Here is a 239,047-nt window from a genome sequence, read left to right on the forward strand (position 1 = left end):
CACCACTATTGTGATTGGATAAATTTTTGTCATACAACTCACCTGGACCTTCATTCCTTTCTCATGCAATAATGGCCTCTTACTGAGACTAACCTCTCTACCTGCTCAAGAGATCCCATTCTATTCTATCTCCTCCAAAATATTTATTTTCAATCTTTCCTTGCCTACTGACTTCTTCCTTATTGAATAGAAACATGCCCATGTCTCTTCATCCTCAAAACACTGTTCATTATCCTTCTACTCCCACTATTATTCTATTTCTCTTCTGCCTTTTGTGACTAAATTCATTCAAGTGACTTCATTCACTTCAACCACTCTATAGTTTTTGAGTGTTGATTAATCTTCCTTGAAATTTCTAAGTTGTTTTTTTTTTTTTTGGATACCACTCTCCCTCCTCCTTCTTTGTATCTCTCCAAATGATCCTTATGGGTCTCCTTTGTTGGATCCTCACCTAGATTATTCCCTCTAATCTGTTTCCCACTGGTTTCTATACCAAGTCATTTTCTCTTTTCCCGCTACACTACTTCATCAGTTCCCATTGATTTAATGACCATTTCTATGCTGCTGATTCTTACATCTACTTATATTGTCCTAACATCTGTACTGATTCCCAGTCCCACATCTCTAATTACTTATCAGGTATCTCAATGCCTCCAACTGGATTTCCAATAGATATCTTAAAATCAATTTGTCTAAAATGGAACTCATTATTTTTCTCCCTAGACCCTTCCCTCTTCTTTTTTTTTTGGGGGGGGGGTTACTTTATGGAAGAAGAGGATGTAACACCATCCTCTCAGTCTTTCAAGCCAGCAACCTTGTCTCTTATGTCTCACTTTCTCTATCCCATCTGTGCCAAAGTCCATCTATTTGCCATATCTTTGCAGCAAATCTCAAATACACTCCCCCTATCTCTTCTGCCACCACTGGTGCAGGCTCTTAACACCTCATTCTTGCACTATTGCAATATCCTCTCAGCACCATAAGAACTTCTGAAAAACTGGCATGGAATCCAAGCTTCCTCAAGGAGTCTTCCCCTGAATAAACTGAAATAGCATCTATAGAGTCCTTAAAGATTTGTAAATATGTCATTTCAGTTTTGTATGTATATAATTTTACCCATACAACTACTCTGGGAAGTGGATGCTATTATCATCCCCACTTCCACGTGAGGTAATTGAGACTAATAGGTTAAGAGACTCGCTGAGGGTCATGCAGTTTATAAGTGAGACTGAATCTGTACTCAAAATTTCCTGTCTGTGTGTCTGGCTATACACTCTGCCAACATGTCAAATGCTTTAAGCTCGCTGATTTGGGTTGTAAGAGTCCCTCTTGTTTTCCAGATGAGCCGCTTTGGGCCAGGGGGGGTGAACTGACTTGCTTAAGGTTCCTTGGGTAAAAGTGGCCCCGGCGGGACGCATGGTCTGACACCAGAGCCAGGCTACTTCTCGCGCCCCCGCTGTCCTTAAGATACTAAAGGAGGAAACAGAGACACAAAGCCTGGCCATGAAAATCCTTCTAGGGACTTTCCATCTGGGCCCAAGAAGAGAGCCAGAGCTATCTGGGAAAGGCTCAAGGGAACTCAGGAAGGTCGGGGTCCCATTAATTAAGAAATGCGTACCCAGCTGCCCCGGGTCCCGACGTGATGCGGGAGGAATTCGTGAAGCTCATCAATCCCAGAGCTCACCGCGGCAGATGTTTTCAAAACGAAGCTCCGGAGAAATAGCCGGAGCGTGAAGGGAAGTGACTGGCGGAGGTTTCTGGGAGAAACAAAACTTGCTAGAAGATAAGCGGCGTCAGATTCTAAGTTAGTTGTTGGTGCCTTAACCTCTGGGAGGAGTCCGGCCAGGACTATAGGATCTCCCAGAATTTCCGTCCTCTTTGGCTCCTAGAGACGTCATTGCTGAAGTGCTGCTGAAAGAACCTGATTGAGATCCACTAACAGGGCCCAGCACCTTCTTCCCCTCACCCTCCCCGACCTGGACGAGACCGGGTGCGCTGGAACCTCCTCAAACGGATCATAAAAGTGTCTTTATAAGCGTCTACTCCGAAAACCGGCAGATGTGCTGATCAGAGTTGGATTTAGTGTTAATTGATGGTTAAAAGCATATAAAAAAAGACATTTTTTTTCTTTTGAGAGTCGAATGTTAAATATTTACCAGCACATTCGGCATCTTAGCCCTCTCCTATCTTTCCAGTCTCCCGAGAGAATGATTTGTTAATCACTGGTTTGTTGTTTATTTCTTGGTTTTGTGTGTTGTGCTTTGCTTTATTTTGCCTCAGACGATTCACTCCCCATCTCCAAATTATTTTTGTTTGTTTTTCTGTACTCACAGTGAGCAATCTCTTCCCTGATTTTTCTTTTCTTTTTTTTTTTTTAGGGCACAAGTAACTTTGTTTCATCTCCAGATTATATATTAACATTGTTTTCTCAGGAAGTATTCCAGGAAAACTTTTGTATTTTCGGTTTTATTGTTTTTGTTTAAATGTTTCCATAAGTCTATTCAGATTTGCTTGATCTCCTATACTTTACCTACTGATAAAATGAAAATGTTTTTGTTCACATACCTATTCCTAATTTTTTTATGTGTTTCATGTTTACAAGCAAATTCTGAAGGTCTCTTTGCATAATTATATGATGCATGTCAATATTTGAAAAAATTTATAATCTTTTATGAATGAGTTTGTCTTTTGTTTAAGCATTTCTTGCATAGTGTATTAAATTGTATAGAGTTCTGCTTACTGAAATGTTTAATTTTGTTGAATGAATATGAACATTTCATTTGTCATGCATGAAGCAGTCTTTTAAAAGATGGAGCTTAAAGCAGATGAATTGTATAGTCACGAGTTTGGTATGGAAAGTTATAGCAATTGCCTAATATTAGATATAGATTCAGAATATTGTCCGGTTAAAACAAGTGAGAAAAGTTTTCTTGCCTGAGTCATTTTGAACGAGATAAAATGAGATCTTTCAAGACAGTTGTGAAAATCGAGTAAGGCTTCATCTATTTCAAAGTTTGAGTAGGCCTGAAGGACTTTAAGGTCAAGGGCATACTTAGTGTCTCCTCCCTGCAAAGTGTCTCCTCCTTGCTATCTTAAGGACATACTTAAAGTCTTCCTGCTATCCCCTTCCTGTTAGCCCCCTAAGGGCATACTTAAGTCCCCTTTTATCCTCCCTATTTCAGCCAAATATGGGCAACTATGTACTTGTTGACCAAGTTCAATTTCTTGGATAGTTCCCCCGTTTAGAATGTAAGATCCTCAGCCAATAAGGATGAGGGTCAGTGGTGGGAGGGGGAATTTGCGTTAGGGATAAAAGCACCGACCCTACCCCCTACGGTGTTTCCTCCCTTCCACTGTCTGCTCCATGGTTGGACACCCGATTCGGGAGAACATAAATAAACTTTGCTTTGCTTCTAGAGATCTATCCAGTTGTTTTATTAATGGTTTCTGACCCACACAATTTGAACATAGATTCTTTCTGAAGCAATTGGCAGTAGTAAGTAATAGGAGCAGCTATGTTTAAGTGTAGACTTTTAGGAAGAAGAGCTTCTTTAAAAAATCTTAAACCAATACTAAGCAAAGAAGGCTTGCCTACAAAGAAACTAAATGTTTATAATTAAATTCAGAAATGAAATTTGATACTTGTGTAAGGCTGAGATAATATAGATAACATAGATCAGAATTTGCCATTTCTGAATCATGTCTTCTAGGAGACCAGCAATGTAAGATTTGGTTTAAGCCAGCCATCAGAGGAAAATAGTAGAATACAACCAAGGCAGTAATGGTAATGAAATGGACAAAGTCTCAGAGGGACAGTTTCAGATGTTGTATATAACCTTTTGATCAGACAATCTAATAATTCAACTGGCAGATTTATTTGGAAATTAAAGATTGAGTAAAAAATTATTAAAAAGCATATTTAAACTTTATTCAATCTACTTTTCAGCATAAAAGAAAAAAAAACTGTTGACTTCATAGGCAGAGGAGACCATAGAGTGCAGATTCTATTCTAAAGATGTACAATAGAATGATATTCAGACTGCAGCAAACATGGAACTATATGATATTTGCATCTCCAACTAAAATGGGAAGGTACCATGGTCTTTATAGTACAGCAATATAGGAAATGATAATGTATCATCATTTACATAATATCCATTGATAAAATCATACCACTTTCGGATGTTGAATCATTTGGCAGTGGTGAGGTCTTTGGTGACAAGAACTTTCTTTCCTGAGTACTCAGTAGCTGTGGTAGCATTACTCATAGAGGCAGTTTCCAGGATGTATCTTTATGGTGTTTTCTTCCTAGGATGCTCACTGTAAGAGCAGGATTAGTAGCAGGACTAGCAGTGAGGATGGAGATAGGGGTAGGGGTGTACCTACTTTAGGCCTTTTGGATTTGCCTGTCAATGACAGTCAATCAGGAGGTAGGGTTAGGATGATGATGTGGAAAGTCAGACCTTTCTCCAGTAAGTTTTCCCTCCCAAAGTTCAGACTTTAGGGGCCAGCCTGGAAATAGGACCCACTGGTCTCAACAGCCCTGTTATTCTTATGACTTGGATTCTAGGTCCTGAGCTATCTCCATCAGAGTGTGAGAGAAGGTGGTGGTGGTTTGATTTGACTTGGCTGACATATCCTGTCTCTCACTCATCTAGGCTGCCTTGATGCCATGTAAGATGGTCATTGCATACCATCTACTAGTTCAGGTATAGGACCAGAGAGGTCATTATGTGGCAGATGAACTAGGTCTATCCAATCAGGCACTAGACCAACTTATATTACAGGTAAATCTGAAGAAATTGTTATTGATCCAGGTCATAGTGCTAGACATTGCTCTTGTTAATTGTGCCTTATGTGTTTGAGTAAGTTTTATTTCCTTTTGCTGCTATATTTAGTCAAGTACTTATGCTTATAGTCTAATGATGTCTATTATTGCTTCCCTCATTGCTTATTTGCACATACACTATTGACTATAGTTAATATTGTTTTTATAGACTTCTTGATATTTTGCTTTGCTATTTATGATTTTTCCTGTGAACTATGGATATGCATGTACTCTTGATTTGCTTTTTGTATGTCCTGTATAATTATATGTGATATTACTTATCTTCCATTAAATGATACTTTGTATAATGTCATCTCTGTTGAATTTACTATTAGTAAACATTTATTTTTGTGAGTACCATAGTATCATTCCCTGGGATGCCAGAAAAATCAAATGATATCAAGTGTTGATATTTCTGTTTAAGCTATATAGCTACAGGTGCCAAACATATCCTGCACTAATTTTTTTTTTTTTTTTTTTTGGCTTGATTTCTGGCTTTTGAGGCACAGCAATCTCAGACTTCTGGAAGAAAGAAGGATGGCAAAGGATTTGGAAGTAGAGTTTAAGTGTTGGAGCACCTCCTCCTATCTTTGGAAGGAACAAGGAAAAATATTGATACCTTGTCTTATTGCTCTCTTAGTACTCTCCTCCAGAGATATTATGAGAGCAATGGATTGCTGCTATCCTTCCAACAGAGGTATGGCCAGTGTAATGTGGAAAGATGTTGGTTAAATGTGACTGTCCCCCTCAAAGACACTTTCCTTCTAAACCCTGCAGATAGTAGAACAGCCATGTTTAATTGCTTCTCTCCAGTGTTCAAACAAGGGTCCCTGCTTTTGCAGTTAGCATGCTTAACCTGTAGCATTTCTCCTGAACTGAACTCCACAAGCATTTATGAAGTATCTATTATGGGCATGGCATTGTCTTAAGTGTTGGTAGTATATTTCCTTTTAATATCTTATTCTTTGCCAACATACTTTTCAATCCAATGAAAGAGAGACCACATATAAGGGAATGGTGGTAAGAGATGAATATGCTGGTTTCAAAAGTCATTGAGGTGATTGTCCCTGAATGAAGCCATAAAAGAATAGATTGCCACATTACTTCCTAAAAAAGTAAAACTATTTTTTAAAAAAAAGTAAAAATATTAATTTGATTATGGTTCCAGAACTAGAAAGGGTAAGGAATAGAATATATAGTTATCAAGATGGAGAAATAAAGTGAAACCTGACTGTAGACCTAATCTAATACAGACACATAGGAGATAGTCACCATTCAGAAATAAGAATTCTGAACCTGAATCAGAATTTTGAAATGGTTGAATCATCCAAACACTGTGTCCAGTCAAGTAGTGTAATTACAACTTAAAACTGATATAAAGGGACTATTTGGGATGGAAAATGGAAAATAGATGGAACAGACATTCATGCAACTATCCCCATTTCTTCAGAAAGTTCAATTGACACAGGAATAGCTAAGTCACTCTAGAATAAGAGTCCTCTGAATCTGGAGGAAATCATACTATAGTATGACATTACTAAGAGTATATAGTTAATATCATAAACACTATATTATAATTTCTCAGCAGATTGTTCTTCCTGAAAAGATCAGAATAGGACAAATTATTATGGAAATAACCTTTTCAGTTGTCAGTCTAGGGGTATGATTCTTGCTTATGATTAGAGACATTCTTGACTTAACCTTCCACTGTACTTATGCCTTTCAGAGGAGGAAAAAAAAATTTAGAACTGGAAGAAAATTCTGGAAATGTGGCCTTCTTCCTCCAACTTTTATCCCCCAAAGACCTTGCCTGTTCTACACTTATGCCCACTAGATCAATTGACCTTTTACTCTAATAAATTCATTTTGTCTAATCACAGCACAATTACCTATATACCTTCATATGCAGTTTTCGGAATTAAAAATGTTTATATTTATAAAGGCATTTCATGCGAAGAGCACCAGGTAACTACTTTGCCTACTCTGTTGTTATTAGTGCTCACAAATGAATTGTTATCTCTTTTGAACTGGTTAATTAAGAGGCTAAAACAAGTTAATAGGAGTCATAGAGAGACTCCTTTGAAGCACATTCATAAACCCACACAAGAGCCTTAAAAATTCTCAGTTGAGGGAGAGGAGAGAGATGGCATGACAAAACAGACTGGCACCTTAAATAACATGCCAACATGTGAGATCTAGAATCCTGAAAGATTTCATACACCAGTAAACTTTTTTCTTTCACCCCCCCCCCAACTCACTTTATCATTCTACTAGAAGGGAAATACAATCCAAATTGAGAAAGCAAGAGACTGTGAAAGAGAGGAGTTAAGATTATACTGCAAATAACAGGTGAGAGTGATGAATTAGATCTCCCAAGTTAATATTTGGTGTTATGATCTAAACAATCTCAGTTTAAAGCTACTTTATTCTAAAAGAATGTATATTTCTCTTTTCTTTGCCAAAAACAAAACACAACAAAACAACAATAACAAAACATTCTGACTGTCCACAAGTTGGGATTGATTCTAAAGAGAATCTTTTATATGTCATTCAGTCAACTTTCGTTTTTGCTTTCCAGTTGTTTTCTGTAGTGTTTGACTCTTCATGACCCCATTTGGGGTTTTCTTAGCAAAAATGCTGGAGTGGTTTGCCATTTCCTTCTTCAGTTTATTTTACAGATGAGGAAACTGAGATAAACAAACTTAAGTGACTTGCCCAGAGCCACACAGCTAATGAGTCTGAGGCTGAATTTGAGCTCTAGAAGATGAGGCTTCTTGACTCCAGACTCAGCACTATTTGGGATCTTGGAAAAAGCAAAAACAACCTGAGGCACCATTTAAAGGGATCTACAGTCTAGGACAAATAGAAGTTATAGGTCTTTGGGAGTGGATCAAGTGAAGACAACCACAATAACAACAAAAAAGCAAAAAGCATTCTGTGTCTGACTAGTCAGGCCTCCTAACCAACTCTAGGTATACAAAAAAAAAAAAAAAAAGCCTTTACCTTTAAGGGGTTTGAGTTTCACCAGAAGGAAAGTGTAAACAAAAGGAAGTTTATTCTACTTTGCTCCAAGGTACTGATTTAGAGGTTTAGCAGGTGAAAGAGACTCTGCAACACTAAAACAATTGAGCTAAGCATTGTGTAGAAAATAATTAGTAAAAATGGAAGCTATCTCTTGCTGTGTCCCAAGATCTATGGTAATAGGACTCTAGCTCATACCCTACTGGACTCTTTTGTACTGTCTGCCTTAAACTTTTAGCTTAATTGCTCATTCTGACTGATCCAGAGCATTGCCTTTCATAGTTTTTAAAGGATATTGACAAAAATGAGTGCATGATTTAGACAAAAAGGATGATACCATAAATAAATTAGGAGGGCAAAAAATAGTCTACTCGATCTCAATGGATTAGGGAAGAATTCATGATCAAATAAGAGAGAGAGAACAGTCCAAAATGTAAAATAGATAATTTTGATTATATTAAATTTTGTACAAACAAAAGCAATGCAACCAAGATTAGAAAGAAAGCAGAAAGCTGAGAAACACTCTTTACAGCAAATGTTACTGATAAAGGCCTCACTTCTCAAATATCTAAAGAACTAAATCAGGTTGATAAATGGTATCCATATTCATATGAAAAAGTGCTCTAAATTAAGTTTGATTAGAGAAATACAAATTAAAACAACTCTGAGGTGCCACCTTATACCTAAGAAATTGGCTAATGGGAGAAAAAAAGAAAATGACAAATGTCAGAGAAAATATGGGAAAATTGAAACATTGTTGGTGGAGTTCTGAACTGATCCGACCATTCTGGAGAACAGTTTGGAACTGTGCCAAAGGGCAACCAAATCATGCATACCCTTTAATCCAGCAATACCACCCCTAGGTCTGTATTCCAAAGAGAGGTAAGAGATAGAGAGACAGAGAATAGAATCTACATGTGCAAAAATATTTATAAAAGTTCTTTTCCTTATGATAAAACATTGGAAATTATGAGGATGTCCATCAATTGGGGAATAGCTAAATAAATTGCATATAAATGTAATGGAATGTTATTGTGAAATAAGAACTGATGAGCAAAGAGATTTCAGAAAAAAACTGTAAAAAAATTATTTAAAGGAATTAGAGATATTGAACTTGGAAAACATAATCTGAGAACAAAAATGGGGTGGAAATGCTGCTTTTTGGATACAATACAAATTCCTCAGCCTGGCATTTAAACCCCTCCACACTCTGATTCCCATCTACTTTTGCAGGTGCTTTATTACTCCTCATCACAAGTTTCTGTCAAACAGATCTATGAGATTTCCTAATTTGGTGCATTCCCTTCCTTACCTTCCCCTGCCCCCCTTTTTGCCCTTTTTCATTCTACCCCAACATCCATACTCACTTCTGCCTCAGTTTCAAATTTCAGCTCTGATGTAACTTGCTCTAGAAAACCTTCCTCATTCTTTCCAGTTGTTAATGTGCATTGGATTCCAAAACTACTCTTATTTGTTTATTTTATACACAATATGGCCATATAATGCAACAAGGTCCTTGAATTCAGGGCTGAAATTTTTTAGTCTTTCTACTGGAAAATGTGAGTCCATCTACTTTGACACTTCAAGTCAGTTGATGACTACCACACCCTTACTCTATACATTAACATTCCTCTTTATCTTGCATTCGCTTCATTTTCATGTTTAAAAATAATAATAATAACCCATTTTCTTGCCAAATTCAATCCAGTAATTCTACCTTAGATCTAACTCTTCCTCTCTCTCCTGGAAGTTTGCCCTCTTAATCTCCCTGCCCCTATCTTCTGGCTCCCTACATACTTACTTAGCTTGAACCAAACTTTCCTTTCACTTCAGCTGTTATCCAATAGCTTAGCTCCCTTTCATAGGTGATTTCTTAGAAACAATATACATTTCAACCACATCTCCTCATTTGCCCTTCACTTTCCAAACTTTTACCATACAGTTCTGTTCACAAGAGCCAACAAAAATTGCTCTCAAACAATGATTTCTGATGTGCTAAATCTAATGGTTTTTTCTTAGTTCTCTTAACATGCTTGTATCATTTGAAATTAATCATCTTTTCTTTTATACATTCTTTTCACTTGGTTTCCTCCATTCTTTTACCTCTGATCAGTCTTTCTAATTTTCCTTTAATGGATCAACAATTACTCCCTGATCTTGTCTCTATGCATAGGTTAGAAGAGGAAAATCCCTAACAATTAGTAACAAATGCTAAATGGATAAATAAATGTATGAAAAACATGTAGTAATACTAAAAAGTGAAAATAAAACCCAACATACAACTAATATTCTAGAACTATTTATTGGGAGAGGGATAAAATTGGGGGGATGGGGACATAATCAACCAGATCTGAAATGAATAATGAGAATACATTGAATATAAAATGATTTAGGTCCTTCCTGGTTATGTTCTTTCAGGCCTTTAGAGAGCAGCTTATGCCAGTCAACATATACATTGAAACAAGTACCAGAATTTATATGATGGACAAAATCTTTAACAATAATACAATTTGATTTCCATTACAAGACAAAAATAACTCTTGCTTCTGAAGTCATTTACCCTTAAAGTTTCACTTCAGTATCTTCTCTAAAGGTTTAAGGGTATTAATTGGCCAGTTTACATAGGACTGATCTTATGCACATTGTGGTTTTTTGTCCCTCCCCTCCCTCCCAAATGCATGATTGCTCCTTTGGGCAACTCAACTGGCCTAGAATCTATGTTTTGATGCACTTTCCCTCACTCCTCCACTACAACTGTCTCTTCTGTTACCGCTCTGCCCTTCCAGGTGCAGTAATTTATCTCTACGCACTCATATACCTCCAATTTTTAAGACTCTTACTGATGCAGGGTTTCTTTCCTTAATAACAGATTGTTCTTGCCTTCCCTTCGAGATTATCTCCAATTTATCCTGTACGTACCTTGTTTTATACATAGTATGTTCGTCCTCCAGTTAGATTATAAAAATCTCGATAGTGAGTACAATTTTTGCCTTTCTAACCTCAATCCCTAAACAGAATGCCTGGAATATAGTAGTTGCTTAAAGTGTTGTTGTTTTAATAACATTTTTTCCTTGAATAGAAGGCAAAAAAGACAATAGTTTTAATGAAAAGTGAGAGAAAAAGTATCAGATGTAAGAGCAATAGAAACTCTCAAAGAAGGCTTTGCAAACATATTTATTGTTGAAGAACAATATTTTTATAAATGCGTTTCCAAAATCCGTTGCCAGTTCTTTAAAATAAATAATGATGTTATCTTAAATTAAATATATGTGTATACTTACTGATACAAATACAGACATGGATATCATTAAATTGCAAACCTAAAATTAAAAAAAAAAAAAAAAAAACCACGGCAATAACTACTGAAAGAAAAACTGATGGTTAGGTTCATTCGTTGACGAGGTGGCCGAGTGGTTAAGGCGATGGACTGCTAATCCATTGTGCTCTGCACGCGTGGGTTCGAATCCCATCCTCGTCGGCCTTTTTAAAATGTTGCATGTCTTTTGCTCTGAAGATGACACATATTAAAGGTGATTAAATGTCATAAATCGCTACTCTTGGAGGGGTGATCTTGCACGACTCTTCGTGACCCTATTCGGAGCTTTTTTAGCAAAGACACTTGTGGTGGTTTGCCACTTCTCCAATTCATTTTACTATCTGTAAAAAGTAACTAAGGTACACAGGGTGAAGTGATTTGCTTGACAAACAGTCACTTAGCTCACCTTGGGGTTGCTACAGACAGCAAATGCCATACACTTGTGATCGCTATCCAGGGCATTTATCAGAAAAAAGTCATGATTTTTACCTCGGAAATTATGCTCTCCTATTTCCTAATTAAACTCAATATGTCAGTCCCCACAGCAAGAACTCCCAATGATGCCTTGTTTTCTAAATTGAAACCTCAAACCTTCAGACTTCAACAGTCTTGCCTATTTCTTTTCAACAACTATTTATTGAGCGCTAACTATATAGTGAGCACAATAAAGAGCTATGAGAGCAGATACAAAAGTTAAATATTAAGATAGTGTTGATGTCCTAATGGAAAAGCCTTTCCACCTTGATCTTCCTTTTTTTTTTTTTTTTGACCAAGTCAGCCAGAATTTTCTATAACACTTTGCTCTTGCTATTTTGCCCACTAGGAATAGACTTCCTTCTTTGTCTCCCTCATTCCACCCATTTCCATACCCCAATCTCCAGCCCCATGTGGCTCTCTACTCCCATTTCCTTTCATATTTCTCAGGATTCACAAAATCCTAGAAATAGAATCCAAGAGCCAGTAAGGTAGCTACTAAAGTATAGAGAGATTTGTTAGAAATACACTTTTGACACTGAAAATCAGATACCAAGGAAATTTTATTAAGGAATTTTAAGGAATTGTCTTAACATTTCTGACCAGAAGTGGGCCCACTCCTCTTCCTGAGGAGAGAGCACTGAGCACAGAAGTGGACCTTTATAGGTGCAGCCCCTCCCTGCAGAGAATTATTGATCCATTTATTCTGGGTTACAATCTTTCTGATATGCATACTACATGTTTCCCCTTAATATGTATAACACATGTTCCCCCTCTCTCACCATACATCCCATGTTCAAAAATGGCAGAAAACTTCTCCTAAGGGTATGTTGTTTAATTTCAATTAGTCCCTTAAGCAGGGGCAATAGTAATTTGGTCAAGTCAGGTCATTGACCCCCACTATTTGGGGCTAGATGAGCTATTATCTTAAGTTTGTGGTTTTTCTCAAAACCACAAGACTCTTTCTAATTGGCTGAATCCACTTGTATCAACTTTTCAGCATTTCTCACAGGCTGCAAACATGTGAGTAGGGTGAGTTATCAGAACTGATTAATTGCAATTAGACATCCTAAACTTAATATTCTAAAATTGAACTCAAATCTGCCACTCTTTCTCCTCTTCTTATTTTTCCAATTATTGTGGAGGATATCATAATCCTCCTGATTATCCAGGTTCATAACCTAGATATCATCCATGATTTCTCATTCACTTTCATCCATCCCCATCTAATCTGTTTTAATTCCATTTTACTTTTGTAATTTATTTCAGATATTACACCTTCTCTGTGACACTAACTCCATATTCATCAGGCCTTCACCTCATGCCTGGACTATTAAAATAGCATTTTTGTTGGTCTCCCTGATTGAAGTCTCTCTCCACTTCAATCCAGTCTTACCTTCCTAAAATTCAAATTTAAGTGTATCAACCTCCTTTTCAATAAACTTCAGTAGCTCCTTTTTACATTCAAGATTTTGTGATTATTAACAGGATCTCTGTTTATATTTATACAAAATCCTCTGGTATTATAAGTCTTTCATAACTTAGCCCACTTCTACCTTTCCAGGCATTTCTTCCATTCATTTGTCATTTGCCTTTCGTTCTCAAAGACATCAGGAAGGTGATGGCATGACTTGCAACTTAATTGGATTTAAGTGAGGGAAGGCTATGCAAAGTCACAGATCTCATCCTATCCTCTAGAGTCATCTGATTCCAGTAGCAAGATATAGATCTTTATAAGTGGAAATCACCCTCTCCAGTCATCCAGCACTTTGCTTGGTTCCAATGATACTAACCTCCTTACAATGTTTCTCACAAGACACTTAATCTCCCTACTGTGGGTAGTAGCACTTCCCAATATCTGGAGTTCTCACTCTTTGTGCCTGCCTCCTGGCTTCCTTCAAGTTCCACCTAAAATCTCACCTTCTGCAAGAGGGCTTTCTTGATTCCATTAATGCTAGTGACTTTGTTATATTGATTTTTCTTTTTTCTTTTTTTTCATTTTTTAAAAATAACTTTTTATTGATAGAACCCATGCCAGGGTAATTTTTTTTTACAGCATTATCCCTTGCATTCACTTCTGTTCCGATTTTTCCCCTCCCTCCCTTCCCCCCTCCCCTAGATGGCAAGCAGTCCTTTACATGTTGAATAGGTTACAGTATATCCTAGATACAATATATGTGTGCAGAACTGAACAGTTTTCTTGTTGCACAGGGAGAATTGAATTCAGAAGGTAGAAATAACCCGGGAAGAAAAACAAAAATGCAAGCAGTTTATACTCATTTCCCAGTGTTCTTTCTTTGGGTGTAGCTGCTTCTGTCCATCTTTGATCTGAATTAACTCTCTTTATCGAAGAGATCCACTTCCATCAGAATATATCCTCAAACAGTATCATTGTTGGGGTATATAATGATCTCCTGGTTCTGCTCATTTCACTTAGCATCAGTTCATCTAAGTCTCGCCAGTCCTCTCTGTATTCATCCCGCTGGTCATTCCTTACAGAACAATAATATTCCATAACATTCATATACCACAATTTACTCAACCATTCTCCAATTGATGGGCATCCTTTCATTTTCCAGCTTCTAGCCACTACAAACAGGGCTGCCACAAACATTTTGGCACATACAGGTCCCTTTCCTTTCTTTAGTATCTCTTTGGGGTATAAGCCCAGTAGAAACATTGCTGGATCAAAGGGTATGCACAGTTTGATAACTTTTTGAGCATAGTTCCAAATTGCTCTCCAGAATGGCTGGATGTGTTCACAATTCCACCAACAATGTATCAGTGTTCCTGTTTTCCCACATCCCCTCCAACATTCCACATTATCTTTCCCTGTCATTCTAGCCAATCTGACAGGTGTATAGTGGTATCTCAGAGTTGTCTTAATTTGCATTTCTCTGATTAATAATGATTTGGAGCATATTTTCATATGTCTATAAATAGTTTCAATTTCTTCGTCTGAGAATTGTCTGTTCATATCCTTTGACCATTTATCAATTGGAGAATGGTTTGATTTCTTATAAATTAGAGTCAATTCTCTATATATTTTGGAAATGAGACCTTTGCTATATTGATTTTTCAATCTTTTTTCTGTGTTTGTATCAGTTTTTGTGCATAGTGGTTTGCATGTTGTTTCCCCCCTCCCATTAGACTATGAGTTCCTTGGACCTTACCATCCTCATTGACTACAACTGACTGGCACATATTAGGAGCCTAGTGCTTCATGACTACACTTCAAGTGGTATTTTTCATAAGGCTATTATAATTTAGTAATTAAAGTACTATATAGAAACTTTAAATCTTCCTATTATACTTATTTCACTTACAGATATTTAACATTTAAATGTATATCTACACTTAAGAAACTTCAATTGAAAGAGAAAGAAACTGGAGTCAATTAAAAAGTTTAAGAGAATAATGAATCCCAATTCAGAATTAGAAAATCATTCTTGTACTGGTAAAAATGTACTATCCTAGTGAAGAAGTTTTCAATGTTAGGTGTAGTTAGCAAAGGAATTGACAAAAATTAATCCCTTAGGCAAGCAGGAAGAAGGTTCTGATAATGGAAATCAGTTTACTTTCTTGATTATCCTCTACAAGTAATCCAGTCAGAAATCCAAGTTTTGTCAAGACCCTGAGACTAAATTTTCCCTATAAAACAATTTATGTCCCAGAGCTTTGCTGCTATCCTCCTTTGGGTCTATCTGCCAGGGGGCACTCCACCTGGAGTCTTTCTCCTTACCTTTCCTTACAGCTAACTAACTCTTAGGATGTTAAGTTCCTTTCAGGATTTAGCTTGAACCTCATGGAGTGTTCCCTTTCTACTGTGAAATTGTGAGTTCCACTGAGGAACTGGTCTTTCATATGCTCTCCCACTCTACTTCATATTTACTGTTCCCAGTATCTATTGTATCCCTCCATTTTGTCTGTAACCTCTTCCCTAAATAAATCCACCTTCTGCCAAAAAGAGTAGACATTGTGAATCTTTCACATGACTGAATCCCAACTTTGAGTACCTGCCATTATTTGGTGACAAACCCCATATCATAAATCATATCATTAGTAACAATAGTTTTCTCCCTATCCATTTATTTAAGAATATAAATATTCAATATTGGGGAAAAGCTAACTAGAACTAAGGCTATCAAAATGTATAATTCAAGATATATGCTCTTCAAAAATGTAAAGTGTAGTGAATTTTCAATCTAGGAAATTTTCAGTTAATGCCAGAACTAATAATAATAAAAAAGACAAACAAGGAAGCTAGCAAGTGTATCATCTGTCTTGCCAAAAAATAATAAGATTTGCAGATAACTTTATATTCTCTCTATTATCATGGACAAGATGTAAGCACCAGAGAACTTATCCTTAGTCATGAAATATGTTCATTCACTAGAGTTTCTAATCTTGCCCAGAAAATGTGGGCTGTGGATCCTTCAGTTATTTGTATCTTCCTCCCCCACCCCAATCTCAATATCTGCCCTCCTCACTCTAGTCATTTATGTTCATTCAACAACCATTTCCTAAATATTTACATGCAGAGAGCATAGTGCTTGCTAAACAATGTGCAAAGGAGTTCAAATCAAATCACTTTCTATTTCTGCTGTGCTGGTCATCAGTTTGAACATAAATAAAATTTTGCAGTCCCCTAAGATTGGAATGTACTTCTGCTTCATTTTTGCCTAGCAAAATTCCTTTAAAACAGCAAATGACAATTTATATAATCAGACCTTTCCAGTTCTTCTGGTAGATAGGTCCCTCTTGGAATTAAATCATATGTGTTCATTCATAAGACTCTAGATCCTTGAGGACTGAGATTGTTGAGGTTCTGTTCTTCCATCCCCAGTACCCTGGCAAAGTGCTTTATAACAACAACAACAACAACAACAACAAAAAAAGACTATTCAGTGATGTTTATTGAAAATAACAGAAATGATAAGTATCAGGAACGTTATTTTAAATGTATCTTATATTTTTCCTCCTCAATACATTTCCTAATGTAGATGGACTAGCTCAAAGGTAATTTTCTCTCATGTTGCCAACGCTAAGACGAAACTCATGGACCTTTTTATTAGTTGTACAAGTCAGAATGTTCAGAAATCTCATTTCAAGTAATTAATTTGGAAAGAGTCTCTCATGTTGTAAACATTAGGAAAGGAAAACATATTTCCACTTGGAGATGCCGGGGATCGAACCCGGGGCCTCATACATGCGAAGCATGCGCTCTACCACTGAGCTACATCCCCTACCCTATGAATCTGTCAGCAGTTCAAGTTAAATATAGGAAAGTAATTAGAGTGGGGAGGGATTGCTCATGAATGAGAGTAAAAAAGAACAAGAAACTATAACTTCTTCCATCTTTTTGTTCATTCCCTGCCCCCCAAAAAATATCCTTTTGAAACTATTCCTAATTTCATAAATGCAGAGTCTCAATGTTGAAAACAATTTCAACAGTGGTCTAGTCCAACACACATGTGAACAAAGAATTCTTTCTACAACATTTCCACCAACTGGGCATCCAATTCTTGTTTTAAGACCTGCAGTAACCATTCCCAATAAGATCAGGAGTGAAACAAGGTTGCCCACTATCACTGTTACTATTTGATATTGTATTAGAAATGCTAGCTTTGGCAATAAGAGTTGAGAAAGAGATTAAAGAAATAAGAATAGGCAATGAGGAAACCAAATTAACACTCTTTGCTGATGATATGATGGTATACTTAGAGAACTCCAGAGACTCTACTAAAAAGTTATTAGAAACAATCCACACCTTCAGCAAAGTTGCAGGATACAAAATAAGCCCACATAAGTCATCAGCATTCTTATAATCACTAACAAAACCCAACAGTTAGAGTTACAAAAAGAAATTCCACTTAAAGTAACTACTGATTGTATAAAATATTTAGGAATCTATCTGCTAAGGGAAAATCAGAAACTTTATGAGCAAAACTACAAAACACTTTCCACACAAATTAAGTCTGATCTAACCAACTGGAAAAATATTAAATGCTCTTGGATTGGGCGAGCAAATATAATAAAGATGACAATACTACCTAAATTAATCTATTTATTTAGCGCTATGCCAATCAGACTCCCAAAAAACTACTTTGATGAAATAGAAAAAATAACAACAAAGTTGATATGGAAAAACAAAAAATCAAGAATTTCAAGGGAATTAATGAAAAAAAAATCAAATGAAGGTGGCCTAGCTATACCAGATCTAAAATTATATTATAAAGCAGCAATTACTAAAACCATCTGGTATTGGCTAAGAAATAGACTAGTTGATCAATGGAATAGGTTAGGTTCAAAGGACAAAACAGCCAATAACTTTAACAATCTAGTGTTTGACAAACCCAAAGACCCCAGTTTTGGGATAAGAATGCATTATTTGACAAAAATTGCTGGGAAAATTGGAAATTAGTATGGCAGAAACTAGGCATTGGCCCACACTTAACACCAGACACCAAGATAAGGTCAAAATGGGTTCATGGCCTAGGCATAAAGTATGAGATTATAAATAAATTGGAAGAGCATAGGATAGTTTACCTCTCAGACCTGTGGAAGAGGGAGGAATTTATGACCAAAGAAGAACTAGAGATCATTATTGACCACAAAATAGAAAATTTTGATTATATCAAATTGAAAAGTTTTTGTACAAACAAAACAAATGCAGACAAGATTAGAAGGGAAACAATAAACTGGGAAAACATTTTTACAATCAAAGATTCTGATAAAGGCCTCATTTCCAAAATATATAGAGAATTGACTCTAATTTATAAGAAATCAAACCATTCTCCAATTGATAAATGGTCAAAGGATATGAACAGACAATTCTCAGATGAAGAAATTGAAACTATTTATAGATATATGAAAATATGCTCCAAATCATTATTAATCAGAGAAATGCAAATTAAGACAACTCTGAGACACCACTATACACCTGTCAGATTGGCAAGAGTGATAGGGAAAGATAATGTGGAATGTTGGAGGGGATGTGGGAAAACAGGGACACTGATGCATTGTTGTTGGAATTGTGAACACATCCAGCCTAGGCTGGAGAGCAATTTGGAACTATGCTCAAAAAGTTATCAAACTGCATACCCTTTGATCCAGCAGTGTTTCTACTGGGCTTATACCCCAAAGAGATACTAAAGAAAGGAAAGGGACCTATATGTGCCAAAATGTTTGTGGCAGCCCTGTTTGTTGTGGCTAGAAGCTGGAAAATGAAAGGATGCCCATCAATTGGAGAATGGTTGAGTAAATTGTAGTATATGAATGTTATGGAATATTATTGTTCTGTAAGGAATGACCAGCGGGATGAATACAGAGAGGACTGGCGAGACTTACATGAACTGATGCTAAGTGAAATGAGCAGAACCAGGAGATCATTATATACCTCAATTATATACTGTTTGAGGATGTATTCTGATGGAAGTGGATGTCTTCGATAAAGAGAGCTAATTCAGTTTCAATTGATCAAAGATGGACAGAAGCAGCTACACTCAAAGAAAGAACACTGGGAAATGAATATAAACTACTTGAATTTTTGTTTTTCTTCCTGGGTTATTTCTACCTTCTGAACACACATATATTGTATCTAGGATATACTGTAACCTATTCAACATGTAAAGGACTGCTTGCCATCTGGGGGAGGGGAGGGGAAAAATCGGAACAGAAGTGAATGCAAGGGATAATGCTGTAAAAAATTACCCTGGTATGGGTTCTAGCAATAAAAAATTATTAAAAAAAAAAAAAAGACCTGCAGTAAGAAGGAAATCCCCTATAATTGGTCATCCAATTTTCATCTTTATTGTAAGATATTCTCATGCCAGTCACTGGCTTGTGCTAATCCTGAAGCTAGAATCTGTAAATCTCTGTCCAAAATAAACATAGCTTCAAGAATCCATTGAATTGCACTTTGTTATCCTTAATAAGATTACATTTGTAAACATGAAGATTTTCTTGATTGAGAAAACCTTTATAATATACTATGGTGTTTTATAGTATAATATACAGAATTGCCAAATAAATTTACATAGACAAATATTTAAATAGAAGCAAACTTCCTTTTTGATGATTCTTGATGAGCATCATATTCCTAAAGGCCAATGTGTATTGAAAAACATGTAATCTAGATAACATGTGTCTTGCTTCATGTTTACAGTAATCTTAGTTCAAAAAACTAAAACTTGAACGCCCTAAACTCCTTAGTTTACTCTCCAGTTCATCTCCATTAAACTCCATTGTGAGGCAAAAGGGTGTTAATTATATTTCATTTCTAATAAGAGCAATAGTAATAACACATTTACATAACATTTTAAGATTTACAAAGCACTTCTTTTTAAAAGCCTTTTTGTAGGTAGAACAGATATTATTTTGTATGTTGTTGTTGTTGTTGTTGTTATTGTTGTTGTTGTTGTTGTTGTTGTTGTTGTTGTTGTTGTTGTGTTTTGCTGAGGCAATTGGGGTTAAGTAACCTGCTCAGGGTCACATAGCTAGGAAGTGTTAAGTATCTGAGGTCACATTTGAACTCGGGTCCTCCTGACTTCAAGGCTGGTGCTCTATCCACTGCATCATCTACCTTCTCCTAACAAATACAATTCTTTCCATTTCACAGGTAAGGAAATAGTATCAGAAAGTTTAATCATGTGTTTTCAGAGAATAAAACTAGCTAATGTTGACAGTTTTTTTTTTTTAATGCTAAATTGATGTGTTTTTTTTAAAAAGAGTATTCACCAAATTGACTATGTTTTAGAAGGGATTCTTGTTCAGATATGCATTGGATAGTTTCCAAAGTAACCTTCAAGTCTAAAAATAAGTCTATGAAATAGAAATAGAAAGAAAAAGGGCACAATGCTTCCCAAGATCATATGAATATGACAAGTAATCCACTTTGTTTTCCTCATCAAAGCAGGAATCCAGTTTCTTTTCTAACTATAGTGCTTTGACAATCAACAAAACTACAATAAATCCTAGTGATCCAGAATTGGTTTTGGCCTGTCCTTTCCCTAATTAGGGTGAACTAATTTAAATCACCTAGAAGACAAGTTCTTCTCTAACTAAAAATAATTAAGTCAAGAAAAAAATAAGTTCCTCTTGGGCCAAGAGGTGAATTATTAACTTTGCCTTCAACTGTGATAAAGACAAGAATATATCTAAACATCTATTAACCCATCAATGGACAAAAAGATACCAGTAAAATGAGCCTTCATTACTTTATGGCTGGAAGGGAGTTTTGAGATGGTTAGCTCAAATACACTTATTTTATCAAAGGAAAAATGTTTAAGGTCCCAAATAGGGATAGTAAATAACTGTACAGTATTAATAGAGACTTAAGTCTTCTGACCACAAATCCCATCTTCTTTCCACCATATTGGACTGTTTCCACATATTGACTGTCTTTGAAAAGATATAAACACATAACTACACAATAGAAAACAGCATCATTATAGGTTGGATTTATCCACATTTGGTTAAAAATAGTGGTCTATGTTTGTAACAATACAGTATTTACTGAGTACTCATTATGTGCAAGGAACTATGCTAAGCATTATGGCAGAGTACAAAGAAAAATGTGACATAGTTCCTACACTCAAGAAAGTTAAATCTTCCAGGGAAATAAGACAAATATTATATTCTTCCTAAATTCTAGCTATTTGAATAAGTGGCACAAGATACAGAGCACCATGTGATTTCAAAGGAAGTCAGGCAACTGTAAACAAGCATTTATTAAATATTTACTAAGTGCAAAAGCATTTTGTTTAGGTCTGGGTATACAAATAGGAGAAAAAAGAAAGACAGTCTGTGCTCTCACAGAGATTACATTGTAAAAGAGGTAGCTAGCATCAGAAAAAAAAATTAAAACTGTGAGGAATACCTTGTCCAGAAGCATGATGGAGAAGTCATTCTGGAAAAACAATGACATGGCTGACTTGAGCATCCTCCTTTAATGGATATTCTGATAGAAATTATGTAATCAAAGGTTGGAAGTTAGAGGGTGTACACCTACTGTGTACTAGGCACTATGATAACACTTTTATAATTATATGTTTTTTATTTAATAAAAGTTACTTGTAAAACATTTTGTTACATTTTTTTAAAGATTTGATTACAGATTCTATCCCTTTCTCCCTCCCCATTTACCCACACATTGAGAAGGCACATTGAGAAGTTATTCAAAATATTTTCACAAAGTTATGTTGTGAAAGAAAACATAAATCCTCCCACACACACACCAAAAAGACCCTCAAGAAAATAAAGTTTTTTTAAATTTAATTACGCTTTAACCATGATAAAAAATAATCAGTTCTTTCTCTGGGAATGGATAGCATTTTTCATCATCAGTCCTTCAGAGTAGTCCTAAATCAATGTATTGCTAAGAATAGTAAAGTCATTCCCAGCTGATCATCTGTGATAAAACTTTTAAAAATTCATGTTAATTAATCCCTATAATGTGAATGTACTTTTGAGGTATAAATTCCAGGACTGATGTGATCTTCCAGAATGAAGAGATTTCTATGACATGATGAAATCCAGAATTCAGCCTGTTAAAAAATTAAATAATGTGAAGGAATAAAGAATAATACATCTCTCCTCATAAAAAGACCATCAGAGTAATTTTTAGCTATCTGTGCACAAAAGGAGAATTAGAGAATGAATAAGATTCCTGCTTCGTATGGATGATGATGAGTGATAATGGATGAGAGAGAAAGGCATTTTTAGATTGATCAATTAATAGGCATTTATTAAATGCCTGCTATGTACCAGTTAAGCTCTAGGGCTATGAGGCAACAAGTCAGTCCCTGCCTTCAAGGAGTGGATAATGTAATTGTGGAGACTACACACAAAAATATATATATATACAAAATAAGCTACAAACAGCATACATAATAAATAATTAAAAGAGGGAAGACACTGGAATTAAGAGAAATTAGGGCAAAGTAGATAGAGTGCCAGACTTGGAGTCAGAAGACTCATCTTCTTGAATAGAAATCTGATCTCAGACACTAACTCTGTGACCCTTGACAAAATCTTTAACCCTGTTTACCTCAGTTTCTTCTTCTGTAAAAATGACCTGAAGAAGGAAATGTTAAAGCACATCAATATCTTTGCCAGGAAAACTCCAAATGAGTTTGACATGACATGACTGAAAACGACTAAACAACAATGGACCCAGTTAAGAGGAGGGTTTAAGTTCTAGGCAGGGGGAACAGACAGAGAAAATATCTGAAGCTAATAGATAGTCTTGTTTGTGGAACAGTCAGAAGGCTGGTGTCACTGGAGCTAGGAGTATGTATTGAAGAATAATGTATAAGAATATTGGAAAAATGAGAGTTGAAACAAGGTACTAAATGGAATTGGTGGGACAATGGTTATCTAGTTTAGCATGGTTCAGTACGGTTGATTTAATCCTACAACAAATAATGGTTTCCTAGTGATATAATGATTGGTTTGTACTCGGTGTGGAGCATATAAGCAGGGACTGAGAGTCACAGAGAAGAAGCTTTTAGAAGGCAACGAAGACAGGCGGGAGCTCAAGCTCTCAGAATCAAGGACAAACATTCATTCGCTCTTCAGTCAGGCCACTGGTGGCAAACTCTCCTCCTGCATTTCTTCAGTGAGACGAAGGCCAGTCTGAAAGGCTCTCCAGAAAGCTGCCCAGCCCTAGGAAGGAGATAATACAGAATCTAGCCCATAAGAAAGCTAACCAGGTCCCAGGAAAGAAGGCAAGACTTTGAAAGAGACAATAAAGGATTTGGACTTTAACCCCTGGCTACTCTTGTGGTGATTACTCTCCTGAAACAAAGGCTGTTTCCAAAGACCTCAAGGAAAACCGAACCAGAGAACATTAGAGGAGAGGGCTAGGTAATGAAAGGCTTTGAATGGCAATTAGAGCATATTGTATTTGCTACTGGAGGCAATAGGAAGCCACTGGAGATTACTGAATAGGGTATGAATTTGACCTGCATTTAAGCAAAATCATTTTAGTAGCTGAATGGAAAATGGATTGAAGTGGAAAGAAAGTTGAGGCTGGCGGATTTAATAGCACGTTATTTCAGGAATGAAGACCTAAGGTCCCCTAGATGTCAAGTTTCCTAGATGGCACATGTCAAACATGTGCAATTCTTCTATACATATTTTTCACAATTATTATGTTGCATAAAATAAATCAGATCAAAAAGAAAAAAAATGAGAAAGAAAGCAAAATGCAAGCAAACAACAACCAAAAAGTGAAAAGTACTATGTTGTGGTCCACACTCAGTTTCCACAGATCTCTCTCTGAGTGAATGTGGCTCTCTCTATCACATGTCTTAGAATTGGCCTCAATCATTTCTTAGTTGAAAAAGAGCCACTTCCATCAGAATTGATCATTATATAATCTTCTTGTTGCCTTGTATGATGTTCTCCTGCTTCTACTTCACTCAGCCTCAGTTCATGTAAGTCCTCCAGACCTCTCTGAAATCCTCTTGTTGATCACTTCTTATAGAATAGTAATATTCCATAACATTCATATGCCATAACTTATCCAGCCATTCTCCAACTAATGTGCATCCATTCAGTTTCCTGACAGAAAGCACTGATATTTCTCACTTTACCTTCAATCTTTTTAAAATAGAAATTCCACTTCTCTTCCTACACCAAATATCTCTGTGGCTCCCTCAAGGTTCGAAAGACAATGTCAGGTTCTTAAGTAGCTGCATTCAAATCATTGTATCTTACATAGTTTTCCAGTAATTTGAGCTTTTTTGCTTAGTTGGTCTTTTTGGAAAACAATATTTTAATAATATGCTTGTACTTAGTTATGTCTGTTTTATCTCCAATCAAACTGTGAACTTCTTGAGAGCAAGTTCTGGCTTTTGCCTTTTCCCAGAGTACAGCACAGTACCTGATACAAGGTAAGTCCTGGATAAATGCTTGTTAACTTGAGATTATTTGATATTTTTCAGTGTGATCTTTCCTTTAGTCTTCTGGGAGTCGAGGGCTTTGCCAAGATTTCTTTTTGGCGATGACTGATTTCCTTCTCCATCCCTATCCCTCAAGACTCGGTTCGAAAAAAAAGAGATGCATTCGAGATTCCCACATTGTTCTATTCCTTTATCCATTTTTCCTTTGAGTAAATCTCTTATTTTAAGGAAGAAAAAAGCACTTTGCCCTCTCTGAGGCTCGAACTCAGGACCTTCAGATTATGAGACTGACGCGCTGCCTACTGCGCTAAGAAGGCAACTGAAACGGTCTCCTTTTGTAGAATTAAAGAAGGAAGAAGACATATGTAGTTATCTATGTGTTATAATATATATGAAGATATGTCTCGAAGAAATGACATTTTCTATCTGTTTGGGGACATTTTTACCTAAATGTAAATAAACCATAAAGGACTAAAAAGTATTTTGAAAAGTCATCAAACTAAAACATAAATGAAATTCATTTTTAAAAATTAATAATTAAACTTGTCTTAAAAATAAAAACTAACCATACATAAACCAGCAGTTTTTAAAAATCATTAGATATTCTCTCGGAAGTTAACTTAAGCAGTAAGACTCTCTAAGTAACAGACAGGAGGCTGTATGTATCAATCGAATCAAACCATCATTATTACTACCTTGGCCATTATTTCTCTATATACCTTGATGGAGTCTACTATGTTGCTGAATTCAAGAGGCTCGAAAATTAGTTATGCTTCCAATACAGTGACCTCAGAGCCATTATATGAGATATGGAGGAGTAGCCTGGGAGTTAACTGCTCCTGCAGGAACTATAACTGCAGCTACTGAAGACCCAGAAAATAAAATTCTTGCCACCTTGGGATTATCAAATAGCTCAACATTTGAAACAGATATAATTTTATCAACGGAAATGACGTCTATTTCATCTAGGTTTATGAAATATTACATATTATACCAATCATACAGCCCTAATTGCTGTATGAATGATATTACTTGGTGTGTGTTAATTTAAGAAAATGTATTGGAAAATAACAGTTAAGTAAAAACAATCACTCGTTAAAAATATTAATCAAATTATTGCTTTAGTTTGTATATTTTGGTTGATTTTGTGTGTGAGAGATTTTTAAGCCATTTTTCAGTTCTTGAATGTTTCTCTAAGTTGTTCTTTAAGAGGCCAGTAAACAATGAAGTTGGTAGCTTCTCTGTGTCAAGTAATTATGTATATGTTCACATGAATTGCCTACATGCAGCTCACAGGGAAGCATGAACATGTAGCTTGAGAATCTTGTCCTTCTCTATCCAAGGAAGATATTAATTTCTACCTGAAGAGGAGCAGAAGAAGAGGTCCTGATGTTGACTACATTATTATCTCTGAGAGAGACATAGTGGACAAGAAATATATATATTTGTGTGTGTGTGTGTATACACAAACATGTATATAAGCATATTTACATATGGATATATACATATACAGATAATGTATGTATATATGGGTGTATATATATACAAAATATGCATATATACAGTAATATATGTAAATTTATATTACATATATTTATATATCATGTTTATGTATATATGTTTTATTTCTATATGTATATACATACATGTGCATTTTTTAGTTGGGATAAGGGCATAATTTTTTTAAGTTCAAGCTGCATTCCTTATCATTAAATATTCAAAAGGGGGAAAAAAAAAAGAGGCCAGTAAAGAGTCTGATTCTCTTAGAACTTTACATTCTTACCACCAACAGAATGATTTCAGGGAGGCCTGGAGATACTTACATGAACTGATGCTAAGTGAAATGAGTAGAACCATGAGTATACACGGCAACAAGAAGACTACATGATAATCATTTCTGATGGACATGGCTCTCTTCAGCAATGAGATGATTCAAACCAGTTCTAATTGAAGCCTGTGGGAACTGAGTGTGGACCACAGCATCGCATTTTCAAGCTTTCTCTTGATGTTTACTTTCATTTTGTTTTCCTTCTCAGGTTTTTTTTTTTTTTTTCTAGATCTTATTTTTCTTGGCTCACCATCTTCCCTGACTTGATGAATCTCTCAGTGAACAATGCATGTAATAGGAAAGGAACAAAGTATCACAAACTATGCAATATGTTACTAGAAGTAGATTGTTACTGCTAGTTACTGTTTAATGCTTATGTCAAGCTAGAATGTTGAGCATGATACATGTAACCTTGGTATGTATACTGTTTAATGGAAACATCTTGTGTAATTGCAACACTAGCTTAAAGAGTATTTAAATTCTCCTCTCAGATCAATAAATGGGCTGTTTTGACTATTCCTGCCTGACTCATGTACTTTCATTTCCAGACTTATCCTATTCAGTGGAGCAGGTCTCCATATCACTAGACCTGTTGCCAGAATTAGTTCAGATATCAGATTTTTTATTTTAACCCAGTTTCAGTTCAGAATTCTAGAAAACAAATAATTTACTATTTCAGTCTCTCCTAGTAGTTAAGATTATAGGCACATGCCATCACACCCAACCACTAGAGCACTATAAAAGGTATTTAAGCTAGAAGGAGAAAGCAAAATCTCTTTGTAAAAAAATTTCACCTACAATTTGCAAATATGTAAAAAATTTTTGAAAAACTAAATCCCCTAAATAAATCAAATTAAGATTCTCAGATTTATAATGAGACCAAAAAAGACAAAGGTATCAGGATTTTGAAAAAGTTATGGAAAATAAATACACAAAATCATATTTGTATTGTTCTTGGTTGGTTTTCTGGAGGTCTCTGGACCAGCCTTCCTTTCAGTAGATTAATCACCACAAGAATAGCCAAGTGTTAAAGTCCAAAGTCCAAATTCTTTATTGTCTCCTTACTTGGGGCTCAGTTAGCTTTCTTGAGGCCCTTTAGATGGCCCTTGGTGTCAGTGGGGGGGAGCAGGAGGACAGGCCAGCCACCATGACGTTTATGAAGATGGAATGAATGTCTCTCCTAGGCTCTGAGATCTTGAGCCCCCACCTTCAGTCCTCTGTCTCCTCTGAGTCTGATTCTGGCTAAGGCTATCCCAGCTTATATCCTCTATTTAATTACATCATCATAGGTGTGAATCTTGTAGACTATATTAAATACTAAGTACATGTACTGAATTAGAAAACTATTAATCACCATGCTAAACTAGATAACCATTGTCTTATCAATTCCACTGAGTTAGCACCTTGTAAGAATCCTTGTTTCAAGTACAGAGTTCTGGCCCATAACAAATATTAAACCAATTAAGAAACCTACCCTGTAGATGAAATAGGTATAAAAGCTTGATAAAGATGAGAATTATAAATTATAAAGTAACTTATTAACTTGTTCAGTAACGTGAGGATTATAATTGCTCATTCTGCAAGAAAAAACATGAGCTAAAACTGTGAACCTGTGGCACTTTATTAAATGGTCCATGGTCCCTTCTACTGAAGTGGACTTCAGATCTTCCTCATGACCTGAGATGCCCCTTATCTTCCAAGGCCTTATTTTTATAAGGTTTGATACCAAATCTGATACTTAAATACTATTGAGGGGTTACACAAAATACAGCATTCCATTGATTAATAGAATTCATTTTTCAAAAAAAAATTGATATATCAGCTAGAAATTGAATGGGAGGGGTGGAGAAAATGTCTCAGGTTGGTCAAAAATAGTCACCTACTTATGTTAGTCAAGAGAGCATAGTCCAACGTATACATATATTGTATTTAACTTATACTTTAACATATTTAACATGTATTGGTCAATCTTCCATCGGGGGAGAGGGTGAGGGGAAGGACGGAAAAAATTGGAACAAAAGGTTTTGCAATTGTCAAGGCTGAAAAATTACCCATGCATATATCTTGTAAATAAAAAGCTATAATAAAGAGAGAGAGAGAGAGAGAGAGAGAGAGAGAGAGAGAGAGAGAGAGAGAGAGAGAGAGAGAGAGAGAGAGAGAGAGAGAGAGAGAGAGAGAGAGAGAGAGAGTAGTCCAGAGGTGTAAGGGCTTTCCATGTAACTTAGTCACCTATGCTAAACTTGATCATCATAACAAGGAACAACAAGCGTGGAGAGGGCCTTTAGTTGGCTTCCTAGGATTAAGCAAGTGAATTTACAATTTGTAGTTCATCAGCTGTGGGGCTCAATATATAGAATTTATAATCACTATAATCCTTATGGAAGCATATTAAACTGATTAACACTGATTAGAATAGAACAGGATTCAAATGAATCATTTCTCACAGTATTATAAACAGGTCTACACTATAGAAGCAATTTAAATTTTATTTCAAAGACCTAAATATGAATAAATATGTATTGCCATAGATAAATAAAGTATTTAATGTGAACAAGAACAGTTAAGATTAGCTTCTGGCAGTATGTTTTTTTTTTAATATTATGACAACATCAGAATAAAGAGTTTATTAAAGAAAACAATACAAATGTTGGTACTATTGATTAACATTTCTATGTAAAAAAATGTCCTACTGTAACTGTTATTAAGCAAAAAAATCTTTCTTAACTTGTTTTGAAAGAACTGGGAATAGCAATATCATTAATGACAATGTTTCAGAGATTTTGAGAGATAGGACATTTACATCTCATATAAACATTATTATTATATTAGTCATAGTAATATTAATATTACTATTAGCATAGTTATCTTATGTGATAAAGATGAGAATTATAAATGAATTTTTCAATCAATTCTTTGCTATCTTGTTTTGTCTAAGATTTATTTGTGTGCTATTTTAAAAATATAGTACGCTTAAGTTCTTTTAAATTAAATTTTATTTTCAGATCTTCATTCTCTCCCTCCAACCTTTCTCTCCTCAACTGGGAAAACAAGAAAAACAAAATTCATGTTTGCAAACGTGTCTAGTCAAGCAAAATATTTTCCTTAATTAATCATATTCCTTCACATACACCCAAAATATATTTCCGTCTACACTCTGAGTCCATCACCTATCCAGCGATGTTTCATCTTGTGACCTCCGAAATTGAACTTAGCCACTGCACTGATCAGTTTCTAAGCCCTTCACAATATTACTATTAGTTTGTAAAATGTCCTCCTGATTTTGCTCACCTCACTCTGCATCCATTCATAAAAATCTTTCCTGTTTTCTCTAAAGTCACCCCTTTTCTCATTTCTTACAGCACAAGAGATTTAATCGCATCCCATCCAGATTGTATAACTTGTTCAGCCATTTCCCATTTGAGGGCATTCCCTTGAGTTCTAATTCTTTGCGCGCGCGTGTTGCTATAAATATTTTTATTCATATAAATCCTTTTAATGCTTAACTGCATTTGACTGAAATATTTTAAAAAGCATTTGCAAAGATTATTTACCAAAAGTGAGGGAGGGGAGCGGAGAGGAAACGAAGAGGGCTGTCATTTCATAAAGAAGGGAAAACACCGGCCTCAGGATAATGTAAATATATAGATCTAAGGAACCAGGTCAGTCTCCCTTAAACCAACAGTTGATTTCTAGAGGAAGGCAGAAGTCTTTAGGTAAATTTTATCGTCCTAATATTTCTTATATTGATTAAAATTCTGCACATCCAACTCAGAAGGAACTTTTTCATAGTCTGCGCAAGGAAGAATTTTACATTGATAAAAGAACAACGGCAATAAGAGTTATGATGGGAAAGAATGACATTATCTATAAGTTCTAGTCAAAATAACAACGCCTGAACAGGGACTTGAACCCTGGACCCTCAGATTAAAAGTCTGATGCTCTACCGACTGAGCTATCCAGGCTCTTAGTTTTAACTCTTGCCCCCCTTAAACAACAGGTGAGATAAGTAATTGCTATTCCAGTCTTTAAAGGTTAGCTAAAGTATGATAAATGTGGAAATATATTTAGAAGAATTGTACATACTTAACCTGTATTGGATTCATTGCTGTTTAGGAAAAGGGCAGAATGAGGGCAGAAAGTGAGAAAAATTTGGAACACAAGATTTTGCAAGGGTAAATGTTGAAAACTACCTTTGCATGTATTTTAAAAATAAACAGTTTTTTTTTTTTTTAAAGAGATGAGCTAAATTTGAGGTAGTAGTAGAATATCCAAATTGATGTTTTCAACAGACACTCTTTTAAAGACTTACAAAAGGGAAGAAAAACATTTGGAAATATGACCCAGAAAGTTAATCAATTTTGACCTAATGATACTTCTGCTAGGTTCATATCTAAAAGGTATTAAAGAAAAAATAAACAGACTCATATGTCCATATTTTTAACAGCTCTATTTGTGTTTGCAAAGATTTGGAAGGTAAAGTGGTACCAATCAATTAGGAAATGATTGAGGAAATTATGGTTTGGCTAGATCATAACATTACATAGTATGCAAACTATTGCATAACTATATCAATACTGTTCTAATGTAAGAAATGACAAAAAAAAAAATTCAGAGAAACCTGGGAAGATTTCTTCGAGTTAAAGGACCAGATCTAGAACAATTTACACTACAACACAGTAAAAATAAAAGCGCTGAAAGACTGAGGAATTCTAACCAATACAATGATCTATCATGAAACAACTCCTCATGGAGAGGTGATAAATTAAACATGCAGAGTACGACACATTTTGGGACGGAGACAATGTGAAATTTTGTTTTCCTTGACTATGAATATTTGTTATAAGAGTTTTGTTTTTCTTTTGGGGTGAGTGTGAGGGGAGAAGAGAAAGAAAACAAATCTTTGTTAACTGGAGAAAATAAAACAGTAAAAAATTAAATGAAAAAATGTAAATATCATTGTAACAAACTATTTTCTGAATTAGGGACAGTAGAATTACCACACTTGGATTCTGATTTCAGGTCTCATTACTTATGGAGTAGGTTGAAGTTGGGTGTAATTTCTTGCAGGACTGAGGTTCTTCAGATCTAGTCATTATTAATACACCTATAGTATAGGTGTTACTTGGTTTATATACTTAATCGAGGGAGACTGCTAATTTTGAATACCAGACGTGGGGAAATCATTCATGCATCTTCCGATTTTGTTCGAGTAGTATAATAGTTCACTGATCCAGTCTGAAGCAGCTATGGAGACTCCCTAGCATAATTGAATCTGAGATCCGCAACAAAGTAAGGTTCCAAGTCTTCTTTTGTCTGTGGCCTCAAGAAAATGAGAGGTTTAAGGAATATGTAATATCCCTTAATTTTCTTGATGGTAACTAGATAACTATTTTCCCAGAATAATTACACGTTTTATCCTAAAACAGTTTGCCGGGCCACAGTAGGTGATTAAAGCTTTGCTTCTTAAACTGTGGTTCGCTACTTCACAGGGGGTCTTGTAACAATGTGGAGATTGCGAAATTATAATTTAATATCAGCAAATGTTTGATTTGCATAACTATTTTATGTACCTATATACCTGAGGTCACCTAAAAATTTTTCTGGCAAAAAGGGATCGCGAGTGGAAAAAGTTTGAGAAAACCTGGGCAAAATAAAGTATTTCTACTTCATCAAGTAGATTTAAAGGAGACTAATGAGGCACCCACAGTCCTTAGTATGATACCATAAAACATTAAGGTCTGAGTCTCACTCTCTTTCCTATTCCTAAAAACTTTTCTTAAAATTAAAACCAGTAAATTTATCTCTTAGGAACTAAAAATAAAGGGATAACTCTTAACGAATGACAATTTAAAAAACAAAAGACAACGAAATAACTCAGTTTAGGAAATTGAAATAGCTCAGTTGGGAGAGCGTCAGACTGAAGAATGAAAGGTCCCTGGTTCAATCCCGGGTTCACCATGTTTTAGGCCACCTATTTAGGTCACCTGCAGCGCCAATATATTTGCAAACACACTTTACTCTTCATTACCTCGAAGTCTCTTTCAGGCAGTTTTTACACTACAACAACACAGTAAAAATAGGAAACTCTGAAAGAAAAAAGTCAAGAGAAATGCTCCCACTCTCCCCTACTTCTCTCCCTATTAAACTAAAATTTCATGTTCAGAAGTCACAAGGTTTCTAACTCAAGGGTGCTAAACTTATTGTTTGTGAACTTGTTCAAGTAAATAAGTAGGTAGATAGTTATATTGATAGTTATATCTTAGAGAACTATATATTTTGATAAAGTCATTTCATGATTCGTGGCTGCCTTTGAAATTTGGTGTATTTTGTGCAAATGAAAACGTTATTCTGAGATCTATAAACTCATCAGATTATGAAATGGATCCATGACATAATTCGAATGTCTTGTTGTTTTAAGTCATCTATCACAGACAAATTTGTCTGATTTTAGCAATTAATATTGTGCTTGTTTGCTTTGATGAATATGTTTCCTTGGTCTTCAGAACAGACTTTTGGGTAACAAGAATATGGTGGACTTTCCTTGATTAATAGCTATTTGGAGAGGTGGAGGGAGGGAGAGAATGTTATGAAAGGAGAAGTCTCAGGATTTTGTAAGTATCAAAACCCTCTTTCTGTTAACTTTTTATATTTTTGCTTTGCTGTTTTAGGTCAATAAGATCGAAAAAGGTTATGCTTTATAAGTTTTAAAAAAGGGAGATTAAATTGCCACAAGTGTGGGAGCTAGAGTTCACATCAGGATTTTCGGGTTGCCAGATGACAAGAAGGGATCAATGAATCACTAAATGACCCGATTGACTCATCCAGCAGAAATGAAGATATGGAACCATCTTTCATTATTCAAGCAAACATGCTATATTACAAATGAGTATATAATTCACTTGGAAAGATAGGGTAGAAATAAACTGGTCACACATCACCTTTGCTGTTGTGTTTGTTCATTTTCATTCATGGCAGACTCTTCTTGACCCTCTGGAGTGGTTTGCCATTTCCTTCTCCAACTAATTTTACAGAGGAGGAAATTGAAGCAAACAGGGTTAATCGACTTGCCCAAAGTCACGTGTCTAGTAAGTGTCTCAGGCCAGATTTGAACTCACATCACCTACCCTATTGCATGTATATATTTTATGATCCTTGAGGACAGATATTATTTCATGTTTGTCTTTGCAACCTCAGAATTAAGCAAAATTCATGAAACATAATAGATGCTTAGTAAATCCTTGTTAATTGATTGGGTGTGGGGAGGAGTTTGGGATCCAGTGCTCTTCCAGAATCTAATATTTTAGCAGAAAAGGAAAATTCCTTGCTATTTCTGAAATTTTGGGGGTTGCCTTCAAAATAACCTTAAGTTCAAGAGTTGGGAAAATTAACTTTCAAGAGAAGGGAAATTCTTGAGCCTTTTGGAAAGTAAACCAAATCATCCATCTACCATCATCTTCATTCAATTAGAGAATCAATAAGATATCAAAGACACACCTGAAATAATAGATTTGCATCTTGTGCTGGCAAATTATAGTAGGTTTCTGGAGTGTGTGGTTCTGATTGAAAGGGGTAGCCTGTGCAGAAGTTTCAAAGTCCATTTCTTTTCTTGGGGTTGGAGATTGGGGATACAAGTCACATGTCATTAAGTCTTATTAAAACTGGAAAGGACCCTGAGGAGAGAAATATTTCACTAGAAAAAGAAAGTGCTCCCCCTAGTAATCCCAAGTGGAGATCACTTCTGAGAAGAATCTAATTGAAAGGTCATTAGGATTCTAGTGGAAAAGCAGAACTTACTAAGAGAATCGTTTTAAATGTATATAAACTTCTGTGAATTCTTTCTGCCTTTCCTACATTTTTTATGCAATTCATCAACTACTTTGGGGTAAAAGGAAGGATGTTCAGTATCATATATACGTATGTGCTTATATGTATATTGTTTTGAGTGCTTTTTTGAGAAGTGGAGTATCAGTCACTCACATTTATGGAAACCTAGATAAGAACTACATATAAACTAAATTCAGTGATTTCCCAGAGTAAACCCTGGTGGAGGCATAAAGAATGAAAGAGATAGTGAACTTTGGTGTAGATAAAGAGAAAGAACCCTGTCTGAGTATCATATTGAACCCATCATATCTTGGATGTGGTTACAAAATATCACATTCCAGAAACAGTATTCCAACCCAAAAGATAAGAGTACAAAGACTGGGACATATCTTGGCTGTAGTTCTTGTTACAGGAGGCAGAGAAGACTTGATTCTAGGAAAGAACTGGAAAAGTACACAAGGGATTGAGCAGTAAAGACAATCGCCCCTTATTTTAATAGAGGAGGTCTTCATGATATTTTTCTAAATTGAAATAAACCAAGAATTCAACTGCACGAGACTTGCTTTTATTTCCTCACTTGAGAAGATCACTGTATTTTTCACTGTTACAGATTTTGGAGGTGAGAGTGCTTGAGCATGCCATTTAATCCTTTTGAAAAGAGGTTAGAGGGGTCCTCAAACTACGGCCCGAGGGCCAGATGCGGCAGCTGAGGGCGATTATCCCCCGTACCCAGGGCTATGAAGTTTCTTTATTTAAAGGCCCACAAAACAAAGTTTTTGTTTTGACTATAGTCCGGCCCTCCAACAGTCTGAGGGACAGTGAACTGGCCCCCTATTTAAAAAGTTTGAGGACCCCTGTCAGCATGTGTAACATATAGTACTGCTTTTACGGAGGCAGTCGTCATAACACCCCTTCTCATTACAGCAGAAAAGAAAACCCTCTCGGGATATTTCAGGCCCCACATCACTAAGCAATTTCGTTTAGTCGACTATGCACCATTGACTTACCCTGCTCCGGGGTATAGCTATTAGAGATGATTCCCAAGATCCCTCAACCAAAGCAACTGTCCTTCCTGCCAATTCTATTCTACTCTGGCTAGGAGGAGATAGGAGGAGACGGATTTGAGACATTTATATGCAGCGAACTCTATCCCCTGAAAGAAGCTTGACTCTAAATCTATCTTGTCCTGAAAGTGAAGCTATAAAACATGGAGTCTGAAAAGAGATTGGGAACTTATATAGTCTCTCCACAATATTGCTCCAAATACTTTCACGTAATTTTAAATGTCTTTTTGATGCGGGAAAGATTCCTTTCTAGATTCCCACCCTCTCCTAGTTAATAATGTAAATTGCCCTTTAACTCACAAATCCTGGTCCCTTTGAATTCCAATAGAAGATCTGACCTGTTCCCAGCCCCACCCGGATCTGAGCCAACTTTGGGGCTACACCCGAAAGCCCCTCGAGCTAAGTCTCCTATTATAAAAAGGCCATGCTGGGAACTCCTCTTTGCAGAGATTCCAAACATGGCTACCATGTGAGGATTCTCTGTCCACTGGACCCTCTGTCCAGTGCCCTCCTTATCTCTACCTTCGCCTATACTTTAACTTTGCTTATCTAATAATAAACCTCTTTTATCAATCTAGCTCTCTGGGCCAATAAATGCTTTTATTGGGAACTCGCGCCGCTACTAGACCCCCTTGCGCCAAATCTGTACCCCAAACCTGCCACTAGACCTTAACCCTAATTTCATTTAGCTACCCCAAAGCTAGACCTCAACATTTTAGATACTGGAGATGGAAGGGAAGAAAACAGACTCTATCTCATCTCATGAAAAAAAAAGCAAGAAATTCTCGCTTTTTCTAAGGGTCAGCTCCTAAGTCATTTCCTTTGGAAAGCCTTTTTAGGGAACCTGAGAGTGGCTAAATGCTGCTTCCTTTTTCAAATTATATTGGATTTACTTATTACGACCTACACTCTGTGGGCAACACCCTCCTGTGGTGATTTTCTTCTTCTTTAAAATAATATAATAATGGTTCTCTCTGGGGGAAAGCAGGTTTCTCGCGGAGGTTTTCTGGAGGCAGCCTTAGTTTCAGTCAAAAGTAATAATCACCCAAAACACAGCCAGGTGTTAAAAGTTCAGATCTTTTATTGCCTCCAATATAGCCCGGTTAACTTTGAGGCCTATCTCTCTAGTGGTTCCAAGAGCTCCCTCCGAATGTCTCCAAATCCAAAGGTTTGTCCTTTGCTTCCGACTCTGCTTTCTTTCTTTCTTTTTTTAAAATAACTTTTTGTTGACAGATGCCTCTGCTTTCATCAGCCTCCAGAGCCAGCACCAAGTTGAATCTGTCTTGCCTCCCAGAGTGCTCTGTGTCTGCACCAGAGTGCTCCTCTCCAATCTAATTCAACTGAATTCTCCTGACTGGGTTTATATATGACTCTTCTGAGAGAGTGGGATTATGGGTTTTCTCCCAGAGTGCTCTCTGGCCCTAAGAGCTTCAAGGGAGATGTGAATTCACAAAGTTACAAAGTTTACTTTGTGAATCTCCCTTACTTGTGAACTCCAGTGAGTACTTAAATACTTCTTGTTTATATGAGTTCTCTAAAGGTGTGAACACAAGCATTGTATCAATCAGTTCTACTTAGTACCTTGTTTCAGGTTCTGGCCCAAAACATCTCCTTGTAGGATTAGATCAATAATACTGAACCATGCTAAATTAGATAATTGTTGTCTCTATCAACTCTAATGACTTAATTTGTAAAGATTCCAACACCCTCCCAAGTAAAAAGTATGCTTCTAGAGCTCTCGCTTCCTTCTAGCAGATAGCAGGAAAATGGGTGCCTAAGAAAATGCTTGTTGAATTGAATTATCGAATTTCATTCCGTCACCTACCCTGGTGCCAGCTCATTCTCATCCTTAAACACCTTCCTGGACTCTGTCCGTTGACATCTATCCCAGTCCACTTTACGAGATGTTGAGGCTGATGAAGACTCTCCTAATTCTAGTTAGGCCCTCTGGAAACTTTCCTTACCCTCCTTCGAAGCCCGCTCCGCGTTTAAATGGGTCGCACTAGGCGGGAGGAGACCAAGCTACGCTTTTACTTGTAGGCTTTCTGCTAGGCGGATCTGATTACCTCCAGCGCTTCTCTCCAATCTCTTCCAAGAATTCCAAGCCAAACTGTTGTAGGGCTTGCTAGCAAAATATCAGAGCCGAATTGAGTGAGTGTTTACTTGACTCCGGGAGATGCCAGTACATCACGAGTGTATAAAGAAACCTGAAGCCGTTCCCAAACTGTGTGCAGGCTGTTTTCAGAATGAATAAAGCACAATGTTGCGTTTTCGTCCCTCTGCGGCCATCTCCAAGTGTTCTCTCTTCGGGATTTTCGGAATAGTGAAATCCCTTCCGAAAGTCCCGGAAGCGCCAGCACCTACGGGAATGTTGGAAAGGGGAGGGAGAGGTAAGAGACTTTAGCTGTTAGAGAAGGGATTCTGTGATGTCTGTTGGCTGCAGATGTCTGGTCCTTGGACGCGTAGAAATGGTGTTTCTTTGACTATACTAGTGATTCTCTAAATCCCTGTTGCTTTCGGGCTAAAATTCCAAATTCCAAAATTTTGGGGTTTGTGATTTCCAAATTTTGTGATTTAAATACGGAGCATCTAACCTATACAGTAGAGCCTTAATTAATATGTAATCAATGTGGACGGAGGGAAGGAGATACTTGAAAAAAACTTAAAAGGAATTTAATCTGTTTACAGATTAAGAAACATTTTTTTTTTCTCAAATGCACAACAGAAAGGTTGTAAAACACCATGGTAAGCGTCCCTGGTGGTCTAGTGGCTAGGATTCGGCGCTTTCACCGCCGCGGCCCGGGTTCGATTCCCGGTCAGGGAAAGTTTGCTTTTGTACTTTCAGCCTAAAATTGGTAGGCGTACCACAATTCTTACCTAGCCTTTAATCAAAGAATGCAAGTTATCTCGAACAAACTAATGCCTGGAAAAGACTTTAGCTAGAAGAGACGAAGTATATCCGGCTTTGTCTCCAATCGCCTAGACCTATGGCTTGCCACTGGACTCTAAAGACTGGAAGAAAACGTGAGACTGATGACTTTTCACAGTCCTGTTTTATTTATATCCACTTCTCTTGCAAATCAAGACATAAACCTCTTGATTCCATTGGCCTCCTTCTATAACCAAAGACAAACAACATCAACAACAATCTAACTAAGACCCCATCTAAAACAAAATTTACTCCAATTACGGATTTAGAAGATCGCACATACTATCAAGCGCGTCTAGTGTACCAGTTTATTTTGCTTAATTGCACCTCAACCTCCCTTTTAAAAAAATAACTAATTTTCCATAATAGATAATTCCCTAGATATGGAAGGAAGGAGAGACAAAAAACTGAATATGATGGAAAGGGAAAAGCAACATTATTCCTTCCTTTCCCTTTTCTTTTTTTCTTCTTGAAAGACGAAATTTCTCCCTTGTTCCTAGCTTCTGCCGGGCGCCTACCCATAGCATTCAAGTGAGGAAACTACGACAGAGGGATGGGAAGATACCAAAGGGAAAGAAAGAACCAAGATGCCATAAATAATGAATAGGAAAGTTATGTTTGCCGCATCTTTCCATTTATTTACCAGAAAGGAGGGGGAAGGCGCAAGATGGATCCTTCACAAAACAATTCGTGACAAAAAGAAGAAGAAGAAGAAAAAGAAGAAGAAGGAGGAGGAGGAAGAAGAGGAGGAGGAGGAGGAGGAGGAGGAGGAGGAGAAAGAAAGAAAGAAAGAAAGAAAGAAAGAAGAAAAACAACAAACATAGAGCTTCCATTTATTGTCGTTCAAGGAAAATGTCTTTAATAAAAATTAATAGAACTACAGTCTCTAGTCAAGAAAAGCATTTCAGGGACATTTCAGTCTAGAGACAAATTTGTAAACGATTTTCAACCTGGAGTCTTTTCAAGGCTTGCTATCTATCATACTAGCAAATGTTGGTTTAGGTACAAAACAAGATCAACACTGCAGTGAAACCTGAGGAACTAGGAAGTCAGATTTGAAGTTTTCAAGAAAATCATTTCTAAACATAGAGTAAAAATTCCTCTGACCAAGAATCTCAAAGGCAATTCTTCCATTGGAAGTTCGTGATTACTAGTTTAGAATGTTGTCTCATTGTTGAATGTTTCCAGAATTAGTTGAAGAGATAGAGAATTCGATTTGCATGAGAATGGGCGTGTAATCCAGCAATGAGAAGCTTTTAAAATTAGTAACCATGTTACAAATTAGACGAGAGAGAGAGAGAGAAGTTAAGGTATCAAATTTAAGTGGTATTTGCTTTGTTTTCTATTTTGCTAAATAGGGAAGGCGCGATAGAGGATGAGAGCCACAGGGGATGGTAACCCTAGCGAGGGTTTCGGAAAGGTGTGCAAGACCCAATATTCTACTTCGATATTCTTAGAAATGTAATGAATTGCCAGATGCAGCCAGAAAGAATGCGGCAACCGTCCTCTCTTTGTCTCGAAGAAAATCTTAGGAGGGAAAGCTGGAAGGGAAGGTCTAGTTCAAACTCCAGATTTTTGTGGCTGCGATCCGTGACGACGCGGCTATCAAGTTAATCGAATATCAATTTGCCTCCTCTTCTCCAGGGCTAAGGAGCTTTCCGCTACGCTTCTTTCTCGCAGACCGAGGCTTCCCATTTCAGCCCCTCGTCGTCCCCTCTTCTGTCGCCCCACAAGTCGAGTCTGCTGCTCCCCTAGGGCTAAACCGGGGCGTGAGGAGCACACTGCCAGGCGCTGGGCAAGGCGAAGACTTGAGAACTTTTGCGATTGCATAGCCAGTCCTCTATTAAACTAAGAGCGCGGAGTCCCCAGGAAATCTCAGTTGATAAGGGCGCCCAGGGGAGAAAGCGAGGCGCAAGCGGCTCAGTCAGTGTCCTTGACATTTCTGGCGGTGGAACCCCGGCCCGTGGACTTCCATAGACCCCCTTCAGGTTTTCGTCCGGAAAGGGCAGCCTGTTGTCCCGAAGCCGAGCATTGTGCTTGTTTGCCACTAACCTAGAACAAGTCCCAGGCCGAAACTGATTGCACGTGAGCAAGCTTTTCTCCCTTAAAGCCCTCCACTTCTAAAGAAAGACGAGAGAAACTCACCTTGCCACTTTGCTTGTGAGATGGTCAGAATGCGTCCCCTTCGTGGGCCCGGATAGCTCAGTCGGTAGAGCATCAGACTTTTAATCTGAGGGTCCAGGGTTCAAGTCCCTGTTCGGGCGAACTACCACGCCACTCTTTTTTGCTTTTCCCCGTCTCAAATCTCACAGGAGAGACTCCCATTGCCCCCGACAGCCCCTTCAGTCCTGCGAGCTGCCTTCGCTTTACACTGTGGAACTACGTGCAAAACAGTGTGAAAGGTCCGAAAATGGACCTCTCCGGATCCGGGAATGGAATTTCACTGCTGTTACCCACCTCCTCTCACCGCCACCGCCACCCTCATTCCCCCGGATGCTTTGAGAAGAAGACAGGGGACCATCTCACCAAGGGTGTAGACGGAGTCCCGAGAAGAGAAATGGTCCTAGACGCACAGAGACCAAAGCAGGTTCTTGGGGCGTTCCTCTAACAACGAGATTTAATAATGAGGCGGCGGTGGCTGGGGAAAAATGCTCCAGGGCACCATAAAAGTACTTCCAAAGGAACTCGGTTCAACTTCATTAAGTTTACCCGACAGCTTTACTTTCAGCCAAGGGCCAGTGGCGCAACGGATAACGCGTCTGACTACGGATCAGAAGATTCTAGGTTCGAATCCTGGCTGGCTCGGCTTCGCTTTTCCTAAATATCTTACTTCAGTGTAGCAAAGGTACTTCTCCACGTGTTCTACTATTACATTAGAGTCCTAATTGAGGCCTTCCTCTGGCAAAGATGCAGAAGTTCCATGTCACTTTAGTCTTCGGTTCATTTTACAGACAAAGAATTAAGGCAAACAAGTACTAACAGTGTCAAACTAATTAAACTTAGTTGTAATTGTTTGAGATCAGACTTGAAAATTCACCAAGAGTGACTCCCAAGTCCAGCTCTCTTTCTATGTGCTGCGCCACAAAAATTGAAGTTACCCAAGACAATATTTTCTATAGTCAAAAGAAATTCTGGTGTTGTTTCAAACCAAACAGGAATTGACTTGTGGGGGAAAATGGACATTTTTGTTTTCAAATTTGTTTTTATTCTGAACTTAACAAATATCAAATAAAATGGGCATTACTGTGTACATAGAAACTGCAATTCTGTTGTTGAGAGCTGAAAAAGGAAAAGAGGAGAAGGAAAAGGGGGAAGAAGAGGAAGAGGAAGAGGTGGAAGAGGAGGAGGAGGAGGAGGGAAAGAGGAGGGGAGGAGGAGGAGAAGGAGGAAGAGGAGGAGGAAGAGCAGGAGGGGAGGAGGAGGAGGAGGAGGAACAACACTGGCCACTGAAATTGCTGGTGCAAAGCTTAAACATCCATATTGTCCCGGAAATAGTAAAGAAGCAGAGTTTTATTGTACTAGGGAACCATCAATGTTTCCAGAAGTTTAAGAATTCACGCAGTGGACATGCACTTGGAAAAATTAGAATATTGGAAATGTTCTATGAGTTTCTACATGCCAATAATTCTTCCACAGGAACCGATTGCAATGCTAAGTGACACCCCATTGTACTCCTTCATTGAGACTTTTATCAAAAAGTTTACATCGAAGACTTGTCCAACGCGATGGAAGTCTTTTCCTTTTAAAATTCAGTTCAATCCCACGATCATTTTATATACTGTCTACTATGCAACAGATGTTTTAACTATTTGTTTTGAGATTATCTTAAAACATCTTAAGGATATTAATGTAATTACTCGGGACATTATAGTATTTTTGACTCCTGCATCCAAAGCAACTCTGGATGGTCATCTACTAAAGGAAAGAAGTGATTTGCATATTAATATAAAACAGTTTTCAAACCTTAAGGGAAAGAAATCCAAGATTTCAAAATTCCCTTATCCTATAAATGTGAGTGGCAAGATTCAGAAAGATTTGAGTAAAATAATTGGGATTTGGTCCAGAAATCTTAATCTATTGTGTGATTCTGAAAGTTAATTCTCTGGTCTTCCTAGTAATATTGCCCATGGTCTATCTTTTACAAAAACTTAAAAGAACATACATACACGTAATTTTAAATTCATTACTCGTCCTTTATGTGACTTATGAAATGACTATTAACTTGTTCTCTTGCTCTATCCATATTTGTAACACATCAGGTTTCTAGAAGTCCTACAGACTAATTTTTAGGAAAAACAAAGCCGAGCCAGCCAGGATTCGAACCTAGAATCTTCTGATCCGTAGTCAGACGCGTTATCCGTTGCGCCACTGGCCCTTGGCTGAAAGTAAAGCTGTCGGGTAAACTTAATGAAGTTGAACCGAGTTCCTTTGGAAGTACTTTTATGGTGCCCTGGAGCATTTTTCCCTAGCCACCGCCGCCTCATTATTAAATCTCGTTGTTAGAGGAACGCCCCAAGAACCTGCTTTGGTCTCTGTGCGTCTAGGACCATTTCTCTTCTCGGGACTCCGTCTACACCCTTGGTGAGATGGTCCCCTGTCTTCTTCTCAAAGCATCCGGGGGAATGAGGGTGGCGGTGGCGGTGAGAGGAAGTGGGTAACAGCAGTGAAATTCCATTCCCGGATCCGGAGAGGTCCATTTTCGGACCTTTCACACTCAGTTTTGCACGTAGTTCCACAGTGCAAAGCGAAGGCAGCTCGCAGGACTGAAGGGGCTGTCGGGGGCAATGGGAGTCTCTCCTGCCCTGAGATTTGAGACGGGGAAAAGCAAAAAAGAGTGGCGTGGTAGTTCGCCCGAACAGGGACTTGAACCCTGGACCCTCAGATTAAAAGTCTGATGCTCTACCGACTGAGCTATCCGGGCCCACGAAGGGGACGCATTCTGACCATCTCACAAGCAAAGTGGCAAGGTGAGTTTCTCCCGTCTTTCTTTAGAAGTGGAGGGCTTTAAGGGAGAAAAGCTTGCTCACGTGCAATCACTTTCGGCCTGGGACTTGTTCTAGGTTAGTGGCAAACAAGCACAATGCTCGGCTTCGGGACAACAGGCTGCCCTTTCCGGACGAAAACCTGAAGGGGGTCTATGGAAGTCCACGGGCCGGGGTTCCACCGCCAGAAATGTCAAGGACACTGACTGAGCCGCTTGCGCCTCGCTTTCTCCCCTGGGCGCCCTTATCAACTGAGATTTCCTGGGGACTCCGCGCTCTTAGTTTAATAGAGGACTGGCTATGCAATCGCAAAAGTTCTCAAATCTTCGCCTTGCCCAGCGCCTGGCAGTGTGCTCCTCACGCCCCGGTTTAGCCCTAGGGGAGCAGCAGACTCGACTTGTGGGGCGACAGAAGAGGGGACGACGAGGGGCTGAAATGGGAAGCCTCGGTCTGCGAGAAAGAAGCGTAGCGGAAAGCTCCTTAGCCCTGGAGAAGAGGAGGCAAACTGATATTCGATTAACTTGATAGCCGCGTCGTCACGGATCGCAGCCACAAAAATCTGGAGTTTGAACTAGACCTTCCCTTCCAGCTTTCCCTCCTAAGATTTTCTTCGAGACAAAGAGAGGACGGTTGCCGCATTCTTTCTGGCTGTATCTGGCAATTCATTACATTTCTAAGAATATCGAAGTAGAATATTGGGTCTTGCACACCTTTCCGAAACCCTCGCTAGGGTTACCATCCCCTGCGGCTCTCACCCTCTATCGCGCCTTCCTTTCTTTGCAAAAACAAACGAATGAATAGATAGAAATTCCACCTATATTTGGTGCCTTCGCTTCTCTTCTTGTTCTCTTCTAAAGTTTGTAATTTGGTTTCTGATCACATCATTCCCTTGAAGGTTACACTCTCTAATATAAATGATGATTTTTCTCATTCTCTCAATCTTCTTGGTCTTTCAGCATTTTTTGACGCTGTCACTCCCCTCTCTGCCAGAATTTTCCTTTCTTTCTCTTAGTTGTCTTACCTTCCTGTTTCCTCCCTGATTTGTTATTCAGGTATTTCGCATGACTAATATATAGATAAACCAACCTTCCGCCCAAGTTCTTTTCTGAACCTCTTCTCTCTTTTCACTCTCTGAGCTCCAAGACTCATCAATTTGCATGGATTTAATTACTATTCGTATGCTCCGGAATGATTAATCTATCCCTAGTGTTTTTCAGTGGTGGTTGGATCACGCAACCTGAATCTACTATTAACGAAAGTTACTAACTGGATATTCTTTGGAGTTTGTCTCAAACTTAGCATATCCAACTTAGAACTCAGTCTCTTTTTCACCCAAATCTATCCGTCTTCGAAACTTTCTCTTTCTCGCTGACAGCACCAAAGTTTTCAATTATCATTCTCCAGTTCTCACTCAAACTCATTCCACATAGGCAATCTCAAAACCTTATTCTTTCGATCTCCTTTATAGTTACTTTGTAGTCGACTTGTCTAAATCTTTCAGAGATAGATAGATAGATAGATAGATAGATAGATAGATAGATAGATAGATAGATAGATAGATGGATGGATAGATTGCCTCCTTTAGAATGTAAACTCTTTATCTTTGAATTTAGCACAGTGTCTGACACTTTAGTAAGTAGGTAAATCAGAAAGTCAACCTGGGTCCTCTGAAATTTATTTACAGCTGAAAACTGTCGTTGTAATTATTTTTCCTATACCTATTCGCATTATTTTAAGCATTTAAAAACTTTAATTTGAGAAGGAGGTCTAGACTTCCTCAGGTTCCCAAATCGGTCTGTAACGGGAAGAAAAAGTTTAAGAATCCTTGACTTTAAAATATTTTGATTGATGGCTGATCTGCTCTCCCACTCCTATACAAACCCGAGTTTTCTATCATACAAACTAATCCCGGAAACATTCAGCAACCCAACAACATCATTCTAGGATGGTAATGAAGAACTTCCACTGGAAGAATACCATTTGAGATTCCTCGTCAGAGGCATCATTTTTTTCTCCCTCTGTCATAATCTTCTATTTTTAGGGTCCATCTACTTGAAGACTTCACATTTAGCCTCCCAACCCAGGGAAACTGACCTTGTTTTGTGCCAACATTTACTGGTAATGTAGATCTCTAATTACCCAAAGTGTCCTTGTCAGAAATCGTTTACACATTTATCTGTGGACTGAAATGTCTGAGTCCTCCCTGAAATGCTTTCCTTGAATAAAGACTCCAGTCTGTTCTATTTTCCCTTATCTCTTAAAGATATTTCCCTTGGATGACAGTAAATGGTAGTTCTGTTTTTCGCCACGGTTTTGTGAAGGATTCACCTTGTGCTTCACCCCCCCCCCCCCCACTCCCAACCCCTTTTGGCAAATAAATGGGAAGATCTGGTAAGTATGCCCTCCTGTGGCAGCTTGGCTTTCTCCCTTGCTGTCTTCCCACCCTTTCTTCATAGTTTCCTTGGATGCTGTGGGCAGAAGGCTCATGGCAGATGCTAAGAGGAATGAGGGATCCGGAGCTAGGGGAGGGGAAAATTCCTTCATCTTTCGAAGGAAAAAAGAGAAGGAGGGAAAATAAGAAAAAATAACCCTTATTGTTATCTTTCCTTGCCCACCCACCCCCACATCCACCTTTGCTGCATTCATTTTCCAATATAGTCTTCCGTTGTCCCCTACCAACAGAGTTAATTTTCAAAACATATGCATGGATAATTTTCGATATTAACCCTTTCAAAACCTTGTGTTTCAATCCCTCCCCCTTTCCCTCACCCCCTCCCCTAGATGGTAAGTAATCCAAAATATGTTAAACATGGCAAAAAAATGTTAAATCCAATATATGCATATATATTCACACAATTATTTTGCTGCACAAGAAAAATCAAAGAAAAAAGAAAAATGAGAAAGAAAATAAAATGCAAGCAAACAATAACAAAGAATGGAAAATGCTATGTTGTGATCCACATTCAGTTAGTTCCCACAGTCCTCTCTGTGGTTCTCTTCACCACAAGATCATTGGAACTGGCTTGGATCATCTCATTGTTGAAAAGAGCCACATCCAACAGAATTGATCATCGTATAATTTTGTTGTTGCCGAGTACAATGATTTCCTGGTTCTGCTAATTTCACTCAGCATCAATTCCTGTAAGTCTCTCCAGGTCTCTCTGAAATCATCAAGCTGATCGTTTCTTATAGAACAATAATACTCCATAACATTCATAAACCATAATTTATTCAGCCATTCTCCAACTGAGGGGCATCCAATTTCCAGTTTCTAGCCACTATAAAAAGGGCTGCCACAAACATTTTTGCACATGTGGGGCCTTTTCCCTCCTTTAAGATCTCTTTGGGATATAAACCCAGCAGAAATACTGCTGGATTAAAGGGATATAATTTTGGGCTAAATTCCAAATTCCTCTCCAGAATGATTGGATCACTTGAGAGAAATGTTTTAAGCTGGATAGAAATTAATTATGGAAAATCAATTAGTCAATCACGTGTGTTTAACAATATGTCTAAGAGTCTCAATTAGGGTGAAAAATTAGATTTTGTTTTAGATCGGGATATTAGTTTAGGGGATTTAATGCCCTGAAGGTCAATATCTAATGAAGAGGGTTGAAGGTACGAAAAGAGAGACTTTCCCTGACCGGGAATCGAACCCGGGCCGCGGCGGTGAAAGCGCCGAATCCTAGCCACTAGACCACCAGGGACATCTGAGAGATGATTCCCCAACCTTTCTATTGTATGTATTTTTAAAAAAATGTTTCTCTGTTCTTTTTCACTTTTCTTAAATAGTAAGTTCTTTCTCTTAAGTCTTTTTAGATATATCCTTTCTCCCATTCATTCATCTGGCTAGACAAACACTCCTCGATTAAGGCGACATTGTATAGGTTAGATGCTACGCATTTAAATCACAAACTCAAAAAATCCTTGCCCTCCAGGAAGTGGAATTTTAGCCCGGAGCAACAGAGATTTACAGAACACAGGCAAGGAAATACCATTTCCTCTCGTCCAAGGACCAGACACCTACAGTCAACGGAATCACAGAACCCCTTCCCTAACGGCTAGCCTCTCCCTCTTCCTCCCCTTCCCAACACCTCCGTAGGACCTGGAGTTTCTAAGGCTCTTGGCAGGGATTTAACCACGTCGAAAGAATGAACACTGTGGGGTGGCCGCAAAGGGACAAAAACGCAACAATGCGCCCAATCACTCTGGAAATTGAGCCTTCACATAGCTTGGGAGCGGCTTCGGGCTCCTTATAGACTTGTGATGTACCGGCATCTCCAGGAGCCGAGTGAACACTCACTAATTTTGCCCTGAAGTTTGCTAGCAAGCCCTACGGCAGTTTAGGCTCCGGAATTCTTGAAAGAGATTGGAGAAAAGCGCAAAAGGAAATCAGATCCGCCGAGCAGAAAGATTTTTGATATATGCATGGGTAATTTTTCAGCATTGACAGTTGCAAATCCTTTTGTTCCAACTTTTCCCCTCCTTTCCCCCACCACCTTCCCCAGATGGCAGGTTGACCTATACATGTTAAGTATGTTAAAGTATAAATTAAATACAATATAAGCATACATGTCTTAACAGTTATTTTGCTAATTGTACACTCTTTCAAAGTCCGACTCTTTGTACAGCAAAATAATTGTTTGGACATGTATACATATATTGTATTTAACTTATACTTTAACATACTTAACATGTGTGTATATATATATATATATGGAATTAGAAAGTATGAAGAATGGGGATTGATTTTGAATTTGCAAACCTGTGTAGCTGACAGAATGGTAGTGCCCTTTGCCGAAATATTAATATTTCAAGGAAAAATATGGGGATGGAGTTAGAGGGAAGAGGAATGTTAAGTTCTGTTCTGGACATATGGAATTTGTGATACTTAAGGGACATTTCAATTGGAAATATCCATGAAACAATTGATGAAGTGAGACAAAAAAAAAAGGGAAAGACTGAGACTGGAGAAATAGACACAGACACACAGAGAGATATATAGACATAGACATAGTTATAGATATATGTCTACAAAGAGGTGATATTTGAACCAATGTTAATTGATGAAGTCCTCAAGAAAAAGAATAAAGAAAAGAGGGAATAGAACCACATACAGTTTCTTGGTGGGCATGGTAGGAAGGATTCCCCCAACAAAGGTTACTGGAAATGGTTAATGGTCATTGTTGTTTGGGGACGTAAATCTTCATCTCCTTTTCATTGCAGTGTAGGGAAAACAAACTAGGTCTGTTAAAGCTGTTCTTTGGACCCCAAGGATCCCCAACAAATCCCAACAAATGTGAGAGTTTTAATAAATACTATTCCCCAAAAGAAGAAATCTAATCAACTCATGGAACTGTGAAAGTTGCAAAAAAGAATTGAAGATTTCTCTAAGGAACAAAATCTTTCTTCCTGTTCTTAGACAAACTGTTTGAGAAAGGCAACTTCACTTGTTGCTTCACCTTTCCCTTCTCAAGCAATTTCCTGAACTCTTTTCCAAATAGCTTCTGACCACATTACTCACTGAAACTGCGGTTTCCAAAGTCCCCAATTATTCCTTAATTGTCCAGTGTAACCACCATTCTTTTTTTTTTTCATTATAACTTTTTATTTACAAGATATATGCATGGGTAATTTTTCAGCATTGACAATTGCAAAACTTTTTATTCCAACTTTTCCCCTCCTTCCCTCTACCCCTTCCCCCAGATGGCAGGTTGACCAATACATGTTAAATATGTTAGCGTATAAGTTAAATACAATATATTTTTACATGTCCATACAGTTATTTTGCTGTACAAAAAGAATTGGACTTTGAAATAGTGTACAATTAGTCTATGAAGGAAATCAAAAATTCAGGCGGACAAAAATAGAGGGATTGGGAATTCTATGTACTGGTTCATAGTCATCTCCCAGAGTTCTTTCGCTGGGTGTAGATGGTTCAATTCATTATTGCTTTATTGGAACTGATTTGGTTCATTTCATTGTTGAAGAGGGCAACTTCCATCAGAACTGGTCATCATATAGTATTCTTATTGAAATATATAATGATCTTCAGGTAACCACCATTTTTCAAACTGCCCCAATCAATACACTCCTATAACTCCCTAGCTTCTAGGATCAAATAAAAGCTTCTCTATTTGGACATTTGAAACTTTTAACAACCTGCCTTCCTTTTACCTTTCCAGTCTATGTAGACATTGTTAGTTTCCTTCAAGATTCATTTCAGGTGTCTTGCATAAGATTCTTCCTTAAATCCTCAGTTACCAGGGTCTTCCCCTCCTCGATTTCCTTGGTTTTGATGTTTATGTTTTATATTTCTAATTTCTAATGCTAATAATGTAAAGTATATCTTAAGATGTGTTCACACTTTAGGGGGAGAGCCTACTACTGCCAAGCATTTACCAGCACATTCCTATAACATGTAGTCTCTCCTTAAGAATGTAAATTCCCTAAGGACAGATATTTTTGTTCTTGACTTTATTTTCTTGGATTTTGCTACAGTGCCCGACACATAGTGACCACTTAAATTAACAATTCTTTTTAAAAAAAATTTTAAATAAACAATTCTTTACCTAGGGCACCCGAACTTTATTTTTTTAAATTAATAATCATATTTCCATTTATCGTTTCCTTTCTAAAATAATGCATTTTATAATGTGTATTTAAAACACTACTTTAATAGGGATCCATAGACTTCGCCTGACTTTCAAAGGGGTCTGTGACATTAAAATAACATAAAAAGGTTAGGAACCCCTGACTTAAAAGCTTATTCGTTGATTGTCGGATTCCATTACCGCTCGGGAAGGGTAATCCATACTTCCCGTTGCAGGAGATGTGGGATTCCTGTTGCAGAGCTTGGAAGATTGGTAATTTTTCTCTGCCTTTAGGGTTGATGTAATCTAGTGAATGCATAGTCATAGTTGGACATTTCAGTTTTTACTACGATCGCCTCCCTGCCTCCTCAGGTCTCACCGGGCCCTCTCTTCATTTTGTGCTTGAACCACAACTTCTGCAGATCCACTATCTCTAAGTCTTTAAATTGAAACAGTTGACACTTTTGTCAATGCACTAAAATGAATACTTTTACTTTACCTCTTAAACTTCCATTCAACAACGGGAAATGGTATCGCTGTTTTATGTCGTGAATTATTTTTGCGGAGGTTTTACCTGTCCCTTTTGTGTGAGTGTGTATATGTCTGTTTTATTCACTGTTTTGTCATCTTATTTCTTTCCCTCTAGTATCTTTCTGTCCTTCTGTCCCTGCTTTCTCATTTCGAAGGTGTGAACAGAAGATTCAAAGCAGAAGCCAATAGGAATGAGAGAAAGGTCTCTTGGACAGAGAAGGAAGGAAGGAAGGAAGGGAGGGAGGGAGGGAGGAAAGGAGGAAGGGAGGAGGGGAGTAAGGGAGGAGAGGAGGAAGGGAGGGAGAAAGAGAGAGGGAAAGAGAGAAAGAAGAAATAAAAAGAAAAGAGGAAGGGACGGAGAGAGGAAGGAAACAAGAGAAAAAGGGAGGAAGAGAAGGACGAAGGAAAGAAGGGAGAGAGGAGTGAAGAAGGGAGGGAGGAAAATGAAGGAAAGAAGAAAGGAAAAGGAAAGAAAAATAAAGAAATTATTGTTAACTTTTTTGTTACCTCATATTTTCAAATATACCCTTCCTTTCTCTCCTATGCACTCTCTCCCCGCAACTCCCCACACCCCCTCCTCCCTCCCTCCCCTCCCCGTCCAGTCCAGAGATAAAAGGAGTTCTTGAAAACCAACCAATCTATCAACCATGTTTTGCTATGGGTGCAATGTTCTAACCCCATAATCTAGGATGGGGTCAAATTTCCTTTTGGCTCAGGTACTTGTTAGAAGGATTGAAGAGATAGTTACTACATTCCTAATAGATTAGATAAGAAGTAGAAAAAAGCACCGTCATTAACAAGGGAATTTGCGTAACCGACAATTAAGTCCCAGCCTCCAAATACTAGGGAGCCTTGAGCTAGCGTTACTATTTCATACAAAGTATATTACCCGTTCTCTGGCTCTGGCTCTGGCTCTGGCTCTGTCTGGCTCTAGTTCTCTCTCTCTCTCTCTCTCTCTCTCTCTCTCTCTCTCTCTCTCTCTCTGTATATATATAAATATATCTTAAATGCTTCCCGTTGGAATGAACTATTTTTCTTAAATTCTTTGGGGTAATTTCCGATCTATCCACCCATCTATCTATTTATTTAAATCAACTAATGCCCACTGATTAAATGCCTACTTTACAAATGGGCCCTCCAGATCCCAAAAGGGAAGTCAAAGAATCTTCAAAGAACTTACATTCCAGTCTGGGAAACACCAGATGCACAGAGAACCATGGGTATAATCAGGGCAACGCAACTCCCCCATTGCCCAACTTTCAATTACCTCCCTCAAAAAACAAAAACAAACAAACAAACAAACAAAACCAACAACCAGAAATTCTCAATATGAATATACATACCCAGAAAAACAAATTTCCATACTAGCTATATATTTTTAAAAAATATGTCTCTTCTCCCATTTTAAGCTTATCATCTCTGTCAGGAGATGAGTTAATGTTTATTTCCATTCATTGTGTTTTTCAGAGTTCTAAGGTCGTTCAAAGTTATTTAACATACTGTGGTCATTGTATAAATTTGTTCTTGTAGTTCTCACTTTGTTTCAATTAAGGTCTTCCAGTTTCCTCTGAAATTGTCTATTTCACCAATTTTTTATGGCATAATATTCCATTACAAGTATAAACTAAAATTTGCTTCACCATTTCTCAGTAGAAGACAGTCCCTTAATTTTCATTTCTGGGCTATTATGAAAGAGTACTGCTACAAACATCTAAATACTTGCCCTCTTTCTTTGAGGTAAAGAATATGTAAACTTTTGCTAACTTTCTAGGCATAATTCCAAATTACTTTCCATAATGCCTATATTAACAGCCAACCCAACATTTGTCATTCCTTTCTTTTGTGGTGTTTGTCACTCTAATAGCTATAAGATGAAACTTCAAAGTCACTTTATATTTATTTAATTATTAATAGTTTAGAACATTTTTATATTAGTAATGATGGTTTAGATTTCTTCCTTTAACAAGTACCTGTTCATATCTTTTAACTATTTGTTAGTGAATGACTATTAGTCATAAGGAGAGAAATGTATGTTCTAAGTTGAGTGCAGAGATCCATGATTATAGAAGCTATGTGATTAGAGACAGACTGAGGCATACAGCAGGCAGAAGAAAGGAAGAGTGGTGTCATAAAAAATACTCTTTCTTATGGTTCAGAGTAGGATGAATTGAAAGGGGGGGGGGAAGTGTGACATTAGTAGTTTTTATCACTCTAATTATAAGATGCTTTTATCCATTTCCTTCTGTATGTAAAACACATAAACCTTGACATAGACATAAGCTTACTTAATTCCCTTATTTGTAAGACCTGAAATGGTTGACTATTCCTAACATTCTATTATTTTCTAATAGTGACTTAAAATTTTGGGGCACCAATATTATCATGGGGAATGTATGTATGATGGCATTTTCCCAGATCACTTTCTCATCTGTTAGTAGGAGTAATATGGAATTTCTGACTCAGATTTCCGTGAAAAACTGAGAATACAGGTGGGATTGATTTCTTCAGAACTTCCTTCAAAATTGCCAAATTTAATGGCTTTCTCTCAATTCTCATATTTCTAAATATCTCTAAAGCCTTTGACACTATTAATTATTCTTTTCTTTTTACTCTCTAGGTTTATGTGACATAACTCCATTCTGATTTTCCTCCTAGCTTCTTACTGCTTCTTCACAGTAACCTTTGCTGGGTCTTCAATCAGGTCTTACACTAACTGTGGACACAACACAGGGCTGTATTCTGGGCCATCTCCTCCCTCTGTACTCTTTAAATTGGTGATTTCATCAGCTCCCTAGATTCAATTATTATCTCTATGCTGGTGATAGTCTAATCTATTTACCCATGGGTCCTAATCCCTTTTCTGAGCTCATCTCTCATCTCCATCAATTTATTACTTATTATTATTAACTTATTATTGTGTCTCATAGGCATCTTAAACACAAAATGTCCAAACAGAATTCACTATCTTTTCTCAAGAATTGTTCTGTCTACTCTGAGATATCACTACACACCTGTCAGATTGGCTAGAATGACAGGGAAAGATAATGCGGAATGTTGAAGAGGATGTGGGAAAACAGGGACACTGATACATTGTTGATGGAATTGTGAATACATCCAGCCATTCTGGAGAGCAATTTGGAACTATGCTCAAAAAGTTATCAAACTGTGCATACCCTTTGATACAGCAATGTTTCTACTCGGCTTATCTCCCAAAGAAATCTTAAAGAAGGGAAAGGGACCTGTATGTGCAAGAATGTTTGTGGTAGCCCTGTTTGTAGTGGCCAGAAACTGGAAACTGAGTAGATGTCCATTAATTGGAGAATGGCTGAATAAATTGTGGTATGTGAATATTATGGAATATTATTGTTCTGTAAGAAATGACCAGCAGGAGGATTTCAGAAAGGCCTGGACTCACATGAATTGATGCTGAGTGAAATGAGAAGGACCAAAAGATTATTATATACTTCTACAACAATACTATATGATGATCAATTCTGATGGACTTGGCCATCTTCAGTAATGAGATGAACTAAATCAGTTCCAATAAAGCAGTAATGAACCGAACTAGTTACACCCAGTGAAAGAACTCTGGAAGATGACTATGAACCATTATATAGAATTCCCAATCTCTCTATTTTTGTCTGCCTGCATTTTTTATTTCCTTCACAGGCTAATAGTACAATATTTCAAACTCCAATTCTTTTTGTACAGCAAAATAACTGTTAGGACATATATGCTTTAACATACTTAACATGTATTGGTCAACCTGCCATCGGGGAAAGGAGATGGGGGGAAGGAGGGGAAAAATTGGAACAAAAGGTTTGGCAATTATCAATGCTGTAAAATTACCTATGCGTATAACTTGTAAATAAAAAGTTATAATTTAAAATTTTTAAAAAAAGAGAGAGAATTGTTCTGTCTTCCTAACTTCCTTAAGTTTTCACTGTGGAGGGCACCACCAATCTGTCAGTCATCCAGGCTCAAAATTTAGATGTCATACTTAATTTCTTTCTCTTCCCCCTATATCTATATCCTGTAATCTTCTAGAATAACAGAACTACTAGACTTACTGTCCTTCTGGAGGAGATAAAATCCTTCCTAATTTCACAAGGAAAGGCAAGGATAGATGATATATCTTTTGGAGCATGGTATCAGTTAATTTATTGAGAACTAAAGATAACAAGTAGATGTCCTAGGAATCACCTGAGACAAAGATGATAACTTTACTTTTAATCATATCTTTAAATTAACTTGGAGGGAAAGCTGATTTCTTGAGCTTAACTCAAGAATATAGCAAAGTGGCTTTAGGCAGATGCAGATTCAATTATAAAAATGAATACAGCATAAAATCAACTACATTGTAGGAGCAATGTAGTAGAAATCAATACAGAAGAAACTAAATATTTTAAACTTGCTTCATTCAAAGAGAAATAATGGTCATTTAACTTTGAACATGTCTTTGAATAATTTTTTTCCCCCAAGACCATCCACATTTCTTTGACATATATGGAACTGATTCCAACTTGGGGAATCTTTATGGGAAATTAAAGGAAGAAGGGAATGAACAGTTTAAAAAAGGAGAATATGTGGAAGCAGAAAGTTCTTATAGCCCAGCTCTTCAGACTTGTCCTGCCTGCTATCAAAAAGATAGATCGGTTCTGTTTTCAAACCGAGCTGCTGCAAGAATGAAACAGGATAAAAAAGATGCTGCTATTAATTACTGTAGCAAAGCAATTGAATTAAATCCCAGTTATATCAGGGCACTATTGAGGAGAGCAGAATTATATGAGAAAACTGACAAGCTAGATGAATCTCTTGTCTCCTTCACGTGGGGCTCGACTAGCTTTCTGGTGAGTCTTTTAGACCAGCTTGGTCTCAGTGGGGGAAGTGCAGAAGCCCAGCCACCAACTCCTCTCCAATCCAGCTGAACTCTCTTCTGCGGCCAGCCAGCCAAGTGGAAAATATATTCTCTCTTGCCTTGCCTCGGAGAGAGGGCTTCTGGCGTAACTCCACTGAAATCGCGACTTGTAGCTTCTTCACTCTGAAAAACTTCTTTGGCCCATTGAAGCTCTATTTATGCTCCTTCAAGAGAGGGATTGTGGGTTTTCTCCCATAATGCTCTCTGGCCCAAAGAGCTTCAAGGGAGGTGTGAACACAAAGGTGTAAACACAAGCTTTGTACTAATTAGTTCTACTTAGTACCTTGTTTCAGGTTCTAGCCAAAATCTTCTTGTAAAATTAGATCAACTCTAATGAGTTAGCAGTTTGTAAGGATTCCAACATCTCCCCCTTTCTTTTGTTTTGGAACATAGGATGGTCATGACCTCCCTGATTTCTCAAGGAGGTGAGAACCCCACCTAAAAGGTGATCCCTGACATCTCAGGAAGGGAAATGAAAACACCAAAGGAAATAGGAAATCAAATCAGATTAGTGGGTTTCTGAAGGGGTACACATAAATCCATCAATATGGGCCAGAACTTTGTAACAGATATACATGGTATACATAAATCCATCAATATGGGAGGCATTATACATAATTTACATAAGCACATAGCAATATGACACAGGCTAGTAGTTATTCCACAATTGATAACTGTTCAAGGGAAATGAATAGAAAGTTTTCAAAGAAACTCAATGTACAGTAACTATTTAGAAATTCTCTCAACAACTAATAACAATAGAAATCCAAATTGAAACAACTCTCAGGTTCCATTCCACATTAATTAGATGGGTAAAGTTGACAAAAGAGAAAAATGATACGTTAAGAGGAAAATAAGTACAGTTGTGCATTTTTGGTGGAGTTGTGAATTGTAATAACTTACGCCCATTCACTAAATTTGTTTATATTCTTTGACCCAATAATACTGCTCTCAGGCTTATGATCCAGAGTTATCAAAGGAAGAACAAAAGGGCATGCTGGGAGGAGGGAATTATAGCAATTCTTTCCAAGGTGTAAAGAACATTTTGTTTGTGTGTGAAGACTCTCCTCACCTCTCTCACAGACTATTTAATAGCTTTTTGGTTAATCTCTTCAATTCAAGTATCTCCCTACTCTAATAGATCCTCCATTCTGAAGTCAAACTGGTTTTCTTAAACCACTAGTATGATCAATCGTCTTCACCTCCCGTCCCTTTCGCTTTCAGGCACCTTATCTTGACTTTATTGTTCTTCCTCCAACTTCTCTCCATTTCCTGACTCCATACCTTTTCACTGTCTCCCAATATTAAATGCTCTCCCTCTTCCTCTTGGCCATCTGGCTTTCTAGTCCAACTTCAAGATTTGCCTAAAATCCCATCTGTATTTTTTTGTTTTTCCCTGTCCTCTACCTCCTACTCCTCCCAGTGTCTTCCTTTTGAGACTACAATTCATTCACATTGTATTTATCCTGTATGTACATAATTTATTTTATACGTTCTTTCCCGAAGTAGAAGGTGAACTCCTTAAAGGAGGGGATGGAGGCTGTATTTTTCTTTGTATCCCCAGAGTTTAGCAAAGTGCCTGGCTATAGTAAGCAGTTAATAAATGCTTGTTGGCTGACTAAGTACTGGAGAGAGAGAGAGGAGAGAGAGAGCCACTGTCTTCAAAGAGCTTATATTCTTTTGGGGAAATAATGTTGGGCAAAAAACAAAGGGATACAAATTATGGAATATATTTCCCTTCATAGTGGTCCTATAAAATGTTTCCATGAGATCTCTATGATGAAGAAATGTCATCTCCTTTATGGCTTGTAGAGAGAGCTTATCCTCATATTCAAGAAACCATGAAATAATGCAAGAGATAGACAAACAAGAAAAGGCCTAAGATTTCCTTCTAATATCTCGGTAAAAAAAAAAATTAATGTCAAGGAATATTATGAAAAATGAAAGAATTTAAAATAATATCTGATTTGAAAGCGAAGAACATTCTTACTGAAGAAGTTACAATTCGGCGGATTCGCTCAAGGCCTTCTTAGCGCAGTAGGCAGCGCGTCAGTCTCATAATCTGAAGGTCCTGAGTTCGAGCCTCAGAGAGGGCACAATGTTTTGAACTTGAGTAAAAAAAAAATTCTTTCCTCTCCCAAGCAGCATTTCTTCTTACAACACAAAGGTATTGAATAATGAATATGGTTTTCCGAATTACTCCGGATCAGAAGAATGGGGGAGGAAAATACGAAGGTCATTATTTCCATGGACCTCTAAAGTTGCAAGAGGAAAGATTTCTGCTCCGAAAGGAAAGTGGATCTGTGAACACTGGAAATTATCATTAAAATCTTAGTTTCCATCGAAAGAAATAAAATTCATCTGGGTCTTAACTCTTCTAGTCCTTTTCAATAATACATTAACTAATCTCGCCACTCCTCGCTCCACCTTCCCCAACACGTACACAAAATATGCAATAAGAAAAACAACAGCCTCATATCCATCCCAAAATGGTTGAAAGAAAAGAATAGAGAAAGCTACCCCTCAACTTTTCACCAGTTAAATGACTAATTTAATCTCCAAAGCGGGGAAAAAAAACACACACACACACACACACACACAAACACGTTGTTCTGATTCTTCTCTATCCAGTATAAGCAAGAACTATTCAGACTAGATTTTATTTTCTCTTCCCCTGAAGAGAGCAATCACTACAAATAAGTGTTTTAAGGTTTTATAAATTACCTCTCCCCATCCTTCCGGAGAAAAAATAATGCGGGAGGCTAAGGGGGAGTGTAAGAGAAAATACTTCATTTTCTAAATGGACTTAAACCACCTAATAATAGCTTCTTGTCTGGCCGAAGAAAAACAGATTTAAGGCAATTGATGTCTGGTTAAAAGGGAAATCACCGCCATCTGGTGGACATTTAGGCCAATGCAATTATAAAATATTGGGTATTTCAATGAATTGCTTCTCTACCCGGTTAAGACCATTGAAACTGGCTAAAAGCACAAGTAATAGGCCTAGGATTCCTTAGGAAATTATTTGAACTTAATCTTCAAAAAAATAACAGAAAGAAAGAGAACATGCGAGCACAGATGGAGAAGCAAGATATCAAATAATAAAATGGGGTGGTTGTGTAATAAGTAAAAAGCAATAGCTAACAGTTATATGGGACTACTGTCCTATATAACTTTGCTAAACGCTTTACGATTATTATCTCATTTGATTCTCACAACATCCTTGGAAAGTAGGTGCTATTATCCCCGTTTTATAAATGAAAGAAGCAGTGGTTAAGTGATTTGTCCAGAGTGATACATATAGTGTGTGAAGCTGAATTTAAATTCAAATCTTCTTGATTTTTTCCTTCCAGGTCCAACACTCTGTCGACTGCAGACAACTGAATGATCACCTGCCAAGGATGTTGTCGAGGGAATAAAATAATAATTTGAGACTGTTTTCTCCTGCTTTATGATTCATGGTTGTGACTTTTCACGAAAACATGACAAAAATAAGTACTTCTGTGGTATGCTAATTATGACACTTGCCTCATTAGTGAAAATCCTGGACTTGAACTTCAATAAAAATCAACCTTACTCTTTTTTATTTTCAAAAAAAACAAAATAACCCCAATTTGTGTGCCAGCTGGATATTCTCATCATTCCTGTATCAGCAGTTGGTTCTAATTAATTGTGAACCCCAAAGTTACTACTTCAGACTCAAAAAGAGATGAGATTATAGGGAAAATATGAGCTTCTGCTTTTTCACTCATAAATCACTGTTTCCCTTTTTCCTTTAAATCAATATCCATTTCACACCCACAGATGTAACTAATGTCCTGTCACAAATACTTTGTTGAGGACTTAAAAAAAAAAAATTATCAAAGTGAGTCAGTCTGAATTGAAGTAAAAAGTGTGTGAATTGATTCCCTGGAATAATTCTAGGGATAATCTCTTAACATTTAGAGATAGAAAATCACAGATTATATTTACCAAAAACAAATCATTCTAAATTTCTATTACTAATAAAATAATCATACTGATAGAGGAAAGAAATGTTCTATGTGTATATATCTACAGATAAACATTATCTATAGTGTATATCCATATATTTAAATACATGATATGATATAAATTTCAACAATTAATAAGATTTCTTGTGTTGTCTATGAACCAGATGACAGTCAATTAAAAGGAGTCAGATACCAACGAATGATTTGATATAAAATATAGTATTCATAATTCATAAATTCATATAAAAAAAGCAAAAACTGGGGGACAGCTAGTTGGTGTACTAGATAGAGCACCACCCCTGAAATCATGAGTATTGAGTTCAAATTTGACCTCAGACATTTAAGACTTCCTGGCTGTGTAACCCTGGCCAAATCATTTAACCCCAATTGCCTCAGGAAAAAAAACAACAAAATCCTGTTTTCGTGGAACTTATATTTTAATAAACGAAAATAACATAGTGTTTTAGGAGTTTCAGACTGGTGTTTAGCCTTGGGAAGATACAGTAATGGTGACTAGTCATAGGACAATTGATGAACTTGTCCTTATCAGAAATGATTGTATTGACTTGATTTCTGTTCTCATAATGAAGATGAAAATAATAGGTTCATAACAACATGGCAAGAAGATAGCTGGAGAGCAGCATGGTAGTTCTAAGGCCTACTAACTATGGTGACCTTTCACTATTAGAGAGTCTCAGGAAATCTGTCCTTAAAGCACAGCTATTCGATGATTTTATCAATGACTTGAAAGATTCAGTGCTCATCCTTATCAGGTTTTCATATATAGACAATAGAGAATGATAACTACACCTTGTGCCAAAATCCAGAAAGATCACAACAATAGGAGGTGGAGCAAATCTTACTTTAGTAACAGGTGACTGACCAATGAAAGTCAAATTCTTATGAGCATGTGCAGCAAATTCTGTTGATTTCTCATTTGGAGTATGATCACATGTTTTATGATTGTTTCCTGTCAGCTGATATGTGGCAAAAAGAAGTCTGTGATTATATACTGAATCAAAAATAAGTGTCTATAGAAAAGACTTCCATGAAGATAATTCAGTCCTTTTCTTTCCCAGATACCAAGCAAAAAGAATGGGTTTCTGATTGGTAGAAAGATCTTATTTCCTCTCTCACTTGGAGCTTGCATGAAGCAATAAACATATGGGATGATTGTTTTTTCTGTTTCTGTTTTATTTATTCTTTCCTGATCTGAGGAAAGGCGTATTAGAGAATAGTACAACCCTGTGAGTTGTTGGGAAAACTATCTCAAGAGAAGAGGGGATGAAGAAACGTGTTAAGCTTGGAGAAAATTTAGAGGGAACACCATTGCTGTCTTCAAATATTGAAGGTTTGTCCTGCAAAAGAGAACTCAGACTTCTGCCTAATACCATAGGATCAAAGACTGGAAGATGCAGAGAAGACTATTTGGGCTCCAAATAAAATAGCTCCTAATCATGAAAATGAATTACCTTGGGAAACAAAAGATTTTCTCGGAAGGTCTTCAAACAGAAACTGATTGAACAATCGCTAGGATGTTGTACAAAGGGATTTCTATTCATATGTATGTGGACTCTAGAAACTTTATGGTCCATTTCTCTTCTAGTTCATGATTTTCCTCAAGTTCATGTCCAAGTGAGATTCAATAAGCATTTATTAAGCACCTACTAAAGTCTGATGATATAAAGAAAAGCAAACAATACGTTTTATACCGGTCCCTACTCTCAAGGAAATCGCTATCTAATAGATAGACAATATTCAAACCAATAAATACAAATAACATATACAGAGGATAATTTGGAAGTAATCAACAGAAGAAGGCTTAGAGGCCATCCAGGGATGACGGGTCCTCTGCTCCCCCAAAGATTTAGTAGAGTTAAAAGAGATGAGGCAGAAGAAGCTCAAGGAATTGGGACAAGAAGTGGGAAAGGAAGAGAAATTGGCCCTGAGCATTGTCCTTTGAGCATGGTGGGGTGGGGGGAGAGGAGAGGAGAGTTGATGTAACCATATGAGAGAGCTTGGGATGTTTTAATGGTAAGCTGAATAGGAAAGGATTGTGCATAAACAAATTAAAGGAGGTGGGGAAGGGAAGGGAAATCTTTTCCAGTTTTTCCCTAGACTCAAGGTTCTTTGAGTCCTGATATCACTCTCCCATCTAGAAGCCACTAATGACTCAACTTTTTGTTTCTGAAGAGTTTTCTCAGAATCTTCATGATGGTCACCTAAGGGCTGCTAAACAGAGAGGAATAAAACTTATTAAGTAGTCTAGTAATAACTAGACTTTACAGTATATTCTCTTCGCTCCTTTTCTTTATCTTCTTTATTCTTTTAACATGAAAAAAATGGCAAAGGAAGATATTGAAGGATAGGTAGAGTTGAGAAATAATTTGAATTTTAAAATAAGAAATGTCAAGACAATTATGTGTGTGTATAATATAAACACACACACACACACATATATATACATATATTTATAACAGCATCTTTCATTTTCTGGGAAACTAAATAAGCTATATTTTAAATATATATATGTATACGTACATATATACACATACATTTATAACAGCATCTTAGAAACTAAGCTACATTTTAAATATGTGTGTATGTGTGTCTAAAGGAAATACCTAAAGAAAAATAACAGCTATTTTTAAAGCTTTTTATTTTCAAAAATATGTGTCTAGATAGTTTTCAACATTCCACCCTGGCAAAACCTTGTGTTCCAAATATGTGTGTGTGTGTATGTGTGTTAAACATGTGCAATTCTTCTATATATTCCATATTTCCTTCTTCTATATTTCCACAATTATCATGCCAAAAAAAATCAGATCCAAAAGGGAAAAAAAATGAGAAGGAAAACAAAATGCAAGCAAACAACAAAAAGAATGAAAATACAACGTTGGGATCCACATTCAGTTCCCACAATCCTCTCTCTGGTGTAGACGGCTTTCTCTGTCAACAAGACCATCAAAAGTAGCCTGAATCACCTCGCTGGTGAAAATAGCCACGGGAAATGACACCTATTAAAAGCACTTTTTAAACGTCTTTGTCGCGTAGCAGAGTGGCGCAGCGGAAGCGTGCTGGGCCCATAACCCAGAGGTCGATGGATCGAAACCATCCTCTGCTAACAGAAATCTGTTTTGATACGAAGGCAGAGATTTTATTCAGCCTTGGTATCATAAAAGAGGCTAAGCAATCGAAATATTGATGGGATTCCGGAACTTCCTCTCCATTCATGAAAAAAAAAAACAAAAAACGGTCGAGATTTCAGTTCAGCCTGGAGTGCGGAAAAAGTGCCCAGGAACACAAGATTGAAAACTAAAATCCGATTTCTCTTAGCCTCCGTCAAAACTGCACCCAAGGTGGAAACAAAACCAAAATACGCCTCCTCTCGATTCAAAGAGGGTCGTTGCCAAGGCGATGTACAAGTGAGGAGAATCTAAAAATGGAAACGGGGAGAAAAAGGAGGAGAGGGTCCTAGTCACTTAGTTTTGCAGGAGCACCACAAGACTGCCAAGAGATATTTTTTAAAGCGCCTACTGTGTGCAAAGCACAGTACTAGACTTTATACTGAGACAGGACTACTTATAAAGAAAGGATTCTAGCCATGTTTTTTTTTTTTTCATGCACCCCTTTGGCACTCTGGGGGAATCTATGGACAGTTTCACCGAATCAATAAAATGCCTAGCATTACAAAGTAAATCAAAGATTAATGAAAAGATGTATTTTTTTTCCTGGCTCATAGACCGCCCTCGCCTGTCCCCCTCCCTGAAATGCAGGTTTAAAAAAACCTCTCTTCCAAGGCAAATGAACCTCTTCTGACCCTCTTTTGTCCCCAGCGCCGCCTATTCTTCCCTCTGTAACATCTAATATTAAGAAGGAGCCAAATCTTTTCTGTCCGAAATTAAAAATACTTCATTGTGCAAAATTTTGTTCGACAGGCTTCTGCGAAATCATCAAAGATACCAAATCAAAATTTAGAAAGGCCGAACCTCTCTGCAAATACAAGTACCGCACCTTAACCTAATAAGCCAGATTCACGTTATAGACCACAGGAGAAAGTAAGCAAAGGTTTGTCACTGAACGGCTGACCGCTGGTTCTCAGAAAGCTACACAGTCGGCTGATCAGTCTTCTGAAAGGGAGAATGGGGTTAGGGTGGGCGCCGAGGAGCAGGAGAGAGAGGGAGGATTAGGAAATACCCCAAGTTCTTTTCCGAAAGCTGGCTGCAGTTTGAGCGCCTCGGCCTGCAGTCTTTATCTCTGAATCCTCGGCATCCTCTGGAGCTACCTTATGAGCAGGGCTTTTTCCTCATTGACTCCAGATGATACACGTGCCCATGGACATAAAAGGTAGTTCACTGTAAACAAAATCTCTTTGGCTCAGTCAGCTGACGAGGTCATGACTTTGAGGTGTGGGGAACACTCATTCCCCAGATCTGAGATGTGATTTTTAACATCTCAAAGCATTTTCTTCGTTATGACTTTGCGCTCCAACTGTGTGTACGTCTCAGGGAACCCTGAGTTTTTAATGTCGTTGCTCTAGAAGAATCCACGTTACCGAAGCTTTCCCATGGATGTAAATTAGAATTGCTTTACTCTTAGGGATACTTTTCACCTAGTGTGGTGGGGTTAGATTAAATCGAAAAGGAAGGATAGCCTAGTATGGGTAGGAAGGCTATCCTGAATCTGAAACAGAAAAACACAACCCACACGACCACGAAGGGATTCGAACCCTCAATCTCCTGATCCGGAATCAGGCGCCTTATCCATTAGGCCACGCGGCCCCTCTGGGAACAGGGTTCTTTTTATTTTTTCCTGTTCTTTCCAGTAGGAAAAAAAAAAATGAGGGATGTTTTTGGAGAATTTAATTATCACTATTTCATTGACTCTATGGCATTTATTATTCAATCTTGCTTTTTTCAACCTATTCCGTGCAAAGATTTTAGTGTAAAGCTAGCAACAAACCTTCTCTGATGATCTAGTGCTCTTTATTTAATGTTTTCAACAGCAGCGGGATGGGACTAGCCAGGGTGAGAGGGAAGACTATATAGAAGAAAGAGGACAGGATTTGAAATCAGTCAGGCAATATCTCATTTTCCAATCCAACCTTTGACATTAATTTTGAGACCCTATGAAAGTCATTTAGCTTCAATAAGCCACAAATTCCTCATCTTCAAAGACCATAACTGATACTTTACTGGGACATTGAGAAAACTAATTAATAAAGAAACAAATTATTTACTTACTATTTGTCACTCATTGTGCATTCTGGGGATTACAAAACAAAATAGTTAAGACTAACAATCACCTGGAGGAATTTCCTTTCCAATAAAGGACAACAAAATTGGGGAATGGTAGTCTGTTCCAGTCAGATACTATAATGTATCCAAAATTTAAAAGGAGGGGTCAGCTCTTCACCCAATTATTGTATATAACACAATACTTCAATTCTTGATTCCTTCATCAGATGAGAATGCCTCTTTGAATTTAGATATCGATCAATAAAATGGGTAAACTACACCAGAACGATCACTACAGACCTTTATTGCATTCTTCAAAAGTATGAATTAGTTGTAAACAATTCCTAAGCACCTCTATTGAATCAATCAAAGATTTGAGGATTCTAGGGATGAGTAGCTTCTAGTCATTGGATTGAATGACATGAGGAAAAGTACTGAAATTAGCTGAAAAAGTTAGATATACCACTAGACCAGAATATATCACAAGTATATCAGATTTGGCCAGAAAAGGAATAACTATGCTTTTTGAGGATATGAATTGTTTGTGCCCTTGGGGAATCTAGTAAACTTACAGGGAGTGATTCATTCCTAACCCTCCCTCACCTTCATAGATCATGTCAATAGGAGAGATTGCACCTATAGCAAACATGATATCCATCTAGAAGTTAAGAGAACACAAACTAGACCCACTTTATAGATGCTGTAACCCAGCAATTGTATTAGAAAAGATCAATATGGCAAAGATGATATAGTAAACCTGACTCCTTTTGCATTTGTTCCTTTTTCTTACCAGAGATGAAGAGTCCCTAAGAATGAACTTTCCATGACCTGAAAGTTCCAAAAGTCTATGAGCACTGGACCTCCCAGCAGAACATTGCCTCAACTACATGAAAGGAAAGGAGAGAAAGGAAAAAAAAAATAGATAAATGCCCTGTGCTGTTAAAAATAAAAACACATCATGGTGGGACCAGAAATTCTGAACTTTGCCAACCTATTAGTTCGTTGGAGTACTTGTTCAACAGATCTCAATAGCTCTGGGAAAATGTAATATTCAATATAAATGTAAGAATGTTTCTGTATTTTTTTATGGCTTCCTCAGAGGTCATAGCTTGCCACATACTTGATGCTTATATTGTACATTGAACACATGTGCATGAGTTACATAAAGCTTTATTCAAGGGATTTTTCCAAAATAAAAATTCATAGTGGTCAAATTTAAATCAATAAATTTGTCATCTGTGGGATAGGCCCACAGAATCAGTGTGTGCTCACAGAATCTTTGGGGTATTAAAAGGGCAGACATCAAGTGAGCATTTGATGTGCTGAATTAGGGCATCTTTCTAGGAGCTGGATATGCTCACTGGCCTTTTCTTAATGGATATACACTTTACTAAAATGACAAAGCAACTATTATTGCTATTGACTATTTCACCCCTGATTTGCATGAGGGATATGTTAAAGGTGATTGGCAGCCAAGAGTAAGAAAGATAGATTCTTGTTTGGAGGAGATTTTTAGAAATTCTATAGGCAGTTACAGAAGATAGCTCTATGAACCATAAAGAGCCATGGAAAGAGCTCTGCCCCTCTCTTTGTCATTTCTTCCAGTGCTTTTCTCTCTTGGACTTTGAACAAGAATGATTAGATACTCCCCCCCTCCCCACCGTACCTCCCAAATCTCCCTGTTCTCCAAAGTCTTCACCCTTCCTAACTAAACTATTCTAGGGGATGTGGAAGTGTGATTTAGAGTAAAGCAGACATAACTTCAAATATTCTCTCAGACCTGTATTAGCTTCATGACTTCACAACATGTCTTCATACCTTTCTTTACATTTCCCTATAGAATGGAAATAGTAGGATAGTATCTCCCTCCCAAGTTATACGGATCAAATGAAATAATATATTCATGAGATACTTTCCAAATCTTAACGTACTACATAAATGTTAACCATCAATATATGTCTCCTATCTCTCTGATCTTTCCTGGACACAATTTTTGCCTGTGGCATCATGTACTTTTGCTGATTAATGGATGGAGACACAAGAGCTATGAGTCAAACAATGGAAAGATAGTTTTGGAGTAATGGGTATGAAATATCACTGAGGAGAAATGAAATGGTAAAAGTCCCCCTTCTAATTCTCATTAAATCTAGAGGAGAAGAGGAGGGTTCTATTGAGAGTAATGAGAAAGAGAGAAGGAAAGAAGTTTAAGATGAAGATCACTTTGCCTACAGAAGAGTTAAAGTGGAAAGAAGGTCTCCACAGGCCTTCATATTTTTGAAGATTTATAGGAATAAACTAATACAAAGAACAGAATCAAATCAAAGTGTTTAAGCTGAAGTGATCATGAATGTTCAAGCAGAAGGGGATAACATTTGTGTAAATATACAGAGAAAAAATGGAGATGGTGAATCATTAAAAAAAAAAAAGTATGGTGACACGAAGAAAGCATGGAACTTTGACACAAGTTAATGTGTTAATGACACACAAGTTAATGACACCATTAGTTTTCCTTGTGAAGTTAAGAGAGTTATGAGATAAAAATTATCACCATCAACAATACCACAAGCTTTTATAGAAGAGAAGCAGTGTGGTAAAGAGGACAGAAATCTAACCTAAAGTTAGGAAAAGCTAAGCTCTAGTCCTATCTCTGACACCTAAAGGCCATATAATCCTGGGGAAGTCACTTAACTTCTCAATGCTCTATGAACCTGTTGTTTTCTCCTTCGTTCTTGAAGAGCACCATGATGACAGGGAGCTGACATCATGATATGCAAGTGAATTAAACTTATTTTTTTAATTTTTAAGTTTTTATTTACTTTTAAAAAATATTAATAATAGCTTTTTATTTTCAAAATACAGGCAAAGATAATTTTCAGCATTCACCCTTGCAAAACCTTGTGTTCATTTTTTTCTCATCCCCCTATCTCCCCATTTCCATTCCCTAACCATCAAGCAAACCAATATAGGCCAAACATGTGCAATTCTTCCACACATATCTCCACATCCATCATGCTGCACAAGAAAAATCAGATCAAAAAGGAAAAAAAATGATAAAGAAAAAAAATCAAGCAAACAACAACAAAGGTGAAAATACTGTGTTGTGATCCACATTCAATCCCTCTAGTTCTCTTTCTAGATGCACTTGACTCTCTCCATCACAAGTCTATTGGAATTAGCCTGAATCATCTCATTATTGAAACTCTTGAAAAGAACCACATCCATCAGGATTGATCATCACATAATCTTGTTGCTGTGTACAGTATTCTCTTGCTTCTACTCACTTCACTTAGCCTCAGTTCATGTAAGTCTATCCAGATCTTTCTAAAAGCATCCTGCTGATTGTTTCTTATAGGACAATAATATTCCATTACATTCATCTACCATAACTTATTCAGCTATTCCCAAACTGATACTACTCTGTTTCCAATTCCTTGACACTACAAAAAGGACTGCTACAAACATTTTTGCAATGTTTGTGGCAGACCTTTTCATAGTGACTAAAAACTGGAAGTTTTTACAGTTTAAGGTGATTTCAGGAACTCCCCTCCTTTGAACTATTTCCTTTTTTGGGTATCTGTGTTTGATCTATGGAAACATAACTTTTTGTTGGTTTTCACAATATGAATTGATGATTCAATAAAAGAAATTAAATTGCAACGGTCAGTAAGTTATAAAGAGAGCTGGGACAGAATAGTGTAATATCCATATAGCCAACAGTTTAAGGAAAATTTCTGTACTTTCAAGGTCTCAGTGCCCTTCACATAGATATAGAGATCTATGCGTATCAATTGGAGAATGGCTGAGTAAATTATGGTATAAGCATGTTATGGAATATTATTGTTCTGTAAGAAATGACCAGCAGGATGAATACAGAGAGGCTTGGAGAGACTTACATGAACTAAATGAAATGAGCAGAACCAGGAGATCATTATACTTCAACAACGATAGTGTATGAAGATGTATTCTGAAGGAAGTGGATTTCTTTGACAATGAGAGGATCCATTCCTCTCCAATTGATCAGTGATGAACAGAATCAGCTACACCCAGAGTAAGAATACTGGGAAATGAGTGTGGAACACAACATAGCATTTGCACTTTCTGTTGTTGTTTACTTGCATTTTTGTTTTTCTTCCCAGTTTATTTTTATCTTCTTTCTAAATCCAATTTTTCTTGTGCAACAAGATTAACTATATAAATATGTACACATATATTGTATTTAATATATACTTTAACATATTTAACATTTGTGGGACTGCCTGCCATCTAGGGGAGAGGGTGGAGAGAAGGAGAGGAAAAGTTGGAACAGAAGTGTTTGCAAGGGTCAATGATGAAAAATTACCCATGCAAACATTTTTGCATATATGGGTCCTTTTCCTTTTTTAATGAGCTCTTTGGGATACAGACCCAGTGGAGACACTAAAGGATCAAAGGGTATGCATAGTTTGATAGCCCTTGGGGCAGAGTTCCAAATTGCTCTTCAGTGTGGTTGGATCAGTTCACAGCAATGAGTTGGATTTAGATGAGGAGGACTGTAGAAAGTCATTTGCCTCACTTTCCCCTCCTATGCCATCTGAGTTCCGTGGCAAAATATAGGTCAGGACAATTGGAGATGGCCCTCAGGAAATTGTGTCAGACAATAACTAGAAGAGAAATATTAATTTCCTCATTGGGAAGTTCCCTATTCCAATGAAATCCCTTGCCTATCTCTATATCTATGTGAAGGGCACTGAGACCTTGAAAGTACAGAAATTTTCCTTAAACTGTTGGCTATATGGATATTACACTATTCTGTCCCAGCTCTCTTTTTAACTTACTGACCGTTGCAATTTAATTTCTTTTATTGAATCATCAATTCATATTGTGAAAACCAACAAAAAGTTATGTTTCCATAGATCAAACACAGATACCCAAAAAAGGAAATAGTTCAAAGGAGGGGAGTTCCTGAAATCACCTTAAACTGTAAAACTGGTTGTGTATTTAAAGATGCTGAAAGTAAGATAAAAGCCACAACTTAGTTGATGTATACATGTTTAATTGCTTATGAATAGTAACTTCTCCATCTCTGTGTGGAATTAAGCAGCCATTTTCTGAACATGCAATTCTATGAATGGAAGGGGGGAAATATACCAAGGAGTAATGTGTAGAAGTCAGCCAAGAAGCATGTGAGACACCTTGTATCCCAAACAATGGGGAATAGAGGAAAGGACTAGCTATCAGGAATAGGATAAAAAAGTTCTCCCAGCTTAGGGGTTTGGGGATATGGAGATGGGGATGTGTTCAGCCTAGTTCCACACTCAATTCCTGAAGGAACTTATTAAAAGTTGAAACTCTTTCATTCATCCAGTCCATTCACTGCATGGACTCTTTTTCCTGAGTCCTTTTCTGAATTCAAAATTTTGTTTTCAATAATATCATGCTCGCTAACTATGGTGTTCCTTAAGTTTCTACTCTGGATGTTTGTTTGTTTTTTTCTCTTTCTTCTTTGATCGCTTCCATTCTGTTTTGTGTTGCTCTATTCTCTTTTCTTTTTTCTCTTTTTCTCTCCCTCTCTACTCCTCTCTCAACCACAGATCTGAACATTTCATTCTCCTACTTCATCAATTCTAAATTTGCTTTCCTTATTACCATTAGGATAGAAGATTTTCTCTGGTTTGCTTTTAAAGGGCTTCATAATCTGGTCCCAAACTATTTTTTCTAGTTTTATTACATAATAATTCTTGTACCTGCTGAGGCTGGGAAGAGAACCCAAATGGTTGGGGGATGCAGACTAATATTGTGAGATGTCTCAAAAGAATTTGTAGGTTTGAACCCATATCAAAGTCAAAGGACAAAATTTATTGTAATTGTAATACCAATTGAAGTGGACTAAGTTCCAAAAGGATTTAGCAAAGAACCAGGAGTAAAGAGACAAATTTATCCAGTTCTTTATGTCACTGATATGCCAATTTTATGTCCTACAGGTAGAACTAAGAAGTGGTCCCAGGAATTTGGTTATCACTGACCAGCAGATTATGTATCTGACAGTCAGCAATGTTTGCAGGACTATTCTAAGGCCAAAACACTTTAAAATCACTTACAGACAAATTGTCAGAAAATAGCACTTTAAGGTCAGAAGGTCTTACTAATATATCTCTCCTAAAATCTAAGGGAAGCAATATTATTATATTTTTAGATCAGAAGACTTTTACAATCATTGACAGATTGTTAAAACAATAGCACTCTAAAGGGGGTGGGGGGAAAGAAGAGGGGAGAAAGGGGAAAGGGAGGACCTCTTTACCAGAAGCTATATTCACATCATACCCACTTAATTTTACTTTGATGTTCTTTCATGCCTGTGTGTGGAATAGAGAGATATGGTGAAGAACTTACAGGAATGTATGAATCTTTTTCTGTATTTTATTTTTTATTATTTCTATGTCTCTGTGACCTACATAAGAACTGTGTGTGCAAGCCAATATTTACTTAAACTTTAGATACATTTACTTAACCAGAGATGATGATGTTTATCCTTGTTTAATGCTATCAATATTTAGATTATTAAATGCCTTCAACTCAGTAATTTGAAGTTTGAAAGTCTGATGGATGATTCCTCTCAGAGTCAGGGAAACTGAAAATATTCCATTCTAATCTGCCTTTGGCACCAATATTTGACATTCAATTAGGGGAGAGGGCACCTATTTTTCAATGCTCCCCAACCTATGATGTAATCCTTTGTAACAGAAACTATAAAAACTGTTTATCTTTACTACTTCTTTAGCCCTTCTATCATGAGCTTTCTCTCTTTCCTCCTCGAGGTGGAATTGCTCATTCTCATGAGAATTTATTAATAAACAACCTTTTTGCTTTCTACTGAGTGATCTCTGAGTAGTCATTTTGGGTAAGGGTCTTTGACATCCCTCACACCTGGAATGCAATTACTTTTCTTCTCTATCTCATGGAAACCCTCACTTCCTTCAAAACTGAATTCAAGTATCATATTCTACAAGAAACTTTTCCTGATCTCCACAACTTTTCATGTCCATTGTATTTACTTTAAATATTTTCTTGCATACACTTTGTGAAATCACACAGCTCTCCTCCTAAATACTTTTAAAATTAAATTAGCCTAAAACCTTTGAACTTCTAATAAAAAGAAACATGTCTTTCCTCCTGAAGTCTCAATTCCAAGGCAGTCTCCCACTTCTGAAGAACTCCAAGAGTTAAATAGGGTATGCACTCATTAGGTAAAAGACCCTTGATTGATCCACGTTGGTGTAATTAGGATTAGGACCTCATTAAGTCTCTGTTTCAGTTATCTCTTTTCAGTTAACTCTCAGCTCTACCTGTCCTGATTATTCTCTCCCAGTCTCCAGTCTCAATCTGTATTTGCTTTCAAATGTAAGACCTTTCAAATGTAAGTCATGTAGAGATTTTTAGAAATGAAAACTTCAGATTCAAATTCTTGCAGTGAGTGGAGGAAGACTTTATTACATTTTTTACAAGAATTGAGTTGATACTCCTGTAAGAGAGCACACAAAGTTTACAGGAACTAGAATTAGCAGTTATATTCTATAATTCTGCCCTAATTCCAACTTCTTCTCCTCAGGGTTTCCATTGGAGGAGATCTTCCCAAAGTTTAACATTTCATGACACTCCCTCTACATATACTCCTTGATAAATATTTTTAGAGTCAAACAGATGAGTTCAAATCCTCTCTCAGATGTGTATTAGCTTCATGACTTCACATCATGTGAAATCCTTTCTTTGCCACTTCATAATATGTTCAAAAATGATGGATGTCTCCTCCTTTTGGGAGGAGGAATTACTATACATGAGGCTTATTAAGCATGCTCGATTAAAAAATTTAGTTGTCCTGGGGCATAAATCCAGGTCTTTTGCACTCAACCAACACCTGTGTTACTTCTGTTGACTCAAAATATTGTTCAGTCAGTATGTACTCACCCTAAAGCTTATATTACATCCTTTTCTGAGAAAAAAAGAGAACAGAGAAAGAGGCTGTAAGACTTTGAAGCTCTTCAATTGTGGAAACAAAACCTTATAATTTTACTTCTCACAATAATATATCCAAAGATGAACTGACTTCATCTTCCCTGTGGAACTTTCCCCTCTTTTGAATTTCCCTATTACTAACAAAAATACCACCATGCTACCATTCTACCATTCTTCCAGTTACTCAGATTTGAAATCTAGGTATCATAATTGTCTTCACTCTCAGCTTCTATAACCAATCTGTTGTCATAGCTTGTTGATTTTACCTTCTTAATAGCGATCAAATATTTCCCTTCTTTCCTATGCTACTGTCATCATACTGGTGAAGATGCTTACCATTTTAAGCCTGTACTATTGAAATACCTTCCTGATGATTTTGCATTCTCAGATCTCTCTGATGAATCTTAACTGCTGCCCCAGCTCCAATATCGTGACTTTCTGTCTCTCCCTGTCTCTTTGTCCTTTTGTCTCTATCTCTGTCTTTGTTTCTCTCTGTCTCACAAAAGGATCTTTTCCACGTATATCTTATCTGAAACAAATCCAATCATAAGGACTTTTCCCATGCATACCTTATTCAAGATTATACAAACATTTAGCATCTCATCTAAGACTATACAATATTTCTACTCTTCCCAATTCTCCTGGTTTTTTCCCCCCACACTTATTCTTTCTTTGTTAGAATTCTTACAAAGTGCTAAGTTACTGGAATTAAGAGAGACAATAATTATCTAATTTAGCATGGTACTTAACAGTTCTCTAGTTCACTAATGTACTTAGTACTTATTAGAGTTCCACAAGATTCATATCTTTAAGAGATCATATATAAGGAGAAGCCCACTGGAGGACAAGCCCACTAAGACACAGCCCACTCTCGGAGGCAGAGTCAGATAGATTCCATATTCCACCTTTGTGCTGGCTGGAGATTTGAAGGGAGCTAGAGGCTGAAGAAGCAGAGGCAAAGGACTAGCAGCAGGAACCAAGGAGAAAGATAGACCTCTAAGAAAGCTAACCAGGCCTAAGGAAGGAGACAAGACTTAAAAGGAAACAATAAAGGATTTGGACTTTAACTTCTGGCTGAATTTGAGGTAGTTATTACTCTGAACTGAAACTAATGCTGCCTTCAGAAGCTCCCCAAGAAACCTGCTTCCAGAGAACATTATATTTTAGAGAACATTACATCTCTTTTCTATATAAAACCTCTCCTTAAGAGCAATCTGGAATTATGCCCCCAAAGTTATCAAACTGTGCATACCCTTTGATCCAGCAGTGCTCCTACTGGGCTTATACCTCAAAGAGATACTAAAGAAGGGAAAGGGACCTGTATGTGCCAAAATGTTTGTGGCAGCCCTGTTTGTAGTGGCTAGAAACTGGAAAATGAATGGATGCCCATCATTTGGAGAATGGTTGGGTAAATTGTGGTATATGAATGTTATGGAATATTATTGTTCTGTAAGAAATGACCAGAAGGATGAATACAGAGAGGCTTGGAGAGACCTACATGAACTGATGCTAAGTGAAATGAGCAGAACCAGGAGATCATTATATATTTCAACAATGATACTATATGAGGATGTATTCTGATGGAAGTGGATTTCTTTGACAAAGAGATCTAACTCAGTTTCAATTGATCAATGATGGACAAAAGCAGCTACACCCAGCTACACTGGGAAATGAGTGTAAACTGTTTGCATTTTTGTTTTTCTTCCCCGGTTATTTCTACCTTCTGTATCTAAGATATATTGTGACACATTTAACATGTCTGGGACTGCTCACCATTTGGGGGGCGGGGAGGGAGGTTAGAGGAAGGAAGGGGGAAGGGATGGAGGGGAAAAATCGGAACAAAAGTGAGTGCAAGGGATAATGTTGTAAAAAATTACTCTGGCATGGGTTCTATCAATAAAAAATTATTTAAAAAAAATTTTTAAACTTAAAAAAGAAAAGAATAGGGACTGTAATAAAAAAAGATGTAACTATAAAAATAAATAAATAAAATCTCTCCTTAGTATGCTGAGCTGCTGCTGCCTCCCTTAACAATCAGACCCCAGTGGTATGTTATTCCTTGCCCCAAGTAAATGCCCAAATATATGCCCTTGCTTGGGTTGGAGACTGTCTGAGCCTGAATTCTTTCAAAGATGGAACTACAATATAAGCTCCATTCTATTCACCCAACTGTCAAACTTCCTAAAACTCAAGACTGACTAGATCACTGCCACTATGCAATAAATTCCAGAGTTTTCTTATTATCCCCTCACTGTTTTCTTTCCCCTTTCCTCTCCATACATTCCCAATAAAACAACCCTAGTTTAAGCAATCGCTATCTCTCTCCTGTACTATTGCAATAACTTTATACTTGGTCTTTCTCCTATAAAACTTTTCCCAGTCCAATCAATCCATTCTCCACATAGCTACTGTATGGATCAGAATGGTGACTGATCACCATTTAATTAAAAAAAAAAAAAAAAGGCTGGAGATATCTCTAGGAGCAAAACAAAAGTTCGTTACACATTCTCAAGAGAAGTAGCCTTCCCTCCAGTCAAACAAGCAATGGAAAGGAGGAGACACCTTTGGGACAAGTTTGACACTTTAAATAGTCCCTAACTCAAATACCCCTCCCACACTGACCCTCATCCTGAGGGTCTTACATTCTAAACTCAAGAACTCAGGAAATTGAACTTTGGCCAATAAGTACATAGCTGCCCATATTTTTTGAGATAGTGAAGATAGGACCCTGAAACTCTAAAACTCCTTAAAGGAGAAAATCTTCAACTTTGCCTCAGTGAGGGACCCTGCCCAAGGGAAACAAGACAGTTTGATTCTATTATCTAGGTGGGGTTGGTTCAGTCCCGAGCAAAAGAATTCCAACCCTATTAAATTAAAGGAACTCATTCAATTTTATTCAACTTCCAGCTCAAGCTGAAATCCAGCTTGTAGATGAGCCAACTTTGGCTGTCCCAGCCCCCACTAAGACCCAATATAATAGCTTCCTTCAACGAAGGTCTTTTACAGATGGTCCTTGGTAGCTCATTCAGCTGCCAAGATTTCCTGTCCACTGAGAACTGCATTCTCTCAGTGCAAAATTCCATTTTCCCATAGATCTGCCATTACAGAAGTCAGTCTCTGGGTAAATTGATTTCTATCTAATAATAAACTTTCATTTTGCAACTAATATTCAGGAATGAGTGAATCCTAAAACTTGCAGCCATTTTAAAGGGGATTCTTAACAACTCTCTTAAAGACACTAATCTAGACCACTCAAACAGCATCAGTAGGAAGAAAATGATGTCATGGGAGAATAGCAGGAAGGGGACTTAGTTATGTCCTTGAGTCAATGCCCAAAGACTTTCAGGCCTACTCCAACTCTGGGATAGATGAAGCCTTACTCGATTTTCACAACTGTCTTCAGAGATCTCATTCTATCTCATTCACTACTATAGAGAAAATTTTCAGTATCCTTTCTAGTTACTGCCCAAATAAAGCATCATGGAGTTGAAGTTATGGGGTACAATTCTCCTTGCACCAGGTCACGATAATGATGGGGTGCTACCCCAATAGTATATTGGGGTTATATAGTGTTGGAAGTTGTCTCAAAAGAATTCATAGGCATAAATCTTTTCCAAATCAAGGATCAAAGATTTTTCTACACTGCAAAAAGCTATTCCAATACATAACAGTCTTTAGCTACGAAAAGGGATTTTAGCAACAAGGGGATAACAAGTTCCCTAGCAGTAACCAGAAGAAAGACACATTAAAAGGAAAACTCCACAAATTAAGAGTATGCATTGACTGGTCGGATAAATTCATAGAGAAATTAGCAAGGATCTAAAGTACAAGCATATCTTTTATAGGGGAATTATAAGCTCTGGGGTTTGGCTCATAACTTGGCTGTCTGATTGGTTAAATAAAGTTGTGATTTCCATAGATCTCCATCTGAGGTAGGCCTGTATGCAAAAGTTTTGTAAAAATCAAAAGCCTTTTGTTGAATAAAAGGCCTTCTTAAGAACAAAAGCCCTACTTAAGACTAAGATGATTCTATCAGTATTCCTTCCCATTTGTTTCAGAAACTAGGCTTCCAGATAGTATACAGCTTACCTGCCTTTTTAATTGATTGATGAGGTCAATGCCCATCTAGTTAGCCAAGACCTCATCAATCAATTAAACAGACAGGGAAGCTGCATATCATTTATTCACTCAATAGTATGACATGCCCCAGCAGTAGGGGATAGACATATATATCTGATAACTCAGCAGATGACATACATAATATGAACATACATATACACATATGTGTGCCATAGAGAGTAACAAAAAAGAAGATAAACTTTTACAAAGCAGTTGGGTGCCAGTTTGGTGATATATAAGGAAACAGTACTTTCTTTAACAATCAGTCAGATATAAGTATTTGTTAAGGGCCTACTTGTACTTTATCAGCTAGAATAAAGAGAAGGGGACAAATGGAGTTAGTTACATGTTCTCTTATTCCATAATGTCTGATTCTTCATGATTCCAATTTGAAGGTTTTCTTGGAAACTTGACTTGATTTATCAATTCCTTCTGAGGCAAACAGGGTCAAGTGGCTTGCCCAGGATCATACAACTACTAAGTGTCTGAGGTCATATTTGTACTCATGAAGATGTCTTCTTTTAAAAAAAAAATAGCTTATTATTTTCAAAATATATGCACCCTTGCAAAACTTTGTGCTCAAATTTTTTCTCCCTTCCTTCCCCCCACTTCCTTTTCCTAGTTAGCAAGTAATCCTTTGGAGGATTAAATAATACAATTCTTCTTCTTCTTCTTTTTTTTTTTAAATACAATTCTTCTTAACATACTTCCACATTTATAATGCTGCACAAGAAAAATCAAATCAGAAAGGGAAAAAATTAGAAAGGAAAAAAAAAGCAAGCAAAGAACAACAATAAAAAAGGTGAACATTGTTGTGATCCACATTCAGTCCCCATGATCCGCTTTCTATATGCAGATAGTTCTCTCCATCACAAGTCTATTGGAATTGATCTGAATTACCTCATTGTTGAAAAGAGCCATATTCATCAGAACTGATTATCACATAGTCTTGTTACTCTATACAATGCTCTCTTGGTTCTATTCACTTCACTTAGCATCAGTTCATGCAAGTCTCTCCAGGTCTTTCTGAAATCATTCTGTTGAATGTCAAAGATTTCTTTATTTCAATCCCATGTAGCTGTTCACAGCTGCTTTTAATAGACCTTTTTTATCTCTTAAAAAAAAAAATCTTCCTTCAACACTACCGAAGTAATTTTCCTAAAATGTTGGTCTGATTTCAGTGGCTATCAAATAAAATATCCCTTTTGGACAATTAAAAATCTCACAACCTGATGATATTTAGAACTTTGGTTATACATTACTACTCTACAGTACATTAATACTTTCTAACTCAGACAAACTTGGCCTTGTTGCTCCTTACAGTTGATATTCTATTTCCTATCTCCAAAAAATCTTTGAATTGTTTTTTTCTAAGGCCTGGAAGGCATATCTTCCCTGCTTCCACCTCTTAGAAATTCTGGATTCTCTAAGACACAGGTTGAGTATATTGCCTTTTGCGCCAGACCTTTCTTGGTGGTCCCTGAAATTACTAACACTTTCCTAATCCCAAGCTACCTTGTATCTGTTTTTTATGTTTTGTGTTCATGTGCTTAGAATGTAACATCTTTGAGGGTAGAGGCTATTCCCATGTCTTATTTTGATGAATCTGCAAGATCATCTTTAAGAGCTAACTTAAACAGCACATCCTGGGATTCCAGTGGAGAATGAAAGCAATTTATACAGTAATAACATTATAAAGAAAAATAACTTTGAAAGATTTGAGAACTCTGATCAATGCAATGGCTAACCATGATTCCAGAAGATTAATGATGAAGTGTGATTAGAACTTCCCTGTAGAGGGCTGATGTGATGAACTCAGGGCACAAAATGAAAACACGCTGTTGTACATAGCAAATGTCTGGATTTGTCTTTATTATAAATTTATTTATTTATTCATTTAATTTAACAATAATCTTTTATTCTTACTACATGTCTCACCTTTATTAAAATAAAAAAAGAAAACCCTTGTCACCTATATGTATTTGAATTGTGCTTTTCTCTCTCTCTCTTTTTTTTTTTTTTTAGCTTTTCTATTGGAGGAAGCACAGGAAGGAAAGGGGGAAGCTAGCAATACTGATGGCAAAAAAGAAGAAAAAAATGTCACTGAAGCATTTTTTAATGCATAGAAAAGAAAAGAAGGAAGTTTAAAAAGAAACCCCAACTAGCAGCGAGGGAGCAGGATTTGTGAGTTAAAGAGTAATTATATTAACTAGGGGAGGTTGGGAATCACAAAGAAAGGAATCTTTCCTGCATCATTAGGACATTTCTGAATTTATTGTAAACATTTAGTTTTTTAAAAGATATATATAGTGGAGATTCATAGTTTCATATGTAACATTTTTCTATTATACTTTGTGGACATTTGGAGGGATGTTCATTAAATTTGGTAAAACCCCTAATTTTGGTGTTTGTGACTTTCTTTGTATTCCTATAACAACCGAGACAGCATATAATAAATAAATATTGAGCCATCGATTAGTTTCCTAAAGGCCTCCGATGGCCTTCAAGTTTCCTTGCGTTTCTTATTCTCTGAGCTAAGGCACTGAGAGGTTGAAGTAACTTTGACCATGTTCATCCACTAGTATGCTTTGACAGCGGGTTCTAGACCCAGGTCTTACTGACCCAATCATTCTTAAAAACTTTGTTAGCACAAGTTGGGAATTTTCTCAAAATTGTAGAGAAGGAGATTTTAAAAAACAGAAGCCCTAGAGCAAAGATGTTTATTTTTTGGAGGGGGTTGGAGTAGGGGTGGGTTCTGAACACTTTGTGAACCCTTCATGGAATCACCTTTGTAAATGCACAAAATAAAATATATAGAATTTGCAAAGGAAGCTAATTATATTGAAAATTTTATCAAAATATTTTTTTAAAAATAAGTCCATGGCCCCCAGGATTAATCTTAAGTAATATCTCTACATTTCTAGATCTCTGATCCAAACAGCATTCTGAAACGTGTATATATGTATGTGTGTCTGTGTGTCTGTTACTAGTTTTAATACAACTCAGTTTTTATCTCGTTGGGGAAAGGGGCAAAGAAGCTTGCAAATCTAGGCACAAAGGCAGTTGGATGATGATCATATTGCTAGAGAAAGAAAAAAACCCGGGGAAATGGGATTTTCCATCTACTACAGGATCCTAAAATTGAGAAAGTACGCCGCTCTTCCAGTGATTACGGTTTAGTTCCTAAGTGTTCCGCCCCACCAGATACTGTGCACGATTGTAATGCGTCACAAGTTCCTAGAATTATGCAAATGAACCGTGAGGCTTGTTGGGAGAGTACTGTTTGCACATACAAATAAAGTGAAATTTGTCTTATTTCAATTCTTTAAAAGAGAAAAACCAAGGAGCACTATTTTTTTCAATGATAGTTGGACTAAAAGAGAAAAAAAACTAGGGAAAGGTAAGTCGTCATAAGCTAAATAAGAGTTGAAATTTCCTGGCCCTGGCTACCACGAACTCTTCGGTATCGTCAGTGAGGTACATCCTTACCTGTTCCTCCTTTTTGGAGAGCAGTAAATGATGATTGGAGCTTGCATGACACGTGATTAGTGTCTCTGCAGCAGCTTGGAGATGGCGACTTAACTCCTTGTTGCTCCTTTCTGATTCTCACTGACGATACACGCTCTTTGTTTTTAAAACATGTTGAATAATATCAGTTTGTTATGAGATACGAGGATCCAAGGTTGTTTAAAAACTTCCCAGGGATTTACGTAACTGAGTTCGAGACTTAAATAGCGTCTTTATGCGTAAATATTGTTTTTATTGTGGCAAGGAAGGGTATTATAAATTGGCAAGACAGCATGTAACCTGTAACGTAAGTTACAATGTATTAAGATTTCCACGGTTGCATGTAGAAGCGATTTAGAGGAAGCCAAGTTCCGAGGCAGTTGCGAGGAGATTTTTTTTTTTTTTAAACCGTATTATGTTCAAGACACTGTCATCCAGAGAAAAAACGGAGAGTTGCCGTCTCCTCTTCCTAGGTATCATTTTTGTTTTGTTTTGTTTCCTACCTCGCTTTGTCTTCTTTATTCTAACCCCACGCCCCTGCCTCCCCTTTGTCCTCATTCCTTTAACGCAAGAAAAACTTGGCACTCCTTGTGAGATGAAATTCTTGTATTAAGATTAAAAAATAAATAAAAACGAAGCACTGAAAGAAACGAAGTCAAATCGAAAGTGAGACATATTAAGGCACCAGTCAAGCTACTATTCAAGATAGCAGAGTGGCGCAGCGGAAGCGTGCTGGGCCCATAACCCAGAGGTCGATGGATCGAAACCATCCTCTGCTAAAAGGTTTTTTTCGCTTTTTTTTTTTTTTTACTATAGGGTATAGATAGGACGCGAAAAGAATAACCCCAAAGCACAAAGAAGAGTTTCTTGGTGAGTGTGATCTCCGTATTGATTTTTGTCAATTTCCTGAAATTTTTCTGCATCTACACAATGAAGGTTACTGTTAAACAAAAGTGCTATTGGAAAATAAGGCATCTGGCTTTAACGAGGGAGGAAGAGATCCCAAAGCAATAAAACTTTTTTTTTTCCAATGGAAATCTCATCTTTATTTAAAACAGCCACTAAACACAATAATTATAAGAAAAAATTATATTTAAAATGGCATTTTTCAGAAATACAGTTTATGTCCATTTGTGTTCTACTTAACATTAAATCCAGTATCATATTTCCTAAATAGAATATGGTTTCTAAATTAAAGAAGTCAAATCAAAACGCCGTATTATTAATCTGATGCATATAGATGGCATTAAGCTATATGATTCTACCGAAAAATATATCACACTATGTTTTGTTTTTCATAATCTTTATTCAGTAATATCAAAATGTGATTTCTACCAAACAAATGTAAAATTCTTAATATACCAAGTAAAGATTGTCACTGAAGTCATATTGAATCAATGATAAAGGCAGTATTTGAAAATACCTTGGCCTACTCCTGGCATGACACATTGAACGTAAAACTATCAGGAAAAAAGCTGTGGCTGTATACATGAATAAATTTCCTGGCATCCTGAAATCAAAATTAATGGAAAGAGTGCGTGTAAAGCAAGCCACATCTATGTGATAGCAGCCCTCTTTTTTTTTTTTAACTTAATTTTTTTCCTACTTTATGTAAAGATAGTTTTGAAAATTCATCTTTGTTAGATTTTGAGCTCCAAATTTTTCTTTTTCCCTCTCTTCCCTCTCTGTCCCCAAGACAGAAAGCAACCTGAAGTTGTACATATAAACCACATTAAACATATTTCCACACTAATCGTGTTGTGAAAGAAGACTCAAACAAAAGGGAAAAACCAGGAAAAAGAAAAATTTAAAACCTCTCAAAAGTAAAAATAGTATGCTTCTCTCTGCATTTAGACCATAGAATTCTTCCTCTGAATAGCATTTTCCATCACAAGTCCCTTAGAATTGTGTTGGATCATTGTATTAAGAATAACTAAGTCTATATCATCATTGTTCATTTCAGAAAGTTGTTACTGTGTTTAATGTTTTCCTGGTTGTGCTTACTTTACTCAACATCAGTTCATGTAAGTCTTTCCAAGTTTTTGAAATCCGCCTCCTTATCATCTCTTATACAACAGTAATATTCCATTACTTTCACATGCCACAATTTGTTCAATTATTTTCCAGTTGAAGGGCATCCCTTCAATTTCCATTTTTCTGCCACCACATAATACACACACACACACACACACACACCAACTGCCATAAATATTTTTGTATATGTAGGTCCTTTCTCCTTTTTTATGATTTCTTTGGGATACAGACCTAATGGTGGAATTGCTGGATCAAAGGGCACAGGCAGTTTGGTTGCCTTTTGGGCATAGTTTCAAATTGCTCTCCAGAATGGTTGGATCAAGTTCACAACTCCACCAATAGGGCATCAGTGTTCCAATTTTCCCCTATCTTCTCCAATATTTTATCTGTCCTACTAGCCAGTCTGATAAATGTGAAGCGGTACCTCAGAACTGCTTAATTTACATTTCTCTAATCAAAAGTGATTTTGAGCTCTTCTTCATATGACTATAGATAGTTTTGATTTCTTCATCTAAAAACTCCCTTTTCTTTTTCTTTGATCATTTATCAATTGGAGAATGACTTGTATTTTTATAAATTTTAAAAAACTGTATATACAAATTTACATATATAATATAAATAAATATTTATATGTAATAAATACATTATATATAAATATATATAAAATTTAAAAGAATTGTATAAGTTTAACCTATTGAATTACTTGCTGTCTAGGAGAGGGGGAAGAGAAGAAAGAAGGAGAAAAATTTAGAACACAAGGTTTTGCAAGGATGAATGTTGAAAACTATCTTTACATATATTTTGAAAAATAAAAGACTAATATTTTTAAAAATTTGATTCAGTTCATTATATCTAATTTGGATATCAATCAAAATATCTAATTTGAGAAATAAGGCCTCTATCAGAAACATTGGCTATAAAAATTCTCAACTTTCTGCTTTCCTTCTAACTTCCATTGTATTGGTTTTGTTTGTGCAAAAAAAAACTTTTAAATTTACTGTACTCAGAATTACCCATTTAACATTTTATAATGGTGTCTATTGTTTACAGCATCATCCTTTACATCTAAATCATGTACCTATTTTGACTTTATCTTGGTTTAGGGGATGGAAAACAGTGTTTGTTTTTTAACTCAGAAAGACTAAAGGCTGAAACTTTCAAATTTTTCCAAAGTTTTTTTCCTTAAAACAAACAAACAAACACTACCATAACTTTCTTTACTCTTTATCCTGACTCCCCCTTCCTACAATATTTAGAAAACATGACATGTAAGATAAAATAAAGACTTATTAAAGGCACATCTGAGACTATGCTAACAGCTAGCAGAGTGGCGCAGCGGAAGCGTGCTGGGCCCATAACCCAGAGGTCGATGGATCGAAACCATCCTCTGCTAGGATCGTGTAGTTTTATAACTTGTTAATAAATGCAGGTGGTGTCTGCCTTTCCTAAAGAGTAATAAATATAGAAGGTGTTCTCTGGTGTTATTAAAAAAAGCAGAGGTTGACGAACTTCTGATGCTACATCACCCCGTCCCCTCCCCCACTCAAAAAAACAAAACAAAAATAAAGGGATAGAGTGGAGCAAAGTTTGGGCTGAAGGTTCAAGGCTGAAGTTTCTTCAGGCACAGATGGGAAGACTTACTATATATAAATAGTGAGCTTACATGTCATTTTCCTCTTAAGCTCAGAAATAGGGACAAGCAGGAAAACGCTGAAGAGATACGTGGACCCTCATTTCGCTTCAAGAAATGTTTTTTAGCCTCCTACATTTTGCAAGGCATAGGGGCCAGACAGTGGGCTCCCAATTCACATCCTTTGGTAGACCAAAGACAGAACAGTTTTGAAGAGAGAAAAATGTTTCTGTTACTAATATCATAATCTATACCTCTGTAAGATAGAAAAGTTAAACAAACTACGTCCATTCCATGTCAAAAGAGGAATGTTCCCTCCTGTTAATCAACCTCAGACAACAAAGTTTCAGATAAAGATGAGCTTCAGAATCTTAAAATATACCATCATGGGGTCATAGTGGAAGGAACCAAATGATTCTCTCCAAAAAAAACTGACTGGTTTTAAAGAATAAATAATCTGAAAAGAAGTCACCAAAACTCCCTTTTCAGCCTCTTCTCATATGGTCCCACCATTGTATTGCAGCTGACTGAGCTCAGAACATCTAGATTCTATGGCTAAATGTGATAGCCTTTTCTCAATCCTTATCCTTCTCTGCAGAATTTGACACTCTCCTTGATACTTTTTCCTCTTTGGATTTTTATGATGACCATTGCTCTGATACTGTTCTTCTTGTCAGACAGTTCTTAGTCACTTTGAAAGGTTGATCATTCATATTAAATCCTTCCCTCTCTGAATCTCTGCTCTGGATCCTCTCCTCCCTCTATACTCTCTTGGAGTCCTTATCAGTTTTCATATATTTAACTATCTCAATGGGAATGATTCTCAAACCACATATTACAGTCTTCTCTCTCCTCCCAGCTCAAGTCTTTCATCTCCAACTGCCTACTTATCTCTACCTATATGTACTGTAAGCATCCCAGACTCAATTTGTTTAACACAGAGCTCATTATCTCAGCCCCTAAACACATCCCTTTTACCAACATCTATATTTCTTCTCAGAGCCCTACACTTTTTACAGTTTTCCCAGTTTACAACCTAGAAGCCACATTTGATATTTTAAAATTAAATTACAAATTTATCCTTGACGCTTCATTCCTTCATTTCTTCCATATCCAATCAGTTGTCAAGTCGTATCTATTTCACTTCATCAACAACTCTCACCTCTATCCCCTTCCCTCTGTGTGTGTTTGTGTGTGCTGTGTCCGTTTCTCTGTCTACACACATGCACATGGTCAGGCCTTTATCATCTTTCACCTGGACTATTGCAAATACTTCCTATTAATGTTAATAGTAATGATAGAACTAATTAGCACTTAAAGGATTGGTCTAACTAAAGTTAGCATTATAAGGAAGTGCTATGTTATAATACACTTTACAAATATTATCTCATTTGCTTTTAGTATTCCTGCAGTCATTTTCTCCTCTTTCTGATTCACACTTGTCTGGGTGACAGGCCTAAATCAAAAGTCTGATCTTTTGATTTTCTCATTCCTTTTCCTCCAGAAGCTTCAATCCCTTGAGGAATCCCCTCCCAACCTCCTATCCTCTACCCCTGGACTTAGAACAAAATACAAACTCCTATGTGGTATTCTAAACACTGTACAGATTGACTTCAGCTTATTTTTTTTTTTTAGAATTATTACATAGATCATATCATATATCACACAATCTACATTCTTGAAAATGGATGGCCCAAACTGCTGATTTATTTAAAGCAACACCCTACATCCCACCAATGTGCTTTTGTACAAGCTGTCCTTGATGTTTGGAATAAACTCCCTCCTCATCTTTGCCTCCTGGAATTCTTAGGTCCCTCAAGATTAAGCTAAAATGTTATTTGCTTCAAAGGGTCTTTTTTCATTATCTCTGTTGTGAGTGCCATCCCATAATTGTGTATTTATTTTATATACATCCGAAATGTATACAAATGTATAATGAATAAAATGTCATACATGAATAAAATAGAGCTTCCTCTCCCTCCAGTCAAATATAAACTCTTTCAATTGTCACTATCTAAAAAATACTTATTAAGATCCTACTCTGTACAAGGTACTTTCCTGAGGCCTAGAGATACAGGAAGAAAACAAACAACAAAAAAAGAATATTTTAAATCAATTACAATCGAATGGTGGAAGAATATACACAACAGAAAGCTAAAAATGGAATGAAGAGGAAGGGAGAATATGATGGAGAAATCAAGGAGAGCATCTGAATGGAAAATGAAATGATGGCTGTCCTGCATTCTCTCCTTAGATGGTGGTTTTGGAGTTCATTGCTTTGACCTCCAAAAAAGACATTAGAGTATCAGACTGGAGGTCTACAATCCATCTTACTGACCCAGGCCAGGAAGCTGACTCATTTCCATTTGAATTATCTTAGGAAGATTCTGAATATCACCTGGTAGGATAAGATATCAGACACCTTTGAACCTTCCAAACACTAAACTATCTATGGCAATGAATACTTCAATTCTTTATTAGTTGTTGTTTGTCCTTCATTTTCAGAGAGTACTACAATATCAGGGAGCTGGTATCATGATGTTCAAGTGAATTGGATTTAAATGAGGGATGGCTAAGCAACACCGGCCTTACTTTCCCTTTCAGAGCCATCTGGGTTCGGGGATAAGTACAGAACTAAAGAACCAGAGATGACTAAATGCAGTAAAAGACCTTTTCCTTTTAAAAGCTATGGTCTTTAACAGGTCTCAGTCTGAGGCAATAAACACATTCAGAGATTAAGATTAGGTAAAAATTGAAGCAAAGAATCACCAAATCAAAAAAAAAAAATCAATCTAATAGGGGAATTTCTAGCTGAAACAGAAACAATTGTTATTTACATTCCCTCTGAATCAATCAAGGTCCAAACAATGACCAATTGGAGTTTGTCTGGGCCCTGTTATTGGCCAGTCAATGTAAGAATTGGAAGAGGTTTAGTTGCCAAAAGTTAGGAAAATTAAGTTAGAGAAATGAAACAAATTAAAAAATAAAACTGAAACATAAAAAATAGAGGGTGGGACTCAGAAGAACAAAAAACTAATAAAAGGAAAATGTAATCAGAGGTGGGGGACTCAGATTTGCAAACAATTGTAATGTGAGGTGGGGATTTAGAATAAGAAACATTATAAAATGTAATCAAAAGTGTTTAGAATAAAAAGCATTGTTACACTGTTTAATTAGAGGTTACACTTACACATGGAGGTGAGGCAGATACATGAATGTAATCAGAGGAGGAGACTTTCACCAAATGGGAAGGAAGATGAATTAGGGGTGGGGATTCACTCATGAGAGGGAGATTAGGCACTCCTAATAGGTTGTAATCTGGGTAGGGTTGGGATTCCGGGTATTAAAAAAAGGCTTGTCTATTGATTTTAATTGTTTCTATTCTATAGGATACCTACCTCTTCAGTTGTGTAATTAAAGACTTTTAACTTTACTCTTTCAAGTCCAATGGAGTTATTTCTCACAGTCAATGAGAGCCAGAGTAATTTGGATTTAAGGCATCGTCTCATTGGTAATCTCATTATTTAGACATAACTCATTGGTGAGTTAGATGGATCAGGTAGACATTAAAGGTGGGAAAGCAGGCCTAGACAGAGTTACTAACTTTTGCTGAACACACCCCATACCCCTATGTGCATGGTGAAGCCAAAGAAATGCAGCCATTTGGGAAGTAAGATTCTGAGGGCAAAGACTGTTATTTTTGTTTTGGTGTTTTTAGAATCCAATCCACTCTCTGGCAACATTTTCAGTCTTTTTAGTCACCTCTGACTCTTCATGACCCCATTCAATATTTTCTTGGAAAAAATATTGCAACAGTTTACCATTTCCTGCTCCAGCTCATTTTATAAATGAGCAAACTGAAGTAAAGAGGGTTAAGTGACTTAGCTAAAACAACTGCCCACAGAGTAGATAGAATACCAAGACTAGTTCTGATATTCCCTTTCCAATCAGTCAACCAACAGGCATTTATTAAGACCCTACTGGTACAAGTAGAGGCAGCTAGGTGGAATAATGGATAAAGTGCAAGACCTAGATTCAAGAAGATTTATTTCGATAAGTCAAATTTGGCCTCAAATATGTTGTGTGACCCTAGCTAAACTCCCTCTTAGTAGGGAGGGTAGGAGAAGGAGACTTGGTGATTGGTTAAGAAGCCCAGGATACATCTATCTGTATTCAGTGTCCCTATTCCCTGTACAATTTCAATCCAAGGCTCCCTTTGGATCTTTCTGAGTCCAAGTTCTTTGCCTAAATGTTAGAAGCAGCCTAAGCAGTTCTAGACAGTCATTTTGGTCCCTTGTACTAATCTATCTGAATGGAATTTCCCCTTTTGCTGTTCATGACAGTGAAATCCCAAAGTCTCAGGCCTGGACCATGTGCACTGACTCCAGACCAAAAAATGGAGATCCATGTGCATAAAAAGAAACACTTGTTTAAAAAAAAAATCCTTCTGCTCAAACCAAGGATTTTGCTCACTTTGGTCTTAACCTACAAGCAAAGGAAGTTTCTCAAAATGCTTTAGAACAAGTTTAAAAATTAGTTTTATGAATGTATTTTTAAAAAAGCTTTCATATCCACAATTCAATATAATTGATTTGTTATATGTATTTTGATTCTATGTGTTTAAAAGCATTTTTTCTAAGAATAGGGCTATAGACTTTATCAAACTGACTACAATATAAAAAAGATTAAGAATCTACTTTAATGAGAGTGGTACTTAATAGGAACTCTCAGAATATAGGCTATAGGGGAATTCTTAGCTCAAGAATAAATATGCTAATTTAATCTAACATAAATTGAAATGCCCTATATTGTTGGAATACATGGGAGAGCTGTTAGAATATATGGGAGCTACCTGTCATTGGCTGCTGGAGATCCAACTCAGAATGGATCTCCTCTTGTGAGAGGATGATACAAGGAGACTAAGAGGCAGTTGCTGTTCTCTGACCTTTTGGTTCTCTGACCAAAGTGAGCAAAATCCTTGGTTTGAGCAGAAGGATTTTTTTTTTAAACAAGTGTTTCTTTTTATGCACATGGATCTCCATTTTTTTGCATTGTCTAACCTCTTTCCTCTTCCCTCTGCCTCTAATTTATCTCATTCCCAATCCAAACCACCTGTGTCAGAAAAGGCTGCCCTGAAACTCCTTCAGATATTATGACCCACAGCTGTGGAGGCTCTCAGAAAATTGACCTGTCCCTTAACGATATATGTAGACCCTGGTTCATTATGTAAGAAAATTATCAATATGGCATGCTATAATAAATATATAGTCTTTAACTCTAGAAATAGAAAGCATACATTTTTTTTCTTATGAAGTGTTTGACACTGCATTACCTTAGTTGGGCATGAGAAGAAAGGAAATAAAAGATAAAGGAGGGTGGGGGAGAGAGGAGAGCTAACCAGTACACAAGAGACCCATAAGCATAGATGGTCTACAGCTAGAGCTCTTGAAGACCTGCTTACCCTGGTCAAATGCTCAAGCATCCATTGTTTTGGAAATGATTCAATGTCCACTCAAATGGAAAACTTTAAGGTAATGTAAGGCCTTTGTCTACTTGAAATCTCTGCTACCAGAAGTTAGTTGAAAAGGGAGATGGGGAGTGAGGGGTGTCTAATATTTCTCTCTGAATAGCTTTTCACTTCCCAAGAATTATGGCATCAAATCAGGTTCAGATAAGTAACTATCTCCATGAACCTGGAAACTTTGTGGGGAGATTCTGGACTTCTGATTGCATAAGGAGGTAGAGTTTGGTGAAGGAACTAAGCCTAATTATTGATTACACCAAAGGCCAAAGAGATTTATATCATATAGCTGAAGAGCTCATTCTCTGTGAAAGAATCATTTCACTTCAGTGGGTCACAGCAAAGGAGCAAGATTTAGAGTTTTGTTTTGACATAACCAAAAGAAAAGACTTTTTAAAATCTAGAAAGGAGATTAGAAATGACCATAAGCAAACCAGAAGTATTAATATAATTCAAATAATAGGAGAGGCCAACAGAGAAGAAAGATTCTCCTTTATTTGAAATAGGACTGAAAATATATCTACAAATGTGAAGTTTGAATCCCTAAGAAAGAGAAGTATGCTTTTAAAGTGAGTAATAGGAAGAATTAATGGAGGCATGGATAAGTGTAACTGGAGCTACACAGAATAAATAGTCAGATGGAATTAGGAAAATTTAGAGTGGGTACATTAGACTTTCAAATACAAAAAAAAGGAAGTCTACAGATTGAAGGTTGTGAAGGTTGGAAAGGTAGGTGGAAGGTAGATCGTAAATTATATGCTTTTTATTTTTTAAACTTAATTTTTGTTAATTAACAAGAATTTATTTTCTTTCTCTTTTCCTTCCCCTCTCCTCCCCCTAATTAAAAGTAAAACAAAACCCTTCTAACAAATATGAAGACTCAAACAAACACATTGGTGTGGAATCTATCTTCTCCTTATTCCCCAAAAGATGACTTTTGGATTTCCAGTGAGTAGAGAAATTGAAGAAATCATTATTTGTCATTCAGACGCTAAACTTGATTCTTTCCCAAAATTTCATCTTAGAGCAAAATCTTTAGAATGTGAGAGAGAATACAGAGATCTCAGGGAAGAAAAGGAAAAGTTGGGAAGAAACATTAAATGCCACAATCTAGAAATTCTGATAGTTGAAAGTAGAGAATTATCGCTCAAATTCTTAGTTTGTAAAAGTGTACACATAAGCCTTCTTAGCGCAGTAGGCAGCGCGTCAGTCTCATAATCTGAAGGTCCTGAGTTCGAACCTCAGAGAGGGCAAGTTATTTTTGCTTTCAATCTCACGAACACTTCCCGCATTAAAACTACTATATTTTCAGCTTTCAGGTAAACCGTCAAAATGTATGGATGCAGAGACTTGCACGTTGTCTGTAGTGAAATGCTTGCAAAGATGAAAAAATAATCTAATCAACAATGTCACTAAGGTCCTAGATTTTCTTTTTCTTTTTTTTTTTTTAATAGCTTTTTATTTACAAGTTATATGCATGGGTAATTTTACAGCATTGACAATTGCCAAACCTTTTGTTCCAATTTTTCCCTCCTTCCCCTCACCCCCACCCCTAGATGGCAGGATGATCAATATGTGTTAAATATATTAAAGTATAAATTAAATACAAAATAAGTATACATGACCAAACCGTTATTTTGCTGTACAAAAAGAATCAGACTCTGAAATATTGTACAATTAGCCTGTGAAGGAAATCCAAGATGCAGGTAGACAAAAATATAGGGATTGGGAATTCAATGTAATGGTTCTTAGTCATCTCCAAGAGTTCTTTCTCTAGGTGTAGCTGGTTCAATTCATTACTGCTCCATTGGAACTGATTTGGTTCATCTCATTGCTGAGAATGGCCAGGTCCATCAGAATTGATCATCATATAGTATTGTTGTTGAAGTATATAATGGTCTCCTGGCCCTGCTCATTTCACTCAGCATCAGTTCATGTAAGTCTCTCCAGGCCTTTCTGAAATCATCTTGTTGGTCATTTCTCACCGAACAATAATATTCCATAATATTCATATACCACAATTTATTTAGCCATTCTCCAATCGATGGGCATTTACTCAGTTTCCAGTTTCTGGCCACTACAAAGAGGGCTGCCAAAAACATTCTTACACATACAGGTCCCTTTCCCTTCTTTAAGATCTCTTTGGCATATAAGCCCCGTAGTAATACTGCTGAGAGCCTACATTTTCAATCTCTACGTATACAAAGATCTTGAACATCTATGGGCAATGCCAATTATTACTATTAATAGATATTATCTAATTCTTGAACTCTTGCTCTAATATTGTTTCCTTGAATGATTTCCTTCATAATCAGGAAAGCCATAATTCTGAGGTATGTTACACAATCCTGACCCCTCTGTGATTGTGGGAATTTAATGTAGTCTTCAGGTTGAGCTCTCCAATTCAACATTTAACCCTAGATTATTTTTCTCCACAAGTTGAAAAAAAAAAACAAAAAACAACCTAACTCATGTGTAATAAGATTCCAAAAAGGTCTAAGTAAAAAATTTAAAAGATGTCTTTTTCATTTATTTTCTTATTACATGATATTCTTTCTGCAAATCCCAACAATTTCATTTAATATTGAAGGGTGAACTGTAATATAATATAATTTTTATAGTCTTTTTGGTACTAAAGGGGAAAGGGATCAAAAGTAATATCCAAAAAGAACTTAATCTTGTGCCATTCCAATCCAAGTTTTCAGAGAGCCAAAAGACTAATCTTTAAGACTTATCTGGAATGTTAACATACATCATGAACTTTTGCATCTAATTTTTTTTAATGAAATTTTTAAAAATATTTTCCAGTTACATGAAATAACAACTTTTAACATTTAAAAATGTTTTGAGTCCTAAATTCTCTCCCCTATCAAGCAATTTGATATAGATTATACATGTATCGCCATGCAAATAATATTTCTATATTGGCCATATTGTGAACACACAGGAAAAAAATTAACCAAGAAAAATGAAGTTTTTAAAAAAAGTATGCTTTAATCTTCATCAGTTCTTTCTTTGGAGATGATTGATAGCATTTTTCATCATAAATCCTTCAGAATTGTTTTGAAACATATTGCTGAGATAGTTAAATCATTCACAGTTGATTATCATACAATATTATTATTATTGTGTAGAGTATCCTAGTTCTGCTCATTTCAGTTTGCATCAGTTCATGTAATTCTTTCATGTTTTTTCTGAAAGCATCCTGCTCATCATTTCTTATAACATTATACTATTCTATCACAACTATATATCACAATTTGCTCAGGCATTTCCTAATTGATGGGAATTCTGTCAGTTTCCAATTCTTTACCACCACAGAGTACACATACACAAACACAAGTCCCTGTCTTTTATTAAAAATCTCTTTGGGATATAGACCTAGGGATGGTATTGTTGGATCAAAAAATATGCGCAATTTTATAGCTCTTTGGGTGTAGTTCAGAATTGTTCTCCAAAACTGTTGGATCAGTTCACAACTCCACCAATAGTGCCTTAGTGTCCCATTTTTTCCACACCTCCTCCAACATTTGTCATTTTCCTTTTCTGTCATATTAACCAATCTGAGAGGTGTGGGATGATACTTCAGAGTTGTCTTAATTCCTTATCTTTTTTTTTTCTTCACAGACTCATTGGACTGGTAGAATAAGCAAATAAGGGGCAGCTAGGTGACAATGGATAGAGCTTTGTTTCTGTGGAGGGTACTGATAGTACCCTATCAGTCTTCCAATTACTGTGGTTCCAACCTGAACTGATTTGGGCCTACACTACTGCAAAGATCTCTTAGCTGGGCTGGAGCTTCCTGTTTCTCTGATCTCCAATGCTACCTCCACATAGCTGCCACAATTATCTTCCTAGTACATATCTGACCATGTCCTCCTCCTACCAAGAGATTTCAATCTTCTTATAGCTCCAAGATAAAAATACAAACTGCTATTTAGGGCTCTTTGCAACTCACTGATAGTTTAAGTTTCCAGTCCATTACTCTGTCTCTGTCTCTCTTTGAACTTTCTGGGTCAGTTAAAGAAACTTTCTTGCTGTTCCTGTAGTTTGGCCCTCTTCTTCCCATATCTATGATTTTGCACAAGTTGGTCTGTATTCCTTGGACAAATCCTATCCTACACCCAGAAAGTAACTTCCTTTAAGATTCAGATCATCTTCCACCTCTTAAGGAAAACCTTTCATGATCGCCTTGCTTATTACTTCCTCCTCTTTTTCAATTTTTCACTTATATATTTAACTGTTTAAATGTCGTATTCCCCTCAGTAAAAGTATCATTATATTCCTAAAGTCCAAAACAGCAGTTATTTGATATACCCTTCTTGGTGGATTGAATTGAAAAGATGCCTCAAATTGGGTCGGTGAGTGAGAGCTGGGACGAACTGATACCAGAAAGGGGAGGAGGGAGAGGCAATGAACCTGGTACCATCCTTCTCCTATCTATGAATTGCCTGGGGAAAATTCATGTTTTCCCTCTACACCTTCTGGGATTGTAAGGGAAGTTCCTGAGGAAGGAGAGGGGGGGAGGGGAAGAGAAGAGTGTCACCTTTTGGGAGTTTGTGTTAAGAAAGATCTTTCCAACAATAAAATATAAACAACTATTCCTTGACTTTAAAACACAAAAAATACCATACTTTCCCAATTTCACGCATTTGGAATGCCATTTAGGAGTCGGTCTATGTAGTTTGCTTATGAATTGCTTAGAGTACACCGGGCACGGAGATTTGTAAAAGACTACCTACTTGCCGAAACCCGGGATCGAACCAGGGACCTTTAGATCTTCAGTCTAACGCTCTCCCAACTGAGCTATTTCGGCTCAACTGTCTGCTTCCTTTGCTCCATTTCCTCTCTAAGTGTTAACACAGGCTAACACTTCGACTTTTTCTAAATAATTTCAGGTGGGAGAAAGGGAGAAATAAGAAGCAGCTCGAGGCTGAGCAGCCAAGTCCTAGTTCCTAATCTACATTAATGTGAAAGAAAGAAGGAGAAACACTTCATTCTTGTCCCAGAGGAGACGATAGGTGGTTTCAACAATAAAATGTTGAATTCTAATCGGGAAAAATACAAGATTTGGAACCTTGTAGTTGATAGAATCCTGCAGTGACCCGTTCTAGTTTGTTACATTTGTATGCCTCCAGAGCTCTTGAAGACATTAAAGATTGATCCATTCTAAAAACAAAGCAAAACTAATCATGAGAAACTTAGCTAGAATCCAATATTCTATTTATTATCCTCCAAATTTCATTTTCCATCTGAAGCTCTGCTTGGTTTCCACTATAGGCAACATCGAGTCCCCTTGCTGGGTATAGCCCCATCTCCTTAACTCTTTAGCTTTTTCTTTTTTTCTTTTTTATGTCATCTCCCTAATTAGACAGTAAATTCCATGAGGGCAGAATCTGACTCTTTTTTTCTTATTATTCCCAATGCTTAGCTCAGCATTTAGCACCTACTATTGTAGGTGCTTAATAAACGTTTATTAAATTGAGTTGAATTCATGATAGCTTCTGCATCCGCTGACTTCCACGGATGCAGTGCTGATTGACAAAGATTTGCTGATTTATCAGGCAATCTCGAAGAGAGACACATGATCTTTATGCAGAGAGAGATCAGCTGTGGATTAGAATAAGACTTGTTTATTATGAAGTCCTAGGAAATGATTGGTAATTTGTTCCTAGTGGGATTAAAGTTTGTATTACTCATGAAGTTTTGGAATGCATTTGATTAATGATGCTTGATTGCTAGCATTGAAAAGTGTAATATTCTCTCTAAAATGTAATCTTCTCTTGTTGGGGTTTTCTTGGGGTCTCTGGAGGCAGCCTTCGTTTCAGTTCAGTAATCACCACAAGTGCAGCCAGGGATTAAAGTCCAAACTCTTTATTGTCTCTTTCCAAGTCTTGTCTCCTTTTCTGCGGCCCGGTTAGCTTTCTTACAGGCTTTCTGTAGTCTTGGTTCAGAGAGTTTGAGCTCTGGCTTCTGAATCTCCCCAACTGAATCCTGATTGAGGCTCCTAGGTTATATATGCTCTCTTAAAAAGGTGTGAATGTTGTGGAACTATAGTAAGTACTGAACTGGAGAACTGTTAAGTACCATGCTAAATTAGATAACTATCTCTATCAATTCCACTGACTTAGCACCTTGTTTCAAGTTCTAGCCCATAACAGAAAAGTATTTGTGACATGCATCCAAAACTCAACTTTATGGGTCACTTGGTTACATGCAAGAAAATGTTTTCATCTCGAGGAGAGAGAAATTTCCTGGTCCTTCCCTTTCATTTCTACCCCCTCCTCCTAACTTCAGAAGAGAATTCTAGGATTCCTTTTCTTAAGTAACAATTCTCCCTTCAGAACTTCTTTCTTTTCCCATAACTTGTCCTCTTCTAGATTGACAAGGATGATTCCCTAGAGAAAGTCCTTTTCTTGGAGAGCCAGGATTCAAACAGAAGTGAGGCAAACAGCTTGCAAGCTAAAAGAGGATCTAGACACAAGTGTCAGGGCTCTTCCCTCATGAGGATACCTGAAGTAGTAGAGCTGTATCTTCATTAACTGTTGCTAGACAAAAGATTCACAAATTGCAGTATAGCAACAGTGGTGAGGCATAGTCCAGGCAAGATTGTCTAATGATAAAAAGTCATAGCAGGTCTTTGTGTTTGGACCTGTTGGGACCTGAGCTCGGGGACCATCAGTTTCAGAGGTTATTGCAAAGGATTATTGTTATGACAAGCTCCAGGTCAGTTTGCTTGCCGGGCCTTTGTTCTGGGAAAAAAGTCTCTCCTAATATTTTTATATTGCTAAGAAGGCAGAAAGCAATCTGGATTAAGTAACTTGCCCAGGATCAGTAAATATTTGAGGTTAGGTCCCCTGACTTTAGGATCTGTGCTCTATTCATACTTTTTGATGGTGTGAACAGTTCACATTTTTGCAGTTATTAAAGTTTTGTAAAGCATGTCCCAAATAACACTGACTGCAGATATGGAATCTAGGTATAAATTATATCCACTGAACAGATTGTATACCTTAGAATTTTAGGTGAAAGGAACTTTAGAGTCCATCTAATTCAATCCTTCCATTTTACAGATGAGGAAACTGTCAGCCTTGGTCCTTCACTTCAGTGTATGAAATGAGATTTGAACCCAGGTAAATTAAAACCCTAAATTCAGAGTGTAAAGCAAAAGGCATATGTAGGAGAAGAAGGAGAGAAGCAGGGTGTTTTCTTAGCTTGGTCACCTGTGGTGTAAATTTTGGTGTCTTGTAACTGGAAAAAAAAAAAGGCTTATCAGAGGAAAACCTCTGCAAAAAGCACAAGAAGGCCAGAGTGAAGAAGATAAAATACATCTGGTATCAATCGAAATGTAATGACTAAATTCCCAGAATATATTGGGTACTGTGCTTAATTAAGTGGAATAAAACAACCTCTGAGGTGACGCTTTGCCTGCTCACTGAACAGCGGGAGTTAGTGGCTAGAAATGTCTCAGTTTTCAGAAATCCATCATCCCCCCCAATCCCCCCAAGGAAAAACGTCCCTGGGTGGGCTCGAACCACCAACCTTTCGGTTAACAGCCGAACGCGCTAACCGATTGCGCCACAGAGACCTTTTCTCTTACTTTTCCAAGAGCACTTTTTTCCTGTATACCCAAAGGGAACGTTATGCCTATCAGATTTCAAAACAAATGTTCAGGTAAATTCTGAGAAGCCTGGGAGGTGAAGTAAGGACTTGGGGAAAATATATTGAGTTTTGGAGGTGTTGAATTTAATTGTCTAAAAGACAGCTTAAGAGCAAGATTGAAAGTCAGCATGAAGGTTAGAACAGGATCAGCAGATCTCTAAATCTTCAGCATGGAGAGAGTAGAATTAGATCTATGAGAGTTGATGAGATTCCCCACCAAGTGAAGTGGTACAGAAGAAAAAGAGCTGAGCGTCTATCTCCATTTTCCTTCCTGTTGAAGGAATCTTCTCCATCCCTAGCAAGTGATCTTACAAATTATTCTGAATCAGTGTCAGATACTTCCTTGCCAACCGGGACGGCTTTGGGAGACTTCCAACTTTCCCACCTCTGCTCCCAAGCTTTTTTTCTTTTCTGTTGCCCCTTAAAAATTCAAGCAGAAAGCGGTTTTCTAAGTCCCCGGGATTTTACGTTCTTCTGTTTCTCTTCAGCCTTCTACAAAAGGAGCAGCTGAAGAAATATCTTTGACCGTGGCTCTTAGGTACAGCCCGCAGCCGGCTCACAACGCTTAGTGTACAATACTCTCTGAGGAAGCGCCCACCAGATGGCGCTGCTTCCTCCTTGAATTTGACTCGTAACTTCTTCTATCTCCTGGGAAATTAAATCTGGATTTAGGGATCCAGAAATATGAGAGCTTGCCATTCTCGTTTTCTCGACTTTCCTGTCTAAATTCAAGTACAGGTGGAAAAGAGAAGGGAAAGAGAGAGAAGAGGCCTTAACTGTGGTCCCAAACTGTGACTCAGGGTCTCTGTGGAAATAAGATCTAGCCATGTGTCTAAAGGAATTAAGGGGGAAGGGGGACCTTGGGAAATGAATGTCTCTACATTCTGACGTCTAATAAAATTCAGTACCGAGTGCACTTGGTCATCACTGTAGTGAGTTGAACTTTCTGCTGCATTTAGAGTTTATTATGCTAATCTTTTTATGCGTTCACAAAAACACTTTGCCCTCTCTGAGGCTCGAACTCAGGACCTTCAGATTATGAGACTGACGCGCTGCCTACTGCGCTAAGAAGGCATACAAATTCGAGGGTCTTCACTTAACTTTGGAGGAGAAAACTAACTAGTTCTTTTCTGCTCTCAGACTTTTTTTTTTTTTTAAATCATTCTCAAGTGTTTTACAACCTTTGAACTTGTTATCTGTCTTTCGTACTACGGAAAAGGACTTTGAGTTACTACCCCATTGCTCTAATTATTCTCCTTTACATTTTGGGCTGCAGTAAAGATCAAGCGTATCTGAGAGGCCTTCTCTCAAAACCTCTGGACCTTTGGATCATTCTAGGTAGAACCACCTGAAAGCAAATAGGCTTTGCTCTGTGGCTCCAACCCACTTCTCCAAACTTCTCTCACAACCGCCCTTCCGGCTGAGTCAGGTTCACCAAGCATTTCTTACAGCAGCCTGCCCACTCAAACCCACTATCTTCCAGCCTTACAAAGCATTCTCTACATAGTTCCTAAGAGTGTCCACCTATTTACTTTTTCCAGGTTTCAAAGTTACCTTCATAGCACTTTTTCCCCCCTAAACGCTGCTAATTCTGGACAATGATTTATAAATCAAACGCTCTTATTTAGTTTCCGATCTCTTCCAGTTTAATATCTTTTCATCTACACAAATTTGCATTATACTTATCATTTACGTGCGTTAACTGTCCGTAGAATAAAAGTTGTTGAGAGCAGACAGGGACAATCGTTTCTTCTCTTTTTCCATTTCCACACCGAGGTATCCCATTTCATTCAATGCCATTTCCAGTCGTCTTGATCTATATCTTGCCACTTGGACCCAAATGGCACTGGAAGGGGAAGTGAAGCAGGGGATCTTGCACAGCCCTCCTACACTTGCATGTCAATGGCATCACTTGCATTGTCAGTTCACTTGCATGTCATGGCATCACCTCCCTGATGTCATGGTCCTCTTCGAGAACGAAGGAACTGAAGAGAAACTAAATCAGTAAGAAAGTTCTTCTCCTCAGATTTGTCGTTGGTTTTGGTGGTTGTTTGATCTTCGTTCTCGAGAGAATAAAGACCTGGAAGTGAATTGGGATTTAAGTGAGGCAGGGCTGTGTAAAGTCCCTAACTTCACTCTCTCTCCTCCAAAGTCATCAAAGGGTCCAATGACAAGATATAGAGTAGAATGTCTGGAGATGGCCTCGGATGCAGAGGGAGGAGATTTGTTTGTGGTACACTTAACTCTCAGAAATAAGTCTTTTTCTTTTTTTTCCTTTCTTTTGTTCTTTATATCTGCTCTGAGCCCAGGATTCCCAGACCTCTTTATCTTTCTAAGCTGCCCTGAGCTGAAAAGAAGACTCACTGTTACTTTTTCTTGGCATTCCTGATCAGAATTTGGTCTAGGATATTTTCTTGGTGATGAGGGAAGTAGGCAAAAATGTTTCCTTTCCTTCAACATCTTGACTCTACCCCTAAACTTTTTTTGAAAGAACTAATTTTGCTCCATTATGTATTTGTTTTTAACCTTCATTTTCTTGATAACAAGAATTTATTTTTTTTAAAACATGTGTGTTAGTCTGCTTTGTTTTCATTTGATACTTTTCTAGGGTTTTTTCCCTGAATGCCTAATTCAGATCCTTTCTCATTTTTATGGATAAAAACATTTTGGGATGATTTTCCTGTAAGGATTGCTTTGGAATCATCTCAAAATGTTCAGTCAATCAAGGAAGGTTTTAATTAAAGGAATTAATTATCGAGATCCTACCATATGCCAGGCATTCCACAAGGGATACAAAAGAAGCAAAATATCATGCTTGCCTTCAAGGACCTCACAATCTAATGATTGAGAAAAAAAGCAAACAAATATATGTGAACAAGATATATATGTGTGTATGTAATATATACATGTGTATGTATATATTACATGGGAAATAATGAAGAGAGGGGAGGAACTCATTTTTTTTTTACTGAAATTATATCATTTAGGAGCAGTTTTTGTTTTTGTTTTTTAATTAAAGTCTTATCATGTTCAAAATACTTGGCTAAGAGCTTGGGGAAAGCCTTGAGTTCAGTATCTTCAAAGACTCTCCAATGGAACATTTGCTAGTGACTTTCTAAGGAAGATAAAAGATAGCTAAGATGGAAAAAAGGGGAACCTGGAGCAATTTCAGGGGACTCAGAATTTTCCATCTTGTCTCAATATGTATATTAATCCTTTTCAATGTCATTCAAGGGTTGAGCCCTAGTCAACCAGGAGTCCCCAGTGGAATTAAGCCATGGGATTCAGCTTCAAATCAAATTCAGTCTGTGATGAAGAGGGCTAGTGGAGAGATCACTAGAGGTTGGAATGATCAATCAGAACATAAGAGAACCCATAAGGAAAATGAGCCAAAATTAACCCTGCAAGATTTGGGACATGGGATGAAAATTGGAGTGGGTATAAAAATACCGGGATACTAAGTTTGGATAGTTAGAATACAGCCACATAAGAAATTAATGAATCCCTCTTGTGTGTGAATTCCTTTTAAGGTTCCCCACTTGGTCTTCTGTCCAAGTTCTCACTTGCTCTCTTTGCAGAAATTCTGGGAAGGGGGGGGGGGGGCACATACTCTTGCCAGTTGTTATTTGACCTTTCATTCTTGAAGAAGACATATAGAATCAGGAAAGAGATGTCATGATTTGCAAGCGGATTTAATTAATTAATTGGATTTAGTGAAGGAGAGTTGTGGAAAGTCACCAGCCTCACTCTCTCCTCCTAAGTTATCTGGGTCCAATAGCAACATATAGATTAGGATGACTGGAGATGGCACAGGATGCAGGGTTTTGTTTTTTGGTTTTTTTTTTTTTTTTTTTTTTTGGTGTTAGAATCACCTCCCAGAACAACAGTTTCTTCCTCTGATCTCCCTTCCCTCCCCTTAGCTCTTTCTATCTTCTCTGTTCTTCGAAGAGTGCTTCTGACAAACGCTTGCCAGCAGATTGATGAAGAAAAATGTTCTGAGAACCTATCCATCCACAAGACGGACACAAATAGTCCCTATGAACATTTGGGGTGGACTCTAACTTTGTGAATCTTGTGTTTCTTTTGAACTAATTCAATTCTGTTTTGCTTATGGAGCACAGCACCTTTTCTGATGAGGGCTCGCCATGCTGAATGGTCCTGTGCCATGTTTCCCATGTTGTACAATCAATTATAAAGTTCTTAAGAGAGCTCTTGAGAGTGTCTTTGTATCAATTATTCTGATCACCTTGTGAGCACTTGCTGTGTGAGTTCTCTAGAAAATGATCTTGGCAAACATACCTTTGGTATTCCAACTATGTGGCCAGGCCAACAAACCTGTGCTCTCTGCAATAGAGTTGGAAGACTTGACAGTTTAGTTTGAGAAAAGACCTCAGTGTCTGTTGGGTGAATCTTCAGAATCTTCCTAAGACAATTCAGATAGAAGTGATTCAGTTTCTTGTTATGGTACTGATATACTATCTAGGTTTCACAGGCATACAACAATGAGGTCAGCATAATGATATAGACATCTTCAGTTTAGTAGTTTTTTCTCCTCTCCCACACTTCCCTTCAAGGCCTCTCAAACACAGAGCTAGCTCTGGCGTTGTGTGTGTCAATCTCATTCTTAATGTAGATATTCCTGAAAAGGATAATGCCATTTGGTTGCCTAGAGAAGTTCATCAATATAGTACATCAATTTCAAGATGGTATACTTGCCTAGATTTGTGGACAGTGGACAATGCTTTCAGTCACCTATGGAGTGAAACAAGACTTTGCTCCCGTGCTTTTTCACATGTTTTCAAGCCATGTTGTCAAATATAAGACAACTATGGAATCAAAGTCACCTACTGCACTGGTGGTAAATTCTTCAACTTGAAAAGGCTACAAGCCAAAACTAAGTGTTGGTGCATAATTGCAGATTACTGTGTTCCTCACTGAAGTCTCTAAAGCTGAAATGCCACAAAGTATGGAGATACTCTGCTGCTTGTACTATTTTTGACCTAACAACACCAAGAAAACACAGATACTTTATCAGCCAGCACCACACCAGCCATACGTGGAACCATCAATTGGAAAGTAATGAGATTTTCACTGTATGTATCATCTTGCAGTAGATGTTTCCGATCATTGTTATATTTTTCATTTTTATTTACTCTGGGGATTTTCTCTAGGCAAATCTCTGGAGTGTCTAGGGAACCCAAGAAAATCAGAAGTTGTGTCTTCATTCACTTCTAAGTCCTGATCAGACACTTTAAGTCAATTTCAAAGCAACCTCACTTTTCCAGGTCCAAGGAATTACCTAATTACCAGACTTTTAAGGAGTTTGCCATTATGTGACTAGCAACTGATTTTGAAAAGTTATTTTCTCCTCTGTCCTTCTTATTCTGTTTCCTTACTAGATCTGGAGGGGCTTTTCTGAGAGGTGAAAGAGCAAAAAAGAGAACAGAGAAGGAATAAAGAGAAAAGAATAAAAAGGAAAGAGAGAAAATGACTAAAAAGGGGGGAAAGTGCTAGGAAGGTGGCTTCGGAGCCTGGAAAAAAAGAAAAGGGGGGGGGAGGGAAGTTGAGGAGAGAATGCTGGAGGTTACTGCCTGGGTTTGAGTAGGGAGGCTGATATGACAAACATCTAGGCTGGATGTGACTCACCAGGAAGGGTAAGTGTGAGATAAATTTGAGAAATTAGGTTGGAGCCCATTTGTCTTCATATAGTTCTGTCTAAAATGATACCAAAGCACCGTTGTGTTTTTTGAAAGGTGCCCTGTCTCCGGAGCCCTTCTCAAAGGAGAAAGACTTTCTCAAGGAAAGTCTTGATCAATGCCTTCCCAGCACTTCAAATTGGAAACCAGAGTAAAAATGGGTAATGGAAGTCAAAGATTCTCTTTCAGAATGTTTAAAAACTAGATTATATCCAGTTAAAAAGAAATAAGATACAGAAAAAAAAAAAAGCATCGCAACAATTTGAAAATGGTAAGTTTTTTCTCCTCAAGAACAAATGGCTTTAGCGTAGCCGCCTTCTTAGCGCAGTAGGCAGCGCGTCAGTCTCATAATCTGAAGGTCCTGAGTTCGAGCCTCAGAGAGGGCAGGCAGTTTTTTGAGATCTCGAACTACACCCCCCACCCCCCACCTCCAAAAAAAAGGAAAAACTAAACAAAACAAAGCAAAGCAAAAGCAAAAAACCAAAGCACTCCTAAACTAAGTTGTTTTTCTACGTGAGGAGGAAACAACAGACACCCGTAGATATCCCTTCCTATCTTTTCTGGAAGTTGGAATCTGGAGAGAATAATTTTCTACAAACCTGCACACGATAATTTACTGTAGCACTTCAGAGGGAGAAAGTATGTATGAACGCTTAAATACATGATTAAAATCTCAGTTTCTAAAGAAAGATGTTTAGAAAATCCTGAGCAAGATCTTGAGTTAAGCTTCTGCTTAAGATTGCTCTTAAGCTGATAAAAACTGGTAGCTTTTCGTTTCTGGTAGCTACAGGATTTCTAAATTCGACTAGAGTTCATTCGCAAAGGATCACTGCTAGGTCAAGCTGTTTGGGGCTTCGGAAGCCTTTCTGATTGACTGATTATTGTGTAACTCCATTATCAGAGTACCCTATGAAGGAGGGAAGTTCTAACATAGTACAGTTGTTATAGAGCCCATGTTAACAAGTTTTATCAAGAGGAGCGTAGAAAATAGGAGAAAAAAAGAAGAGTACCCATTGGGGAATTCTGGGTTCTGTTGGGCACACTGATTCAATGACTTTTCTTCAATGACTTTTTCTTTTCATTCTTGATTAGTCTTGTGCAAAGCTTTGGAGGAAACACCTTCTGGGTTAACGAATTTGTCTAATCAATACATCTTAAAGGAACAAAGTTTTTTTCTTTTACATCTGTAGTAGACCCTATTCAAGTTTCTGACAAGCTGGTCTCTGTGGCGCAATCGGTTAGCGCGTTCGGCTGTTAACCGAAAGGTTGGTGGTTCGAGCCCACCCAGGGACGACGGTTAGTTTTACAATATGTCATTTTTCAAAATAAGAGTCTTTTGCTACTGTATACGTCCAATGTCGACCCAATCTATCAAGTGATTTGTTTAGACGAAACTTTTTGTGAGCAATCATGGTAATTACTTAATTAGTCAGTTAACATACTTGCTTATATCAATAAGTAAATGTTTTATTTATCCCTCCAAGTTTTTCCTCCATCTATTTGTTCCCCTCTGATACCCCCGTATTCCTTTATCTTTGCGTTCTTTTCCCAGAGCTATCAGAGTCCCCACCACAAATGGACCAAGCTAGTGAACAACCTGTCTCACAACTAGTATAAACGAGATAGACAGATGGGGTCTCAGAAGATCCCAAATGTTTCATTCTTTCTGTTCAGTCAAATGTATAAAATTCTCCTTTTGACACGAAGATGGAACATTTCCCTTTTCTTTCAAAATTACAGCAAAATAGTGTATTTGGCCATTAGGTTCCATTCTTTTCCTACCAACATTTTTTATAATCTTGAAAATGTGGAACTTTAACTTATAGGAAGGAAAACGAGGGAAATACGCTTTCAGGTAGGCCGAAATAGCTCAGTTGGGAGAGCGTTAGACTGAAGATCTAAAGGTCCCTGGTTCAATCCCGGGTTTCGGCAAGAGTGGAGGTTTTTGAAAACTTCATAGGTAGTCTAAAGTATGTCCTGCTTTGTCGAATCTCTCCATCTCGCGGATTTTCCAAACGAATTAATTGATGGCTTTTTTGTGTGTGTGTCAGAGTATTCTTTAAATAAGATTTCCATAGAAGGCGAGTTCACTATTCCATTTTCCAGAGAACTGTCACAGGGCCACGTTTTCCTTGTACCACCCCTTGTGTAGAGTGAAAACGTCTTTTCTCGAGGAAATCCGTAGCTGCAGGGAGATTTGGCCTGGGGGAAAGGGAGAGATTGATGTGTGGGAAAATTCACACTGGAGGTACTCGAAGTCTTCAGGAAGAGGAAAGCAAGGCTTTCTGAAATCACTCTGGACCTTTCTTTTTCAATTTCCCTTGGGCCAAGAAGGCAATTACAGATTTCCTTCCAATAAGTCCTCATAGACATCCCCATTCTGGTTTCAGTTCATCCCTTGCTTAAGTGATTGACCCTGGTGTTATTTATGGAGGTCACCCTGCAGATCAGTTCCATTCAATCCTATCCAATCCAATCCAATCCATCTCAATCCTATGCAATAACGATTTATCTAGATCATGTAATTCGGGATTGTAGGAATACAACGCCCAAACCAAAACAATCCCTTAAGACTGATCCATTCTACTGGAGGAGTGGGAAATATAGCAGGTAAACAGATAAATATATCCATAATTTTTTTCTTTTTAAAAATTAATTTTTTATTTAACAATCTATTTTTTCTCCTGACCACCTCCCTGCAAAATTTTTACACCAGATGTGCATAGCCAAGAAAAATAAATTCCCATATTGAGCTCATATATTTAAAAATGTCATTCTCTATCTTGAGTTTTTCCCTATCTTTACCAGAAGATGGGAAGTATTCTTTTTTTTTTAATATTTTATTTTATTTTATAATAACTTTATATTGACAGAATCCATGCCAGGGTAATTTTTTTTTTACAACATTATCCCTTGCACTCGCTTCTGTTCCGATTTTTCCCCTCCCTCCCTCCACCCCCTCCCCTAGATGGCAAGCAGTCCTCAAAACTGTTAAATATATGTTAAATATGTTGCAGTATATCCTAGATACAATATATGTGTGCAGAACCGAACAGTTCTCTTGTTGCACAGGGAGAATTGGATTCAGAAGGTAAAAAAACAACTCGGAAAGAAAAAACAAAATAGTTCACATTCGTTTCCCATTGTTCTTTCTTTGGATGTAGCTGCTTCTGTCCATCATTTATCAATTGAAATTGAGTCTTTGTCAAAGAAATCCACTTCCATCAGAATACATCCTCATACAATATCGATGTCGAAGTGTAAAGTGATCTCCTGGTTCTGCTCATTTCACTTAGCATCAGTTCATGTAAGTCTCTCCAAGCCTCTCTGTATTCATCCTGCTGGTCATTTCTTACAGAACAATAATATTCCATAACATTCATATACCACAATTTACCCAGCCATTCTCCAATTGATGGGCATCCATTCAATTTCCAGTTTCTAGCCACTACAAACAGGGCTGCCACAAACATTTTAGCAAATACAGGTCCCTTTCCCTTCTTTAGTATTTCTTTGGGATATAAGCCCAATAGAAACACTGCTGGATCAAAGGGTATGCACAATTTGGTAACTTTTGGGGCATAATTCCAGATTGCTCTCCAGAATGGTTGGATTCGTTCACAGTTCCACCAACAATGCATCAGTGTCCCAGTTTTCCCGCATCCCCTCCAACATTCATCATTATTTTTTCCTGTCATCTTAGCCAATCTGACAGGTGTGTAGTGGTATCTCAGAGTTGTCTTAATTTGCATTTCTCTGATCAATAATGATTTGGAACACTCTTTCATATGAGTGGTAATAGATAGTTTCAATTTCATCATCTGAAAATTGTCTGTTCATATCCTTTGACCATTTATCAATTGGAGAATGGCTTGATTTCTTATAAATTTGAGTCAGTTCTCTATATATTTTGGAAATGAGGCCTTTATCAGAACCTTTAACTGTGAAGATGTTTTCCCAGTTTGTTGCTTCCCTTCTAATCTCGTTTGCATTAGTTTTGTTTGTACAAAGGCTTTTTAATTTGATATAATCAAAATTTTCTATTTTGTGATCGATAATAGTCTCTAGTTCATCTTTGGTCACAAATTTCTTTCTCCTCCACAAGTCTGAGAGATAAACTATCCTATGTTCCTCCAATTTATTTATAATCTCGTTCTTTATGCCTAAGTCATGGACCCATTTCGATCTTATCTTGGTATATGGTGTTAAGTGTGGGTCCGTGCCTAATTTCTGCCATACTAATTTCCAGTTATCGATGGGAAGTATTCTTGATCATTGCTCCTTTGGTATCGTGGTTAATCGTTGTGTTAATCAGTGTTCTTAAGTCTTTCAAAGAAAGACTTTTCACTTGTTCGGTAGAGCTCCTCTGGAGAATTTCTGGGAACACATGGGGAAACATCGCACAGTATGAGAATGTCATGGTTGGTTGTGATGTACACTATAAGAGATAATACTTACATATCGAAGGGAATAAGATTTGGCCTTTAGTTCTAGCTTTTTAAGATATTTCTAGATTTGGATTGTCACACAGAATGTTAACTAAGCTACATCATCCCCAAGGGAACATCTTGAGTACGACTTTCAAGAGCAGTATTTCTTACATAGGCTTTCCAAGCTTGACTTCATTTTCTCCTCAATTCTATATATAGGAGATGGGATAGTTTATTACGGGCTGTTGGAAGGACGTTTTATAGCGAACATATCATCCTTTCGCAGCATTTGACACTAGAGATCCCTGTCTTCCATTTCCTTTTTGAATACTTTTCTTTTTGGATTTTTTACTCTACAAGTGGAATTTACTTCAGTAGTATTCTGTATATTGATGAAACAACAGGTCTAGTTCAACACAATCAGTGAAATTTCATGGTGCTTCTCTCACATAGCAGAAGCTGTCCCACTGAAAGGCTACCTCATTCACTCTGAAACAGAATTAGAGTGAAGACTTGACAAATTCGGTGTAACCAGAATTGATTCGGAATCAATTACTCGAATCGACAATTTCCCCTGTAGAAACTCTTAGATTTGAAACAATGAAAAACTGTTTACTTTAGAGAAAAATAGTACACACACAAAAAAAGTTCACAAGTAAGCCGAAATAGCTCAGTTGGGAGAGCGTTAGACTGAAGATCTAAAGGTCCCTGGTTCAATCCCGGGTTTCGGCAATGTTGGCTTTTTGCTCTGTGATAAATTGCATCTGCTAACCTCTGATATTTTCTTTTCCCTTCAGCCCCGACTACTTCTACTACTACTCTATTCAGACTTTTTCTTTGACTCTTGCTCCATTGTGGTTGGAACCTGATCCTTTGACTTCGTACTATGTCCTTCTCAAAGCTGAACTGCAGTCAGTAAGACCTTAGTTGAAGTCCCGCCTTAAATAAGTCTAAATGATCGATTGGAGCAGTTGTAATTATACTCAGTACTGAATTATAACTCAGTATTCTTGGAAGACTTTTAGAAAGGACCGTACTCTCTAGATCATTTTGCCTCTACCCCAGAACCAAATGGGGGGAATCTCATAAATAAAACAGATATATTTTATGTCTAAGGTTTCCCCCAAACTGAGACATGTATACATATATGAAGATATGAGCCATCTTCACAGAAGATACTGTACAAAATAATAGTGTCAAGGCATAGGAACATTTATATTTCCTCCACTATTAAAAAAAATGCTTACATAATGAAAAGTGGCCAATAATGAAGTATTTCTTAGAGCAGGACTTCTTAAACTTTTTCCACTCTTGATCCCTTTTCACCAAGAAATGTTTACAAGACTGGGTATATATATATATGTGTGTGTGTGTGTGTGTGTGTGTGTGTGTGTGTGTGTGTGTATTTAAAATAGGTATGTAAATCCAACGCTTTTGGATAACAAATCATAATTTTGTAACCCTCACATTCAATTATATGACTCCATGACCCACAGTTTAAGCTTTGCCTTAGAACACATACAATATTCTCTCTCCGTTACTAATACATGTGGAGGCTTATTAAACCTGATCCTGGAAATATAAAATAGGATTCTTTCCTTCTGTACTTTAGAGAATACATAGATATTCTTTGACTGTTTCTTGTTAACTTTTTGCATAATGATAACAAACCTTTTAATTGGCTGCTTAGCTGGAATTGAGTATATATGAAAAATGCTTGATCAAATGAATTCTTTCTTCACTTAGTGAACTAAGAACTATTTGTGGATCTTCAGGTAAGGGAGGGCCTCTGTCTTCACTATATGGTCAGAAGAAATGATTCAAAAGCATGTAAGGACTCCTTGAAGAACTTTGGAATATAGACTGTGTGACATGTGAGACACTGCAAAGAACTGCCTAACATGGCAGACTTGCATCAAAGAAGGTGCTGTGTTCTGAGAGAAGCACAATTGTAGTAGCTCAAAAGAAAGATGTGCAAATTTAGAAGTACCTCAAATTCAAATTTTTATATACACTATTTATGTCTGATTATAGTATAGTATAGCCTCCCAAGCTAGCATTTGTCTGATCAACCAATTGGACACACCTTAACTTTAACATAGTGCTGTCATTTTGGCCCTTCCAGTACAAAGGACAACAATCAGCCCATGGTGCCACTGTCTCTTTTGTCTGTGTTTATTTCCTCATTCATAGGCAAATGAATATCAGAAATGCAATTGACCAACTCAATCTATGATGGAACATTCATGCTATAAACAATAATGAAGAGGATAGTTGCCGTTAAACCCAGGAAGATTTATATGAATTGGAGCAGAGTGGAATGAGCACGAACAGAAAAATAATTGAAACAACAATAATCATATTGTAAAGACAAACAATTTTGAAAGACTTGGGAATTCTGATCAACAAAATGACCAACCACAATTCCAGAGGACTTATGTTGAAAAATGCTGCCTATTTCTAGATAAAGAGATGATGGATTCAAAAAATATTTATGAAGTTATTTATATACCTCTTCTACATAAATTAGAAATCTTAACAGGTTTTTACTGTATTGGTCTCTAAACTGTAAATAGTTGGAGACACACAAAGCCCGCCTAGAGAGAGGTTTTTAAAGATCAAGTAACTTAACTAATTATTCTCAAAGTGAGGAATGCAGTCTTGAGAACTTACTGCTTTTTGTTGCTCCTATGGAAAGTGTTCAGAAAAATACAGAAAAGACACCTAGGAGACTTTTACTGTACCCAGTTCAACAATTCAAGTTTACAAACTAGATAGCACAGATTTCAGAAAGAAATTATATCGCCTTGGATATTTTTACAGTCGAAGAAAACTTCTACCGGAGAATGGTTTCAATCCATCGACCTCTGGGTTATGGTCCTAAGAAGTTTCCACTGTGCCACTTTGCTACACGTTAAACCCTTTCAAAGTCACTTTTAATCTCTTGTACATTCCTTTCAGGTTCTCTTTATATGGACTTTCTTCACCTTCAGAATTTTCTATTAGACTTACTTTTTTTTTCCCCCGTAGGAAAATGCTTTGGGAGTGAGGGAGTGCAAAAGCGAGGGGGAAAAAAAAATTGAAAGCCACGGCATTTTTCTTGGGATTGATTATTTTTTTTTATTTTTAAATATCTTTTTATTGACAGAAGGGATTTATTATTATTATTTTTTTTAAAAAGCGTCTTTACAATTAAAGTTTCTTCTTTCCGTTTTTTGAAAGTTCTATGACAGTATCATACAGAAGATTAGGGAACTGGGGCGGGGAAAGCGGGGAGAGCTGGGGAAACCATCGAAAACTCAGAAGGATCTTGAATAATTTTCCCTCTGATTTGTCCACAGATTCTTCTCTCCCACGTATCGTCCACACACAAAAAAAATTACTGCCGTTCCTATATGATTGCTTTTTTTTTTTTAATCTATCCAAAAAAATATGAAAGGGATGAAAAGGCAGTGAAAAATACTCGCCAAGTGGAAAATCTAGCTTTGAGAACTGACCGTGGTTCTGAAACTCAGAGTGAGTGAGGCTTATTGGGAAGGAATTCTTAGGGACCATTCTTCAAAGTGAAGCTCTTTGGAGAGCTCATTTTGCAGATATAACCAGATTCGATGCCAGATATCAGATAACTTCTCTTAACCTATTTCTCTTCACTCAAGGGCGCTTATTCTTCCTTTCCCTCTCCTGAGGTGAAGGAGGCTCCTTAGTCAAGGGTGAAGAGAGTGTAAATGGACCTCTCCTTGGTTCCAGAGGCTTTTAGTTTTGTCTGTTATATTAAAAGTAGCATCCAGTTTTGTTAGGTAAACTCTGAATGAATCATATATTGTAGATAAACAGAAAAGAAGAGGAAAACACCCCTGCTCTCAAGGAATTGAGGGCTAACAAAAAGAGCTGGTATAAATAACTCCCTAATTCTGTTTCCATATGAAAGAATTCTTTGGACATCCAAACCCACCATTCAATCTTTCATGAGTTCATCATGAAAGTCTAAGTCTAGTAAATGGAGTATATGTCTGCACCAACATTCTCAGCCAGTTTAGATCTATAAAGGCAATTTCTAGATCTCAGTGACAATATGCCCTTATTTGTTTAAAAAAAAAAAAGAAAAAGAAAGAAAGAAAGAAAAACAACTATACAGATGGTTTGTTTTCTGTCTTCAAACCACAGCAACACTTGGTCCATGCTTGACAGACATAATAGCAGAACAAGAATTGAATTTGGAGTCAGAACACGATTTTACATCCCGGTTTTGCCATTTACTTCCCATGATCTTAAGCAAGTCATTTTACTTTTCTGGGCCTTATTCCCTTGTTTGTAAAATGAAGAGGATGGGCTAGATGTCAGGTTCTTTTTATTGCTAATCTTAGAAACCTAGGACAATATTGCCAGGCAACCCAACCAAAATAAGAAAACTTTATCATAAGGTCAAAATGTTATATTTTATATGAATTCTGCTGGTCTCTATTCAAGGGTAGCCTTTCAATGCCTGCCTGATTGCTTACGTAATGATAATTACCCATCTCCCAGGAGGTGGGTAATGGACCTTTTTTAAAAAATGGAACATATGACTTTAATACTATTATAGTTTTCTATTACAGCTCGCCTAAAACACAAATTGACCAATAATGCCATAATGCCATAGCATTCCAACCCAGGCATCAGATGCCTCCCTATGGAAGTATACAAGTATTTCATTTCAGTGTCTTAAAAAAAAAAATCACAACATCTTGATAAGCCGGTGTTCTAATATGCAAGTAATGTGTAGTTAAAATGACCATTTACTGAAGTAATAGAATAAGAACAAAGGAAAAAGAATACAAATGGTGAGAAAAAAAAGCATTTAAAATATATTATCACTTTACCTTTATCCCTCCTACTGAAAAAAAAAAAGAATTCCAAAAAAAAAAAAAAAAAAAAGAACTCCTCCCCATCCAAAAGAGATGAATAGCATCCTCAGATGGAAGACACAAAAAATTAAGAGAAATACACGAACTGATAAATAACCAACTTCATCCTTATTTTCAAATATTTATTCAGTAGCATCCTTCCTCATTTCTCCACCCACCCAAAGAAAAAGTGAGAGCCACACATTTATGCAATTTCTGTTTATTTGTTAATAGAAGATTCATATTCTGAAGGTTTCTCAGAGAGTCAGATTTTGTTCAGTAGATTATGCAGCATTATATAAAACTATCTTCTCCCTATTATGATTGTACATAAACAGCTAGCTCTAACTTAAATCAAAGTAAAAGTAGGTGGGTTCCATGCACTTGTCATCAGTTGTCCCTAGCAGGAACATGTTATTTTCTGTAGCTAGATTTCTTTGATCCATATCCTATAAAGAATCAAACAAATTAAATCTTTATATATTTTTTTCTTTTCCACCACACAAATAATGTCAGACCAATGTTGAATTCTTACTTAGCTATCACCTATAGCATAATTTTAAAACTTTTTAAAAATTGATTTTATGGCTCTATATGCCCAGATTTTAGTTTCTTGTATACTTATTTTCTTTCCTCCTACTCCCATTCCCAATCAGGGATTTTATTCCCTATATTAGTATTTACATTTATCAACAGGGAGCTTCCTCATGTAATTGGGGATCATAGTAGAAGATGAGATATTCCCAACAATCCAGCTTCTAAGTTGGACTTTTGAACGTGTCTTCCATATGGAGAAAGATGCATCAGGTTCCTAAGTCTGCTTATAACACAGTAGCCTACACTTTTAAAATTTTTTATAGGCAAAAAACAGGTAAGTACCAACTTTATCTTCAGGAACATGACGAGTTCTATTTTTACACTTGCTTATTACATTAAACACCTTCCTACTGACAAGTCCTCACACAGTTTCAATTCTCAGCTTTTTATAGAAATTGTATATTAGATGGGGGCTCAGAACTAATTCAAAAACCAACTTCTTACATTCCACCAGATTTGATATCTACACAAATTACATACCCACCTCTGTGTATGCTATATCTTGGTACTGTCCATACTTCTACAGTTTCTGCTTCAGGTCTTATATTCTTGCATTTACGAAGTATCTTCCTTTTTAGCCTGTCCAATTTAACTGAAGAAAGGAGTCACATATTAAACCTCTATCATTTGGCTAAATACAAAAATAGAATATCAATACATTTCTAAGCTATTAGGTAGTTAGGTGGTCCAGTGGATAGAACACTGGGACTGAAGTTAGGAAAACCTGATTTCACATTTAGCCTAAGACATTTAAAAAGCTCTGTGACCCTGAACAACCCAATTATCCTTGATTTGCCTCAGTTATCTCAAGTGGGGATAATAGGCCCCTACCTCTCAGACTTGTTGTAATATTTGTAAAAGGACTTAGCCCTTGCCCAGCACATAGTAGGTAGTATATTATTATACTTATCTTATACATTATATTATAGTATATAATATGTATAGTATATTAAATATTTATTTTCTTCCTCATGGTTGTTTTCATTTGCATTAAAGATCCTCTTTCTGCCTACATCAGCCCATGGCCTTCTTACAGGCTTACCATCTGGTAGTTAAGGTAGTTAAAAGTAGTAACTACATATCTATCTCAGATCTTAGAGGAGCCTTCTTAAAAGACAAAGGGCAGATTGTCCAAATCAAAGAACTTGGCAAAATGGCCAAGATATTGAACCTGATCAGAGCTAGTTCTGTTTGCTTTTATAAAAATGGTGATATTTTATTGGGGATGGAAGTGAAAAGAAATATCAATGAGATTAGGAAATGCAAATGCAAAGCCTTCATTTTGCTAACTTTTAAAAAGTGGCAACAATAATTGTATCAAACCCAGCATTTATTAAGTGCCGACTATATGCCAAGCATTATGCTAAACTCTGAGAATTCAAAGAAAGACAAAAACTGCCTTCAAGGAGCTTACAATGTAGTGGTACAAAAAAAAATATTTTTCAGGTCTCATTAAAATAAAAATTAGGTTGAGTGGAAAAGTTTTCCTTTGGTACTAGATTCTTTCCCACAATATTCTTATTACATAATTTATAAGGATGGAGAGTAGGGGGAATGGATGGAATCAGGTCAACTAGAATTTTGATTTATCTGTTCAAAGGGAATAATATGATGAAACCTCAACCCAATTTAACCCTAACAAAACCCCAAAATCACTGTGGGCCCTTAGGGCTAGCCCCAGTTCTACTTAAGTGTAACATTGGACAAATATTTAAAGTCTGAGCTTTACTTTCTTTACATTTTAGGTGGAGTTGATAACTTTTTCTAATTAATTCTGATGGATCCCAGAGAAAAGAATGAGATTATACCTAAATTGCATTGTAAGCACCAAATGCTATATCAATGTCATTACATTTCTGGTATGGATATTTTCTCCTGGAAATTAACATCTTTAACCAGTTTGAATTTCTAAAACAAAAATAAAAAGCTATAATAATAGATTACGAGGGATACTTTAATTAAAAAAAAACTGTGCAGATGAGAGGCAGAAGAAATAGTTAAATAGTATTTTGATGATTTGTACTATGTGAGTCTGATATTTAACAAGATTATCCAGAAACAAGATCATTCAAATATCTTCAGATATTCAAACACTCTCAACACTCTGTCAGTACTACAAGACTACAAAAATATTCCCACACCACAATAAGACAGTTGTCACATGAACTAAAGGCGTCATAAACTTGTAACTGATAAGACCCCTAGGTATCATTTAATTGCAACCTCAATTTTAAAGATGAACAAATCCAGGCTTAATAAAAAAAATAATTAAAAAAGGAAGATGCTTGTATCAAATCACAAAGCTAGAAAGTGGCAAAACTGAATTTTAATTCAGATCTCCCAACTTAAATCCAGAGTTCTTTCTACTAGGCCAGGAGATGGCAAAAATTGGCACAGCTTGTGAACTAAGAATAGTGTCTATATTAACACATACACACAAACATATACATACACATGTGTGTGGGTGATTGTGTATATTTGTATACACACACACACACACACATATATATATATATATATACTCCTAAATTCTATGCACAGTCTTAAATATGTCTCCTCATCATATTTTCTTCTTGGCCTAGCATGTTTTCGAATTTACCTTATTCCTTCAAAATTTAACTCATCTTTCAATTTTTACCTACCTCAATTCTCCTTTTACCACTCTAAAACATGTTAATCTCTCCCATATATGGTGAATTTATAATCTGATTCTACTACCCAACTGAACTGGACACTCCTAGAGGACAGAGATACTTATCTTCTAGTCTTACCATATACTTTCTTGGATGGTAACAAAAAGTGTTGGGAAGCTTGTTGATTGCATTCCTAAATGACAGGCAGAATTATACCTAGGACAGGGCCATTAGGATTTCATCTCAGGATGAGACAATTTAGAAGGTACCACAATTAAACATATGTATTCCAGAATAGCAGATAAGGGGAACAGGAATTCAGATGCTAGCTAAGGGGAGAGGAGGAAAAGAAAAGATGCATATAGTCCTTACAGATGTAAAGGCAGCAGACTACCAACTGTTCACACCTTTCCTTTTGCTTGTTTAGGAGTTTCTGCTTATACACAATTCCTCAAATTATTCACCTCTCTTGTCCTATTCCCAGACCTCTTTCCTCCCTTCCTTTCCAAACAGACTAATCTCTTTTCTACCCCCCTTCCATAAACATTTCTCTGTAACAAGGTTCAGATGTAAGGGTAGACCTGGAAGGAGAATGATAATTCCTTATGCTTCTTTTCTTCCCAGAGGCTATATGGTAAAAAACCCAAGGTTTCTCTAATGAAATCTAATATCATAGAATTAAAACTAGAAAGGACCTTGGAGAGGTCATCTCGTCTAGCTCCTTTGTTTTAGAGATGAGAAACTGGAAGTCCAGAAATGGCAAATTATATATACAAATTATAATGGAAATACACATATAAAAAAAGCAAGAGGTGAGATTTGAACCCAGGTCCCCAGAATCTGAACCTGGTGTTCTTTCTACTATACTTACTAAACTCCAAATCTCATGGGTTTGATTAAATCTCTTCAACTGACATTCTATTCCCTATACTTCTATAGTATCTCAATTTTTCTCTCAAATATATTTGTGATTACTTCACAAATTGTTTTCATAGGATAAATTAAAAATTGTTTTGAGAATCCTACTTAGGACCACTTACTGCAGGAGAGATTACTTTGAGTTTTAAAACTGCAATTATGGCTCTGTCCATAAGCCAGTTGAAAGGCTCAAAAAAAGAACAATAAAACCTTTAATTTTTTTAAAGTTTAAAATATTATGCATTTTCACTTTCAATTCCTCACTCTTTAACATCACCACCATTAAAAAGTAATTCTAGGTATTCCCAATCAAACATTCTGAAAATATTTCCAAGTTTCTATGGGGCTCACCTCTTCTCTTGATCACCATTCGTTTTTTCAGAAGCTTGCCACAAGCAGTTTCATAGTAGTCTTTGTTCTTAAGCTTATGAAGGAAGGCAGTACTTTCATAGCCACCACTTTTTGTTTTGACTTTGTTTTTTACGGGCCAAACAATTAGCTGGGACAATGTGGTAGTACGAGGTGGCTTCCAGATTACCTCTTGACCAATCTCTTGGTAAAAGCCCCTGTTAGAAGGGGTCAGATCTTCCTGTGGGTCAACTGCTTCAAAAATATATTCAACCTCATTTAAATTTTTGTCATAACCAACATCATCTTCATCTTCTATTTCCCGCAAGTCTTCAGAATCAGGATCAGAGAGACATTCTTTTTTCTTGAGCAAACAGGTTTTCCAGGTGGGATAGCTAGGTAGAGCTTCCTGCTCCCTTCCTCTTTTAATAGGTCCTTTTATCTTTCCACTTGGGTTCTCTTTAGTATCATGGACAACTACACCATCAATTTCACCTACCATCATCACTGCTCCCTTCTCATTACAGTGATCAGCCTGGATCTCAGCCTCCTGTTCAGTGCCCTTTCTGCTTTTGAGATATGTGTTCTTCTCAAGTACAAAGTCAGTCATGGGCACATTATCCAGGGAAGACACTTCATTTCTAGAAGATGGGTATGTGGAGCTAACATTTAGACTCTTCCTCTGAGGCAAGGAATGGAGACTGGCATCAATCTTCTCAAAACGAGCCAGCCAGGTGGGAGAAGATACAAACCTGTCTGATTCATTGCTCCAAAAACCATCTCTTAACTTGGTCCGTCCATGGTGTCTATTTGGGATGTGGGCCTCTTGACTTAGGCCATTAATGGTCTCTCTGTTAGAACAAACTGATCTTGCTTGCTGGTTCAGTTCTTGAGTAGACCTATTTAGTGTCCTCAACACTGACAGACTTGGACTTGCCATTAAAGAGACTTTTTTACCTGATCTGTTAAGCTCATCAGATTGCCAGGGGTTTGTTGTATCTAGGGGTACTGAACATTTTTGAGTGGCTACACTCTCCTTATTTTTATCTAAATTTCCTTCCAGGCTGGGCCCTGACATCTTGATCTCTTTACCTTGTACAGCTTCAAGATACTGTTTATCTTCTTCTGAATAGTCTACAGTCGGCATTTTTTCTTCCCTATGAGGAGTATATAGAACCCCCACTCTTTCACAGGAGCTCACTGAAAATAAATCACATTGTACTATTTTCTGTGGTACTGTTTGGCCATGTGTCAAATCATAAAGAGGGATGGTTTCTTTAAAGGATTTCCAGAGCTGTATTGCAGGAGAACCATCTCCATATTCTATTCTTACCTCTTCCTTTTCAAGGGCATAGTTTCCTGGAGAGATGCTTCTGTATGCTGTATTTTTAGAAGGGCTTTTACTATGAACCCCTCTCTCTTGCACAAAAGAGGACAAAACTGCAGCTTTTTTCCCAGAGGCAACATTAATTACTCTACCTGTTAAGCTACCTACATTGCAACCATTAACATCAGATTTTGAATTTTGCTGCTTTTTGGATTTGTTTTCAAGCTGGGGGGGATCGGTCTGGGTCTCTTTGGTTTCTGTTTTTTTTGAAGGGTTGCTGTAATGACAGAAATGTGCAGCATGCTGGAACATAGGAAATGAAGACTGAGAATGAAAATAGGGTCTTCTGTTGACTCTGGTAGGCACAGGAGCCTGTGGCAAGAAAAAGCCAGGGTACTCATGTAGAGCAACTGAATAATATGGAATGTATGGATTTCCATTTCTGAATCCTAGGGAAGAAACAAAAGAATGAATTTCTACAGCGAGTTTTTTGTCTTAACCTAACTTAAATCTAGTGATAACTATGGCTCTCTCTTCCATTTGATAAGATTTACAGATCTGGTAGATTAAAGGAAAGGGATGTATTTTCTCTGGATTTTTTATTTTATCACAGTAAATCTACTCATTGACTAGGAACACATGGTCTATGTCATTGTTGCCAAGTTGTTCTCAATCACATTCAAGTCTATGACCTCATTTGAGGTTTTCCTAGCAAAAATACTGCAGTTGTTTATATGTAGGAGCAAACTGAGACAAAAAGTACTTGCCCAATATCACATAGCCAATAAGTGTCTGAGGCTAGATTTGAATTCAGGTAAATGTGTCTTCTTGAGTTCATGGCTGGCACTCTATCCATATTTAGACTATACCCAATAAGTATTCTTATAAGTACTTATACTTATAATAAATAACTTAGAATTGTTAATATCCGTTTACAAATGACAGTAGTATTATAATTAGCAGTGATTTAGAGAAAAGGAGGGTGAATGTCCTTCAGAGTTAGGGACTGGCTTTAGAACTAAATGATTCAAGTTCTGACCACCTCCCTTCTCCACACCCAGGCTCAATAGAGGATCAAAAGAAGCTGTAATGAAAACTTGACCATGTTCACAGATGATTGTCCCTTATACAACAGCCAAGAGAAAGGTGCCTAGTTAGGAATTCTTAGACTTGGAGGAAAATTTGGTTGATGGATCTATGATGGATCTCTCCCCCACTTCCTCCTCATCATAAATTAAAAGAATTATTTTCTAATACTCTTCAGAAAATGAGACCTTACTAGGACTGAAATGATATTAAGTTACAAGGCAAATTATGTAGATAAATTTCTGGAAAGGAAATTCTGGTCCAAAAAGTGTAGACTAGGTGTATGATCATTATTCATAAAATCGAAATCATTTTGTCGAAGAAGATTACAATAGCCACTCCAGTAATTAATACTGTATTGTAATTGTCATGTGGAACACTAACCTCTCCTTTTTTTTTTTTAAACAAACTTTCTTAAGCAAAATCTATTCAGGAATGTGTGGGAAATGAATAAGTACTTAAATTTAAAATTATAAATTTTAAGAGGTACTTCCTGATGGTTCTAAAATTCTATGAGTGGGTCAAATTAAATGTTTAGAACTAGAGAGAACCTTAAAGTCATCTTATGTTAATTTCTCATCCAGGAATCCTCTTTCCAACAGGTACCCATTTATTGTTCTTGAATGTTTGCAGGGACCAGGAAGTTAACACCTCTGAAGTATTTTGAACTTTTTTAAAAAATATTTTTAATCGTTACCCTTATTGGATCACATGTTACTTCCCTAAGACTCATTTACTTGTTTACATGTTACTTCCCTAAGAGCTCATTGGCTCAAGTTCTGCCATCTAAAAAGATGCAGAAAAATTAGATTTCCCCCCCAATCATGATAATACTTTAAATATGTGAAGGTTATTACTAATTAGTAATTTTGTTACTCTGTTATTGTCCTTAATCTTTTCTTTTCCAGAGTAAAGATTTTCTCAGCAACTTTAACTTAGCCTTAAATATTTCTTCATGCATTCTGGTCACTTTCTAGTCTACCAGGGTCTGTCCAATAATATAGTAATAAGGACTGCATATATTTTGCCTATGCTTTGGCCAGCATAGAATACAATGGAATCATCATCTGCATTGTTCTGAGTATAATACTTCTACTGCTTTAACCAAAGTTTGTAATAGTTGTTATGGCCATTATGTCACATTATGGGCAATGGACAACTCTAATTTTCCTGCTTCTTAACCAAGCCACTCTACATATATAATTGCTAAATAAGATATCTCTCTGTATATTTGTATATAAAATGTAACCTCAGTACTTATAAAATTTAAACCCATCCCGTGGATATATCTATCAGTTTGAAACCCATCCCATGGATCAAATTTAAACTTCTTAGATTTCTGTGTAGCTTTTTTCCCTTTAAAATGAGGTATTTTGCTCATTAAAAAAAAAAAAAAAAAGAAGAAGAAGAACTTTTCTACTTTAAAGGGAGGAAAAAATCCACTACAGCTGCCAGGAATGTTAATGAACTCTCAAAAAGCATGGGATCAGCTGGGGCATGAAGGCCCTCTCTCTGCAATGCTATCAGGGAAAATAAATAGACATCTAGGTTTTATTTTATGAAGTTTTTTTTTTTTCATAAATAGTACTATGGCAAGATTAAAGATACTCCCTTCTTGTGGTGCCCTAAGAGCTAGCTAAGGGTCTAAGGGCCAATACTATCCTGCTTAACTCCTTAACTTTGTTAGCTTTCACTCCACTACCTCTCTGGAATCATTGCCATCTGGTGTTCCAAGTCCAAAGAAACCTTAAATGCAATTTTCTCTTTTAAAAATGCTTCCAAACTACTACTTTTCAGAGACCTGTCTCTATTGAGATTTTCCTCTTAACATCATCAGTAAGCAAAACAAAACAGCAAAAGAGGTACACAGATCAGGAACTTTAGATTTCCATGGAATAAATCAGAATATCCTTAAGATGGGTTGTTATCAAAGTTAGCCATCACAGTCTTTCTGATTTAGAAGAGGCAAGAAGAAAAGGAGGGGCAATGATAGATACCTGTTTGTCTATTGAAATGTTTTAAAAATATGCACTTCACAAAGCTGATTTGTAGGTTTGCAGTGATCATTTGTCTTACCTGCTGCTGACACACAATAAGGACTATAGGCAGGATTTAGGTACCACGGATTTGGCAATGGGGGTTGTGCTGTGGGTTGAGCGTAGAAAAAAGGTCTTGCATTGTTGCCTTCAGAACGTGAACCAGTTCCTGAAGCTGGTGAAGCATTCATTTTCTGGACTAAAACACATTTATATCATCATTGGGACCAATATTTTGGGGTTTATTACTTTGAGGAGCTATCTCCTCCCCAAGAATGCATTCAATTTCCTTCTGTCTTTCCTTGCTGATCTGTCCCCAGTACCATCTCCAGTTGGGACTATACATGTTTCCCTCCAACGCTAGGCTTTATTTCAACTAGAAGAAAATTAAGACTTCAGTCCCTGGGGTCATAGCATACTAATTTTACCTTTCATTCCCCAGCCTCATCTTTTTCTTCCCCTACACTCACTTCAGGTAGTTTTATAATCCCCAATGTCAAAGGAAACAATGTTTAACCCACTGACCTCTGAAGCTGGACACTAAAGAGGCTGAAGAAGAGCCTGCTACTCTTGGCCCTACCAATGATTGCCTCAAGGAGCACATGTGAGGACAGCAGAAGGGCACCAACTCCTTTGCCTTCCAACAAGCTGGTCAAAGCTAAGAATATACCTCACTCAAACAGGCCGAGGGGAGAGAGCAAGGGAAAAATCCAGGCAACCCAGGCTCTGACCAATCCCACTCCTCAGAGTCCAGATTGCATCTGGGAAGTCCTCAAGAGGTACTGTCCCTAGACCACCCTCCCCCCCACTACAAACACAATTCTTGTTACCCAGACCTCGAAAGGGAGGCTGAAGGGAGGGCAGTTTTCTTCCGACTTACCTTAGGATGGAGAGGAGAACGAGAAGGCAGGTCAGCGTAGGGCCCAGCTCAGCACTCAGCCAGCTGTTCTAGCTGTTCTAGCTGCCCTACGCCTCCCCTAACTCCTCCCTCTTGCCATCCAAGTGGCCTCAGCCCCTTCTTCTTGAGTGCCTCCGGGGGCGGGACCAACGGGCCTCAGGTGCAGCTGCCCAAAGAAGCAATCACTGGGGGAAAGTTCCTGGCTTGCAAGCTCCCTGAGGTCTCGGGGAGAGAAGGCTTCTTTTTCCGTCCTGGTCTTCGTATTGTCTGGCACAGCGCTGCACGCGTAGTAGGGGGATAATAAATGGTTGTGAAATCAAACTTGAGTGTTTTGGGTGCGTTCTTATATATGTTGTGGGGTAATGTGCAAAGGAAGATGAGTACCTGGAGGTTGACTGGTTTCAGCTGTGGAACATTTAGGCAGGTTCTTCTGACTTCCTCAGTGAAGCGATAACTATGTCTGGGTTGCATGGAGAGGAAGGCATTCTCTGGGAATCCTTCTAGCATCAAAACGTCTGTGGAGTGGAAGAAATCTTGGGCTTCTTGAGTTAAACTTCCTACTCTGCTCTGGCATTTTCTCTACATTATCCCTGATAACCTTTCTTGGAGTTCCATACACATATATATGTACACACACAGAAACACACATGTATGAATATATATGAACACAAAGAGATATTATATGTAACATATTTTATTTCCAAACAACTGCAATTTTTAGGTGATCCTTTGAGGACCCCCCTCAAAAAAAGCTTTCTGTCTGAAATTTTCTACAAATATAATCTTTCTTCTATACCATAGTATCTAGGTCTAGCCGAAAGATAGTTAAATTCAGAGCCAGAAAGACCTGGTTTCAAATCCTTCCAATGATATGACTATGTGACTCAAATTCTAAAAATGAAAGCTATTTATGTTCAACTTGAAGATTCTTGATAGTTGTCTATTTTTTTCTTTCTTTCCTTCCCTTCCTTCCTTTTTTCTCTTCCTCACTTTCTCCCTCCTTCCTTCCTTCCAAATCAGGATTAAGTCATTTCCCAGGTCACAGCCATTAAGAATTTGAGGCCGAATTCCTGACTTTGGGGCTAATACTCCTTATTAGTTATTAAGCTATATATATATAAGTTATTAGCTAATAAGGAGTATCAGTTTTCTATTCTCTCTTTTCTCTTCCCTTTTTCCTTTTCTAGCTTCATTCCCAGTTCTTTCAACTGTATCTTATGTGATAATGGGGATCACAGGAATGCAAAGATCATCTAGTTGACTCTGATATATGTTTCGTTGTCTCCCTTTTCTAATCTGTGGGCCTATCAAATATATATATAGTATTCTAAACACTTTGGAAAGAGGGATCATTTAGCCCTTTACAAGGTTTGAAGATGTTTCATCAAAACCAATGGAATTAAAGAGCAGCTGGCCAATGGTTAGCCAAGCAAGGATAAGTCACAGCTCTGGTGATTGTGGAAAATAAAATATATTTGTAAAATTTTCTTTCCGCAATGGAAAAACTCTAGATTAATCTGGACTAGTTACAACATTGAGCTAAATTTAATTAGGTTCCATGGTAAGAAAAGAATGTCTTAAATCAACAGGAATCCTGGATAAGGAAAACTAAAGAATGTCTTAAGTCCAACTCTAAAGTATATACCTCTCAGATTGGCTAAAATGACAGGAAAAGATAATGGTGAATGTTGGAGGGAATGTGGGAAAACTGGGACACTGATACATTGTTGGTGGAATTGTGAACTGATCATTGGATTATGAAAAGCAATTTGGAACTATGCCCAAAGGGCTATCAAACTACATACCCTTTGATCCAGCAGTGTCGCTACTGGGCTATGTCCCAAAGAGATCATAAAAAAGGGAAAAGAATCCACATGTGTAAAAATGTTTTAGCAACCATTTTGTAGTGACAAGAAACTGGAAACTGGGTGGGTGACTATCAGTTGGAAAATGGCTGAATAAATTATGATATATAAATGTTATGAAATATTATTGTTCTATAAGAAATGATCAGCAGGATAATTTCAGAGAGGCCTGGAGAGACTTACATGAACTGATGCTGAGTGAAGTGAGTAGAATCAGGAGAATATTGCATACCAGCAATAGCAAGATCATATGATGATCAATTCTGACATGGCTATTTTCAACAACAAAGTGGATTCAGGCCACTTCCAATTATCTTGTGATGAAGAGAGCCATCTACATCCAGAGAGCAGACTGCAGGGCTGAGTGTGAATCACAACATATTATTTTCACTTTTTGTTGTTGTTGTTGTTTGCTTGCATTTTGTTTTCTTTATCATGTTTTTCCTTTTTGATCTGATTTTTCTTGTGCAACATGATAATTATATAAATATGTATAGAAGAATTGCATGGTTTGGCATATATTGGATTACTTGCTATCTAGGGGAAGGGGTAGGGGTAAAGGAAGGAAAAAAATTTAGAACACAAGATTTTGCAAGGATGAATGCTGAAAATTATCTATGTGTATATTTTAAAAATAAAGTACTTTAATTAAAAACTTCTCTCTTGAAGCTTTAATTAAAAAAAAAGAATGTCTTAAGTCAACCAATGTAACTGCAAACATTAGTTGACTATAAATGATCTAGGTTCATGTCCCAAACTAAATTTTCATTTGAGTATACTTAATAATAAGTCTCATCTACATGAACTTTTCCTCTCTTAAAGAGGAGCTATCCACCATTTCTGAGGCAAGGGGAGAGGGGGAACATGGAGAAATATGAAGGGATGTATATAGTGGGAGTGTAATGAAGTATAGACTTCTGAAGGGTCTCCTCCAATAGAAACTCTGAGGAGGATGAGTTAGGGAAGAATTAGAAGATGAACCTGCTGGTTCTAGTATCTGTGAAGTGTGTGTATGCTCATCTGGAGGCTCATACCTGCTTCCTGCAGGAACATATTAAAAGTTTAAACTGCTTCACTCATCCTTAGTCTATTAATTCACTGCACCCTTTTGGGGGGTTCAGGATATTGTTTTCAACATGATCCTTCAAAAAGAGGACCATTTGAAGATGTGTGTCTGGAGGAAAAGCGGGGTTGTGTAATTTCCATATTCAAAGATAAAAACTGAGTGAATATTTTGGACTCTGAGTTTGGGAGAACTGTGCCCCTCAGGCCATGGCACAATCAATACTACAGAAGAAGCAGTCACAAACCTCTCAGGAGGCTGACATTTCAGGTGGTATTACTTTATTTGATATAATATAACACTTTACCCCTCCCAAATCATTTCCTTAGTCTCCCTCCTAAGGCTTTAGGGACACCACAAGTACTTTGTTGTTAATGGCATTTTAAATTTACTCTAGTGTCAGAATTGGTCACTGATGATCCAGGAATGTATGTTTCTCTCTCTTTTTTTCACTTGGGCATACAGAAGCAGGTGCACAGACCCCAGATCAGAATGGTTCCTTAGGCACAAATGGAGAGTGAAATCAGGTCCATACTCATTCCAAACAGAGAAGGCACTAATTAGAATTTCTAAACATTTTATAATGTCCCATTAATTCCTCTGATCTTGTAATAATCCTGGATGAGAGCCTGACTCATATTTCATTGTTTTCTCAGGTGCCAAGGTATCGCTACAGGTGGATATTTTCATTGGCAGGAACCACACCCTTTGGGATATGACTAAAGAATGTGTTACTAGTCTGCCTGAGTTTAACTGCCCCACAAATTCAGGGCTTTGATATTTATTCAACAAATAACATCTCTTTATACTCTCTATGCTTTTCTTGGGACATTTCCCTCAGAATTCTCTGTCAGATTATGGGAAAGAGCTACTGGTACATGGTGACTGGCATATCCTTGGATTCAGGCTGCAATTTGTGGGCAAATTGTCCTCTGACACAGTCAGGATCTCAGGGTAGGAGGATGAGGTTAAATCCAGGCTAAATTCCAAATAGGATGCTAATAGAGTTTGCCAACAGGATTTCTAAACTATCTGTAATTTCTCAGAGATCCTGAGCATTTTGTGTGTTTTTACTGAATATGAGAATTTTTGCTTTTTTTTTCTCTAGAATCCGTGTCTTCACGTATAAAGGCATCAGAAGGTCTTTTTCTTTTATCTCAAGACCTTTTCAGTCTTTGTATTGGTAGTCTGAGTGTTCTATTAAAGATACATATAGAATAAAGTTATCAAGTTCAGCGGTATCCCTGATGGGAAAGTATAGAATGGCACATCTGGGACTATATTTATAAAAATATGAATTGAGGATATCAAACAATCCATGTTCATTTCAGAAAGCAACATTTGGCTTAAGAAGAACATATATGCATCTCCTGAGAAATATTTTATTGTTTTAATGGTGAGAAATTAACTCTCTTGACATGACAAAATGGTGAGTAAAAAAACTCAGGCAGACTAGTAACACATTCTTTAGTCATATCCCAAAGGGTGTGGTTCCTGCCAATGAAAATATCCACCTGTAGCGATACACGGGTGACTTTGGTAACAGGTATGGCACAGGGAAATATAGTACCTTTTCCAGTGTTAAATTTGATCATTGCCAAGAAGAAATTTGTCCTTATGTTTCTCTCCATATGTCTTCATTTCAGGATGCTCTTTACACCTTTATTCCTCTGTTTTCTTTTTTTCTCATTTGCTATCTTCCACCTTTTCACTGATTTTCTTCAATTATGGAAAGGTATCACACTTTTATTATTAATCATATCTATGGAATCACAGAATGTCAGGTTTGGAAGTGACCTCAGAAGTCATTAACCAAACCCATGTTATAGCAGAAATCTTGTCTATAATATTCTTAGCAGGGGTCTCAAAGCCTTTGCTCATAGACTTTTAATGGAATTGAGTGCACTTGATTTTTGGAAACAGTCTGCCACACTTTCAGACAGTTTTACTGGTTAGGACCTTTTCTATGAAACTGGACCTATTGGACTCCCTTAAATTTCTATTGATTGTTCCTAGTTCTGCTCTTCCTTTCTTTTCCCTTCCCACTCCTTTTCTTTTTTTGTCACTTTTCTCCCAAATGAATAATTTTAATACATTAAATTAAAAAGGGTTTGCACAAACAAAAGCAATATAGCTAGGATTAGAATGTAAGGCTGAGAAATATTTTTTACAATCAGTGTTTCTGATAATGGCCTCATCTCTAAAATACTCAGAGAATTGAGTCAAATTTATAAGAACACAAGCCATTCCCCAACTGATATATTGTCAAAGGATATAAACAAACAATTTCCAGATGAAAAAATTAAAGCCATTTAAAGTAACATGAAAAAATGCCCTGTAGAATCAAGGAAAAGAACATTGTACACAACAACAAGATTATGTGATGATCAACTGTGATGGACTTGGCAATAAGGTGATTTCAAAGAAATGAATTCAAATGAAATGGCTAAATGTCAAGTTCAACTTAAATGGGCTATGTTTCGATCATAAGCCTTGGGGGACTTGTATGACTATACTATCTAGCACAGTGAAACAAAACAAAGAAAAGTGAAGCAAAATCCATCAGAACCTGGTTACTGAATGATGCTTCTTTTTTTTTTCAAGTTATAGTAGTTCAGACTATCACCTATTATATAGTTATATTCTGCTGGAAGAACTCAGTGATGAAACCAGGAAGCATATGTGATACATACATTTATGTATATAGTATTGTGTGTATTGATTGGTTTTGATATGCATGTGCATATATATTTATGTATATACACATATGTTTGTACCTTTTATATGAGTAAACCATCACATAAAACATTTTATATTCTAAATAAAAAGACCACTGGAAAAATTTCATTTAAAAATAATGTGATTCAAGGCAATTCCAACAGACTTGTGATGGAAAGAACCATCCACATTCAGAGAGAGAAAGATGGAGACTGAATATTGATTAAAAATTTAGTATTTTTATCTTTTGTTGTTGTTTGCTTTTTTTCCTTTCTTGTGTTTTTTCCCTTTTGATTTAATTTTTCTTGTGAAGCATGACAAATATCGAAATACATTTAGAATTGCAATCGTTTAACCTATACTGGGTTACTTGTGGTCTAGGGAGAGAGGAAAAAGAAGAGAGGGAGAAAAATTTGGAACAGAAGGTTTTATAAACAAAGGTGAGTGTTGAAAGCTATCTTTGCATGTATTAAGGAAAATAAAAAACTATTTAAAAAAGAAAAAAATTCTCTAAATCATTATTATTTGGAGAAATGCAAATGAAAACAACTCTAAGGTACCACCTCACATCTATCAGATTGGATAAGATGACAGGAAAAAATGATGAATGTTGGAGGGGATGTAGGAAAACTGGAAAACTACTACATTATTGTGGACCTTATCATTGGATAAGTGGAGCTGTGATCTGATCCAACCATTCTGGAGAACAGTTTGGAACTATGTCAAAAGGGTTATTAAAACTGTGCATGCCCTTTTTTTTCTTTTTAATATTTTATTTTTTCAGTTGCATGTAAACCTTTTTTTACATTTGTTTTTAACATTTTTGAGTTCCAGAGTCTCTCTCCTCCTTCCCCTTCCCCCCTTCACTGAGAAGACACATGAAGTTATATAAAGCATTTCTATAAAAGTCATGTTGCAAAAAACCCTCAGGAAAAATCAAGTTTAAAAAAAAAAAAGTATGCCTCAATCTGTATTCAGACATACTCAGTTCTTTCTCTGGGTATGGATAGCATTTTTTCATCATAAGTCCCACAGAATAGTCTTGGATCATTGTATTATTGAGAATGACAAAGTCATTCACTACTGACCATCTCCTTTGTGTTACATTATTCTATTTTCTAAACTATGAAGCAGTAGGATTCCTTTCTTTTTTCTTTTTTTCTCAATAGTATTCATTTTTTCTAAAGATAGTTTTCAACATTAATTTTTTGTCATACTTTGTGTTTCTAATTTTTCTTCCTCTCTCTTTTGCCTTTCCCCACAAGACAGTAAGCAATGTGATATTCCCTTCTTTCTTACAATTATTTTTCTTCTTTGCTTTCTCCTCACATCACTTTCAAAAATAACAGCAAAAAACAACAATAGTAATAGTGATGATAATGATAATGATGATGCCTGCTGTTTATCACTTTAAATGTGTAAGCCTTTTGTAGATTTTATATCATTTGAGTCTCATATCTACTGTAATCATTATTCTCACTAGGAAATAATGGCACTAGGTTATGATGGGTGCTAAATGCCAGATAATTTCTATTTTATCCTAAAGCAAAGGGAAGACACTGAAGGCTCCTTTTTGAACAAAGGAGTCACATGGTCACTATTGTGCTTTATTGCTATAATTTTTAAATGGAAGTTGGATGGAAAAGGAGAGACTTGAAGCATACTGATCAATTAGGAAGCTACTGAAAAAGTCCAGATGAGAGACTGAGAAAATCTGAACTAGTGTAATAGCCATATGAGTAGAGTAAAGGATATGGGTGTTTAAAAATATCGTGGAGGTAAAATCAACAGCACTTGGCAACTAATCTAGTATGTGGGGTTAGGAAGAGTTAGGAGTCAAATATGACTACTAGATTGCAAATTTCAGGGATTAAAAGGGTTATGGTGTCATTTGTAATAATAGTCAAGCCAAGAATAGGGATGACTTTATGGGGAATATAATGGGTTCTGTTTTGGATATTTTTAGTTTGGAATGCCTCAGCAACATGGAAATATCCTATAGGAACTTGATGGATACGTGTGTGTATATACAAGATGATTACAATATGTATTTTGGAGCTTATCTGCATAAACATAAGGGTAATAGTTGAACCTATGGAAGATAAGACCATCTTATGAATATTTGCCCTGTGTGAATTCTCCATATTATTTTTTTTTTTTTTGGCACGCATACATTTGGCGTTTCAACAATGTGACCAGCCCAACAAAGTTGTGCTCTCTGTAGTAGAGCTGGAATGCTTGTCGGTTTAATTCAAGAAAGGACCTTAGCAATTGATATCTTGTCCTACCAGGTGATCTTCAGAATCTTCCTAAGATAATTCAGATAGAAATGATTCAAGTGTCCTAGCATGTTGCTGGTATACCATCCAGGTTTCACAGATATACAAAATAAGATCAGCACAATGGCTCTATAAAACAATTCTCAAACCTCATCACTTTACCACCTCTACACTTTCCTTCAGAGGCTCCCAAACACTGAGCTAGCTCTGGCAATGTGTGTCAATCTCATTATTAATGTGGACATCCCTGGAAAGTATACTGCTAAGGTAAGTGAACTTATCCACAGCATTCAAAACTTCACCATTTACTATAACTGAAAGTTCCACATATAGATGGTGTGGTGCTGAACAGTTTGTTGCCAACTAGGAGGGGAAGTTAATCCAACACACAGTTGGCAACAATTGAGCAGAAAAGGAATGGGCACTTTTCAAAGATCTGATGTACACACTGCATTTACTCATCTGGGTCAGAACATTCAAATATCAAGACTAGTTTGATGAAAATTATGGGAATGGGGCAGCAAGGTGCCAAGATAAGTAATCCCAAGTAGCTTGGGAGCTACTTATCTATCTAAGGATATATATAGAAATGTTTTACATGAATGTACATGTATAATCCATATCAAATTTCTTCCTTATCAAAGAGGGTGGAGGAGAAGGAGGGAGAAAATTCAGAACTCAAAATTTTTAAAAAATTGAGTGTTAAAAATATTTGACATAATTTGAAAAAAAAATCCTTAGAAACAAATATTTCAAGTGTGCAAAAAAAAAAAAAATCAAACAGTTTGAATCAGGATGCAACTAGGGGAATGCGGAAGGGAAAAGGCAATTGATGTGGTGGTAGAGAAGACAGGATAATAAGTAGCTCCCAATAAGTAGCTCCCAAGATAAGTAATCTCTTTTCAATTGGAAATCTAGGCCCAGAGTATTGTCCACAATTGAATGAATCTCATTCAATTTTGAATGGAAGCCCAAGCCTCAGACAGCTAATAAAAGACAACTCTGAACCCTGAATCTTTGCAGAAGTCCTAAACAGGATTATGCTTGCCAAGGGAGCTGTCTTAGGAAGCTGTCCTGCCAGGACTTTTTGCCCACTGGTGAAGATATTCTCTTCTAAGTGTTAACCTTTGCTATCTTCCTAACGGCCCACTAAGAAGTCTGTCTTCCTAGAAAGCTGGCTTCTCAGTGCCAATAAATCCCTTTTTGCCACACAGATTTCAGGTTTGCAAATGTTTTTCTGCACATGACCTGCAACCTGTGCCTTGGAGCAGAGAGGATCTCCTACCCCAATTCTCGCACCTCATCACAACTACCACTAATCCCATCAATAGGAAATAGATTCAGGAGAACATAATTATAAAAGAATATAATATATAATAAAGATCTGGTTCATGACAGGGAGCAACCAAGACAAAATAGCCATCATAGGTTACAAAGATTTGCTATTTATTTTACATAAATAGCTTCGTGGGATTGAATAGAAAATACAAAAGGCAGTTATACTTAATGCATTTCAGGATATACAATTTTTAAAGTCTCAGGGGAGCAAAGGGATCGGGGCAGGATTTATGGAGCAAGGGGGAGGAATCAAGGAGACTGGTAGAATCCACCAGAGTCACCAGGTCCCAGAATTGTCGAAAGATATGCTAATCAAAGTTTCAAAAGTTGTTGTGACTGTCTTTTCAAGATACTAATTAGATAGTCTCAGAGGTTGGGTGATTTAAGAGTTTTGCTGCACATCACTGAGACAATAGAGGCTAAAAGGAAAAATTTTTGACCTCTCCTTATTATACAAACTGGACAATATTGGAGAATTGATCTAATTATCATTTTTCTTTTAACAATCTCTGAGAACAATCTCCACGATTCACATCATGGAGAGTAAGGGTCTATGGTGGGAGTTTATTATGGTATTAAAGTTGCATGAAGACTGTAGGTTTCCCAGACACTGAGTTGACCTCAGAGTAATGATAAATTAGGTCACCATGATGATTTCCTCTATTACATTGTTGCTGTGGGAAATTGTCTTTTGAGAACATGTTCCAGGATTGATTCATTCCATAACTTGGCTGAAAAGTAGTAGGCTCTAAATAGGAATTGGAATAAGCAGGAACAGCCATTGCTTGGTGATCATTATAATTTGGCAAGTTAACTGTCTTCTGTTCTTTATGAAAGTGAGAAAAGTAATTGCAGGATTGACATTCCATTTTAATTCTGCAAGTGGTATTTGTCCTAAAGTCTTGCTGCAAGGTAACAGTGGGCTGGGCAACAGTGGACTGCAGATCCCCTTGAGTCCTACTAGGATGCATTATAGCTGAATCACATATCTGAAAAATAAAGAGGAAGCATCATTGTTTGGTACTTTAACAGAGTTTCTAGCCCTCCTATATCAATAGGAAAAACTGATGTGATAACAGGGACTACAAATAGCAAAACTGAACAATCATGCCCATTTTCCAGATAAAAAACTCAGGTCAGAAACATTGTTTGTTTGTGTTATTTCTATGAGCATTTGTTAAAAAACTATATCCTTAGAATCAAAGAAACCAGAATATGGTACTTCCAACAAGTAAGTGGGTAACAACATATTCAGAAATAAAACAATCTCAAAGAACACTAATAACTGGGAGGAATCAGGAAAGACCTCTTATAAGAAGTAGAAGTTGATGGGAAATGTTTTTGTTTTGCTTCCATTTTTGTTTTTCTTCCCGGGTTATTTATACCTTCTGAATTCAATTCTCCCTGTGCAACAAGAAAACTGTTCGGTTCTGCACACATATATTGTATCTAGGATATACTGTAACCCATTCAACATGTAAAGGATTGCTTGCCATCTGGGGGAGGGGGTGAAGGGAGGGAGGGGAAAAATCGGAACAGAAGTGAATGCAAGGGATAATGCTGTAAAAAATTACCCTGGCATGTGTTCTATCAATAAAAAGTTATTTTAAAAAAAAAAAAAGAAGTAGAAGTTGAACTGAGCCATGAGGTTAGGGAGATAAAATTTACCAGACTGACGAATGAATGTAGGAGGAGAATCACATGATACAGCAGAAAAGAAGGTCTATATACTTGCAAAGAACATCAAAAAGGGAGAGTTAATAGGTTCAGATAGATAGGAAAAGCAAGAGTGGAAGTCTTGTCATGGAAGTCTTTTTTTGTTTAAGTCACTTGTTTAATGTTTTTTTTTTTTTTAAGTTATACAAGTACATTAATTTTTTACATATTTTCTTGTAAGTCATATTAAGAGAGAAAAGTCAGAACAGATGGAAAAACCACAAGTAAGAAAAAAAACAAGAAAAAAAGGTGAAAATAGTATGTTTTGATCCACATTCAGTCCCCATAGTTCTCTCTGGATCCATTAAGATAGAATTTAATAGACATAAATGTAGCATCTCATATTTTGAGTCAAAAGATAAATGTAATATGAGGTTTATACAGCTAAAGAGCAGTTCACTGGGACTAACTCTGGATTTTTATAAACCATTTTAAATTCAATCTAGTCAGCTATATGATATAACATGATTTTGGGAGCAAGGTCTTGGGATGCATGTTGAGAAGGACAGCAATTTACTATATTAAATATATAAGTGTATATATATATATATATATATATATATACACACACGTATGTATGTATAAGAAATATGTCAAAGAGACAAAGGAGAGATGTGCCAATAAATTGAGAGAAGGGAACATCCATCTACTGCTTTTACTCTTGATTGGTCAGAAGCTATAGAATCTGCTCAAGTATGAAAGCTGTTAAATGTGGAAGATGAGGGGGCGAAAACCTCAGAAAAAAACATTTTAGGGAATGAGAAGCTCTGGAGGAAAAATCTAGTCAAACTACAATAAGCCAAGTATCTAGAACACACTAAGTACATCAACAGGGGTTTACAGTATTATGAAAGAGGCTTTATATACCAGGGCTTCTTAAATTTTTCCTATTCATGACCCTTTTTGTCTGAGAAAATTCTACCTATCCCCAAGTATATAAGTATATAAATCAAAATTTACTAACAATAAACTATAATTTCATTACCCTCATATTCAGTTCTTTGATTCCATAGAGTCAAATTTGATAAATTCTGGCATAAAGAATACAAATGGAACAGAGATTTCCTAGAGATACAGTATTTGGCCAAAAATTCTTGATGTAGATATTATACTGATGACAGTTAATAAGACTATAGGGCCTTCCCACAAAGATATAGTATTCCTCAAGAGACAGGCCTTATTATTCATAGAGGAAGAGAAAAAAAATGAATGCAAAATGCCTATAGCTGAGACTGACATACAATTGAGTATATCACCCATTATTAGTCCAACAGAATGTCTGTTTGATAGTTTATGAGCTATGCCTAGAATTAAGTAAAACAAGATAGTTGACTCAGTGACCAAGAAAAATATGTAATATATTTGATGATCTTAAATGATGCTCTTGTAAACAAGATATGACACTGTAAGTAATATTATGGGATCCAAAAGAGTGAAAGTATCCTAATGACTCTGTGGATAGAGCACTTGGTCTGAGTCAGGTCAAATCTTGTCATGGAGATACTAGCTAGGTGACTTTTAGTAAAGCACATAACCTCTGTTTTTCTGAGTTTCTTTAATTATAAAATAGGAATAATAGCACTTACTTCAGTTTTGATCATTAAATGTGATGTTTGTAAAGTGTTTGACCCTTAATAAATAACAATAAATTTCCTTCTTCTCTCTTTTAATTACAAGGTCTATGCAGATGATCTTAGATTTAATTATTCAACCCCAATCTTTCTCTTGAATTCTACTGCTTATTGGGCATCTCAAACTCAATTTCCTGGTAGATCAATTAAACTCAAGTCCAAAATTAAACTCCTCTTCTCCTCCAAGCTTTCCCTTCTTCCTAACTATCTTTGAATATGAGGGCACCATTATCCTCCCAGTCATGCAAGCTCACAGTCAGGTGCGCTTCAACCTCAATTCTTGGGTTTTTTTCATATCCAATCCCCATATTCAATTTGATGTCACGTACTATTTTTTAAAATCCATCATTCCTCTACCAGCTCTTGTTCTGAATTTTGAACTTCAAAATCATGCCCTGAGTGAATATTTTCATCTATTTTCTATGATTTCAATATTTCAGCTTTCTTTTGTGTGTTTTCTATCCCAGTAGAAGGCAAGTTCCTTGAGGACAAATTTCATTTTTGTTTCCTGTGCTTTGCGCAAAACTAAGGACATACTAAGTATTTTATAAATGCTTGTTTCCTTCTCTCCTTTTACCTTCATAACATTTCTCACAAACATCCCCAGCTCACACCTAGAATAATGCAATTGGCTGGTGGCTATTGGTCTTCCTGCCTCAATCTCTCCAAATCCTTTCTTCATTAAGCTGTCAAAGTTATCTTCCTAAAATGCAGGTTTCATCATTTCACTTCTCAACTCAGTAAATTCCAGTGGTTCAAGATCATATGAAAAAAAATCCAATGTTTGGCTTCTTAAGCCCTTAATAACTCAACCCCTTCCAACTTTGTCTTCTTATACTTTACCACCTCCCCCTTCCACAACCTCCATTTCTACTACTATATATTCTGCACTCCAGCGATCCTAGCTCCTTTTCTATTCCTTGCACAAGGAACTGCATCTCCTGACTAAATATTTTTGTATACTGTTCTCCTTGCCTGGAATTCTCTCCCTCTTCATCCTTGCCTCAGCTTCCCTGGATTCCTTCAAGTCTCAGCTAAAATCTTACCTTCTGTAACATTTAGTGCTACCAATACAAGATTAATGCTAGTGCCTTCTCTCTGAGATGATCTACAATTTCATTGATCTATCTTTTTTGTTTACATACTCATAAGATTATAAACTCCTTGAGGGCTTAGCTAATTTTTTTATCTTACCTTATATCCTAAGGGCTTAACATAGTGCCCCAAACATAGTAGGTGTTTAATAAATACTTGTTGACATGATATGTGACTATGATTATGTATCATAAATTGAAGGGGACACTAAGATACTATCAGGGTCTCATATGTGCTTTTCTCCCAGGAACCAGCTCCTTTCCCAGTCTGGCTTCCTCGTTCCAGAAGCTGCAACTTTTGAGTTTCATTTCATGCTTTTTTAATAAGGCTGAAAATGGTATAGACAAGTCTGAAGCAGTGAGTTCAGGTAGGAAAGGGTAGAGGAAGATGTTGCAATGGTCCAGGAAAGGGAGATCCTGAAAGGGTGAAAGTGGAAAGGGGAGAGATACTAGAGACATTATGATTAGGTGTAGAAGTGATGATATTTGGTATCTAATTAGAGATGAGAAATAAGAGTAAGAAAGGAGTGAAGGATGATCCCAAGAATTCATCAGGCTATATTTTTCTTGAGTAATGTCTGGGGAATATACTGACCTTTTCCAAGTGAGATTCCTGGTCTGAAACATTCATCTGTTTTTTCCTCTTCATTCTCATATTCTGGAACCATTTTCTTACCTCCAAAAATACAAAAGCAGAATTGCTTATTTTAAAATAAAAGGTGATAGAAAAGGGTGAACAAGGTCATGGTATCAAAAAGGATGTTTAGAATGGAAATATGATAATCAAACAAAATATACAATTTTCTAATGGGATTTCTGAGACATCCCTGTGTAATGACCACGTATTTAAAATCAGCTGGAGTCAGGAACTCAGGTTAAGGGAAAAATCTTCAGTCTTTATTGAAGTGAAGAGGTGAAAAAAGATTGCGATAGCAATATGGGCAAGAAGGATTGCGATAGCAATATGGGCAGCTGCGACAGGAAGCCAGCTAGCAGAGAGAGAGGTCTGAGCTGAAAGATCGTCGTAATAGCGTGGGGGTGAATACCCAGAGGTCTGCCCAAGCGTGGGAACCAAGGACCCTACTTTCATTGAAGAAGTCTCCAGTGACCAGGAACTTAGGTGAGTATAAGACAAACAGGGAACTTATTTTCTTAAAGACTAAAGCAGTAACTTTTTGGCTGAAATGGGACAGATCCCAAGATTCTCCATCCCCCACTCCAACCCCCCCCATCTCCAGCCCCACCCAGGAGTGGCACTATAGAAAGCCTGCTTAAGCTGATAGAAGATCAAGGGCTACTTGTAACTTGGGAACAGGCAGCTAGACTTCTGGGTACATTAAAACGCACCTCCCCTTGGTTCTTAGAGGAAGAGCAAATCTCTCTAGATAACTGGGCATTGGTTGGTCAACAGCTCTCCACATATTACAATGAAAACGGTCCTCATTCAATTTCCATCGAGGCATTCTATTTATACAATATGATACATTTGGCCTTAAGATACTGTATAAGTTCTAAGAGAAAAGGTAAAAATTCTAGGAATAGCCAAATGGGGAAGCCTGAGATAAAGGAGGAAGACAAAGAACAGGTTAATGGCCATATCCCCACAGGGCAGGGAGACTTAAGTGAGGCTCAAGGGTGGGGTGAATTTGAGGCAGCTTCAGCCCCACCTAAGGAGCAGGTAATTGACTCTCCTCCATCAACTCCACCCTTGGGGATGGAGGGAGGAGGGGTAGTGGGGGGAGGGGGAGCAGTGACAGCACCAGCACTTCCCCACCAGCATCCAGCACCTCCCCTCCAGCATCCAGCACCTCCCCTCCAGCATCCAGCTGCTCCTATGAGTAGATTGCAAAAGGGACTAATTAAGGCCAAAGAAGAAGGGAAAAATGTATCCGAATTTCAACACCACATTTTTCCTGTAATTCAACAGTTTAATTCTTCAGGTCAAGAAAGTAGAAGATACTCATCTTTTGATATAGAAATCCTCAAAGACCTGAAAAAAGCTTGCATTCTTTATGGGACTACATCAGCTTATGTTAAGATGTTATTACAGAATTTGGCTTTTGAAATCTTGACCCCTAATGACTGGAAATCTATAGCAAAAATATGCCTAGAACCTGGACAGAACTACTTGTGGCTTTCTGAATATAGTGAACTCTGTAGGATACAAGCCCAACAAAATATTCAAAGTGGAGTTCATGCTGCAATCACCTGTGACCTACTAACAGGTGTAGGTCCTTAGGCAGATGTCACAGTACAAATTAATTATTCTGTAGCAGCATATCAGCAAATTGCTGCTAATGCTATCAAAGAGTGGGCTTCTCTCCATAATAAAATGACAAGGGGGGGGCCTTCACAAAAATAACACAAGGGCCAAATGAACCCTTTGCTGACTTTGTGGGACGCTTGCAGACAGCTATCACAAGAACAAATGGAGAAAATCTAATAACAGACATTTTGATAAGGCAACTTGCTAAGGAAAATACTAATGAGGTTTGCAGAAAAATTATACTAGGACTGCGCAAGGATGCTCCTTTAGAGGAGCTCATAAGATGCTGTGCCACAGTGGGCACAGATGCCTTTTATAGCCAGGCTATGATGCAGACTTCCCAAAATCCAAACATGGGAAGACAGAATCCCTCTTGGCAAGGGACTTCCAGAGAGACTCGTAGATGCTTTCAGTGTGGAAAAGTAGGGCATCTGAAAACTCAATGTTGGTATAGAGATAGAATGGGAAAACAAGGTGGGAGAACAAGACCCAATTACCCCATGTCCAAAATGCAACAGAGGCTTCCATTGGGCCTCAGAATGTAGACAGATTCAGGGAAATGTGATGAGGGGCCCAGCCCCAGGGCCCAAGGCAAAAAACACTTGGGGCATGATGGCAACCAATGGTACACCCAGAGAGTGCCTAGAAGTCCAGTACCCAGACATGACCAATCAGCCAGAAAGCCATATGATGGGAGAAGGGGATTACACAGTCAACCAGCCAGGAAGTAACCTGATGGCAGAAGGGAATTACAATTGGGGAGAATAGAGCTGTATGCAGCTGGGACAACTGAGATACCCCCTGGAGAGGTGAAATCTGTTCCTCTCCAGCCTATGGATCCCTTACCTCCAGGCACAGTAGGCTTGACCATTTCGCCTCCTTTTTGTACGTACAAAACAGTGTCCATCCACACCCTGATGTGGGAAACTGGGGAATGTGTAGATAATATCCCAGTCACTAATACAGGTAGACAATGTGTGACTTATCACCCAGGAGACGTAGTAGCATCAGGTTTACTCATACAGAATCCTAATAAGCAACCTGGTGATAGTCACCCAGATTCTGACTCCAGACCACAAAATCCAGGAATATACTAGACAGCAGCTGTAACAGCTAACCAACTTATGCTCACAATCTATATAAATGGCCTACCATTGGAAGGATTGGTAGATACAGGTGCAGATCGTACAGTTATTAGAGGGGCCAGTTGGCCCAGTCACTGGCCAAAGATTAAAGCAGACACCTATATGTCTGGAGTAGGAGGATCAATAGCAGCTGAAGTTAGTGCTGCCCCTATGAGATGGACTTTTGAAGGCAAAACAGGAGTTTTTACTCCTTTTATGGTTGAAAAAATCCCCATCAAACTGTGGGGAAGAGACGTTTTACAACAATTAGGGTTAAAAACGAGTACTTCGGTTTTTTAAGCAGGGCTGCTGTTGAAGACCCTTCAGCCCAGAAATCTGCTAGCAACTCCCACTTCCCTTTGGTGCTTTTCATCTCCCTTCCTGAGATGTCAGGGAGGGCGTGATTATCTCCTTTTCAGTGCTTTCACCTCCCTTCCTGAGAAGTCAGGGAGGGTGTGATCACCTCCCCTTGGGGGCTCTGACCTCCCTGAGGAGTCAGGGATGGCATGATCACCTGTGTTCTAAAACAAAAGAAAGCGGCAAATGTAATGGGCTGAGGCTTAAGTTGATGCACTGAGGTCCCAAGCACATGAGGCTAAGTAGTAATTGGACCATACTCTATTAATATATAAGCTTGGAGAAAGAATGGCCCCCACCCACTCTTTGTGCAAGTCCTGATGTGTTGTATAGGAAATGAGGATTTTGGTGGGTGGAGGCAGGGGAGTAGAAAAGGAAGGGGAAGGAGAGACTTTTTGCATTGCGATTGTGACGGTTTGCTCAGCTCAGATCTCTTTCTGTTAGCTGGCTTCCTGTCGCAGCTGCCCATATTGCTATCGCAATCTTTCTTGCCCATATTGCTATCGCAATCCTTATTCATCTCTTCACTTCAATAAAGATTGAAGATTTTTCCCTTAACCTGAATTCCTGACTCCGGCTGATTTTAAATACGTGGTCATTACATCCCTGAAAGAAAAAATACTGAGTCATGAGCCTCAAACAATTTCTAACAACTAAAACCTACATATTTGAGAAGCAAAACTTTTTTTGTATAAAGCATTGAAAGTGTGACTAGTAAGGAAGAGAGAAGCAGGAGATAAATTTGAAGAGGAAAATAATTCTTTAATGAAAAAAGGGAACTGTGTTGATGGAAAAGATGAGATGGCCTTTGCTATGGTAACAAATGAGAAGGCAAATGAAGATCAGAGATGCAGGAATCCCTTCTGCAATGGGAGTTAGGGTTTGTGATGATAATTCAGGTTAGAAATCTAAGAGACAAGGAAATAGACAGGGGCTAAGGGATAAAATGCAAATAAGACAAATTTTAAAAGGCACAAGGCAAAGAAGCTAGTGAATTCATGACAGTGCCCAACCAAGTCTTAGCTTCTTTCCTGATATACAAATCTTCAAATCTTCGTATTGGAAACACTCTTTGGAAACAAGATCCAGTCCTCTTATTTTCACTGAGCAAAGCAAAAGCCAAGTGAAAAATCTAAATCACAGAAATAGGACTAGACTCTTATATTTCTGGACATCCAGGCTAGTGTTCTTATTACTGCTCCCAGGATAGGTTACAAAGGGATATTGGCAGACCTTGTCTTCTGAAGCCCTCCAAGAAGATACCCTTTAACATCTCTCAATTTAAAACAAAGCCAAACCAAATCTAAAATATTTTCTTGTCATTCACTGCAAAACTTTGCACCCTGAGCCTTTAAATGTCCCCTACTCACCTGTCTGTGAGAGATACCCAGTTTCTTAGATATCTGGTCCATTTGTTCAGAATTAAGATATGCATTCTGTTTGAAATGAAAATGCAGTTCCTCAAGTTGTGTTTTGCTATAGGCCATTCTCTTTCTGACTCTATTTTCCTTGTTGGAAGTGCCATTCAAGGATTTGGATTCAGGTTTGGGTTCCCCTGTTGAGTTTTCCAAGAGCCTGTTGGTATCATTACAGGTTGATGGGCCTGAAACAGGAAAAGAGCAACAATATAAAGTTTTCTGGTCAGACTTCCAGCTGCTTTCAAAAAACTAGTTGAATATCTGTACTGAAGGAACTTATCCACCATCAAAACCATCTCTGGTGGAGCAGAAAGGAGACCTTTTCAATGAATGCTGGTACAAGATACACATTTACGGAAAAGACTTAGGAAATGAGGTAGGGGTAATGTTTCTATAGTTTAATAGATAATATAGACTAATATTGACATGCATTTGATTAATAAAGTTCAATTGCTAGTATTAAGAAGTGAAACCTAATGATTGTTTTTCTTGTACTAGTTTGCATATCTAACATGCACAGTGTTACAGCAGTTACATAGGATACCCTGAACCTGTGTTAGTCACCCTCTGAGTTTCCCAGCCCATGAATAGAAAAGGAAAGAATACGCCAAGAGACTTATCCTGATTAAGGATGGGAATCTATCGTTATTGTATCTAGGTCCAAATATTTCATGGGAATCATGCTTGCCTAGATTGGATTGAGAAGAGGCAAAGTAAATTTGAAATCAGGTAGTTCTGGTTTCCAACCCATGCCCCAGATGGTTACAAGCTATGTGATCCATAATTTTTCTTGGCTATAAAAAGAAGATGGTAAAAATTGTAGTATTTGAGATAGTAAATGAGATAATCCATAAAGTACTTTATAAACTTTAATTTAAATGTTATTGTTGTTTTTCTCAGATTAAGGAAATTAACCAGTTATAGAACACAATAATTTTGGCTTCAGATAGCTTTTTTTTTCTTTTGGAAGCTTAGGCTTAGAAAAGGAGATCTAGATTTGTGATTTCATCAGTGAGGTGGGGAGGACTCCTGTTTTATAAATCCCCTTCATAAATGAAGGCGATCACCTTATCTATAACTTCAGAACTTTAAAAAAGTGTCTGGGGCATTGAGAGTTTAAGTGACTTGCTCAATCTTGGTCACACATAATATATGTCAGCAGCAAGACCTGAACCCAATTCAAGATTGCCCTAAGCTATATATTATGCTATATTGCCTTTTTTCCCCTTTTTTTTGGGGGGGGGGAGGAGACATGGGGGGGGAGGAAGAGTGACAGTACTATATAAATTTTTTTTTTTTACATATTTGTAGATTTGAACCTTGTTCCTTGTGTGATGGGAGCAATAATGTAATCCTTCTCTCCCCCATAAAAAGGTAGAGTGGTTTTTCCTTTAAAAGGAAAAAAAAGAGATATTTCTTGAAGTTTAGTTGGCTCTGGGGACAAAGGACTCAGACTATTGACATTTCCTCATTACGGAGCGTACTGAGCTGAAATAAGAATTTGGTGAAGGGGGAGGAGGAAAGAGAAAGTTTCATAACTTTAGGTGGCAAGTCATGATGGGTAACATAAGAATAGAATCTCACTTATCTGAATTAACCTGTCTGTCTTGAATAACCTTCTTCTGTTAATGGCTAAGTAAATCTCCTTTTGTTAACTATCAAATGATTTAGGAGTGCCCCAATTTATTCCAATATGGAATTAAAGAGCCTCCTTGTTGAAGTGGGGAATGAGCAGTGAAAAGGAAAATGAGCCGATTTTGGTTTTTATGCTTTCAAAATGCTTTTGAAGATGCCTCTAAAAATATTGGCTCTCATGCTCTGACGCATGAGAGAAAAAGAGACTAAATTGCCTATGGTCATTCAGCAAGAGAAAATGAGACTAAGGACTGTTTCTTAAATCTAATTGTGGCAAACTATGCTTGAAGCCCTTCCTTCATCTTTGTCGGGCTCAAATTTGATGATTCAAGCCTCCAAATTCTACCAGTGATCTCTTGGAAACTCAATTTTCCTGCTTTCCTGATGGCTCCTAAAAACCAATTGGAAATTAAATAATCTAATTCTAAAAAGTGAGTGTTATCAAACAACATATCACAGAAACAATCCATAATTTCATCCAAGAAAATGACAATAATGAGACAACACACCAAAACCTATGGAATGCAGCCAAAGCAATTCTTAGGGGAAATTTTGTATCTTTAAATAGCTACATAAATAATATTAGAGAAAGAGGAGCTTAATTAATTAGGCATACAACAAAAAAAGCTAGAAAAAGAACAAATTAAAAACTCCCAATTAAATACCAAATTAGACATTTTTTAACTCAAAAAAGACATTAATGAAATAGAAACTAAGGACTGTTTGTTAAAACTAATTATGGTAAACTATGCTTTAGGCCCTTCATCTACGTTGGGCTTAAATTTGATGATTTAAACCTCCACATTCTATTGGGAGGGAAATCTCTTGGGAACTTACCGGTCTTGGAAGTTCTTGCAATACTTGGAAATTCAATCCAATAAAAAGTAAGCACGTTAAGTGTTAAGTAACTGCTAAATACTATTAATCAAAAGAAAGACAATCCCTACCTTCAAGGAGTTTACAATCTAATCCAGGGAGACAATAAACAAAAGGAGGCAGGGAAAGTAAGGGAAGCGCAGGCCAGAAACACAAACTAAGTGAAAATAGTTCTCACTTTTCTGACTAGTATTTTCACTGTCTGACTCTCAAATCTAGGAGTCTCTCCCTCTGAATCTCTACATATTGATTTTCCTGGCTTTCTTCAAGTCTCATCTAAAATCCTCCAGAAAACCTTTCCTGATCTTCTTTAATTCTAATGCTTTTCTCTTGGTTATCATTTCCAAATAATCTCGTATGTATTTTGTTGGGACATAACTTTGGCTTTTCTTTGTATCATAAATACTTAGCGCAGTGTCTGGCACATAGTAGGTACTTAAATATTTATTGACTGACATATCCCTTAGGTTCTGGCAGATGTTTTTAGGAGACATTTAGGAGGATAAGTGTTGAGTGAATATAACTGTAACTTAAAATCTAGCCATTAACTTATCTCAGGTGAGGCGTTTCCCAAGATCATATTTTTTTTATTATAACTTTTTTATTGACAGATCATATGCATGGGTAATTTTTTACAACATTATCCCTTGCACTCACTTCTGTTCTGACTTTTCCCCTTCCCTCTTTCCACCCCCTCTCCTAGATGGCAGGCAGTCTTATACATATTAAATATGTTATAGTATATCCTAGATACAATATATGTGTGCAGAACCGAACAGTTCTCTTGTTGCACAAAAAGAATTGGATTCAGAAGGTAAAAATAACCTGGGAAGAAAAACAAAAATGCAAGTAGTTCACATTCATTTCCCAATGTTCCTTCTCTGGGTGTAGCTGATTCTGTCCATCATTACCAAGATCATATATTAATAGATAACTTACAGTCTAATAAATTACCTTTTTACCTCAGTAGTCAGTCCTTCTCTAACATTCCTCTACTGGTAGATAGAATAGATAGAATATTTTTCCTTCATGACAAAACGAATTGAGTTCAGGGTCTGGAGTTAGAAAGATTCGTTTTGAATTCAAGTCTGGTTACAGATCCTGGTCAAATCATTTAATCCTATTTGCCTAGTTTCCCCATCTGTAAAATGATCCGAAGAAAACAGCAAACTCACCACTATCTTTGCCAAGAAAACCCCAATTGGTATTACAAAGAATTGAACAGGTTTGTTTATTTGTTTGTTTTTAAAGACTAAACAAATTAAATTTGCCAGAGGATTTCACTTAGCTCCTTCATTCCTTTCCTAGGCCCAAAGGTGAATGCCTTATACAATTTAGGAAATGTCCCTTAAGTAATATGTAATTCTTTCTGTAATTTAATGAGATTATGCATAATCATCTGAAAGGAAACTCAGGGATCCAAATGTTGTGGCGTTCATTTACAAAAAAAATTTCCGAATAAAGCTCATATGCTGTCCAAGAACCCAAAATCACCTTGCCAAAATTATTTTGGGGTTTTGTCCATAACCGTTCACATGAATAAAAAGTATATTCTGGCTACAAGACCATTGTTGTGATTTTTTTCACATATATACTCAGGTCTCCCATTCAACATCATGATCACTTTCATCCTCTAATTCAAGAGTCTTTTATAAACTGCAAAGTTCCTAAGAAATCTTTGGACCAGTTGGACAAGAAATCAGAGCAGCTACATCCGTCAGCCTCTACTGCATTCCACACTACAGTTTGGGTTGGAAAATAAGGATGTGGGAAGAAGAGGTATGTGTAGGAAATATAATTCCTTCCCCGGAAGGCCTTGTTTCCTTGAGCTACCAACTGACCATCTCTCTAAGCCTTAATATATATAATAGTGGTTAGCCAAAGAATGAGGCAACAAAGTGCAGCAATGGGGGATTTGGAGTGGGGGAAGGAAGAAGAACGTTAACAAAAACTAGACGAGTTTGCCCAACAGATGAGGGGGAAAAAAAATCTATTCCTAGCAGGATTTCATGACTTGCACATGAGCCAATTCTGTGTTTTAGCTCCAGCAGAGTTTATCTAGAGGGTGAGTGCAAAGGATTGTTATTATATCAAGCTCACAGCTTGCTTGATGAACTTCAGTTCTGGAAAACAAAGTGCCTCATAATAAAAAGAGAGAAGTAAAAATAGAAGGGTGATCTTGGCATGTTGATCTAAGATCTCAGGGTTGGGTCTTTACTAACTGAAAAATCAAGAGACACTTACCAGAGTCTGAAGAGGTCTCGGAGCAATCCATGGTTTCCACAGGGAATTAGAATTGTTAACTTGCTCTGAGGTTGAGCCAGGAGATGGAATGGACTCAGAAGAGCCACGCCAAATGAAGAGAGATCACCTGGAATCCCTACTTAAATACCCATTCTCACTTTTTCAATCAAAGTAGGAGAAAGGAGGTAATTAAGTCAGAATAGGTGGGGCAAAAAACCCAAACAAAGCACAGACACTAAATGTGAACTCCTGACCACAAACTAAGTGTGAACTTGTATTTTCTTTCCCTCTTAAATGCCCTCAGGTAATAGTAGACTGTTTTATTTTTAAACTTTTCTTATGAGATCTTCTGAAGTAGTGGATAGATATTGGAAAAGCAATAAAAAATTCTGGAGTGGGGCGGGGAGGGGGAAACCTTTATAAAATCCTGCCCTAAATAATCAAGCTATGTGGACCTGGACCAACTACTTAATTCCTTTGGGACACCCTCTCTAAAACTGAAATTTGTAAAGAAGATGTCAACCTGAACCAGGAGTTAGCTAAAGCAAGTTCCTATTCCTATTGAAAGACAGCGGAATTGAGATTACATACAAAATAGAAATTTCAAACATACATATCTACTATGTGCCAGGCACTATGGTAAGTCCTAAGAGTATGTCAGAATCCCATAACAAGACCAAATCCTCTTTTCTTTTCTTTCTTCTTTTTTTAAAATTATTTTTCTTTTTTTCCAGAGCTAAGACCCAGAAAGCCAGTTGTGCCCTGAGCTTGGTATAAACATAATGCTTTGTAGTCACCCTTTGGATAAACTCAGCCATAGCAAAATATCAGAATTATTCCATGTTCCATGGTTCCTGAGCTCAGACAAGTACTTGCAAAGGCCATATTCAGGGCATGAAACCTCGCTATGAACCAAATTTATCTCATAATTGCTATTATTCAGCGTTAGGGCTACTGTGTCGCTGTTAGTATATGAATTGAGATTTGCCCACACTAAAGTGATCTCCTTGATATCAGAGGGAGTCCTGTCCCATATATCTAGTTTCACTTTTCCAACAAAATAAAATTTTAAAATTATGATCACTGTTAGCTTTTAAGTTTTATTTCATTTTATTTGCCAGAGTTAATTGTGCTTGTGATAACCTGAGTTCTTTGGTATTTTGAGGGTTAACAGTGATTGATTTACCTCTGTGACCCTTTGGTCATTTGTTTTGAGAGCTGACAATTATAAAAGTTGAGTTGCCCCCAAAGAATTCACAATCTAACAGGGAGATAACAAGCAAACAAATATGTTTAATTAAGTTCTGTAAAGGAGAAGTATGAAATAAAGGCAGAAAGGCACTAAAATTAAGAGGGGTTGAGAAAGGGTTTCTACAGAAGGTGGGACTTTATTTGGGATTTAACCGAATTCAGGGAGGTAAATAGGCAGAGCAGAGAAGAGAGAGCAATCTAGGCATGAGGAATAATCAGAGAAAATATCTGAGCCAAGAAATTCGAGTATTTTGTTCAAGGAATGGCCAGGAGGCCAATGACATCATTGAAGAATGTAGAAGGAAGAGTAAGATTTTAGAAAATTGGAAAAATGTGTAGAGGGATGAGGTTATGAAGTGCTTTGAATGCCCAACAGAATATGTTGTATTTGATCCTGGAGGTGATGGGGAGTCTCTGGAGCTTATTAAGTGAGGAGCTTAAATGATGAGATATGTGCTTCAGGAAAATCCTTTTTTTTTTTTTTTTTTTTTTTGTGGTGATTGAAAGATGATACCTAAATTAGTAGCCTGAGGAACTAACTACGAGGAACAATGCTGCCGTCTAATAGAAAACTGAGGAGGCTGAGGGGAGAGTTCTTTGTCCCCATTGTCTCACACATAGTATAAATGTGGTGTCCCAGACAAGCAGTAAGGTATATGTCTGTTTAAGCGCACAGAATTTCTGGGAACCTAAATTTACCCAGGATTTTCAGAAAAAGGCCCCACGGTATTGCTGGTGGAACAAAGGGGCTAAAGAACCAAAGAATATGAACCAGTAACAAAAGTGAGTTCTTTAAAAATTAACAGAAAAACCTTTTTATGATGAGAAAGATGGAGTTATAACAGTACTACAACTCAAAGGGGAGTTTCAGCAATTAATTCTAATTAGAAATAATTGAGGTTAATTATGCCTTAATTGTAACAGTACTATGTAATAAGATCCAAGCCTAGTACAGTGGGACTATAGACTTCTGGCTATGTAACAACAAAATTTTCTACTATGGACCTAAAAATTTTATTTCTCTAATAATGGAGAAGGTCCAAGTTTCCCTGCAGATGTCATTAGTGGTTTTCATGACAATCTCCTATCACTATGTTGTTCAGAGTTGCCCAATGTTAAGAAAGACTTTTTGAAATACAAATCTTTACAAGTTGTTTTGCTTTCAAATCCCCCAACTGTAGCTCCTTACCCTTTGTCATCACCTGACTCAAAATGACCTTTCAGAAGTAAGGACTGTTTCAATCCTGGACCAATGAGGACATCATTATCTTTAGTCTCTAATAAGAGAGGGCATATCCATGATCCACATTCCTTAGGGGCTTCACAGTTGAAATGTTAGAAAAGAAGCAGCTCTCTCTATTCAGTTCTCCCCCTCTATCCAAGTAATGGCTCTCCATCATTTCTGTATTCCTTTCAAAAGGGAACCGTTAGCTTCCCAACGGATAACTAGCAGTTGTGGTCATCTTTGCTGAGCCCTGACTATTCTCTGGTACTATTGTGTAAATGAGCAAATTCACCAAAAAATCAGCTATTTCATAAGGGATAACTCTATGTCAGTCTGTTAGTTTGTTTTCTCTAGCCACTGAAATTCCTGCCCTGGGGATGAGCTGGCTTCATCGGTGTGTGACCCAGGGCATGATCATCTGGCTTCCTACATCCAACTCACCTGAATATCAAATGATGCTTCACATTCCATCCAGATGTCTGCCCAAGCCAAATTGCTATTTTCCACCTAATTCCATGTATACCATACCCCTAAACTCCAGTAGTTCCTTGTTTTGTTATTTAGTCATTTTCAGGGAGCTGAGCCATCATCAGCTTTTGTCTTGCCAATGGATTTCAACAACTTTGAAGGAAAGAGTGAGACTGATAAATTTTTCACAGCTCTGCCTTACTTAAATCTAATTCACTCTCAAGTCAAGACATCACAAGATGGTACTCTTCTGGAACAAAAAGTAATATATATATATATATATATATACTTCCTTCTATTAGAATGTAAGTTTGTTGAGAGTGGAGACTGTCTTACTTTTATATTTGTATTTCCACTGATTATCACAATGCTTGACATATAGTAAACATCTATTAATTTTTTTTATTCATTCATTCAGTATCATATCAAGATTTTATCCACTGACAAAAGCTCTTGACAGTCAAGTCAAACATCACACTTATGTTTATTTTTCTGATTTCTGAACTGAAGACAGTGGTTCCAACCTGACATATGTATTACTGGCAAGTCTCTATATTTCCTCCATCTCCTAAAATTCTGTTACTATGGATACTAAAACAAAGTAGATACACCAGACAATTTATTTAGCAATACATGCACTTACAGAAACAAATGGGGGTCCAAGGTTCTTGGTAACCAAGAATATTGACTATTGATTTCTGCATAATTAATAAACAATTTGGAGGGAATGAAAAATAAGGAAAAAAATAGGATTATTGAGCTTGAGACTCCTGGCTTCTTATTGGCAGAAACACATCGAGATGAAAGAGAGAAGCATAGTTTTATGACATTTCTTAAAAAAAAGTGAACTAAAGGACGGAAAGTGATCATGTGACCTATCTAGAATTATGTGACTTATAAGCAGCTGAAAAATCTTCACAAAATGCTGGATCAAGGCAAAATTGAGTCACTAATGCTATATTTTTTCATGATAACTCCAAAGTATATATGAAGACATAAAAGTGACTTTCATCCAGGCAAAAGCAAACAAAAACCTATAACTTCATTCTTATATTCTAAGCATGTACTGGGAAAGCCATGACTTTTTTTGTTTGTTTTGCTTTTGAGGAAAATCAAGCTGTACATAATAAATTAAAGTTCACAGAAAAATGAGTGAGAATGAATGTACAAAGAATTCTAAAGGGACTTAGGAAGGAAGGAAGGAGGGTAGGAAGAGAGAAATGAAGAAGGGGGAAAAGGTGAGAGGAAAAAAGGGCATTTGATTAAGTATCTACTATATGTCAAGTACTTTGCTATGTATTTACAAATATTATCTAATCTTGTCCTTACTGCAATCCTGGAAAGCAAGGTGCTATTGTTTATCTCCATTTTACAGTTAAAAAAATTGAAAGACTTGTCCAGGATCACACAGTTAATTAATATCTGAGAATAGAACAAGTTATCTTTACTCCAGGTCTAGTATATATTCAGTGACTATTTTATGTGTTGAAATTAATTATTTTTTAAAATAATGGTCACTAAACAAATTGAGCTGGTGGTATTGAAGGTACATGTGATTTAAAAAAACCAAAATATTTGATACTCTAATAAAATTAGTCTGATTACATATTTAACTAGTATCAGTGGTACAAGAGATGAATACATTGATATTATCCTAGTTTTTGATATAAGTAAATAAAATGTTCTTATTATTACAGAAAAAAACATAGGACTACAGAAGAGCTTGGGGATGAGATGGAGCTTTTGGGAGTTTTTTGTATGTGGTGATACTTTTAAGTCATAGAAGTAGATGAGCATTAAGAAGAGAGCATAGAATTGAATGATTTTGAGACTGAACCAATGGATTTGCATGGACTGATCATCTTTCACAAAGTAAAGCACTATTCCAGGGTCTCAAATTTAACCTTAAGTTTCTAACAAATATCTGCCTTTGGGCCTAAGGGAGGCTAGTTAGAAACATAATGAATCCATGTCACTCATTGTCATTATGGGGGATAAAGTACTTTGAAGAAGGTTTTTTTCCTGCTGGTGGATCATCACTTCTTCATAAAGCAACACATTATAATTTCAAGAGTTTAGAGGAAGTGAGATGAATATCTCAAAGTTCCTACAGATTTCCTGCAGCAGGGGGAAAGGGATAATCAAGAAAAATCAAATCAAACTTTAGTATTAGGAATAGAAAGGAAATGGCAAACTTTAAGCCTTATTATTCCTAATTCATATCTTTCAAAGCATGATTAAAATATCACACTTGGAATCAAAAGATCCTGAGTTGAAATCTTGCCTGTTTTACTAACTTAATTATTGAGTCTATAAGTCTATAGTTTAAGAGGCCTTTCTGGGTGTTACTTTTCTCATCTATAAAATGGAGATAGAAATGCCTGTGTACCTATATCACAGAGTTTCTGGAAGATTCAAATGAGACTATGTACTTATACAAAATATCATAGGTATCCCCAAATTCTTAGCATTATAAGGGAAGCAGCTAGGTGGCATAATGAATAGTCTTGAAGTCAGAAGGACCTTAGATCAAATCTGGCCAGAGACACTAGCTGTATGAGTCTGGGCAAGTCATCCTGATTGCCTCAAATATAAAAAAGCATTCTATAAGGAAGCTGGCATTTCACAAATCCAATCATGGAGGAAAGGGAGTTAATGAGATCTTAAACAAATTGTAAAATAATTCTTGTCACCAGATGATCTCTTTTTGAGGCTCTGATTTAATCATAGAAAGTTGCAGTCACTGTGCTGGGTGGTTTACAAATGCCTCATTTGACTTGAAAAAATGTAAGTGTAGGAGGAAGAATGGTACCTCCTGATCTTTAGAAGCTTCCCGACCCATTCTAAACCCATTTTAATGAATCCAGGATTAGGAATACAGATGGAACTGGGAGAAAAGTGAGATGAAAGACAGAGAATGGATAGCTTCAACTGTTGTTTGCGTTCAGTTTGGGAAATGTGACCTATAACATGTGAAAATGCACTTTTGTGGATCATATATGCTTGTAAGCTTTTCTTTAGGTTCATTATTGACAAATAGGTTGCCTAAAGTCTGAAAGTAATATATTTATTATATTAGTAAGCAATTATTAAATTAGGATGTAGGTTTTTCTTTCTCTATTTCCTCATTTAGGGCCCAGGCTTGTAGAAGGGCATTCAGGACATGGCTGATTGATTTGACTAACCTTACCCCTCTGGGAACACGATTCTCTCCTCCATATCCCTCATTCTTATTAGAAAATTCTCCTATATCTTTTTGGGCCCAAGTGGAAAATTTGTCCAAAAGGGAGAAATTTCTGTTAGAATGCTGGCTGTGACTTGACTCTTGCCATATTACCAGCAATTAGGTCTTCTCTGGGTAAGCTTTGTGAAGAAAATTATGATTTTCATATTAATCAATTTGATACATATAATGAATAGATTAATCATTTTCAGGGGTCCTCAAACTATGGCCCGCGGGCCAAATGCAGCAGCTGAGGATGATTATCCCCCTCACCCAGAGCTATGAAGTTTCTTTATTTAAAGGCCCACAAAACAAAGTTTTTGTTTTTACTATAGTCCGGCCCTCCAACAGTCTGAGGGACAGTGAACTGGCCCCCTATTTAAAAAGTTTGAGGACTCCTGATTGGATTTTTCAGAGTTACAATTAGAATTACACAAAACCTCGTAGCTGCTATATTAAAAGACTGCAGGTCTTAGAACAGGGTATATGGAAAAAGAAAAGAACTGGCTACAGCCACAAGTAATTTGCCCAGCAAAGTTAAGTATAATTTAGGGGAGGTAGGGAGGGGAGGAAGAATATTCAAAAAATTGACAGACTTTCAATATTTTGCTGTAAAAAGGGCAGAACTTAATAGAAAATTGACATAAAAGATCTAGGAGAAATGTAAAATAACTATCAAACATCAATTACAAGGAATTCAATAAGGACATACTATTTTTACTTTTTATTAGCAGAAATATAAATTGTACATTTAAGATTGTCATTAGTAATTGGATAGTTCAAAAGAAGAAATGAGGAAGAACTGAGTATCATAGGGTTCTAAACAACAAAATTGTGTACAAAAAGGTAAAAAGAGCAATTATCTCATACAAATGAGGCAGGAGAAGAAGAACTGAAACAGAAGAATCAGGTAGGGATGGAGAACTGGTACTGCTGGAACCCTCCTCTCATCAGATTTGAGTTGAAGAAGGAACAACATATACATTTAAAAAGATATGGAATAGGGAGATAGTGGTTAGAAGTAAAGTAGAGAAGAGTAGGGTAAAAAAGAAAGTTTGAAAAGGACAATAGTGAGGTAAACTAGGATAGAAGGAAATACACAAATAATAATTATAATCGAATATGAATGGGATGAATTCACCTATAAAATGGAAACTAATAGCAGAATAGATTAAAAGTAAGAATCTGATAATGTGCTGCTTACAAGAAGCACGTCCAGATGAGCAGGATGCCCTCAGAAAAACCTGGAAAGACTTCCATGAGTTCCTGCAAAGTAAAATGTACTGTCTACAAAGTAACAGCAATATTGTAAGATAATCATCTGTAAATGACTTTGCCATCTCAGCAGTATAAGTCCTACTCTGAAGGACTTATGAAAAATGCTATCCATACCCAAAGAAAGTACTGATTGAGTATGAATAAAGATTGATGATACTTTTGAAAAAAAAAAAAAACCTTTGTTTTCTTGAGATTTTCTTTTTGGGGGGTAAAAGGGGAAAGGAGGATCTATTTTTTTTTTTTTGTAAAATTACTTTTATGGAACTGTTTTGAATAACTTCACATTTACCTTCTCAATGTGAGGGTGGGTGAAGAGGGGAGAAGGGAACTCAAAAATTTAAAAATAAATGTTAAACATTGTTTTACATGTTACTGGGGAAATTTTTAACCAAAAAAAAAATATTTAAAAATTAGAGATACACAAAATTAAAATAGAGTTTGACTAGAGTGTATTATGTCTAAGCCAATGCAAAAACAAAACAAAACAAAACAAAAACAAAAAACAGAAAGAAAAAAAAAAACACCAGTGGTGACAGTCATGATATCAAACAGACAAAACTAAAATAATTTAATTTTAAAAAGATAAAGAAAGAAATTACATTATGATAAAAGGTACCATGGATAATGAAGCTTCAGCCTCAAACATTTAATATTTAACCTTACTAGCAGTGTGATCCTGGGCAAATCACTTAATCTCTCTCTCAAAAAAAAAAAAAAAGATAATGAAGGTATATGAATACTAAATCCATATGTATCAAATACCATAATATCTAAATTTTTAAAAAGTTAAATGAATTACAGGTGAAATTAGATAGTAGAATTATAATAGTGGGGGATTTTAATCTTCCCCTTTCAGAACTAGACAAGTCTAAACAAAAAATAAATTAGAAATAAGTAAAGGAAATAAGTAGAATTTTAGATAAGCTAGATAGGGTAGCTATCTGGAGAGAACCAAATGGTAATAGAAAGGAATACACTTTTCTCAGTGGCATATGGTACCTTTACAAAGATTAACCATATATTAAAGCACATAAATTTTATAGCTAAAAACAGAAATTTTGAACTCTTCCTTTCAGACCATAATGCAATAGAAATTATACTTAGTAAGGGACCAGAGAAATGTGGGTAAAAAATCTAATTGGAGATTAAACTTAATCTTAAAGAATTAATGGGTTAAAGAACAAATAATAAAAACAACCAGTAATTTCATTAAAGAAATTAACAAAAATGAAACAACACATCAAAACCTATGGGTACAGCACAAGCAGTAATCAGAGGAAATTTTATATCTTTAAATGATTATAGCAATTAAAAGAGAGAGAGCAGGACAATGAACTGTGTATACAATTTGAAAATAAAACCTAGATAAAGAATAAATTTTAATTTCTCATTAAACACTAAATTACACATCCTAAAAACTTAAAGATGAAATTAATAAAATTGAATGCAATAAAACCATTGAATTAATAAAATCAAGAATTGGTATTATGAAAAAAAATGATAGAATCAATAAACATTGGTTAATATGGTTTTTAAAAAGAGAGAAGAAAACCAAATTGCTAGTATCAAAAATGAAAAGAGTGAATATACTACTACAGGAGATTAAATCAAAGCAATTATAAGGAGTTATTTTGTCCAATTACATGCCAACAAATTTAACAATTTAAGTGAAATGGAAGAATTTTTACAAAAATGTAAACTGCTCAGATTAGCAGAAGAGGAAATAAAATATCTAAATAGATCTATTTAATTTTTTAAAATTCATTTATTTAAAACTTAAGTAAAAAATAAGAAAAAAAAAACAAAATAGTAAAAGAAAGACAAAAAAAAAAAGAAAAAATGAAACAAAGCATTGTCATGTGCCCAGTAGAACATGAGGGAGGATTTGAAATATGTAACAAATTTCTATTTCAAGAAAGCATACATAATAATATTCATGAGTGTCCATCTTTGCATCCTTATAGATTATTCTTTTGTTCTTTGCCGTGGCTTGTGTTCCAATTCTGCCCCCCAATTTCCCCAAGCAGACTACAGTTAAGCATAGATATATTCATATATATACACACATATGTAAATATACACACATGTATATACACAAATGTATACATACATACATGCATAGACATGCATCTAAAACAATATTAATATGGCTGACATAATGTAGATCTCTCTCGACTGAATCTTTAAGATTAACTTTGAGATCAATTATTACTAGCTCTATTTTTTTCCTAATATACTCCTAATCTAATTGTGTTTGTGTATATTTCTTATTTCCTCTCCCTGCTAACTCTTCTATGTTACTTTTACTTCTTAACTTGCCTAATTATTACTTAACTTTCCTACCCATAGATCCTTCCCTTATCTTCTCCTGCCATCCTTTCCCTCCCTTTTTATCCCTTTCCCATTTATTTATATATTTTTGTCCCAATGCCATACACTCTTCTATGTCCCATCTTATCCTATTCCCTCCTCCCTTATTTCTTTATAAATTTTGGAGGGTGCTATGCCCTTTATTCTATCTATCTATCTATCTATCTATTTATCTCTATGAATATATGTATTGTTCCCTTTTTAACCCATTCCCAATGTGACTAGGTTTTCAGAAGTAAAACCTTTCTCCCCCATTTAATGCCTCTGTGTCAGTTCTTCCTCTGCACCTCATTTGGATAGCTTCATTTTCAGAATCAGATCATACTCAACTCTGATCCAATCTTTCGAACTACCCAATTACTAATGCCAATCTTAGACACTTGGTTTATATTTCCACATATAAAATATAAATACTTTGTCCTTATTGAGTCCCTTAATATTAGTCTTTCATGCTGGTTTTTATATGTTACATTTTCTATTGAGTTCAGGTTTGTTTGACATAAAATGCTAAAAATATCTGAGAGCTCATTGAATGTCTTTCTTTTTGTTCATTCAATATTATACTTAATTTTGACTGATATAATTATTTGGTCACAGGACTAGTTATTTTGATTGTCAATATAAGATATTACAGAATCTTCAGTCTTTCATTGTAGCTGCTGATAAATTTTGTGTAATTCTAGCTTTATACATAAAAGTATGTTTGAATTGGTTTCGGTCGATGTTGCTGTTCTAAAATTTTCTCTTTGATCTGGGGTTTTGAAATTTAGCAATAAGAACATCTCTTTGGGATGGTGTTTGGTGGATTTTTTTTTTTTTCTCTTTCTACTCTCCCCTCTTGTTTTACCACTTCAGGTCAATTTCTTTGATTGTTTCTTGCATTATTATGTCAAGGGTCTTTTTTTTTTTTTGGTCACTGTTTTCAGGTAGTCCAATTATTCTTATGTTTTCTCATCTTGATCTATTCTCCAGATCTGTTGGGCTTTTTTAAACTAAGATGTTTCACATTCTGTTTTATTTTTTCAGTCTTTATATTTTGTTTTGTTATTTCTTGGTCTCTTATAGCTTCACTGGTTTTTTGTCTAATTTTAATTTTCAAAGAATCATTTTCTTCTTTAAATTGGTTGAGTTTCTTTTCATAATCTTCTTGTTTTTTCTTGGATGATCCTGATTTATTTGTAATGTTTCTTTAATCTCTCTTACTTGATTTTTAAAGGTTTTTTTGTTTTGTTTTGTTTTGTTTTTTGTGAGGTCTTTAAATTCTTTTTTTTTTTTACTTAACATAACTCTTTGGGATAGGAGAGGCTTTTTAACTTCAATATCCTTCTCTGAAAATAAATTCCTGTCTTCCCTATTCCCATCTATTAACTTTCTATAGTCGGATTCTTTCTCCTTTGCCTGCTCTCTCTTTTTTATTATTTTTTTAAAATGAAAACTCATTAGTGTAACCACCTCTAGAATATGTGTATGTGGAGGGAGAGGATGGTGCCTCTGACTTCACTTCAGTTCTCTCCTCTGGCCTTGAACTCAAAAATCAAGAACTCCACTCTCCATTAAGTACCTCACTCCTTCTGCATTCATTTGGAATGTTAGGTCCTCCCTCAAGGCCATGCCTTAATAGCATAGCTAGGCTTGGCATTCCTTATCAGCAGAGGTTCCCTCAATCTTCCTGGTCTTAAACCTCCAACTTCCCACACTGTCTGGGAAGTGAAAGTTGTTGTTGTTGGGGCTCAGGCTGCCTCCAAAGCCAGCTAACCCCACAGCTCTCAATTTGCTATTTCAAGGAGATAATCTGGAGGTGTTTACACTTTACACCAGTCAAACTTTGGTTCACAAACTAGCATTTTCACTCTTTTTGTTGTTATTTACTTGCATTTAATTTTCTTTCTCATTTTTTTCTGTTTGATTTGATTTTTTCTTGTGCAAGAAAATAATTGTATAAATCTGTATGCATATATTGAATTTAACATATTTTTACCATGTTTAATATATATTGGATTACTCGCCATAAGAAGGGGAGGGACAGGATTGGAACACAAGATTTTGCAAGGGTTAATGTTGCAAAATTATCCATGGATATATTTTGAAAATAAAAGCTTTCAAAAAATGAAATGATGAGCTCAATGATTTTAGAAAAGCATGGAGAGAACTTCATAAAATAATGAAGAGTACATACAGTATACTATATACAGTAAGAGCAGTATTGTTTTAAGAACAACTTTGAACCTGCTATCTAGAGAAGGGGGGTGGGAGAAAAGAGGGAAAAATTTGGAACAGAAAGTTTTGTAAGAGTCAATGTTGAAAAATTACCTATGCATATGTTTTGTAAATATAAAGCTTAAAAAAAAAAAAAAAAGAACAACTTTGAGCAACCAAGTCATTCAAACTCTTATAAATACCCAAATTGGCCATCTCTTTTAGATCAAAGACAATCAGACCAAATGACCATCTTTTTAAATTCAATAATCTTTTGACAATGTTAATAAAATAATTAAATCCCCCCCAAAAAAAGGAAAAAAAAAGAAAGAAAATGATTATTTTGAATTTGTCACATGTTTATTTTGAACTAGCAATTGCTATCCTGATTTCATCATATCCATGCTTAATTATAGTCTTGTTTAGGAAGATGGGGAGGGCAGGAGAAAAAAGTATAAAGTAAAAAGTACACAGCAGAGAACAAAAGAAAACCAACAGGGAAGCCCCTCTCCTTCCCCCCCCCCCCCAAAAAAAGAAAAAGTTGGGCAGCTTTGAAAACAACATGTTTCTTGAGATGGAAATTTATTGTTTTATATTGACTGCTGTCTTATGGTCTGCTGTGTACATGATATATTTTTTTCTCATTTTGTACTTAAATGCAAAATTTTTTTAAAAATTAACTATATCACTACACAGAAAAAGAAAGAAAATGAAATCAGATCATCTAAAACCTTCTTCTAATGATTTCTATTAGATGATACAAATCTTTCTCTCTGTCTGATCTCTTCATCTAGAGGACTAATGGCCTTAGGTCTAAGGAGAATTCAAAAGCAATGATAGATCAATTTAATACTTGAAAAGACATAATCAATTTCACGATGACTTTGCTCTTCCCAAGTTACAGACAAGCAGACATAGAAGTAGCTAATAAATCAGCCCCAGTAGAATTGGGAATATACAATTAGCCTTTACAAAATCCTCAATAGAACCTGCTAGGGTATTGGACCCTGCTGAAAGGGAGTACAGAGGCCCCCTTGATCTTTAGTGCACAATAAGTTTTCTGCCACATTGCAGAAACACCCTTGTTGAGCAAGGAGCAGTGATGTGTGGCATGGGAATGGGTTAGGCTTGAGGGTCACAATGTAGTTGCTCATAAGCAGGGATGTCTTGACAAAGCCTCATGCCTGTGAGTGGGTTGCTAGAATTGCTGGATTGGCTCTCCTCCCATTGGCAGATAACATGCATATGCAAAGCCCACAAGCTACTTCTCTGAATGGTGATTGGGGATTGTCTATTGTTCAGGCACTGAGCACATTTGCAAAAATGTATATCAACAAGGCTGTATGGCATAATAAATTGGAGCTCTTTTCACACTCTATGAGTCTCCTGCTTCATTCATCTCACCTCTGAGATCAAAGGGCTCATATGCTTTGAGTTCTCAATCAAGACTAACACAACAAGGACCCCAATAATTCTGATGATTATGGGAGAATGTAGCAGATCAGATCATTTTTGCTTATGGATATGTGTCGTGATCTAGTTCAGATGGATCTGAATCGGTCCCTGTTCGGGCACCAAAATGTGGTGAGCTTTTTCTTCTCAAAAACGCAGCCAGGTGATGAAAGTTCAGATCTTTTATTATCTCCAATATAGCCCGGTTAGCTTAGAGGCCTATCTCTCTGCTTGGTTCCAAGAGCTCTCTCCAAATGTCTTTAAATCCAAAGGTCTGGTCCTTCAGCCTCTGCCTCTGCTTTCTTCAGCCTCCAGCCAGCTCCAGTCTTCATGTCATTCCGGTGAAATCTCGACTTGTAGCGTCTTCCTCTCTCTGAAGAACTCCTTCGACTGGCCCATTGGCCTATTTATGCTCCTTCCAGAGAGAGGGATTATGGGTTTTCTCCCATAGTGCTCTCTGGCCCAAAGCTTCAAGGGAGGTGTGAACTCATTGAACTCCAATGAGTAAAGGTGTGAACACAAGCCTTGTCTTAATTAGTTCTACTTAGTACCTTGTTTCAGGTTCTGCCCAAAACATCTTCTTGTAAGATTAGATCAACTCTAATTAGTTAGCAGTTAGTAAGGATTCCAACAGATATGGATACTTGTACAACTTCCTCAGCAAACAAGAATGGGTTTTAGGAAACAGGACAAGAGAAACATGACAATCCTACTCATTTTTACAATAGGCTGTGCAAAAATGCTAAATTATATGGGAGACTAGACTCCTCTGTTCTGAGAGATGCTTGAATCATTTGCAACGATTTAAAATTTTAAATTTTTTTTTCCCAGTTACATGTAAAAACATTTGGGGGGGGGGTTACACATACATATTCTTTTTTTTTTTTTTTTTTTTTTTTTACATATTTCCTTATGAATCATGTTGGGAGAGAAAAATCAGAACAAAAGGGAAAATCCATGAGAGAAAAAAAAATAGAAGAAAAAGGAAAAAAAGTGAACACAGCATGTATTGATTTACATTCAGTCTCCATAGTTCTCTGGATATGAATGGCATTTTCCATCCAAAGTTTGTTGGGATTGCCTTGGATCACTGAACTCTTGAGAAGAATCAAGTCTGTCATCATTTGTAATCATTTTATTACAAATGCCCAAGATTTGAAAGTATTTATCCAAGAGATGCTCAGGTTGGCATGGAAGCAGATTAAGGTCATTGTTCTTTGGGTCATGAAGGAAAAGAATCAGAAGCAACACAAAGAAAGAGGAAAACCAGGGTCGGGGGTTAGGGTGGGGGAGAAGAACAAATTGCTATGTAGACTGTTTTGGCTCAAACCATTCTTTCAGAAATTACTATAAGATCATTAGAAAAATTATTGAATAGGCTATCTTGAAGATTACATCTGAACAATCCTGGACATTTCAAAAATATTCTTAATGTAGCAGTGATGAGGTCCTGAATAGTGGGTGTGTTGGGCAGAAAAACTGAAGAACTGACAAAATTGGTCCTGGGGCAGGCAGAGAGATCAGATAGAGATAAAGATCAGTTTAGATCTGTGGTTCCACGCTCAGGGGAGGTTGTCAGAAATCCTAGTTATGTCAAAACCCTAAGGAGTTCATCCTTTGTATGGGTCTTGGCTAGCTTTAACTTATCATGTACTATCAGAAATCCCAGTCATGTCCCTAAGGTTAAATTTTCCCTATGAAATCTACTTATGTATTTTTATAAATATTGGATTTAACATATATTTTAACATGTTTAACATATATTGAATTGCTTGCCATCTAGGGGATGGGGTGAGGGAAGGAGGGGAAAATTTGGAACACAAGGCTATGCAAGTGTCAATGTTGTCAAATTATCCATACATATGTTTTGAAAATAAAAAGCTGTCGGAGTCCAGCTCCTGTAGTGAGATGAAGAGTATGATAATAAGGAGGCCAGGCTAAAGAATTGAGTTAGAACTCTTCAATTTTATTTATCAGGACCATGAATATACATATATATATATGTATATATATATGTGTGTGTGTGTGTGTGTGTATCTTAAATGCTTATAGGTTTGATATAAAGTATGTTCTATTAAAATTCTTATAGTCTAACAAAATCTACTATGATGTAAATGATTAAACCCCTTAAGCCCCAAATTTTGATTACTTAGAAAAGTAAATAGTTGAGATACACATCAGTGTAAAATTTATTATACCATTATCTCAGGTACCCTTCTCCTAAATGCCTTTAGTCTCCTTGTGGACATTTTCCTGTCCATCTTTAGTCTGTGGAGTAGTGTTTGCATTTTTGTTTCACTCACTAGAATCCCAATTTATAGTATTATCAAGCATGTTTCTGCTATTAAGAAAAGAGACGTTGGTGAGCCAAGTTATAATAAGATTTGAGATCTGGAATGGACTCTTGCCTCCTGGCCCTCTACAAAAAGCTTTAAAAATTTAAAAATAAATAAAAAAGACTTATGGCTCATGCCATACTTTGGATCAGTCTGCCATACTCTACCTCATGATGTCTTTCCCCTTATCCCTCCATAGTCTGCTTCCCATGCCTTGTGGTGTCTCTCCTGACCCCACTTCTCAGTATAGCTAACTCTTTTATGGTGCTAAGTCCCATTCAAGATTTAGCCTACTATCTCCTGCTAAATGGCAAATCTCACTAGGGAACTTGCCCCTTCCATCATTAATTAGTAAAACCCCTTTCTATGCTCACCCAATTCTACTTGATATTTATCATTTCTGGTGTTTATTGTCTCCCATTATTTTTTCCTTACGGGAAAAATTTAACCTCAGGATCATTACTTAGATTTCTAACAAGGCATGGGAAGGTGAGATTGCTCAAGACCTCTACAGAGGGTGGGTCTCAGGGATTTGACATAACTTGAATTTCAGAGGGTGGGACCCTGGAGCTAAACTGATCACTATCAGAGACGTCTCAGTGCCTGTCTCAGGGATTAATGTTTATCAATTCCTCTGCTAACTACACCTAACATTGAAAACCTCATCTCGATCACCTGGTGTCTACATCAGCCACATCAGAATGAGACAAAAGAATTTTAGAAATCAAAAGAGAAAGGTTAGTAAGTGTTCCCAGAAGAGCAATAATACATGAAGAGAGAGAGAGGTAAAAACTGTGGATTTCAAAGATTTTCTTCCTTCCCCACCCCCCAAATCTAAGATCTCAGCCCCATCTTTCTCCAAGGGTTTCCTTCACACCATCTTTTTTTTTTTTTTTTTTTGTCCTTTACCAATTTTATTTGTTGAATAATCTTTCTATTGCTAAGTTATCCAATAGAAATTTAACAAATGCAAACTAACTGAAGCTGAATGTGAAAATGAATTACTAGTTTACTTTCTGCTTCCTTTTTACATCTAAAATCTATTTGTGAACTATCAGGGATAAGATCAATTTGCCAGATTTTTGAATTCTTTGCTCTCTGATGGTATTCTGTTCCTTCAGAAAAAAGAAAAGAGTATTTTAAATTTGGAAAACTGCTTTGAATTGATTTCTGTTGGCAGATCTCTATTATTAATTGGACAACCAAGCCTTTTGCAAGCCATTAAAAGGATTGAGAGTAGCCAGAATCTCATTCTTAGATTTTAACAGGAACATAAGCCACTGCATGCCTCCTAAAAGTTTTTGTAATTACCAAAAAAGGAAAATTTTAATGAATTAAAAAAAATTTCAGGATTTGTCTCAAAAAAATTTGAGGGAACTAAAAATGGACAGTTTGGGTTTCTATCTGGAGAATGAGAAAGATTTGGAACTGTTTGATTTCCTAGAGAACACCTGAATTATAGCTAATCAAGTAACACAAAATTGTGATAAGCAAATTAATTATGAGAATCACCTGGGTTGAAATTAATTATACACTTTGGGAAGTTTAGCTGAAAAAGGGATCCCAAAACTCTAAAACTCCTTGAAGGAGAAAATCTTCAACTCTGCCTCAGTGAGGGACCGGGCCTGAGGGAAACAAGACAGTTTTCATTCTGTTATCTAGGTGGGATTGGTTCAGTCCTGAGCAAAAGAATTCCAACCTTATTGAATTAAAGAAACTAATTCAATTCTATTCAAATTCCAACTCAAGCTGAAACTCAGCTTGTGAATGAGCCAACTTGGGTTGTCTCAGCCCCCACTAAGACCAAACATAATAGCTTCCTTCAACGAAAGTCTTTTGCAGATGGACCACACTAGCTCACTCAGCTGCCAGGACTTCCTGTCCACTGAGAACTGCATTTTCTCAGTGCAAAACTCCATTTTCCCCATAGATCTGCCACTATATAAATCAGTCTCTGGGTAAACTGATTTCTATCTAACAATTCATTTTGCAACAAATAATTTAGGAATGAGTGAATTCTTCTACTCCTAAAACCTGCGACCAATTTAAAGGGGATTCTTATCAATTCTCTTATAGCCAATAATCTAGACCACTCTAATAGCATCATATTTATAGTTCCCTGAATGGGAACTGAACTGGGGCCACGGTGGTGAAAGCACCGAATTCTTGCCATTAGACCACCAGGGGAGTGCCAAAGTTATGAAGGAAATATTCTGTAGAATCAATTGTCTTGATCACACTTGTCTTGATTACACTTGATTACAATTGTCTAATTGACAATTAGAGATATGGTTGAAATGTAAAGGAAAATTGGGTAGTTTTGGAGTGAGTACCAGCAGGGCCTTTGTTAATTTCCCATGGGCAGTTGACCACAGGGAACAGAAAAGCAGGATGCACTGACCTCCAGGTTCAGGGGATTTGAGGTGCAGTATATAGGATGCAGTTGCCAAATCTGGGTCCCCAGCAGAGCCTTATTAATTTTAAGTCCCAATCAATGATTGAAGAGTAACCTCCAATGGGAGGAGAAATAAATACTCATTATAAGATAATTCCTTAGACCAATAAGTTCACAGCTACTGCTTGGTTCTATTCTGCTTTTATGATAATAAAGTTCCTTCCTTTGAGAATCTAGTTCAGGTTTCTTGGTAATTCCTACTTATGAACATTCTCTTTCATTGTAGTCAGTAATGGATTTGGAAAGAGAAATGATGGCTTGAGGGCAAATATGGAAGATAGACAAGATGGTTAACTATAAGAAAGATATTTTTTTAAAAAATGAAAAGATGCTCTCCATGAGGATAGAGGAGAAAACCCCAGATCTTTGAAAGTTGGGAAACCCTTGATAGCAGGAAGTGGCACTATGGAGACAATATGAATTTCATAGTCCAAACTACTCCCAGCAGCAAGTAGGGAAGAGCACTAATTATCTTAATTGGATATTTTGTTTTTAATTGGACCTTTACTAAAGTCCCAAGATCTTGGTTGGAACCGCTGGTTGAATTCTTAACATCAATAAAACCATCATAACTCCATAGTTACTCTATTTAATCAGAAAGTCAAGATATAATGCCAGACATGGAGAATATTTTTCTCTTATAAAAACTTCTGTCCCCCCATTTCCTTGCTATTAGCAAGGACTAATTAGCAAACTGTTAAACACTATTAACAGGCTAATAAAATCTTTGCCTCTTGATTTGGAGATGGTCTAAGTTACAGATTCTTTTGAAACACCTTGAAACACCAGCCAGTCACTTGAATATACTTTTGGTTTCCAATATTCTGGAACCCCAACGTTTTTAGCATGTTGAAGAAAGTTTGAGGATCCTTGACTTTATAGAAAGATTAAAAGCTGTAGCAATACTGAATATTTTACAACTTTTTTGGTAATACAGACAATAGTGAATTAGGAGAAATAGGATAAGTAAAGTGTACCTATGTGTGATAACAGGGATAGATTACTGTCACTTTTCAAATGTTTGACAGTATATTAGCTAGAAATAGTGAATCTCATAATATGAAATATTTAGAATAAATAGCTCTTGTGTAAAACATAATACTAAATAAATGAAATAATAAATTTGAGATTCTGTAGGAAAACATTTGGAAGAGAGATCCAGGTGTAATTTGGTCTGATTTGTAATCTGATCTCATTTTAAGTGAAATATGTTGCTCTTAGAATTTATCATAAGGATCAGTAAATTAGCTGTATGATTTTAAGCCAAGTTATCCCAATTGTATGATTTATAATGTGTATAAAATTAGTGTCTAACATTAATTTGATCATTCATTGTATTAGAAATTGTTGCAGCTGTATTTTAAGATCTCATGGCATATGAGCCCTTTGATCTCAGAGGTGAGATGAATGAGGAGGGAGACTCATAGGTTGTGAAAAGAGCTCCAGTTTATTATGCCATACAGCCTTGTTAATATACATTTTTGCAAATGTGATCAGTGCCTGAACAGTAGACAATCCCCAATCACCATTAAGAGAAGCAGCTTGTGGGCATTTTGTATGCATGGTATCTACCAATGGGAGGAGAGCCAATCCAACAACTCAGCAGCTCGCTCACAGGCAAGAAGCCCTGTTCAGACATCCTTGTTCACGTAGCCACCGGCTGTGACCCTCAGCTTACACTTGTTCCCACAATCACAAATCAATGCTCCTTGCTCAACAAGAATGTTTCTGCAACGTGGCAGAAAACTTATTGTGCACCAAAAGTCGAAATGGCCTTGTTATTTCCTCTTAGCAGAATCCCATATTCTTGCAATTCCCCCTTTTTATCTCTTAGATAAAAAGTCCTTTCTTGAGCTGCAACCTCTGAAAAGATGGTGGAGCAAGATCTTTAAAAAGCATCCTAATATTACAGGGCAACAACAAAGCAGTAACAACATAACAACACACATGGAAAATCCATGATTCTAATTTTAACCACCATGAAGGGGGTATTATCAAACCAATGTTTGATTTTTTTCAGCAGTTTTATCTGCATTCATATTGTAATTGAGCCTGGAGTTTCAATAACTCTATTTGTGCTCCTATTTCCAATGATACTTCTCTTTTTTGTAATATGATTAAGATCTGTTTTTCACTTTTGACAGGAAGCATTGATTCATGAGCTCTAGTGATTACAAATACAGTCTGATTTTCAATTTCAGTATACAATTCTAACAAGTAACATTGTAAAAATCTAATGTTTCTTTGGTAACAGTTACAGAGCCTCCCAACAAAAATGCATATTTCCCTCCCAGACAGGCTTTAGTATAAAACTGGTATTCAATTCTCTTGCCATTTGTCCAAGAACCAGAGCCCAAGATGTTTTTCCATGTGCCAAACTGCTGGCCTAATTCTTGAGTGACAAAAATGTGTCCCATGGAAGCTTGTGTTTTATAAGGGGCCAGCCTGATGATCCATTATGTAGACACACCCCTGCAACCCTCCTGCAGATGAAGGTGTTGCTAAGACAGGGCATCCCCTGTATGTCCAGCATGTGTCACATGATACCCCACTCCCCATAAGACAATCCTAGGCCACACCCACCTTTTGGCCTGTGTTGCCAGTCCTGATTGTGTGTAACACAAACCCATATATACAGAAAACATCTATCTAGTGGTCTTGAGGGCACATTTTCTTCTTCTTTTGGATGGTCGTCTCTTCTTCCTTCTTTTCCCCTTCAGTTCTTTAGACAACTTTGAGATGTCTGGTGGGGATCCACTGCTGAAGGTTTTCTCCTGTGGAAATATGAACATCTCCTGCCCCCACATTCCCTCCCATCCTTCAGGACCCTTTTTCATTATCATGGTCTCATTCTTTGGGGGCCTTTTTAATGAAGATAGGATATTATCTTTGAGTGATTTTCTATCTATATTCCCCAGAGAGTAAAAAATAGAGAGAAGAGAACACTTCCTTTCCAAGGAATTGAATTAAATGAGATTTACTCTATTATGGCTCTTTCCTTCATTCTCTTCACAGTTCTTGATATTTTTGTGAAGACCAACACCCCATAATCAGAGTCAGTATCAGGCTCTGTTACATTCTGCTGATCTCCATTTGTTTTGTTTTGTTTTACTTCTTGTTGTTTTTTTTTTAATAGCAGCTCAATCTTCTAGACTCCCCCTTAAGATATTTGCAATTTTTTCACTATAATTTCCTCTATTCTGGCTAAAACAATTACTGGCCCAAAGCAGAATCAAAAAATGGGTTTAATCTAAAATATCCAATTCCTTTATTCTTATTTGCAGTATGATACAAGTAATTCTCAGTAGGACCTATCTGGGAAACTTTCTTCCTTCCCTGACAGACGCACACTCTGAGTCTGCCTGGTCACAATATCATTGAATTTAAAGAGCTGTCTACTCTTGCCTTCTGCTATGTCCTGAGCTATATAGGCTTCCCAGCTCTGACACCTTCAAAAAAAGTCAAGTTTGTCATGTAGCATATGATATTCTTCAGGAGTGGGATCTCCCCACTTCTCATTTACCAGCATACTGAGGGAAAGACCATGGTGATTGCAAAGATCTTTTCCATTTGGGTTACTAGGATACTTCTTTATCCCCAAGTTCTATATGATCCTATTGAGGTTAGATAGGAACATCCAGGAAAGGTTAAAGAATAAAACAGATTCCAGAAATTTTGCATCAAAAGTCCTTCTAGAAATAATACCACTATTATACCTATTTTCAGTACTCAACATATCCATCAGCCTGGTGTTGTCAATGGTATAATCTTGGGGTCCTGAACTCTCATGTCTTATCTTAACATCAAGTCCTGAAAGTTGATTCCTACATGCTATCTATTTTTCTCTATTGCTTCAACCATTACAATCATCAAGATCCATATGTAATACCTTGCACAGATTACTGAACCTCCACCTCCATCCTAATCTGGTCTCCATTTCTCCAAGCAACAATTCAATTGACAGACAACTTTTATTAGGTCCAGAATTCCAAGGAACATAGACAAAGTATCATACTACATTGCTTAAGTAGAATTTATCGATGGTATACAAATAGAAAGGGCACATATTCCACTAGGTAGAGAGAGTAAAACATGTATTTCACTTCACTACCATTCCACTTTATCTTGACTTGAGGAAATGAAGTCACACATGTATTTTCAACTCAAGCAGTGAGCTATATGCAGATAGCATATTCATTCTGGAAGGGCTGTTGATATTACAGGTATATTTTTGTCTTGGAATAAACAAAGTGTACAAAAGATAGCTTTGAATTCTCCAATCATAAATCCATCAGAAAGGACTAAACATGAAGCTGATAAAATTCCTTTGGTATCAGAAACTGTTTTCATGGATGAAAAAGTCAGGGACCATGTAACTGATCCATATCACAATTTCAGGATTTATCTCCATCAACAACCTTTCTACCCATTCTCTGCCCCCAAACCCAAAGTATCTTTTTTTTAGGGTGGGGGGAGAATTTAATTAAAACTTTTTAATTGAAGCTTATTTTTAAAACACATGCAAAGATAATTTTTCACCACTGACCCTTGCAAAACCTTATGTTCCAATTTCTCCCCTTTCCTCCCATCCCCTCTCCTAGATGGCAAGTAATCCAATGTATGTTAAACATGGTAAAAATATATGTAAATCCAATATAGAAATACATATTTATACATTAATTAAAACTCTTATTTAGAGCTCAAGACATATCATCATTAATTAATCAGTGTGGGCTGTAGTATATAATTTGGTTACTAGATAGTGCTTTAAAAACATACAAATGGCCTATTTCCACTCTTTCATAGTGGTCTTCCAGAAGCTCTCAGCCTCGTGTGTGTGTGTGTGTGTGTGTGTGTGTGTGTGTGTGTGTGTGTGTGTGTGTAAGGGATCAGAACAATGATTTTTTTGCTAAAGAAATATATGTATACAAACATGTAACTATGTACCTCGAGTTAGATTCCTTCCAGTCACCCAGACTTACAAACTAAGAAATCAACTGTCAACTTTCTCATCCCCCATATTTGATCAAAAGCCAAGTTCATCTTTGGTCTACTCCCAATTATCATCTCTGACACTTTTTTTGTTCTGATGCAGGCCATCACATCTAACCTGTTAATGGATCTCCTTGCCTCAAGTCTTTCTCCACTCCAGTACATTCTCCACTCAGCTGTCAAATTGATCTCCCTTAATCACAAATCTGACCAAATCATCTCTTATTCAGTAAATTCCATAACTTCCTATTACTTCCAAGATCAAGTATAAAATCCTTTTTTTGGATTTCAAAGCCTTTTACATTCTCCCTGCATCCCTCACGACAATGAAGTGGTGCGAATTTCTTTGCTAGCTTTTCCACTGGCTTGTCTCCTAAGCCTGGAATGCTTTCTCCACTTCCCTTTTTTCCCCCTCCTACTCTATCTCCATTCCTGGCTTTAAGTTTCAGCTGAAATATAATACAAAAAGGCTTTCTTGACCCTCTTCATGCTCCTGCCTTCACTCTAAGATTATTCCCAATTTATCTGATCTATATTATTGCTTGTTTGTATATGTTGTCTCCCTGCTTTAGAATGAGCTCCTTGAGAGTTAAGAACTATCTTATTTTCCTTTGTATCCCCAGATCTTGGTGCAGGGCCTAACACAGGGTAGGCCTTCAATAAGGCTGAGAATGGAAGTCAGATGCAGCAAGCTTCTAGTAGGCTTAAAAAGAGAGGAAAGGTGGAATCAGAACCATTTTTATGGTCAGATCACCCTCTGGTGGCCAAGCTATATGCTACATCCCATTTTGGTGATAAGTGGGAGTAGGGGGAGGAAATGGGGAGAGAATCAAGACAGAGTAGGAAAACCTTGCATTTTGCCCTCAATATTTTTCAATATTTGGAAACTTTCTATCTTATTCATATCCCCACATTCACAGGAACCAACTATTTACTTTATTCCTTAATGACCATGTAATTTATTAAGACACTGTAAGGGAACTGTTAGGGTACTAACACAAAACTGTAAAAACTCACAACTGATAAACTTTGAGATTTGTGATTGCCTGAATGGCTCCTCTTCCTCTTAGGCCTTTTATTAGTTGGCAGAAGAGGGAGAAGGAAAGGGAAGGATTTGACCAGTTTTACAGCTCACTGTAGTTTGTTTCTGAGGGTTAAGAGGATGTGAAGGGTGGAACTGACTCCCTATGGGATATCTGACTAGTCACTTTAACTTTCCTGAGGTGAGTTTCCTTTTATATAAAATGAGGGGAAAAGAGGTTAACTGGGTATAGTTTACACACACACACACACACACACACACCTGGGTTCAGATTCTACCCGTCACATACTGTGTGATTCTGGGCAAATCACTTAATTCTTCAGACAATTCTATAAGAATATCAATTGTAAAGATGCTCATTTGTTTTGACAGAAGTCCTTCACCAGGAGCCACCAAAACCAACAAAATCATAGGCCTGCTCCACAATTAAAATGAAATGAGTGTTGGACTAGACGGCCTCATGGGTCACTATCAACGCCAGATCTATGATGCTAGGTTTATTTGTATGCTTATCTGTTGGTCTTTTGTTAAGGGACAGGTCAATTCTCCGAGAGCCTTCACAGCTGTGGCTCAAAATCTGCGGGATTTGCAAAGTAGCCTTTGCTAAAACAGGTGCTGCTTGTGGATTGGGATTGAAATAAATTGGAGGCAGAGGAAAGGAGAGAGAGTTCAGACAACGCAACAGCTTCTCAGTGGAGAGGTCAGAGAACAGCAACTGCCTCTCAGTCTCCTTGTATCAAAACCTCTCATTCCATTCTGCTGGTGTGAGTTGGGATCCCCAGCAGCATTATCACAAAAGTCTTTTATCTCGTTGGGGTAAGATCTGTGCCCAGCAATTTGATTTTGTGGATAAGACAACTTTTCTATAATCCCAAATTATTTTTCATAATGGCTAAAATGGGCAACTCAAATCTTAATCCCCCCCCATAATTATCTAGAATGTTCTACTGATTTGAAGTTTTTAAGATTACTGTTTAAGTTTTCAATCTAGAAATTATTCCCCTCCTCCCCCATTTCCCTTGATTCTAAATATTTCTTCTCCAAATGAATTTTGTCAACTTCTACAAAGTAGTTTGATAATACACTGCAAAATCTATTTAGGAAATATTTTCTTTTTTTGTATTGGTTCATTCCAACCATGAACAATTAATATCAATTGTAATATTTTTGTTTGGTTTTGTAATCATTTTGGAAGTCTTGAAATATTTTCATTTTTATATTAGTGCACTCCAACCATAATTAATATCCCACCAATTCTTATATTTTAAGTAGGTTTTGCAATCGCTTTGGAAGTCTTGTTCATTCCCAGTTTTGTGCATCATGCAGTTATTTTAGTGGCGTTTTTCATTCTATCATTCTCCCTTGACTTTGTTACAGAGAAATGCTGACAATTATTCTGTACCTTTATGTGACTGAAGTCATTAGTTATTTCAATTATTTGGAGGCATAGGTATGCACATACATGCCTCTGTGATATGTATAAATAAATAAGGAATGTGTCATATTGGTGAAGCAAAAAAAGTACCGTCCCCACACTGGCAAAAAATAACCCAGACTTCCTTTGGTAAACTTCCGGCTTATGTCAATTGGCCATGTAGGATAGAAGTCACACACTCACCTCATGACCTGTCAGCAAGAAATCAGAATAATCAAGAATAATTCAAGAACAATTTATTATGTTTACAAAGCCTTGTCCAAGGAACTGGGAATACAAAAATGGAAAAACAGCATGCAACGAATTTACAATATAAAGGGACTAAGACAACATGTATATTAATATATAAGGTAGAATGTGGTGAGGGCAAAGGCAGGATCTGGGCAGAGGCTGAGAGGCCACTTTCAGATGGGGTGGATTGGGATGGGTGCAGGGTGAGTTACTCCTGCCCCTTTTTGTGATCCGTTAGGTGATGACACCCAATCGAGGCCTTTAAGGAAAACGCATTTTAAAAAGGGATACAGAGGGTGTTTCAGGCATGCAGAACAGTCTACAGAAAAATGCCCAGAGGTGTGAAAAAACCGACATCATTTGGGACTGTCAGTAGGAAAAATCTGGTAATAACTTTCTATGCAAAGATTAAGTAGCAGGAAATATGGCTGGAAATGAAGGAGTCAGACTGAAGAGTTCTGACTCTTATAGAGATATTGGAAAGCCAAGGATGCTTTTTGCCCAGGACACTATTTTGGTCAGATTTGTGCATGAGAAAGGTCAAAGCAATTGCATGAAGGACAGATTAGCAATGTTATTTCAGAAACAGAGACACCAGATAGAAGACTAGTTACGGTAGTCTAGCCAAGGGGTGAGGAGAATCTCATAATAGTAATATGAGCAGCAAAGGCAGGCTTCATGGAGCCCATCACTTCAACCTGGTTGCAGCAGAGAAAGACCTGTTCCAGGGAGGGGGGAGTCAAGACTCCATGCATCCTGGAGAAATGGGGATGGGTGAATTTTAATGGCAGCTACAGCAGCCAAGCCTTCAAGTGATGGAGGAAGAAAAATTAAGAGTGGCTATTATCTTGAAGATAATGTATTGAGACTAGTCAGGGTAGTCATTTTCCCCAAATCTAAAAAAAAAAATTTGCAGAAATATGAACTATATGGGAAAAGAAAAATAGAATGAAGCCCCGTGCAATCAGGACTACTAAATGGGAAGTGTATAGAAATGAGAGGGGGAAAAAAGCAGAGATTAAGCAGCTGAAAAGGCAAAGAAAATTATTAGCAAGTGAAGCATCTTTAGGAAGATAGGCAAGATCTCGTCTAAAGAGGCGTAATCTATCTATCTGGTAGAAAGGGAAGGACTATACAGAGTGAGATTTGAAGATTCCCCAAGGGAAGGCCCAAGCATGGCGAGTCCCAGTCAGCACATATATGCCATAGACACAAGAGACATGCTAACAGCACTTTGGATCCTTCCCCTCCAAGGGTTTTTCCTGAAATCTGCTGAGAGATGATCCCAGTACCTTTCTCCCCTCCAATTTACCTGAAGGGCTGATAGAATAAAAGGGAAAAGCTTCATAAAATCATAGATTTAGAGCTGGAAGGGAGCTTGAGTCCAGCTATACCAACCCCCTCATATTACTTAAGGGGAAACTGAGGCCTATTAAGGTAAAGTATCCTAGCCAAGGTCATAAATAGCAGGGGTGGGATTCAAAGAAGACCTCTAGTGCTCAGGATTAAAGTAACATTCACTTCCAGAGACTGGTTTTGCCTCTTTGATCCTGGCCCGCTTTATTATGGAGTTGCAAACCCAAGGTGGAATGACGTGATGGCTTTTTTTGTATTTTGATTACTGCTGAGGGGGTGGGGATCTACGTACTGGGAGCTAGAGTGCTATTGTGGTGGTGTTGTGAGGCTCATGTGAGATGATGTGTGCAAAGCTCTCTGAACATTTGAGAGCATGACAAACATCAATTATTACTACTACTATTGCCCTGGATATTCAGAGGTATAAGAAAAAAAAGGGAAAATGGAGCAAAGGTGTTATTTGGGCATGGGGACTATTTCTAAGATCAAGACATTGTGCTTTATTTCAAGATGAACCAAAAAGTACAAGGCTGTAATGGAGCACATGCGGATGGGTGATTGGGTGGGAATATAGAGTATTGTTAGGGAGGAACTTAAGGAAAAATCAAGAGGGAGAGCAAGTGGATAGCAGAATAAAATTCTCTAATAAGGCTTTGCTTCTGCTGCAGATTTGCAAGCCCATCAAAGCCTATCAGGCACCAGAACCCCGTGTACAGGTGACTAATAAAAATCTTGTGCCCACCAAAAACTGAACCTAATAATCTATGCCTTGACATCATTTAGAGTGGCCTTGAACACATGCAGATTAACTGCAGACCCAGGGTCATTCCAATAACTCCTAAACAGATCCTATTAGTTATGCTTAAAGCTCATAGATTCTCTCTCATACCGGTTTCTCCTTGAAACTTCCATCTCTTCTAGCTTCAGGAAGTAGTATACAAGACCCTCCTTTGTTCTCAGCCCCATTCTTAATTACCACTGGTAACAGTGATCTAATTTAAAGGCCTTCCCAGTTCTGACTCTAGATGCTTCAGGGCAGGACGATTAAACCAGACCCATGTAGGCCCGGGAAAAATATTTTCATCTCCCATATATAAGCAGTCTCTAAGCAACTTCTCCCCACACATATACACACATACATACAAACACAAATGTGAACACATACAAAGACACCCCCCAAGCAGGGAAGCCAGCTGAGGTTATTTCTCTTCTGTTCTAACAAGTTATTACAAGTTAAACCAGTTCACTAAAGAACACTGTAATGGCTTAGGCATGACTGCAGCTCCTGAACTAGCCTACATGCTGGGTTCACCACAGTTGACTCTGCAGTTACCCAATGGCAAGTAATGTGGCTAACAGAAGAGAGGAGACAGAAAAGATGGATGACCAACAAATTATAGATGGTCACAAACCATAGATCTTTACCCTCCCTGTGTGGTGTAGTGTAAAGATGAATGCTGGCTGGAAACCAGGACGACCTGGATTCTGGTCCCCCCCAGATACACACTGGCTTTGTGACCCCAGGCGAGCCCCCCAATCTTGCAGGGCCCCAGGAAACCAGCAAACACTGTGAGTTGCAGAGGAGGGGCTGACTTGTACGAGTCGAGGAGCGAACTCATTCAGGCGCTCATCATACCAATGAAATCACAGATCCAGTCCCTATCTCCTACTAGGTCTTCAAGTTTTCCTTGTAGCCTTGCTACATAGAGGTAAGCTCCAGCATGCAGTCTCTGATGCGTGATCCTAAAGGTTTTCCCATGGTTGACACATTCACAGGGCTCTCTCTTTAGTATGAATTATCGGAGGTTAGGAATGGACTGATAACTGATGCTGATGACCCTCATTCAATCATTTCACTGAGGTTCTTCACAGGTGTGACTTCTCCAGAGCTCAGTAACTTCTCACTTTGTGACTGAAGGCTTTCTCGCCCTCAGGACACTAAAGAGATTTTCCTCCCAAATGAATTCTCATATGTTCAGTAAGATTTCCCCTCTGCCTAAAGGCTTTTCCACATTCATTACATTCAAAGGGTTTCTCTCCAGTATGAATTCTATAATGTAGAGTGAGAGATGAATTCTGGCTAAAGGCTTTCCCACATTCATTACATTCATATGGTTTCTCACCAGTGTGAATTCTCTGATGATAAGTAAAGGACGATCCATGGCTGAAAGATTTCCCACATTCACTGCATTCAAAGAGTTTTTCTCCAGTGTGAATTCTCCTATGTTGTGTAAGATGTCCCTTTTGGCTGAAGGCTTTTCCACATTCACTACACTCAAAAGGTCTCTCTCCAGTATGAATTCTCCGATGCAGAATAAGAGATGAGTTCTGGCTAAAAGCTTTTCTACATTGACTACACTGATAAGGTTTTTCACCAGTATGAATTCTCAGATGTTCAGTAAGATGTGCCTTCTGGCCAAAGGCCTTCCCACATTCGTTACACTTGTAAGGTTTCTCTCCAGAATGAATTCTCTGATGCTCAGTGAGGTGTCCCCTCTGACTGAAGTTTTTCCCACATTCATTACATTTATGAGGTTTCTTTCCAGTATGAACATTCTGATGTTGATTAAGGTAGGAGTGTTTGCTGAACGCTTTCCCACATTCATTACATTTATAGGGCTTCTCTAAAGTATGGATTCTCTGATGTTCAGTAAGGTGTGTAATCCAGTTGAAGGCTTTCCCACATTCATTACATTCATAAAGTTTCTCTCCAATATGTACTCCATCATATTGAACCAAATCTAAGTGGTAACCCGTGGGCTTCCTACATTTATTATACTTTAAAAGCTTTTTCCCTAAGGAAATTCTATTCCACTTAATCAGTTCTGAAAACTGTTTGAAGCTTTTTTCAAGCATATCACATTGATGTAGACTTTTCCCTGTAGCAAACAGCTGTTGTGGATCAAGAATTGACTCTAGACTGAAACCATAAGCATTACCTTCATTAACATTCACCTTATTAGAATCTTTTCTGGGAATGAATACCACTTGTCTAGGCTGTCCTTCCTGGTTGTCTGAATCCCCCTCTAATCTAACATCATATTCCCAAGATGATCCCAATTTGAAATCCCAGTATCCATTTTGTGGGACCTGAAGTTCCTTAGATGGCTCTCCTATACAAAACCCAGGTTTTGGAGTTGAGTCTTTGTTTTCCCATTTAGTTTCCTGATTAAAGGAACCTGAAACAAAAAGAAAAATATCAATGGCCCCTATTCTCTCTGAGAAAGCCAACTGCCTAATGATACGTTCTAGTTTCGTGAGTTCTAGATCAAGAAGGGTCATAAATTTAAGAAGGGTAAAACAAGCCTTATTAAAAGACAACTGGAGTCCAAAATAGGAGGGAAGATAGAATCAGCACACAGAGCTGCCTATTACTAAATTGCACTGAGAGAACTTGTTGATATCACTGGAAAAGCAGAGTTGGTAATCTTTAGGGAAATGTCTACCCTTTTTAGAAAAGGAAAGCAGGTTATTTCTGTAAATGACAGATGTATAAATCTAATGTCAAATCCTGAGAAAATTATGAAACTTACATTATCAAGCTGGTTTTCTTTAAAAAAAAGGGGGGGGGGAGAAAAAATTAAGTAAATTTTATCTTGGATTAGAAGAAAACATGAATAAAGAAACTAAAGTAGGAAAGTGAAAGTGATTTAAATGAAAGATGAAGATGCATGAGAAATATGGTGGGCAACCACAGTTTTCTCCCCAGGTTTATGAGCTTCTGAGAACTGCCCATTCAGCACTTCAAAGATGCTGCCCACTAAATGGTCAGATGAAGTATTTCTTACCAATTACTCCCTGGTTTTCATCGTCTCACCTGAATAAGTGCTTCTTGGGACTTCTGGAGTCCATGGTGCTTCTCCTCTCTCCAGCTGGGAGATCACATCTGGTTTAAAAACTGGAAGTCCTGTTTATGGAAAAAGAAATGGGAAAGCTTTGGGGATAGAGAGCCATGTGAAAATTCAATCCTATCCCGTTTCTCCTAAGAGAAAAGAAGATTTACTAAGAAATCTCAAAAGGTGATACAACTCTGAGAGTAGATCTTTGAAGGGTCAAATTACATTCAATTTAATGTAACGAGAATTTTTTATGAGACTTCAGTATTCCAGGCACTGTACTGGTACTGGGAAATATGAGGATAATAGGATCCAGAATTGATCTGAGCTCAGAAAGACAATGATTTATATGACATGCTGCCTGCTAGAAGGATGGGAACATTTTATGTCTCCACAGAGTGTACTGGGATGTTAGGGGAGACTACTTGAGCCAGGTTAAGAGAATGGGGAATGTATAGTCTCCTCAGGGGCAGCATAATGAAGCTGTGATAACCAGCTATAAAAAACAAAGACCTTACATTTGCAACAGGGAACATAAGCACCTTTTCCCTGTGTAATGAATAGATTGTTCAGGAAACTAGTGGGCTCCACCTCACCAGAGGGCCTTCCAGCAAAGGTTGGATGGCCACTGGTCAAGTAGGATGTAAGGGATTCTTGTTCAGGTATGGGTTGGGCTAGATGACTTCTAAGATCTTTTGAAACTCTGAAAATCTGTGCTTCTTGACAAGATCATAGTACTCGCTCATTACACAACTACAGGTTCACAATTCAGATCTAGAAGAGGTCTCAGAGGTTATCAAGTGCAAGCAGAGGTTAGTGGCTTGTCCAGGTTCACACAGCCAGGGAGCTTCTGAGCCAGCATGTGAACCAGGTCTATGCACCATTCCATGCTGGCTTTCCCCACATGCCAAGTTCCTGCTGAATATTTCTGAACCTCAAGCCAAAACCCTGGTAAATACCTCAAATCACAACTTGTCAATCACCCCAGTGGGTAAATGCTGAAGGGGAGTCCTTACCCAGTGAGACCAGGTTTCTGTAATTCTCCAGCATCACATCCCGGTATAAGTCCCTCTGGGCAGGGTCTAGCTGCTTCCATTCCTCCTGGGTGAAGTCCACAGCCACATCCTTGAATGTCACCGACTCCTGAAACACCAAGCACGTTGCTGCTTAGTCTGGGACAGCCCCGAATAAGAACCATGGGGAGATATGAAATGGATATGAGCATAGTAGAGGGAGTTGTTCCCATATGCTGTAAGCCTCATTTTCTATTAGATTCTATTAGATTTCTATTAGATCTATCAGATCCTGAGGGCACAAGGATAGATAAGATTTCATCTACTGCTCAAGAATCTGGTAACAAATTAGATTCTAAAAACTCCCTCAAGCACTTTCCTTTCTACTCCCAAACCACACCATTAATATAATATTTACAATCCTAGAATTTAGAGCCAGAAGGGACCCTGCACCAAGGATCAACCAGCTTAGCCCAGTCTTTTCACAGATGAGGAAACCAAGACCAGAGAAGTTCCCCACTTGCCCAAGGCCAAACAGGGTTAAGTGAGTAATAGAACCTGAAATCAAAGTCAGATCTTCTCTCTTCCAAACCTCTGATTCCAGATCTTCATAGTTATTTCAAAGTGCTATGTCAGATATTAGATGGAAAACAAGAACTAAATAAAATGGCCTCTGTCCTTATATGGTCACAACTGGGGGGCAAGGAAGAGCAAGTAAAGACATATCTAAATAATTGTAATACAAAGAAAGATATATAATAAACATGTAAAAGGAAAGTAAAACAAGTACTCTGGACATCAAAAGTAGGGAAAGACCCACACTAACTGGAGGGCAAAGGGTAAATGAGAGAGGAAATTATATTTCTGAGCCTTAATGGATTTCAATAGGCAGAATAGGAATAGTAAGCATTACAAAGTCAAGTAAACAGTACAATGTGAGGCAAACTGTAAGACTTAGGTAGAAAGGGAGAATTGTGCTAAATTGTGGACTGAATAACAAGTTATGGAGTTAGAACTTTGAGAGGCAGCTGATGGTGCAGTGGATCTGCTCTGGATCTGGAGTCAAGATGACTCAAGTTCAAATCCAGTCTCAGATATCTTCTTGCTGTGAGACACTTTACCTCAGTTTCTTCATCCATCTATCTTCCCAAAGCTTGTTGTGAGGGTCAAGTAATATTTACCAAATGGATTATCATAGTGCCTGGAACATCATAGGTGCTCTCTCTACATATATGCATAGCCACTCTCTTCCCTTTCTCCCTTTTCAAAGCAGAGCAGGCAGTAGAAAGCCACTAGGGTAAGGAATAGGTAGCCAATGAAGGTTTTTCAAGCAGGAATAAGATATTATCACAAGAAAGATGAATCTGGGCGCAATCTGAAAGACAAGTTAGATTAGAAAAGTTAAGAGAGAAAGAAAAACTAGATTTTTCTTAAAGTCCAAGGAAATGGGAATGAGAGACTACACACAGCTATTGAGCCAATTATAACAGAGGCCTTCTCTGATGTACACTTGCTTCCCCCACCATCCTTTGTACTGTTTGTTAACACCCCAGGGAACCCCTGATCTACTGAAGGAAACTTCATCCTGAATCTTTGTGCCATCCTCCCGGTAATTCCTCACCATGACAAAATTTACCTCAACTAGAACCTCCCCTCATATCTGCTACCTTCTTCTCTGGAAGATTCACCTCTTCTCCTTGAAAGGGAGGGAATGGTCAGCAGGGAATCCTTGTTCAGGTATGGGTTGGACTGCAGGGGCTCAGAACTCTTAATTCTGAGGTTCTGCGACTCTTTGTGCTATCAACTTCTCACTAATTCTTTTCATTCTAATGAAGTAGAAGCAAAGACTGTCTTCAATTTAAATATCTCTCTTCTCTACAGATTTTTGCTATCATCTACTACCTTGCTAGGATGTTGCTTTTCCATCCTGTTGCTATCACCTTTGTTGTTCATAAGAACTCTCATGATAACATCTACTAAGAGAAAAAGGAATTGGTCAATGATGAAATCACAGATCTTTGAAATGTAGCTATATTGTGCTAATAGCGCATCAGAATATACCTATAATCTCACCAGTAAAGAGCTTTCCCTTGTGAGGAAATACCCTTTACCAATGCAAGTTGGCACCTTCTCTACATCTCATAGATTTTACAAGTTGTTTATAAGTAATATGCCCATGGTCATGCCTAATCAGAAGGTTTCACAAATAGACTTGAACCTAGGTCTTCCTGGCTCTGAAGCTGGCAAGAAAGCTTGGAAAGAGAGCTGGATTCTAATGCGAATAACTCTTGGTCCTTGGTGACTTTCTATTGCCCACTCTGCTTAAGGAGGAACGGGGAGAAAAGACAGCTTTTGTAGCTACTTTGTTATGAAACAAAGAACCCACTGGCCAAGGCTGCATCACACTGAGGGTAGCTGGCAGGTCCTTCTCTTTATTGCTCAGAGAGCCAAGCTGAGTTTGGCTGTGAGTTCTATGCTGTCTGTTATAAAAGGTGACAGAATAAAGCATGGGGTGAGGAACTGGTTGGGCTTTTATGGACTGCCCAGAGGCCCAAGCTGGGGAACTCTGGGTTCTATGATCTATGGGACCCACTAGACACTACAATAGTGTAACACTTTTTCATCACCTTGTTAAGAGTGACTCTGATTTTAAAAGTTGATCACTGCTTCATTAGCTCAAGAACTGAAGATAAGAGGCTTTGCCCAACAGAACAGTGATGAGACAGCTTTCAATGGAACTGACTGTTCCTGAGAAGACCAAGTATATCAAGGCCTGCAGTTCAAAGGAGAGTTGCCCTGGATACAAGAGTTTTCCCACTCATATGCCCCACTGCTTGGTTTCTCTGTGTGGTCACAGACACTATGTTTATTAATCTATATTTATAGGTGGGCTGTTATATAGTTGTATCATATATATTCATAATCATTCTAGCATTGCTATATATTACCTGTGACTTTATCATTATTTTTGACTTTGTCTTACAATTAAGTAATTATTTTATATTTAAGAGTTAATGATATGACTAATTTTGTATAAATGGGAAGCACAAGGATGATGTTTCAGGAACTGAAAAGGAAAGTAGGCAAGTAGTGAGAATACATCCTCCCCCCTACAACAAGGTTATCTCTAGGATCTTAAAAGATTCTGAATTGTAGTCATGACATGGTAGTCCTGATTTAGAAACTCCAGACTTGCTAGTTCAAGGAAAGATGGGGTGAGACAGCAAGAAAAGTGGCTGCATCCCATACAGGAACTACATACATACATACATATAACTATATACATAAACATATATAACAACTAATTGCATTTTGTCTTCATTTTATCTTATCATTTACTACTTTTATATATTGCCAGAGATAGAGATATGATTACTCTGTATTGATGTAGTATATCAGATAAAATGAACACCATGTACAAAATGAAGAAAATCTTAATAGATCTTCTCTGATCCAATCAGATTCTGTCTTTGAATTGACTCCATCTTACTACCACCTGTATTCCCCTTTATTATTCATCCATGGCAAATTAGATCATATAAGTCATATATTGTTTCAAAAATGCAGGTAGATATAGTTAAACAACATTTTTTTCATTTTATGAACAGAAGACTCTAACTAAAATGTACTCCCCCTCCCAACTTGGAAAGACCCTAAACTTTCTTCCAATTAGATTATTTAATTTTGGTATCCTGATTAATTGTTTTTATTATAATTAGATTTTAAATTTTTTTTTTAGTATAAAAATCTGCTTTACTCTGTATTCAGGTTCTTTGACCTAACTATCAAATCACCTATGCTATGTTTTTTTAGTTAGCTGTTACACATGTGTGTATAAATGCATATTTATATCAAGATAAACAGGGACATATTTTGATTCCCCTGATAGACTATTAGCTTCTTGAAGACAAAGATTGTTTCACTTTTGTCTCTGTGTTGCTTGGCAAAAAGGCACTTAATAAATACTTACCGATTGCTTAATGGGTCACTATTTGTTATTTTAGTGAGTTCATCATAAAAATTAGATCATATTCAAAACATGAATGACCAGAGAAACCAGATGTATAGCCTGATGAATTGAATTCAGACTTCATAAACCCAACTAAAACATAAGTAAACAAAAAAGCAAAAAAAAAAAAAAAATCATTCAATAAAAGTTTTGGGAAAATTATACAGCTATATGGGAGGAAAAAAAAAAAACAGGTATAGATTTATATCCTATGCCACATTTTGTTTTTTGTTTTTTTTTGAACTGGCTTATCTACTTTTAATAATTAAAAAACTTAAAGCAAGAGAAATCATATCTTTTACACAGTTGTTTGGATTATAATTTTTATTATAAGACTATATAAAAGAAAAGAGGGACAACTAGATGGCACAGTGGATAGAACACCAGCCCTAGAATCAGGAAGACCTGAGTTCAAAGTTGACCTCAGACACTTAACACTTCCTGGCTGTGTGACCTTGGGCAAGTCATTTCACTCCAATTGCCTCAGCAAAAAGAAAAGAGAATAACTTGGACCCTCCCAATCATTCCACTAAAGCCACTCAAAAAGGAAAGTAAAATAATAATAAATTTGATGTGAGCAGCCTATTTAGCATTTGTCTCAGTGCCAAGCAGAGAAAAATAAAAGATTATTTGTGAAGAGTTACTTAAAGTACTAGATCTTAGCTAAAACTGATAATAGAGTTGAATTGTATTTCGATTTCTGTGTGCACATTTTAGAGGGTATAGGGCTTTGAGAGATCAGTTCTGAGCTTTGGGATCAGCTGAACAAAACCAGCTTCTAATGACACTGGACTTTTTGCCTCCCACATTTTCTAACACATCAGTAATTACTGAACTTCAGCTCAAAGCACTGAGACATTCCTTGGTTCTAGCAATTAGTTACTCTATCCTTCCTCTTCTGCCATTATCATATAATTGATATCTAATTCTAGCCTCTGTCTTCCTTCTCTTGATTCTTCCTTTATCTCTCTACATTACAGACAAGCATATTTTCCACAATGAGGGCAAAAACATAAAATTTCAAAAAATTATACACCCAGTTGAGGATAGTTAATAGGAAGGAAGAAAGGAAGAATTAAGAACCTACTATGTTCCAGGAATAGTATTAAGGAGTTCACAAATATCTCATTTAAGCCTTATAACACTTATGGGGTATGGGTGCTATTATTATTCCCCTTCTACAACTGAGGAAACTGAAGCAGAAAAAATGTTAAATGACTTGCTCAGGGTTCTACAACTAGAAATCATCCAAAGCTGTATTTAAACCCAGGTCTACCTGACTCCAGGCCCAGTGTTCATTCCACTGTACCATCTAGTTACCTTGTATTCGTAAGAAATCCACATAAAATAAATGTAACTGGTCCCAGACTGCTTAGCATAGAAATAATCACACTAGGACAAGATAAGCCTGGAGAACTGTAGCTAGGCAAAATATATTAAGTAGTTTAAAGGCTTAATCTGGGACTGGATAGGAAGATTAACAGGTAATAAGAGACAGGGCAGTTAGGTGGTGCAATAGACATAATGCTGGGGCATAAGTTAAGAATAATACTACTTTTCCCTAGTTCAATTTGGCCTCAGACACTTACTAGCAAGGTGATCCTGGGGAAGTCACTTAATCCTATTTGTCTCAGTTTCCTTATCATAAAACTGGCTGGAGAAGGAAATGCTAAACCACTCTAGTAGCCCTGCCAAGAAAATTCCAAATGGGTTGTGAAGAGTCGGACATGACTGAATAACAACTAATCAGCAATAAGAGATAAGAAGCAACCAGTCTCTGAAATTTGTGATTCCTTTTTGATTTCCTCATGTGTAAAATGAAGTCATTGGTACAGAGAAAGGATGTTTAGTCAGGTGGCATTTATGATTTAAATCCAATTCATCTGTACGTCATGCATGGTAGCATTCCCTGATGTCATGGTCCTTTTTGAGAATGAAGTACAAACAACAATGAATTCCTTTTAGAATAATGTTTTTAAATGCATAAAATAAAATATACAAGATATAATAATACACAGAATCCATTCTACTGGAAGATGGAAAATATGAAAATATTAAAAAAATCCATAAGCCACAAGATCTGTTGCATCCAAATGATTCTTAAGCTTCCTGCCCTGCTCAAATGCCAGCTCTACATCCAACAAGAGAGGGTGAGGGTTCTAGATAAAAGTAATCACTGCTCAGGCACACCTACAGACCTTACATGAAAGAAGGGATAAGGGATGATGAGCAACGGAAGAAAATGGGGTCATCCTGTAAAACTAAAATGTCACTTCAAAAGAGAGGGAGCCCTAACTCACCTGCATCCTGGCTGCCAGAAACCCAGAAGTCATTACTGCTGCTGCTTCTTCTAGACTCCTTTCTTGAGAAAGAGCAGAACCTTCAGAAAGCAGAGCTGGGGAAGGAGAAAGGATTCATGAGACCCCAAATCTGCCTTTTGGCTCCCAAACTTACCAGGACAATTTGTCTGTACACCTCCAGGAAGGATCTACAGAGTAAGAGATCAAAAAGGGCACAGAAGTAAGTGGCTCTCTTAGGACCAAAGAGAGAAGTCGAGGACGTTCCTCCCCAAGACCTCCTAACGCGATCTCTGTGGCCTGAGGTTTCAGATTTTGCCCAGACTTGTATCTGGGAATTAGGACACAGGCTGAATTCAGAATTGTGTCCTTTATGTGCTATGTGATAAAGGGCATGCAATTCAACCTCTCTGTACTCATGGGGACAATGTCCCCAGTATAAGGAACAGCTCAATGGCGTCACGGGGAGAATGCAAAATCCATGGAAATGAACTTGAAGCGTCACTACCTATGACCCAGACCATGTAGTAATGTGCACACCTCACTGTGAGTGAGCAGGGAGGTCTTGTGAGATTGGAAATGAAAAAATGAGTGAAAAAAAAGTATTAAGCATTTACCATGTGCAAAGCACTGGGCTAAGTGCTGGGGACACAATGGAAAAGGAAGATCATTCCTGCCCTCAAGCAGTTCACATTGCAGTGGAGGGAAGATTTTCATTTAAGTCTGATGGAAGGATCCCATGGTCTGCATGCTTTGCAACAGCAAAGCAGATGGGAGGACTTCTTTAATGCCATTTCCACTGTTAAAATTCCTGTCAGTGTCCAACAGCGAACCACTGGGCAGAGCCAAGATGGCACTTTCTCGTGCAGGGCCTGCAGCAGCAGTGGCCAGGCTGCACCTTGGCAGGGTTTGCTTCCCAGGATGGTGGCACAAGGATTGCCATTGCCCAGGCTCTTGGGTTCCAGGTGCTGGGCTGTTTCCAGGTGGCCTGACCTGCCAGCACATGCTACCTCCAGCCTAGCCTTCAGAGATCTGCTTCGTAAGGCTGGCTGCTTGGGCAAACCTTCCTGTTTCTCCCTCAGTGCACCCCTGGGAGTCAAATAGGAGTGTCACTGCTCCCTCGTGTCTTTGTTACAGTGAGTTGGAAATGCCCATGGGGCTCTGTATTGGCCAATGTGATTCTGGCAGATGCTCTAGAAAAGCAAGTGATTGAAAAGCTAAGGTCCAAGTCCATCCTAGAGCCCAAGCTGAATTACGCCAGCTGTCTTCACTCTCCTCTGTCCTCACAGGAGAGAGGGTTGAGGGCGGGCACCAAGAAGAAACTCTACTCAAGGGCACCTGATGAGTCAGTGCAATAAGGGCTTTTGCCAAAAGCAGATTTTTTTAAAGATAACTGGATCCACCAGCCCTTCTACTTATGTCATGTCTTATGAGAAAATACATAATTAACTTATCACCCAATTAAACTGTTGTCCAGAAAATCTGGGACAAGATTAAAAGATGGCGTCCAACATTAGCAGAAATTAACAAATGCCTTTTTTTCTTAAAGTGGATTCAGAATCTTCAGAGGATGGATTATAAAACTTGAATTTCCTTACTAGGAAAATTCTATAATACATTCCTTTACATCAGACCTGTGATTTCATCAGAGTAGAGCAATTAAAAAAAAAAAGAACTCTATCAATGCTGACTGGCACCTACCATATAACTTAAATCTTAAGTTGCCTAGAACACTAAAAGCATATAGTTCTAGAGAAGAAGGAACAACAGAAGGAAATCAATCATTTATCTGTCTACTATGTGTCAAGCACTGTGCTAACTTTTTTTACTGAGGCAATTGGAAAAGGACTGTCCATATGCTAAATGAAAGGTATAACAGATTCCTTTTCCTTTCTCTCTCCTTCCCAAGTATTGATTGATATCCATAAAATATTAAAAACAAAATTTGAGGAAGGCCTGTAGCTTGTTGACTAGTTCATCTATGTAGAAATTATAAGACATAGATATAAAAAGGGGCAAGTCAGTTTCAGTCTACATGGAAAGAGGAGCTCATTAGGAGATCATGGACCCATTGGAACGATTTATGAAGTCTGGCCTATTAGTCTTAACTTTCAAAACCTTTTGGTTCTCTAATCCAGTATTGGCCAGGGGTTAAGTGTCTGAGGCCAGATTTGAATTCAGGTCCTCCCGACTTCAGGGCTGATGCATAGCCCTGTGCTAACCATTTTATAAATAATGTCTCATTTGATCTTGATAACGCCATTATTATCCCCACTTTACAGATGAGGAACTGAGGCAGAGGTTAAATGATTTGACCAGGGTCATACAGCTAGTAAATAAATATCCTGAAGCCAAAATCTCCACTGCACTGTTTAGCTCTGCCCATTAAATGATGCTGCTTCACATTATAAAAAGGATTGTCTCTGTGCATTTACAAAGAGAAAAGGCAGAGATAGATTACAAGAAGTCACACCAGACTAAAATTATTCTCTTTTTGATAGGCTAAATAGACTAGATCAATACAGGCAATGCCGTAGACATAGGATACCTGAATTATAGCAAAATACCTGACAATCTTTTATGATATTCTTATGAACAAATGGAAACATAACTGAAAGGTTTTATTGTTAGATGCTTTAATAATTGAAGTAATGGACTCAAAGGACAGAGATTAATGGCACAATGTCAATCTATAATTGATAATTATAATTCAATTTATAATTCAACCTATTATTGATAATTATAATTCATAAATCATTCCAATAGGTCCATGATCTCCTAATGAGCTCCTCTTGTCATGTAGACTGAAACTGACCTGCCCCTTTTTATATCCATGTCTTCTTATAATTTCTACATAAGATGAACTAGTCAATAAGCTACAGGCCTTCCTCAAATTTTGTTTTTAATATTTCATGGATATCAATCAATACTTGGGAAGGAGAAAGGAAAAGGAATCTGTTGTACCTTTCATTTAGCATATGGACAGTCCTTTTCCAAACATGCATGTCCTTGAAGCCTTATGAATCCCTTTTCTCACATAAGTCATCTCTGTTAATATAAATTGGAAATTTATAATTTAATTATAAATTTTTAAATATTGGAAATATATTCTTCATGTTTTTACAATAGATTTTGGATCACAAATTTTATTCTACTTTAAGATAGTATTATTCCATGATTTATACTCCCTATTACTATAGGAAATTATGGGTGTCGAATAATGGTTTTTCATATAATCAAGTAATTTAGGATCCTAAGAGCATTATATAATTTCCAAAATGCAATATATCCCATTCTTTATTCTCCAATACAATTCAAGCACAAACTCATTGTCCATGACAAATCCTTTTGTAATGTCCTAATTCATCACTAACCTCTTCCCTCAGATCTCACATTTTTAACTGAGTGTGTTTTCTTCATAAGTATAGCAAATTTAGTGAGGGCATACTCCGCACAGTGCAGAAGACAGTAAATAGAAGTTTTCCTAGAACTTGTGGTCCACTATAGATCTTTTTCAGAGAAAACACAAATTTGCAAGCCTCCCTCACTTGTATTCAGAATATTGACAGGCAGCATATAGTCTCAATTTGGAATCAAAGGACATGGGTTCAAACCTCAGCACTGTTACTTGCCCCATGTGTGACCTCAGGCAAATTATTTAAGTTGAGCTTCAATTCTCACATATGTAAAATATAAAATGGATTAAGAAATCTCTACAACCCTTTTCAAATCTAAATATATGATACCTTATGTTATGACTTTTTTGAATCCAAGTGTTAGTTTTACATTTTTGCTTATTTCATCACCTTAGATTTAGTTAAGAGTCTAGGCTGCATAGTCTGACTATATCACAAAATTGTTATCTCTTAAAATTCCGTGTCACTTGTAAGAATATTGCCATTTGCAGAATTTTCTGTAAATGAAGTGGAACTGGTTTGGTCTTTAGCTTTCATGTCTATCCATTTGACAAGCATGTTCCCTAGCTGAGGCAGGTCCTGAGCTCCTTCAGTCTCCACATTATGGCACTGACTTTTTATTTATTAAAACTTCTCTAAGAAATAATCAAACTCGATGTCTTTACTTTTATTCTTTTCTCACTTTTCAGAGTCAGCAGTTTTTAAATATTCATTATTAAATTATTAATATTTAATATTCATATTGGGAATCATTGTCTTCTCACATTTATCCTTTATTCTAATTTGGTACTGATTTCAACATTTAATGTAGCTATTGCTTAACTGATACCACTGATTATATATTACCTGGTAAAATAGTCCATTTCATTGTATGCTTGGTGTTCTCCATATCCAATTAGCCCTTTTGACTCTCTTTTTGAAGAAGTATTTGATATATAGGTATGAAATTTCTTGAGTAATCTACAAGCCATTGGCTTGTTTCATGTTTCAATCACAAATCATGTTTTCCAGTGGCTTTTTTTTTTTCCTGTTCTCACCTGAGCCCCACATCACATTGAAATCACCAATATCAAGTATGTGTTTGATTTGGTTGGGAGAATGTTACCAAGTTATTAGAATTTTTCTACATTATCATATTCTGCAATAGATATTGGCACATAAACTCTTATCTTCATGATGGTCCCTCCTTTACAAATATGCTCATCATTAGCATTGCACAGTAAGATAAATTGTTCCATAAAACCATGCACAAGTCAACCAACTCCACTACTGCTTTCATTCTCTCTCCCAAAGGAGACTACTAGACATCCTTCTGTTTAGATGCCCTCTGGTCTCAGGATACCAATAATTATCATATTTGTATATAAATTTGTCTACAAATGGTATGATCCTTAGCACTCTCTGCTACCTTTTTTTAGTGGAAGGGAAGGGGTGGCACAGAACTAGAGCCTTTGGATTATTTGGTTATTGATACCAAAGAATTCATGACCAAATGACTAATATCCTATTAGGGAGGCTCTCCATGCTTAATTAGGCTGATCCTCAGACAGCAGGAACAAACCTTTCTCTTGGATGGCATTCCCCATTAAATTTGACATTACCTCCATGCCATGAAGAGGTATCAAAATAGACTATGGAAGGAGATAAAATTCCATAAGAAAGTTATATAATCATATTGTTGTCGTTGTTTCGTCATTTCAGTCTTGTCCAACTCTTCGTGATCCCATTTGGGGTTTTCTCGGCAAAGACACTAGAAGTTTGCAATTTCTTTCCCCAGCTCATTTTACAGATGAGGAAATGGAGGTGAAGAGGGTGAAATGACTCACCCAGGGTCATACACCTAAAAGTGTCTGAGGCCAGATTTGACTCAGTACTTTTGACTCTTTACTCCAGGACATTGCTCTGTCCACTGTACCACCTAACTTCCCTATGAAATCATATCCTCTGGCTAGAAAAAACAACCACCCAAGTTGGAAGTGGGGCAGTTCATGGGAGAAAGGCCTAAGGTTTGAACAAATGGCAAACTCAGCAATGTAATCTGGCATCCAAAGAAGCTACAAAGTCCATGTTTCTATTTGGATCATAATACAGGTTAATTTTTTTCTTAGTTTCTAAGCACAAATAAACCCTTTGAAAAACTAATCTTAACTGATACTAAGTGAAATGAGCAGAACCAGGAGATCATTATATACCTCAACAACGATACTGTTTGAGAATGTATTCTGATGGAAGTGGATCTCTTCGATAGAAAGAGCTAATTCAGTTTCAATTGATCAAGGATGGACAGAAGCAGCTACACCCAAAGAACGAACACTGGGAAATGAATATAAACTGCATGCATTTTTGATTTTCTTCCAGGGTTATTTATACCTTCTGAATCCAATTCTTCCTGTGCAACAAGAGTATCTAGGATATACTGTAACCTATTTAACCTGTAAAGGACTGCTTGCCATCTGGGAGAGGGTGGGGAGGGAAGGAGGGAGGAAGGGAGGGAGGGGAAAAATCGGAACAGAAGTGAGTGCAAGGGATAATGCTGTTAAAAAAACCTGGCATGGGTTCTGTCAATAAAAAATTATTTAAAAAAAAGAAAAAGAAAAAAGAAAAACTAATCTTGTTTCAGTTTAATTAAGAAAAAAGAGGATGTTTCCATAACTTGGGCATGACAAAAACTGGATGGTTATGACTGTGGGACCCAACCTAGAGGGCAGAGTCATAGGTCACGCTGGGACATACAAGGATACATGGACAGATTCACACCCACCTCATCCTATTTCTAATTCTCATCTTTCCTCCAGCAAGAAAGCCTCAGCCAAGTCCTCCACAGTCAGCCCTCGACATATCTCAAGTGTTTTGTTTTTGCCCAAGAACTGTTTCCTACAGAAGACGAACAAACTTGTGGCAGCCCCAACAGCTCCCGTATCTGTTCTTACATCCGTCTCTGCCGGGAAGCCCAGGATGTTTGAGGTGGATCTTCTTGGCTTCAGTCTTGCTCCCCTGGCAATCTTCTTCCATCTTCCTGTGGGACTTAAGCTGGGAGGAGAGGCAGGATGGGGACACCAAATACAATATCACTTTAACTGGGACCTTTGTCCTGGTGCTCAGCTGTCTCCCCCACACCGACAATCTCCCTGTCTCTGGTGCCCCCAAGCTCAAGCCACTACAGAGCCCACCAAAAGCCAGCGTCAGCAGGAGGGGACCAGCAGCACCATCATACATTCCAAACCTGGGCCCTGCAGAGATGGGCAGACATCCTAGATGTACAAACTAGCACAAGATGAGTTTAGTTCGGTAACACATCTCTTACAGCAGCATAGCATTTGAAGATGAGTAAAGGGAAGCCCTGGAAGGTCAGAGCTAAGATCGACCATCCCAGTGGACCTGGGAAGACTTATGTGTGAAGGACATCATCACTTTTTGCAGAATTGGATGGGCACAACATTTTAGGGCACAATACTTCATTAAACTGGAGAACATCCACAGAAAGAAGAGCAGGATGACTGGGCCAGTCAGGCCTGCCACAGGAGGGATGGAGCTGAGCATATTTAGCCCAAGGCTCAGCTGACACAGGTTTTCCATGTATCTGAAGGATTTCACGTGAATGAGGATTAGCCAGTTCAGTTTAGCCCCAGAGGGCAGAAGCATTTATATAGTGCTCACTATGAATCATGCACTTTATACAAATTTATGCACATAGTCTCATCTGATCTTTGCCACAACACTGCTATTGCCCTATTTTACAGTTGAGAAACATGAGGCAAACAGGTGAAGTTACTTGCCCCGGGTCACAGAGCTAATAAGGGTCTGAGCCAGATTCAACCTCGGGTCTTGTCCCCTAACCCCTAGAAGCAAGTGGTGAAAGCTGCAGAACAAAGCGTGGTGTGAGGGAAAAGAGCTCCTAAGGATTAATTACTAAAACTTGGACTGGTTAAGTTTCTGTGAGGTAGTGGGTTTGTGCCTCCTTACCACCACCACTCACTGGGCATCTTTAGGCCAAAGGTGTATGACCTTTCCTTGTTGTTGCAGAACGAGGTTTCTCATCCATTTTTGTGCCATGGATCCCTTTGGGGACCTGATGAAACCCATGGACCCTTTCTCAGAACGGTTTAAACACACAGGATGAAATGCAAAGGACTACAAAGAAAGCCAACTGAACTACACCATCAAAATTCAAATAACAAAGTCCACAGATCTCAAGTTGTTGTAGAAAAAATTCTTTTTCAGGTTGAGGCCAAATTTGGTCGACTTTAAAATCTCTCCCACTTCTGAGACTGTGTGATTCTATGGAGAGATTTGCTCTAAGTCAGAAGCAAAGGCAAGACTCAAACCCTTGCACTTAACTCTAAATCCAGTATCTTTATCATATCATAGCCAACAGGCATACAAAATGGTACACTGCCAATCAAGTAGTAGAAGCCTGACCAAGTTAATAATGCTTGTAAATTATCAATAACCACATGAAAGTAGGCTCCAGATCACTAATAATAGGAGAAATGCAAATCACTCCCAAAAAACTGGCCAAGATGATACAAAAATCTGAAGTATGGGGGTGAGCAATGGGAGGATAAGCAGACTGCTATACTTCTGGTTAAGGTGTAAGTTGGTCCTACTATTCTTGAACACAATTTAGAATTTTAGTTTAGTGGTAAGAAAAGCCAGTACTCCCTATTGATCTGGTGATACCAATCCTAGGCACAGAGATGTAGCTCAAGGGACTCAAAACCAGAAAGGCTCAGAGAGATGAGAAAACATTTCCCCCTGCTCCACTGCAAAGGCAGGAGAATCACAAATGTGATACATTATATATAATAATGTCATTTGTTAAGTATATTGATCAGCTTTGCTGAAATTTTGCTCTCTTTTTTCTTTCTCTTTTTTTTATTCTTAGCTCTTTGGGAGAGGAAAAAGGGATGCAAGGAGAACTTTTAAGTGATTTAAAAAACAAATGACATTTACAAATATTTAATTTTACAAGTTTTAAAAGTTTCAATGTGTACTAATTTGTGGAAGTAAAGAATTGGAAACGTAGTAGAAGGCCATTAAATGGAAAAGGGGTGAACACACTGTGTTATAGGAATATAATGGGAGACTTGTGCAGTTAGAACAATGAATAGTACTGTTCCTAGATTCAGAGGTCCTGAATTCAAATTTTGTCTCTAATGCATGCTTGGTTACCAGTAAGGCCTTTGGCAAATCAATATCCATAGCCCTCAGTTTCTTCATCCTTAAACTATGAGACCTGGGATAGATATCTAAGTATTCCCATACTTGGTTCCCTTCTAGATCTAGTTCTATGATCTTATGAATATGAAATTTCAAAGAAACATGGGAAGCTTTCCATAAATCATGCAGAGTTAAATAAGCAGGACCAGGAGAATAATATACATAATGTCTGCAACAATATAAATACAGCACTAAAAAGGAAGCCATTCTCTGAATAGCTGAATCAGATAGATATATTCCTCCTGCAGAGGTAGCAAGGGAACTACAAAAGCTAGAGCCAGGGGTCCTCAAACTTTTTAAATAGGGGGCCAGTTCACTGTCCCTCAGACTGTTGGAGGACCAGACTATAGTAAAAACAAAAACTTTATTTTGTAGGCCTTTAAATAAAGAATCTTCATAGCCCTGGGTGAGGGGGATAATCTTCCTCAGGTGTCCCATCTGGCCCGCAGGCTATATAGTTTGAGGACCTCTGAGCTAGACAGTAGAGATTATTTTTGTTTATCTTTTTCTTCCAAGTGATATAAGAGAGAAAAAAATAGAGCATATACAAATGACTGATTGTGCGATGTAAAAACAAAAAGCTACAGTAAAAATTCTAAAAAAAGTTTTGTTCAAAGAACATTACAAACAACTGTGATATGGTAGAAACAGTATGGGGAATGAGGGTCTGAGATCTTGTAGGAATGCCAGTTCTGCTGTTTACAATCTGGGGATGGCACTTAAATTTTCTGGGTCTCAATTCCTTATCTACAAAATGAGGGGTTGGTCCTGAAATCCTAGAACTATATATAATCCTATGATTCAATAAAGAAGTCATCTCTTTTAGCAAAGACCATATGGCATGGTGGATAGAGAGCTATCCTTGAAGCCAAAGAGACTGGGATTCTAATTCTTGCCTGGCTGCGTGACTGTGGACAAATAATTTATTTTCTTATTGAATCAATTGCAGAGAAGATGCCAACCTACCATGGTACAGATTCTTCAGCTAGGAATTCCCTACACCAATGAAATAGTAGGTCTTATCCCCTGTCCTCCTTTAATAGGTTGGGGACCTTGATCCGTTGAACAGCACAAATCAAGTTCCTGAAATGAGTTCAGATTCACAGAGCTAAAAGAGACCTCAGAGATCACTTTGTCTAATCCATACCTGAAGAAGATTCCAGGTGGTACAAGGGAAGGAGCACTGACTCTGGAGTTAGGAGATCTGAATCCAAAAACTGCCTCTAACACAGACCTATGACATTGGCTAAGTCATTTAACTTCTCTGGACATCAATTTCCTCATCTATAAAATGAGGGGTTGGATGAAATGGCTTCTGATGGCCATTCAAGATCAATGGTTCTAAGAGGTAATAAACGTTTGTTTGAAGAATTCTGGGGAAAGAGAACCCACAATCAGCTGAGATACTTTATTTCACTTTTGGACAAGTCTAAATATTAGAAAATATTTTCTGCCAATCACATCCAGAGAGTAAGCTATGGAGACTAAACATGGATTGAAGCATAGTATTTTCACTTTTTTATTTGTTTTTTTCTTTCTTATATTTCTTTTTCTTTTGTCTGATGTCTCTAAAACATGACAAATATGGAAATATGCTTAAAAGGACTGCACATATTTAACCTATATCAGAGTGCTTGGTGTGTTGGAGAGAGGAGGAATTAAGGAGAAAAATTTAGAACACAAAAATTTTACAAAAATGAATGGTGAAAACTATCTTTACATGTATTTGAAAAAATAAAATACTATTGAAAATCCTCCCTCCAAAAAACTGAAATTATTTTCCTCACAAAATGACATTGTCTTATACGAGTTCTAACAAAAAGTCCATGCAGAATACATCTAATCCATAGTAAATCAGCAGGCATATTTATCTAAGATTTATTTACCTGATAACTAATGTGATAGGTGCTGGATATATATTAACCAAAATAAAACAGTTCTTGTCCTCAAGAAGCTTACATTCTATCAAAGAAACAATATGTAAGTAGGGGTATTATGTGGTGCCAAGAGCAGAGCTCTGGGCTTGAAGTCAGAAATATGTAAATTTAAATATAACTTCAGACATTTATTAGATGTATGCTGCTGATATCAGACTGCAAGTCATTTAACCTATTTTTCTCTCAGTTTCTTTATCTGTAAAATGGGTATAATAATAGTACCTATCCCTCTGAATTGCTGTGAGGATCAAATGAGATAACAGTAAAGCATTTAGCACAACACTTAGCACACAGTAAGCAGTATGTAAATATTAATTATTGTTAACAATTAATACATACAAACATAAAACATATGTAAAATTATCATGATATGCTGATTACATTATGTTTTACTTAGGAAACCCCAGAGAAGCAGAAAACAAACTAATCAATGGTTAATGACTTGAGTAAAGTAATAGAAATACAAAATAAATCTACAAAAATATCAATATTTTTATAAAATTTATAAAGTTCTGAGAATAATCAGATGGAAGGAGATAGAGATAGATAGATGGGTGAATGAATAGCTAGATAGCTAGATAGAGGGCATAGATAGATTGAATGAACAGGCAAGCATTGTTAAATGCTTATCATGTCAAGGGCTTATCAGGCTTAGGAGGCAACAATGAGAGAAATTCTATTCAACTACTTCAAAATATATACATCTTCTAGGGAGGAATTCATAATTAGGTACTATCCTCAACTCTTATTTTACCCCCCTCATATCCGATTTGTTGCCAAGTCTTCTTGTTTCTCCCTTGATACTAATTCTCAATATTTCCTCTCCTCTTACATGACCACTTTTCTAGTACAGGCCTTTATCACCTCCCACCCGGATTACTGCAGTAGCCTGGGGCCTCTCAGATTTAAGTTTTCCCCTACGGATCCAGTCCAGCCTCCAATCAGTTGTTGATGTGGCTTCTTATTACCTCCAGTATCAAATATAAATCTTCTGATTTTTGCTTGGTCCCCTTCCAGTGTTCCTGTTCCTCCTCTCCACATACCTCCTGTCTTCTTCCATGCAGCAACATTGGTGTCCTTGCTGTTCTGCACATGAGGAGGAACATCTCCCAACTGCAGGCATTTTCTTCCTCACCTCTATCTTTTGGTTTCCCTGGCTTCCTTCAAGTCCCAGAAAATATCTCACCTTCCGAAAGAAGCCTTTCCTAAGCTTCTTTAATGTTTGTATCTTCTTTCTAAGATTATGTTGTTTTTGGCATTCAAAGGCTCCATTACCTAGCCACCTTTATTTTTTTAGTCCTCTAACAGCTTACATCCCACCAGTTATTTCATCCAGTGATTTGGGTCTCCTAGTTGTTCCTTAAAGACACTCCATCTCCCAGCATTTTTTCCCCACCATCCCCCCATGCCTAGAATAGTCTCCATTTTCTGCTCTGGATGTCTTCCTTAACCCCTCTTAATTCTCATCCTTCCCCTCTGTCAGCCATTTCCTATTTATCTTGTCCATCTCTGGCTTTGTATGTATTTGTTTGCCTGTTGACTTGTCCTGGTGGATTGTAATTAGGGGGCAGGAATTGTCTTTCTTCTTTTTGTATCACCAACATTTAGCAACAGAAAAAGCTCTTAATGTTTATTGACTGAATCCTCCAATTATCTTTATCCTTAAACATTGTTTTATATTCTATTAGATTGTGTAAGCTTTGTGAAGGCAGTGTATCCCCATTGCCCAGCACTATTACTGCCACAGAGTAAGCACTTAGAAAATGCTTGTGGATTGATTAGGAAACTATGTATAATATATAAATGAATATAAAATATATGCAAAATAAATACAAAATAATTGGGAGAGTGGCTATCAGCAGCTGTGGACATCTGTAAAAATCTATTGTAGATGTAATGATCTAAGTTTTGAAAGCAACTTGAAGATCCTAAGAGGCTTTGGTATATATTATCAGTCAATAAGTATTTATTAAGTACCTTAAGGGTAAGGCAGAAAAAAATTCTTGCCCTCTAATAGATGATGCAAAAAACTATGTACAAACAAGATAAGTAGGAGATAATCAATAGAAAGGAGTGAGTGACAAGTCTTGTGGGTAAGATAGGAAAAAGTTTCTGCCCTCTAATGGAGGAGAAAAATGATGCAAAAAAATTATGTACAAACAAGCTATTTACAAATAAATAGTTAATCAATATAAGGAAGGTATTAGTCTTAGGAGGCTCAGAAAAGGCTTCCCGTAGAAGGTAAGATTTTAGCTGGGACTTGAACGAAACAAGGGAAGCCACGAGATGGACTAAGCAAGGAGAGGGATCTAGGCACAGCCAGAGAAACTGCCTGGAGAAGCGGAGTGTCCTGCTGGAGGACAAACAAGGAGGCTGGATCGAAGACCCGGCGGGGTGTAAGAAGGTGGGGGCTAACTGAGGAAGAGCTTTGAATGCCAACTCCTCAAATTATCCTGCTCTAGAACCCATTTCCCTTTTCTTCTCAAGGCAAAAAACATTCCCACTCCCACAAACTGAGTCTGATGGCATGATCTCCATCCCCATACTGGCTGCCCTTCTTTGGACCCACTCAAGTTTATCAACGCCCTTCATAAAATATGGCGCCTAGAACCCAACCCAGAACTCCAGATAATGATGCAGTCAAATACACACTGTCACATGGGTATAGGGCGCTTACACCCAATCCCAGACGTTGAAGCAGCTCCTCCCAACGCCCATCCAGGCTCGGACAAGCAGTCAGGAGAAACTCGGGGTCCAGCATCCCTTCCCAGGACCTGCCCGGTCTCTGACGTCAGGCCCTCTCAGCTCCGCAGGCCCCGCCCTTCTTCGAAGTCTCTTCACAGCGGGGGGGCTGACGTCAGACCTCCCCTGCCAAACTCTCCCCTAACCCCCGGGAATCCCCTTCCACACCCATCCATCCCTAAGGAACCGCCTCATCTAAAACCTTCCCGATCCATCTCTGTCTCCAAGCCGGTAACTCCTGATATGGGATACTAGGAGCAAGCCAGCAAGGGGAGCCAGGATTTATCTGGGACAAGACTCACCTTCCAGTCGCCAGAAGAACAAAGAGCCGAGCTCTGGCTCCAAAGACTACTGCGCCTGTGCGGACTAAGCCGTTGAACTATGATTCCCAGAACCCATCGCGCTCTAAAACGACCAGAGCAAACTGACATTTGCGGAGGGCTTCTAGAAAACGAGATTGGTACGGGTGATGTGAGCAGAACCGTATCAGAATGTTCTGGGAAATGGAGTCCAGAGATTACTATGAGCAAGCGCTCTCCCTAATGGCGCAAGCAATTGACGCTGATTAATTAATTGAGCGCTTATTGCATATCCTGCCCTGAACAGCAAGAGGAACCCATCTTTCTCTTGCGACTTTACCTGCCCTCGAATCCAGTCTCCGACTCCATTTCCCAGAAGTCTTTGCGGGTCTCCTTTCCAAATACCTGCAATAATGTCATTTCACTTACACTAAGTACAATGCATACATAGCAGGTCAAAATGAACCATTTCTCAGGGTACTTAGGTTTTGCTAGGGGAAAATAACACATAAAATAATTGGGGAAATAGAAAGCAATGTAATGGAAGGAAGGAGCGCTAACAATTGGGGCAAAAGCTCTTAAAGCAGTTGACACTTCAATTGAAGCTTGAAGGGAGTTAGGGATTTCAAAGTGGAGGTGGTAAACTAGGGCATTCCAGAGAGGGAAAACAGCTTAAATGAGACACGAAGCGGATCTTAGCTCAGGGCTTCTCAGGGACCCAGCGCTTTCTTTGCTTTCAGGAAGAAGAGTAGGCTGAAACAAAGTAATGTGTTTGTTATGATGTGGACATTATAGTCAGTGCAGCCCTGTGTGTAGGCAGCCCTGTAGTTAGGGCTGAGGTCTATATGTCTATGTCCACACCTTGCAATAAGTGGGTTAGAAGTGCTAGTAACAGGGGACTCAGAATAGGCCTTTTATTTGAGCTAAGTTTTGAGGAAGCTAAGGAATCTAAAATATTAAGTTGAGGATAGAGTAATTTCCAGGTATGGAGGAGAGAAAATGGATAGGAAGGAGAAAAAATGTAAAAACCCTAAAAGCATCTTTGACATGGATTTCAGAATACTTTCTAGGTCCAAATCTATTAAGAACTGTAACTCAAGTCCTCACAGATGTATTTCCTTTATCTCTAGTCAGCCAGAGAATACAAATACTTCAAAGGCATTTAATAAAATAGCATTTTAGAACATTTCCCTCAAACCTAAATCATACTCCCACAAATATATGCCCATTTGATGGGGAAAATAATTGTCCTTCATTCTCTAAGAGAACCAAAATAACATCACTATGTTTGAGTCAAGTTATTGCGACTGATAATGGCTGATCAGATCAACAGGAGCTTAGGATACTCTGCCACAAGTTGGACACAAATAGTCCCTATGAGTATCTAAGGTGGATTCTCTAACTTTGCACTTGAGAAATATGAGAGGTGACACGGGGAAAATGATCATGCATAGGGATTATACATAAGGAAAATTATATATAAGGAATACATAAGGCAGCTAGGTGGCATGGTGGATGGAATATTGAATTTGAAATCAGGAAGACTTATTCTCGAGTTCAAATCTGATTTTACTGGTTGTGTAACCCTGAGCAAGTTACTTAACCCTGTTTGTCTCGGTTTACTCATCTGTAAAATAAGATAGGGAAGAAAATGGCAAACCACTCCAGTATCCTTGCCAAGAATATCCCAGGTGGAGTCACAAAGAATCAGATATGACTGAAATCACTCAACATGACCAGGACACACCCATGAAAGGATAACCCATTTTTTTGAGGGTATAGTATTATAGATATGACATCATGGCTTTGCTCTCACTTAAGTTTGCCCAGTGATGACTGGGGCATCTCCAACCTTGCTCTCACTTGCCAGGAGTTGTTCTGCAGGTGCTCTGGTACTTGGTGGCAGCTGGATATCTGCTCTCCATTGGCTTCTGATTCCTAGTCATCCAGATTTGGAGTTTCTCTTCCTTGGCCATCTTAGTTCCAATCTCCTACAGTTCAGTGATTGACCCCCTCTTAAGACAAAACCTCCACACCCAGCTAACAACGAAAGGCAGAGTACTCAAAAGCTAAGCTAAGTCTATCTTTCCTCCCAAACTGTTTACTCAGCATTCCCAATATAACTCTTTGGCTTTACTTCAATATAAAATTGTAGGAAAACAAAAGTTTAAGGAAACAAGGTATGGTACATCAACCAGATTTGTCATCTACAAAGCCCCATTGCCAGTTTGGTGGCCCAATGGGCCTGCAATCAGCAAGACGAGTTTAAATCCTAAATCAGACACTTCCCAGATGTGATGCTGGGCCGGCCCTCGTTTCCTCAACTGTACAATGGGGCTAGCAATAGCACCTACCTCCCTAGATTGTTGTGAGAATCCAATGAGATATTTGTAATAGTAAAACGTAGTAGGTGCTTAATATATGCTTGTTCCCTCCTTTCCCTTACTCCCCCCATTTCGTCCCTCCCCCCAGTAGTTTTGGGGTGCTATATTTTTACCAGCAGAAAACCTACGTTTGGCAGAAATTTGATTGTCACGGATTTTAAATGTCAAACTGAGAAACATGAGACCTCCACCTCCTTTTAGTTTTGTTTAAAACCATCTGTTTCCGAGATCGCCTGATTCACACGCAGTGTCACTCTCCGAGTAGAGGAAACGATAATAACTACTGCTGCCGCACTCTCACCTCAGCCCCAAAGATAGACGGACAGAGCGCCTGCGCAGTCGGAGTTCCTCCCAACCCCCTACCGCCGGAATTCTTCCTCGTGAATTCCATTTCCCACAATTCCACTTCCACCCTTCTGAGCAGGGCGCAGGCGCGACCAATCTCCTACGCTTTCGGGAAATGTAGGCTGGTAGCGTCTCTAGCGCATGCGTACTTGCTCTTGGGCCTGACTGATGGACCAGTGCTTTGTCCCGCTAGCTGGGAGTGTAGGCACGGGTGAGTCGTCTGGGAAACGGAGCTGAGGGGAGTGGGAGCGGGCTAGAGAGATGGAACGCGGCTGTGGGAGGGGGAGTGAGAGGAACTGGAGAAGGGGCTGTGCGGTGAGTGGGAAAGGGGCGGGAGTGTTAATAACATCATCAGCAATAACTAGACTAGTCGGGATTGGGACGTGGCGATGGGAGACTCCCGTGGGAGGGCCCTCCCTCTGCCAGTGCGGATTGTCCGAGAGTCCGAGGTGCGCGGAACACCGAGACTCAGTGATGCCTTTGCGCACGCGTGTCAGAGGGAGCACTCGAACTCGGGGCTCCTCTCCCAGTGTGTGCATTTAGGAGGGGAAAATAACGACATCTACCTTTGTGAGCAAGATACTGCTGAGGAAATAGGCACAGAAAGTGTTTGAACAGGCTTTATTCTGGAAGACGCCAAGTCTTCTGACTCCTACTGCAGTCTTTTATTTTATTTTATTTTTTAATTTTTCCTTGTGACATTGTTACATTTGCCCACCAATATTAATGTTAAACTACTGTCCTAGAAGCCCTCGCCTCCTTTACTGACTTTTCTTCTTCTGTTCCAGGATTGTTGAAATTCTCCAATTTAACTGATTCTATAAATTGATGCAATATTCTATAATACAATGAGGGGCAATGTGATAGGGTGAATGGAGAGCAAGCACTTGGTGTATAAATTTAATTTCAAGGCCTCCTCTGGCACAGTCTAGCTCTGTGGCTTTGGATAAGCTATTTAAGCCCCTCATGTCCCCAGACAACCCTCAAAAAATATGTTAGAAAACAATCTATATCTGTGGAAGGAGTTTCCCTGTAGAAAGTTCCCCATAAGTCCCTCACAAGTCACGTCTGTCTGAAGATTGTCTTAAATAATCTCCATGGTCTTTTTCAGCCCTAACATTTCTGAATCTATATAGTCACATCTTACAAACAGAAGTCAATTAATAATGCAAATGTCAATCAACAATTGGAACTAGAATCTTAAATTCAGAAATGGCCTCAGAGCCACAATAATCCAATCTTTACTTGAAAGTTACCCCTCTACAATATACCTGACGAGGGCTTGTTTGAAGACATCTAGTGAGAAGGAACAAAGCAATACATTTCACCTTTGGACAGTTCTAATTGTTAGAATATAGCTACAACCTGAGGAGAAATCTGAGGTTTAGAGAGGGGAAGAAACTAGCCCAGTGTGACAATGCTTTGTAAAAACAGAGCTAAGCTGTCTAGTCCAGCCCTCTTATGCAGTGAGCCGGGAGAATAAAGCCTGAGTGAAAGTATATTACCTAATACTGCACAGCTAAGTCAGAAGCAGCAGTCTAGGGCTTTTCCCAACTCCGTGTTACGTGGTGGAGTTGGGGTTTTTGGTTGTTGTTCCAGGGTTTCAGCCTTCTTCTAAGAATACTGGGCATTGGTCTGCAGGATAGGTATATGATTCCTCAAGTTGATTCCTCCTCTCTCTGCTTCATAGCGGCCTCCAGTTCTCTAGGGCACAGCCTGAGACTTCTGAGAGAGGACTTCCTGTGGTTCAGACTCACATTAGAAACTCAGAAAAGCTTCCAGTTCAAGACCCACTGCCACGGAGGCCCCACATCCTGGGTCCACAGGTCAGACCACATTCCTCAGAAATTAGAATTGAAATGGAGAAGAGAAGAGAATGGAATTGGAAGAGAAAGCCTCCGGGAAGCCAGGAGAAAGCCCACTGTTCCCCAGGACCTCTTTTTAGAACTATAGCAGCACAAGGAGGAGAAAACCCAGGAACCACTGGTGCTGGAGAAGTTCCTGTCCAAGGGAATCAGGACTTCAGCAATGTCAGGAGATCAGATGAATGTCAGAGAGGAATCACTGTGGAAGATAAGATTCATATTCTTCAGGAAAGAGGTGAGAATTACAAGTCTAGGAAAAGGAAAATATACCCACTCAATAATCCATCACATTCATATAGTATAATTTATTTAGCTTTCCCCTATCCTATGTTCATCTACTTTGTTTCTAATTCTTTGCCACCACACCACAAATATATGACTCTAAATATTTTAGGGTTTGTTGTTGTTTTTATTGTTATCGTTTAGTCATTTTCAACTCTTCATGATGGGGTTTTCTTGGCCAAGATACTGAGATGGTTTGCCATTTCCTTCTCCAGCTCATTTTATGGGTAAGAAAACTTGAAATGAATATGGTTAAGTGACTGACTTCGAATCACAGTTCAGTTAAGTGTCTGAGGCCAGATTCAAACTCAGATTCTCCTGACTAGGCTTATCACTCTATCCACTATGTCACATAGATGTCCATATTTTAATGTACATGGAGTCTTTCTTTGTGTCAATGGACTTCTTGAAATATATGCCTAACATTAGAATCTCTAGGAACAAAAATATTGACATTTCATTTATTTATTTGTTTGTTTATTTTTTTGCTGAGGCAATTGGAGTTAAGTGACTTGCCCAGGGTCATAGAGATAGGAAGTGTTAAGTGTCTGAAGCCAGATTTGAACTCAGGTCCTCTTGACTTCAGGGCAGGTGCTCTATCCACTGCATTACCAGCTGCCCTAAAATATTGACATTTTGACCATTTTGTTTGCATAATTACAAATTGCTTTATAAAGTGCTTGTACAGATTTACAGCTCCACCAACAATGTATTAGTGGATTTCTTTCCACAACCCCTCAGATTTGATTATTCCCATCCTTCATCTTGGCAAATTTACAAAGCGCGAAATGAAACTCTCTTATTGGTCACCCTCTTCTGAATATTTTCAGGAATACTGTCTTTGTGACATTTCTCTCTCCTAATTCTCCTTGTAACTGTCTGACCATTCCATTTCATCTTTATCTTCATGTAGGTCATTTCCATTATCCATAGAGAGTCTCCTCCAAGAATCTGTTCTGGTCTCTTTTTTCTTTTTTCTTTTTTTCTGTATTATCCTACCTGATGATCTCATCAGTTCCTCTGGGTTCTATAATCATCTCTATGCAAATCTATATAATCAGATATCTAGATTTAGATCTGTATATTCAGCCCTTGTCTTTTCCCTGAGTTAGTCTCCCATCATCAGCTGCTTTTTGAAGATCTTGAACTGGATGTCCTATAGGCATCTCAAAAATCAACATTTTCAAAGCAGAAATCCATGATTTTCTCCCCATCCCAAACCTCTTTCTATCGTTTTTCTTATTGTCAAGGATACTTTCTACTATCCTCTTCCTAGTCACCCAGACTTCCAACCTAAATGTTATTCTCAACTCCTCTTGCACTTACCCTGTATAGCATTCTGTTGTGAAGTCTTTTCTACCTTCACCATCTCTTTTGTAGGTCCCCTTCTTTCCAGTCACACAATCACAGTCCTATGTCAGGCCATTATCATCTCTCTCTTAGACAATTGCAATAACCTTCTGTTTCAAGTTTCTCCTATTCTAATCCATCCTTCACTTCGTTAATAAAGTGATTTTTCTAAAGCACACATATGCTGTGTTACCCCTTCCCATTAAATTCTAGTAACTCCCTATTATCTCTAGGATCAAATATAAAGTCCCTTTTTGATCTTCACAGCCTAGCCCCTTAATACCTTTCCAATCTTCTAGCACTTTACTTTCATCTCTATACTTCACAATCCAGGACAGGGGCCTTGATGTTTCTTAGATGAAACAAGATATCTCTTGGTCAGTGTTTTTTAAGTGTCTGTCTCCTGTGCCTGTAATGCATTTACACCATTATTTCCTGTTTTCCTTGGCTTCCTTTAAGATTTTACTCTTTCCCTTCTTATTCTAGATGTGTTGATTTTGTTTGTGCAAAAGCTTTTCAATTTCATGTACTTGTAATGTCTACTTTATCTTTTTTTCCTCCCTCTGACTCTTGTTTCATTAAGAATTCATCTGCTATTCATACCTCTGAAAAATATATGACCTTATAATTTTATGTATTGTATTATTTAAAATTTTCAGGTTATATATCCATTTTGAATTTATTGTGAAATATGGTTTAAGATACTGTTCTAGGCCTAATTTCTGCAAGTTCATTTTCCAATTATCCCTGCAACTTTTATCAAATAAAGAAGTCTTTCATAAGTATTTTATGTTTTGGGGTCTATTGAATATTGAATTTTTAAAATTGTTATCTTTGTCTAGTCCTTTCCATTGGTCTTCTTTAATATTTTGTAACTGTTACCAAATAGATCCTACTGTATTGATGACCATTCATTTTCTCCAACTTTTGCTGACACTTCTCCCTGCCTTAGTCTACAGCTTTCCTGAATCATTATCACTAGTATTTTATTTTTCCAATTACATGTAAAGATAATTTTCAGCATTCATTTTTGTAAGATTTTGAGTTCCAATTTTTTTCTTCCTTATCTCCTCCTCCCCAAGATAACAAAAAATCTGATACAGGATATATGTGTTTTTTAAATATATTTCCATTCCTGCACCATTGTCATTGAAAAATTTATCACCCTATGACTCATCCTCTTCCTAATTCTTTAAATGTGAGTATCTTGCAAAGTTCAATTTTTGGTCTATTTCTCTATTCTTCCTTGGTTAACTCATTCATTTCCATGTATTCCATTACTACCTCTATACAAATCATTCTTAAATCTATATCTTTACTATTAACCTCTACCTAATGTTCCATGCCTGGATTTTCCAACACCTTCTATATAACTTCACCTGTATATCTCAAACTGAGCTTATTTTCTTCTCCCCAATACCTAACTGCCTCCTCACCCAATGTCACTATCTAATCCATCTCCCATTCTTCTACTTTCTCTCTTAATGTCTCATTTGTATTTTTTTAGGGTGCCACAACTCTCACCAAAGGCCAGGTTTCCAATATCATGTCAAGTTTCTTTTACAGCAGTCTCACACTTAATTGCCATCACCCAGCTTCCCCAGCTTCTCCCATCCCCCATACACACATATTTAGGTTCTCTTTAACCTAGACTGGAGACTCACTACCCCAGATGCCTTATTGTTCTCTCTTATCTTCCTACCTTTATTATCATTACTCACTATACATTGAATACCTTCTCTTCTCCCTCAATGTCTACCAACTATTGGAGTCTTTTATTTCTTTTTTTTCTTTTCATAGTTTGGATATTGCCATTTTTAGGAAGCCTTTCCTAATATCCTTGAATGGGGTTTCTCTCCTAATTCATATGTATTTGACTTCTCTGTATTTTTCATATTCTGGTTTCTAGGCAATCAGAAATTTCTTTCCCTGTCTTGTCTCTCCTATTAGATTTTGATATATAACACACTACTTTTCATGCCATAATCCATTTCATGGTCCAGGGACAGAACCCAAATCTCAAGTCACATTTCTGAAGAGCCTAAGGTTGGTTACAAACATGTTTAAAGGGATTTCTGGCCTGGGGAATCTGAAGACACAAGACTACAGTGCTCGCCTTCATTATAACTTTTCTCTCAAATAGCTCCATGGTCTCTGAAGTCCTCAGTTCCCGCAAATTGCGACACAGAAGAAGAGGCAATGGTTGCTAAGTCTGTCACTTCCTGGGTAAGTTGGGTTCTCCATCATTTAGCCTGCATGTTCCATATCCCCAAGCATGGACGTGTTTCCCTTCTTTATTCTTGAATGTCTCTTTTCCAATACAATCCCAATGAGAGCCCAAGTCCCAAATTTCTATGTCTCCAAAGAAGTCAGCATATTTTGATGAAAAAAAATCTAGAAATTGGGAGTCAGGAGATCACAGTTCAAGGCTATGTGACCTCTTATGTAACACTTTTTCTCTCTCTGGACTATATAGTATCCTTTGTAAAAATACTCTTATTTTGAATTATAATAAATGATCTCTGAGAGCCAGTCTAAGTCTAGAATATAGAATTTATATTATACATTGTATGTCTGGTATTAGGGAGGTTAGGAGGGAACAGAAGACAAGAGAGTATTCTGGAATATTAGCTTCTTTGAACAAAGGACTCTGATAAGATTGGGTTCACACTCTCTGCCTCAATGTCTGAGAATGTGGCTCTGAGCCCTACTTCTATTTCTATCAAAGAAAGAAAAGGTTCTGTTATTAGCCAGAACTTGAAACAAGGTACTAAGTGGAGTTGAGGAAACAATGGTTAAATCCAGTTTAGCATTGATTTAATCCTACAACAAATAATGGTTTCATAGTGATATAATGATTGGTGTATACTCAATGTGGGGCATATAAGCTAGGAGCCTTAGCCAAGATGGACATTCGGAGAGAGCTAGAGGCAGAAGCTGGCAGAGGCAAAGGACTGGCGGCAGGAGCTCAAGCTCTCGGAACCTAGGAGAGAGATAGGCCTCTAAGAAAGCTAACCAGGCCCCAGGAAAGGAGACAAGACTTGGAAAGAGACAATAAAGGATTTGGACTTTAACCCCTGGCTACTTGTGTGGTGATTACTGAACCAAAACGAGGGCTGCCTCCAGTGACCCCAAGAAAACCTCAACAGAGAACATTATATTTTAGAGAGAGCATTACAAGGTTCTAGCTCAACATCCTTATTTTATCAATGAGTTAACTAAGGCAGAGTAACTCAAATGACTTGCTGAAGTTTACCTAGTAAGTTAATGGCAGAACTTGATTAATTTTGAAAGAGATGCCAATAATAATCTGCCTCAGGTCACTTTTCCCTTCTAAACACTTTTAGCTCTAGCAGAAATCCATCCAGAAGAAATAATAATAATGAATGGTGCTTACATCAGGCTGTGAGATTTGCAGAGCACTTTAATAGTTCATTTCAGTTGAAACAATATGAAATGGGCATTTGAGATATTATCATCATTATTTTACAGCTAAGTCAGAGAGATTAAATACTAGCCCATGGTCACACATGCAGTATGTATCAGAAATAGAATTCAAAACCAGTCGTCTCCTGACTCCAAACCCCAGCACTCTTTCCACTATGCCATACTATATTATATCTACCTTCCTTGCCCCAGGTGAGTGCTATTAACTCCAGCCTAATCCACTAAGGACATGTTGGGGGATGGCTCCTGAGCCAGCAGAAATCTGTGTTTCAGGAAGCAGTGACATTCAAGGAGGTGACTGTGAACTTCACCCAAGAGGAATGGGAACACCTGGACTCTCTTCAGAGGGACCTCTACAAGGATGTGATGTTGGAGAACTATAGGAACCTGGTCTCCCTCGGTAAGGTTACTTTTCCCTTGTAAATCAGGTCTACCTTTGAGGATACCAGTTATTAAATGCTTTTTGACTTCCACTATGCTTAGACAAAGCAGTTCAGTCTTCCAGGAATCCTAATCTCTTTAGTCAGAAACAATGATAATCTGATCTTTGTTATCAAGTAAAAGGAGTCCCAAAATACTCTTGGAAATCTGCAACTCATTTTGGCCCTTCCCCAGGCCAGCAATGGACTTTCTGGCAGAATTCCATTGCAGAAATCTTCGTATGATAGAAAATCCTAACGTTATGGCTGGGAAAGACAAGCTCAATTTATTTGTACTCCCTTACCAGTTATAGAATCTTAGAATTAGAAAGGCACTTTGAGATAATTTAATCTGATGTGAAAGCTGGGGCCCAAGGGTAGAAGAAAGTCATACAATGGTACTCAAATCTGTGTCTCGATCCAATATCCCTTCTACTACATTATGCCTGTTGTAAATATGAGATTATGGTCTCTGAGCCCATTTCAACTTTCCTATTATTCTGAGTCTAAATAGAAGGTAGATTAACCATTTATGATACATGGTTAGGGGAAATTCATGTTTCAGAGCAAGTTTGAATGAATGAACTATTCTTTCCCCTTCTATTTTCCAAAGACTGGATGATTCTTTGATTTGTCTAGGTAATATGTTGAACTGGTGACAAAACCAGACTGAAACCCAGATTTTCTAAGATCAAGGGCAGAGTACTCTTCATTGTGTATCACTTCCACGTGAACCATTCAACCACCCCCTTTGAAAAACAATGCTGAATCCTTTCATTTTCCATTTATTATATAAACAGGGTTCTCTTGTTTCTTGATAAACAGGACTTGTGGATTCCAAACCAGTCATGATCTCTTGGTTGGAGCAGGGGGAAGAACTGCAGATGCCTTATCCTCAAGAAACTGAAAAAGGACTGATCTTAGAAGGTACCTGTTTTGGTGAATATGTTCCATTCACAGATGAGTCCTTACAACTACCAGTCTACCTATTCATTGAAATGTGACCATTTTTAATATATTGGATATGCATGATGTGCAAAAGTTTGGATTTGGTCATCACCAAATCAAGAATAGTGTTTAATTAAGATTCTGTGACTTTTGTGTCGGGAGAAAGACAAATATTTCCCCAGTAGTTCTTCCCTATCAGAATACACAAGGTAACTCATTGTGTGGCCTTAGGTAAATCCTCTGAGCCTCAGTTTTTTACAAAGAAAAATCCTATCTCTTTCATCAGAAACAGTGATATCTGATACTTTTTTTTAAATCAAGTAAAAGAAATCCCAAAATACTCTTGGAAACCTGCAACTCATTCTGGCCATTCGCCAGGCTAGCAAGAGACTTTCTGACAAAATTCCCTTGCAGAAATTTTTGTAGGATAAAAATCCTATCCTTATGACTGGGAAAGGCAAGCTAAATTTCTTTGTACTCCCTTACCAGTCATAGAATCTTACAATTAGAATTGTGTATCGTGCCTTGTTTTAGGCACTATTTGATTTAAACAACCATGGATATATCCGTACCATTTGAATTAAAAATCTCTAAAAGCTTTTCCCATTCAAATGACATATGAATTCCATGTTACAAATGAAGGATTAATTTTTCCCATAAGGGTTGGAGTAAATTTCTGAAGTCTTTCCCTCTATTCATTCCAACATCAGAATTCTTATGATTCTTAATTTTTTTCCAGACTGGGAGACCAAGTGCCAGACCCAAAAATCACCTCAAAATCATGAAGAAGTAGGTCAACCAAAGAGATTGGTGGAGACACTCAACAGAGAAGTTTTCAATCAGGATTATATGCTTGGAAAAGCTCTTAAACAGGGGAGCAGATCTTTGAACCAAAAGGAGAATATTGGAGAGACTCAAAGAAAACATTATTCCCAGGAAAATTATTTCCTACAACTGACTAACAAAAAAAATTTCACTGCACAGAAAGGCCATAAATGCAATGAATTTGATAAAACCTTCAATCAGGACATCTGCAAACAGACAAAATATTGGAATCATAATGAATGCGAGAATTTCTTCAGTTATCATACAACCCTTACACACCTCAGACACTAAATGGAAAAGAGAAATCCTGCCAATGTGAGAAATGTGGGAAAGTCTTCAGTATTAATGTTGCACTTGGTGAACATTATCAAATAAATGCTAGAGAGAAATCTTATGAATGCGATGAATTTGGGAAGGACTTTAGCCACAGCTTATTCCCTATAAAACCACAAAGAATTAATACTGGAGAGAAACATTGTGATTATAAAGAATATGGGAAAGTGTGCAATCAGAGAGCAAACATTACTGTACATCAGAGAATTCACACTGGGGAAAAATCTCATGAATGTCATGAATGTTGGAAGTCCTTTAATCAGAGGTCTGGTCTTATTCACCACCAGAAAATTCATCATAGAGGAAGACCATATCAATGTAACAAATGTGGAAAGGCCTTCAATACTGGTGGAAGCCTCATTGAACATCACCGAAAGCATACTGGAGAAAAGCCCTATGAATGCTCTGAATGTGGAAAAGCATTTAGCCATAAACCGTATCTTATTCAACATCAGAAAATTCATACAGGCGAGAAACCTCATAAATGTAATAAGTGTGGGAAAACCTTCAGGACCCGAACACAACTTAATAGACATGAAAGATTTCATACTGGCGAAAAACCCTATGAATGCAGAGATTGTGGGAAGGCCTTGAGTGATAGCTCATCCCTAATTGAACATCAAAGAATTCATACTGGAGAAAAACCCTATAAATGTACAGATTGTGGAAAGTCTTTTAGTAAGAGAGCCCGTCTCACTCCACATCAGAGAATTCATACTGGTGAAAAGCCCTATGAATGCAATGAATGTGAGAAAGCCTTTCGGGATAGCTCATCCCTTATTAACCATCAGAGAATTCATACTGGAGAAAAGCCTTTTGAATGTAAGGAATGTAGGAAAGCCTTCAGTCGGAAAACAAACCTTACTGTTCATGAGCGAATTCATACTGGAGAGAGACCCTATGAATGTCATGAATGTGGGAAGACATTCAGTCAGAGGTCTAGCCTTATTCACCATCAAGTTATCCATCATGGAGAGAATGGCTACAAATGTAATGAATGTGGAAAAGCCTTCAGTATTGAAGCACACCTGATTGAACACTGCCGAATACATACTGGGGAAAAACCCTATGGATGCCATGAATGTGGGAAAGCTTTCAGCCGAAGTTCATCACTTACTCAACATCAGAGAATTCATACTGGAGAAAAACCCTATAAATGTACAGAATGTGGGAAAGCCTTCTGTAGGCGCACCCATCTTACTCAACATCTAAGAATTCACACAGGAGAGAAGCCTTATGAATGTAGCAAATGTGAGAAGTCCTTCAGTGACAGATCATCCCTTAGTCAACATCATAGAATTCATACTGGAGAAAAACCCTATGAATGTAAGGAGTGTGGGAAGGCCTTCAGTCAGAGAACTCAACTTAATAAACATCAGAGAATTCACACTGGAGAAAAGCCCTATGAATGTCATGAATGCAGGAAGACCTTCATTCAAAAATCTGGTCTGTCTTACCACCAGCGAATGCATCCAGAAGGGAACAATTATATATGTAATGAATGTGGCAAAGCCTTCAGTAGGAATTCTTGCCTTATTTATCATCAGTTTATTCATGATAGGAAGAAACCTTATGAATGTAAAGTATGTGGGAAGATCTTCCCTTATAACTCATCTCTTATTGAACATCAGTTCATTCATATGGGAAAAAAATCTTTTGTATGCAATGAATGTGGAAAATCCTTTTTCTTGAGCAAAAGCCTTAAAAGACATGAGAGACTTCACGTGGGAAAAAAGATTTTATGAATGTGATTAATGCAGAAAATGTTCAGTTATACATATTTCCTTATTTAAAGAGAATAAATGGTGAAAAGAATACTACTGGTGTAGTGGATATGGATGGGTTCTCCTGTTATAATTTAATGGGTTGTAATAGGAAGAACATTGGCAATGGAGTCAGAAGACCTGAATTTATGCCCTAACTTTACTATTTTGTGTGTTCTTATGCCTCAGATTTTTGTTTGTTTGTTTGTTTGTTTTCATCTTTCAAATGGAGGTAAATTGAAGAAAGAGTGTCTCTGAGAATTAGATTCAATTTGATAAATTTGTCCATTATATATGGCAGAAGACATTTGTCTATATAGATATATGCTTTAGGCACACATAATACAAAGATAAATACTACTGTCAAAAAGCTCATAATCGAATAGAGTGAAGGATAAGCTAAATGCAAATAAGAGTAGTGTAAGGCAGAGTGAGTGCAAAGGAGAGCTCTATGTAAAGTGGGAAGTTTGAGGAGAGATGACAAAATCTTCTGGGGTTTTAGGGAAGTCTTCATGGAAGTTGGGAAGATAGAATGGAATTAATTCTTGAAGAAGAAAAAAACTTCAACAATTGAAGGTATCAAGTAAAGGGGGCTTTTGGAAAGGCATGGACAAAGACAGAAGAGGATAATATGAGAATGGGGAACAGTGAATAATACAGCTTGGATGATGAAATATTTGAAAGAGAATTGTGAAACAAGGTGCCAGCTTTACTTAATAGGCAATAAATAACCACTGAAAGTTTTTGAGTGGAAGAATAGTAAGAGAAATCCATTAATAAAATTGTAAAATCAGAGTTTTAGAGCTGGAAGGGATCTTAGAATCCATCAAGTGCAATCCTCTCCTTTGAGAGATGAGGAAACTATAGGCTAAAGTGTCTTGCTCAGGGTTCACACATCTAGCAAGTGTTTGAATTGGAATTTGATGTGAAATATGTATTGGAGAAATGAAAGATTGGAGACAGAAAAACTAGATAGATCATTACAATAATCAGAGGAAAAAGAGATGATCATTGCAATGAGAGAAAATGGATGAAAGTTATTGGGAATATAGAACCCACAGAACTTTGAAACAGATTAGATTATGGTGAATGAGAGAGAAAAAAAGAGTAAAACTGATCCCAAGTGAGACCAGGAGAATAATGTTGTTATTTAAAATGACAGTTCCTTAAGGGACAGTTTTTCAGGAAAGATAATGAGTCCAATTTGGGACATGTTGAGTTTGAAGTCTAAGCAGGTTACCTAGATAGAGATAACCAGTAATTTTCCACCTCCGTGACTTTGCTTAAGAAACATCATGGTGATAAATGAAAGCTGACTTTGGATTCAGGAAAACCTGGATTCAGATTCTGCCTCTTACTAGGCAATATAAAATGAATAAATCACTCAACATCTCCGAGCTGCCAAGCAACTTATTAATACTACTTTCTATACCAGAAGCTCTTCACATTTGTGAAATCACAGGTTTGAATAACAAAAAAAGACTTCTTGCACAATTTCTTTTATCCCTTTTCAAATATCTTCTCTTCATGTGAGGAACAGCTTGCAACTAATTACCATTCCTTGACTCAATCATGGGTTTAGGAGCAGCAAATTACATCCATAATTCAGCCATGCCTTCTATCAGAAATCAGTATCTGACATTTGTGCATGGCAGTGCTGTTGATTTCCAGCTCTTGGTGATTCTGATTGCCCCTATCCCATTCCCTTGTTTCTGAGAAATTAAGAGGAATGGTACTTTATTTGAATAGAGCAAGAGAATCCAGGTAGAACCTAGTACCTTAAAGAGCCTCCACCGCTATCTTTGGTTGTTAGCTAAAATTGATCCTTATGTATTAACATATTTCCAGGAAACACTTCTCTTAGGAACTGATCCTAGGAAGGTGGGCTTTATCTTCCTGAAGAGCAGGAAACCATACTGGCCTTTTTAGTCTTGGTATGAAATAGATACATAGAATTTGGAGATAAAAAGGAAATTATCTGACCCACCATGCTGAGTTTACAAAGGAAAAAAAAAAATAGGTCCAAAAGTTGAGTGACCCCAACTCAAGGTCACAGAGAAATAGAAGAACTGGAGCTATGCTTTTTAACTCAAGTGTAGGTAGGACTTTCCTTTTACCTCTGTTAAATGTAGTCTTACTTGATTTATCCTATGATTCTAATCTGTTGGCATCTTTTTGAATCCTGATTCTATCACCCAGACTTCACTTCTAACTTTGTGTCTTTTACAGATTTCATAAGTATACTGACCAGTCTTTTATCCAAGACATTGATAAAATGTTGAACACTGTAAAATCAAATTACTTAGATACTAAATCAGAGGCTTCCTTCCATATTGACTTGAAGAAAGTGAACTAAGTAAAAATCTGAACCAGCTAAGTGATTTGGGAAAGAAAAAAAAGAATTGGTACTTATCTCAGAATTAAGGTTAGAGAACAAGGCCAGACTAGCCTAGATAGTGTATGAGAGAGTGGTTCTTTCTCCAATTACTGTCAACCTATTTAGATTCATAAGTGGAAAACAAGGTGATTTACCCCTCTTTCCTTCAATTTCCCAGTCTATAAAAATGAAATTGGATTATTAAATTAAGAGCACAAGATTGAATCAGGAAAAAAATTTGAGCCTCACTTCCATCTTTTACTGTGTGATTGAGCAAGCAGATTAGATAGCATATGTCTACTTGTATATGTAGATATGTTTGTAGTTTTTCAATATGACTGTAAATATGTGTAGTTTTTATAGTAGATTAGTATTTATATATATAGAGAGAATATAAGTGTATATAGATTCTGACTGAGTAGATTGAGTTTGAGTGGGAAGAATGTGGATTTTGTAGGTAGATTTGTGTGTACAAATTGTATGTGTATTAAAATTAGTGCAATTGTAAATTGTGAGATTTGTTGATTTTGTGTGTATGACATAGATTGGGTTTTTTTTTGGTAAATTACACACACACACACACACATACGGCTTTGTAAGGTCATGAAGATTATGTGTATATGTGTACAGGTCATGCCCATGTGCTAGCATGTTTAGATGGACACTAGGTTCTCCAACTCCAACCTCCTTCATTACATATCATTTCTTTTTTTGTTAATAAACTTTTGTTTATTTTGTTAATAAACTCATGCCATTAAAAAATCATTGTGTTTAATGTCATTATATCCAAGAAGAATAGCAAAACTTAAATTTTTCTTTGTACCCTAATCTTTCCTGGGGCAGAATGGCAGGACCTCTGACAGAGAGCTTTCAGTTTATATATCATCAAGGATTTAAGGGATCTTTCATGTACACCAGAATATAAGACCTAGGGCATGGCCTTTTAATTTTTTTATTTTAAAAAAAGTCATTATTTTTACTAAATAGTATTTTATTTTTCCAGTTACATGTAAGGATAGTTTTCAGTATTCATTTTTGTAAGATTCTGAATTTCAAAGTTTTTTCTTCCTTCTTTCTATACCTATCTCCCTCCCCAAGACAGCAAGCAAATAGCTTTTTTATATATGGTCATTTTAAACATTTCCATATTGGTCATGTTGTGAAAAAAAGATCAAAACAAAAGGGGAAAACTATTAGAAAGAAAAAAAAAAACAAAAAAGTGAAAATAGTATGATTTGTTCCACATTTATTCTCCATACTTCTCTTTCTGGATGCAATGGCATTTTCCATCACAAGTCTAGAGGAACTGTCTTGGATCACTGTATTGCTTGAAAGAGCTAAGTCTATCATAGTTGATCATCGCACACTCTTGCTGTCATTTTGTATAGTGTTCCAGTTCTACTCTCTTCATTCAGCAGCAGTTTATTTATATAAGTGCTTCCAGGGCTTGACTTCTCAATAGAGCACTAAATTTCACCAGTTCCCCTTTTGGAGATCCAGTTCTAAGAGTTTGATATATACTTTACAAGTCCATTACAATCATTTTAACTCAGTTGACACTAATGCACTTTTGCCCCTTCGCTCCAAGAACATCATTCAATACGTCCTCTGATGAGAGACTGACTGGGTCCCACACTGCCAGATGCATGGAAGTGGTTCCAAGCTCCCACTCAGGTGTCCTTCCCGACTTACTAGACATGCCAGAACTGCCTCAGCCAGGTTTCCATCTTTTCACAGTTCCTCCAACTCTCTAATGAAAGCAGCCTAACCAGAGTCAAAACTAAGGTAGAATCACTTGACTCACAAACATCAATAGAATTTGTACTCTTTGAACAACTTAGAAAACCCTGAGTTTAGCATCTTCTTAGGAAAATTAAAATTGAAAGGTACCAGATTTTTTAGCTTCCATCCCAACTGGTAATTAGTTCCTCCTACTTTCTTAGCTCCATCATTACATTGTACCAGATTCCCTGGCTTTTTAATCAAATTAATGTTTTATAAAAATTCATTTCAGGGTACATATTATACTGCTTGCTTTGGGGTTCAGATTTTCTATTTAACCCTATGATCCTAACACAATTAAGAGGGCAAAGGGAGCAGTACAAAATTGTTTACATTATAATTAATGAAACTCTTCAGCTTAGTTCTCAAAGCTCAGATGACATCAGGCAGAAAATATCCATTTCTAATTCTATATTCAGCAGACCTTTTATCTGATAATATGAAATAATTACACTCTATCTCTGGTCCCAAAATAATATAAATTTAAAACTGGAAAGGACCTAAGAGCTAAACTATTCCAAACTCTTCATTTTATACATGAGAAAACTTAAGCTTATAGAACTTAATTGCTCAATATCATAAAACCAGTAAATGACAATCAGGGTTTAAAAGTATATCCTTTAGTTCTCAATGCAAAATTCTTTTCTCTGTACTATGCTATGCTGACTTCTAATTATTAAATTTCTGGAGCCTAGTTATTTGAAGCAACAAGAGACTTCAGAACCAAACCATCAGTGTGGTTTAATGAATAGAGCCATTAGATTCCTGGACGTGCAGTCAAAAATTACTGGATGCAAATGCCATTCTGACACTATGTATATGAGTGTAATTCACATCTTCTAATGTGCCTTAATCATCTCTCTAGGATTTATCTATTAAGTCATACATAAATGGTTATACTATGCATTAGTAGGTGAAATTATTGCCTTGTGTTCCCTATGCTGATGAAGTTACAGCTTACTTGGCAGACTCTGACCAACAGATCTATCTCAAGGAGACAAGCATTTAAAAAAAAAAAAAACTTTCTAAGTGCCAGTCACTGTGCTAAACACTTCACAAATATTTTGTTTGATTTTCCCACACAATTTTGTGAGATAAGTGCTATTTATTAGCCCAATTTTACATTTGAGGAAACTGAGATAGAGGTTAAATGACTGGCCTAACGTTACACAGATTCTGTTTGAGGCCATATATGAATTCATATCTTCCTGACTCCAGGAAACATGGTTCTGAGAATTCTTCAACATCACATTCTTGTCGAGGTTCTAAATAGTCATTGAGTCAAAAAACATTTATTAGGCACCTACTATGTGTCAGAAACTATTCTAAGTGCTGAGGATATAAAGAAAATGAAAATACAATCCTGCTCAAAGACCTTACAGTCTAATGAAGGATACAACATGCAAAGAACTGTATATAGGGAAAAAAAACAAGCTATATATAGGATAAATTGGAAACAAAAGAGGCACTAATTTGGGGGAGAATCAGAAAATGCTCCTTATAGAAGATGGGATTTTATCTGGAACCTGATGGAAGCCAAAGAAACCAGAAGGCAGAAATGAAAGGAGAGAAAATTCCAGGTAAAGGACAGAGCTGACCAGTCTTAGATATTAGGGAAAGGGGTAGAGGGGCTGTCTACACAAACAATTTGATTTAAGAATGTATTGTGCATTGTTGGTAGAACTGTGAACGGATCCAACAATTCTGGAGAGCAATTTGGAATTATGCTCAAAAAGTTATCAAACTGTGCAGACCCTTTGATCCAGCAGTGTTACTACTGGGCTTATACCCCAAAAAGTATTAAAGGAGGGAAAGGGACCCACATGTGCAAAAATGTTTGTGGCAGCCCTGTTTGTAGTGGCTACAAACTAGAAACTGAGTGGATACCCATCAATTGGAGAATGGCTGAATAAGTTATGGTATATGAATGTTATGGAACATTATTATTCTATAAGAAGCGATCAGCAGGATGATTTCAGAAAGGCCTGGAAAGACTTACATGAACTGATGCTAAGTGAAATGAGCAGAACCAGGAGATCATAGTACATGGCAACAACAAGATTATACAATGATCAATTCTGATGAATATGGCTCTTTCCAACAATGAGATAATTCAAACCAGTTGCAATAATCTTGTGATGAAGAGAGCCATTTACACCTAGAGAAAGGACCATAGGAACTGAATGTGAATCACAATATAGCATTTTCATTCTTTTTGTTGTTGTTTGCATTTTGTTTTCTTTTTCAGTATTTTTTTCCTTCTTGTTGCAATTTTCCCTGTGCAGCAAGATAACTATATAAATATGTATACATATATTGGATTTAATATATATATTAACATATTTAAGATGTATTGGCTTATCTGCCATCTAGGGGAGAGGGTGGGAGGAAGGAGAAGAAATTTTGGAACACAAGGTTTTGAAAGGATCAACGCTGAAAAATTACCCATGCATATGTTTTACAAATGAAAAGCTTTAATTAAAAAAAGAAAAGAATGTATTACAAAATTCATGGGGCCAAGTAAAGATTACCGATTTCATCAATGGAGATTTTGAATACAACATTCATAATTTCACAAGTATTATAATTTAATATTGAATTTTAAAAGAGGCAAAAATGATTAAATAATAGTTCAGAGACCATTCAAGTTACAATTCTGTGTGGCATAAATTGTTGAATCATTTCAATGATGTTCAACTTTTTGGGATCCCATTTGGAGTTTTCTTGGCAAAGATATTAGAGTCATTTGTTATTTCTTTCTCCAGTTCATTTTACAGGTAAAAAAATTGAGGTAAACCAGGTCAAAGTACGTACCAAGCGTCACCCAGCTAGTAAATGTCTTAGGCCATATGTGAACTCAGGTTTTCCTGACTCTAGACCTGGTGATCTATCCACTGTGCCACTTAGTTGCCATCTGTAACCCATGATTACAGAGCAAATACCCACCTAGCCATCCTCCAAGATATTCTCAACACTATTCATAAGATATTTCAGAAAAATGGTTGCCCTAATTCCTACACCACACAATGTCTCAACATGCCACAGATATCATAATTTCATTTTTTTTCTTTTTAACTTGAATACAGTTAAATATCTCCTAATTACATTTAAAATTTTTTTGAGTTCCAAATTCTCTCCCTCCTTCCTGCCCCCTCCCCTTTGAAAAGGCTAGCAATAGGATGTTGATTATGCATGTGATATCATGCAAAAGTTTTCCATGTTAGCCAGGTTGCAAAAGAAAAAAATTAAGAAAAATAAAGGTAGAAAAAAGGAAGTTTCAATCTGCATCAGTTCTCTCTCTGGAAATAGATAGCATTTTTTTTTTCATCCTGGGTTCTTTGTAATTATAATGAATCACCTTCTTGATCAAAGTGGCATGACTTTATTTTTAAAAAGGATTTTCAGCAACAATCAAAAGTTGATACTTAAAAGTTATAATATATCAGATAGCCCATTACTGCTCCCCAATAATATACATTCTAATAAAAACTGAAAATGTTGCCCTTTTTGCAACAAATTGAGTCAAAATATAAAACTCAAAGAATAAAACTGTTGTAGATAAGAAATGTTTCTGCATGTTTCAGGGAGGGAAACTAAAGGCCCTAGTAAATTTGTTTTCATGTAAGTAATTTAAAAATAATCTTTGTTGTGAATTATACTAAAGTTTAAATTATTTTATTTTTATTCATTTTAAACTTACATACAAAATGAGAAAAATTAGCATTTCCACATTTTCATATACACAGCAGAACATAAAGAGAAGGTTCAATATAAAACCATAAATATCTATTTCAGACTGCTTTTAAAAAACCTAGGTAATAAATACAACACATTTTTTTAACACTATACAGCTTTTCTGTGCTTTCTTCTTTATCTTTAAAAATGTGAGGAGAGTTAATACTACATCTCAATTTTCACCAATATTAATTATTAAAGAAAAACAGCTTTTACAATGTTAATATGTATGTTAAACAGATTACCAAAATCCTAAATTGATTACATTTGAGGCTATAATTCCAGGTTCTAAAAGGTAAAGAAGAGCAGAAAAAAGGAAGTCTTACAAACTAAAGTTAAATACTAATCAATTTAAAAATCACTTTTTAAATTATGTGTTAAAATTGGAAACTTGACTGTAAATTATGAGACTCCTACCCATTTTCATAATGTTTTATCTGAATGTTAAAAATTATCTTGTTTTTTCTCGAAAAGAAAAAGGAAACAATTAAGGAAATGGGGGGGGGGGGGTGAGGGGAGTCCAAGCCCTCCTGAAAACTTCTAGAGCTGCAATAGCTTGGGAAAAGGAAAAAAATCCCATCAGTTGAGTATACTATTGAGTGAGGAGACTCAATAAGTACTGATAAGTAATGAACTCTTTCTGAGATTGTGAAATGCAGATTTGGCTTTTCATCTAACAATCTGAATGTTATGACTTGAAGAACTAAAAGAAGGTGCAAATTTTATCCAGTCCTGTTAACCCTGTTTTATAATGGTTTGTAACTGCCATTTAGGAAATTGGATTTTCACCTTTTTTTTCCCCACATTTTTTACCTTTACCTAAAATTAAGAGAATGTTACAGCAAAGACAATTTATCCATCATTTGTGAAAATTGTAAGATTGTTAAATTAAGTAATTTGGAGTTATTTTCATATTAAAATCTAAAATTGATAAGTGAAAAGAAAATGATAAGGTAAAAGATTTATTCAGAACAGTTTGCCCTATTGTATGAGAATATACAGCAGAATTGGTCTTATTTCTTCTCTCCCTCCCTCCATTCATAGGATGGGGGAGGTATCAAAGAACACAGCCCATAGCACCCCTACAGAGAGATGAAGAGGACAGGCAAGAAAAGAAAGCTCAGCCCCTTCTCTGGGGTATCTGTCAATTCCTTTTAATTTAAATATTTGCCAAATTCTTTTAAACCATCTTGTAAGCAAGGTTACCAACCCTGGGAATAAGATAGTTTAGGAATGAAATTCCTAAACAATAAACTTGGCTTGGATTTATAAATCTGTTTATTATATAGAAGTGATTTCTAATGATTGGTCTTTATATGAGGAGGAGTTTAAACCTCAGAAGAAGAAATGAAAAATAAATAAAAGATGTTAAATGAAATCTCATGTGTGTGATCCTGGTAAACTTTGTTATTGTGATAAAGCTAATTTAATTGGTTGTATTGAGTTACCTTATTGCTGTTCCCATTATTTAATAGGATTCTGGGAGTAGTAGTCCAGGTTTAGCAAAAATAATTTGTGTAATGTTGAACTTAAAATCATCTACTTAGATATTAAGATAAGTTGTGAATTGTCTGTGATGAATATCTTAATTGTTACCAATGTAAGGTTCAAGTCCGTACCAATTATTTAAAATATGGGATCCTTGAGAGCTAAATCTACTTAAAGGTCTGATTGTTGAAACTTGCTTTTTAAGATAAAATCTATTGGGACTCCCTCCCTCCCTCCTTTCCTTCCTCCTTCCTTCCTTCCTTCCTTCCTTCCTTCCTTCCTTCCTTCCTTCCTTCCTTCCTTCCTTCCTTCCTTCTTTCCTTCCTTCCTTCCTTCCTTCCTTCCTTCCTTCTTCCTTCCTTCCTTCTTTCCTTCCTTCCTTCCTTCCTTCCTTCCTTCCTTCCTTCCTCTTTTCCTTCTTTTCTTCCTTCCCTCTTTTCCTTCCTTCCTTCTTTTCCTTCCTTCCTTCCTTCCTTCCTTCCTTCTTTCCTTCCTTCCTTCCTTCTTTCCTTCCTTCCTTCCTTCCTTCCTTCCTTCCTTCCTTCCTTCCTTCCTTCCTTCCTTCCTTCCTTCCTTCCTTCCTTCCTTCCTTCCTTCCTTCCTTCCTTCCTTCCTTCCTTCCTCCTTCCTTCCTTCCTCCTCCCTTCTTTCCTTCCCTCCCTCCCTTCCTTCCTTCCTTTTTCCTTCCTTCCTTCCTATTTCTTTCCTTCCTTCATTTTCTCCCTCTATCCACATAGAGTGTCATATCTTTACTTATAGGTGTTCTTAAAACCAATTTTTTTTCTCAACAACACCTCTGAACCCTCCCAAGTTATCTTGGTTTACTGACTAGATTTCTTTCTTAAAGACTAGGCCTTAAAAAAAAAACTAATTGGATTCTAATTGGCCACCAATAGATCCTAGACCAAGCCCCATATGGTTATTGTTTGGGTACTGATTGACTAATTTTGAATGTAAATAGCAATCATTACTGCTTTGGTCAGAAATCTTGAGGGTCTTCCCCTCCCAGACTTATTTATTTAGATTTTTTTTACGGGGAGGGGAGAACTAGGTAAAAGAGGAGATTCTTTGCTTCTGATGCTAACTAGCCTTAATCACTAAATGGGTGTGGCCTCAGTCAAACTGTTTCCTGTTGAAGACCTTAACTTAAAAAAAGCCCAGGTCTCTCATTTCAAGCAGGATGGTCTTCAGTCATCTTAATCTCCATCTGGCCACTGGACCCAGATGGCTCTGGAGGGGAAAGTGAGGCAGGTTACCTTGCCCAGCCCTCCCTCCCTCAAATCCAATTCACTTGCAAGTCATGGAATTACCTCTCTGGTCCTCTTCAAGAAAGGATCAATAGCCACCTACCTATTCAAGAGAAAGGCCACAAGCTACTCAGAGGGATGTGATTCTGAACTGTTACAGGACAAGGTTTGTATCTAGGCAAAAACTTGGAGAACAACTTTAGTTTAAGCTTAACGTGGGATCCTGGCTCAGTTTCCCAAGTGTGGTCCTGTTTTTCCCACCTGATTATTCCTATTTCTGGCTATGATGTGGAATTGTTACTGAATGATTGGTTGTTGACAGAAGTAAAACAGCTGTGGTTGATGCTGTCATAATCATGTCCCTACTTTTTCTTTTCTAGCAAATTTCTATAATTAGAGCAAATAGTCAATATAAAATATGAGCACAATTCAAGTATGAAATATTTTGCTGTTTTCAATCTGAAAATATGTAGTCTTTGTATCTTGAATAATCAGGTAAATCAATGATTTACCTAGACATCTGTCTGTAACTAGCTATACATCATCTATATGAAATAAGGTCCTTAAGTGTTTTTAAATGATTTAAGAATAATTAGATATTGACACAACTGTTTGTGGGACTGAGCTGTTATTCTATTGATTTTTTAAACTAAATCAGAAACCTCTTCAGTGTGGTTTGGAGAAGAGACTTTTAACTACTTAAGTATAATTGTATTAAAGTCAGCCTTTTTTAAGCAAATTCATTTGTGCAATGTTTGGGATGGAACTCCTCTATCTACAAGAAACATGAGTAACAATGTTTCCATGCCAACTAGAAAGCCCCTTATCCCATCATCTTCTCCATCCAATGTCTAATCCCCTTTAAACACTCTGGAATGTTTACCTGAAGGGGGAGGGAAATTATTCCCTTTAAAATTAAATTGTGTCCCCTTTTTGATCTGAGAGATCAGGATCTCCCAGGCTCCAAGGAGTCTAGAGAGAGGGAACTAACACTATTCAAGGGCAAATCAACTCCATTGAGCTTGATGAAATTCTAAGTTCTCATTCAATTGAGAAATCCTGGTCTGATCGCTCAGGCTGTCCCAGCCCCTAACCAAGAACTACCCATAAAATAGGTTCCCTTAAAGTCACTCTTTGCAGAGGGCCAAAGCAGGATCATGCCAGGCCAAGGGACTTTTCCTTGGCATAGCTGCCTGTGAGGACCCTCTGCCTTCTGAGAAGGCATTCTCTTCTCAGTGCCAGGCTCCATTTCCCTAACAGTAATCTGCCTCTATAGAAGTAAGTCTATTAGCAAAACTGGCTTCCTGTCCAACAATAAACTTTCATTTTTGCCAATTAATAATTCAGGGTTTCATGAATTTTTTCATGAAAAACCTGTGCTGACATAGGGAGATTTTAACAACTGGTATTAACCTCATCATAACTTTGGCCACCTAAACACTCGTTTACTGTCCCTCCCATTTCCCACTTCTAGTAGACTTGTTTCCTCTAGGCTCCAGCTGATTCACCTTGAACAATGGCTAATACTGATACTGTCCTATTTCTAACCCTAAGACTCAGTACCCAGTGCATTTTAGCTTTCCGGGACCTTTGAATTCATTACCCCTTCTGGTGGGACTCATAAGGCAGAAACAGCTGTATACCCACTCTCAACATGAAGCACTTTAGCCATGTGCTCCAAAAGATTTTGAGTTCTACTTATTTAAGGGGGGAATAGATGGGGAAAATAGACTCCAGCAAAAAGCCATGTCCCACACACAGCTCACATACACACACTTGTCTTTCCTACTCCTTCTGACTCTTTCAATTAAGTTCCACTCCATAACTTGCCTGGCTATTACTTAACCTTCCCCCACCCAAGAATCCCTTCCTTGTCTTTCCTTTGCCCCCCCCCCCCTCCATCTGCCCATTCCTCCCCCCTTATTTCTTTATAGGTTTTTGAAGATGCTATATTCTTCATGCTATATCTGTAGTGTTGTCTATTGAACTCATTCCCAGTGTGAGGTTTTCAGAACTACAAGCCCTCCTCCCCACTCTAATGCCTCTGTGTCCATTCTTCCTCTATACCTCATTTGTATAACATGATTACTATTTTTACCTTAACTGTGCTACTCTTTCTTTTGAGCTATTGTATTGTGACGTGAATCTTAAAAATACAGTGTATATTTCCTACATTAAAAAAAGTGTCCATGTTTAAATAGTTTGTCTGTGTTAAGCTCCTTAAAATTGATCTTTGATATTGGTTCTTATACGTTAAATTTTCTGTTAAGTTCAGAAAGTCCTGAAATTCTGCTAGTTCATTGAAAGTCCTTTAAAAAAAATTCATTCAAAATTATAGGTAATTTTGCTGGATATGATATTTTTGTCCACAGGCCTAGAACTTTTGCTTGTCAGTAGATGTAATTCCAGGACTTGTAGTCTTTTATTGTGGCTGCTGATAAGTCCTGCACAATTCCAATTGTAGCTCTATACATTTGTATTTGAATTCGTTTTTTTTTTTTTCTTTGTTTCTGGCAAAATTTTCTCTTTGATCTGGGGGTTTCGAAATTTGGCAGTAATATTCCTGTATGTTTTCTACAGGGGATCTCTTTGAGGTGGTAATTGGTAGATTTTTTCTATTTGTACTTTTCCGTCATGTTCTATGACTCCAGGACAATTTTCCTGGATTATTTCCTGCGTCATTGTGTCAAGGTAATCTTTTTGGTCAGAACTTTCTGACAGTCCAATCATTGTTATATTTTCTCTTCTTAATCTATTCTCCAGATCTGTCATTTTTCTTGTGTTTTACATTCTGTTTTGGTTCCTCATTGTTTATAATCTATTTTGTTATTTCTTGGTCTTTCATTGCTATGTTAGTTTCTTGCCTCAGAAAGCCAAGTGGTCATTAAGGAATGCTTATATAAAATAACCTCAGCACTTGCCATCTAAAACTTGGTCTCCTGATTGTACATAGTATAGTAACTATGTGTGTCAGTTAAAGATAGGTCTATTGCCCCTGATTAAAGGTGTTTATTCTAATACTTCTGTTTTAAAAAAAAAGAGAAGAATTTATAAAGTGTGATTGCCCATTCAGCAATCACTATTACCAGTCTCTCCTAATTCCCAGGCCTTCAGAGGAATCTCTGGCCACTGTCTAGCACAGTGCTTTTGACAATCCTAATTCAATTGGAGATCTTCAGAGATCTCTGGCCACCACTTAATGGAGTGGTGGTTTAATGTACAATAGAGCACCCGAAGACAGTCATGGTCAACCTCAAGGTCTTTATTCCATGTGTTCATATTCTACCTTTCTGACCTCCTGCTCATGCTTAGTTACTCTAGTAGAATTCCCAGTAAAAAAGACCCCTTCTTCATCCCCACAGTTTATATAGGTTCTATGAGGTCATACACACAGCCAATTATAGAAGGAGATGCCTCCTGTTGATGATGTGGATTTCAATGAGTCCAGAACTCCTGCCCACAAGGCAGTCCTTGCTGGTTCATAGAAAACCATTTCCAGGGATCTCAGGCTTTAAGCTCTTTTTCCTTCCTGATTGCACTGTGCATGGCTCTTCCCCTGACCCTTATAACAAAGAAGAAAGAGCCCAACCATAGAAACTTGCTATGGGAATAGGGAAGATCAGAATTCATCTTTAGAAGAGGACACTGAAATTTTAAAAAAAGGGTTTTTTTTTACCCCCAAAGAGTAACAGAGAATTTATAGAAGAATTCAAAAAAGAATTTAAAAATCAAGTAAGAGACATTGAGGAAAAGCTAAAACAAAACAAAATAAATCCATGAAAGAAAAAAGATTGGGGGTGGGGAGAGAAGTTAACCAAGTAGAAAAGGAGATACAGAATCTAAAAGATAAAAATAACTCTTTGAAAATTAGAATTGGGCCAGGGGAAGCCAGTGAAGCTATGAGACCAAGACAATACAAAATATAAAAATGGAAAAATAGAACAGAATGTGAAACATCTCATAAGAAAAACAGCAGATTGTAGTGGCCAGAAACTGGAAACTGAGTGGATGCCATCAATTGGAGAATGGCTGAATAAATTGTGGTTTATGAATATTATTGTTCTGTAAGAAATGATGATTTCAGGATGATTTCAGAAAGGCCTGGAGAGACTTATATGAACTGATGCTGAGTGAAATAAGCAGGACCTGGAGATCATTATATACTTCAACAATACTATATGATGATCAATTCTGATGGACATGGCATTCTTCAAACATGAGATGAACCAAATCAGTTCTAACAGAGCAATAATGAACTGAACCAGCTACACCCAGTGAAAGAACTCTGGGAGATGACTATGAACCACTACATAGAATTCCCAATCCCTCTATTTTTGTCCGCCTGCATTTTTGATTTCTTTCACAGGCTAATTGTATACTATTTCAAAGTCTGATTCTTTTTGTACAGCAAAATAACTGTTTGGACATGTATACATATATTGTATTTAACTTATACTTCAACATATTTAATATGTATTGGTCAACCTGCCATCTGGAGGAAGGGGTGGGAGGAAGGAAGGGAAAAGTTGGAACAAAAGGTTTTGCAATTGTCAATGCTGAAAAAATACCCATGCATATATATTGTAAATAAAAAACTATTATACACACACACACACACACACACACACACATATATATATATATATATATATATAAAAAACATCAGAGCTGGAGAACAGATCAAGAAGAGAAAATATAAAAATAATTGGAATACCTGAATTGTCCTGGAAGGATAGAACATGAGGGAAAAATAGAAATAGGAAAAAAAAATCCCCCAATCACAACTTCAAAGAGAACCTCTGTGGAAAACATATAGGAATACTATTATCAAATTTCAATACCCCCAGATCAAAATGAAAATTTTGCAAGAAACAAGGAAAAAAATGATTTAAATACACTGAAGCTACAGTTAGAATTGTACAGGACTATTTATTAGAAGTCACAATAAAAAATTGCAGATCCTATAATAACATACATTGACAACCAAGGAATATTATATGCAGCAAAATTATCCATGACATTGAATGAAAAAAAAAATGGACATTCAACAAACTTGCAGATTTTTAGAACTTTCAACCAAACTGGAACTCAATAGAAAATTTAACATATTAGAGTTAATATCCAAGATTAATTTCAAGGAACTTAACATGAACAAATTGTATATACATATATACATATTTACATGGAAATGTATGCCATATGTGTAAGATAAATATCAGTGATTGAATGGTTAAGATTGGGGCATATTTTGAGTCTAACTGTGATTGGTTAGAACAATACAAGCTTGGAAGACTCTAGTGTAGGTTGGGCATAAGTAGTCTATATGAACATTTGAAGAGGAGATGTCTCTAACTTTGGAAATCTCAGGTTTCTTTTGAGCTACTACATTTCTGCTTTGCTTATACAGCACAGTGCCTTGTTTGATGTGAGTACACCATGTTAAACAATCCTATGCCAGTCTATTTCACAATGAATTCCAAAAGAGCACTGTAGTATTCCTTAAGGCTGCTCTATGCTCAGGTCCCACCCGTATATCCCTGTTCCGAATTCCTTGCTCCTAGAGGTTTTTTAATCCTTACAGAGCACTATCTACTACAATGTGGGTTCACTCATACTAGGTTAAGTAGTCTCTGTACAGAAAAAAGAACTCTTGCCTCCATCTGAAGGTAACTGAATAGCTCATTAAGTTTCCTGTTTCTTTAGGATCAGGTCTAAGGACTTTTTGCTTCTTACCACTCAACTCAAGGATTTAGTTCAAATAGAAGGCTTCCAAGACTTCTTTGTCATGTCTGATCAACTTTCATACAATGCTGAAACCTTTACAAATTCTTTCCATTACAATCCTAATTACCTGGAATCATAGAATCTCAGACTTGCAAGGAAGTCCAAAGATGTTCTAGTGCAACCTATACGCGAAATGGGAATCCACAGCATCCCTGAACTGTCAGCTAACCTTCTTCTACTTAAATCCATTCATTGGTGAAGCAGAAACAATAGCCAGGTGATTGGAGAAGACACCTGTCTGAGCAGAAAGTTTTTCTATGATATCTCTGACAAAATCTAAAAGATTTCTATTAACTGGTACATACTACCTCTGAAAGCAACCCATTTAGTTTTTTGGACAGCTCTAATTTCTAGGAAGTGATCACAGTTCTACTACATCCAGTTTCTTTAGTGTAAATGTTTGCAGTTCATTTAGCCTATCATATGCTGTGGTTTGGTGGTTCCTAGTCTGTTAGTCAACCTTTCTTTGCATATACTTGGGTCAATTCATCAATATGTCTTTAAAAATGTGGCAGTTGGATTTAAATATTTGATTTGGCTAAGATGTAGAAGTCTTATAAGCTCATTAACTCCTGGGCACTGTACTATGAATACAACTGAAGACTACAATAGCTATTTGTTTTATTTAAATTGTGGGTTTTCATGTGAAGATTAGTGATTCTACAGTTATTCTACTATTAAACTGTCACTTACTTAAAGGGAAAAGTCAGCCTAGGCAGAATGTTTAGTGAATGTATTCCTTTGGCTTAGACCTAAATGATTTTTTTGTGATTAGAAACAATTAAAATTTATACAGATGCTAAAATATTTAGGATAGTTTCATTTTTAAAATATGGTCTCTTCCATTTATAACTAGGATATGGGCCCTAGAAATGTACCCCTGATGTGAACTATCTTCCCCTTGATGAGTTTAGTGGCAGTGCAAAGAGCTGTGGGAACCCCCTCTGGTTGGCGCAGATCCTACGTGAAAGAATTCATGGACCTGAAAAGTTAGACTGGCAAAAAGAAGTTTATTGGTACTGAGAAGTCAGCTTTTGCTAGGAACCTGACTTCCTCAGTGGCAAGGTCCTGACAGAGAAGTAAAGGTCCAGCAGAGGAGTCCTGCGAGAGAGAGAGAGAGAGAGAGAGAGAGAGAGAGAGAGATAAAAAGGGGTTAATGCTGAGAAGAGAATGTCTTCTCAGTGGGCAGGAGGTCTTCGAATTAGGTATGCTAAGGAGAGGTCCCTTGCCCTGGCATGGTCCTGCTTTTTGGGCCTCTGCAAAGAAATGAGCCCCCAAATTGCCCTTTAAATAGGAAATCTGAGATTGAAGTTTCAATTGAATGCAATGTTTTCATTGCCCCCAGGCCTAGATTTCCAGTTGAATGAGACCACTTACTAGGAGTGATCCTTAGCCAATTTTCAGCTCAATAGAGTTATCAGATACAGATCTCCAACTAAATGAGACCACTTAAGTTTGAGCTAAGTAAGGATTGGTCCTGGGCCAATCTTAAACCACTTAACCGCCCTGCAGGGTGGGTCCCTGTCAGGTGAGTTTCAGAGCTCACCCCAAAAGTCAAGAAGGACAGTTTCAGGGTTCCCCCATCACCCTGTCATGAAGAAACCCAGCTAGTATTATCAGATATAATCAATTCCCAGACTATTCTGTTAATAGAGAGTGATTGTGAGGATGGAACTTTTTTTGTCCATCCCTCAAACCTCTATGCATCTTTAAACAACCTTTGAGATGTTGATTAGCATACATTTATTCTGATCTGGGACCTGCTCTGTCGAGTGCATTCCATCTAGTTCTTTAATCCTCCCTCTAGTTTTGTTTCTCTGAGTTACTTCTCTGAAGAAACTCCAAGGCAGTGTTTCCCCTGTAAAAAGATTTATTCATTGTGATGACTGCTTATTTAAAATCAGCCAGAGTCAGGAATTCAGGTTAAGGGAAAAATCTTCAGTCTTTATTCTTTTTGAGGTGAAGGGGGATTGCAGGTGAAGGGGGGTCGCGATAGCAATGCGAGCAGCTGTGTCAAGAAACCAGCCAGCAGCCTCTTTCCACTTCCTTTTCCACTCCCCTGCCTCCACCCACCAAAATCGTCATTTCCTATACAACACATCAGAACTTGCACAAAGAGTGGGCGGGGGCCATTCTTTCTCCAAGCATATATATTAATAGAGTATGGTCCAATTACTATTTAGCCTCACATGCTTGGGACCTCAGTGCATCAACTCAAGCCTCAGCCCATTACAACTCATGATGAAGTTTTTAAGTTCTTTTCAGATCTAAGCCCACTATGAGATACTCTCTTTCCTTCACAGTACCTTCCCTTTAAGGACATCTTTCTTATTACTCTAGGTAATTCTGGTTAGTCTGTTAAACTCCTCCATGAACCTAACCTGCCAGTCAATGGCTTAATCCCATCTCATGGAATATTTCCTTTCTTCGGGTTGTCAGTTCCTCTGAGGAATTTTTCCTTGCTAGTCATATCCTCTCCCAACTTTATTTCATATTTGCCACTCCTCATGCCTATTTTACCTACTTTTGTCTGTAACCTCTTCCCCTAAATAATTTTGACGTTTGTCAAACAGAATGGCCATTGTGAATTTGTCACATGTTTATTTGAACAAGGTATTGCTACCCCTGTTGAGGTCGGAAGGGACCCCCAAAAGGTTGGATAACGCAGACCAGTGTTGCTAAGTGTCTCAAAAGAATTGGCAGGCTTGAATCCATATCCAAATCAAGGGGCAAAGTTTATTGTAATTGCAATGCCAATTGAAGTGGGCTAATTTCCAAAATAATTTAGCAAAGAACCAAAAGCAAGAATATAGATATATGGGATGTTAGACCAGAGTTTTATATTACTTATTTGCTAATTTTATGGCTTTCAAGTAGGTTTGAGGGGTGGTCTATTCACTATTGGTTCAGAACTTGGTTATCACTGAAGAACAGATTATCTGTCTGTCAATAATATTTATAGGACTATTCTAAGGCCAGAAGGCTTTAAAATCATTGACAGACAGATTGTCAGAACAATAGCACTTTAAGGTTAGAGGATTTCAGGATCACGAATATATCTTTCCTAAAATCTAAGGGAAGTCTAGGCTAGAAGACTTTTACAATCATTGACGGACAGACTGATCACTTCACTCAGCAACGGTTCATTAAGTCTTTCAAGATTTTTCTGAAATCAGCTTGCTCTTAAGATGATGTTTCTTAATGAATGGTCAATAATTCCCCTATTTTATCCACAAATGATTGTAGTTCCATAATCTCTTCTTTTAGCCATCCCTTTCTCTATTTTCTTCTAATAAGGGAGCTGAATCCTGGATCAGAAGTAAGAAAATCTGAATTCAAATGTGACAGCAGACAATAGATTCTCACCCTAATTTTTTTTTTTTTTTTTTTTTTGGTGGAGGCAATTGGGGTTAAGTGACTTGCCCAGGGTCCACATAGCTTGGAAGTATTAACTTTCTGAAGCTAGATTTGAACTCAGGTCCTCCTGACTTCAGGGCTGGTGCTCTATCCACCCAGGCACCTAGACAGTGGATTCTAAACAGGTCTTTCACTTTCTTCTCTAGCCCACTTTTCCCTTTGATACTACTTTCAGGCTAACCTCCTAGTGGCTAACCTTAGAATGAGGAACTTAGTGATAACAAAGGAAACAGTTATGTCTCTGGAGTGAACTGGGCTGAAGTCTTTCTACCTGTGTGAGTTTGGGCAAATCACTTGATGTCTCTGGAACTAAATATCCTCATCTGTCAAATGGGATGGGGGAGGGGAGAGGAGGAATGGACTCAGTGACTTCTCAAGTCCCTTCTGCTTCTAACCCTGTGATCCCAAGATGGGTCAGTAAAGGTAGCTCAAGAGCCTGAGTGTTGAAAGTCTTAAATGCCAAGTGAAAGTTATTACTGAACCATTGTTGTTCAGGCAGAGCAAACGCAAGCCTGTGTTTTCCTCACTTCTCCAATCCAAAAGTGACAGATCTGAGAAGACATGATTCCACCTCTAGGGATCTGCTCAGAAAGATAACTTTCTCTTAGTTATTGTTATTGTTGTTTGTCCTTGAAGAAAAGACCTAAGTTGGGGCATTGGATAGATGAATAGTGCCTTAGACATGAACTAAGAAGGCTCGAAGTCCATTTCAGGCTCAGAATAGCTCATTGATGAGCTCCTGGGTTGCTTGGCAGAAAACGAATGAAATATTGATGGAATTGATCCCTGGGGCAGGGAACTGATAGGAATCAGTTTAACCTTATGGTCCTACTCTCTGTGTAGGTTCTCCCCTAACTCCATGGGTGACCCCATCTTGTTGTGTCCAGCCAAGAAATCCAAGTTATGTCAAACCTGAGGTCAACTCTCTGTGGGGATCATGGTCAGGTTCACCTTACTATGTCCTGTCAGAAACTTCACTCATGTCCCTGAGGCTAAAATTTCCCCTATAAATCTGCCTATTCCCCATGCCATGTTTGCTCAACTCCTTTGGATCACTCCACCATGGCACTCGGCTTTGTGATGTCTTTCCCCTTTCCTCTCCCCAAAGCCTCATTGAGGCACTGTATAAAATGAAAATCATTTATCATGTGCTAAGTTCTGTGCATGCAAATGCAAGCAAGACAATTTCTACCCTCAAAAGAAATTCCCTGATGAGGGAGGAAAAAGAGAAAAACTTTGGAACTTGTAGGTGATTCTGACTCCTCAAAATGTTCATGTGTTCCTTGCCTCCTTAGAAACTTTTGTGACTTTCTCCTGGAGTGAGATTGGAACTTTTCTCTTGGTTTGAGTTGGGATATTTCACCTCAAATGGGACAGCTCATTCATTCTTTATTTTCTGGTACATTCTAAGCAGTATAATTTTTTCTATTTATCTTTGCTACTTACTTAAATAAATGGTTTTATTTACTATTCATTCCATGTAATAGTCTTTTGTGTAACTGGTTGATAGTAGTAAAGAATAAAACTGCCAAGAGCAAAGTAAGGACTAGTAACCAGAGAAGCAGACTTTTGTTCTAAACTTAAAATAAGATGTCTCTACATCAGAAATATTGGGTAGAAGAATAATAAATTCTAATGTAGTAATCTTTTCAAAGTTACTTCTATTATTCTCATTTTAAAAGTTATTATTATAGCTTTTTATTTACAAACATAGGCATGGGTAATTTTTCAACACTGACCCTTGCAAAACCTTCTGTTCCAACTTTTCCCCTCCTTCTCCCTGCCCCCTCCCTTAGATGGCAGGTAGTCCAATACATGTTAAATATGTTAAAGTATATATTAAATCCAATATATATATACACATATTTATACAGTTACCTTGCTGCATAAGGAAAATCAGATCTAGAAAGAAAGAAAAAGAACTGAGAAGAAAAACAAAAATGCAAGCAAACAATAACAGAAAGAGTGGAGATACTATGTTGTGGTCCACATTCATTTCCCATAGTTCTCTTTGGTGTAGCTGATTCTCTTTACTGAACAAATGGAACTGGTTTGAATCACCTCATTGTTGAAGAGAGCCACATCCATCAGAGTTGATCATCTTATAATCTTCTTGTTGAAGTGTATGTATAATGATCTCCTGGTTCTGCTTAATTCAGTTAGCATCAGTTCATGTAAGTCTCTCCAGGTCTCTCTGAAATCATCCTGTTGGTCATTTCTTACAAAACAATAATATTTTGTAACATTCATATACCACAATTTACCCAACCATTCTCCAATTAAGGGGCATACATTCAATTTCCAGTTTCTAGCCATTACAAAAAGGGCTGCCACAAACATTTTTGAAAATGTGGGACCCTTTCCCTTCTTTAAGATCTCTTTGTGATATAAGCCCAGGACTCCTATTATTATCAATACTCCTATTATTCTCTCTCTCTGTCTCTGTCTCTCTCTGTGAGGCAATCAGGTTAAGTGACTTGCCTAGGATCACATAGCTAGTAAGTATTAAATGTCTAAGGCTGGATTTGAACTCAGGTCCTGTACTAGATTGCTATAGTCATTGACTTTTTTGTCCTGTGAACCTAACCTATTTCACTGATCAACTCTTCTATTTCTTAGCCAGTACCAAATGGTTTTGATGTGTGCTACTTTGTAATAAAGTTTTGGATCTAGCACAGCTAAGCTAACTTCATTTACATTTTTTCATTAATTTCCTTGAAATTCTTTTGACCTTTTGTTTTTCCAGATGAATTTTGTTATTATTTTTTCTAGATCTATAAAATAATTTCTTGGGAGTTTGTATGGCACTGAATATTTAATTTAGATTTGATTAACTTAAATTAGATTAATTTAGATAGTGCTGTCATTTTTATTTTACCCATGAGCACATGATATTTTTTCAAACTGATTAGATCTGGCTTTATTTATATGGAAATTGTTTTGTAGTTGTGTTCATATAGTTCCCGACTTTGCCTTGCAAGATAGGGAGCCATAAATTTGTGAGACAGCCCTGACGAGCCCAAAAATCACATCCTTAGTGGCGTCTATGTGCAGAATAAAATTATTCAGTACCCTTCCTCCCTCTCCTCCCCCCCCCCCCAAAAAAAGATAACTCTATATCATTTTGTTAGCTTGTGTTCTCTAGCCACTGAAACTTCTGCCCTGGGCAAGAGCTGATTTCAATGGTGTTTGAGTAAATATGTCTTATTTCTTAGAAGAACATTTTGTTATCTAAATAAATACCCTTGGAAAAACTGAGACTATTACTTGATTGTCAGTGGGGACTATTGCATTGCACATTCAGGGAAGATAAGATCTACAGTAGGAGAAGCACAGTCTCTGAGAATTATCTCTAGAGCCCTTGATGAGGTTTAGAGTTGGGGTACCCAAATGAAATTAGGGTTTCTGGTGGTCAGGGAGTTAAATAAAGTCTAAATGAGGTCTAGTGGCGGCGCAAGGATAGGGAGTTCTGGGATTCCCTTCTGGAGGCGCAAGAGTCCCCTGTAAAGGAATTTACAGACCCAAAAACCTAGATTGATAAAAGAGATTTATTATGGGGATTGGAAGTAATGTTAAAGTCTAGTTAAGGAAATAGGTAAGAGGAGAGGCACTGGAAACAGTATTCCAGTGGGCAGAGACCTTTGGGGTTGGAACCACTGCAAAGAGAAGGTTTTAGTTTGGCTCTTTTATAATGGGGGTTTTGGGCTACAAGCTGAAGAGGGCTCATGGGTGGAGTCTTAAGTTGGCTCCTCACTGGGTTTCAGCTAGGGTTAGAATTTGAATGGAATTCAATGGGTTTTGGGACTGAGCCAACCCACCCAGATAACAAAGATGAAACTGTTTGTGCTTGGAGTGGAGCCCCTCACTGAGGCAGAGTCGAAGGAGGTTTTCTCCTTTAAGGATTTTCAGTTTTGGGGTTCCCTCTTAACCCTGAATGCAGTAGAGGCCCCTTGGAGGTTTTTAAAAGACACTTCATGATATCATTGGTCCTATTCAAGAATAAAGGAAGAACAACAAATTTTCTACATGAAGAGAGAACTTCCAGAATAGGTGTTGTGAATTAAACTTTATCACACATATTTCTTAAATGTATGTCTCACTACAATTATGGTAGGTTTGGAGAAGAACATGTGGAATTAACCTGTAATCTGAGAGTAGTAGTCACTTCCCTTTGGGATCTAACCTGACAAATCAGGTAGAAGTTAAGGAATGCTATTTGTTTTTGCTTTTGATGCTTCTTCTTTTCTTTCTACTTCTCCTTTTCCCCTTCTATTTCATCCTCTTCTTCCTCCCCTCCTCCCCTTCCTTCTCCTCCTCCTCTCTCTTCTCTTCCCCCCTCCTCCTCCTTTTCTTTTTTTTCCTTCTCTTCTTTTTTCTCCTCTTCTTCCTCCACTTCTTGTTTTCTTCTTCCTGTTGGAAGACCTTGTCATTTTGTGACTGGGCTGGAATGTTCTGTTCTCACCTCTACTTTTTATGTTGATGTCTGGCATCATTAACTTGTGAGACAGCACCAACAGTTATTTTGAAAAAAGCAAACATCATTTTTTTTTTTTAGCATTTTAATAAAAGATAACTCCATACCAGTTTGTTAACTTGTGTTTTCTCTAGCCACTGAAACTCCTGTCCTGGGCAAGAGCTGGTTTCAATGGTGTTTGAGTAATTGTACCTAATTTTTTGAAGACCATTTTGTTATTTAAGCAATTACCTTTGGAAAAACTAATTGAGACTATTACATGACTTTCAATAGGGACTATTACATTGGATACTCAGAGAAGACCTACAGTAGGAGAAGCACAGTCTCAGGAGTTATTCTAGAACCCTGAGAGAGGTAAATACCTTTGGGGGCCTCTCCTGTTTAACTCCCCTCTCCCTTCTATCTTTCTGCGATATTTTCACTACTTCATTAGCAATTTTTGTTATCAGAGACTGTACCTGATCATGCCAATTTGAACAGAAGTTGAAGAATGGTGTTATTTCTTCCTTTCCCCCTTTCCCTTCCCTCCTTTTTTTCCTTCTCCTTCCCTTCCTCCTTTTGCTCTTTCTTCTCCTTTTTATTTTTTCTCTTCTTTTTTCAAAAGTTGGTATGACTTACTTTTTGTCTTGCCTGATTTGCATTTTTGATTTTCCTGTAATACAGTTCTGGTAAGACAAGATTTAAAAAGACATCTCATGATGTCATTAGTCCTCTTCAAAAATGAAGGATGAACCTCTTTGATCTCTAGAGTTACTAATGGATGGGGAATAATGGTTCTCCATCTTTCTGGGAAACCTGAAGATACCCTTATTGCAGATTTGATGATAGGTCTCTGCATTGGGCAAATCAAGACAGGTTCCCTATGTTGATCTGAGTATCTTGCTAAGTATAACCAATCTTTTGGAATTAAGGAAAAGCTAGGCTTAGAATGAGTATAAATAATAATTGCTTTCTGTTTAGAGTATCTTCTGTCTCACTTCTTACCTTGTCATTGAACATTTTTGCCTTAAACCAACTGAGATCCAGGAAAGTCTTTAATTTAGCAAAGCTAAAGTCACCTATTGCACAACTTTTATCTTGTCACTGGATTTTGATGGCTGGAGGAATGAGTAAGGCTGATGACTTTACATACCTCTGTCTCATTTAAATCTACTTCACTTGGGAGTCAAGACATCACTTCTGTGATGTCACTGGTCCTCTTCAAGAAGGAAGAGTGACATATGTGCAAAAAATGTTTGTGGCAGCCCTTTTCATAGTGGCAAGAAACTGGAAACTCATTGGATGCCCATCAGTTGGAAAATGGCTGAATAAGTTATGGCATATGAATGTTATAGAATATTATTGTTCTATAAGAAATGATCAGGAGGATGATTTTAGAGAGGCCTAGAGAGACTTACGTGAACTGATCATAAGTGAATTGAGCAGAACCAGGAGATCATTGTACATGTCAATATCAATATTATACGATGATCAATTCTGATGAACGTTGACTCTTTCTAACAATGAGATGATTGATGCCAGTGATCTTGTGATGAAGAAAACCATCTACCCCAGAGAAGGGACTGTGGATCACAGTATATCATTCTCACTCTTTTTGTTGTTGTTCACTTGCATTTTATTTTCTTACTCATTTACTTTCTTTTTTTGATCTGATTTCTCTTGTGCAGCAAGAGAATTATATAAATATGTTTATACATATTGGATTTAACATATATTTTAGCATGTTTAACATATACTGAATTGCTTGCCATCTGGGGAGGGAGTGGCAGGAAGGAGGAATAAATCTGAAACACAAGGTTATGCAAGGGTCAATGCTGTCAAATTATCCGTGCATGTGATTTAAAAATAAAAAGCTTTATAAAAAAAAAAAATTTTTTTTTAAAGAAGGAAGGGTGAACAACTTATGCAAAGCACTTTTTGAATGTCTCATTTTATTCTTACAATTTTGATTTCTCCAATCCTACTTTGGGAGGTAGGTTCTATCATTATCTTTACTTTACAGATGAGGAATCTAAGACAAATAGACATTAAGTAATTTGCCTTGGGTCATACGATTAATAAGTGTTTAAGATTAGATCTGAACTTGGGCCTTCCTGACTTCATATCTAGTATTCTGTATGTTCATTTCTGAGCTAAAAATTTTCCCTTAAATTTAATGTAATTGCTAATTGACTTAATTCCTTCTTTCTATCTTTCTTATGCAAAATTATTTGTTTACATAGGAGTATAATTTGCAACAATGAAGAGAATACTCACATTAATGAGATCAGAGTATTACAGTATTCAGTGATAAATAAAGTGTTCAGCCTGTCAAAATTATTCCACTCAGGTATTTGTCTCTCATGCACTTGACTGATAATTGACCAGGGTCTACCACCAAGAGTTCAGTCAGCAGACTGATTTTGCCATAATATGCATATTCTATTGGTTCAACAAACATATATCTTGTCATTTTGTTTGTTGTTTTATGTTTGTGGGGGGAAAGGGAGGGAATTAGGCTTACTTGACCAATCAGCCATCACTCAGAGAGCAGGAAAGCTAGTCACACCGAATCAGCAGGGCATTCAGAGGGAGAAATAGGAGGACAGCTTATGCCAGGCTGTGATGATTGCGTTAGCACCCTGGATACTTTAGAATCAACCGGAGTCAGGATCAGCAAAAATCCTTGAGCTTTATTCTTTGTGGACGTGAATCGAATGGCCACTTGAATCTAGCCAGCTGTGACTATGGCTTTCTTACTCCACCCCATCAATCCTCCACCCAATCTCCTATACAACAGAGCAAACTTGCACAGACTAGTGGGCAGGGCCATTCTTTCTCCAAGCATATACTAATAGAGTATTGTCCAATTGGTAATTAGCATTAAGTGCTCCGATCTCAGTGCCTCAACTGAATTTCAGCCCATTACACCAGGCAAGTCAAAGGACCACCATTTTGAACACCGTTTCTCCAAAAGCATTTAAGGGGAGAAATCATTATAGAGAAGAGGTCCACCTTCCTTATCTCTGTAAGCAAGAACTGCTGACAAACTGCCACCAACAGACAAATGGGCATAAGAGCCATGGGAATGTGCTTGTACCTTCCAAATCACCAGATATGCTCTAGAATTACTAAAGGAATGGCAGGCAACTGTTCTAGATAGTTACTCAATAAGCAATTATTAGGCACCTACTAAGCTTTAGGAACTGTGCTAATCAATGGGGATACAAAGAAAAGCAAAAACATAGGCTCTGATGTCAAAGAACTCAAAGAGATAATGAAAGAGACTAATCATTTGAAATATGAGAATCTCAGAATCGTAGATATAGAAGGAAACTCAC

At 37.3% G+C, this 239,047-nt stretch overlaps 5 protein-coding genes and 24 non-coding genes across 29 annotated transcripts; 16 read left to right on the plus strand and 13 right to left on the minus strand.

Moving 5' to 3' along the window:
* The first annotated feature begins 11,245 nt into the window (after positions 1-11,245).
* TRNAS-GCU (transfer RNA serine (anticodon GCU)) lies at positions 11,246-11,327 on the plus strand. The gene has a single exon. It is a non-coding gene; the product is annotated as a tRNA-Ser (tRNA).
* Positions 11,328-16,813: 5,486 nt separating this feature from the next.
* On the minus strand, positions 16,814-16,885 carry TRNAA-CGC (transfer RNA alanine (anticodon CGC)). Its single transcript has one exon. It is a non-coding gene; the product is annotated as a tRNA-Ala (tRNA).
* Positions 16,886-24,791: 7,906 nt separating this feature from the next.
* TRNAM-CAU (transfer RNA methionine (anticodon CAU)) lies at positions 24,792-24,864 on the minus strand. Its single transcript has one exon. It is a non-coding gene; the product is annotated as a tRNA-Met (tRNA).
* A 5,400-nt stretch (positions 24,865-30,264) lies between these two features.
* Positions 30,265-30,337, minus strand: TRNAK-UUU (transfer RNA lysine (anticodon UUU)). Its single transcript has one exon. It is a non-coding gene; the product is annotated as a tRNA-Lys (tRNA).
* Positions 30,338-38,015: 7,678 nt separating this feature from the next.
* On the plus strand, positions 38,016-38,087 carry TRNAE-UUC (transfer RNA glutamic acid (anticodon UUC)). The gene has a single exon. It is a non-coding gene; the product is annotated as a tRNA-Glu (tRNA).
* A 2,296-nt stretch (positions 38,088-40,383) lies between these two features.
* On the plus strand, positions 40,384-40,456 carry TRNAK-UUU (transfer RNA lysine (anticodon UUU)). Its single transcript has one exon. It is a non-coding gene; the product is annotated as a tRNA-Lys (tRNA).
* Positions 40,457-40,924: 468 nt separating this feature from the next.
* Positions 40,925-40,997, plus strand: TRNAR-ACG (transfer RNA arginine (anticodon ACG)). The gene has a single exon. It is a non-coding gene; the product is annotated as a tRNA-Arg (tRNA).
* Positions 40,998-42,494: 1,497 nt separating this feature from the next.
* TRNAR-ACG (transfer RNA arginine (anticodon ACG)) lies at positions 42,495-42,567 on the minus strand. The gene has a single exon. It is a non-coding gene; the product is annotated as a tRNA-Arg (tRNA).
* A 473-nt stretch (positions 42,568-43,040) lies between these two features.
* On the minus strand, positions 43,041-43,113 carry TRNAK-UUU (transfer RNA lysine (anticodon UUU)). The gene has a single exon. It is a non-coding gene; the product is annotated as a tRNA-Lys (tRNA).
* A 3,696-nt stretch (positions 43,114-46,809) lies between these two features.
* TRNAE-UUC (transfer RNA glutamic acid (anticodon UUC)) lies at positions 46,810-46,881 on the minus strand. Its single transcript has one exon. It is a non-coding gene; the product is annotated as a tRNA-Glu (tRNA).
* Positions 46,882-57,239: 10,358 nt separating this feature from the next.
* Positions 57,240-57,312, plus strand: TRNAM-CAU (transfer RNA methionine (anticodon CAU)). Its single transcript has one exon. It is a non-coding gene; the product is annotated as a tRNA-Met (tRNA).
* A 4,948-nt stretch (positions 57,313-62,260) lies between these two features.
* Positions 62,261-62,332, plus strand: TRNAM-CAU (transfer RNA methionine (anticodon CAU)). Its single transcript has one exon. It is a non-coding gene; the product is annotated as a tRNA-Met (tRNA).
* Positions 62,333-63,916: 1,584 nt separating this feature from the next.
* Positions 63,917-63,989, minus strand: TRNAR-CCG (transfer RNA arginine (anticodon CCG)). Its single transcript has one exon. It is a non-coding gene; the product is annotated as a tRNA-Arg (tRNA).
* Positions 63,990-80,019: 16,030 nt separating this feature from the next.
* On the plus strand, positions 80,020-80,157 carry LOC127546080 (U8 small nucleolar RNA). The gene has a single exon (XR_007949941.1). It is a non-coding gene; the product is annotated as a U8 small nucleolar RNA (small nucleolar RNA).
* Positions 80,158-80,767: 610 nt separating this feature from the next.
* TRNAM-CAU (transfer RNA methionine (anticodon CAU)) lies at positions 80,768-80,839 on the plus strand. The gene has a single exon. It is a non-coding gene; the product is annotated as a tRNA-Met (tRNA).
* A 2,576-nt stretch (positions 80,840-83,415) lies between these two features.
* Positions 83,416-83,487, plus strand: TRNAM-CAU (transfer RNA methionine (anticodon CAU)). Its single transcript has one exon. It is a non-coding gene; the product is annotated as a tRNA-Met (tRNA).
* A 6,938-nt stretch (positions 83,488-90,425) lies between these two features.
* TRNAM-CAU (transfer RNA methionine (anticodon CAU)) lies at positions 90,426-90,498 on the plus strand. The gene has a single exon. It is a non-coding gene; the product is annotated as a tRNA-Met (tRNA).
* Positions 90,499-93,988: 3,490 nt separating this feature from the next.
* On the minus strand, positions 93,989-94,061 carry TRNAF-GAA (transfer RNA phenylalanine (anticodon GAA)). Its single transcript has one exon. It is a non-coding gene; the product is annotated as a tRNA-Phe (tRNA).
* A 2,698-nt stretch (positions 94,062-96,759) lies between these two features.
* TRNAN-GUU (transfer RNA asparagine (anticodon GUU)) lies at positions 96,760-96,833 on the minus strand. The gene has a single exon. It is a non-coding gene; the product is annotated as a tRNA-Asn (tRNA).
* Positions 96,834-97,908: 1,075 nt separating this feature from the next.
* On the minus strand, positions 97,909-97,981 carry TRNAM-CAU (transfer RNA methionine (anticodon CAU)). Its single transcript has one exon. It is a non-coding gene; the product is annotated as a tRNA-Met (tRNA).
* A 4,935-nt stretch (positions 97,982-102,916) lies between these two features.
* TRNAM-CAU (transfer RNA methionine (anticodon CAU)) lies at positions 102,917-102,989 on the plus strand. Its single transcript has one exon. It is a non-coding gene; the product is annotated as a tRNA-Met (tRNA).
* Positions 102,990-103,822: 833 nt separating this feature from the next.
* On the plus strand, positions 103,823-103,896 carry TRNAN-GUU (transfer RNA asparagine (anticodon GUU)). The gene has a single exon. It is a non-coding gene; the product is annotated as a tRNA-Asn (tRNA).
* Positions 103,897-104,462: 566 nt separating this feature from the next.
* Positions 104,463-104,535, plus strand: TRNAF-GAA (transfer RNA phenylalanine (anticodon GAA)). The gene has a single exon. It is a non-coding gene; the product is annotated as a tRNA-Phe (tRNA).
* Positions 104,536-107,692: 3,157 nt separating this feature from the next.
* Positions 107,693-107,765, plus strand: TRNAF-GAA (transfer RNA phenylalanine (anticodon GAA)). Its single transcript has one exon. It is a non-coding gene; the product is annotated as a tRNA-Phe (tRNA).
* Positions 107,766-112,120: 4,355 nt separating this feature from the next.
* Positions 112,121-121,837, minus strand: LOC127544969 (uncharacterized). Its single transcript, XM_051971960.1, has 5 exons — positions 121,742-121,837; positions 120,902-121,060; positions 116,416-118,188; positions 112,998-113,105; positions 112,121-112,365 (listed from the first exon to the last, which is right to left on the minus strand). The coding sequence occupies exons 2-5, from the start codon at positions 121,050-121,052 to the stop codon at positions 112,331-112,333; spliced, it is 2,067 nt and encodes a 688-aa protein (XP_051827920.1). The 5' UTR covers positions 121,053-121,060; positions 121,742-121,837; the 3' UTR covers positions 112,121-112,330.
* A 9,272-nt stretch (positions 121,838-131,109) lies between these two features.
* Positions 131,110-145,480, minus strand: LOC127544971 (protein zerknuellt 1-like). The gene is made up of 4 exons (XM_051971962.1): positions 145,384-145,480; positions 140,581-140,813; positions 136,059-136,139; positions 131,110-132,011 (listed from the first exon to the last, which is right to left on the minus strand). Exons 1-4 carry the CDS (start codon positions 145,412-145,414, stop codon positions 131,598-131,600), a joined length of 759 nt encoding a protein of 252 aa, XP_051827922.1. The 5' UTR covers positions 145,415-145,480; the 3' UTR covers positions 131,110-131,597.
* Positions 145,481-171,325: 25,845 nt separating this feature from the next.
* LOC127544970 (zinc finger protein 501-like) lies at positions 171,326-197,501 on the minus strand. Its single transcript, XM_051971961.1, has 5 exons — positions 197,466-197,501; positions 183,852-183,946; positions 177,546-177,672; positions 176,511-176,600; positions 171,326-175,872 (listed from the first exon to the last, which is right to left on the minus strand). The coding sequence occupies exons 2-5, from the start codon at positions 183,882-183,884 to the stop codon at positions 174,632-174,634; spliced, it is 1,491 nt and encodes a 496-aa protein (XP_051827921.1). The 5' UTR covers positions 183,885-183,946; positions 197,466-197,501; the 3' UTR covers positions 171,326-174,631.
* Positions 197,080-209,707, plus strand: LOC127548150 (uncharacterized). The gene is made up of 8 exons (XM_051975406.1): positions 197,080-197,394; positions 197,770-197,896; positions 200,048-200,402; positions 201,882-202,291; positions 205,832-205,914; positions 207,409-207,535; positions 208,380-208,481; positions 209,242-209,707. Exons 1-8 carry the CDS (start codon positions 197,080-197,082, stop codon positions 209,616-209,618), a joined length of 1,896 nt encoding a protein of 631 aa, XP_051831366.1. The 3' UTR covers positions 209,619-209,707.
* Positions 209,673-211,405, plus strand: LOC127548161 (zinc finger protein 665-like). Its single transcript, XM_051975417.1, has 3 exons — positions 209,673-209,684; positions 209,948-210,764; positions 210,885-211,405. Exons 1-3 carry the CDS (start codon positions 209,673-209,675, stop codon positions 211,403-211,405), a joined length of 1,350 nt encoding a protein of 449 aa, XP_051831377.1.
* Positions 211,406-239,047: the final 27,642 nt, after the last annotated feature.

The sequence above is a fragment of the Antechinus flavipes genome, chromosome 1 (assembly GCF_016432865.1).
Source record: "Antechinus flavipes isolate AdamAnt ecotype Samford, QLD, Australia chromosome 1, AdamAnt_v2, whole genome shotgun sequence".
Lineage (NCBI taxonomy): Eukaryota > Metazoa > Chordata > Mammalia > Dasyuromorphia > Dasyuridae > Antechinus > Antechinus flavipes.

Bases quoted from the DNA above. Each gene is read 5' to 3' on its own strand.
- LOC127544970 (XM_051971961.1), bottom strand. From the start codon at position 183,884: ATGACTTCTGGGTTTCTGGCAGCCAGGATGCAG. The intron at 176,601-177,545 runs GTAAGGACTCCC...TTCCATAAACAG, and splicing joins CAGAAACCTGGTCTCACTGG to GACTTCCAGTTTTTAAACCA. The intron at 175,873-176,510 runs GTGAGACGATGA...TTTTTGTTTCAG, and splicing joins CCCAAGAAGCACTTATTCAG to GTTCCTTTAATCAGGAAACT.
- LOC127548150 (XM_051975406.1), top strand. From the start codon at position 197,080: ATGGGTATAGGGCGCTTACACCCAATCCCAGACGTTGAAGCAGCTCCT. The intron at 197,395-197,769 runs GTAACTCCTGAT...TGCCCTGAACAG, and splicing joins CCATCTCTGTCTCCAAGCCG to CAAGAGGAACCCATCTTTCT. The intron at 207,536-208,379 runs GTAAGGTTACTT...CTTGATAAACAG, and splicing joins TAGGAACCTGGTCTCCCTCG to GACTTGTGGATTCCAAACCA.
- LOC127544971 (XM_051971962.1), bottom strand. From the start codon at position 145,414: ATGGATTGCTCCGAGACCTCTTCAGACTCTG. The intron at 136,140-140,580 runs GTGAGTAGGGGA...GTATTTTTGGAG, and splicing joins TGGGTATCTCTCACAGACAG to GTAAGAAAATGGTTCCAGAA. The intron at 132,012-136,058 runs GTCAGTATATTC...TTTATTTTTCAG, and splicing joins AGGAATCTCACTTGGAAAAG to ATATGTGATTCAGCTATAAT.
- LOC127548161 (XM_051975417.1), top strand. The intron at 210,765-210,884 runs GTTCATCACTTA...GAATTCACACAG, and splicing joins TGGGAAAGCTTTCAGCCGAA to GAGAGAAGCCTTATGAATGT.
- LOC127544969 (XM_051971960.1), bottom strand. From the start codon at position 121,052: ATGAATGCTTCACCAGCTTCAGGAACTGGTTCACGTTCTGAAGGCAAC. The intron at 113,106-116,415 runs GTGAGCCCCATA...TCCTTTCTTCAG, and splicing joins AATGGTGATCAAGAGAAGAG to TTAAATTGGACAGGCTAAAA. The intron at 112,366-112,997 runs GTGGGTATGTAA...GATTCTTTATAG, and splicing joins AAGATATAGCATACACAGAG to GATATGGATCAAAGAAATCT.